Source organism: Pinus tabuliformis, chromosome 3_2, assembly GCF_031772625.1.
Source record: "Pinus tabuliformis cultivar Carrire ecotype Pingquan chromosome 3_2, CPIR1, whole genome shotgun sequence".
In the NCBI taxonomy this organism is placed as follows: Eukaryota; Viridiplantae; Streptophyta; class Pinopsida; order Pinales; family Pinaceae; genus Pinus; species Pinus tabuliformis.
The window spans coordinates 1,141,660,445-1,141,948,802 of NC_142302.1; the positions used below are offsets into that span (position 1 = coordinate 1,141,660,445).

Here is a 288,358-nt window from a genome sequence, read left to right on the forward strand (position 1 = left end):
CGGAGAAGAGATGCATTGCAAGACACATATAGTTACTCGCCCAGCCAGGAGAAGGGTCAACGTCAGAACAATGGTTGTAACTTTTCCTGTTTATTATTAATTAATGAGCGACTGCTATTATAGTTCCAATCTCATTGTCTATTGTGGTGATGTGTTGATTTATTTCCTTTCTGACTGAAATATAGTTGTGCCTTGGTAGCTTTTATGTTGGTATATGTCTCTTCCTTTGCATGTGCAGGTGTTCATTTTTGATCTGTTGGAGCGAGGGAGCGGGGATATAAACTCTGCTTCAATCATAGCGTTGGACTCCAGGTTGGTCTTCTTGATTCACCTTTGATGCATAACTAGGAACTTGCGTAGCAGCGTGGTTTGATTGTGGCTAGTTCTGTTATAGGCTAGTGGGATCGCCTCTGTCCGCAGAGGGGATTTACCTGACCAACACTCCTCCAAAGAAGTATACTCCCTCTATGCTACAGAGAAGCCAAGGCTCTCAAAAAACTCCCAATCCCCACAGCCTAGCCAAAAGATTGGCTCCCAAAATCCCCTTACATGAGTTATGAGGTTCCATTTATAACAAGAGGTTGGATAAACCTTCAAATCCCCTTTGTGAGCTTTAGACTACCCCCATGACTCTTCCAATTATTTCAAATTACCTCCTTTGTGACCTTTAGACTACCCTCATGACTCTTCAAATTCTTTCAAATTACCCATTACATTACATCATGACTCTTCACATTCCAATATTGAGACTTGGCATTTCAGTTTACAAAACAATTACAAATAATACTACATTTTACACTCATACCCATATAAGACAAAATAGGGTAGAGACAAGTTGACAGCCTAACAAGACAAAATACTATGATGCTTGAGTTTGAGGAAACTCTAGCTCAGTAACTTCCACTTGATGCTTCTCTGTCACATATTGGTGCCAAGCTTGGTACTGTGTGATGAAATCCCCAAGGTGCGTGATGGTTTCTCGCTGGAAGCATACTCTAGCCTCCATGGCATCCATCTACAATGAATTAGAACTAGTTTCAACTTTCCTCTAAAGCATGAGCAACATTGTTCTAATTTGGATAGGACCATCAATGTAGTTCTGCATGTGTTGTCTGTTCAGATCCAAATCTTGCTTGGTGGAAATTTTTCTCAACTGCTACAAGTACTTTTTGATCTCTTGTAGGACCTAGTTCTTGGGTTTGGATTTTTTGAGTGAGTCAACTGATGGGATCTTGTGTGTTTTCGCCAAGACATCCAAACTACCTAACAATTGTACATATGCAGCATGAATGTTACCAATAAATGAGGTGAGCTGCTTATTGTTCTGAATCAAGATCTGAACTCTTGCTCTCTACAGCTTAGCCCATGGCCTCATTTTCTTTCCCAAGTCAAGCATTGTTGCTTTGTATCACATTGTCCATTATTGCACGTAGGTAATGGAAGCTTGTACATTCTTTAGAGTTTTAACAAAATTTTTGCTCTACTGTTGTAGGCCATGTGAACATACAACTTCTTTATGTATGGTAACAAACTCCTCATAGAGTTTCCATATGGTTTCTTTGGGTGTTGATACTTCAACAAGTATCGTTGCTCTCATATCCTCCATATAGACCTGTGTAGAAAGTGCGTTATGTGTTGCTGCATGGAGTTGTTCCACCTCTTTCCTAGTAGTTTGTAAGTTCTGTTCCAATTGCCCATTCTTGGCCATCAAATAATAAATGTTTGATCTTGTCACACCTACAAAGGCCAAGTTGGCTTTGACAATGGCATTTGTATTCTTCCTGGTGTCCACCTGTTATAGATCTAACCCGGAAATATTATAGATTTGATATGAAAGTATAAGATAATGCAAATAAACCCAGAAATAATATGAAATGATTCTTTATTTATCAAACCCTTAAGGTAGGGTAACACCATACATTCACTCCTTAAGGAAGGAGAACACTCCACAAGCCATATGCCTGTTCATACAATAATCCTTGACTCTTCTTGATGTGGAGTCTCTAGCCTCTATATAGGCCTCATACATACAATACCATGGATCATTACCGTGGTTCCCTCATACCATTGAACTAATACCATGGGCCCATTACTTTATTACTAGCTACTTGTGGTACCTTACATGATATGGGTTAACCACCTTATTTATTACTATGGCCCATCCCATTATTACATTATTACCTTGGGTACCTCCCTTGGTACCCCATATTATCCCCCCTAGGTATATAACATTCCACCCCTCTTAGCATGTTTCGTCCCCGAAACATGGGAAGAACACAAATAATAAGATCTACTCAAAAGAGTAGTCCACTGGTACCATGCACGTGCATCTAGCCATCCAAGAGAAAGGTGAACCCTCGATCTCGTTGGTGCCTCGCTTGCTTGAGATGGGAGTTGACCGTGGCAGCTCTTCTATGTTGATGTGTAGTAGGTGGATCTTGGTGCCTTGTTGTCTATCATACGGGAGTTGTTGTCCTTGTGGCTAATTGGTTGCCATCTTGTTGGTTGTTTTCTTGAGGGGTGATGTGGGTGATGATATGTTGAAGTTTTAACCCACGTTGTCTTTTTCTTTAATTCACCCTACTGTGGTGCCTGTTGTGGTGTCTTCTTTTCCAATATGACTTCAACCACTGAGCCCTCATCCGATGTACCTGTAACCTTTTCTGCTTCAGCCTCTGTTTGTGTTTGATTGTCGATCATCAAAGGCTCATCATCTGATATGTCACTCCCTGGAACATCTTCTGCTTTAGCCTCCATGTACTCTACCTGTTTATTGATGGAAATATCCTGTAATGTAATTTTCTTCTTTTTATGTACATTAATATTGATAGTACCCACTGATTCCATCCAACCGTATCCCAAAAAAACATCCATGTTATCCATATTTGAAGCATAAAAATCACCATGAAACACATACTTATCCATAGAAAGCTTCAAATCCTTATAAATTTGAACATCCTTATCATCAACCTGTGTATTTTCAATGTGTTTTGTTGGATCTTGCAATTTTTTTGCCAAATTAAAATTGATAAAATTATGCTTGCAACTAGGATTGATAGAAACATCTATCCATGTGATAGAAATCCTGATCCATACACTAGAATTTTAGATCTGCGCTACACCTCTCCCGTCGTCCCCAAAATTTCTACAAAAAAGAGTTGATTTTAAATCAGCTATATCTCCCTCATGCGGACTCCAATTTGACCGATTTTTTTTTTTGAAATCGGCTATTTTTTCACAAAGAATCTAGATCTGCAATTATATTTTGCAGATCTTGTGCCAAGATGTCCAGATATGCGCCATGATTTCGTTGCCCAAAAAAATTGTCTGCAACACCACTGATTTTTAGATTAGTGATATCTCCTTCATCCAAACTTCGATTCAGCCGATTTTTTTTTTTTGAAATTGGGTATTTTTTCACATATATTACAGATATGCAATTAAATTTTGTAGGTCTTGCACCAAAACATATATATCTGATTTGAAAACTCGTCGCCCCCGAAATCCTGCAAAAAATTAAAAAAAAAAAAAATTCTCCACTTTTTCCCAAGAAAGTGCTCTGATACCACTTGTTATAGATCTAACCCAGAAATATTATAGATTTGATATGAAAGTGTAAGATAATGCAAATAAACCCAGAAATAATATGAAATGATTCTTTATTGATCAAACCCTTAAGGTAGGGTAACACCATACATTCACTCCTTAAGGAAGGAGAAAACTCCACAAGCCATATGCCTGTTCATACAATAATCCTTGACTCTTCTTGATGTGGAGTCTCTAGCCTCTATATAGGCCTCATACATACAATACCATGGATCATTACCATGGTTCCCTCATACCATCGAACTAATACCATGGGCCCATTACATTATTACTAGCTACTTGTGGTCCCTTACATGATATGGATTAACCACCTTATTTATTACTATGGCCCATCCCATTATTACATTATTACCTTGGGTACCTCCCTTGGTACCCCATATTATCCCCCCTAGGTATATAACACCACCACTATCACCCTTTCTCTAACGAATGGACGTGATGCGTGATCATCTGGAAAATTCTTTCTTCGTTCTTGTACAATGTTCTTTTGAAAATAATCAAATGACAGATTGTACACATCCATTACCAGATCATCATCAAGAGGAACAACATCCCATTCCTCGCTTGGGAATGGATCTATTGTTGGAGGGGTTGAAGACTGAATGGTAACCTATGGTGTTGGCTTATGGGGGCCTGACCTGGGTTCAGAGATGATTTAGCCAAACAAATCTCAATATTGCTGGCCCTTTCGGCAACAGTCCGTGGAGCGTGGACTGAGGTCTCACCTGAAGTAGTATGGGAGGGTGCTAGAACCAGGTTTCCGCACCCTAGAGATGTCTGATGGTTTTTGGGTGGTCCACGGTTTGACCCTGCAAGCATGTTGCTGCACACCTATCAGTACCTCACAACCTGCAATGCTGCAACCCGGTTCGAGGCACGATCTATGTTATTACCCAAGTTTCTTACTATTAACCTGAGATTATCTGATTACTTAACTTATCTATATGAGCCCAATTATACTTAACAGTGTTCACTATTCATATAAGTGTGCACGATAAACAAGTAGTATAAATGCATAGAAAATCATACAAAAATAGATACACAGTGTTTAGAATCAAACTTCCCTTTATTATTCTTCTTCTTGGGTTACAGACTCAAATTCACCCTGCGCACTCAGCTGCAGGGGTCCGCGCACTCAACTACGGACATTACTAGACTTCTGCGCACTTAGCTGCAAAGCCTCTTCCTACTACTATGACCCAAGACACTTAGACTTCTTCTCTATCCGCTACTAGATCATTACATCAATCCATCAACTCCCCTCCTTACAACTTAGAGCCTCGCTCTTATTTATACAATCCCATGGTCCGTGGACCATGGGTAGGCCGACATGACATTACGTTACATTACAAAACTTAGGGCGGACAACCCTATGACTCAACATACATTTCACGCTTCGCACTCGCAATTCGTGGAGTCTTACAACATATTTGACCAAGACTTGGGCTTTGAGCCCCAAAACATGTTGTGGGGGGATTCCATGCCCAATAGGCCCCCAACACAAATGTCATGACTCGCCCTCGAGTCACTCTATCCGTGTGGTGATCTTGGCGCGAATTCCCTCCAATTATTCCCATACAGTGCTGATGTCTGTCGCGCACTGAGTTGCTGCTTGCTGAACCTGCTGCATTCATTCCTCCATGTTTGAATTGTGTCCTTACATCTGTACCAGCAACTGCTTCATATGATTATAGTCCTGTGCCCTTGTCTAGCTCCTCAGGTCACGAAGACTATACTTCAGCCAATTGGTCAGATAACCGTCCCACCTGTGTAGGGTTTCAATCACTTGCCATTGACTTTACCCGGGAAGGGTTCTCCATTTAGTTTGACTAGTTGGACTACGCCTCCGTCTGGTACCTCCTTAACCACGTATGGTCCCAGTCAGTGCATTCTGAATTTTCCCGGAAATGTTTCAAACTTACTATGATACAGCAACACTAAGTCATTTACCTTGGAGGTGCACAACTTGATATGGCGGTCGTGCCAAGCATTTTCACGCTACTTTTGTACCTGCTGATGAAATCCATCCATAAACCATTCTTCCTTGATTTATTCTAATTGCGTGAGCCTTTCTTTCAGAGCTTCGCGTTCCATCATGCCTTTCCTGTCCATATGGAACTAACCACTGACTTGTCTTGAGGTCTTGGGACAACATCCCACACACTGTTCTGAATGAGAGAGTCATACTCCTCTACCATTGCATCGACCAGACTGGTTGCTGCACTGCCTCCTTGAATGAAGAAGGTTTGGAATATACACACTCCCCAACTAAGGCCATGTACCCAGTGTACTGCTTGGGCGACCTCCTCTATCTGCGCTGAGAAGATGGTTGTCCCACATTCTCCCGCATATCCAGCATCAAATTGTCAGCTTCCCTTAATCGTTTCCGCCATCTCTAGAAGTCTCAGAATGAGTGGATGTCTCCACTCCTAGATCCTCTACATGTGGCTGCTCCGCATCAATCTGAGGCTCCTCCTCCTTACGAACTGAAATTTCCTCCTCTGCATGCAACTTGAGCTCCCTCTCAAGTGATACTCGCATGGCTTTCTACTCATCGAACTTCAAATCCCTGCGTACCATTGTCCTCTGACTGGTAGGCAGGTACACCCGGTAGTTGTGGGGTGTATGAGTGTACCCCACAAGTATTCCCAACTCAACTATTGGATTTATCTTCTTCCGGGAATCTTTGGTCACATGACAGCAAACTGATGATCCAAAGATTCAGAAGTGACTCACATCTGGTCGCTTCCCGGAAAGGGCCTCCATAGGTGTCTTCATTCCCAGTATATGGTGTGGGCTTCTGTTCTACACATATACTGTTGTATTGCATGCCTCGGCCCACAAATGTAGTGGTAGGCTTTGGTCGTGCAACATCGCTCGAGCTACTCCCATAATCGATATGTTCTTCCTTTCAGCCACCCAATTCTGTTGTGGTTTATGGGGTGTCGTCAACTCCCGTTTAATTCCTTCTACAGCGCAGAAGTCCTTAAACTATTGGGAGACATATTCTTCACCTTTGTCACTATGCAAGGCTTTTATTTTCTTTCCAGATCCTTTCTCAGCCAAGGCATTAAACTCACAAAACCTCAAGAAGGTCTGATCCTTCTTTTGCATAAAGTAGATCTAGCATCTACGAGAAAAATCATTAATAAAAATAACATAGTACCTTTGTTTAGCGGTGGAGGCTATAGCGAAAGGTCCACAAACACCTGAGTGAACTCGCTCCAGGATTGCTCCAGCTCTACTATCTTGATCTGGAAAGGAAGATTTCACATACTTACCCAAGGTACAACCTTTGAATATATTCGTCTGCTCCAGTTTTCCCTTGGGAAGTCCAGTAGAAATTTGCTACATGATCTTCAGGGCTCCATGGTGCAAGTGGCCCAATCTTCTATGCCATAGCTCACCAACATCTTGGCTCTGCACCATCTTAGCTTTGGAACTCAATGCAGCATAGTCTTCTACCACCACCTTGCAGAGATTCTTTACTCGAATCCCAATTCACTTTGTCTCTCCAGTGCCGATATGCCTCAGGAATACCTTTCCTTTACTAAAGACTACAACATAACCTTTATCTTCTAGCATAGCAACGAACACAAGATTCTTCTTCAGACCTAGTACATACTTTACATCAGTCAGGGTGAGAGGAGCTCCATGCTACCTATGAAACACAACCGTACCTTCACCTGAAACATGGTAATTTCCATCATCACCCATCTCGATCCACATCTAGAGATCCTTCTCCTCCAAGGTACTGAAAATATTCTTGTCACCTGACATGTGGAATGAAGCTCCACTGTCTAGGTACCACACACATCCCACCATGGATGAAACCATGCATGCGATAAGAGAGAAATCCAACTCAAACTGTGAGGCTAGTGCCTCACCATCAGATCCCTTTGAGGATCCCTTCTTGGATTTCTTTTGTGGACAATTTGTAGCATAATGGCCCACTTCATGACAATGAAAGCATCGCACTTTTGATTTGTCAAACTTCTTCCCACTGTGGGAAGAACTGGATTTGGGATGGGATGCCTTCCCTTTCCCTTTCCTCGCCTTACTCGCTAAGGCTAGATTTTCCTCATCATCTTGCTTTGATGAGGATCCATCTCTAGTGCTTCTTCTTATCTCCTCCTGCATCAAATCCGACCAAATTCGTTCCCAATCTGGTAGTTTTTCTCTTCCATTAACCGAGTCTTGGTAGCTATTCCAGCTCTTAGGAAGACTGAGGAGTGCAAGACTCACCATGTCATCATCGGCTGTCGTGATCCCTACACTTCCAAGCTCATCCCTGTAGGTGGTGAGCTTGTTAAGATATGTAGAGATTGTGTTGCCCTTTTCACACTTGATTTTCTGAAGCTTGTCTTTCAGCGCCAGCTTCCTTTGATCGTTGTTGTTCTGATGTAGATCTTTTAATGTTTTCCACATTGAAAACGATGTCTCCTTCCCATGGAGGCTCGAGACAATGTGGTCTCGAACTCCCTCTAGGAATATTCTCCTTGCTCTAGCCACACATTTCTTCCATTCCACCAATTATGTAGCATTAGCTGCTGCTGGCTTGGGGAATTCTTGATCAATGAAGTCCTTTAGACCGTTATCCTCTAATACTGCTTCCATGCGATCCTTCCAGGCTATATAATTCGAGCTGCCATCAAGGGCATACTCGAGTCTTAAACCGTTGAACGCCATTGGTGAAATTAAGATGTGATAAGAACTTGATTTCTATATTCATGAACCTCAAACTTCGAACTTCTCCCTTCTTGTATACTTTTCTTTGCTTTGACCACCTTTGCTCTAATACCATGTAGAAATTTCCATTGTAGATCAACAGATTATGCAATATACTAAAGAAAAATACAAGATCTACTTCTACAACAAACTTGCGGAAGCTTAATCAAATATGAGCAAGATCAAATAGAACACATATAACAGATGAAGAGAAATCAATCACACATCAACACAAAAGAATACTCTGGGGAAAGCCTCACCTAAAAACCCCGATCTCTGTATTATCATAAAAGTGGAAATATGTTCATATTACATAAAGAATCAGCTCACAAGCTATCCTACTCTATCTGCAATCAAACAATACAACTCACAGACTGAATAGACACAAGATATGCCTTCCCTCAGCCCTCCAAGCCTCCTATTTCCTTGCACAGTTTTTCTTGGGGTCCAATGATGCCACCTGTGTGATTAGCCTCATCACACACTCACTAAACTGAATAAGTAACTGCGCAATCTCCAAGGAATGAATTCCTTCTACATGCAAGATATATCCTCCATGAAATATTCCTGCAACTGATAGTACATTGTCCCATCATCTGATCTCAACTGGGTCTCTATCTGAACTAACATGCATGAGTTATTTATGAGAGAATATTCAGTTATCTAAATTGTTGTAATTATATGCATGCATGCATTAACTAACTAAACTTACAATTAGTTCAACAAACAATTTGAACTGATCTAACTGGACTTAACTCAGTTAACTGAGCTAACTAATTACAACTCATCATTATCTTGTTAACTAAGGGATAAATTCCTCAATTAATGGGATAATTGTTGCATGTCCGCACATAGACTTCATGTTTGATTTTCTACAGTTAATTAACTCAAAATGAATGAATTATTTATTTTACAAATAGCTGCTAAGATCAAATTCGAATTTTACTTCTCTATTTTAGTTTAGGGACTAACTAAAATAGGAAGGTATCCCGACATGCTATTTATGGTAGTGCTAATTTTAGCATTTCTTGTCGCTATTTTCAACAAATAGGGCTAGATAGATTAGGGTTTTAGGCTAGATATAGTAGCTCAAGGTTTGTTTGATTTGATTTGATTGGGGTAATCACTGGATGAGTGAATTAGGTCAGAGAGTGAACTAGGTCAGGACAAAAGAGAATCAGAATTGTAGAATTCTGATGGGGAAAGCTAGACAAGTTACTTTAACGCTTTGTAGAATAGTGATGAAATGGTTTAGACTGGCGAGGTGCTAAAATGAGCATGAAAATCACGGATTCTTTTTAAACTGAAGAAATAAAACAAATTATGATGATTTTCCCAAAAGGGAGCATAGAAGATGAATTTTGCTTATCACACCTTGAAAATCAAACATATTTAGAAGTGAAATGGATCATGGAAGATACAAAACATTCACACACATGTAACTGAAGAAGAAACAATTTCAAAATACCATGCCACAAGAATCCCACCAAAATAGTTGCAACTTATCCAATATATTCGATGCCAAAGTCTGAAACACTAATACAATATCCAATGGATTCCAACATGTAGAATGACTAAGAATTACATGATATAAGCCTCAAACAACCTCATCCTAGCCTCAGGGGTCGAATCCATGAGGAGGACCAGTTACAACAAAAACTAAACTGATAGCTAGAGTGTAGGGTGGTCAAAGTGACTCATGTAACCTGATTCATTACATCTCATGGAGGCCATTTACCTAATGTAATTACCCTAGGTAACAGTGAAAAAATGATAATTGCATCAATCATATGAATTAATATAGTAAAATATTGATTTCCCATAGGTAAAAATCAAATTTGGAGAATAACAGTGAAAAACTAGGCCAACTGTCAAACGCGCAACGCCATATTCAGACCCACTTTTTCCTACCTTCCAGGGGTCCAAATTGATCCCATGATAGTTCACTGGAAATCTTCTCCTGTCTAGTTTCCAAAACTTGCTTTGGTTTTGAAAATGGGATTGATTTGACCCCCCAAAACTCCATTCCCCCAATACTAGTCAAAAGCGCAGTGCCTGGTCCAAAAAGAAGGTAGAAACATGATTTTTTGGTAGTTTTTTGCCTTTTTCACCTACCATTTTTGCATTCCAGGGCTGGAAACATGGTTTTACTAGATGTCTTGGTCCTTCTGAATCCATTGGTGCCTTCCATTCCTCTAAAAAGTGTCCCAAAAAAGTGCATTTGACCATGCCACTGATATGAAATTGCCTCAAAAAACACAGAAAAGGCAGTATAACAAAAAAATGAGCCAAGAGTCTAATAAATTGGTCAAGGAGCTGATGTTTGGTGTGGCTAGGCATGGAGTCAAGCCTCTGCAAGTATATCAAGCTCTTGCTTCTCTTCTTGGTGAGTTAGGGCTTCAATTTTTTCCTTAGCAGCCTTGAGCTTTGCCATTGCTATTTGGTTTCTTTGGAAATAATACTTTGCCATCCTTATCTGAATGTTATTATCACTTTTGGCCTTGTCTATGAGATTTTCAAGATGATTGTTTACCCTCTCAAGCCAATGCTCTCGATTCTAATTGATCATTTTGGCAAATTGTTCATTTAGGGTGAGCTCATTAGCTAGTTCAGCCTCTTTCTGATTTTCTAGCTCCAATGCTCTTTTTAGGCTTCTGGTCCTTGGCCTTCTTCTTGGCACTTTTTTCTCTAGCTGATCACCATATTCTCCATATGCTTCATCAAGTAAAGCCTTGGCCTTTTCGGCCTCCCTCTTTGCCTTGATGAGCTGAATCTCCATGACCTCATGTTTGGCCTCAAACTGCTTGTTTTCTTGCTCATAATATGAGATGATGTATTTTCCCTTTGCAAGTTGATCTGGAGCTCCCTGATGAGTGCATCCTTTTCTTTAGTGAAAATTCTTATGCTCTCAGTATCATCATTCTCACTTAGGTCAACTAAGGCAAAATCTTGCTATGTCTCATGGAGGTCCTCCTCCTCATGTCTAATCTCTACCTCTGTCATCTTTTCCTTGCCCTTCTGTACCTGCTTTGTTGATGAATAAGGCAAGGCACCTCCCACAATATGTGGGGCAAACACCTGCCTATGGCCTCTCTGATAAGTGTGTGTCAAAGTGCCCAAATCAACCCCTTTAGGCTTGATGACCTCAACTTGTTCAATGTGCTCTTTCTCCCTGATTTCATCTTTGTTAGGTGAATGAATATGCTCATGAAATGGTGATGATGGAGGTGATGGTGAGGCTGACTAATCAGATGAGGATGAATGATCTATGGGCTGAGATGGAGGAATGGAGGTGGAAGGATGAGATGATGAAGGGATACTTTGAACATTTTGAGTAGATGAATGCGTGAATATGGGATTAGCTATGAAGGTTCTACATGCAATGTTGAGTTCCTTTAGATGATAAAGGACCATGATTTTATTGAGGGAATGATGAAAGAGAATCTTCATTTAATATTTATACTCCCTTTTTTGGGCAATGTAGGCCATCTTCTCAACACTTCGGAAAAGATAGTAGGGTATATTGAGCATTTTTACCCTAGTGAAATGCATTAAAAGTCGAATGTGATAGGAATAGAGCCTAGAAAATCTACCTTCACATGAAAAACATTTCATGATAATCTTCATCATTGGGGCATATCTATCAAGGAGGTGTGAAAAAGGAAAATAACCCCTTCTTTCATTTTGGTACCTTGGTTTCATGTAAGGCTCATAATAATGTCGCTCCAAATCACCTTGTTTAAACCATTTCTCCCCAACATCTGGGATTCTGGTGGCATTTGATATAATGGAAATAGATAAAGTAAAAGTGACACCTGCTAGAGTGACTTGGTTGTCTTAGAGTTTAGATACAAAGAGCCTAGTCAACTCAGGATGGTGTTGGACTGCTTGAACTTACTCACAGAAATCATAACAGCCTAACCATTTGAAGGATGTCACAGCCATAGGATATGCCAAGACTTCCTTGAGATCTGTGGGCTCAAATCTATGTATCTTGTCTCCTTTGTGTGTTTTCTTAACGTCTGTCTCTTCTCTATTTGTTTCCTCTTCCTCCTTGTGTGGTTTGTATTCCTTATCTGCCATGGTGTTTAATATCAAACCTAGGGAGGTATAAGGTAGTGGGAATGTAGTTTTTTTGGAATAGGAAATGGGGAAGGGTAAATATGAAGGAGATGGGTGAAGGGATATATGTAATGGAGGAGGATATAGGGTAGTAGTATGATAGCTTTTGAGATGGGGGAAATTGTTTGCAATGTAGGGGTTTTGGGAGCCTATGTAGTTATGCACCTAGGACTTAGGGTTTTGGGACAGGTTTAAAGGGTATTCGGGATAAAAGGTTTAGGGAAAGGGAATAAAGGTGTAGGGCAGTGTATAAAAGGAATTGATAGTGCAAGGGTAGTTTTGGGGGAGATCTAGGGTTTAGATATAGGATGAACACCAAATCTTCAATTAAACTTTTAAAACACTTTGAAAGTGACTTATGGAGGAAGAAACACATTATCCTTAGTTGTTACTTACTTATTTGGAGGTCAAATTCCCTTTGGTGGAGTTGAGGAGGTGACTGTAGCCTTTTTTGGACAAACGCACAACGCCAATGGGGAGTGCGCAACGCCTCAAGCAAGCGTGCAACGCCTTCAGGGAACGCGCAATGCCTTAAGGAAACACGCAGTGCCAAGTAAACGCACAGAGCATGAAGAGAACGTGCGGTGCCAAAAGAGAACGCGCAACACTTGCTTTGTTCTGCCAATTTTCGCCCAGAATTGTGAAAAGGGTCTCTTGGGGTTTGCTCAATCAATGGTAGGAAGCAAATCAGTCTGAGTTTGAAGCTAAGAAGTCCTTTATAGCTGAGTGAATTTGATCTTTTAACTTTAAAATCCACTTTCTAATGTTTTATTTCACCTTTTTGACATCTTTGCTAATTTCCTTTCTCACTTTTTCCTTTACAGGTGGATGATGTTGGAGTTTTGGCAATATTTACTCTTGAATTTTGCTTAGATGAAGTTGGCACATAGAGTTTGAGTGAACAACTTAGGAATAGTAACTTATTACACATAATGGACATAAAATTACATAAATAAATAAAAAATATTACATCTCTCTTTTAGAAATAAAATTACAATCTTGAAACAAAACTCATACTTTTGAATGAAAATTAGAGCTCGAGCAACCCTAGTTACATGTTTGTGAATCCTCTTTGAATGGAAAAGGGATATTAATTCTTTCACTCTCATGCTTTTGCTAGCTTTATTCAGTGAATGGTGTTTTATTGGACCTTGGAGGAATGAAACCTAGTGACCTAATGGGATCTTGAATAACCAGACTTCATGTAGACTTGACTGACCTAAGACATGCTGAAATGAGCTTTTATAATGAATGTACACAGGAAGGTGGGCCAACAAATATTGATTTTTTGAGGGAGAGTGGGATTTTGACTTAAGCTACCATCAATGAGTAAATTTTTGCATGAGGACCTAGGTGGAATGATAAAAATTTCAACATGGGACACTAATATGATATGAAAGAGGAGTTTTGATCACTGATGACAATATGCAAATACTGACTCTAACGTGTCCCTTTTTGTATATAGCTGATGTTGATGGTTTTTTTTGGCAATAGCTCGTACAATTTAATACCTTATTTAAATACCTGCTCTCCTTTCATGAAAAGTATTGCTTTGAAGTTGACCATGTAATCTTTTTTTATTAATAGAAAAGGTTGAAATTTTCTTTTCTGGAAAAAATCATACTCTTGAAGCCAATAAGATCTCTAATTAATCATGGTTTTGAAGTAGATTAACATCATACCCTTAGTTAAATCTCACAAGGAACACTTTTAATTAGTTAAAATTATGAAAATAAATTAACTATAATTTGAATCAATGGTAATATGATACTCTTTATATCATAAAAATTGATTTTAATATTTTATAGATAAATGTTTTTCAAAATCCATATTTATATGCACAAATTATTATACATATTTATGTGCAAAAGTTATTATATATGTGATGGTGGACATAATGCTGAATTCTTTTTGTATTTTCCGATTATGATATTATCACAACATAATAATTAATTTTATAATATTTTCTAATAATGATATTATCGGAAGATATATAGTTCTTTACATTATGAGATGAAATTTTGATATTATCATATATGTGATATTATCATATATGTGATATTATCATATATGTGATTCACTGTAATGATTATGAATGGATGATAAAAATGTGAAATCCATATATAACATGGACAAATAATGGATTTTTCAATATAAATGATGGAATTTTAAAAGAAATGATAAGTTTAAAAACATACATTTGCCTAGCTATACTAATTTGAGCAATCTATTATAAATGTGGGAGAAAATTGTCTCACCCTTTATTATATAATAATCATTCCTTCTAAATTCACCCTTTATTACATAATAATCATTCTTTTTAAATGCAACACTTATAGGAGGTAGGGTCTAATATATTCAATTAAAATACATGGACAATGTTACATTGATATAGGATGATATACTAGTGACAAATTAAAAAAAATAAAATGAAAAAGCAAAACCCTTATTAATTTCAATAGTGGGTTGTCCAAAGACCATAAATAATTCTAGTACCTCCAAATATTAGAGAGTTTTATATTGCTTTAAGAAAATATGATAGTGACAAATTAGCAAAATAAAATGAAGAAAAAAACACTCCAATCAATGTTGGTAAGAGAGGGGTAGGTTGTCCAAAGAGCATAAATAATTATAGTATCTACAAACATTAGAGAGCTTTACATTGCTCGACCTAGGATGATGAGAGGGGTGGGTTGTCCAAAGAGCATAAATAATTCTAGTATCTACAAACATTAGAGAGTTTTAGATTGACCGCCCTAGGATGATAGAATAGTGACAAATTAAGAAAAAAATGAAAAAAAAAACACTATTATCAATGTTGGTGATGGATTGTCCAAAGAGTATAGATTGTCCAAAAAGCATAAATAATTTATATAGAAAATATGAAAATTGATCTTTATAAATAAATATGTAAGAAAGTCACAATCATTGGAAAAAGAGATTATATATATATATATATATATATATATATATATATATATTATTTTAAATATTTAATTATATATATATAATAATAATAATAATAATAAGTATAAATATTTAATAATGAATAATTTTTTATTTATTAATGTATCTATGAGATTATATAATTAGTAAAAAAGTGATGACCAATCTATATTTATTTTAAATTTAGATCTACCAATTAATAAGAGGAATGAAGTCTAAAATTAAGATGAATTTAAATTGGTGTTCTTATATTCCCTAACAAATTTTTTTAAGTCTTTAAATAGACTTTATCATAACAAATACCATGACCTATATAATACCATGGGCTTCTATAAATACCTGCTCTCCTTTCATGGAAAGTATTGCTTTGAAGTTGACCATGTAATCTTTTTTTATTAATAGAAAAGGTTGACATTTTCTTTTCTGGAAAAATTCATACTCTTGAAGCCAATAAAATCTCTAATTAATCATGGTTTTGAAGTAGATTAACATCATACGCTTAGTTAAATCTCACAAGGAAGACTTTTAATTAATGAAAATTATGAAAATAAATTAACTATATTTTGAAGCAATTTTAATACGATACTCTTTATATCATAAAAATTGATTTTAATATTTTATAGATGGATGTTTTTCAAAATCCATATTTATATGCACAAATTATTATACATATTTATGTGCAAAAATTATTATATATGTGATGGTGGACATAATGCTGAATTCTTTTTGTATTTTCCAATAATGATATTATCACAACATAATAATTAATTTTATAATATTTTCTAATAATGATATTATCGGAAGATATATAGTTCTTTACATTATGAGATGAAATTTTGATATTATCATATATGTGATATTATCATATATGTGATTCACTGTAATGATTATGAATGGATGATAAAAATGTGAAATCCATATATAACATGGACAAATAATGGATTTTTCAATATAAATGATGGAATTTTAAAAGAAATGATAAGTTTAAAAACATATATTTGGCTAGATATACTAATCTGAGCAATCTATTATAAATGTGGGAGAAAATTGTCTCACCCTTTATTATATAATAATCATTCCTTCTAAATTCACCCTTTATTACATAATAATCATTCTTTTTAAATGCAACACTTATAGGAGGTAGGGTCTAATATATTCAATTAAAATACATCCAAATATTGGACAATGTTACATTGATATAGGATGATAGACTAGTGACAAATTAAAAAAATAAAATGAAAAAGCAAAACCCTTATTAATTTCAATAGTGGGTTGTCCAAAGAGCATAAATAATTCTAGTACCTCCAAATATTAGAGAGTTTTATATTCCTTTAAGAAAATATGATAGTGACAAATTAGCAAAATAAAATGAAGAAAAAAACACTCCAATCAATGTTGGTAAGAGAGGGGTAGGTTGTCCAAAGAGAATAAATAATTATAGTATCTACAAACATTAGAGAGCTTTACATTGCTCGTCCTAGGATGATGAGGGGGGTGGGTTTTCCAAACAGCATAAATAATTCTAGTATCTAGAAACATTAGAGAGCTTTGGATTGACCACCCTAGGATGATAGAATAGTGACAAATTAAGAAAAAAATGAAAAAAAAAAACACTATTATCAATGTTGATGATGGGTTGTCTAAAGAGTATAGATTGTCCAAAAAGCATAAATAATTTATATAGAAAATATGAAAATTGATCTTTATAAATAAATATGTAAGAAAGTCACAATCATTGGAAAAAGAGATTATATATATATATATATATATATATATATATATATATATAATTTTAAATATTTAATAATATATATATAATACTATTTTAATAATAATAATAAGTATTAATATTTAATAATAAATAATTTTTTATTTATTAATGTATCTATGAGATTATATAATTAGTAAAAAAGGTAATGACCAATCTATATTTATTTTAAATTTGGATCTACCAATTGATAAGAGGAATGAAGTCTAAAATTAAGATGAATTGAAATTGGTGTTCTTATATTCCCTAACAATTTTTTTTAAGTCTTTAAATAGACTTTATCATAACAAATACCATGACCTTTATAATACCATGGGCTTCTAAACCTATCAAATAAATAACTCAAACTTATATATAATTATTATTTTTTAATTTTAATTTTATTTTGAATAATTTGTTCGAATCAACTTAACATTACATTACATAATACATTATAATTTTTGTTTTTTTTGTTTTTCAAAAGGTGGAAAAACCTATCAAACTCAGTGGTTAAACCAACAGTGAGGATAGCCATGTCTGGCTGTTATCCGCGAATGTTGGTTGACGCATCACTGTTATCAAGGAAAACCATGCCACTTGGATAACTCGCCAGTGGTCCGTAAGGGAGCAGGCTTTCTCTCCTGCCAGATGCCTCTAGGTCTTGGGTCGTTAACCTGTTTCCTTACTTTCGAGGAAGACGAGCTCTTAGCCAAGCAGAAACAGTTTTAGGGCATACTCCAGGCCCACATTACAACTTTTACAACATCACTACCACACACACACATATATATAGATATATATAATCATTTTAATATAATAAATATAAATATTTACTAATAAATAATTTTTTGTTAATGTATTTATCACATTAATCTATATTTTAAGAAATTATTATTTAGAAATATAAATGCATTTAACATCACCTAATAATTATATTTCTCAATGACAAAATATAATTATTATTTTGGCATTGTTTAGCTATTAAACTTTTTTGAGTTTTTGGTTAGAATCTAACAATTTTTTTTTGTCAAATCTTGATTACTGTTGTTTAAACTGAGTTTTTGACTGCAATATAGATTCAACAAGCTAAGAAACCACTAGAGCACTTAGATTATAAAGAGTTCACAACTCAAACTTATAATTCCAACAAATATTACTAGATTCTAAGCAAATTAGACAACAACAAAAAACTTCCAAAACATCTAACAAATAAACTACAATTTTTTTTTTCTTTCCAGTTTTTATAAATTTAAAAAACCTCACAAAATGGTTTAATTACAACATAATAAATATTTCTTCACACCAAAATACTTTAATTTTATATATATATATATATATATATATATATATATATATATATATAACCTAACCAATTAAATAAAAATACTTAGTATCAACTTAAAAACAACAATACCAATGAATTAAAAAATACTTAATATGATCCAGTTAATATGATAATCTCATTCATATATATATATATATATATATATATATATATATATATATATATATATATATATTTCACCATTCAAACTTCTTCCAAATTGAGATAACATTAGTATAAAAAAATTTCAACCCATTTCACTAGGTCAAACATTTGAACTTTTTCACTATGTCAAAAATTTCAACCTATCTTATTAGCATTACCAAAAGAATTATTTGAGTATCTCTATTGGCTAAAATTTTAATAGCATAGTTGAAGCCCGATCTCACCATCGTAAGTAAGAAACAGGTAGATAGACAACTCCCAAGGAAAAGTGGGAAGCAAGCACTTGTATCATCTTAGAGCAAGAGCAATAGAAACCGAATGACAATTCATTATGGAATGTGCGGCTGTGAGGACATTGGTAATCAATTTGAAAATGATATTGAGGTAGAAAGTTTCATTAGTGGAATTTTGAGATCTAAAATGAGCCTCTTAAGAAAATTATAAAACAATAGTGGAATTAATAAAATAAGGTTAGATTACATCATCAAATTTTAGAGGAAAAAAAACAAAAACTATTTTTTCAACTCGTATTTTCAACTTATCTCCCTATAGGTTTACTCAAATTTCAAGTGGAAACACTAGTTGGATGTAGAATTTGATTTCTTCATCCAAGGAGTACCCATCTCACATACTTTCGATGGACCCTGGTACATGAAAAATGAGAAATATATGAAAAAATGTGATTGTGAACCCTGCTACATGAAAAATGATAAATATATTTCTTATTTTTCATGTAACAGGGTTCACAATCACGTGTTTTCATATATTTCTCAAATTACTTTTATTATTTTATTATCTTTTAATCTTTTTAATTTTTTACCCTAAAATAGTAAATCATGCCATGGTTGATATCATGGTAAAAATCAAATTTGGAGAATAACAGTGAAAAATTAGGCCAACTGTCAAACGCGCAACGCCATCTTCAGACCCACTTTTTCCTACCTTCCAGGGGTCCAAATTGAGCCCATGATAGTTCATTGGAAAGCATAGCCTATCTAGTTTCCAAAACTTGCTTTGGTTTTCAAAATGGGATTGATTTGACCCCACAAAACTCCATTTCCCCAAGACTAGTCAAACGCGCAGTGCCTGGTCCAAAAAGAAGGTAGAAACATGATTTTTTGGTAGTTTTTTTCCTTTTTCACCTACCTTTTTTGCCTTCCAGGGCTGGAAACATGGTTTTACTAGATGTATTGGTCCTTCTGAATCCATTGGTGCCTTCCATTCCTCTAAAAAGTGTCCCAAAAAAGTGCGCAGCGCCTAGGGTGCTACACATTTGACCATGCAACTGATATGAAATTGCCTCAAAAAACACAGAAAAGGCAGTATTACAAAAAAATGAGCCAAGAGTCTACAAAATTGGTCAAGGAGCTGATGTTTGGTGTGGCTAGGCATGGAGTGAAGGCTCTGCAAATATATCAAGATTTTTCTTCTCTTCTTGGTGAGTTAGGGCTTCAATTTTTTCCTTAGCAGCCTTGAGCTTTGCCCTTGCTATTTGGTTTCTTTGAAAATAATACTTTGCCATCCTTCTCTTGATGTTATTATCTCTTTTGCCCTTGTCTAGGAGATTTTCAAGATGATTGTTTACCCTCTCAAGCCAATGCTCTCGATTCTCATTGATCGTTTTGGCAAATTGTTCATTTAGGGTGAGCTCATTAGCTAGTTCAGCATCTTTCTGTTTTTCTAGCTCCAATGCTCTTTTTAGGCTTCTGGTCCTTGGCCTTCTTCTTGGCACTTGTTTCTCTAGCTGATCACCATATTCTCCATATGCTTCATCAAGTAAAGCCTTCGCCTTTTCGGCCTCCCTCTTTGCCTTGATGAGATGAATCTCCATGACCTCATGGTTGGCCTCAAACTGCTCGTTTTCTTGCTCATAATATGAGATGATGTATTTTTCCCTTTGCAAGTTGATCTGGAGCTCCCTGATGAGTGCATCCTTTTCTTTAGTGAAAATTCTTGTGCTCTTAGTATCATCATTCTCACTTAGGTCAACTAAGGAAAAACCTTGCTATGTCTCATGGAGGTCCTCCTCCTCATGTCTAATCTCTACCTCTGTCATCTTTTCCTTGCCCTTCTGTACCTACTTTGTTGATGAATAAGGCAAGGCACCTCCCACAATATATGGGGCAAACACATGCCTATTGCCTCTCTGATAAGTGTGTGTCAAAGTGCCCAAATCAACCCCTTTAGGCTTGATGACCTCAACTTGTTCAATGTGCTCTTTCTCCCTGATTTCATCTTTGTTAGGTGAATGAATATGCTCATGAAATGGTGATGATGGAGGTGATGGTGAGGCTGACTGATCAGATGAGGATGAATGATCTATGGGCTGAGATGGAGGAATGGAGGTGGAAGGATGAGATGATGAAGGGATACTTTGAACATTTTGAGTAGATGAATGAGTGAATATGGGATTAGCTATGAAGGTACTCCATGCAATGTTGAGTTCCTTGAGATGATAAAGGACCATGATTTTAATGAGGGAATGATGAAAGAGAATCTTCATTTAATATTTATAGTCCCTTTTTTGGGCAATGTAGGCCATCTTCTCAACACTTCGGAAAAGTTAGTAGGGTATATTGAGCATTTTTACCCTAGTGAAATGCATTAAAAGTCGAATGTGATAGGAATAGAGCCTAGAAAATCTACCTTCACATGAAAAACATTTCATGATAATCTTCATCATTGGGGCATATCTATCAAGGAGGTGTGAAAAAGGAAAATAGCCCCTTCTTTCACTTTGGTACCTTGGTTTCATGTAAGGCTCATAATAATGTCCCTCCAAATCACCTTGTTTAAACCATTTCTCCCCAACATTTGGGATTCCGGTGGCAGTTGATATAATGGCAGTAGATAAAGTAAAAGTGACACCTGCTAGAGTGACTTGGTTGTCTTATAGTTTAGATAAAAAGAGCCTAGTCAACTCAGGATGGTGTTAGACTGCTTGAACTTGCTCACAGAAATCATAACAGCCTAGCCATTTGAAGGATGTCACAACCATAGGAGATGCCAAGAGTTCCTTGAGATCTGTGGGCTCAAATCTATGTATCTTGTCTCCTTTGTGTGTTTTCTTGACATCTGTCTCTTCTCTATTTGTTTCCTCTTCCTCACTGTGTGGCTTGTATTCCTTATCTGCCATGGTGTTTAATATCAAACCTAGGGAGGTATAAGGTAGTGGGAATGTAGTTTTTTGGGAATAGGAAATGGGGAAGGGTAAATATGAAGGAGATGGGTGAAGGGATATATGTAATGGAGGAGGATATAGGGTACTACTATGATAGCTTTTGAGATCGAGGAAATTGTTTGCAATGTAGGGGTTTTGGGAGCCTAGGTAGTTGTGCACCTAGGACTTAGGGTTTTGGGAAAAAGGTTTAAAGGGTATTTGGGATAAAAGGTTTAGGGAAAGGGAATAAAGGTGTAGGGGAGTGTATAAAAGGAATTGATAGTGCAAGAGTAGTTTTGGGGGAGATCTAGGGTTTAGATATAGGATGAACACCAAATCTTCAATTAAAATTTTAAAACACTTTGAAAGTGACTTATGGAGGAAGAAACACATTACCCTTAGTTGTTACTTACTTGTTTGGAGGTCAAATTCCCTTTGGGGGAGTTGAGGAGGTGACTGTAGCCTTTTCTGGACAAACGCACAACGCGAATGGGGAGTGCGCAACGCCTCAAGCAAGCGTGCAAAACCTTCAGGGAACGCGAAATGCCTTAACGAAACATGCAGTGCCAAGTAAATTCACAGAGCATGAAGAGAACGTGCAGTGCCAAAAGAGAACGCACAACACTTGCTTTGTTCTGCCAATTTTCGCCCAGAATTGTGAAAAGGGTCTCTTGGGATTTGCTCAATCAATGGTAGGAAGCAAATGAATCTGAGTTTGAAGCTAAGAAGTCCTTTATAGCTGAGTGAATTTGGTGATGGGTTGTCCAAAGAGTATAGATTTTCCAAAAAGCATAAATAACTTATATAGAAAATATGAAAATTGATCTTTATAAATAAATATGTAAGAAAGTCACAATCATTGGAAAAAGAGATTATATATATATATATATATATATATATATATATATAATTTTAAATATTTAATAATACATATATATATATAAAAAGAAAAAAAAAAAAAATATATATATATATATATATATATTAATATTAATATTTTAATAATAATAATTAGTATAAATATTTAATAATAAATAATTTTTTATTTATTAATGTATCTATGAGAATATATAATTAGTAAAAAATGTGATGACCAATCAATATTTATTTTAAATTTGGATCTACCAATTGATAAGAGGAATGAAGTCTAAAATTAAGATGAATTGAAATTGGTGTTCTTATATTCCCTAACAAATTTTTTTTATGTCTTTAAATAGACTTTATCATAACAAATACCATGACCTATATAATACCATGGGCTTCTAAACCTATCAAATAAATAACTCAAACTTATATATAATTATTATTTTTTAATTTTAATTTTATTTTGAATAATTTGTTCAAATCAACTTAACATTACATTACATAATACATTACAATTTTTGTTTTTTTTTTTTCAAAAGGTGGAAAAACCTATCAAACTCAGTGGTCAAACCAACAGTGAGGATAGCCATCTCTCATTGTTATCCGCGAATGTTGGTTGACGCATCACTATTATCAAGGAAAACCATGCCACCTGGATAACCCGCTAGTGGTCCGTAAGCGAGCAGGCTTTCACTCCTGCCAGATGCCTCTAGGTCCTGGGTCGTTAACCTGTTTCCTTACTTCCAAGGAAGACGAGCTCTTAGCCAAGCAGAAAGAGTTTTAGGGCATACTCTAGGCCCACATTACAACTTTTACAACATCACTATCCCATATATATATATATATATATATATATATATATATATAATCATTTTAATATAATAAATATAAATATTTAATAATAAATATTTTTTTCTTAATGTATTTATCACATTAATCTATATTTTAAGAAATTACAATTTAGAAATATAAATGCAATTAACATCACCTAATAATTATATTTCTCAATGACAAAATATAATTATTACTTTGGTGTTGTTTAGCTATTAAACTTTTTCGAGTTTTTGGTTAGAATCTAACAATTTTTTTTGTCAAATCTTGATTAGTGTTGTTTAAACTGAGTTTTTGATTGCAATATAGATTCAACAAGTTGAAAAACCACTAGAGCACTTAGACTATAAAGAGTTCACAACTCAAACTTATAATTCCAACAAATATTACTAAATTCTAAGCAAATTAGACAACAACAAAAAACTTCCAAAACATCTAACAAATAAACTACAATTTTTTTTTCTTTCCAGTTTTTATAAATTTAAAAAACTCACTGTTTAACTACAACATAATAAATATTTCTTCACACCAAAATACTTTATATATATATATATATATATATCTTTTTTTTTCTGAATTAAGACTAAATTTATTAAGCAAAAAATATTGTACAAGAGGATACATCCCAAAGATGCAAGATACCGGCAACCGGAAATGATAGAACTATCAACCTCGATTCCGGAGAAGGAGTTAAGCAAGCAAGGAGCTACAACAAGTCACTAGAATCTGAAAGAAGCAAAGTATACTACCCTGAGAGGGTAGAGGCTTCAACACGAAGCTTTTTCCCTTTTCGTTTTTTGACTTCAACCCAACCATTTTGTGGTGGATGAGCGATTACAACTTGAAGATTGGGATCCTCCACCGGGGATCCCTCCTTGGGGGAGCCCTCCTTTTCTGAATCCGAGGAGGAGGACAAATGGACACGTTTCTGAGCAATGGCTGAGTCAGAGGAAGGCGCCAGACAATCGGTGGAGGGGGCCACGGAATGAGGGGCCTGTTCCAATTCTTCATCGTTGTCTTCATCTTCAGAGCTGGAGGAATCAGGATCCACCGCTGGAGGAGGAGAGGAGGGAGTCCATCATTTGGACTTGGGCTTGGAGGCATTGGCTTTGTTCTTTTTTGCCGGGCGAGATGGGTATGTATTCTGCAAATGCCCAGATTGGTGGCAATGGCGGCACCGAAAAGCAGTATTCTCGTAGTCCAGTGTCTGGGTCCAGACAAAGTCGCTTATCTTGAGGTTGATTTGTTCTGGAAGACCTTTGCTCAGGTCTAACTCCGCGCATATTCTTGCATATGAGTAGAGACCTTTGGCTTCCCGCCAGAAATCTCCACTGAGGAAGCTGACCAAGGTGTCTCCTATAGCTCTGAAGACACGAGTACTCCATAGGTGGGTAGGTAATTTTGGAAGCTGAATCCATACCGGAGTCTTGGTAATGACTGTAGTAGCTGGATCGAAATCTGGGAATCAAGGAGTCAAGAATAGCCCTGCATTTCCCATGAACCAAGGGCCCTCTGCTAAGGCCTTTTCATAATGCTTACTGTTATCAAATAGAACAATGAAATAGCCTTTCGAACAGAAAAAGATCTTACAGTGATGAGTCCAGTTTGCATGGATCCATGCATAGAGATCCTGAGAACGCGGCCACAATCCATTAAATCTGCAAATGATGGATCTTTCTGCAAAATCTTGCAGATGGGAAGCCAGATCTTCATGTATGAGTTCAACAAAGGGAACTTCTTCGATCTTGTCAACCAAGAAGACCTTAGATTTAGGGGCTTCCGGAGGTTTGGGGTTCTCAGAGTGAACTGCATCTTTGTATGAGAAAGGCTGGGTAGAGGATGTTTGTCCCACTGCACCTCCTCTCAAACGAAGGGTCGCTACCACCAAGCTGTTCCTGGAAATGCTGTAAGCAGAGAGAGGAAGAGGGTCTTCAAGTTGTTTACCTTGAGAGAGAAGTCGCAGAAGGCTTGATGGAATCCCCAATCTGCGCTCTAGATTCAGTTTGAGTTCCTGCACCAGATCTGTAGGGATAACCCATTGCATGATGGTTCTGCCTGAAGGCTGAGAAATTTGAATCTGAAAGGAGTCAGATACACGCCTTGACCCCATGCCAAGATGAGTACAGATCTCTGGATCTGGACAGAGCATGGGTTGTTCTGCCTGCTGGATGACCGGATCTGGCCAATCGTTGTCAGATCTGAGGCTATGACTGCATTTCGGAGAACAGTTGTTTGCCCCAGATCCATATGGAGACCATGCAAATGATGAGATCGACTGCTCTGGTTCGTGGCAAAAGCACGCAGTTATCTGACCGGCTGAGACCCTAATGGCACGTGCAGATCTTCTGTGAAGGCAAGAGGGCCTCGAACTGTACTTGCTGCGGCTGCCCTGAATACTGGGCAGCTTTGCGTGAAGGATAGCTGCAATAGCCTGAGCGGCCGTGGGTGGAGATCGAAGCCCCAGTTCGAGTCCAAGCTCAACAGCTGCGGCTTGATAGTTCAACTCTTTGCCCGGATTGCTGCCACAGAAGACAACGCGGACGGTCTTGGATCTGGACGCCCGCTGATCGAACCCTGACCCCGTCATCGCTGCTCCTTTCTCTAGAAAGCAACCACCAAGAAGCGAACCATGGAGACCTGTGCAGAGTTCTGTCGCCCCCGCCATAGCTCCCCTTCCTTGCCTAGTTCTGCTAATTATCCGATTATATATATATATATATATATATGAGTTAAATAAAAATACTTAATATCAACTTAAAAACAACAATACCAATGAATTAAAAAATACTTAATATGATCCAGTTAATATGATAATCTCATATATATATATATATATATATATATATATATATATATATATATATATATATATGTATTTCACCATTCAAACGTCTTCCAAATTGAGATAACATTAGTATCAAAAAATTTCAACCCATCTCACTCAGTCAAACATTTCAACCTTTTTACTATGTCAAAAATTTCAACCTATCTTAGTAGCATGACCAGAAGAATTATTTGAGTATCTCTATTGGCTAAAATTTTAATAGCATAGTTGAAGACCCGATCTCACCATCGTAAGTAAGAAACAGGTAGATAGACAACTCCCAAGGAAAAGTGGGAAGCAAGCACTTGTATCCTCTTAGAGCAAGAGTGATAGAAAACCGAATGACACTTCATTATGGAATGTGCGGCTGTGAGGACATTGGTAATCAATTTGAAAATGATCTTGAGGTAGAAAGTTTCATTAGGGGAATTTTGAGGTCTAAAATGAGCCTCTTAAGAAAATTATAAAATAATAGTGGAAATAATAAAATAATGTTAGATTACATCATCAAATTTTAGAGGGAAAAAAACAAAAACTATTTTTTCAACTCGTATTTTCAACTTATCTCCCTATGGGTTTACTAAAATTTCAAGTGGAAACACTAGTTGGATGTAGAATTTGATTTCTTCATCCAAGGAGTACCCATCTCACATACTTTCGATAGACCCTGGTACATGAAAAATGAGAAATATATGAAAAAATGTGATTGCGAACCCTGCTACATGAAAAATGAGAAATATATTTCTTATTTTGCATGTAGCAAGGTTCACAATCACGTGTTTTCATATATTTCTCAAATTACTTTTATTATTTTATTATCTTTTAATCTTTTTACTCTTTTACCCTAAAATAGTAAATCATGCCATGGTTGATATCATGGTAAAAATCAAATTTGGAGAATAACAGTGAAAAATTAGGCCAACTGTCAAACGCGCAACGCCATCTTCAGACCCACTTTTTCCTACCTTCCAGTGATCCAAATTGAGCCCATGATAGTTCATTGGAAAGCTTAGCCTGACTAGTTTCCAAAACTTGTTTTAGTTTTCAAAATGGGATTGATTTACCCACACAAAACTCCATTCCCCCAAGACCAGTCAAACGCGCAGTGCCTGGTCCAAAAAGAAGGTAGAAACATGATTTTTGGTAGTTTTTTTTCCTTTTTCACCTACCATTTTTGCATTCAAGGGCTGGAAACATGGTTTTACTAGATGTCTTGGTCCTTCTGAATCCATTGGTGCCTTCCATTCCTCTAAAAAGTGTCCCAAAAAAGTGCGCAGCACCTAGGGCGCTATGCATTTGACCATGCAACTGATATGAAATTGCCTCAAAAAACACAGAAAAGGCAGTATTACAAAAAAATGAGCCAAGATTCTACAAAATTGGTCAAGGAGCTGATGTTTGGTGTGGCTAGGCATGGAGTGAAGCCTCTGCAAGTATATCAAGCTTTTTCTTCTCTTCTTGGTGAGTTAGAGCTTCAATTTTTTCCTTAGCGGCCTTGAGATTTGCCCTTGCTATTTGGTTCCTTTGGAAATAATACTTTGCCATCCTTCTCTGAATGTTATTATCTCTTTTGGCCTTGTCTAGGAGATTTTCAAGATGATTGTTTACCCTCTCAAGCCAATGCTCTCGATTCTCATTGATCATTTTGGAAAATTGTTCATTTAGGGTGAGCTCATTAGCTAGTTTAGCCTCTTTCTGTTTTTCTAGCTCTAATGCTCTTTTCAGGCTTCTGGTCCTTGGCCTTCTTCTTGGCACTTGTTTCTCTAGCTGATCACCATATTCTCCATATGCTTCATCAAGTAAAGCCTTGGCCTTTTCAGCCTCCCTCTTTGCCTTGATGAGCTGAATCTCCATGACCTCATGTTTGGCCTCAAACTGCTTGTTTTCTTGTTCATAATATGAGATGATGTATTTTTCCCTTTGCTAGTTGATCTGGAGCTCCCTGATGAGTGCATCCTTTTCTTTAGTGAAAATTCGTGTGCTCTCAGTATCATCATTCTCACTTAGGTCAACTAAGGCAAAATCTTGCTATGTCTCATGGAGGTCCTCCTCCTCATGTCTAATCTCTGCCTCTGTCATCTTTTCCTTGCCCTTCTGTACCTGTTTTGCTGATAAAGAAGGCAAGGCACCTCCCACAATATGTGGGGAAAACACCTGCCTATGGCCTCTCTAATAAGTGTGTGTAAAAGTGCCCAAATCAACCCTTTTAGGCTTGATGACCTCAACTTGTTCAATGTGTTCTTTCTCCCTGATTTCATCTTTGTTAGGTGAATGAACATGCTCATGAAATGGTGATGATGGAGGTGATGGTGAGGTTGACTGATCAGATGAGGATGAATGATCTATGGGCTGATATGGACGAATGGAGGTGGAAGGATGAGATGCTGAAGGGATATTTTGAACATTTTGAGTAGATGAATGCGTGAATATGGGATTAGCTATGAAGGTTCTCCATGCAATGTTGAGTTCCTTGAGATGATAAAGGACCATGATTCTAATGAGGGAATGATGAAAGAGAATCTTCATTTAATATTTATACTCCCTTTTTGGGCAATGTAGGCCATCTTCTCAACACTCCGGAAAATATAGTAGGGTATATTGAGCATTTTTACCCTAGTGAAATGCATTAAAAGTCGGATGTGATAGGAATAGAGCCTAGAAAATCTACCTTCACATGAAAAACATTTCATGATAATCTTCATCATTGGGGCATATCTATCAAGGAGGTGTGAAAAAGGAAAATAACCCCTTCTTTCACTTTGGTAACTTGGTTTCATGTAAGGCTCATAATAATGTCCCTCCAAATCACCTTGTTTAAACCATTTCTCCCAAACATCTGGGATTCCGGTGGCAGTTGATATAATGGCAGTAGATAAAGTAAAAGTGACACCTGCTAGAGTGACTTGGTTGTCTTAGAGTTTAGATACAAAGAGCCTAGTCAACTCAGGATGGTGTTGGACTGCCTGAACTTGCTCACAGAAATCATAACAACCTAGCCATTTGAAGGATGTCACAGCCATAGGAGATGCCAAGAGTTGCTTGAGATCTATGGGCTCAAATCTATGTATCTTGTCTCCTTTGTGTGTTTTCTTGACGTCTGTCTCTTCTCTATTTGTTTCCTCTTCCTCACTGTGTGGTTTGTATTCCTTATCTGCCATGGTGTTTAATATCAAACCTAGGGAGGTATAAGGTAGTGGGAATGTAGTTTTTTGGGAATGGGAAATGGGGAAGGGTAAATATGAAGGAGATGGGTGAAGGGATATATGTAATGGAGGAGGATATAGGGTACTAGTATGATAGCTTTTGAGATGGGGGAAATTGTTTGCAATGTAGGGGTTTTGGGAGCCTAGGTAGGTGTGCACCTAGAACTTAGGGTTTTGGGACAAAGGTTTAAAGGGTATTTGGGATAAAAGGTTTAGGGAAAGGGAATAAAGGTGTAGGGGAGTGTATAAAAGGAATTGATAGTGCAAGGGTAGTTTTGTGGGAGATCTAGGGTTTAGACATCGGATGAACACCAAATCTTCAATTAAAATTTTAAAACAATTTGAAAGTGACTTATGGAGGAAGAAACACGTTATCCTTAGTTGTTACTTACTTGTTTGGAGGTCAAATTCCCTTTGGGGGAGTTGAGGAGGTGACTGTAGCCTTTTCTGGACAAACGCACAACACCAATGGGGAGTGCGCAACGCCTCAAGCAAGCGTGCAACGCCTTCAGGGAACACACAATTCCTTAAGGAAACACACAGTTCCAAGTAAACGTACAGAGCATGAAGAGAACACACAGTGCCAAAAGAGAACACGTAACACTTGCTTTGTTCTGCCAATTTTCGCCCAGAATTGTGAAAAGGGTCTTTTGGGGTTTTCTCAATCAATGGTAGGCAGCAAATGAATTTGAGTTTGAAGCTAAGAAGTCCTTTATAGCTGAGTGAATTTGATATTTTAACTTTAAAATCCACTTTCTAATGTTTTATTTCACCTTTTTGACATCTTTGCTAATTTCCTTTCTGACTTTTTCCTTTGCAGGTGGATGATGTTGGAGTTTTGGCAATATTTACTCTTGAATTTTGCTTGGATGAAGTTGGCACATAGAGTTTGAGTGAACAACTTAGGAATAGTAACTTATTACAGATAATGGACATAGAATTACATAAATAAAAAAAAAATATTACATCTCTCTTTTTGAAATAAAATTACAATCTTGAAAGAAAACTCATACTTTGGAATGAAAATTAGAGCTCGGGCAACCCTAGTTACATGTTTGTGAATCCCCTTTGAATGGAAAAGGGATATTATTTCTTTCACTCTCATGCTTTTGCTGGCTTTATGCAGTGAATGGTGTTTTATTGGACCTTGGAGGAATGAAACCTAGTGAGCTAATGGGATCTTAAATAACCAGACTTCATGTAGACTTGACTGACCTAAGACATGGTGAAATGAGCTTTTATAATGAATGTACACAAGAAGGTGGGCCAACAAATATTGATTTTTTGAGGGAGAGTGGGATTTTGACTTAAGCTACCATCAATGAGTAAATTTTTGCATGAGGACCTAGGTGGAATGATAAAAATTTCAACATGGGACACTAATATGATATGAAAGAGGAGTTTTGATCACTGACAATATGCAAATACTGACTCTAACATGTCCTTTTTTGTATATAGTTGATGTTGATGGTTTTTTTTTGCAATAGCCCGTACAATTTAAGACCTTATATAAATACCTGCTCTCCTTTCATGAAAAGTATTGCTTTGAAGTTGACCATGTAATCTTTTTTTATTAATAGAAAAGGTTGACATTTTCTTTTTTGGAAAAAATCATACTCTTGAAGCCAATAAGATCTCTAATTAATCATGGTTTTGAAGTAGATTAACATCATACCCTTAGTTAAATCTCACAAGGAAGACTTTTAATTAGTTAAAATTATGAAAATAAATTAACTATATTTTGAAGCAATGGTAATACGATACTCTTTATATCATAAAAATTGATTTTTAATATTTTATAGATGGATGTTTTTCAAAATCCATATTTATATGAACAAATTATTATACATATTTATGTGCAAAAATTATTATATATGTGATGGTGGACATAATGCTGAATTCTTTTTGTATTTTCCAATTATGATATTATCACAACATAATAATTAATTTTATAATATTTTCTAATAATGATATTATCGGAAGATATATAGTTCTTTACATTATGAGATGAAATTTTGATATTATCATATATGTGATTCACTGTAATGATTATGGATGGATGATAAAAATGTGAAATCCATATATAACATGGACAAATAATGGATTTTTCAATATAAATGATGGAATTTTAAAAGAAATGATAAGTTTAAAAACGTATATTTGCCATCTATACTAATCTGAGCAATCTATTATAAATGTGGGAGAAAATTGTCTCACCCTTTATTATATAATAATCATTCCTTCTAAAAAAGGGAGTCTGAAAATTGAGGGACGAACAGAGCGGAGAACAATGGCGGATGCTTCCTGGAGAGATGGCCGCTCACTAGGGTTTCCAGTTCCGACCGTGCGCGCTCGTGGTGATCTCTCGCCAGTAGGGTTTTTTGGAGGTCGTGATATTTCTGGTTATTTTCTTGATGCGGCGGGTCGATCATTTCTATGGGAATCCAACGCCCTTGGATCTCTGGATTCTCACGTTCGAAATGGGCTCTCATATTCTGGTGGGGGGTTAACATCTGGTGATATTGGTGGTTTGGGAGGCTCCTTTGGGACAAGGTTGAGAGGCAGCGGAGGTTATGGAGGACTATGAGGTTCGTCCCTTCCTAACCCTGTTGTAATGGGTCAGAGGACTGGCATTAGAAGTGCTGATCCTGGGAGCCTAGGTTTGGGCTATCAAAGGTCAGAGCCCCAGGGATTTAGAGAACCTTTGAAAATGCCTGATGAGCATCTTCCATCTGGCGCGTCAAATAACCTCTTTGTTGAGGGTCTTCCTGCTGGTTGCTCTCACAGGGAAGCTGCACGCATTTTCCGTCCATTCATTGGTTTCAAAGATGTTCGACTGGTATAAAAGGAGGCTCGACGTCCTGGTGGAGATCCTCTTGTGTTATGTTTTGTTGATTTTTCCGATGCAAGATGTGCTGCGACTGCGTTAGCAGCATTACAAGAGTTCGCCTGTCAGCAAAACCCTAGCCTCAAGGGATTCATACGGCAGAAATTTTACGCTCTGGAAGGCTGCTCATTCCCTCTAGAACCTCTTCTGCCTCCCTAGAGCAGTCGTTACTCTATATTTCATTGCCAGAATTCTTTCTGCTTCCTGGAGTTGCCTGAACGGAGCATCTGGGAGATCTTTCAGGCGGAAAGAAATGACAAACTCAATGCCCATTGGACCCCCACCTCCTCTCTCAGGCCCCTGAGGCAAGTTCAGGGAAAGGTGGCCCTCCAAAGCACCAACTTCCTCTCATCTAAGATTTGCAGAGGAAAGCAGATGTCAAATCACTCTGCCTATTTCCAGATTCAAATTGTGCTCCTTTCAGGCAAAACTCTTCTTCAACAGGTATGCTCTTTGGATCTGGTGTAGGACCTCAAGAAAATCCTGGATTCTAGGCTGGGGATTCCCTTTGCAGCCCAACGACTCCTCCATGAAGGTAAACAACTTGAGGATCTTTATCCCCTTTCTTTTTACAACATTAAGAGAAATGCCTCCATCTTTTTTTCCCTTCGTCTGAGAGGGGAGCTGTTGGACAGTCATCTTCAGCTGCGGCTTTCTCATACAAAGATGTTGTCCATGCTAAGTTGCCCCAAAAATCAACTCCACCAACTCAGGCTCCCAGACCTTTTCTGGTGGATAAACTAGAGGAATCCCCCTCCATTGGAATAATTCATCCATTGTTGGATGAACAATTCCAAAATTATGCAGAGTTTGGCATCATTTGCAGATTTAATGGGCTATGGCCACGCACTGCAGATCTCTACCAATGGATACACTCCAACTAGACCAACAATTGCAAAGTTTTTCTCTGCTCAAAGGGTTTATTCATTGTAGTGTTTGTTTTCAGTGAGGACTACCAAAAAGAATTAACTGAAGGCCCATGGTTTTGGGGCTCAGCAGGTTTATTCCTCACCCCTTGGTTCCCAGATTTTGACCCCTCTACAGCAACCATCACCAAGCTCCCCATCTGGGTTAGACTTCCTAATCTCCCTACGCATCTCTGACACTTTGTTGTATTCGAAGGAATCGACATTACTCTAGGCCACTTTCTAGCCATAGACACCTCCAGAGGAGAAAAGGGCATTTACACCTTTGCCAGAATCTGTGCGGAAATAGACATGAGCAAAGGTCTTCCTGATCAAATTAATCTCAAAATTGGAGACTTCCATTGGACCCAGACCCTGGATTACGAGAACATAGCCTTTCGCTGCCGAAATTGCCATCTCACAGGGCACCTTCAGAGCTGTTGTCCCTCGATTCCTGCCCAAAAGAAGAAAGCCAATCCTAAGCTGAAATCCAAAAGCTGGAAACCTCATGATCCTCCCCCCATGGATGATCTTGATACCAACTCAGATGAAGAGGAAGAGAATGCGGAAGGCATGGAGGCAAAGCCGGCACAGGATCCACCCTCGCCTGGTCCTCAGGAATCTTCTGTCCCTCCAAACTCTCAGAAAAGAACTCTTGAGTCCTCTCCCTCGGATTCAGACAAGGAGACCTCTTCATCAGCCCAGCTCAATTTGCAAATCGTGCCAGCTCAGCAAAGTCATCTTGGATGGATCAAAGTTGGGAAAAAGAAAGGAAAAAAATGTCGAATAGTAGATTCTACCCACATTGGGTAGAATCCTTTGTTCTGCTCTTGTAAATCTGTTCTTCTTCTTACTTCTCGCTTAGCACTGCCCTCTTTTGTCCTCTCAGGGGCCGAGGTGTTTACCTGAAGTATTTGGTTGTAAATTACTTTTGAAAATAGTTAATACAAAGAGATCTATCAAGCTTACAAAAAAAAAAATCATTCCTTCTAAATTCACCCTTTATTACATAATAATCATTCTTTTTAAATGCAACTCTTATAGGAGGAAGAGTCTAATATATTCAATTAAAATACATCCAAATATTGGACAATGTTACATTGATATAGGATGATAGACTAGTGACAAATTAAAAAAATAAAATGAAAAAGCAAAACCCTTATTAATTTCAATAGTGGGTTGTCCAAAGACCACAAATAATTCTAGTACCTCCAAATATTAGAGAGTTTTATATTGCTTTAAGATAATATGATAGTGACAATTTAGCAAAATAAAATGAAGAAAAAAACACTCCAATCAATGTTGGTAAGAGAGGGGTAGGTTGTCCAAAGAGCATAAATAATTATAGTATCTACAAACATTAGAGAGCTTTACATTGCTCGCCCTAGGATGATGAGAGGGGTGGGTTGTCCAAAGAGCATAAATAATTCTAGTATCTACAAACATTAGAGAGTTTTAGATTGACCGCCCTAGGATGATAGAATAGTGACAAATTAACAAAAAAAATCAAAAAAAAAAAAAAAAAAACGCTATTATCAATGTTAGTGATGAGGTTGTCCAAAGAGTATAGATTGTCCAAAAAGCATAAATAATTTATATAGAAAATATGAAAATTGATCTTTATAAATAAATATGTAAGAAAGTCACAATCATTGGAAAAAGAGATTATATATATATATATATATAATAATACTATTTTAATAATAATAATAAGTATAAATATTTAATAATAAATAATTTTTTATTTATTAATGTATCTATGAGATTATATAATTAGTAAAAAAAGTGATGACCAATCTATATTTATTTTAAATTTGGATCTACCAATTGATAAGAGGAATGAAGTCTAAAACTAAGATGAATTGAAATTGGTGTTCTTATATTCCCTAACAAAATTTTTTAAGTCTTTAAATAGACTTTATCATAACAAATACCGTGACCTATATAATATCATGGGCTTCTAAACCTATCAAATAAATAACTCAAACTTATATATAATTATTATTTTTTAATTTTAGTTTTATTTTGAATAATTTGTTCGAATCAACTTAACATTACATTACATAATACATTACAATTTTTTTTTTTTTTTTTTTCAAAACGTGGAAAAACCTATCAAACTCAATGGTCAAACCAACAGTGAGGATAGCCATCTCTGGCTATTATCCGCGAATGTTGGTTGACGCATCGCTATTATCAAGGAAAACCGTGCCACCTGGATAACCCGCTAGTGGTCCGTAAGGGAGCAGGCTTTCACTCTTGCTAGATGCCTCTAGGTCTTGGGCCGTTAACCTGTTTCCTTACTTCCGAGGAAGACGAGCTCTTAGCCAATCAGAAACAGTTTTAGGGCATACTCCAGGCCCACATTACAACTTTTACAACATCACTACCCCATATATATATATATATATATATATATATATATATATTGATTTTAGTATAATAAATATAAATATTTAATAATAAATATTTTTTTGTTAATGTACTTATCACATTAATCTATATATTAAGAAATTACTATTTAGAAATATAAATTCAATTAACATCACCTAATATTATATTTTCCAATGACAAAACATAATTATTATTTTGGCGTTGTTTAGCTATTAAACTTTTTCGAGTTTTTGGTTAGAATCTAACAATTTTTTTTGTCAAATATTGATTAGTGTTGTTTAAACTGAGTTTTTGATTGCAATATAGATTCAACAAGCTGAAAAACCATAGGTCACTTAGATTATAAAGAGTTCACAACTCAAACTTATAATTCCAACAAATATTACTAGATTATAAGCAAATTAGACAACAACAAAAAACTTCCAAAACATCTAACAAATAAACTACAATTTTTTTTTCTTTCCAGTTTTATAAATTTAAAAAACCTCACAAAATTGTTTAATTACAACATAATAAATATTTCTTCACACCAAAATACTTTAATTATATATATATATATATATATATATATATATATATATATATATAACCTAACCAATTAAATAAAAATACTTAATATCAACTTAAAAACAACAATACCAATGAATTAAAAAATAACTAATATGATTGAGTTAATATGATAATCTCATATGTGTGTGTGTGTGTGTGTGTGTGTGTATTTCACCATTCAAACTTCTTCCAAATTGAGATAACATTAGTATCAAAAAATTTCAACCCATCTCACTCGGTCAAACATTTCAACCTTTTCAATATGTAAAAAATTTCAACCTATCTTATTAGCATGACCAGAAGAATTATTTGAGTATCTCTATTGGCTAAAATTTTAATAGCATAGTTGAAGACCCGATCTCACCATCGTAAGAAAGAACAGGTAGATAGACAACAACCAAGGAAAAGTGGGAATCAAGCACTTGTATCCTCTTAGAGCAAGAGTGATAGAAACCGAATGACACTTCATTATGGAATGTGCGGCTGTGAGGACATTAGTAATCAATTTGAAAATGATCTTGAGGTAGAAAGTTTCATTAGGGGAATTTTGAGGTCTAAAATGAGCCTCTTAAGAAAATTATAAAATAATAGTGGAAATAATAAAATAATGTTAGATTACATCATCAAATTTTAGAGGGAAAAAAACAAAAACTATTTTTTCAACTTGTATTTTCAAATTATCTCCCTATGGGTTTACTCAAATTTCAAGGGAAAACACTAGTTGGATGTAGAATTTGATTTCTTCATCCAAGGAGTACCCATCTCACATACTTTCGATGGACCCTGGTACATGAAAAATGAGAAATATATGAAAAAATGTGATTGTGAACCCTGCTACATGAAAAATGAGAAATATATTTCTTATTGTTCATGTAGCAGGGTTCACAATCACGTGTTTTCGTATATTTCTCAAATTACTTTTATTATTTTATTATCTTTTAATCTTTTTACTTTTTACCCTGAAATAGTAAATCATGCCATGGTTGATATCATGGTAAAAATCAACTTTGGAGAATAACATTGAAAAATTAGGCCAACTGTCAAACGCGCAACGCCATCTTCAGACCCACGTTTTCCTACCTTCCAGGGGTCCAAATTGAGCCCATGATAGTTCATTGGAAAGCTTAGACTGTCTAGTTTCCAAAACTTGCTTTTTTTTTTCAAAATGGGATTGATTTGACCTCCCAAAACTCCATTACCCCAAGACTAGTCAAACGCGCAGTGCCTGGTCCAAAAAGAATGTAGAAACATGATTTCTTGGTAGTTTTTTGCCTTTTTCACCTACCATTTTTGCATTCAAGGGCTGGAAACATGGTTTTACTAGATGTCTTGGTCCTTCTGAATCCATTGGTGCCTTCCATTCCTCTAAAAAGTGTCCCAAAAAGGAGCGCAGCGCCTAGGGCGCTACGCATTTGACCATGCAATTGATATGAAATTGCCTCAAAAAACACAGAAAAGGCAATATTACAAAAAATGAGGCAAGAGTCTACAAAATTGGTCAAGGAGCTGATGTTTGGTGTGGCTAGGCATGGAGTGAAGCCTCTGCAAGTATATCAAGCTTTTTCTTCTCTTCTTGGTGAGTTAGGGCTTCAATTTTTTCCTTAGCAGCCTTGAGCTTTGCCCTTGCTATTTGGTTTCTTTGGAAATAATACTTTGCCATCCTTCTCTGAATGCTATTATCTCTTTTGGCCCTATCTAGGAGATTTTCAAGATGATTATTTACCCTATCAAGCCAATGCTCTCGATTCTCATTGATCATTTTGACAAATTGTTCATTTAGGGTGAGCTCATTAGCTAGTTCAGTATCTTTCTGTTTTTCTAGCTCTAATGCTCTTTTTAGGCTTCTGGTCCTTGGCCTTCTTCTTGGCACTTGTTTCTCTAGCTGATCACCATATTCTCCATATGCTTCATCAAGTAAAGCCTTGGCCTTTTCAGCCTCCTTCTTTGCCTTGATGAGCTGAATCTCCATGACCTCATGTTTGGCCTCAAATTGCTTGTTTTCTTGCTCATAATATGAGATGACGTATTTTTCCCTTTGCAAGTTGATCTGGAGCTCCCTGATGAGTGCATCCTTTTCTTTAGTGAAAATTCTTGTGCTCTCACTATCATCATTCTCACTTAGGTCAACTAAGGCAAAATCTTGCTATGTCTCATGGAGGTCCTCCTCCTCATGTCTAATCTCTGCCTCTGTCATCTTTTCCTTGCCCTTCTGTACCTGCTTTGTTGATGAGGAAGGCAAGGCACCTCCCACAATATGTGGGGCAAACACCTGCCTATGGCCTCTCTGATAAGTGTGTGTCAAAGCTCCCAAATCAACCCCTTTAGGCTTGATGACCTCAACTTGTTCAATGTGCTCTTTCTCCCTGATTTCATCTTTGTTAGGTGAATGAATATGCTCATGAAATGGTGATGATGGAGGTGATGGTGAGGTTGACTGATCAGATGAGGATGAATGATCTATGGGCTGAGATGGAGGAATGGAGGTGGAAGGATGAGATGATGAAGGGATACTTTGAACATTTTGAGTAGATGAATGCGTGAATATGGGATTAGCTATGAAGGTTCTCCATGCAATGTTGAGTTCCTTGAGATGATAAAGGACCATGATTTTAATGAGGGAATGATGAAAGAGAATCTTCATTTAATATTTATACTCCCTTTTTTGGGCAATGTAGGCAATCTTCTCAACACTTCGGAAAAGATAGTAGGGTATATTGAGCATTTTTACCCTAGTGAAATGCATTAAAAGTCGGATGTGGTAGGAATAGAACCTAGAAAATCTACCTTCACATGAAAAAAATTTCATTATAATCTTCATCATTGGGGCATATCTATCAAGGAGGTGTGAAAAAGGAAAATAACCCCTTCTTTCACTTTGGTACCTTGGTTTCATGTAAGGCTCATAATAATGTCCCTCCAAATCACCTTGTTTAAACCATTTCTCCCCAACATCTGGGATTCCGGTGGCAGTTGATATAATGGTAGTAGATAAAGTAAAAGTGACACCTGCTAGAGTGACTTGGTTGTCTTAGTGTTTAGATACAAAGAGCCTAGTCAACTCAAGATGGTGTTGGGCTGCTTGTACTTGCTCACAGAAATCATAACAGCCTAGCCATTTGAAGGATGTCACAGCCATCGGAGATGCCAAGAGTTCCTTGAGATCTGTGGGCTCAAATATATGTATCTTGTCTCCTTTGTGTGTTTTCTTGATGTTTGTCTCTTCTCTATTTGTTTCCTCTTCCTCACTGTGTGGTTTGTATTCCTTATCTGCCATGGTGTTTAATATCAAACCTAGCGAGGTATAAGGTAGTGGGAATGTAGTTTTTTGGGAATAGGAAATGGGGAAGGGTAAATATGAAGGAGATGGGTGAAGGGATATATGTAATGGAGGAGGATATAGGGTACTAGTATGATAGCTTTTGAGATGGGGGAAATTGTTTTCAATGTAGGGGTTTTGGGAGCCTAGGTAGTTGTGCACCTAGGACTTAGGGTTTTGGGACAAAGGTTTAAAGGGAATTTGGGATAAAAGGTTTAGGGAAAGGAAATAAAGGTGTAGGGGAGTGTATAAAAGGAATTAATAGTGCAAGGGTAGTTTTGGGGGAGATCTAGGGTTTAGATATAGGATGAACACCAAATCTTCAATTAAACTTTTAAAACACTTTGAAAGTGACTTATGGAGGAAGAAACACGTTATCCTTAGTTGTTACTTACTTGTTTGGAGGTCAAATTCCATTTGGGGGAGCTGAGGAGGTGACTGTAGCCTTTTCTGGACAAACGCACAATGCCAATGGGGAGTGCGCAATGCCTCAAGCAAGCGTGCAACGCCTTCAGGGAACGCGCAATGCCTTAAGGAAACACACAGTGCCAAGTAAACTCACAGAGCATGAAGAGAACGCGTAGTGCCAAAAGAGAACGCGCAGCACTTGCTTTGTTCTGCCAATTTTCGCCCACAATTGTGAAAAGGGTCTCTTGGGGTTTTCTCAATCAATGGTAGGAAGCAAATGAATTTGAGTTTGAAGCTAAGAAGTCCTTTATAGCTGAGTGAATTTGATATTTTAACTTTAAAATCCACTTTCTAATGTTTTATTTCACCTTTTTGACATCTTTGCTAATTTCCTTTCTGACTTTTTCCTTTGCAGGTGAATGATGTTGGAGTTTTGGCAATATTTACTCTTGAACTTTGCTTGGATGAAGTTGGCACATAGAGTTTGAATGAACAACTTAGGAATAGTAACTTATTACATATAATGGACATAGAATTACATAAATAAATAAAAAACATTACATCTCCCTTTTTGAAATAAAATTACAATCTTGAAACAAAACTCATACTTTGGAATGAAAATTAGAGCTCGGGCAACCCTAGTTACATGTTTGCGAATCCTCTTTGAATGGAAAAGGGATATTATTTCTTTCACTCCCATGCTTTTATTGGCTTTATGCAGTGAATGGTGTTTTATTGGACCTTGGAGGAATGAAACCTAGTGAACTAATGGGATCTTGAATAACCAGACTTCATGTAGACTTGACTGACCTAAGACATGATGAAATGAGCTTTTCTAATGAATGTACACAGGAAGGTGGGCCAACAAATATTGATTTTTTGAGGGAGAGTGGGATTTTGACTTAAGCTACCATCAATGAGTAAATTTTTGCATGAGGACCTCGGTGGAATGATAAAAATTTCAACATGGGACAATAATATGATATGAAAGAGGAGTTTTGATCACTGATGACAATATGCAAATACTGACTCTAACATGTCCTTTTTTGTATATAGCTGATGTTGATGGTTTTTTTTTGCAATAGCTCGTACAATTTAAGACCTTATATAAATACCTGCTCTCCTTTCATGAAAAGTATTGCTTTGAAGTTGACCATGTAATCTTTTTTTATTAATAGAAAAGGTTGACATTTTCTTTTTTGGAAAAAATCATACTCTTGAAGCCAATAAGATCTCTAATTAATCATGGTTTTGAAGTAGATTAACATCATACCCTTAGTTAAATCTCACCAGGAAGACTTTTAATTAGTTAAAATTATGAAAATAAATTAACTATATTTTGAAGCAATGGTAATACGATACTCTTTATATCATAAAAATTGATTTTTAATATTTTATAGATGGATGTTTTTCAAAATCCATATTTATATGCACAAATTATTATACATATTTATGTGCAAAAATTATTATATATGTGATGGTGGACATAATGCTGAATTCTTTTTGTATTTTCCAATTATGATATTATCACAACATAATAATTAATTTAATAATATTTTCTAATAATGATATTATTGGAAGACATATAGTTCTTTACATTATGAGATGAAATTTTGATATTATCATAGATGTGATTCATTGTAATGATTAGGAATGGATGATAAAAATGTGAATCCATATATAACATGGACAAATAATGGATTTTTCAATATAAATGATGGAATTTTAAAAGAAATGATAAGTTTAAAAACATATATTTGCCTAGCTATACTAATGTGAGCAATCTATTATAAATGTGGGAGAAAATTGTCTCACCCTTTATTATATAATAATCATTCCTTCTAAATTCACCCTTTATTACATAATAATCATTCCTTCTAAATTCACCCTTTATTACATAATAATCATTCTTTTTAAATGCAACACTTATAGGAGGTAGGGTCTAATATATTCAATTAAAATACATCCAAATATTGGACAATGTTACATTGATATAGGATGATAGACTAGTGACAAATTAAAAAAATAAAATGAAAAAGCGAAACCCTTATTAATTTCACTAGTGGGTTGTCCAAAGAGCATAAATAATTCTAGTACCTCCAAATATTATAGAGTTTTATATTGCTTTAAGATAATATGATAGTGACAAATTAGCAAAATAAAATGAAGAAAAAAACACTCCAATCAATGTTGGTAAGAGAGGGGTAAGTTGTCCAAAGAGCATAAATAATTATAGTATCTACAAACATTAGAGAGCTTTACATTGCTCGTCCTAGGATGATGAGAGGGGTGGGTTGTCCAAAGAGCATAAATAATTCTAGTATCTACAAACATTAGAGAGTTTTAGATTGACCGCCCTAGGATGATAGAATAGTGACAAATTAAGAAAAAAAATGAAAAAAAAAACACTATTATCAATGTTGGTGATGGGTTGTCCAAAGAGTATAGATTGTCCAAAAAGCATAAATAATTTATATAGAAAATATGAAAATTGATCTTTATAAATAAATATGTAAGAAAGTCAGAGATTATATATATATATATATATATATATTTTAATAATAATAAGTATAAATATTTAATAATAAATAATTTTTTATTTATTAATGTATCTAAGAGATTATATAATTAGTAAAAAAAGTGATGACCAATCTATATTTATTTTAAATTTGGATCTACCAATTGATAAGAGGAATGAAGTCTAAAATTAAGATGAATTGGAATTGGTGTTCTTATATTCCCTAACAAATTTTTTTAAGTCTTTAAATAGACTTTATCATAACAAATACCATGACCTATATAATACCATGGGCTTCTAAACCTATCAAATAAATAACTCAAACTTATATATAATTATTATTTTTTAATTTTAATTTTATTTTGAATAATCTGTTCGAATCAACTTAACCTTACATTACATAATACATTACAATTTTTTTTTTTTTTCAAATGGTGGAAAAACCTATCAAACTCAGTGGTCAAACCAACAGTGAGGATAGCCATCTCTGGCTATTATCCACGAATGTTGGTTGACGCATCACTGTTATCAAGGAAAGCCATGCTGCCTGGATAACCCGCTAGTTTTCCGTAAGGGAGCAGCCTTTCACTCCTGCCAGATGCTTCTAGGTCTTGGGCTGTTACCTTGTTTCCTTACTTCTGAGGAAGACGAGCTCTTAGCCAAGCATAAACAATTTTAGGGCATACTCCAGGCCCAGATTACAACTTTTACAACATCACTACCCTATATATATATATATATATATATATATATATATATAGATAGATAGATAGATATATATAATCATTTTAATATAATAAATATAAATATTTAATAATAAATAATTTTTTTGTTAATGTATTTATCACATTAATCTATATTTTAAGAAATTACTATTTAGAAATATAATGCAATTAACATGACCTAATAATTATATTTCTCAATGACAAAATATAATTATTATTTTGGCGTTGTTTAGCTATTAAACTTTTTCGAGTTTTTGGTTAGAATCTAACAATTTTTTTTGTCAAATCTTGATTAGCGTTGTTTAAACTGAGTTTTTGATTGCAATATAGATTCAACAAGCTGAAAAACCACTTGAGCACTTAGATTATAAAGAGTTCACAACTCAAACTTATAATTCCAACAAATATTACTAGATTCTAAGCAAATTAGACAACAACAAAAAACTTCCAAAACATCTAACAAATAAACTACAATTTTTTTTTTCTTTCCAGTTTTTATAAATTTAAAAACCTCACAAAATTATTTAATTACAACCTAATAAATATTTTTCGCACCAAAATACTTTATTTATATATATATATATATATATATAACCTAACCAATTAAATAAAAATACTTAATATCAACTTAAAAACAACAATACCAATGAATTAAAAAATACTTAATATGATTAAGTTAATATGATAATCTCATACAATATATATATATATGTATTTCACCATTCAAACTTTTTCCAAATTGAGATAACATTAGTATCACACAATTTCAACCCATCTCACTATGTCAAAAATTTAAACCTATTTTATTAGCATGACGAGAAGAATTATTTGAGTATCTCTATTGGCTAAAATTTTAATAGCATAGTTGAAGACTCAATCTCACCATCGTAAGTGAGAAACAGGTAGATAGACAACTCCCAAGGAAAAGTGGGAAGCAAGCACTTGTATCCTCTTAAAGCAAGAGTGATAGAAACCGAATGACACTTCATCATGGAATGTGTGGCTATGAGGACATTGGTAATCAATTTGAAAATGATCTTGAGGTAAAGAGTTTCATTAGGGGAATTTTGAGGTCTAAAATGAACCTCCTAAGAAAATTATAAAATAATAGTGGAAATAATAAAATAAGGGTAGATTATATCATCAAATTTTAGAAGGAAAAAAACAAAAACTATTTTTTCAACTCGTATTTTCAACTTATCTCCCTATGGTTTTACTCAAATTTCAAGCGGAAACACTCGTTGGATGTAGAATTTGATTTTTCATCCAAGGAGTACCATCTCGCATACTTTCAATGGACCCTGCTACATGAAAAATGAAAAATATATGAAAAAATGTGATTGCGAACCCTGCTACATGAAAAATGAGAAATATACCCTCCTACATGAAAAATGAGAAATATATTTCTCATTTTTCATATAGCAGGGTTCACAATCATGCGTTTTCATATATTTCTCAAAATAATTTTATTATTTTATTATGTTTTAACCTTTTTATTTTTTACCCTAAAAATATAAATCTTTTAGTAAATCATACCATAGTTGATATGATCATCTTAAATCCTATTAATTTTTATAAAAAAAAAAGTTGATTTACAATTATTTTTTTTCTCACCATTTTAAACAATGTTTTTTTCAAATAAAACAAATTATTTGGGAAAACAAAGATTCATAAAACTACAAATTTCTTAATCAAGATTTATGACAAAAGGCTGTTTAAAAAGAAACTTTAAATTGTAATATCTTATTGGGAATCTAAATCCCTTTGAACACCAGATGTTATAAGTTCATTCATTCAAATATCGAAATCATGTGAACTTGTCCCTGCCACCTCTGCCAATTGTCCCGCAAAGAAACAAACGTGGTTGGAATTTATTGGAAGACCTGTTGGGAATATCTCATCGCAATGTCGTCACAGTCCTTCCTACTGTGATTCTGGCTACATATTAGTCTCTACCAGCTTTTTCCAAGAGAAGAATCCAAGCCATTTTGCTTGTTGGATGCTCTGATCGTCACTGGTCGCTGCTTCAAAATTTTCCAAGGTAAGGCTGTATGATTTGAATTCCACCTTCACAATGTTTCAGACACAATTCTTGCTTCTTAAACTGCATATTCATATGTGCAAATTACTGATTTTGATCAGTTTGCAGAAAACCTTTTGCCAGAGTCTGCTAAAATGGGGAGGGTAGGCAGAGTTCTAGAGCTCAACACAGGCACCAAAATACCATTGGTCGGTCTTGGAACAGCTGACATGAATCAAAACACCGAGGACATTAAGACAGCAGTGGCTACGGCAATAGAGGTAAATTCTGTTTTTATTATTCTTAGTTATTACTGTACCGAGAAGTAAGGTGCATTTTACAACCAGTCCAGGAAAATATAAAGATGAGGTGGAGGTGAAGGTCATCCATTTTACAACCAGTCCAGGGAAATATAAAGATGAGGTGGAAGTGAAGGTCATCTAACCCATTAAAGTATTGCAATCTTGCTCTGCATATCAAACTGAATTTGCAATCTTGGTCTGCGTATCAAACTCAAGTTTAAGATGGGTTTGTGTTAATTTGATACTATGATCCAATTGCAGCATATTATGCAAAATCCAGCTTTCCAACCGTGCATATTAGTCAAAATGTATATATGGTAACAAAATATTATAACCAAATTTAAACTATATAAGTAAAACTCGAGCTTCCTAATGTCCCAGTTTAGAAGGATTCATGGCAGTTAAATTTTTAACGAAACTTACTGTGAATATCAGATCAGGCCCTGGTTTGGATGGATGGATCAATGCTAATTGGATATTATAATCAAACTACAGCTATAGATATGCAATTTAGCAAGGAGACTGAAATTATTTGTACTGGCAGGTGGGTTACAGGCACTTTGACACAGCTAGCATATACAGGTCAGAATGTCCCTTGGGAGATGCTCTAAAGGATGCCTTTTTGAAGGGCTTAGTGGCACGGGAGGAGGTTTTTGTGACCACAAAACTGTGGTGTGGAGATTTCGATGATCCTGTATCTGCATTGAGGACGAGCTTAAAGTCTGCGCATCTTGTTCCCTTTTTGAATTTATGTATTTATTTATTTATAAATTGTCCTTTCGTTAGAGAAGTTGGCTTAAGGGTATCTATTCTGTCAAAATTACCCAAAATGACATTTGTCTTGATATCTTGCTTATCGCAAGATAGCAGATAGCACACGATTGATCACATTAACACGACAGCATGTTTTTGGGGATTGAACATGATCTCTAGGAAAAAATACCACTAGATTTGCCACGTGATCATAACTCACCTTGCTCCCATTCTTAAAAGCTAATTGTTTTTATATCTTCTGTGTTATTTTTTGTTGATCAAGTGACCTGCATGCAGGAATTTGCAGCTGGATTATATGGATTTGTACCTTATCCACTGGCCCGTAAGGTTGAGAAAGGAAGCCTCCTTTCCAATCCCCAAGGAGGAAGACTTTTTACCCTTAGATCTTGAGTCTGTATGGCAAGGAATGGAACAATGTGTTCATCTGGGGCTCACAAAAGCCATTGGCGTGAGCAACTTCTCTTCTAAGAAGATTGGGGATCTGTTGAGCCATGCCAAGATTCCACCTGCTGTCAATCAGGTAAATTTCTAGTGTTTTGAGCCCACGGCTGGCAATGTTAACATGTGATATTTGATTTTGTTTGCTCTCAAAATTGGATTTTTCATGGGGAGACGACTTTAACAGGTGGAGATGCATCCACTATGGCAACAACAAAAGTTGAGAGATTATTGCAGCAAGGTGAACATTCACGTGAGTGCATGGTCTCCTCTTGGAGGCCCCCCTAAAGCACAGGGTTCAAATGGTGTTATTGATAACCCTGTTATTAAAGAGATCGCTGAAAAATATGGAAAAACTACTGCTCAGGTATGTATATAGCATGCTTTTGTTTTTTTAAACTGGGGAAGCTTAGGGCTCCAACATAACTCCATAACTTCATGCTTATTAAGCTTTTGTTTCATCAGAAAAACATAGTTTGATTGCTTTAAATAATTGAATTTGAAAAAATTGGTTTTTCAGACATTTGCTTGCAGAGGGCCACTTCAAAAGTGTAGGTTAATCAGGCTGATTCTATTTCCTGGAAATGCATAAATCTGTATTTTATTTCTGGAATCCATTAAGGAGTTCTTTTATGTCAAATAATTGAATTTGAAAATTGCATTTCCAGACAATTGCTTGCAGAGGGCCACTTCAAACATTTAGGTTAATCAGGCTAATTCAATTTCCTGGAAATACATAGACCTGTATTTTAATTCTGGAATCCATTAAGGAGTTCTTTTATGTCAAAATATGTCTTTTTGTGCTGTTTGGGAAAATGGATCTGATATTTCTTTACTAAACAATATAGAAACATGATACATCAAGATGCCTTTAGACAAGAGGTAGAACCTACTACATCAAGATGCCTCTAGACAAGAGGTAGAACCTAACACATGTTAGTAGCATGAGAGACTTGTCTCATGCTACTTGAAAGTCTTGAAAGTACATGACCCCACTCTTATAGTCATCTCTGCGATAGTAGTAAGGGTTATGTACCTTTTTCTTGAAAGTACATGACCCCACTCTTATAGTCTCTGCAATTGCTTTTTATCAGATACAATGTAGGTTGAAACTGCGTTAGTCTGAAGTATGATCTAAAACTTCTTAAACTAATATGATCTAAAACTGCTTAAACTGCTTCAGATTGCATGTTTATTAAGCTTTTGTTTCATACAAAAAGCATAGCTTGATTGGCTTAAATAATTGAATTTGGAAATTGGTTTTCCAGACAATTGCTTGCAGGGTGATGGCAGAGTGCCACAATGGAAGCTACACACAAACCAAATGATACAGCTGCAAACAAAACAACTGAAACAAATAATATAATATTTAGAACTCACAATTTTACTCATTAAAGAGCTTGGGATCTTTGCCCCTTCTTTCTTGGCCCAACAAATGCATTGCACTCCTATTTATACTTGGAGACTTAGAGACTTAGAGAAGGAGAGATCTAGAATTCTCAAGAGATAATTCCTCTCCTAGAATTTTGGAAGAAGTTGAGAAAAATTCATTTTTTAAGAATCTATAATAACTATTTTCCTAAATAAAACAGTTTTTTTTCTTTTTCATTTTTTTTTCCATATCGTTTCTAGACTTCTTACATAGTTTAGTATTTTTTTAAAATCTACAAAATCTAGAATTCTCTAAAACTTCTTAGATTTAAATCCGGCATCACAGGCCCCTAAGAACATGTAGGTTAATCAGGTTAATTCAATTTCGTGGAAATACATAAACCTGTATTTTTATTCAATTTCCTGGAAATACATAAATCTGTATTTTAACTCTGAAATCCGTTAAGGAATTTTTTATGTCAAAATGTATTTTTGTGTTGTTTGGGAAAATTTATGTAATATTTCATTACTGAACAATATAGAAGGAAGCATGAAGCATGATCCATCAAGATGCCTCCCTCTGTTATAGTCTCTGCTATAGTAGTAAGGGTTATTTGCTTTTTAGCAAATACTATTTATGTTGAAACTGCTTAAACTGCATCCGATTGCATGCTTATTAAGTTCTTTTTTCATAAAAAAAGCATAGTTTGATTGCCTTAAATAATTGACTTTGAAAATTGGTTTTTCAGACAATTGCTTGCAGGGCCACTTCGAACATGTAGGTTAATGGGCTAGTTCAATTTTCTGGAAAATTATAAATCTGTATTTTAATTCTGGAATCCGTTAAGGAGTTCTTCTATGTCGAAATATGTCTTTTTGTGTTGTTTGGGAAAATGCATGTAATATTTCTTTACTAAATATTATAGAAGCCTGAAGCATGATACATCAAGATGCCTCCTCAGTGTTAGCATCTTGTTTCAACCTACTTGAAAGTACATGATATCACTGTCATAGTCTCTATGATAGTTTTAAGGGTTATTTGCTTTTTTGCGGATACTAGGTTGACCACTAGGTTGACCGTTGAAACTGTATGCTAGGATTGAAGTATGATCTAAAGAACTGCTTAAAACTGTTTCTGGTTGGTTAACAGCTTGTCATTCTCAGACATAGAGAAAGAAATAGGTAACATTTTAAAACCCAAAGGAATTTGGCAAGAGTGAAAGTCTGCACCCCAATGGGTTATTTCAGGTTCAGGTGGTCAGGTTTTGTTTGCACACAATTTTCAGGTTTAAGTGGTCAGGTTTTGTTTGCACACAATAATGTAGTTGCACGTTGGGGACTTCAAATTGTATCAACAGAGGCTAAGCCGGTAACTTTGAATTTCAAAACCCAAAGGGATTTGGCAAGAGTGAAGGTCTGTGTCCCAATGGGTTATTTCAGGTTTGGGCGGTCAGGTTTTGTTTGCACACAATTTTCAGGTTTAAGTGGCCAGGTTTTGTTTGCACACAATTTTCAGGTTCAAGTGGTCAGGTTTTGTTTGCACACAATAATGTAGTTGCACGTTGGGGACTTCAAATTGTATCAACGGAGGCTAAGCGGGTAAATTTGAATATTGTAACTTTGAGTATTGTAGACTTTCTCATTTTTTTGGGAAAAAAAGGTAAGAATAATGAATGGGGTTTTGGTTGGTTGGTAAAGTGAAATGTTACCAATTTTCCACCACGTTCAAATTCCAAATTCCACTAGAGACATGTTTACCTTTTGTGGACTGATATGCCTGGTTAAAAGGATTATTTATTGCACTTGAGACTAGGCGCAAGTCCTGCCTGACGTTGGTGGACTGATATGCCTGGTTAAATGGCGTCCTGCGTGACTTTGGTTGGACAGATTCATGGGTTCTTTACAGAAATAACCCTCTCATCACATAGGCAAGTAGGGAAAGCATGCCTATAGTCAATCCTCCTTTTGGCTTCAACCTCGAGAGAGTCTACATCATTCATATACATATTCATCTTGACTAAGAGCCATATAACCAACTGTGGTCTGAAAGTTGTTAGTTTCCTCCCACATGGACCTGGTCAGTTGCCTCGTTAAACATTGCTCGACATCATATTTTCCGTAAGAAGGAAATGCGTGACAATTTGATTAGGTCTACAACCTCCTTCCAGATCGAATCATATATATTTATCCATCAAAAGGATTCCCTTTCCAATAAAGGGGAGGAACGAACGAATAATACTATACCCATGATCCAGGTGGATGTTGGTGACCACCCACCTATCCCATTTGGACCCCCACAGCTGTCTCTTTTAGCTTTTTTAGTTTCCTAAATTGTAGCACAATTTACTATTTTTAGCAGTTTTTCGGGTCCTGAACTTCCAGAGTCGTTTTGAGGCCCTAAACGACGTTTTTTTTGGGAATCTGGGGCAACATGGGTCCATGGACCGATGTTGCCTCCCTAAGTGGTAGTACTCGGATAGATATTTCTAACGAGCTATCGTGCGCGTCAAACGGAGATCGTATGCCAAAGTTACAACCCCGGGAAATTGATGTACCAATTTACCCAAACGGGGCCCACAATTTGGCGTTTCATCTTCTAGGGTTAGGTTTTGGAATGTGAAGGGTTTTCCATTGTTTCTCAACAATAAATAGGTCTTCGAGCCTCATTGTAACTCAGTTCGGAACAGTTCAGAGGCATGTAGCCGCCACATCTCTTCTCAGAGATAAGCTACCATTGCCCTAGATGGTTTATTTTCATTACTATTTTAAATAAAAGTTTCTTTGTGGTTTTATTTATTGGGCATTCTCCTCTTTTTTTCTTATGGCAATTCAAGTTTTCAAATCTTGGGGGTATCTCCCCCCAAGATCGATTTCAATTTTTTAGATCTTAGGGGCCTCCTCCCAAGATCCGGATCACAAATACATCAAATGGACCACACTGCAGCAGGGACGAGACCAAGATGTGCCGGAGTTTACAAACATTTTTCATACCCTTCGCACACAGTTGGGTATCAAAGATTCTGAGCTGCATCTGGTACTCAAATACCGTGGCTGCCTGCACAAGTACATCCAGGAAGAGATGGTGTTCTTGAACATCTCCTCACTTGGCACAACATACCGATACGCTGTCAAAATCGAGCAAAAGTTCAAACAGAAGAAGCGAGACTTTGGATCTGTAAATCCGAAGCCCAAAGGACAAAGCCAAGGCGGGGTGACCCAAGACAACCCGTCGAAGCCGCAAGAAAAGAACAACACCACGAGGCTGAAGAAGGACACAGGAAAGTGGTGTGAGTTCCACAAGAGTCCCACTCATAACACAAGTGAGTGTCGGACCAAGCAATCGCTTGTGGCCGAGTTGAAGGCTTCCGAATCAGATGCATGTTTTGACCCTGAGCCAGAACCCGACAAGGGGAATGGCAAAGGGAAGCAAATCATTGATGCGGATCCTAGCGCCACTGTTGCCACCGCCAAGATCCAGAAAGATGAGCCCGAAAATCCAGAGGAAGGGGAGCGTCTTTTCCACTCACAGATGTGGGTGAAGGGTTTGCAGCTACAATTCATTGTCGACAGTGGCAGCCAAAAGAACCTCATTTCAGCAGAGGTCGTGAAGCGGTTGGGCCTACCGACTACACCACACCCGCAGCCGTACAGTATCAGGTGGCTTCACGAAGGACGAGATCTAAAAGTTCGCCAGCAGTGTCGCCTTCCGTACAGCGTCAAGCCCTTCAAAGATGAGGTATTGTGTGATGTTACACCTTTGGATGTTTGTGATGTATTATTAGGCCAACCATACTTGTGGAGGCGACATGCTGTGTATGAGTCAAGGCCTCTTGCTGTCATTATTTCTTTGAGTAATTCATTATACAGGATACCAGAGGTAGCCCCACCTACTGCCACATCTTTGATCACTGCTAAGAAAGGCAGCAAGCTCATCTCACAGACTAGGAAATTTATCTGTCTGGTTCACTCCCAAAGTAAGGGGATGATCGTTTCTACCTCCATGACCCCTGCAAAGGGTTCCTCCATGTAGCAGCAGCAGCAAAGGGATACGGTCATGACAGAACACAGGAACAACTTCTCCTCACCCACAAAGATACCACACAAGTTTCAGGTGGGCAACAAAGTCTGGTTGCATCTACAGAGAGGACGCCTTACAAGAACCCATCAGAAGCTCAGACCACTCCGATATGGTCCTTACAGCAGTACCAAGGCTGTGGGGAACAATGCTTTGGAGCATATCATTCCTCCATTCCTTTTCCTGCACCAAGTGTTCAATATGGACCATCGTCGACCATGCTTCCCACCATTACTGGACACATCAGAGATTGCAGGACAAGTTCAGCAGATGGAGGAACTCAACGCAATGGGGACCATTGCTTCCTAAGGGGGGAGGAATGATCCAGGTGGATGTTGGTGGCCACCCACCTATCACATTTGGACCCCCACAACTGTCTCTTTTAGCTTTTTCAGTTTCCTAAATTGTAGCACAGTTTACTATTTTTAGTAGTTTTTCGGGTCCTGAACTTCCGGAGTCGTTTTGAGGCCCTAAACGACGTTTTTTTTGGGAATCTGGAGCAACATGGGTCCATGGACCGATGTTGCCTCCCAAAGTGGTAGTACTCAGATAGATCTTTCTAACGAGCTATCGTGCGCATCAAACGGAGATCGTATGCCAAAGTTACGACCCCGGGAAATTGATGTACCAATTTACCCAAACGGGGCCCACAATTTGGTGTTTCATCTTCTAGGGCTAGGTTTTGGAATGTGAAGGGTTTTCCATTGTTTCTCAACAATAAATAGGCCTTTGAGCCTCATTGTAACTCAGTTCGGAACAATTCAGAGGCATGTAGCCGCCACATCTCTTCTCAGAGATAAGCTACCATCGCCCTAGCTGGTTTCTTTCCATTTCTGTTTGTAAGCATATTTCAATATTTTACAGTAATGAAATGAAGTATTATTTTCACTGCATTTTTGTGTATATGGTTATCTATGTAATTTGTTGCGTTCCTGTTTAAATCTAGATCTATTTTTAGCAGTTTTTCGGGTCCTGAACTTCCGGAGCCGTTTTGAGGCCCTAAACGACGTTTTTTTGGGAATCTAGGGCAACATGGGTCCATGGACAGATGTTGCCTCCCAAAGTGGTAGTACTCGGATAGATCTTTCTAACGAGCTATCGTGCGCGTCAAACGGAGATCGTATGCCAAAGTTACGACCCTGGGAAATTGATGTACCAATTTACCCAAATGGGGCCCACAATTTGGCATTTCATCTTCTATGGTTAGGTTTTGAAATGTGAAGGGTTTTCCATTGTTTCTCAAAAATAAATAGGCCTTCGAACCTCATTGTAACTCAGTTCGGAACAGTTCAGAGGCATGTAGCCGCCACATCTCTTCTCAGAGATAAGCTACCATTGCCCTAGCTGGTTTCTTTCCATTTCTGTTTGTAAGCATATTTCAGTATTTTATAGTAATGAAATGAAGTATTATTTCCGCTGCATTTTTGTGCATATGGTTATCTATGTAATTTGTTGCGTTCCTGTTTAAATCCAGATCAAACCAACAACAGTCCAGCTCCAAAAAGCTCTAGCAATACTGTAGTTTCTCATAACATGCTCATCCATTTCTGCTTTATGGCAAACGACACAATGTCCATCGGTAATGCCTGTAGTCAATCATTGACCGCCACTGTCATGAAAAAGTTACTATTATGTCAAAATATGTTTTACCTAAATTGAATTCAATTTTGCTGAACTGTGAAGATGCTCACAAACTTCTTTAAGAAAATTACTAGGATGACTTGTAGTTTATTTTGACTGAAAAAGCATAATGGAAGTTAATAATTTCCACCTGTGTCAAGCGGTAGCAAGAATAATCTGTTTGAAATTGGGAAGATTTAATGTTTGGTATTAATTTGTATTTAATGTTTCATACAGCTTGAGTGGCCCTAGCCCTATTGTAGTGGTTATGAGTATTTAATGTTTGAAATTTGTTGAGTGGCCTTAGCCTTAATTTAGTGATACAGTGGTTATGAGTATGTGTCAAAGGTAAGAGGTCAAAGGTTCAAATTCAGAGGGTAGAGTATATACACCTAGATTTTGGCAATTAAATTGCGGCAGAGGCAGACTCTTTGTCTCATAAACAAGGAGTTTCACACACCCAGTTGGTGTTTGACTTCACCTTAATTTTAAAATTAGATTATTATTATTATGAGGAGGTGGTTTCCATGGTTGATTTTTATGAGTAGCAATTTTGTTATTGCTTGATAAAATTACTCTTGGGACAGTGTGTCTATTAGAATTTGAATGGGATACTGCTTTGCAGGTTATACTGAGGTGGGGTTTGGAACAGGGAGTAAGTGTGTTGCCAAAAAGCTACAACAAAGGGAGAATAACTGAGAATTTTCAGGTATTTGACTGGTCTTTAACTGCAGAAGATCATTCAAAAATCAGCAGACTGGAACAGAAGAAGGCCAATAGGGCACAGGAAATGATTAACTCTACCACCAGCCCTTACAAATCTGTTGAAGAATTGTGGGATGGAGAGATCTAACAAGATAATTAGTATACTGAGTGTTATTTAATTCATCTATACTATGGAGGAAGATATTTTTAACCTCAAACTAAAAGATGTTAAATAAGTTAATGCGCATATAGAGGATATTATTCTGTGTGTTCCAAAACCATATGAAGGATAACTAGCATTGAAAATCTGGAGATCTCAGTGTATGGCTGTTTATTTGTGTACTATTTATAACCTATGCACTCAATAGCCACTAAAGCAGGTCGTGTTTTCCATTCTTTTCCCATTCTATTACTAAAATATCTAGTGCACTGCATGCCTGATTGAATGGGAATGATGAAGAAGATGAAGAATATTTGCTTAGGTAATTACCTATTCCCCTTCTCTGCTGATGGATTATATTAAAGCTGCGATATATCCTTTGGGATCTAATCTTGCAAGCAGTTTATCTTTGTACTATTACATGATTTTATGCTTGTCGGTGACAGACTTTATAGGTATATCATAAGTTCCTTAGATATCTCTGTTTTTTTTACTAGTTCAGAACCTATATTGTTATTTTCTCTGTGTTGCATTATATTTACCATTACATTATATAAGCCACAGACAAACTGTGTACACCACATATTTCAAATGCTTATAGTTGCTTTCTCTGTGTTGCATTATATTTACCATTACATTATATAAGCCACAGACAAACTGTGTACACCACATATTTCAAATGCTTATAGTTGCTGTGTACACATATTTCAAATGCTTATAGGAAAACTATGTATCTCATACATTGAGAATCAGAGCTGGCATGGTGTATAAAAATTAATGCTTTTACACATTACTGATAAGTGTTACCCTATCTATATTGTGCTTGTTTTTGTTTGTTAGAGAAAATCTCGAAGAATTTCTTCTTAACTATAGATCCTCAGTTTTTCTTCTCCTTTGCATCAGACACTATCCATATCTAGATGTATTATCTATCCAGAATTTCATCCACAATGGCTTTACTATAAATACTGTTGTCACTAATCATTTTGGGCATGGTTATACTCTTAATCTTGCTATTTATGGTATGCAAAGATACTTTTAAATTTAAACTAGGAAGATGTGCAGCTGTAACTTCAAACTTTCCTATTGAGCGAACTAGAAAGTGCTTTAGCATTTAATTATTATTTCTGTTACCTTGTATTTAATTGATCTCTATGATGGAAAAATTATCATTAGACAGTGCCTTAGTTGTGATATTATATCACAGAAGTTCAGTTCATTTTGATCCTCAGCTATCTTCTCTGTGTTGAAATAATACTATTGGTTTCAGTTTGTTTTATCCTTCCATGAAATCAAGGATGCCGAATATAGCTTTGCAAATTTAATTGTCACAATGCAATTGAATTAGGCCTCACTGATTTTCACGCTTATTTCTAAGCAACATTTTAAGCCAGATGGCTTTCGAAGTGGCATGGCATACATCATATATTTTGTTTGAGTCCTTGACAGTGGAAGGATAGGTTTGTATCTAATTATTCCTTTCCTTACAGTGAATAGTAGCCCATAGTGTATCCTTCTTTTTCCGAAAGTGCTTCCACTGTAAGATTAAAGAAAGATTAAACAGAAGCATTAGAGTTGTCTTGTGTCGGTTAAATAGCTGTGGAGCGGTGAACCACTGAACTGTTAGATAAACTTGATCCTATGGTGGAGTTGAGGTTATGTCAACAGTTATGGTTAACAGTTGTGGTTTTGGGCACCTAGTATTGGTGACTCATGGTATTGAGCCCATGGTATTACATGTAGTTGAAGCCCTTAAAAGGCTTGTGTATTCTCCATTGTAGGTAGCCATGGTTGAGCGGTGAAAGCTCAGGTTGTTGGCCGGCTTGGCTGTGTTTTAGCCAAGGACAATAATAGATCTATTGTTGGTTGGTTTTTCCCCAATTGGGGTTTTCCAGATAATCATGGTGTACATGGTTTGAATGTGTATTTCTTGATTGTTATATTTATTTCTCTTGAACCCTAACAAGTGGTATCAGAGCTCTGGTTGGCAAGAGCCTTGGATAGCTGTTCGAAATGTTCCCATCGACGAAGTGGTGGCACTGGTTGAAGCAATAGCTCGTTGCACAAACCAGCAATGTCCATTGAGTGATGGTTCGATGAGGAGCAAGAAGAAAATGAAGTCTGAAGGCTTTGCCAAGGCCTCGTTCGATGAGGAGCAAGAAGAAAATGCAAGCCCTGGGAATATTTTTTGGAAATTTAAAAAATCAAGAAAGTCGGGTAATTCTTTTTTTTAAAGAAACTTGTTGAAGGGCTTTTATGGTTAAAGAAAAATTTCTATTCTGAAATAGTAACAGAATTTTTAAATAAAAATTCAGTTACAAGAGAAGGGTTAAATAGTGGGATAGGAGTCTTACAGGGTGAAATGCATGGTTAAACTTGCAGCAGTTCAAGTTGTGTGTGGGTCAAGATAGCAACAAAATAAAAATAAAATGGAAATTTTCATGTAAATGGGTATACGACTGTAAGACCTGGTAAGGAATGCATAACCGAGTAAATCACTGGTAAAGTCTGAATGTCCACTTGGGTGATATGGAGATGCATGTGGTGGTATGATGAAGCATGTTGAACTAGGAAAGCTTGTGAGATTATCAAATACCCTAACATTGACTAGGAAGGGCCTGGAGGTGAGTGGTGGCTAGCTCATTTGGCATATTTGGCTAGATTTGGCCAAGGAAAATCCAAAGTCAAGTTTAAAGGGGGGATTGTTAGATAAACTTGACCCTATGGTGGAGTTGAGGTTATGTCAACAGTTATGGTTAACAGTTGAGGTTTTGGGCACCTAGTATTGGTGACTCATGGTATTGAGCCCATGGTATTACATGTAGTTGAAGCCCTTAAAAGGCTTGTGTATTCTCCATTGTAGGTAGCCATGGTTGAGCGGTGAAAGCTCAGGTTGTTGGCCGGCTTGCTGTGTTTTAGCCAAGGACAATAATAGATCTATTGTTGGTTCGTTTTTCCCCAATTGGGGTTTTCCAGATAATCATGGTGTACATGGTTTGAATGTGTATTTCTTGATTTTTATATTTATTTCTCTTGAACCCTAACTTGAACATTGTTGAGCTCTTGAGATCACAAGCCAAGTATGGGATTGAATGGAACTACACAATCAACCCACAAAACAAGTGCAATAGAGAGAAACAGAATGCCAAAGATATAATGTCTATAGGCTTAAATCACTTTGCATAAAAGAATGATGCCTATAGGTTAAAAAAGCCTATATCACTTCGTATAAAAAATGTTGTGTATAGGTTAAGACATGATTACAATATCATCATATGATTAAACAACATGATATTACAACTGAGATTTGAAAGATAAATGTCTATAGGTTTAAATCACTTTGTATTATAAAACAATAATGCCTATAGATTAAAGCATGATTAGAAGATGATATCGCCAAAACAAAATGATATTACAACTGATGTGTACAAGTTAAAGAATGATTACAAGATCACATGATCATACAAATGATATTACAAATACAAAACTCAAGTTGGAGGGTTGCTTCAAGTCGGGTTCAAGATGATATTACAAATACAAAACTCAACGGGGGTGTGCATGTAAAGAGGGGTTATGTTAGATAAGTAGGATCTGCCCCCAGAAGGACTAGGATGCTCTTAACAAGAAACTCTAAACTCTAAAGAGAGGTTATGAGGTCACATAAGTAGGATGTGCTCCCAAGAGGGACTAGGTTGATCTTAACAAGAAACTCTAAACTCTAAAGAGAGGTTATGAGGTCACATAAGTAGGATGTGTCCCTAAGAGGGACTAGGTCGATCTTAACAAGAAACTCTAAACCCTAAAGAGAGGTTATGAGGTCACATAAGTAGTATGTGCCCTCAAGAGGGTTATCAATCCTACATATCAAAGTTGACTAGGTTGATCTTAACAATAATCTAGGTCACTTGGTTTGAATTCTAGTATGAGGACTTTGAAATTCATAAAAAAATCAATATTGACAAATTTCCATCATAAAATGTGGCATTAAATTTGACACTACAAAATTTAAAATTTTATGTTTGTATATGGTGGACTCAAAGGTTGTTATGGGAGGAAACTCGTAGGGAAAAGGAGTTTGGAATTGGGTTGGAGGCACTTGCAAAGGAATGTATGCACTTTTAGGGAGGAAACTCTTCAGGTAGAGGAAGTTGGAACTAGGTTGAGTTGACTTGTGGAAAAGTATGTAGTTGCAAGAGGGGTTTTCATGCCAAATCCATGTTAAACGGGTGGTGGCTAAGTTTTGTTTTTTTTCTTTGTTGAAATTTAGGGCCAAAAATGAGGAAACCCTCGATTTTTTACCCATTTTATTAGTTTGAAGTTCAAATTTGAGCTTGATTTTGCATTCCAATTGAGATTCATCGAATTTGAGTCAAAATAATTTGAGTTGTCGTCATATTTGGGGAGTTTTGAATTTCGAGGGGAAAATTCATTGAATGTGGTGACATTGACATTAATCTAGTATGACAATAAATAATGACCTTAGTTGCATTTCCTAACAAATTACATTAATAACACAATATGAGATGGTTGAGGCCACATGTGAAGATTGCACTATTCTCAACACCACCCTTTAGTTTGAATAGGAGGCTACAAAGTAAATTGGTGAATATAGATATGAGTGGGTTTATTAGATATCAACTCAATACAGGGTTAGCAAAGGTCGAAATACAGATAAGGGTGGGTTTATAGGTTGGTCATGACAAAATACAAGTTACAAAATTCATTTGGTTTATAGATACACAACTCAAAATAGAGATTAGGCATATAAATACACAACTCAAAATATGGTTGGCCCTATTCACAACCCCCTCCCACTCAGTTTGGGCAAGATGCTTTGGAGAGAAGGCATTACATTAAAATTTTCCTTCTTAATGTTGAACACACACCATATAACTACCCCCAAATCTTTGGGGAAAAAACTCCCCCGCAAATGTCACATCTCCAACACCAACTTTGTTCCACAATTTGTTGAAAGTGGCATTTGGTAGAGGTATAGAACAAGGATCCATTGGAGCGTGATGGCAAATTCAATATATAAAGGGTGGCATAATTTGTATAGGATTACAAAAGATGTTAGAGTGTAGGGCATCTAAAAAGGATAACCATCATAGTGTGTAAGGAAGAGGTTCAGTGAGATGTGTTGAGAATCATTTGTAAAAATTAGTAGGAAATGTCTTGAAAACATGTGATTGGAGACTATAACAAATAAGGTGAGAAAGTACTTATCTCCCTAACAAGAACAAGCAGTGATAGGTCGAAAAATGTCACTTTGAACCAACTTCAATAATTGAGAGGTATCCCTTGCATTGTAACAAAACAATGTATCCATTAGAAATCCACCAACCCTTAAAACATAAAGGCACTATCCAAAGATAGGCCATGCATCACATTAAAACAATTTATCCATTAGAAATCCATTGACTCCCAAAACATAAAGGTACATTCCAAATGTGGTGGGGTTAATAATAAAATCATCACATCCTTGAATAGGTAAGGCTATATAGGAAAAATGTAGTTTAATCCATTAGAAATCCACCCACTTCTACAACATAAAGGCACTCTCCAAATGTGGTGGGGTTAATAATAAAATTGCTTTATAGGAAAAATGCACTTTTGAATGTGCATTGTAAAGAGAATCAATCAAGTTTAACAAAAGTGTAGAATAAATCTTTGTAGAGGGTACATTAATAAGAGGAGGTAAGGTATGCCCAACTACAATACATGTCTATCCACTATAATAGGAAAAAAAAATTTGTACTTAGATAGAGGTAGTGGAAATTATCCTAGCATACCAAACAAACTCCATAAGTATAATGTCTCTATTAGAATAATCATATAGACAATACACTGAATCTAGGCCCATGTACTTTATAAAAAAGATTCAAACAAAAAAGGAAGAAGTTATACCTTTTCTCAAGGATTTGGCACAATAAATGGAACCTGTATGCAGAGTGCACAACTAGATGTGCATTGTGAAATGTGTCAAAAATATCATCTAGAAGATACCTATCACAAATTGTTACTCTTGCAAGCTCTTCGATACCTTGAACACATGTCAAATGAGATCCAAAGACATAACTCATTATATGACAACTATTGCATATAGGATTTTTCTAAAGAGTTATGGCAAACTATAATATAGAAGTATCCACTATGATAGGAAAAAAGCCATCTAGATTTAGATAGAGTTAGTAGAAATTATCCTAGCATACTATAGATAAATACTTCAAGTATAATATCTCTTACTAATATATTCATATAGACAATATATCTTTCTTTAATTCACTATCTGATGGAGCCTGAGTGGTATTTTGTACCTGTTGTGGCGCCTACAATTTTCGCTTGTCTTCCAGTGTTACTTCCACCACGGACTCTTCATATGATGTGTTAGTATTTGCAACGTTTTCTGCTTTGGCCTCCTTGGACTCTACTTGTTTACTGATGGAAATATTTTGCAATGTAATTTTCTTCTTTTTATACGAGAGCTTTAGGAATTTCTTCTGCACAATAATATTCACTGTACCAATGGATTCCATCCAAGGGTATCCCAAAATAATATCCACATCAGCCATATCTAAAGCATAAAAATCAAAATGAAAGACATACTTATCTAGGGAAATCTTCAAATCTTTATAAACTTGCACATCTTCATTATCAACCTGTGTGTGCTCCATTTGTTTTGTTGTGACTTGCAATATTTTAGTCAAATGAACATTAATAAAATTATGCTTGCAACTAGGATTGATAGACATAATGATCTTCTCTTTCTAAATAGATCCGTGAACTTGTAATAGGGATATACCAGTAGAAAATAACCTCTTATGTTTCTCATTATCCTGTTTTCTAGCATTAGACCATTTGTCCAAAAGGATTTTTTCAAATTCTTCATCGGGAAGACTTACCAACTTCTTTTTTTCAAGTGATTCCCACCATATGGCAGTGTCATCTCTAAAATTAAGTCATGATATCTCTTTCCAAACTTTCAGATATATTGATTTTTCCATTTTTAGGACTTCTTCAATGGTAGGGCCATCATGTTTTCCTGTAAACTTCCTCTTAGTAGAAGCCATGAAGAGGAATGAGGGTTTTGGAAAAAATTACTTATTTTATGCGGAAAATCTAAAATGGCCACAACTTGGTCACTATGGTGCAAAATCCTTATTATAGCCCGTTATCGGAAATGGAACAACCATTATGCATCTTCTCTTGCTATTGAAATCTTGATCTGGGCACTCTGGAACTTAGATTCGAGCTGCAACTGTCTTCTTGTCACATTTTTTTTTGAAAAAAAGGTTGATTTTAAATCAACAATATTTCCCTCTTCTGGTCTTCGATTCGATCAATTTTGTTTTTGAAATTAGGTAATTTTTCAAGAGAAGCTCAGATCTGCAATTTCTTTTCTGAAATTCTGCAACACAACTGATTTTAAATCAGTGATATCTCCCTCATCTAGACTCCCATTTGGCCAATTGTTTTTTGAATCTGGTATTTTTCGACAAGGAATCCATATATACTATTTGTTTTTGCAAAATTTGCACCAAAAGTTTCATATTTTATCTGCAAACTCGTCGCCCAAAAAAACATGCAAAAAATGAAAAACAAGGTTGCTTCCCCTCTTCACCCAAGAAAGCGCTCTGATACCACTTGTAGTAGATTTGACTTGCAAATATATTAAAAATACCAAATATGCCCAATACAAGAAAAAAATATAGAATCTTCAGATCTTTATTGATAAAACCCTTGAGGTAGGAAAACACCATACAATCACTCCTTAAGGAAGGATATCACTCCACAAGCCATATGCTTGTCAATACAATAATCCTTGACATGCCTCAATGAAGAGTCTCTAGCCTCTATATAGGTTTCACACATACAATACCATGAGTAATTACCATGAGTCTCTCAATACCATACATATAATACAATGGACTTATCACATTATTCCTAACTACTTGTGGTCCCTTACATTATGCAGGTTAACCACTTTATTTATTAACTATGGCTCATTACATTATTACATTATTCCCTTGGGTACCTCCCTTTGTACCCCATAATATCCCTCCTAGGTATACTACAAGGCTCATGTACTTCATAAAAAATACAAACAAAAAAAGTGACCAAGTTATACCATTGATAAAGGAATTGGCATAATAAGTCAAACCCATATGCGGAGCGCACAACTAGATGTACATTGTAAAACGTGTCAAAATCATCATCTAGAAGACCCCCGTTATTCCTACAAGCTCTTCAATACCTTGAAGACAAATCAAGTGAGACTCAAAGACATAAATATTTGTATAATAACCATTTTAGATGTTGTTTTTTTATGTTAAGCCTACCCAAATATAAGTAGCCTTGTTGAATTGGGAATTTGAGGTCATTACGTTCTCATAAAATCTTCAAGGAATCCTTTATATAAACCAAAGAAGAAAATGATACTCGTGCTTCTAAGAAACCTACAATGTCTTGTTTTTGCATTTAGGTTGAAAGAAAGCTTATAAAAAAACACAACCTAGAGAAATATTATTGCAAAAGAATGATCCAAGAAAACCCTATGTTTGCACTGTAAGATATGATGCCAATAGCCAATATTTTTTAGATAATATGGTTTAATTGAGTTGTGAAGAAAGACTTGAACCCCGGGAAACCCTAAGAGATGATCATGAAACTTTAGGCTTGGAACACTTGGGGCAATGTTTATAGAAATTAATCTTCATATCACTTGTAAAGAAAAGATAGGTTTGGAAACCCTAGTCCCATAGTTCTTAGAATGATGCCACTAGATGAAAACATATAAAAATTTAGGCTAAAAATATCTTTTAAAATAAATCAACAAATGGGCGATATGAAACCCTAGTTTCAAAATCACAAATAATATTAATGCCATTAACTAATAGCCTTGGATTTGCTGCTAAAAATTATAGAAATAAAAATTAACATAAAAACCCTAATTTTGGTCACATCAATTTACGGACAAGATCTCCATAAAGGTGCACAAAACAAACAAACAAAATGCCACCAATTAGGTTTTGAACCCTTAGGAAAATGCTTCTAGAAATAAATCTTCATATCACTTGTAGGGAAAAGATAGGTTTGGGAACCCTAGTCCTATAGACCTTAGAACAATGCCACTAGATGAAAATGTATACACATTTAGACTAAAAAAGTGTTTTAAAATATATTCGCAAAAGGGTGATATGAAACCTTGGTTTCGAAATCATAAATAATAGTGATGCCACTAACTGCTAGCCTTGGATTTGCTACTAGAAATTATAGAAATAAAAATTAACATAGAAGCCCTAATGTTGGTCACATCAATTTATGCACAAGATCTCCATAAAGGTACATAAAACAACTAACCAAAATGGCACCAACCAATAGCGTTGGAGTTGCTACTAAAAGTTATTGAAATAAAAAGTAACATAGAAACCCTAATGTTGGTCACACAAATTTATGGACAAGATCTTCATAAATGTGCACAAAACAACCAAACAAACACAAACAAAGTGCCTTTCTTAAGCCATTAATAATTCCATGAAAATTAATAACCCCAAAACTCCTTGATTTAGAGCTTTTGGTATCCCAAAGTATTATTGTAGACACAAACCATACCAACATGAACAACCTAGAAGAAAACTTTAACCAGTAGTGAAATAGAAAAAGGTTCAAATTTTTTCTAATGCCATGTTGGGATTGTTATCCACCCACATGTTTGGGTAACCTTGGGAGATTATTTTTTTTCTTAAATTTATGATGCAGTTTTCCAACCAACAACCTTAATGTGATCCATAGTTAGCTAGCCTAAGATTCCTCTGAGTCACTTCCTAGTTAGTGCATTCATTCATCTAGCTTGCTCATCCAATGAAGGCGGGTCATTTATTGTGAAGTACATTAACCTTTTATATATTCAAGTGCTTTCATTTAATAATTAAAAACATTTGATTACGGATCACAAGTTGAATTAAATGATAGATCACTCTTGGTTGTACACTTGTTTCCTTGCTTCACCTTGGTGGTTATCAGTTTCCCCTAGTCCACTACGAACTTCCTTAAGGCCTTTTCTTTCACTTGTTAGGAGGAGCACAAATAGGAGGCTTTGATGATAATATCATCCCATGTTATCTATACTTAACATTTGACATCATTCCCTTGCTCCATTGTCCTACCTTTTGATTGGTTGTTGTCAATCGCTTGTGTTGGTTCACTATTTCTTTTATCTAGTGAGAAGAAGGGGTTGCATACACTTGAGATTGATGTAGCTGTAAGAAAAGAAAGAACATGAATCAAATGTTAAAATGCAAAATAATCGAAACAAATTTAAAGCATGTAAAAGCTCATTAATAACATGAGCTCTACCCCCTCTTATTGCCACTTGTCCTTGAGAATATCCATGCATATCAAAGTAAAAGGAACTCTCTATGAATATCTCGGCCCTGATGAAGCAATAAAATTCTCATCACTCAAAGGGGTTATGCCATATTACTGTTGGAAACTAGATCACTACTGAGAGGAGGGGGGGGCGGTGAATCAGTAATGTTGGCCTTTATATCAATTTTTATTCTTTTACCACAATGTCAAATAACCATGCACATTCACAACATTAGCTTAACTGAATATGAAAGAAACAATAAATTCAAAACATAATAACCATGAGAAAAATAAACACAAGCATGCACACATAAGAACCCAAGTATTTCTGGTGGAAACCCTTTCATAAGAAAACCATCATGTTGTTGTTGCACTGCCCAATTTTTCTATTAATCTACTGAACAAATTTTACATGGATTAGCTTACACCCATAAGCCGGAAGACTCGACTTCCTTTACAGTATGCTAGAACCTACCAGGAAGGAAAAATTGTTTCTCTCACAGATCTAAGGAAACCTATCCGCTGGAAGCTCCCACGATCAATGATCCTCGCCCAATTACCATTGGACTATCCAACTCCTATTAAATAGAGAAATATCTTCTACTGAATCGGCCAAATCACTGTCTACTCTGAAGCCTTCATGTCTTCACCTCCTCCATGTGAACCACGTTTCATAAATATTTCATATTGGGTTATCAATTCGCTCAACATGGCAACCCAACAACACCATCGTTCTGCACATAAAATCTAGATCAAAAACTTTTTCTTGGAGAGGGTTATTTCTTCTCTTCTACTCACAATCATCTCTCCTGTCTAACACACCACAAGCTACCCATTTTCTAACACAATCAACATATAAAATCTGAATCTTCTTCTCAACTCTATCTCTAATTTCTACACACAATACACTGATAAAACATTGCAAAACAATGTGAGTAGTCACTGCAATTTATACGCACTCTTAAGGCCCTCACTATGGTATACTCAAACACTCTCAAGACCACAAACTAAATAGACTTAAAGCCTTTCTTTGTTTATCATTTTTTTGTGATGATTAACTCAGTAAATGCTATAGGTTATGGATCACTCAACAACTCTTTTCACACACTTCAGATTTGGTTGAGATAGGCTTCTTGACTAAATCAACCACTAACTCCACTATCCTTTTGATATCTTCAACCTTGATCAGATTCTGGAGACCCCACGACTTGATTCGACCTTTTTTTGGAAAATTCCAATCATAAAATTTGTCGAAATACCCAAATTAGTTGAGTTGTGCGAGGAATACGGAGAAATTCTCGGTAAAAACCTCAGTCGCACGCACAACACATGGTAGATTCGACTAGAGCTCCTCAGTCGCTCCCAGAGGCTTGTCTACCAATGACTTGAGATTTTCAGTTGCTCCCATGACCCATCATCCATGCAACTAGGGCATGGATGGTCATAACTCAGTCAAATCATCTCAGATCCTACTTAACATTCTTCCAAATCTTGACAAGCCTTTGTAGTACCTCTAGAAGTCACTGACACCTCTGCAACACTTCACCAAGTCACTTCCATATCACCAACATGATCACAAGTCAAAACAGGTTGACTAGGATGTCAACCAACTATCATACTAAACAGCTGGGCCATCAAACTTCTCCACAACATCTCTACCATCAGTATGCAACTCTAGTACCTTGTCAGACATCCTCCAACACATGTACAACCATCTCAAGCATTCACTAAGACTTGTAGATCCTTTCCAAGCCCAATATACAACATCATCAAAATGAGAGACCTAAACCGTGACATGGAAACCTAATCAACAAGGCTCCTCAACTCTAACTCTTGTAGCAGCGACCAACACATGTATGCGGCAATATGATCAAGGAGATCATCAAATCTCCAAGCTAGTCCAAGTTAGTAGACATGCCAATGACCATCTACACATCATCCATGCACAAGCCACCTGCAGTGACACATACAAATATATAACCAACTCCTGCAACCCACCCAATCAGGTTAACATCAATGCCAACCAACAACACATCTGCAATACACATTAATATTAACAATCTCCCCCTTTGGCATTGATGACAACCCAACTAAAACAATCATATGAAACTGTCATATGAAAACTGATTAATATCCTCACATTCTCCCCTTTTAACATCAATGGAAAAGGGTTAAACATGTCAAGGATGAATGTTATATACTTCTCTACATGCAATGGGCTCCATCAACGAAAACATATACTCCACTCAGTATCATATGGAAGTGATGAACAATGGGGTGCAAGAATGAAAGGAAACAAAACTCCTCCACATAACTGAAAGATATGTGCAATAAACTCCCCCTGGACACAAGCTATGTCCAAACAACAACACACTAGAGTGACAATATACATCTTCTACCAACAACAACAATAAACTCTCTCACTTAGCAACAACAGTGTCTGAAACACATGTTCTCTCCCCTGAAACAACAACAACATAATCCATGTCATAATAGCAACAACATATCAAATCACCAACATATAATGGCAACAACATAATGTGACCAACTAGCAGCAACAACTCTGATCAACTCATAGCAGCAACAACATATATCCCAACCAACTTTGAAACAACAACATCAAATACATCATCTCCACAATGTACTCTCCAACAGTAGAAAACTCATTTATCAACAACAACAATGACTATCCAGAAACAATATCTCTTTGAAATAGACATGGTAGAAACAAATATATGATCACAAGTCACAACTGTATGACCAACCATACTCCACTGAATGTAAACATCTCCGTGGCTGAATGTAGACTGATATATATATATATATATATATATATATAATTGTCAATGCCTCCTTTCCATATGCAAGAGGCTACTCTACATGGACCAATGATTATGACAAAATGATATCAACAAAGTACAGGGCTTCACAGGCCTATTACATGGCTTCCCAAATGATAATACATGATTGTACAATGAAAACATAAGCCTATACATATGGTTGAACCATGAATCACATGACTCTCTCTTAATGCATGCACGATTCCATCTGTATCTACATGTATAATAGAGAAACATGATAGGACAATGAAAATACATGACTATAGACTGTCTCGCCATGATAAGTATGAGAGTGTAAAAAGATAATACATGAAATACATGGTTGTACCAACACTACTAAAATCCCATACATAGTTGCACCAACTCATGAATCACTATACAACACATGTCATTTATGGCTTATGACTCTGTGTGAAACATACAAGAATGAGAGTCTCTCATACATGGCTATTCTAAAAATATTCTCATCAATGCATGTCTAATACAATGTCATAATGCAAGTACATAGAGCATATGATCCACAACATGCCATTTTCATAGAAACAAGCTAATGTCAACAAAATGTTGGCATTATGACTAATGAGTTGTCCTTAATTGGAACTTACTTGATAAATATGTCGACATGATGGTAGCATAATGAGTATACAAGCTAGTACATATGTAAGAGAGAGCCTAGACAAAGGAATATCAGTTCAGAGACAGAGGAAGGATAAAAGTGACGTTTTAAGAATTATACATAGATCCAGTGAAGAAAGGTCATGTACATACCCGGATATGGTTAAACATGGTTAGGCAAAGTCAGGTATGGTTAAGCAAAGTTGGGAAGAATAAGTATTTTCAAAATCACAAACTTTTCATTTTATATTCTGATTTCTATATGCTACTTTATTGAAAGGAACCCGCGTGTGTACGCGACTGTTCTTAAGACAACTAGCGTACAGCCAATAAATTTATGATTCAGTTAATTCTTCATTTCGTTATCTTCAACGAGTGTATTTGTACTTTATTATACATTAGATAGAAAATAACCATGTGTAGTAAGAACAAAATAAATCATCACACATAAGAAACACACATAAACACCAAGATTTAAGGTGGAAGCCAAATGCAGGAAAAAACCACCTGTCGTTGTCGTCTTTGTCTTATTTTTAATATAAATAAAATGTTTTACAATCTTGTACTGGCGTAGACTCATACCAGTACATAGACACCCACCTGCAGAAGGCTACAACCTTCGCTCGTTTTCCAACTCCTACTGGAAGGGAGCTTCAAACCCCTGGCTCTTGTACTGGCATAAACTTGTACCAGTACACAGACACCAACTTGCTGAAGGCTACAACCTTCACTCGTTATCCAGCTGCTACTGGAAGGAAGTTCCAACCCCCTAATTTGATTTAACAACTACTACTGGAATGAAGCGCCAACTCCCTCAACTCCGGGGACTACGTTTCATAAATTTTCATAGTGGATCCACCTACTACACATCATCACAACTTGTAGGCCACATTTCATCAAATTTTAGACTGGACCCACTACCAACATTTAAGCTCAATATTATTCATCAAATTGTAACTCATCACTGTAACTGAATCAACCAATCTTTGTCACAACTGACTCAACCAATCAGTGAAACCCCATCACTGTAACTCAACCAAAAATCAACCAATCAGCTGAATAGTTAGATCACTATAACCAGAACATCAAACATCATAGTGCATATCATAGAAACCAAATTATGTTACTGCAAACCCTCATCAACCATCTGTCAAAATGTATACACTACTTCTCAGTAGTAATCCTGCGTGTGTTCGCGCCTTTCATAAAGCATACTCGCGTACAGATCTTAAACTTCTGCAAACTACAAATTGGACCACTATCATTCTGAAACAAACACTAAATCATACTCATATCTACTGCAACATTCTGAACCAATCACATAACATTCTTTAATCTTCCATCACAATCAACAAGTAATCTGAACATTCTTCAATGTATCATTCCACAACCAAAACGTCATTGTTTAAATCCAGATGAACAAGAAGATTACATTGACAAACAACAAAAATACGTGAGAACTGATAAAATGGATCAAACATCCTTTCATCAAAAGTCCTACTTTATGTATGCACTTTCCTCAAAGCATAGCCGCGTGTGTATGCGCTTTTCAAGAACCAAACCCACGTGTATGCGTCTTACCATAAACACATCCGCCTGTGTATGTGCCTTGCAGGCTATAAAACCCATGTACATATCTCCAAATTCAGAATCACTTCTTTGTTGCAACAAAAAACTTCAGTCATACCCAGATCTCAACATACACAGACAAGTCATGCGTTAAGACACCATCAACACAAATCAATTCATCATAATTGTCATCTTAGATTTATTGGATTTGATCAATCATCAAACTCTCGAGTGCATACTTTGTTTAGATTAAGAAAAGCATCAATAGCCCATAACATGCGTACTTGCTTTAGATCTAAGTCTTCATAAGATTTCCATCACTTGCACACATTTCATACTTTGATCTTCATCACTTTATATAATTTAGCCTTTTTCAATACCACAGGTCAAAACCATACTCCAACCGATAGTTTTCTTAGACATGATCAAATCATCCATTACTGGGCTCAATACCATAGGGAAATACCATGGTAAGGACCCTTGGTATTTAGAATACCATGGTGCAGAAAATGTATGCACCTTTGTTTCTTTAAAATCGCGTGTGTACGCAACTTTTTGAACTTCCAACTTAATCATTCTCCTGCCTTTGAACTGCGATGCCTTTGTCAATACACTATGTCACATCCTATTTAAATATTCACCAAGTAGGTTTCCATCAATATACAAATCATTAAGTAGGTTGTCATTCATCTTGTCATCAAGGACAACTCATCACGTAGGTTTCCATCAAGGACAACACCTAATTCATAATGCAAACAATCTCCCCCTTTGGACTTGATGGCAACCACTTTGGTGTTTGGTTACCACAACATGTAATACATCAAGCCAAGCACCAAGCTTGTCAAACACTAAGCTACTCGCCAAACACCAAGCTACTCTCCTCCTTTGACATCAAAGGCGAAGGGCTGACCAATGCTAAATGAAGACTTCCATATCTGCACTGCTAAGTATGAACATTGATCATGCTCCCCTTGATTGCATACTGAAGTTTCTGAAGGATGAACATTGAATTACGTGACTCTATGACTCATAAGACTTGTCCTAACACCAAGGACTCAAACTAACATCAATTACCCAATCACAGTGGGTCTAACATCATTACATCATATGTCGAAAAGGTCTTGACCACAATAGTCCATACATGATTGAGTTTTACAATTATTGTATCATAGGTCTTTACATGACCTTTACATCAAATGTTAGATAAGACATTTATAACCAAGACCAAAGACCCCAAAAAGACCATGATAGTCATATACACCATATATGATCTGCACCATAGATATCTATTGGCGACAACTCATCATCAATTACAAGATAGAACAATGTAGCTTCGTTATCATCACCCTGTGATGTGATATGCATTCACAACACCATACGTGAGAATCATCATAAGATAGGACAAGGTAGCATCATTCTTTAATTTGCCATGTTTCCAAGTATAATTCAACAAATGTAGTAGTAGCATATGACTTTGTCTTCACAACATCATTTTCTTGGCCCAAATTCTTCATAAGAAGGTTTATTATACCAACACCACTTCATCAATATGAAACATAATCAACTCTTCGTCATAACAAATTTATCATTCAAGGACTTCATCAACATAAGCAACAACACCAACGAATCATTATGTATGAATCAAACATAATGCCAACAGTTCATTTTTAGAATCATAAAAAATGCTCCCCTTGAACCTGTGCCAACTATTCATGTTAGATATGATCATTTCATATATCAGTAAGAATCATCAAGGCATCATCGTCAACCAGTCATCAATCAAGTCATCAAAAACTTATACAAGCGAAAAGAACTTTCAAACAACATCAACAGATTGCAACCTTCAACCATCAGAACATAAAATCCAATTGATAATTGAGTGAACCATATCAGACCCTTTTCCTGATTCAGTCCCACTATTTCTTCATCAAACCAAAATATACGTGACTTTGCAGTTTAGAACTCGTGTATACACGAGACTTGTCTTCATAAGATTTGCGTACAGAAAGTGAAATACTAAAATTTCACACTTTCAACTGCCCCTGAGTCTGTTCTGACTATACCTGTACACTGTTACTTCACGAGAGACACTGTCAATAGTATAAGCAATAAGAAAATAAAAAACAACCATGGGAATTAATATGTATTACTCCCCCTGATATTACACATCACTGATCCTAAGGACCTAATAACCATCTTTTGTTTTTCATGAGATCAAGTAACTCTCACCACTTCTGCAGTCATTGTTAGAAATATTCATTTAATAATAAGAGACTCCAATAGTAAAAACCTTCTTTTACTCTAAGTCTGATCCTTTATCATGTCTATGAGAATTCCGATCTTCAAACACATATAATTTGTCTTGATTTCTGTGTCCTCTTATTATGACCTTTCCAGTTACTTCATTCATAACCTTACACTTGGTTGATGTAAACACAATTATATTTCCCTTATCTGCCATTTTCCCTACTTAGGATATTCTTCTTTAGCCCTTGAACTAACAAAGCATCAACTGTTGCTCTAGTTTTATTAATTCTGGCTTTACCTTGTCCTAGAATTTTTGTTGAAACATCAGTTCGAAGAATAACATTACCGTGATGGTATTTCGTAAGAGACTCAATTTTACTCTTATCTCTAGTGATGTGATGAGAAAATCCACTATCTATGTACCATTCATCTTCATCTTCGAATGGGCAGAGAGAAATAACACACCTTATTTGTTCTTCATTTTCTTGCTTATTGGTGGATCCATCTCTTTAAGGTTTTCTGATATCAATGTTCTTATTTGGTTGCTTACCATATTGTCTGCGGCGATCCATAGACTTGTTCCTGCATTATTTTTCTAGATGCCTAGACTTGTTACAAGCATAACATCTATATGTTTCATATTCCTTCTATTGCAACCAATGGGTTTGTGACCAAACATATTGCAAGCAAAAAATATCATTTTAAGTCCCTGGGAGTTGATGATCTTTCTATGAGACAATTATTAGCTTGAAACATTCTATTTCTGCAACTCGCTGCAACATGTCAAAAATTATGACATATAAAACATTCAACATTATTGATCACAGGAGAAAATCAATTAAGACTTCTATAGTTAGGAGTAAATGATTTCCTTTGAAGGCTTTATTTCCTTGGTTATTGATGAGATTGACTTCTTATCTTTTTGTTGAGTATTTCAGATTTTGCATTAGAATTCATTGCTTCAACTTGTGAGCTAGATTCACCTTTAAGAGTTTCATGAAAACCAAGAACAGATTTGATGGCAGGAGACCTTTGACTACTAAGAATATTATCCCAAATCTTAGTACAATATGTTAGAACTGTTAAATTGGCAACTAGGCCAAACTCCATGTGGATCAGCTTATTTATGGCAGCTGATATTTTTATTGGATCCCTTCTGTCAAGAGGTGTAGGATTGATCCAAAGATCATCTGATTCCGATAAGTATTTATGGAGATATGAATTTATTTAGATTATGGTTTTATTATCTAGCCGACCAGCTCTTACGTAGGTTCAAGAAGCCCAAACGTCATGTCTATTCAACCTTAAGCTTTTAGTATAAATAAAAGAGGATTTGGAGTCATTAGAGACACTCTTCATGTGATCTTCTCCTCACCACGTCTTGGGTTTCTAGTGAAGGAGAGCCACACAAGAAGATACATTGGATGATGCCATAGCTTATACGTGGATGATGCCCTAGCTATATACGCAGCAAACATGTTACACACACAGCTAGCCCTACTACACGCAGGCGTACAATGCATCAAACATGTTACACGCACAACATGCCCTATACTATCAATGTAAAACTTTGAAACGGGAAATGATACTGTTACCCGTTTCGTAGAGATAGCAAAAAAGTGACCTGATTTTGAAAAGGGGTGATGCAGAACACACATGTTTTTTTTAGAGCATAATTTTTGGCACTTTAATTTTTTTTATGTACATTACGTTTTAGAATGGTAGTGATTTTCATGCTGATTTACAAAAGTGAGTATTCTGCATCACACCTTTTTTTAAAAGACCTGTTTTTTGGCTTTAAGTTTTTTAATGTATAAAATATGAATAATTATTTTGTAAATTTGATAATTTTTGAAGTGGCCATTTTCTTCATATTTTCTTCTTTTTTATTTTTATTTTAATTTTTTTTAGTGAGGTTTTTATTGTTTTGCATTTTTTAGAAGGTCGATATTTAGAATTTTCGATATTCTACATATTTATACATAATTAATTTTTTAATCCATATGAAGTAATTGTTTATATAAAAAAAATATTTTTAACAATGGACATGAAAATAACAATTTTTAACATAAAATAACTAAAAAACTACATGTTTTGATAATTTTTTGCTAGAATTGACAAGTCAAAATCACAATTTTTATACGATAATTTTAACTAAAAATGGTTAAATAATTTTTTTTATTATTTTTTTTTATGAATTTCATGTCAAAATAATAATAATAATAATTTTTTTTTTCAAAAAATAATGATTAACTTAAAAATCAATGCAAAAATCACATATTACAAATATTGAACGTATGACAACCCTAATCGAGTATTTATTCTTCTCATAAAATGTCAGAGTCAAAACATTGCAAAGCTTGATTTACAAGCATAACTTAAATTTAATCAACAATGTCACGTAATCCAAACTCTTCGTCCTCTAGAGTTTCATCATTGTCTTCTTCCACAATATTTTCTGTTTCCTTTTGCTCATTTTCCTCTTCTAATGGATCTTTGATGTCTGTGAATCTCCCAATGTATGTCTTTCCAAACATTCCATGTAATGGTGGTTGGGGTTCATTTGCCTTTTTTGCCACACGTGATTCACTAAAGTCTCCTTTCTTCAATCCAATTTCTTGCATTACATCTGGAAGAAATTGAAGAGCATTAATTCTTTGCTGAATGAAATTGCACTGTACTAGATCTTTTTCAATTGCAATGCAATTTCTTCCTTTTTGAAGGCAACATGCTAGTGTTGTACCTAATTATCAAGCACAAAAGAAATAATGAACTAAATTAGTACAATGACATATTAATTAAAAAATAACATATTGAAATTCAATTCCATATAATAAAACTTACCTGAGCTAGAAAATAAATCCAGAACCCAATCTCCTTCATTTGAACAAATGCCTATAAGATAGTTAGTCAATAATTGTGGTTTTCGATAAATATTAACTCTCTCCTTTTTCTTCTTTGTCTTCATATGTTAATTTTCTCACAACAGCATCATAAGTCAGTATTTGGCTATGACTCTTTCCATCTACCCGATTAAAAATCATAGACATATGGCTATCATTTTTTGCCCAACTATCAATATGAATGAACTCACAATCATTTATAAATTGTTGATCTTCATTGTTAAGAAGATTTGACTTTTTCCTGTAACATGAAATAGTAAAAGTTCAATTAACTTGTACATAAATAAATTTTTCAACATTAATCAAATATACATTTTAAATGTCTTACCATGTAAGTTGCATCCTTGAATTTGTTTTCCCCTTGAAGCTTGACAATATCATTGCCAATTGTATGTCTGAATGAAATGTCACAAATCTCCATAATGGTGATGACGTGACTTCTACAAATCCCACAACCACTTTACTAAGAGCTTGATAAGTATAAGGGTCACTATCATAGTCAATGTTTGGAATATTGAAACCATGGGGAATATCTGCAATGACTAGGGCATAATCCCTTTTAGGTATGAGTTTAGCAATGTCTTCACAGTCGCCTTGTATTACTTGATATTGAATAGTGTCTAGCCCATTCCAAATGAAATGATTAAGAGTTGGATCAAGTTGAACATTCTTAATATGTTGCTTCCTCAGTCTTTCGATCTTTATTTTTTCAATAAAGGTTTTGAAACTATCTGGCGCTCCATTATCATCCTTCCTCATCTTTTATAAAATAAACACATATATGTGTAAGTTATAAATTAAAAATAGTACACAGGTGAATAAAAATGAATGTATAAATCAAGATACATTTTTAAATGCAAGATAAAAAGCTTTTAATGTTGATGTAGAACTTGAATCTGGATAGTTGCATACAACATCATCCCAACTATTTTCATTCAACAATCTAACCATTTGTTCTTGAATTTTCATGTAAACTTTGTTAGTGCATAGGTAAAGTAACAAAAAGTTAATATAAAGATATGTATAACAAATACTACCAATAACAACATGTTTTATTTAAAATATAATTATAATCTAGAAATAAATAAAAATAATTCAACAAACTTGCTTTTGAAATTCTTCAGACATTTCCTCCAATGATAATTCCTCTGACCTCACACGAGATAATATTGTTTTGACAATTTTTTCATCTTTCACTCCTTGCATCCCTCTGGTTTTTAATGGCAATGTCTTCCCACATGCTAAAAATCTCATCAATCAACTTCCAAACATCTCTAGTTCTGAATGCAAATTGGAAAATGTTATCAACAACTCTGAATAGATCACTATTTTTGTTGCCTTTTCCACCTTTTGAATTGGTTTTCTCTTCAATTTGATAGCCTATTTCCATACAACATTCCTTTCGGAATTTTGCAGTAACATTTATCCTATCTCCACCACATTTTTCTTCAAATTCACTATGAATAAATCTAACCCTTTGGATGAAAGTCATAGACATCCTATATTCATTATCTGAATTATGATCCCATGCCACTAACTTTTCTTCTGTATCTGATAAACCAACATAAATGATACATTTCATTGTTTCAAAACGTGGGTTATTAGGATATTCCTCCATCAATTGTCTTTGAGCTTCTACAGAATGGTTCCCCCCAAGCACATAATAATTGTATTCAAAACATTTTGACTTATCAAATGCTTCTTTGTTGGGAACTTAAAGTGGATAAAAAAGAAGCACATAACTAACCACATGAGCATATGGATTGTACCTTATCAATGTCTTCAAGTTGTGAACATGCAGATGATGTGGCTTTTTAACTTGATATTGACATTTCCCTTCACTTGCTTTATAGGTTTGCCTGACATTAAGCTGAAATGTACGACCACCATCAATTAAGTTTCTCTTTATCAAATTCTCTCGAATGGCATTTTTTTTGTTTTGATAATGCCATCCTCTAAATCAACTCCTGGTGTAACGATTTCTCTGCCTCCTTTTGAAGTTTCACTAGGTTCTTGACTGCTGGTAATGACTGCTACAAAATCTTCAACTTTACTTTTCTTGGTCATAACATTTCCAACAGATTTATTCTTGGGCATTGTTACTTTTGGTCTTTTATGGCTCTTCTCAGTTCCAATGTCATCTTCAGTAATGGCAACATATGCTTCACTGTCAATTTCAACTTCATTTTACCCTTGCTAAATTTATCCACCAGAGGCCTTTTTTTCTCTGATTCTTTGGATGTAGTTTTGTAGCATCATCAATTACTACATTTTGCTTATTTTCCATATCTTCTTCTGACACTGAGTAAAAACTGCTAACAAATTTCATGATATCATGCTCTATGAAATGAATGCCTCCCAACCTAATTGAACAACTTTCAACAAAATTCTGTCAAACAAAATATCATATGTCAATAGAAAACAAAGTTAAAAAATATAGCGAGACACTTTCAAGAACGCAAAATACAAATATAAATAATAATAGTTACGATGTTTTGTGTCATCTCATTTACGATTTGTTTACACAACTTTGTAGATACCTCTCTCGTGTCATACAATAAATATGATAGTCGGTATTTAATCCTTTCATGTGACTTGGGAGCTTTTGTAAGTATGTAAACAACTTCAGTGTCCGGTACCAAACACATATTTATGACTCTTCCCATCACATAAAAAATTCCATTATCATTCGGTATATCAATATATAGATACATATTCATATTTGTGCTTTCTATTTCTTTCACATACCAGATTCTTGATGGAAATTTCACCTCTTTCGAATTCTTCCAGTCCGAAATCATCTTCTTATCACTTGAGGCAGATTTGTAGTCAGGAGCTCAGGTGGAGTTCGTTCACCAATGTTTCTTCAAGATACACCTTTAAGAGTCTTTGGTCCAGAAAGATTCACTGAAATTTTCTTTGACGCCATTTTCTTGGGTATGCACTCCCCTCCCTCACCCACCGCCCCTCACATTCTAAAAGGGTATGCATTAACATTCTAGTGTAAAAAAAAATCATGAATAAAACATTCCAAAATTAACTATGTATATATTATATGAAAGTACTGAAAATAATAAAATTCTTGCATTTTATTATTTTTTTAGTTGAAACTTTCATAGATCTATCTTGATTTTATATTCAATAAAAATGTAAAAGAATAAAAAATCATGTAAACATTTTTTTAAACTTTACGCTCAAAATGATATTTACATCTTGATATTTACAAAACCCAAAAATCTAATATTTTCAAATTTAAAACAATTTATTTTAATATTTCATTTAATATATGTCTGATTTTTTTAATAAGTACAAAAAAAATTATATGTAATGGCGCCCCCCCGGCGCCCGCCCTCCAACACCCTCCCAGGCACCCGCCCCCGCCCCCCAAGCCCCCCCCCGGGCACCGCACCCCAACCCCCGGTGCCTTCCCTCCCTCCCTCCCTCCCCTGGCCGGGCGCCTGGCCCACTCCACATGCCCCCCCCTCCCGGGCGCCGCACCCCAACCCCCCGTGCCTACCCCCACTTGGGCGCCCCACCCTACCCATTGGCACCCTGCCCCTCCCCCAGGCGTGCACCCCCTACCCCACCCAAACCCGCCCTCCCGGGCGCCCCACTCCACCTGCCCCCCCCCTCCCGGGCGTCCCACTCCACCCGCCCCCCCACCTCCCGGGCATCCCACACCAACCCCGGGTGCCGCACCCTACCCACCAGCACCCCCCCTTGGGGCACCCGCCCCTAGCCCCACCGAACCCCACGCGCCCCCCCCCACTAGGCGTGCCATCCCAAGCCCTGGCGCCTTTCCTCCATCCCTCCCCCCGCCCGGGCACTCCACCCCACCCACCGCCACCCCCCCCCCCCAGCGCTCGCTCCACGCCCCACCCAAACCCTTGGCGCTCGACCCCCCTCCCCCCTGCGGGCGCCCCACCCCACTCACCGGCACCCTCCTGGTCCCCTTCCCCCCACCTGCCCCACCCTCCCCTCGCGAGCGCGCCACCCCAACCCCCGGCCCTCCTCCCTCCCTCCCCTGGCCCGCGCCCCCTCCCTTCCTCCCTGGCCCGCATCCCCTCCCTCCTCCCCCTCCCTCCTCGCCCTCCTCCTCTCCCTCCCGCGGCCCGCCCCCGGCCGATGCCCAACTGGCAAGCGGCAGGGCGATTCCCGGAATCGCCCTGCCACCTGCCAGGTGGGGGCGCAGGCCGTCGGGGTGGCGCGGCCGACCTCTTGGAAATTTTCTAATAGTGTTGGTTTTTGTAAGAAGAGCTTCGACGTAAATCACATATAGAAAGAGATCTTGTCGACGCGTTTCGAGCCAGCAAGTGTGGCTCATCGTCAGGACAAGTTGAAGAAACAGATCCAGCTTTGCAAGTTAAATAGTCTGAGCAGGGCCTCCAACAGCTATCTAGATCAATGGCTAGATTTGACCAAGGGACAGTCAAAAAGTCAAATTGAATATTTAGAGGGGGTTACATTATTAATTTAATAATTAAATTTTTTTATTAAATGGGAAATAGTTATAATGGAGACCTAACATGGTTTTGCAGCTCGCTTGATGAACTGCGCAATGTTGGTCGACAGTGCATACGTGTAGTAGTCAATAGTGATGGAGTCGTGAGGTTTGGTGTCTATTGTGAACTTATTCAAAATACGATTAAACCTCTGGTTGAAATATTTAACTTTTTCTTTCTGCTCCATCTTGAGACTACCCAACTCATTTAGAAACATGGCTAGGGTTTTGTCTTCAGAAAAATTTTCAAGGAAAATTCTCTTGAACACCCCCAGCTCTGAATGGAGTTCACAGGAAGGTTGTGGTACCATATAGTTTCTATTTCATCTAAGGTGCATGGAAATAGTCTACACGAAACGTCGTCATAACGTACCTCGAGTATCTGTAGATGTAGGTAGAACTTGTCTAAGTGATCTTCCGCCTTCACTGTCTTGTCAGGGTCATACTTTGTTAATATATTCCCTGTGTGTCTTGGCATCTTGTGTAAGACAAATGCGAGTGCCAATGGGCCTTGGGTGATCCATTCCAGATTTTTGTGAGTCATATTGTCCTCTTCTTCGTCATCCTCCTCTTCTTCTGAATCTAACGGTTCTACCTCTAAATTTGTCAGTTTGTCTCCATCTCCACCTCCTTCGTTTCCTTCCCCTCTGCCTCCTGTGCCAGAACCTAAGCCCAAGAGTAAGAGGTTGTCTTCTTCTCCTTCTTGGAAGACTGGAGGTTCCTCTTCATTTTCAACAGCTTCTGCCATATCTTCAAGAGTGGTAAGGATTTCTTCTTCCACAGATGAGATTACCACTCCTATGGGAGTAGTATTTTGCTTCTTCTTCAAATAGGGAAGAGTGTGAACTCTTGGAATTAGTCCAACAACTTTAGAAAATTGACGGGTGATGGAACAGACAGCACAAATGTGCTGATACGATATTTCTTGTTCGAGTCTGGGAGGTAAGGAATAACCAACTTCAGATTTATGTCTAGGGGAGAGGGAGTGTGTGTTACTTCCTTGACTAGATGATAGATGGATGGGGTTGGTAAGACATTCATCCGTAAAATACTAACAACCTTCCTTTTAGCACTAGAAATGTTGATGGTGCTCGACACACCAACATTCAGGGGATCTCCCCGGTATGAAGCCCCAACTAAACCTCACACCGTTTGGTGTAGGAGTCCCATATGGTATGATGGATCGGTTGCCATTATCTTAGATATTTTCCTTAGCTCTTGTTGTTCAGCACATGAGAGTGTTATGCTTGTATCTTCAAAAAGTGAGGTGAGTATGCCTAGTGAGTGCGTAATGTAACTTGTGTCTGGGTTCTCTTACTGTAAAGGGAGAGAGTAAAGTGAGCCTCTAGATGAAAGGTAATAGTATCACCTAGGGAGAAACACACGCGAACCAACAAGGGTCTGTCCAACATCTAGTGGAGTAGTCCACAATGGATGTGACAATCGTTAAAACTAAAATGCAAGGGAAAAGGCATACACCATCCATCAAAGTAGTCCACATAGAGGTGACAATCGTTATAACCGGTAAATAAGAATGGTATGTCTAATGTCCTACGGAGTAGTCCACAAGTACGAGACAATAGTGATAAAAAATACAACAAATATTCAACAGTGTAAGTGCTAAAATAACCAAAGTAGTTCAACTATATTAGTACAGGTTAAGAAAACATGCATTACAAATGTTTAAAAAGTAGTCTTACAAACATCTAAAAAACATGTGTGAAAACATGCTAGCCTTAACATACTTTTGAATTAAGCAGAAGTCCCAAGACACTTTTGTACACCATACATCACTAGTCCTAGTAGTGGGACATTGGAGTCACTCCTCGCTCCTCAAAGAATATACTACAGACTCTTAAGGCTATATGGGAGGGGCCAAGGTGAAAATTCCTTGCTCATACAATGGGAGGGGTATATATAGCCAAGGGTGATGCTTGACCCTTGTGACTCTTGGAATACCCTCGTGACTATTCAAATTCCCATGAATTTTCAATTGACATGACTCTTCAAATTCTGGTGTGCGTCCATTGTACTTCACTTTACGTTACATTCAGTTACAATAGATATGGCCCATAGTGGTGATTTGGCCAAGACAACTCATGACTCAACTCGACATGACACTGCTAACATGTACTGGCTGACTATGGTGTCCATGTCAAGATGTTGTGCTGCTAAGTGATGGATGTACTCTTGGTGTTCTTTGTCTTCTCCTCTACATGGCATAGTGTTGTGGGGTTTTCGATGGTCTTGGTCTTGCATGATGGTTCACTACATGTGTTCCCTTCGCTTGTTGCTTGATATGTTTGGTATGTTCATCGAGCTACAAGCAAGTATTCTAGCATGTGTGCTCCTTCTTCATCCTATTCATCGTCTCGCCATGATCTACCAATGTACATGTTCCTGCAATTCACTCATGACGGGATGACATCAAATCCAAAACCTCCTAGTCTAGAATGGTGCATTGTTCTTGTGTTCCAGGTGACAGGGAGGGAGGACAACTTACTGCAACAACACAGAGTGCGACTCGGGCTAGAATGAGGAACTTTGGGAGGAAAAGGTGCATTGTCGAGAAAAATTGCACAGTGACCACTGGGAGGTAGAATTGTGAGGTGAAGGTCACCATTGTCATCTACAAGGTGGGACCCTGAGGGGGAGAACTTTTGCGTAGTTTCCAAAGGGAAGACAGAGCGGGGCTACAGAGGGACAGCTGGGAAGTTCTGTGTAGTTTATAAGAGAAGTGCAGGACAGGGTTGCAAGGGACCTACTAAGCTTGACTGCACAATTTTGGAGGAAGTGAAGGACAGGCAACAGGGGAACTGTTAGATATGTTCGTGCAGTTTCTGAAGGTCTGGTGCAGAGCAAGGCAACAAGGGTGAGTTGGGCAGTTCTACGCAATTTCTGAGAACAGTGAAAAGCAAGGAAACAGAGGATCAACTAGGAATGTCTGTGTAGTTTTGGAAAACAGTGCATACTTGAGTCTCAGAGCAGTGCAGGCTTCTGATAGGAAAGAAGGAGGCATGTTTACTATGATTGAGAAATGCACAGTTCAGTTTGGACATGGAGGCAGTTTCTGCGCAATTTTGGGTGGCAAACAAGTTTCTAAACTCTGGGATTGCGCACTGTAGCTGACTTGGGAGACAACCTTAAGCATTGCGTAGTTCCAGGAAGTAGAGCAGGGTTGCTGAGGGCTGAGACTGCGCAGTGCAACTTAGTTAGGGTCCGGTGGAAGAGAGTTGTTCAATTGGACAGATTTTTCAGGAAAATGGCTAAGTGTCGAAAGCAAGTGAACTTGTGTAGACTTGACATTGTGATCATACACTTAGCATACTTTACGATGAGACAACATAGGCCACCATGACAACAAAACAAAACATGCCCTCGGTGAGACTATCTTAGAGCTGAGAGCAACAAGCGTGACACTTGTGATAAAACTTCGGACGACCATGACGACAGTGCTTACAACTTTTTGTGTGAGTACAACAAGGGTTCACATAGCTAAGACAACCCAAACACACAGAGACAAACCTTCAAACTCACCAGAACAAGATCGCAAGCATGAAAAGCAATCAACATGTCGAAAGACAACCACTGGTCAAACAAGAAAAAGGTGAAAAAGACTTCACAATATCTCATGGGGTGAGCTTGAGTGTTTGCAACCTTCAAAGGAAAAACCAAGGAAGGCTTCGAAATTTGGATGCATGCCAAAATTTGGAGGGTGTTGCAGTCGCTACAACAATACCACTTCCATTTCTTTATCCAACTAGATTTTAACATCTCTGTCTCTAGATACCCATTTAAATTCAACCACTCATGGATTAAGGAGGCCTCTTTTAAATCTTTGATACAATCTTGCTAGAATCATATACCATTGGATTCATCGATATTTGCAATGGATTCTTGGACATATAAAATGAAAGCATTGAAAATATGTGTCAAAGGATAGGCTAGAGACCATGTACTTGAGATAAGAAGGGAGTTGGAAGAAATAGAATCTATTTTTATTTCCTCTCAAAATGCTTTTACATCCTTAGGTTTTTCAGAGTTCATTAAAGGACATGTTTGTGCCCTAGCCATAAGGAAATTTCAATTCTCAAAGTTGAAGAGAAAAGGTGGTGTTTAAAAAGCAGGGCGATTTGGGTGAGGGAAGTGAGCGACAATACTAAATTTTTAGATAAGTATGTTGATCATAGGAGGATTAAAAATTCCATATGGGACTTATAAGATAATTCAGGTTCCTCTCTCTTCTCCCAACATGATTTGGAAAATTCATCCAAGGCTCATTTTGCTAGTATATACAGGGATATTGGTGTCAATAGGATATAGGACTAGCTCTAGGTTATTCAACATTCTCCACAATTATTCTCGAAGGAATATTCTTCTATTCTAGGGAGGTTTGTTTCACTGGAGGAGATTAAAGGTGTCCTTCACTCTTTTGCTAAGGACAAAAGCCCTGGACCTGATGGGTGGACAGTTGAATTGTTCTTGGTGTTAGAGAATTATATATTATAGAGCAATGGAACACATAAAATATTGCAGAAATATAAACACAAAAAAACGCATAAGACAAGAGAGACACGGATATACATGGTTCACGCAGTTTGGGCTACATCCATAGAGAAACAACCAGTCCTTTCTTTTATATTATCCAACAAATTGAAGAGATACAACCTACAGTAGATCCGCTGTAATTTCCTCTTCGCTCTCAATCTCCTCTCTCTTCCTCACTCAGAATACATATATACATAGACGCAATACAACTCCCTCATATATAGCGAGGGGTTGCCTTCTAGGGCAAAAAACCTAAATTAAACATAACTTCTACCGTCAGATCTCCTCCTAATGAATGGCTCAGATTGACTACGAAATCACAACATTTTACAAGGCAATTTTACATCTATTCTTAGCTTCGGGGGCGCTGCCCTTGATCCCCCCACTAGGGGGGGCTCCCAAACGTCGAGGCCGCCCCCCCTGGACCCCCGCTGTTGTGAATATTTTACGGGAGGCATTGCCACCCCATTATGAACTGGGGTCCAATGCGGCAATACCTTTGAATACAGAAGATAATCAGGCTCCACACCCAACAATCTCCCACTTGGAGACTGATTATAGCAACTCCATCACTGCTTCATTTGCTGGACAATGAATCCACTTTGGACCTGGCTATTTCTCATCTTCTTCATCATACTTGAAGACCAATTGAAACTGAGAAAAAGACCAATTGAAACTGAGAAAATTCTCAGTTTCTCCTTGGTTACAACTTTTGTTAACATATCTGCAGGATTTTGGCTAGTGTGTATCTTTTCCAGCTTCAATTATCCATCTTCCAACGCCGACTGTATGACATGGTACTTGAGCTGTATATGTTTAGTCTTGGAATGAAATGTTGAGTTCTTTGCAAGATGTACGTCACTCTGGCTGTCACTGTATAACTTGCCCAACTCCTGCTTCTTACCCAATTCATCCAAAAACCTTTGTAACCAAATCATTTCTTTACTAGCCTCTGTAGCAGCAATATACTCTGCTTCTATTGTTGAGAGTGCAAAAACACTTTGCAGTTTTGAGACCCAACTAACAGTTGTTCCACCTACAGTAAACACATACCCTGTTGTGCTTCTCTTGTTATCTCTTTCACCCTCCATATCTGCATCAACATATCCCTGTAGAGAAATGTTTGAACCACCAAAGCATAATTCTTGATTTGTGGTACCTCTCAAATACCTGAGAATCCACTTCACCACCAACCAATGTTATTTTCCTGGATTGTTCATGTACATGCTTACAACTCCCACTGCATGTGCAATATCAGACCTTATGCAGACCATTGCATACGTTAAACTTCCAACTACCGATGCATATGGAACTTTAGACATATGAGCCATTTCTTCCTGAGTCTTGGGACACTCCTCCTTACTTAATTTTGAATGGCTAGCCAAAGGTATACTAACTGGTTTTGCATTCTGCATATTAAACCTTTTCAACACCTTTTCTATGTAATCACTTTGAGACAATGTTAATTTGCGATTCTTCATATCTCTAGTTATTCTCATACCAAGGATTTGTTTTGTAGCACCCAAATCCTTCATTGCAAATGAGTTTGCCAATTTTCTTTTGAGCGCATTTATTTCCTGCATGTTAGAACTTGCAACAAGCATGTCATCTACATACAATAACAATATAATATAGTTGCCATCATTTTGCCTTTTGAGATAAACACAATGATCAGAGTGACATCTAATATGACCTTGTTCAGACATAAACCTGTCAAATTTTAGATACCACTGCCTTGGAGCCTATTTTAAGCCATACAAGCTCTTCTTCAACCTGCACACTAGTTTCACCTTCCCTTTTACCTGATATCCTTGTGGCTGCTGCATATACATCTTTTCCTCCGAATTCCCATGGAGATAGGTTGTCTTTACATCTAGCTGCTCATGATGCAAATATTCAACTGCTACTAGACTTAAAATAGTTCTGATTGAATTCATTTTAACAACAGGAGAAAATATCTCATCAAAGTCTATGCCCTTTTTCTATGCAAACCCTTTCACCACAAGTCTAGCTTTATACCTTTTTCTACCTCCATCTTCTTCCTTCAACTTGTAAACCCATTTATTCTGCAATGTTGTTTTACCTGTAGGCAACCTGACTAAGTCCCAACTCTGGTTATGTGCTAAGGAGTCCATCTCTTTTCTCATGGCTTGCTCCCACTTCTTCCTGGTTTCTACCTACACTGCTTCTTCATAACATTCTGGTTCACCAAAATCAGTCAACAATACATAATATAATGAAGGAGAGTATCGCTAAGGGGGTGTACTTATCTTGGTAGATCTTCTAATATCACTTTCAGGTGTTTGAGGTGCTTTTTACTGTTTTGGATGTTTTTCTGCCTGTTGATCATTATGATTTTCATGCACCATCACTTTTTTTTGATCTCCTCAAGCACTGTGTATTCTCTATTTTCTTTTTCTTGTTTCTTTTCCTGCAGCAGATCCTTATACAAAAAATTTTCATTGAATATGACATCTCTGCTCCTAGTGATCTTCTATTTTTCATAATCATAAAAGCGATAACCAAAATCATTAACGCCATATCCAATAAAGGTACATTTCTTTGATTTTGCCTCAAGCTTTGTTCAATTTTCTTTATTAATGTGGAAAAAGGCTTCACAACCAAAAGTCTTTAAAAAAGAGTAGTTTACCTTTTTACCTGTCCATGCCTCCTCTGGAATACCACCATCCAAGGAACTTGAAGTCCCTTTGTTTATTAGATAAACAACAATATCTACAACATCTGCCCAAAATTGTAAAGGCAATCCTGCATGTAATCTCATGCACCTTGCACACTCCATGATTGTCCTGTTCATCCTTTCTGACACACCATTTTCTTGTGGTGTTCCTGGAATTGTCTTCTCTCTACGAATTCTATTCTCTTAATAGTACCTATCAAACTCTTTGCTGCAATATTCACCTCCATTGTCTGATCTGAGACACTTCAACCTTTTTCTGGTCTCATTTTCAACCAAAACTTTCCATTTCTTGAAAGTATCAAATACATCAGATTTATTTCAAATACAATAAATCCAGGTTTTTCTGGTTGCATCATCAATAAAAGTAACATAATAACGAGAGCCACCAAGAGATGATACCTGAGCAGGTCCCATACATCTGTATGCAAAAGCTCTAATTTTTTGCTCTTCTTTTCTTTCCCAACTCTAAGGAATCTGACTCTCTTCTGTTTTCCATAAACACAATTCTCACAGAATTTTAAATCAACATGCTTCAAACCTGACAACAAATTTCTTGAGTGAAGAATCTGCAGACCCTTCTCACTCATGTGCCCGAGCCTATGATGCCACAATGTCATATCTTCTCTTGTAGAGGTTAAAGCAATAACAGAATTAGAAATACCATTGCATAAATACAATGTACCAACCTTTCCTCTTTTCACTATTACCAGGGATCCTTTAGTGACCTTCCAGGTTTTCTCTGTGAAAGTAGTTACGCAACCTTCACCTCCTAACTGCCCTATTGAAATCAGATTTTTCTTCAGATCTGGAACGTGCCTTACCTCCTTCAATAGCCACTAATTTCCATTTTGCTGTTTTATGAAAACTGTACCCATTCCAATGATTTTACAGGGTTTATCATCACCCAATCGAACCTATCCAAAATCTCCTTGAACATAATCATAAAATTGTTTCCTATCAGGTGTGGCATGGAATGAGGCCCTTGAATCTACCACCCAAGCATCAATAATATTTTCTAATGAAAGAATCAAAGCATCTTGAAACACATCATCTGTTACATTCACTTCATGATTAGTTTCCTGCTATGCGTCTCCTTGTTTTCCCTTTCAAGACTTGCAGTCTTTCTTTAGGTGTCCTTTCTTCCCGCATTTCCAGCACACTATCCTCGATCTGGACTTGGATTTTCCTTTTGTTGACTTACTGTGATATCTAGGGCTCTTTCCTCTTTCCATTTTTCTTCCCCTAGTCTTTGCAGTCAAAGCATTACTTGATGTCTCACCGGAGCTTTTCCATCACATTTCCTCACTAAGGATTGCACCGACAACATCATAAAACTTTAAAGTACTAGATCCAGAGACAGAGTTACTAATGGCCATAACTAAACCATTCCAACTTTTTGGCAATGAGCACCGAAATAACAGAGTCCTAACTTCATCATCAAAAGTTACCCCTATAGAACTTAACTGATTGGTAACTGTATTAAATTCATTTAAATGATCAGCAACAGATCCACCTTCTGACATCTTCATATTAAATAAATGCTTCATAAGAAATACCTTATTTGATGCCAAGGGTTTTTCATATACTTTGGCCAATGTCGACATTAAACCCTCTGTTGTCATTTCATTTGAAATATTAAACGCTACCGACGCCGCTAGGCACAACCGTATTGTTCCAAGTGCCTTTCTGTCAAGAATATCCCATTATGTGTCTATCATACTCATCAGCTTCTTTGTCTTTCCGGTCAATGGTTGGCACAGATCTCTCTGATACAGATAATCTTCCATCTGCATCTTTCACAGCTGGTTGTTTTAGTCGTTAAATTTTTCGACCCTAAACCTACCATCTTCCGCCATTGCTCCCACTTGAACCAGGAACCCTTCTCTCCTGCGAATTTATCAACCAAATAGACCTTCGACTCTGATACCAGTTGTTAGAGAATTATATATTATAGAGCAATGGAACACATAAAATATTTCTGAAATATAAACATAGAAAACACATAAAACAAGAGAGACACAGATATACGTGGTTCACCCAGTTTGGGCTATGTCCACGGAGAAACAACCAGTCCTTCCTTTTATGTTATCCAGTAAACTAAAGAGATGCAACCTACAGCAGATCCGCTGTAATTCCCTCTTCGATCTCAATCTCCTTTCTCTTCCTCACTCATAATACAGATATACATAGACGCAATACAATTCCCTCATATATAGCAAGGGGTTGCCTTCTAGGGCAAAAAACCCTAAATTAAACATAACTTCTACCATCAGATCTCCGCCTAATGAACAGACCAAATTGACTATGAAATTACAACATTTTACAAGGAAATTTTACATCTATTCTTAGCTTCGGGGGCACTGCCCCCGATCCCCACGCCAGGAGGGGGGCTCCCAAAGGTCGCAACCCCCCCCGGAACCCCCTTGCAGTGAATATTTTACGGGCGACGTTGCTACCCCATTACGAACTGGGGTCCAATGCGGCAATACCTTTGAATACAGAAGATAAGTAGGCTCCACACCCAACACTTGGAATTGTTTGACCCTTTTGGGAATGATATATTGTAGGTGTTGGAAGAGACTAGGACATTGGAGAGGGTATCTAGAGAAATCAATGCTACATTCATAACTCTTATCCCTAAATTCTAAAAAATCCTCACTTATAATGACTTTCAGCCAATATATTTGTGTAACTTGGTATACACAATCATATCTAAAATCATTTCTAATAGACTCAAAAAAAATCTATACTCATTTTTATCCCCTAAACAATTAGACTTCCTCCATGGATGCACGATCCATGACGCTATTAGAGAGGCTCAAGAGGCTCTTTATTTAATCAAGACAAAAAAGTAAGTGTAATGATCCTCAAAATGGACCTGCTCAAAGCCTATGACATGGTGAATTGGGACCTTTTCTGGTTGTTGCTCATTCACACAGGTATGGATCTTAAGGTTACCAACTGGATCACAGGATGCATTGCGTCTGCTAATTTTGATGTCTTGGTCAATGACACCCCCACTATTTTTTTCTCATGTCCCAGAGGCTTGCATCAAGGGTGTCCCTTATACCCCATTTTATTTCTTCTTATTATCGAAGGTCTCAATAGGATGTTATCTAAGGCTAAAGGTGATGGGATAATTAAAGGGGTCAAACTTTCTAGGCTTATTTACTTAACACATCTACTTTTTGTAGATGGTGTTTTATTTTTTGTGGAAAATTTTGTTTCTGAATGGACTCATTTTCATCCCATTTTCTCTACCTTTTGTTTTGCAAATGGAATGGAGATAATCATGCATAAAGCATCTTTTCTCCAGTGAAATGTACAAGAGTAGACCATTGATTCCATGACCTCTTTTCTTCCATTCAAGGTGGCATGTTTATACAATGGATTCATTTATTTGGGTTACCATATCAAACCAATTGCTACAAAGTTAAAGACTGGTCATGGCTCATAAAAAATATTGAAGGCATGATCAATAATTGGTGCTATAGGTGGCTCTCTCTAGGTGGTTGAATGACACTAGTTAAATATATTCTAGAAAGTATACCAATTTATTAGCTTACTTTATGAGATATTTCCAAGAAATCATCAGAAGGATCTGCCAATGTGTGCTTAATATTCTTTGGTCTAGTAAGAAGATAAACATTGGCTTTCACCTGGTCAAATGGAAACTACTCTTACAGTCAAAGGTCCTAGGGGGATGGGGTTTCAAAAACCTTCATTGGTTTGGCCTTGCACTTGCTATGAAAGCATTTTGAGGGTTGTTTCGAGTAATGAAATTTGGAGCCAAATTATTTATCACACACACACACACACACATATATATAACATGTCTTTTCCAGAGTGGATGAGGTCCTTTCATACACAAAGATCCCATTTTGGGTCAATTACTTGGAGGGGTCTTTCGGAGGCATTCCCCAAGATTTCCAAATGGCTTGCTTGGAACGTGGAAAACAATCACAAGGTAATCCTTGGGAAGGGCCCTTTTATCGAGGGTAATTTGTACTATCATCTCTCTCTAGAGCTTATTTATAGACTTAATGTCTCTATCATATCCCATCTTTTCCATGCATCTTCCTCTAGCTTTTCGACTGTATCACTCTGTTGCTGGACAAGTTCACAAGTTTTGGGTTTGCAGGGCTTCCTTGCTGTAAATTGGGAGACTTTTATAAAAAATATATCGTCTAGCAGGATTTATCTCAAAAATTAAGAATATTCTATCATTTGGATTTGGAATACCACTTCAAGGAAATCCATTGCCAAATAGGCCTATGTTTCCATTTGTTCCTCCTTCCTTTGACCAAAAGGATATTTGGTGGCACAAGAAGATATGGGCATGGACCTTACCGCTAAAGCTCATATGTTTTGCATGGCTTACTATGGAGAAGCGTATTCTTACTTGGGATATCTTGTCACACAAGGGCTTCATGGGTTGTCTATGCCTTAGAGGATTTGAATCGATAAATCACCTCTTTTTCAACTGCATCTTTTCTTCTGCTCTTTGGTATGATGTTTTCATTTCTCTAAATATACAGGTTGATGGAATTCATCCTTCCTTTGAGACTTGCGTCCACTGGTGGGATATAAAGATGTATATTTACAAATCTATACCTGTATTCATAGCATGGGGCATATGGAAGGTCTGAAACAAGATAATCTTTGAAAATCACCTTATCTATCATCTAATTATTCTTGCACAGATCCTTGGCTTTCTTAAAGACTTCTTGAGACCTTTGAAGCAAAATTTCAATTGGTCTTCCAGGTTTCCAATGAGCCCTCAATCTTGTAATGTTGTTGTTGTTGTTGTTTTTTTTTTTTTTAATGGTGAAATAAAATATGGCAGGTGTGGTGGAGGCGCACACTTATGCTACCAGGGGGCACTTCCCTTCCATATTTGGCTAAACCTAGGTCTTGGCACAAACACCGAGGAAAATATTACTGCATGTTGGGCACTCTTGTTCTTTGCCTCACATTGTAAAATTGGCTCTATGCAGATTAATGGGGACTCAATGTGCATTATATAGATTGGTTAGCTGGAAGATGATATTGAAGTTTTAAATCTGATAAATTGACAAGACAAGATCTTAAATCTAAAGGAAAAATTCCATTTCCTCTCTTCCCATCATCTTCATGTAGGTTTTAACCCTGTACAAAAATTACCTGCAAACGAATTCCTACAAGACAGAAAATATACAATGGCGAGAAACACAAAACAAATACACAAATATTTTCCCCTGGATCCCAAAATCGGGGCTACTAGATTGAATTTTCATTATGTTCCTTTCAATGTTATAATACATATATATACATGTGGAAGCATTCATAAACCTCAATCAATTAACCCTGGATTAGAACATAACTCTAATTCCCTTGAGCAAATCTACAAAATACCATGGGTAGAAAACCACCATGCCCAAAACCATGTGCGAAATCCATGCACAAAACCATAAGTAGGTACACCCACCTAATATAGGGTCCAAAATGTTTTTTCCCTAGGCACCTGGGGGGCTACTGTCCTCTTGCAAACCCCCCAACAGGGGGGGTTGCGCCCCCTGGTGACCCCCCCACTGCACCCGACGCAACGAAGGGGGGATGTCACCCCCCCTCTAACACGCTTGCGTGTGGGGCTAGTCATGGAAAGAATATAACACACACCCAACACTTCATAGGGAATGAATATATCATATTTATTATCTAAGAAGGCCTTATATGCCAATGAAGGCTCCATATTAAAACAAAAGGCATGGAAGCATATTAAAGAGGCGAGGGAGAATTTTGTTGTCCACGGGTTAGGAAATTCCTGTGGATTAACCATGTCCTGTTTTGTTACAAATATAAGAAGGTTGCATTTTGTTTGTTCTACACTCTGAGGTATCATCAGATTAATTGTACATTACATCATGTCTAGTATCACTAGCACTGAACTTGAATTTAGACATTTCAGGAAATATTTGTTGCTCTTTATAATAGTTATCTATATGTCCTGTTATCACTCCTCTGGATCTCCAAGGATGAGGAAGAGTCCAGTTGAGGTAACCACAGACCAACCTTTTGACTTGGTAGCTATCCCTACCAAGCCGAAGAGGGCTCTCTCCAAAGAATCACAGCCAAGAGGGCTAGATAGATTTGGGTTTTAGGCTAGATATAGTAGCTTAGGGTTTGTTTGATTTGATTTGATTGGGGTAATCATTGGATGAGTGAATCAGGTCAAAGAGTGAACTAGGTCAGGGTAAAAGAGAATTAGAATTGTAGACTTCTGATGGGGAAAGGTAGGCAAGTTAATTTAACACTTTGTAGTGTAGTGATGAAATGGTTTAGACTGGAGAGGTGCTAAAAAGAGCATGAAAATCATGGATTCTCTATAAACTGAAGAAATAAAACAAATTATGATGATTTTCCCAAAATAGAGCATAAAAGATGAATTCTGCTTATCACACCTTGAAAATCAAACATATTTAGAAGTGAAATGGATCATGGAATATACAAAACATTCACACACATGTAACTGAAGAAGAGACAATGTCAAAATACCATGCCACAGGAATCCCACCAAAACAACTACAACTCATCCAATATATTCGATGCCAAAGACTGAAACACTAATACAATATCCATTGGAGTCCAACCTGTAGAATGACTGAGAAATTACATGATATATGCCTCAAGCCAACACATCCTAGCCTCAAGGGTCGAATCCATGCGAGGAGGAGTAGTTACAACAAAAAATGAACTCAGAGCTAGAGTGTAGGGTGGTCAAAGTGGTTCATCCCTAACTTAAGTAAACTGATTCATTACATCTCATGGAGGCCATTTAACAAATGTAACTACCATAGATAACAGTAATAATTACATCAATCATATTAATTAAAACAATAAAATATTGATTTCCCATAGGTAAAAATCAAATTTGGAGAAGAACAGTGAAAAACTAGGCCAATTGTCAAATGCGCAGCGCCATCTTCAGACCCACTTTTGCCTGCCTTCTTGGTGTCAAAATTGATCCTAGGATAGCTCATTGGAACGACTATCCTGTCTAGCTTCTAAAAATTCCTTTGGTTTTTAAAATGGGATTGATTTGCCCCCAAAACTCCATTCTCCCAAGACTAGTCAAACGCGCAACACCTGGTCCATAAATGACGCAGAAACATGATTTTTTGGTACTTTTGTTTTTTCCTTTTTCACCTGCAAGTTTTGCATTTTAGGGATGGAAACATGGTTTTACTATATGTATTGGTCCTTATGAATCCATTGGTGCCTTCCATTCCTCCAAAAAGTGTCCCCAAAACATGTGCATCATCTGGGGCGCTGCGTGTTTGACCATGCCGCTGATATGAAATTGCCTCAAAAAACACAGAAAAGATAGTATCACCAAAAAATGAGCCAAGAGTCTACAAAATTGGTTAAGGATCTGATGTTTAGTGTGGCTAGGCATGGAGTAAAGCCTCTGCAAGTATATCAATCTTCTTCTTCTCTTCTTGGTGAGTTAGGGCTTCAATTTTTGCCTTAGCAGCCTTGAGCTTTACCCTTGCTATTTGGTCTCTTTGGCAATAATACTTTTCCATCCTTATTTGAATGTTATTATATATTTTGGCCTTGTCTAGGAGATTTTCAAGATGATTATTCACCCTCTCAAGCCAATTCTCCTGGTTCTCATTGATCATTTTGGAAAATTGTTCATTTAGGGTGAGCTCAATAGTTAGTTCAACCTCTTTCTATTTTTCTAGCTCCAATTCTCTTTTTAGGCCTCTGGTCCTTGGCCTTCTTCTTGGCACATGTTCCTCCAGTTGGTCACCATATTCTCCATATTCTTCATCAAGTAAAGCCTTGGCCTTTTCAGCCTCCCTCTTTGCCTTGATGGGCTGAACCTCCATGACCTCATGTTTGGCCTCAAACTGCTTGTTTTCTTGTTCATAATATGAGATGATGTATTTTTCCCTCTGCAAATTGATCTAGAGCTCCTTGATGAGTGCATCATTTTCTTTAGTGAAAATTCTTGTGCTCTCATTGTCATCATTCTCACTTAGTTCAACTAAGGAAAAATCCTGCTATGTCTCATCGAGGTCCTCCTCCTCATGTCTAATCTCTACCTATGTCATCCTTTCCTTGCTCTTCTGTACCTAATTTTCTGATGAAGAAGGCAAGGCCTCTCTGATAAGTGTGTGTCAAAGTGCCTAAATCAACCCGCTTAGGCTTGGTGACCTCAACTTGTTCAATGTGCTCTTTCTCCCTGATTTCATCTCTGTTAGGTGAATGAATATGCTCATGAAATGGTGATGATGGAGATGATGGTGAGGCTGAGATGGAGGAATGGAGGTGGAAGGATGAGATGATGAATGGATACTTTGAACATTCTCAGTAGATGAATGAGTGAATATGGGATTAGCTATGAAGGTACTCCATGCAATGTTGAGTTCCTTGAGATGATAAAGATATATGATTTTAATGAGGGAATGATGAAAGAGACTCTTCATTTGATCTTTATACTCGCTTTTCTGGGCAATGTAGGCCATATTCTCAACACTCCAAAAAAGATAGTAGGGTATATTGAGCATTTTTACCCTAGTGAAATGCATTAAAAGCCGGATGTGATGGGAATAGAGCCTAGAAAATCTACCTTCACATGAAAAATATTTCATGATAATCTTCATCACTGTGGCATATCTGTTAAGGAGGTGTGAAAAAAGAAAATAGCCCCTTCGTTCATTTCAGTACCTTGGTTTCATGTAAGGCTCATAATAATGACTCTCTAAATCAACTTGTTTAAACCATTTCTCCCCAACATCTAGGATTTCGGTGGCAGCTAATATAATGGCAGTAGATAAAGTAAAAGTGATACCTGCTAGAGTGACTTGGTTGTCTTGGAGTTTAGATATGAAGAGCCTAGTCAACTCAGGATGGTGTTGGACTGCCTGAACTTTCTCACAGAAATCATAACAGCCTAGCCATTTGAAGGATGTCACAGCCATAGGAGATGCCAAGAGTTCCCTGAGATCTGTGGGCTCAAATCTGTGTATCTTGCCTCCTTTGTGTGTTTTCTTGACCTCTGTCTCTTCTCTATTTGTTTCCTCTTCCTCACTGTGTGGTTTGTATTCCTCATCTGCCATGGTGTTTAATATCAAACCCTAGGGAGGTATAAGGTAGTGGGAATGTAGTTTTTTGGGAATAGGAAATGGGGAAGGGTAAATATGAAGGAGATGGGTGAAGGGATATATGTAATGGAGGAGGATATAGGGTACTAGTATGATGGATTTTGAGATGGTGGAAATTGTTTGCAATGTAGGGATTTTGGGAGCCTAGGTAGTTGTGCACCTAGGACTTAGGGTTTTGGGACAAAGGTTTAAAGGGTATTTGGGATAAAAGGTTTAGGGAAAGGGAATAAAGGTGTAGGGGAGTGTATAAAAGGAATTGATAGTGCAAGGGTAGTTTTTAGGGAGATCTAGAATTTAGATATAGGATGAACACCAAAACTTCAATTAAACTTTTAAAACACTTTGAAAGTGACTTAGGGAGGAAGAAACACATTATCCTTAGTTGTTACTTACTTGTTTGGAGGTAAAATTCCCTTTGGGGGAGCTGAGGAGGTGACTGTAGCCTTTTTTGGACAAACGCACATCGCCAATGGGGAGTGCGCAGTGACTCAGGCAAGCGCGAAACGCCTTAAGGAAACGCGCAGCACTAGGTAAACGTGCAACACATGAAGAGAACGCGCAACGCTTGCTCTGTTCTGTCGATTTTCGCCCAGAATTGTGAAAAGGGTCTCTTGGGGTTTGCTCAATCAGTGGTAGGATGATCTGAATTTGAAACTACTTGAAATTTGTTTGCAAGTTATTCAATTCAGAATTAAACATGTTTAAAATATTTCCATGCCTTACAGAAAGAAAATACATGAAATTTTCAGCTGTTCATGACTCATTTAAGCATAGCAGAGTTAATTCATTTTACTGTTTAACACATTAAAATGAATTTGTTCTGCAAAATAAATCAACCACAAATGCAAAAGAAGTTGATAAAGCAGTTCACCCCCTCCAGGGCTACGTCTGTTGGGTCCAAAGCTCCCAAACGGGCTTGTCCTTGTTTTTATTAAATGCTCAAATTGAAAAAACCGCTGAATAGAAGCATCTACAGGAGAAATAGATGGTAGAAATCGATTCCTAACACTTGAATCCTTCAGGATTGACTATTGGATCACCTCCAATGGATACCTGCAACCCTATACAGTCTTCCCAATACTGGGCCCTAGTGGCTCCTAGAACTTCCATGGCTTCAAAGCGTCTGAAAATGACCTCTGATGGCTGTAATACCTGCCCCAATGGCTTCAGAAGGTCACAAATACCCAAAATAAAAAAAAAAATCATCCAAAACCGCCTTTCCTAGCCAAAGTTATGGCCATTTAATGATCCCCTCCAGTTTAGCCTAAAAGAACTCCAGCTAACTTTAGTGAAGGTCCAATTAGGCCCGCAAAATATGGCGGGCCTGCCAATTTTGGCGCTCCTGCCAGATTTTCCGCCAAAACTGCAGTCACATTAATTGTTTGCCTCGGATTTCGTGCTGACCGTTTGGGGCTAGCGGTTGGGGCTTAAGCCAGTGGTTCTAGGTCGAGGTCATATGGAAGGCAGGGTTGGCCCCCTTTGTTTTCCCGCCCAACAAATTTCAAACTTTAAACATAGTTTTTGCTGCCCACATGTCAAATCTGGCTGCGTTGGTGCAACGGTAAGCATGTGGAGTCGCTTGCGGGAGGTCTCGTGTTCAAACCCGACTGATGCCAAAACGTTTTTTTTTTAATACACCCATTGCTTGCTGACGTCATCTGGGGGCCACGTGGCAGCTTCTAATTGGCTGCTGTAAAGGGAATATCCCCTGGAATATTCTGCGGAATATTCCTTTTTTAATTTTTTTTGAAAAATTAAATTTTCTAATGTTATGGACAAATTATTCTTTTTGCCATATCTTCCTCATACGGCGACCGTTTTTCGAACCGTTTGTGGCGCCGGAATCAGGAGGATGAGAACTTTCCAGTCGTTCAACTTTGAACCAGTTCTGAGCACTTTAAATTTTGAGCATTTTTACGACACTTAGGACATGAGCACCTGATCACGCCTCCCCATTGGGAAGCTTTTGGACCCCAAAAGCCTTCAACTACCTGTTAAAGAGGTGAGGGTACATCTCCCTCACTCTATCCACCTCCATCCACTTTGCCTTGTTCAATTTGCTGCCTTTGAAACCAACCCGAACATAATCTACACTGCCCCTTCTTGAAGTGTGTGTCCTTCTGTCAAGGATTGTATCTTCTTTCAGCTCATCTAAGAATTCTGGCGAGAAATCTTCTATAGATGGCAGCTGAACAACACTTTCATGATCAACAATCAAAGGAGGTTCATACAAACGTAAGTTCTCCACATTGACAACAGAATACATTTGCATGTAGGAAGGCAAATCTAATTGAAAAGCATTATTTCCAACCTTCTTGAGGATTTTGAATGGACCATAACGAATAGGCTTCAGATTTTTACCTTCTCCTTGCATCCTTTCTTTACTAATGTACAACCATACCTCATCCCCTTCTTGAAACTTGTGATCGACTCTATGCTTGTCGTGTCTTTCCTTTTACTTGCCTTGACTCTTCTCAAGCTGTTCTTGAATTTGTTGATATATTTGCTGAATTCTCTCAATGAATGAACGAGCTTTGTCAATATCACTATGTCCCTCAATGGCAACATCTTTCTCAAGAATGAAATCAAGAGGTGATTTTGGCAAGTAACCAAAACAAGCTTCAAACGGTGAGGTGTTTGTGGAAGAGTGCTTGGCACGGTTGTAAGCATGTTGTATGTAGTGCAAATGTTCATCCCAAATCTTGGGATGCTTGCTGCAATAACATCTCAAGAGGTGCACAATGGTTCTGTTCACAACTTCGATTTGTCCATCTGTTTGCGGATGGAAAGCAGTACTTTTCTTCAACTTTGTGTCCATCATCTCCCATAGGTTGGTGTTGTTGGGAAAAGTATCCAATACGGAATGACCCTATCCCACTCTAAGGGTGATAGTACCTCAGCAACAATCGAAGCAAAGCTATATAAGATTTCTTCTTTATGAAAGTAAAATAGGGGAGAAAGAGGTCCACTAACCGATGTCTTTCGCTAATGGTTGATCCAATCTTCTCTCCTTGCTGCTTGCTCCCATCTCCTTGCTCTTTCACTGGCCCAGCTACACCAAGATCCTGTAAAATGGCAAGAGAGGGAAACTACAAGAAGCATACATTCATAATTGATTCAAGGATTAGAATAAATCAAATACACAAGTATAACAATACACCATTGAGACACACGCATATAGAAGAACCTCAAATGCTTTATTAATGGAAGAAGTAAAGTTCAGGAAGTGATACAACCATAAAAGGCCCAATCCAGCATCACCTCCCAGCAGAAAGAAATCTCCTCTTCACCTCCTTCAAAGCAAATCACCCAATAGTTCTAAACTCAAACCAACAGCACTTCCTTACATTCATAAGATTCCAGCCTCCTCCTAGACCTCATGAGAGAGCTCTATATATAGGAGTTTTGGAGAAAGGATGAGTCAGCTTGAAGCTGGCATGAAGCTGACTAGTGTCCTCTCCCACTTCAGTCATTCTTCAGTTCTTGAGTCCACTTCGAGGTTCTTGATTCCACTTGGAGATCTAGACCCTCTTACTCATCACCAGTCGAATTCCTTGATCCAAGTGTCATTTTGGAAGCTTCCTGGGCATTGACACCTTGAGGAATGACTGTGCCACATGTCGCAACTCGCCCAGCGCAGGTAGCCTTCTTTGCAGTTGACATTCAGCGCAGGTAGACAGTGGAGCAGTTGACATTCAGCGCAGATGCTCAGTGGAGCAGTTGACATGATCCAGAATTAGCTTGTTTTTGAGTGTTTTCAGGTGGAGAACTGCTATTCAGTGCTGTGGTTTGCTGACCTTGTTCCTCTAGGGGTAGGAACAACATGTTTAGGGACTTTGGATCCCTTAGATTATGGACATTTCATGCTTCATGCTGTAAGGCACAAAAATGTCTATAACGGTTTCCCCCTAAAGTATGAGGTCGTTTATCGGGTGAAATGCTTTATCAGGAGGATCCGAAGTTCATTCAATCGCTGAGAGGTGACTTGTAATAAAATACAATACAATACATTATTTTTCATTCTGCTTTCATGATCTAGCTGAGGCGGGCATTCCCATGCTCATCTTTATAAATTCATTTTGGTACATAGAACAGACGATCGTCTGATAGTAGGCTGATAATTCTCTGCTGAAATTATCATCCTTTGAGTAGGATGATCATCTGCTGCAATGATGTACATATCAAATGTCTTTATATTTCCTGAATATATATCGCAGCCCGGATGGATGAAACTAGATCCGGGGTCTTCAAACTCGTTCGATCTTCACTCTAAGTACAAGTCGATCCATGTGAGAATTGCGCTGAAGTCGAACATGGAAAGACATCGCTTGATTACCGGTCAATGATGTAAACCGTTAACAAGCGCGAGAGGAATCACTGATAATGATAATGACCCTCATGGTACTGCAGTACAATTCACGTGGTGTGAATAAAGGACTTGACGTCGAACACCACGCAAAATCTTCTGGTCGAAGGTCATTGATGTATACCTGTCGCCGGAAGTGAGAAACTTGCCATTGAGGCATGCAAGCTTCAAAGTACTGAGGGGGGTGTTCCTAGATCAACTTCTTGGATAATGGGTTGAAGTCGACAAGAAGTGATCCGTCAAAGGAGGGCCTTAATGAATCCCACATCAGTGACACGGAACGGAGCTAATGATTTTAGTGGAGGTGAAAACAATCTGTGACATATGATTCAGGGTGGCGGTCATGGATGGTTGAAGGATAATGTATGGCAGTGGATGGGACACGGTTGACTCTTTCTGAACAACATCTCTTGAACATATAACGACACTGATGCGATGGATCGGTAGCATTACCCCAAATGGATGGTTTGGCGAGACCATGGTGATGAGACCGGTGAATGAAACAACCCAACCCGATGTGGTACAGAGGAAAAGTGTCATGTTCAAGAGCGACTTGCTACCATTAAAGCTTTGAGGTTCTCCCAATTTTTCCCCAGTCATTTCTGACCAGTACCTCTTTATTTTTGTCAAGCTTGAGGAGGATAACATATGCTTGTTCTATAACCTGCCCTTCGGGCAAGCCCATCGCTATGTTTTAACGAGCCTAGCGATAGGGAATCTCGTTCTCGTCTAAAGACAAGTTTGTCGCTATTTAATCATTTTAACGAGTCTAACGACAAGGAAAACTCGGTCCTTTTCATTTTTAGAGAGTCTGAAAAGGTACAGAAAGTTAACTCCAAAATTCCTTTTTCGTCATCTAATCCCTTAAGTCCGAAAAAGTATAAAACAATACATAAGGGATGAGTTTTCGATAACTTTAACGAGCCGAATAAAACAAGCGCTCGACCTTTTTGTGTAATAATCCCTCAGGTCCAAAAATATTAAAATCTAGAGGAGGGATAGCTCTTCCGGTCACTTTAACGAGCTGGAAGGCCAAAACTCGGCAAACTTTTCATATTTTACGAGTCAGATGAAAAGAGCTCAAAGAAGACTCGTCTTTTGAGGAACGAGTGATAAACAGGGATAGCAGCAGATTCCAGGTACAGGTTGGAATTTTCCAATCACGGCAGTGTCACATGGATGGCTAGGTGAAATCACTCTTCGCAGCTGTTCCTCAAAATGGGTAAACAATCATATGGAGGTGAACGATCGACCAAATGACGGTGGAGGTGGCAGGTGCAAACACGACCAAGGCTTTTTATGGCTGATAAATTTACGATCACAGAGGTTATTTACCAGAATAGGTTCATTTTTTATTTAAAAATGAGCTTAAACTCTGGGGGAAACATTGCTCACTGCTTTTATTTATTTTTTAACGAGCATGAAGACCGCGTTAAAACTGCTCGGATCTTGCGTTTATTTTTTAACGAGCATGAACTTTATGCTAAAACTGCTCGATATACCAGTCATAAGATAAGAAATGTCTCCTGTGAGATCTCTATTTTTTAAGGAGTTTCATCTTCACTAAGCTTTACTCCATATCCTTTCTTTATGCAAGTTCGGAAATGACTAATCTAAAAAACAGATAAATAACCGCTCTTTGCTTGCACTCCAAAAGGTTTGCATGCCCCCAGGTATAAAATACAATTTCAAGGCTGCCCCTCCTCCTTCCCACTTCTGTCTTTCTTTGGGTGTTCACAGCTACTTGTCGTCTTGCCAGTCTAATGTTAACGATACTTGTCTTCTCGTTATTTTTAACGGGTCTTACGCGATACTTGTCTTCTCGTCAGCCCAATTTTTAACAGATCTTTTGCAAGATCGCAAGAGAACAGCTACTTGCGACAAGAGAGCAGCTACTTGCGACAAGAGAAGAACACTACTCAAAGACAAAACATTGGTGTTATTGAGGGAGGCTTGCCTCTTTCTGGTTACCCAAAGATTGTTTCGTTAATCTTTCAAACAAAACATTTCCTCGGCACTGTCTACCGAAATAGACAAGGGTGAATGACCTTTGTCAAACACGTAACTTTGACAAAAGAATCTTATTCCAGAACAACCCCTCTTCCATCCATGGATGGGGTACGGACTAGTCATATTCTCTCGCGGAAATTCTATCTTATACCCAAGGTTTTCTCTGCCCAAAGCAGACCAGGATGCATGCCCCCTGGGTTCCAGTCCCATCTTTCCGAATCACTCGTACTCATCGGGAAGGAGGACTGGGGGTGGAGACATTTCTTGATTGAATAGACCATTCAGGGTTGGTATGTGACTATTTGCGATGCGTGATCCCGGAAATGAAAGTTGGTCTACGAGCTTGACCATTCTTCCTTCGTGTGGAAAACACATTACTCTAAAGAGTGAGGAGACTATTGCTCCCATGCAATATATATAGTCTCGTCCAAGGAGTAGGTTATAATCCAAGGGTCCTTGAACGACCATCACGTTCATTTGAACGGTCTTCCCTTTCAATGTAACAGGCACATTGGGGAGGATCCCTAATGGTCGACTGGTTCCTTTATCGAAACCCGAGAGATTTCTTATCTCAGGCAAAAGCGCCGGGGAACCCAGTGCTTTCCAAGCAATAGAGGAAAGGATACTCACAGATGCCCCTTCATCAATGATAGTTCTGGCCATTACCATTCTGTATATTTGGACTATGATTCTGAATGGTATACTGGCTAGAAACCGGGGTCTGCCTAGTTGATTCCAATCAAAGGATACAACCAGGTTGCTTGGTGGTGGGACCGAATACACGGCCGGATATGACCCTGACGATGTTCCCTCCTGCGATAAAGGAATGGGCGCATTGCCCTGATGCTCATCAGAGTCTGTGTTGATGAAAAGAATCTGGATGGTGTCATCCTTATTCTCTTCAGTGAGGGTGTCATTTGAAGATGAATCTTCAGTGACGGTGTCAACTGCCGTTTCGACCTTTGGACTTTCGTCCGGTCTGGATTCAGTCGGTTCATTTTCAACGACTGACGCTTCAGCTGACCACTTGAGCGGGCCAGCTGTATTCTCAACCAACGAAGGACTTGGCACGTTTGTATCCAGGAGGAAGTCTCAACGGTGAAACCGGACGATCTTCCAAAACTCTCTTCGCTTCGTCTAAGAAGGGACAACGGTGGATGGCGTGATCGCCTTCACACAGTCTGCAGGGGGATCTTGCTCCCCCTCTTTGTCTTGAACCTTCACTTTCGCTGGTTGACGGTAAGCATTGAACATGGCTATCAGAGGTTGATGCTCCCGAATTGTGCAAACGAGGGGACCAGTCCCTTAGTATCCGGGGAATACAGGGACAATCTCTATGGAAGTGGTCTCCTCTACATATGACACATGGCGATTTAGGCCCGGTCTGTGCTGTGTGTGGATTTTTGTCAGATGTATTTTGCTTGCCCCCAGTCGCCTTAGGCTCCTTCTTCTTCTTCTCTCTCTTCTTCTTCTCCTTCTTCTCCATGGGAGCTTGGATTTTGCCGGCTCTACCTTGCGAAGACGAGGGATTGGAGGAAGAGTTATAGGAAGTAGAGGGCTGGTGGGCAGCTCTAGACTGATCTAACTGTTGACTCGACTGTTCAGGAACCATGGTGTTCTGAACTACATTGGTTGAGAATAGCCAAATTGGCAGGCCAATTGTCAGTCCTGGAAGCGACAATGTGGCCATGTGGGGCGCACCAACTTCTCCCCAAGAGGAGAAAGGACTAGGATTTCCATCATGTGGAATTCCTTGGTTGGGGCGTTCCATGTTCTCAACCTACAGATCAACGCAGGAATAGGAGGTGATTATGTTTCGTTTAAAATAAATTTTATAACGACGCTTTAGACACAACTTGCTTTTTCACTTTTTAAGAGTCGAGAAAAAGCTAAAGATGACTCTAGTCTCCTTCGATGTTTTAACGAGCCCGAAGTGACAAATGCTCGGATGGACTTTTTCAGTTATAGATTTTGAAAAAGGCCAAAAGAAACTGCTATGGAGTTCTAGGCAGAGGGTGTGCCAAACTTTTCACAAAACCACATAATACATTTTACGGTACGAGTGGTCGATCTTCGTGAATGCTGTGTTCACTGCATTGCGATCAGTAGGGCAGTCGACACAGCTTCCTATGGATAAAAGCTTTGTTCCTATAGGGGTCTCCCAATATATACGCGACGGTACGTGGGAGCACAAGTCTGTATTGATACTTATCGCTTCACCGTGGAGGAATCACCCAACCACTCAACGCTAAGATATCACGTTTAACGACGCCGGAACACGTCTCTAGCTTAGACCTCTATGTGTTTACGTTATGTTTCAATGCGTTGTTATGTAAATTCAATTCATTTTAAGTTGATCTTGTTTAGCAGTTTGCCTTTATGGATCACCACGAGATGTATAATATAACTTCCTAAATGCAGTCTAAGATGATAAGCAAGCTTTTCAATCTTTCAACTTTGAAAATCTAAACTACTGAGGGAAAAGAAAGACATCATCTTTTCACACAGATCATAGAGCACACACTAATGCACTTTTCCCTAAATCAACATACAAGCTGTCAAAATTCACATGCACAATGCAGGTATTTCTTTTCTCTTTCTTAATGTTGATGTACTACAAAAAGAAAGCTGTTGTATAATTTCGAATTCAATTTCAAGTGAAAGCAAACAAGCTTTGTCCAAAATCAAAAGAAACCTTAAGATTTACTTGTTTCGACACTAGAAATACATAAATTCAAACCATATGACGAAAGCAAAAGCTCAATCAGCTATGAACAACAAACAAACTAACTCTTAAGATCAAAACGACACTTATCACAGGTCTAGATCTAAGAGGCCACAACAAGACTAGTTCACTTTCGTTATGGGAAACTGTAAATGATATAAGAAATACACAAAGAACAAATACAGTTTCTTTATACAACCGAGGCGGAATAGTGGCAAGGAAAGTTGGTTTCAGATAGGCACATTGATTGATAACAGGATGCAAAAACAAGGATGAAAACAGGGCAATAAACAGCAGGGAACCCCAGTTGCACAAGGCAAAACTGGTTCAACGCAGGTAGTACACTGTCAGTTTGACATTCAGCGCAGGTAGCCCCTTCGGGACCTGCGATGAAATGCAGACTGCCTTCACAGTGCCTGCAATGAAGAGATATACTTTCGTTTTTCTCAGTTTCCGGGTTACAGATTGCTCAAAAATTCACAGTTTCTGGCCAAATCAGAAGCTATCAATCAAGTACACACTAAAGGGTAATTAGGAGGATGAAAAGCTATCACTAAGAGCTGTTCAGAGTCCTTGTGGATAAGCTCTTCAAATCATAAACATGCCCAGAAACTGAGCTAGAGTAGTTGCCCTCTACTTTGCATTTGAAAGATTCAAATGCAGTTCGATTCGGTACTCCCTGTGTTTAGGAAATGAATAGCAAAAATACAAACAACCAACAAGATACGATCCCCAGCGGAGTCGCCAATTTGTTGTTGGGAAAAGTATCCAATACGGAATGACCCTATCCCACTCTAAGGGTGATAGTACCTCAGCAACAATCGAAGCAAAGCTATCTAAGATTTCTTCTTTATGAAAGTAAAATAGGGGAGAAAGAGGTCCACTAACCGATGTCTTTCGCTAATGGTTGATCCAATCTTCTCTCCTTGCTGCTTGCTCCCAGCTCCTTGCTCTTTCACTGGCCCAGCTACACCAAGATCCTGCAAAATGGCAAGAGAGGGAAACTACAAGAAGCATACATTCATAATTGATTCAAGGATTAGAATAAATCAAATACACAAGTATAACAATACACCATTGAGACACACGCATATAGAAGAACCTCAAATGCTTTATTAATGGAAGAAGTAAAGTTCAGGAAGTGATACAACCATAAAAGGCCCAATCTAGCATCACCTCCCAGCAGAAAGAAATCTCCTCTTCACCTCCTTCAAAGCAAATCACCCAATAGTTCTAAACTCAAACCAACAACACTTCCTTACATTCACAAGATTCCAGCCTCCTCCTAGACCTCATGAGAGAGCTCTATATATAGGAGTTTTGGAGAAAGGATGAGTCAGCTTGAAGCTGGCATGAAGCTGACTAGTGTCCTCTCCCACTTCAGTTATTCTTCAGTTCTTGAGTCCACTTGGAGGTTCTTGCTTCCACTTGGAGATCTAGACCCTCTTACTCATCACCAGTCGAATTCCTTGATCCAAGTGTCATTTTGGAAGCTTCCTGGGCATTGACACCTTGAGGAATGACTGTGCCACATGTGCCAACTCGCCCAGCGCAGGTAGCCTTCTTTGCAGTTGACATTCAGCGCAGGTAGACAGTGGAGCAGTTGACATTCAGCGTAGATGCTCAGTGGAGCAGTTGACATGATCCAGAATTAGCTTGTTTTTGAGTGTTTTCAGGTGGAGAACTACTATTCAGTGCTGTGGTTTGCTAACCTTGTTCCTCTAGGGGTAGGAACAACATGTTTAGGGACTTTGGATCCCTTAGATTATGGACATTTCATGCTTCATGCTGTAAGGCACAAAAATGTCTATAACATTTGGACCAAAAATTCCCCACAAATCTGGAATCCCTGTCACTAATAATGGAAGTAGGCAAACCAAAGTGAATCCATACATGATGAAAAAATAATTCAGCAGTTTGTTCAGCAGTTATAGTTTTCTTACAAGGCATAAGTATACACATTTTGCTAAAACGATCAACTACTACATGTAATAATCATGCTGCTTTCTAGATTTTGGCAAACCTCCTACAAAATCCATAGAGATGCTCTCCCATGGTCTAGAAGGTATCGGCAAAGGAGTATACAAACCAAGCTTCCTATTGCTAGGCTTGCTTGTAGCACATAATGAACAACCTATTATGAACCTTGAAACAGAATCTACCATGCGAGGCCAATAGCAATACCTCTGTAGATGTGCAACTGTTTTGCTCACACCAAAATGGCCAGCAATAAGAGAAGAATGAGCTTCTCTTATGACATTTATCCTCTCCCCCTGTGGTATACACAACTTGCCCAAATGAAACAACAAATTGTTATGCATGTCATAATCATTTTCCTCTACATGATTCCCTTTACTCAAGTTTGCATACACATCTTTAAAGTCATCATCAGATGCATATTGTTCTATGTAACTATCATGTACAATGGAAGCATTCTTAAGTAAAGTAACAACACCATTAATAGGCCTTGAAAGCATATCAGCAACATAATTCAAAGTACCTTTCTTGTACCTTATTACCAAATGGAACTGTTGCAAGAAGCCCATCCATCTGAAGTGTCGTGACTGTTGTAACTTGCTTTGTGATTGCAAGTACTGTAAGGGCTGATGGTCGGTATGTATAACAGTTTATTTGCCCATCAAATTGTGTTTCCACTTTTTGACGCTTTGTACCAACGCATAAAACTCCTTATCATATGTAGGATAATTTACAACAACACCATTAAAAGTTTCAGAATGAAAAGCAATAGGCTTACCATGCTGTAGAAGAACTGCACCCATAGCATAATCACTAGCATCAGTTTGTATCTCAAATGGCTGTCTCAAATCCAGTAATGCAAGGACTGGAGCTGAACTAATCTTCTCTTTCAAAGATTCGAAAGCTTTTTGCTGCTTGCCTCCCCATTGGAAAGCATGCTTCACACTTGTCACTGCATGCATAGGAGCTGCTATAGAAGAGAAGTTAGAGATGAACTTCCTCCAATATTGAGCTGCACCCAAAAAACTTCTTACCTCTGTTATGGATTTGAGAGTAGGCCAATTCACAATAGCCTCAATATTAGCAGGATCAATTCTCAAAGCACCTCCTCCTACTATGTGTCCCAAATAAACCAAAGAAGTCTTTCCAAATTCACACTTTGAAGAAGAATCAGTTATTTCTTAAAATGTCAAAGTGTGAATTTGGAAAGACTTCTTTGGTTTATTTGGGACACATAGTAGGAGGAGGTGCTTTGAGAATTGATCCTGCTAAGATTGAGGCTACTGTGAATTGGCCTATTCCCAAATCCATAACAGAGGTAAGAAGTTTTTTGGGTGCAACTCAATATTGGAGGAAGTTCATCTCTAACTTCTCTTCTATAGCAGCTCCTATGCATGCAGTGACAAGTGTGAAGCATGCTTTCCAATGGGGAGGCAAGCAACAAAAAGCTTTCGAATCTTTGAAAGAGAAGATTAGTTCAGCTCCAGTCCTTGCATTACCGGATTTGAGATACAAACTGATGCTAGTGATTATGCTATGGGTGCAGTTCTTCTACAGCATGGTAAGCCTATTGCTTTTCATTCTGAAACTTTTAATGGTGCTGTTGTAAATTATCCTACATATGATAAGGAGTTGTATGTGTTGGTACAAAGCGTCAAAAAGTGGAAACACTATTTGATGGGAAAAGAAATTGTTATACATACCGACCATCAGCCCTTACAGTACTTGCAATCACAAAGCAAGTTACAACAGTCACGACACTTCAGATGGATGGGCTTCTTGCAATAGTTCCATTTGGTAATAAGGTACAAGAAAGGTACTTTGAGTAAGGTTGCTGATATGCTTTCAAGGCCTATTATTGGTGCTGTTACTTTACTTAACAATGCTTCCATTGTACATGATAGTTACATAGACCAATATGCATTTGATGATGACTTTAAAGATGTGTATGCTAACTTGAGTAAAGGGAATCATGTAGAGGAAAATGATTATCACATGCATAACAATTTGCTATTTCATTTGGGCAAGTTGTGTATACCACAGGGGGAGAGGATAAATGTCATAAGAGAAGCTCATTCTTCTCTTATCGCTGGCCATTTTGGTGTGAGCAAAACAATTGCACATCTACAGAGGTATTGCTATTGGCCTCGCATGGTAGATTCTGTTTCAAGGTTCATAAGAGGTTGTTCATTATGTGCTACAAGCAAGCCTAGCAATAGGAAGCTTGGTTTGTATACTCCTTTGCCGGTACCTTCTAGACCACGGGAGAGCATCTCTATGGATTTTGTAGGAGGTTTGCCAAAATCTAGAAAGCAGCATGATTATTTATATGTAGTAGTTGATCGTTTCAGCAAAATGTGTATACTTATGCCTTGTAAGAAAACTATAACTGCTGAAAAAACTGCTGAATTATTTTTTCATCATGTATGGATTCACTTTGGTTTGCCTACTTCCATTATTAGTGACAGGGATTCCAGATTTGTGGGGAATTTTTGGTCCAACCTATGGGAGATGATGGACACAAAGTTGAAGAAAAGTACTGCTTTCCATCCGCAAACATATGGGCAAACCGAAGTTGTGAACAGAATCATTGTGCAACTCTTGAGAGGTTATTGCAGCAAGCATCCCAAGCTTTGGGATGAACATTTGCACTACATACAACATGCTTACAACCGTGCCAAGCACTCTTCCACAAACACCTCACCGTTTGAAGCTTGTTTTGGTTACTTGCCAAAATCACCTCTTGATTTCATTCTTGAGAAAGATGTTGCCATTGAGGGACATAGTGATATTGACAAAGCTCGTTCATTCATTGAGAGAATTCAACAAATACATCAACAAATTCAAGAACTGCTTGAGAAGAGTCAAGGCAAGTACAAGGAAAGACATGACAAGCATAAAGTCGATCACAAGTTTCAAGAAGGGGATGAGGTATGGCTGTACATTAGTAAAGAAAGGATGCAAGGAGAAGGTAAAAAGCTGAAACCTATTCGTTATGGTCCATTCAAAATCCTCAAGAAGGTTGGAAATAATGCTTTTCAATTAGATTTGCCTTCCTACATGCAAATGTATTCTGTTGTCAATGTGGAGAACTTACGTTTGTATGAACCTCCTTTGATTGTTGATCATGAAAGTGATGTTCAGCTGCCATCTATAGAAGATTTCTCGCCAGAATTCTTAGATGAGCTGAAAGAAGATACAATCCTTGACAGAAGGACACACACTTCAAGAAGGGGTAGTGTAGATTATGTTCGGATTGGTTTCAAAGGCAACAAATCGAACAAGGCAAAGTGGATGGAGGTGGATAGAGTGAGGGAGCTGTACCCTCACCTCTTTAACAAATAGTTGAAGGCTTTTGGGGTCCAAAAGCTTCCCAATGGGGAGGCGTGATCAGGTGCTCATGTCCTAAGTGTTGTAAAAATGCTCAAAATTTAAAGTGCTCAGAACTGGGTCAAAGTTGAACGACTGGAAAGTTCTCGTCCTCCCGATTCCAGCGCTGCAAACGGTTCGAAAAACGGTCGCCGTATGAGGAAGATATGGCAAAAAGAATAATTTGTCCATAACATTAGAAAATTTAATTTTTCAAAAAAAATTAAAAAAGGAATATTCCACAGAATATTCCTTGGAATATTCCAAGGAATATTCTCTTTGCAGCAGCCAATCAGAAGCTGCCATGTGGCAGGCCCGGAGGCCGCCACGTGGCCCCCAGATGACGTCAGCAAGCAATGGGCGTATGTAAAAAATAAAGTTTTGGCATCGGTCGGGTTTGAACACGAGACCTCCCGCAAGCGACTCCACATGCTTACCGTTGCACCAACGCAGCCACATTTGACATGTGGGCGGCACAAACTATGTTTAAAGTTTGAAATTTGCTGGGCGGGAAAACAAAGGGGGCCAGCCCCGCCTTCCATATGACCTCGACCCAGAACCACGGGCTTAAGCCCCAACCGCCAGCCCCAAACGGTCAGCACAAAATCCGAGGCAAAAAATTAATGTGACTGCAGTTTTGGCAGAAAATCTGGCAGGAGCACCAAAATTGGCGGGCCGGCCATTTTTGGCGGGCCTAATTGGACCTTCACTAAAGTTAGCTGGAGTTCTTTTAGGCTAAACTAGAGGGGATCATTAAATGGCCATAACTTTGGGTAGGAAAGGCGGTTTTGGACGATTTTTTTTTTGATTTTGGGTATTTGCGACCTTCTGAAGCCATTAGTGCAGGTCTTACAGCCATTAGAGGTCATTTTCAGGCGTTTTGAAGCCGTGGAAGTTCTAAGAGCCACGAGGGCCCAGTATTGGGAAGACTGTATAGGGTTGCAGGTATCCATTGGAGGTGATCCAATAGTCAATCCTGAAGGATTCAAGAGTTCTAAATCCATTTCTACCATCTATTTCTCCTGTATATGCTTCTATTTAGCTGTATTTTCAATTTGAGCTTTTAATAAAAACAAGGACAAGCCCGGTTGGGAGCTTTGGACCCAGCAGACGTAGCCCTGGAGGGGGTGAACTTCTTTATCAACTTCTTTTGCAGAACAAATTCGTTTTAATGTGTTAAACAGTAAAAGGAATTAACTCTGCTATGCTTAAATGAGTCATGAACAGCTGAAAATTTCATGTGTTTTCTTTCTGCAAGGCATGGAAATCTTTTAAACATGTTTAATTCTGAATTGAATACCTTGCAAACAAATTTCAAGTAGTTTCAAATTCAGATCAAGTCCTGGCCTCTGATACCAACTCGAACATAATCTACACTGCCCCTTCTTGAAGTGCGTGTCCTTCTGTCAAGGATTGTATCTTCTTTCAACTCATCTAAGAATTCTGGCAAGAAATCTTCTATAGATGGCAGCTAAACAACACTTTCATGATCAACAATCAAAGGAGGTTCATACAAACGTAAGTTCTCCACATTGACAACAGAATACATTTGCATGTAGGAAGGAAAATCTAATTGAAAAGCATTATTTCCAACCTTCTTGAGGATTTTGAATGGACCATAACGAATAGGCTTAAGCTCTTTACCTTCTCCTTGCATCCTTTCTTTACTAATGTACAACCATACCTCATCCCCTTCTTGAAACTTGTGATCGACTCTATGCTTGTCGTGTCTTTCCTTGTACTTGCCTTGACTCTTCTCAGTTCTTGAATTTGTTGATGTATTTGCTGAATTCTCTCAATGAATGAACGAGCTTTGTCAATATCACTATGTCCCTCAATGGCAACATCTTTCTCAAGAATGAAATCAAGAGGTGATTTTGGCAAGTAACCAAAATAAGTTTCAAACGGTGAGGTGTTTGTGAAAGAGTGCTTGGCACGGTTGTAAGCATGTTGTATGTAGTGCAAATGTTCATCCCAAAGCTTGGGATGCTTGCTGCAATAACCTCTCAAGAGGTGCACAATGGTTCTGTTCACAACTTCGGTTTGTCCATCTGTTTGCGGATGGAAAGCAATACTTTTCTTCTTGTTTTTGCGCCGAAAGGCTGTCGACGAGGAGGCCGGAGAGAATCGAACCCGGATCGGCCTTCTTGAGGGCCGAGGGGGAGGTGTGGAAGACAGTTCCGCCCAGGTTGAGAATGATGACAAAGTTCTTGGTGTAGTAAGCCGGGGGAGCAATGTGCAGAGATCTTCTAACTGTCTTGCAAAGTATTGATGCTTACCAGGTTGGAACTTAAAAGAGGGGAAGGGCAGTTGACTAGAGAACAAGAGAATCCTCAGTCAAGGAAGGCTAGAGAGCCATCACCTCCACATTTTATTGACACAGTTGAACTTTCATGCGGGTAATGGATGATGTCTTGCGTCCTTTTCTTGATGATTTCGTTATTGTATACTTAGATGACATCTTAATTTTCAGCAAGTCTAGAGAAGATCATGTCATGCATGTTAGAAAAGTACTTGATGTTTTGAAGAAGAATCAGTTATTTCTTAAAATGTCAAAGTGTGAATTTGGAAAGACTTCTTTGGTTTATTTGGGACACATAGTAGGAGGAGGTGAATTGCACAAACCAAACGACATCACAAGCCACTCAAAGAGTCCTTGTTTGTTTTTAAAGGTTGTCTTCCAAATGTCACTTTCTTCAATTCTTACTTGATGATATCCACTGCGCAAGTCTAGCTTAGTGAAATATCGAGCATCTTTCAGCTGGTCTAGCAAATCATTTATCCTTGGGAGTGGGTAACGATTCTTTACCGTTATCTTGTTCAAGACCCTGAAATCAACACACATACGCCAAGTGCCATCTTTCTTTGGAATCAATACAATCGGTGACCCACATGGCGAAGTACTTGGCCTTATGAAACCCTTGTCCAACAAGTCCTTGATTTGCTTCTTTATTTCAACATTCTCCATAATAGACATGCGGTGCATACCTATGTTTGGAAGAGGACAATCTAGATGCAAATGGATTTCATGCTGAATCTCCCTCTTAGGAGGCAAACCTGTTGGCTCCTAAAACATCTCATGATATGCATCAACTACATCATATAGATTTGATTTAAGTTTTGGATCACAATTTTCAAATGAATCATGATTCACATCAACCTTGGGCTTAATCATAAGAAGAACAAAATTCTTACTTGAATTGACCAGCCTTTTTACCCGTCCTGCATTCACCATCGCTATATTTGTCTTCTTGCGATGAGCTCTAACAATGAACTCCTTGCCATCTTTGAAAAGATGATATTTGTTTTCATGGCGATGAAAGATAGCTTTCCTGTCAAACAAGTAGGGACTTCCCAAAACAATTCCTGCTATATCAAAAGGTACCACATCAAGTTCAACTGTGTCAATAAAATGTGTAGTAATTGCAAAGTGCAATGTGCACTTTCTTGAAACTTGTAAATTTGCATCCTTGCAAATCCATCCAAGTGGATATGGCTTCAGATGTGGAACGGTCTCAAGTTTAAGCTGCTTGACCAAGTCCTATGATATAAGGTTTGCTTGTGACCCACTATCAAAAAGTGTGTCAATTTTAGTATGTTTTGAAATCACCCTCACATGAAACAGTTCAATTCTTTCTTCCTCATTAGGAGCTTGTACATGGCAGTTTGAGGTACTAGTGCTGGCTTGAGTTTCAACTTCTTTTCCCTTCAAGTTTTTCAATCCCATGGCTGTAATTTTGGTTTCATCACCTGAATCTTCCCCTAAATCTTGTGGTGTAGATGTAGTAGCAGCAGTTTTCTGTTTCCCTTTGGATTTGTTAGATTGAGTTCTTTTTTCAGGATATAATTTCCAACAGTTTTTCTCCTCATGGCCTGGTTTAGAACAGTGTTTACAGATCACTTTCTCACTCTCCTGCTTGACAGATGCATTCTTTTTGCCCTTTCCCTTGGAGGTTTTCTCTTTGTTTTTCCCCTTGGGGGGCTTGTTTCTACCCTCTTCAAATGTGTTTTTTCCCCTTGCCTCTAAATGGGTAGCTTAGACACAAACCTCGTCCAGGCTAGTAGGGTTAAACATCAAGATGGTGTGTCTAAGGTAGCTATGCAAGCCACCGATGTATTTCAGCAGGGTTTCTTGGGTCTGTAAATCTACCCCTAACAAGAGAGCTCTTCTCCTGAATTCTTGGGTGTAGTCTTGGACACTCTGACCCTTAAGTTGTCTGAAATTTTGCCAGTTCATAATGGCTTTCTGCATGTGAGCAAGAGGATAAAATTGTTTTTTAATGGCTAACAGAAATTCAGGCCATGTTAAGGTAACCTTACCAAATTTCTTGATCTCCTCTTTAGTCTTGGCCTCCCACCAGATCAATGCTGCTCCATCCATTCTCAAAGAAGCCAACTGAATCTTTGTGGCATCATCATGCATATTCTGGATCCTCAAGTAAACTTCCAACTGCCTAATCCAGTTGTCAAGCCTTTCTGCATTCACTTCACCATTAAACATAGGTAATTCGAATTTTACATCAAGCTTCAAAAAAGGACTTTTTCCAGAGGATCTATGCTTATGAACAGAAGAAGACGAAGATGAAGAGGAAGAAGGTGAAGATGCGGGTGGTGGATCACCATTTCCTCCATGTCCTTTCTTGGAATGATCATCATCCTTCTTACCTCCTGAAGAGCCCTCTCCTTCATGTGGATGCTTGGACCCTTCTCCATCCAATTTCTCATTTCTTTCTTGGTACAATATCCTCACCATTTCAGTGAGGTCCAAGAAAGCCTTTCTGAAGACTCTTTCTTCTTCTCTTGGATCTGTCTCTATAGGAATTTCTCCTTCATGTTTAGACATCCTTGAAGCTTCTGCTGAGACTCTTGAGGGTGAAATTGAAGGTGGAGGTGATGGCTCTCTGGCCTTCCTTGACTGAGGATTCTCTCGTTCTCTAGTCAACTGTCCTTCCCCTCTTTTAAGTTTCAACCTGGTAAGCATCAATACTTTGCAAGACAGTTAGAAGATATTTGCACAAAAACCCTGGGCTCTGATACCAACTTGATCTGAATTTGAAACTACTTGAAATTTGTTTGCAAGGTATTCAATTCAGAATTAAACATGTTTAAAAGATTTCCATGCCTTGCAGAAAGAAAACACATGAAATTTTCAGCTGTTCATGACTCATTTAAGCATAGCAGAGTTAATTCCTTTTACTATTTAACACATTAAAATGAATTTGTTCTGCAAAATAAATCAACCACAAATGCAAAAGAAGTTGATAAAGCAGTTCACCCCCTCCAGGGCTACGTCTGCTGGGTCCAAAGCTCCCAACCGGGCTTGTCCTTGTTTTTATTAAATGCTCAAATTGAAAATATAGCTAAATAGAAGCATCTATAGGAGAAATAGATGGTAGAAATGGATTCAGAACACTTGAATCCTTCAGGATTGACTATTGGATCACCTCCAAAGGATACCTGCAACCCTATATAGTCTTCCCAATACTGGGACCTAGTGGCTCCTAGAACTTCCATGGCTTCAAAACGTCTGAAAATGACCTCTGATGGCTGTAAAACCTGCACCAATGGCTTCAGAAGGTCGAAAATACCCAAAATTAAAAAAAAAATCATCCAAAACCGCCTTTCCTAGCCAAAGTTATGGCCATTTAATGATCCCCTCCAGTTTAGCCTAAAAGAACTCCAGCTAACTTTAGTGAAGGTCCAGTTAGGCCCGCCAAATATGGCGGGCCCGCCAATTTTGGCGCTCCTGCCAGATTTTCCGCCAAAACTGCAGTCACATTAATTGTTTGCCTCGGATTTCGTGCTGACCGTTTGGGGCTGGCGGTTGGGGCTTAAGCCCGTGGTTCTGGGTCGAGGTCATATGGAAGGCGGGGCTGGCCCCTTTTGTTTTCCCGCCCAACAAATTTCAAACTTTAAACATAGTTTGTGCTGCCGGCCTCCGGGCCTGCCACGTGGCAGCTTCTGATTGCCTGCTACAAAGGGAATATTCCAAGGAATATTCTACGGAATATTCTTTTTTAATTTTTTTTTGAAAAATTAAATTTTCTAATGTTATGGACAAATTATTCTTTTTGTCATATCTTCCTCATACGGCGACCGTCTTTCGAACCGTTTGTGGCGCCAGAATTGGGAGGACGAGCACTTTCCAGTCGTTCAACTTTGACCTAGTTCTGAGCACTTTAAATTTTGAGCATTTTTACGACACTTAGGACATGAGCACCTGATCATAGGAGGAAAATGAAGCTGAGTTTGAAGCTAAGTCCTTTATAGCTGAGTGAATTTGATATTTTAACTTTAAGATCCACTTTCTAATGTTTTATTTCACCTTTTTGACATCCTTGCTAATTTCCTTTTTGACTTTTTCCTTTGCAAGTGGATGATGTTGGAGTTTTGGCAATGTTTACACTTGAATTTTTCTTGGATGAAGTTGGCACATAGAGTTTGAGTGAACATCTTAGGAATAGTAACTTATTACATATAATGGACATAAAATTACATAAATAAATAAAAAATATTACATCTCTCTTTTTGAAATAAAATTACAATCTTGAAAGAAAACTCATACTTTGGAATGAAAATTAGAGCTTGGGCAACCCTAGTTACATGTTTGCAAATCCACTTTGAATGGAGAAGGGATATTATTTCTTTCACTCTCATGCTTTTTCTGGCTTTATGCAGTGAATGGTGTTTTATTGGACCTTGGAGGAATGAAACCTAATGACCTAATGGGATATTGAATAACCAGACTTCATGTAGACTTGATTGACCCAAGACATGATGAAATGAGCGTCTATAATGAATGTATGCTCAGTAAGATGCAGGAAGGTGGGCTAGCAAATATTGATTTTTTGAAGGAGAGTGGGACTTTGACTTGAGAGCTACCATGAGTGAGTAAATTTTTGCATGAGGACCTAGGTGGAATGATAAAAAATTCAACATGGCACACTAATATGATATGAAAGAGGAGTTTTGATCACTAATGGAAGTATGCAAATAGTGACTCTAACATCGGCCTTATTTGGGGATGGCAGATCCTTGGAGGTGTCAAGAACACCATAGACCAACTACCTAACCAGGTGGGCCAATACGGTCAAAAACTTAAAACGAAATGCATGACTAAACGTTGACAACTCAAATAACTCAAACTGACTTACTCAACTGACGATTGAATATTGAAAATGGCAGAAAATTAGTGAAGCTCCATGGCCTTCACTTCGGGCTTCTAACCCAGTGATTCTCTACTTCACTCTTGCAGAAAATTAAACTGTATGTACAATGAAACTAGGAAATTTCAGAAAAGATAGTGCTTAAGGAGCCTACCATTGACTAGTCCTCCTAAGCATGGTTCTCCATTCATCTCATCCAACAAGAAAGAATTTTGTCCTCGGAAAGCTGGTGTATGATAAGGGTATTTCCATGGGTTTTCAAATGTACGATGCTTAACCTTGTCTTCATTTCTGGCATCCCAACGAAACACCACATCTCCAATTTTGAAATCATCTTCCTTTGTTTTCTGGTCATAGATTATGTTTATCCTCTCATGAAGCTTAGAGGTGTTTTGAAATACCTCATCCCATGTCTGCTATAGGTGAATCATTTGATTGATCTGGCGATGAATATCATTCTCTTCACTTCCCACTTCTTGTAACAATTTCATGACTGGGACTGCTAATGGAGAAGAAAAAACAATATCTACTCCATACACAATCTGAAAAGGAGAAATCCCAAGAGATTTCTTACTACTCACCTGATCTGCCCACAATGCATTGATTAGCTTTTTGTGCCAATTCTTTTTGTTGGCCTCCAAATTTTCTTGATGATGTTGATTATCGATTTATTGTAGGACTTCGCCAGACCATTTCCTTGTGGATAGTATGTTGTAGAATGTCCCAATTTAATGTTGTATTTGTCACAAAACTCGGTCATCTTTTTGGACTTGAATATTTCCACATTGTATGTGATAATCTTATTAGGACAACCAAAACGGGACAAGATATTAGTTTCTAAAAACTGAATGATAACTGAATCGGTTTCTTTCCTGGTTGGGATCGATTCGATCCACTTAGTAAAGTAGTATGTAGCTATCGATATCCACTTGTGTTGTGTGGATGATCATGGATTGATCTCACCTATGAAATCTAGACCCCATTTTTGAAAAGGTGCATTAACTGATATAGGTTGTAGAGGCAATGGAAGAAGTTTTCTTTTACCTTGGAAAACTTGACACTTGTGATAACTCATCACTACCTTGTAGATATCTGCAAAAAGTGTAGGCCAATAGTAACCCGCTCTCAGTACTTTGTTGGTCGTGGTATTCCAGTACAAGTGGCCCCCACAATCTCCTTTGTGGAAGTCATTTATTACCTCTTTAGACTCATCTTTAGTCAAACAGTTTAGCAACACACCTCCAGGATCTTTCCAATAAAGTGCGTTGTCCATAATGCAATATTTTGAAGCCTTCAACTTCAATGACCTACTCTTAGCCTTAGACATGCCTGGAGGGGGATTTAGATGTTGAAAAACATAAATACTATCATAATATTGAGGGTATGATAGAAAGATTTTAGATACCTGATTGAGATCCACTTCTTCTTGATTATCGAACAATGTTGCTACTAGGTTGATATCTAGAGCATGAAGGTTTGACTCGACCATGAGTTTGGCTAAGCCTTGACCCTTGATCAGCTTTGTAGGCTTGATCTCAAGATCATATTCTAATAATTCCGCTATCCATCTACCTCTTCTACCTTCCGGGTCATTCTGCACAAGAACTTCTTTTACTGCTACATTAGGCACATAAGCAAGAGTATGCGAATGTAAAATGTAAACTCTGAAATATTTGATCACCTTTACCATAGCTAAGGCCTGTTTCTCAATGATGTTGTACTTAAGGGCTACACCCCTGATGTTGCAACTGAAAAATGCTATTAGCAGCTCAGTTTTATCCCTTTTTTGCATTAATATTGCTGCCATGATATGCTCAGAAGCAAAAGAAAATATAATAAAATCATTGGAGTAATCAAGACTGATCAAAACAGGGGCAGTGGTTAAGGCAAGCTTTACCGCATGAAAAGACTTGCAGGCTTCTTCGGACCACTTCACCTCATTATCCTTTTTCAACATATTGGTCATTTCTCTAAGATGTTCAGCCAAATTAGGAATAAATCTGTGTAAGAAATTCATCTTACCATTGGATGCTTGGATTTCTTTCTTGTTGCGAGGGAAATCAATTCGCTGAATGGCTTCTACTCGTGAAGGGTTAATCTGGATGCCATCCTTCGAAATGATGTGGCCGAGAAGTTTGCCTTCCTCCATAGCAAACAAACTTTCCTTCGGATTGAGAGAGATCTCAAACTTTCTACATTTATGAAAAATGTCTCTTAATGATGCAAATGTTCATCATCTGAATGCGAAAATATAGTTACATCATCTAAGTATACAACTAAGAAAACAACTTTTTCATCTGAAAAGGCTATGTCCATGGAACACTGAAAAGTAGCACCTACATTTTTTGGACCAAATGGCATTTTTTCATATTTGAATGTGCTCCAAGGTGTGGTGAACGTTGTCTTGTCCTGATCATCTTCCTGCACTAAAACTTGATTGTACCCGAAGTAGCCATCCAAAAGTGACAGCCGGGAAGCGCCAACAACTCTCTAAAGGATATGGTCCATTTTTGGAAGCGGATAACTATCTTTCAGAGATACTTTGTTGAAATTTCTGAAGTCTAAGCAGAGCCTAATTTCTTCGATCTTCTTTCTCGTCGAGATTATATTTGATATCTAATCAAAAAATCTAATGGGAACGATGATGCCCGCCTTGAAAAGTATGCTAATTTCTTTCTCTATGGATGGTAACAACCTTGGGTTAATCCTTCTTAACTTTTGCCTAAAGAGCTTTTGAATGGGCTTAATCGGGATGGTATGCTGAATTATTTTCTTGTCATACTCCTTTAAGTTTGCATAATCCCATGCAAAAACATCAGAAAATTCAGACAATAAATGAATATATTTTCTTTTACCTCAGGAGATAATGTTTTGGAAAACTTGATCATTTTTGGTTTGTCTGATGTTCCAATGTTCACGTCTTCCACACCTTTCTCATTAGGTACTAATGTAGGCTTCCTTGTTACATCATATTGATCAAACAAGTCTTCCAAAGGTACAAGATATTTCTGAATATTGTTGTCCTTCAGCTATAATATATCAACTTGGGTTGCCTCGATGACTTGATCATCCTTATCGTAAACTTCATCCATGGAACAATTTTCAAACTCTCCTTCACTTTGAAGAAAGTTATTCACATGTTTGTCATCCTATAATACTTGCCAATATCGCAAGTTATCCAGAACAGAGGGCCGATAATTCACATGAATATAAAATTTCTTGTTTGAAAAATAGGGATTTTGAAATTGCTTGCAGCAGTAGCTAATGAATCCGCCATGAGATTCTCACTCCTTGGGACAACTGAAAGTGTATATTCAGGAAACATCCTAAGAATATCTAAAATTGCATCTATATTATTTCATTCGTGGATGGTGAGCTTGATATTCACCTTTAACTTGCTTGATCACAAGTTCTAAATCACCATACACAGAAATCTTTCGTGCACCTAACCTTTCCAAGATCTTTCAACCTGTGATCAACGCTTCATACTCCGCCTTATTGTTAGTGCAAACAAAAGCTAACTTGTATGAGTATAATCTAACATTTTGAGGGAGATTTCCTCGCTAATGATGTGGACTTCGAATCCAAATGCCAATACCTGCTCCATCTTTCCCAAGAGCACCATCAAAGTCCATGGTCCAAAGGCCATGTTCCTCTTCCAAGGGCTGTAAATCTTGTTTCTGTTTTGGATCAATCTTCTAAAATTTCTCTTCAGACTGTTCTGAATTTTCCATTACCTTCTCTGATGGTCATTCTGAGCCTTTCTCCGCCTTATCTGATGGTTTCTCTGATGAACTTGGCAACTTTTCTTTTTCCTGATCTGAAATTGTCCTTATACAATTGAAAATTTCTGGTACATCTTTAATTTCCACAAGCTGACTATCTACATCGTTCAATCCACTATCATTATATAAAATAAATGACTCTAAATCTGTATGTACATAATTTATAGGATGATTATTGGGTTTCTCCTTGCTAGTTATCCTGAATTTCATTTTGGTTTCTCGGTACAACTTCCTCAATTGCCCGAAAACCGGGATGGTGGCATAGGAGAAGTCTAATTACAATGTGCCTCTTAGTTTCGCTCCCCATGATCTTGAAAATAACATTCCAAACCGTGGTGGCATGCCAGCTACCACCACATCCATTAAAACATTCTTTGTCGGGATTTGGTCCAGGGATACTACCAAATCTTTGATTAGACCAAGACAATGGACCTTACCGGAATCAAAAGAATACAAGTCATGGTATTCACGAGTAATGTCTAGACCCGACTTTTCCATGATGGACTTGGGCATTAAATTATGGGAGGCTTCGGAGTCAAGCATGGAGTTATGAAGAATGTATTGATGGATTCTTAAACTCAAGTAAAATGGAGGAACCTCACTATCTTCTAACTGACCATCTATGGTTGGACCAAAAATCAATTCAGGTTGGTCATCTTCAACATTAACCATGTCGGACATAGGGTCAAATTTCAGCATTTTAACTATATCAGACTTGTAATGGCTATTTTTGACAAGTTCATTAAGAGGGATCGACACTTTCAACTTTGAAATTTCAGTTTCTAAATTGAATGAGTTGGATTTGTCTACCTATTTTTGGATGGTGTCTCTTTTCTCGGGCAGATCTCTTGGTGTCTAATCCTTCTTTTGACTATCATGATCCTTGTTTGGATTGCTTGTTGATGGCTGATTTACTTTCTTTGGTTAGTTTCTGCCAGCTCTTTACCTTTTCTTTGATTTCCTTAAGGATTTGATTTTTGTTGGGTATCTTTCTGTTCTGATGTCCTTTTTTGAATAGGAGTGATTGGGGAAATCTCTATTTCTTAAGGAATATTGGTTGTATTGAGAGCTGAGTGCATTTAAGTATCCTCTTTGATAATAATCAGATTGAGTTTCCAATGCATTGTCATTCGCCAGTATGTAGTCTTCACCCTTAGGATCCTCCATCTCCTCGACATACTTCTCATTTTCAGTCAAGAAAATGGGATGGTAATCTTCTCTAAAGAAGTGATTTTCCTCGACAATCAGATCTATTTCATCATCAAATTCTCCTTAAGCATAATTCTGCTGCAAGGGTGTCCAAATTGGCTGCTGAGATGTTGATGCTTCAAAAGCTTTCTCCTCTCTTTGTTTTATCTTGTATTTAGGTTGCTGTTGGTTTCTGAAGTTTGGATTTATAACTTGTGGCTCCTGAGGTCTATCTAAATTTATCATCCAGTCAGCCATTCTCTCCATGGTTCTGATGAGCACATCTAGTTTAAGATTGGTGGAAGAAGAAGGTTCTTCTTTGATGGTTACTTTCTTTTCTGGTTTCTCATGTTTCAACTGAGACTTTTTATACATCAAGGTCGCTTCCACACTTACTACATTATTCTGCATTTCTTCCAGAGTTGCAGGATCTCTTTCCCTTAGTTGATAAGCCATCTCCAGATCAAAAGCATCTAGGTAATGTTGAAGTGCAAAATCAGGTGGAGGTTTCATGTTATCCAGAATGGAATTGTAGATCTGATTAAACTTATAGTGAATTATTGAACCATCTCATTAGGATTCCTTTTCAATGTATTGTATTCCACCAAGATCTGCAATGGATTTTTCTTTTCCCGCCACCTGGCTAAGAACAACTCATTTAACCTCTAAGGAGTATCAATGGAGCCAGCTGCCAAACCACGAAACCATTTTTTGACATCTCCAGAAAAACTTTGAGCCATTAGTCTCATTTTAGCATCATCTTCATCAACCTCCTCTAAGTCAATGAAATCAACCATCTTATCAATATGTTGTTGTGCTGTGACTCCTGGGCTACCATCAAAAAGAGGAAGTCTCTGGCCATAGGTCTGAGGTAAAGCTGCCAACTAACTAGGTAATACTAAGGGTGCAAATCTCGCCATGACTGTTGGGGAATGGTGAATGGGAACTGCAATGGGTTCTGTTGGTTGGGATGAAGATGGAGGTGGTGATATGGATGTTTTTGGAGGCACAGTAGGGGATATGGCAGAAGATAAGATTTCAAGATGATAATGAATATAGGCCTTTTCTGCAGTGATTTGTAATTGATCATCTAGGCTTTGAAGTTTCTAAAAATTAGACCAAACCTCGTGCTCAAGTTTTGAAGACTGAGAAGCAGTAGAAGGTTGATTAAACAAAGACTTTGAGGTGGGAAGGTATGAGTCAAACTTTATGGGATCAAAAACTTCTTCTGTAAGACAAGACTCAGATTTCAAACGAAATAGGGATAGCTCAAATTTAATGTCAAATGAAATATCCTCAACACTAAGTATTTGATCTAGCAAGGAAGTGGTCCTTTTTGTACGTTCAGTCTCAGGGAAAGGGACTTTAGGCTTTCTTAACAATCTTTCAGGATCATCAACTAGAGAAGGAGGATTTGGGTCAGGGTTTGACCTGGTATATCTTTTCGGAGCCAGTATCTTAACAGGGTCACAGACTATATAAGGTAAAATACCTAAGACTTTGAGCTGAACAAAGAAATTTTGAAAGGAAAGTATTCAATAGAGAAGTGTTAAATTGGTAATGATCGAGAGCTTACCAATGGAATGAAGTCTGATTGAACTTGTGATTTGTAACCTTCTTCAATTTTTGAACAAACTCTGATTGTCTTCGACTGAATCAGCTGGATTAGGATGTGAAATTTTGTCTTGTTTGTCTCCTTGAGGCTAGCTCTACAACCTCAACACTGAAGTTATGGAATCAGCCTTTATGAAACTTAGTTCCATCATCTAGAGGACAAAATTCCAATGAAAACTAGTCATACACCCAAGGACAAAATTCTGATGAAAACTAGTCGTACACCCAGGGAAAATGACCCTTTCATTCCTGGCAATGGCGCCAGTATGTTATCACTCCTCTAGATCTCCAAGGCTGAGGAAGAGTCCAGCTAAGGTAACCGCATACCAACCTTTTGACTTGGTAGCTAGCCCTACCAAACCAGAGAGGGCTCTCTCCAAATAATCACAACCAAGAGTGTATAAATTCCCATTGTAGATCAACAGCTTATGCAATATACTAAAGCAAAATACAAGATCTACTTCTACAACAAACTTGCGGAAGCTTAATTGAATATGAGCAAGATCAAATAGAACACATATAACAGATGAAGAGAAATCAATCACACATGAACACAAAAGAATACTATGGGGAAAACCTCAGCTAAAAACCCTGATCTTTGTATTATCATACAAGTGGTAATATGTTCAGATTACACAAAGAATCAGCTCACAAGTTATCCTGCTCTCTCTGCAATCAAACAATACAGCTCACAGACTGAATAGACACAAGATATGCCTTCCCTCATCCCTCCAAGCCTCCTATTTCCTTACGCAGTTTTTCTTGGGATCCAATGATGCCACCTGTGCGATTGGTCCCATCACACACTCACTAAACTGAAGAAGTAACTGCGCAATCTCCAAGGAATGAATTCCTTATGTATACAAGAGATATCCTCCATGGAATATTCCTTCAATTGATAGTACACTGTCCCATCATCTGATCTCAACTGGGTATCTGTCTGAACTGACATGCATGAGCTATTTATGAAAGAATATTTAGTTATCTAAAGTGCAATAGTTATATGAATGCATGCATTAACTAACTGAACTTACAATTAGTTCATCAAACTATTTGAGCTAATCTAACTAGACTTAACTCAGTTAATTGAGCTAACTAATAACAACTCAAATTACAACTCATCATTATCTCTTTAACTAAGGGATAAATTCCTCAATTAATGGGATAACTATTTCATGTCCTCACATAGACTTCATGTTTTATTTTCTACAACTAATTAACTCAAAATGAATTAATTAATTATTTTACAAACAGCTGCTAAGATCAAATTCAAATTTTACTTCTCTATTTTAGTTCAGGGACTAACTAAAATAGGAAGGTATCCCAAAATGCTATTTATGGTAGTGTTAATTTTAGCATTTCTTGTTGCTATTTATAACACTCCCTCTCAACAAGAAAGGGATTATTAGTAACCCCAATCCTGTCTTTGTGGAACTTGAACTTTCATTTTGACAATGCCTTCGTCAAAATATCAACATCCTTTCCTCAGTCAAAACATACAGCAACAACATGATCCTCTTGACCACACAGTCTCGAAGATGGTGATACTGGATATCAATGCGCTTGGACCTATCATTAAAAATTGGATTCTTAGAGAGTTTGATACAACTCTAATTATCACAGTAGATCACAGTTGGATCCATCCTCTGACCAAACAATCCCACTAGAATCTTCTACATCCAAATAGCCTCACATGCAGCCTAACTAGCAGCCATGTATTCAGCCTCTGCTGAGCTAAGTGCAACTGATCTCTGTTTCCTGCTGTACCAGGAAACTGCAGCTGAACCAAGGTTGAAGATTCCTCCAGAAGTACTCTTCCGATCTGATGGACTCCCTACCCAATCCTCATCTGTGAAGCCCTAAAGCTTCACTCCCTTTGTTCGTATGTACCAAAATCCATACTGAGATGTGCCTCTGAGGTATCTCAGCACATGCTTCGCTACCTTCCAAAACACCTTGGTAGGCTGAACCATAGCTTGACTCAGCTGGTTCACCGAAAAGCAGAAGCCTAGTTGTGTGTTCACCAGATACATAAGTGAACCCACAAGCTGCTGATAAATAGTAGTAGCTACTACCTCACCTGAAGTAGCATCCTCCTTCCTCCAGTTCCCAGCTAGAGGAGTCTGCGTGGGCTTGCACTTCTCCATGTGAAAGCGCCTGAGTATCTCATTGGCATACTTTCCTTGAGACACAAATACTTCACCATATTTCTGCCACACCTCCATACCTAGAAAGTAGTGCATAAGACCCATGTCTTTCATTTCGAAATCTCTTGCAAGGTCCTCCTTGCAAGACTGGATCAACTGATCATCACCTGTCAAAATCAGATCATCGACATAAAGAACAATGATGAATGGCTTACCTTCTACCATGATGTGGTAAGGTTCACATCTGCTTCACTCTTGGTGAAGCCCAACCCGGTGAAATAACTGCCGATCCTGGTGTACCAAGCACGGGGTGCTTGCTTCAACCCATACAAAGCCCTCTTGAGTTGGCACACATGCGACTCATGATCGAAGGTCTCGAACCTTTTGGCTGCTCAATGTACACCTCCTCCTCAATCTTCCCATTGAGGAATGTTGTCTTCACTTCCATCTGATGGATCTTCCAACCCATATGAGCTGATAGTGCCAACATTGATCTGATAGATAAGTACCTTGCTACAGGAGCAAAGGTCTCATCATAATCGATCCCCTCGACCTATGAGGAACCTTGGGCAACAAACCTTGCCTTATGTTTCTCAACACTGCCATCAGTTGCCTGCTTTACCTTATAAAGCCATCTGGAACTAACCACTGACTTGTCCTGAGGTCTTGGGACAACATCCCACACACTATTCCGAATGATAGAGTCGTACTCCTCTACCATTGGATCGACCCAGACTAGTTGTTGCACTACCTCCTCGAATGAACAAGGTTCAGACTCTACACATTCCCCAACTAGGGCCATGTACCCAGTGTACCGCTCGGGCGACCTCCTCTGTCTGTGCTGAGAAGATGGCTATCCCACATTCTCCCGCGTATCCAACATCAACCTGTCAGCTTCCCTTGAGCGTTTCTGCCCATCTCTAGAAGTCTCAGAATGAGTGGATGTCTCCACTCCCAGATCCTCTACATGCGGCTTCTCCGCATCAATCTGAGGATCCTCCTCTTTAGGAACTGAAAGTTCCTCCTCTGCATGCAACGTGAGCTCCCTCTTAAGTGATACTTGCATGGCTTTCTGCTCGTCGAACTTCAGATCCTTACGTACCATTGTCCTCTGACTAGTAGGCAGGTACACCCGATAGTTGTGGGGTGTATCAGTGTACCCCACAAGTATTCCCAACTCAACTATTGGATCTAGCTTCTTCCAAGCATCTTTGGTCACATGACAGTAAAAGGATGATCCAAAGATTCAAAAGTGACTCACATCTAGTCACTTCTCGGAAAAGGCCTCCATAGGTGTCTTCATTCCCAGTATATGGTGCGGGCTTATGTTCTGCACGTATATTGTTGTATTGCATGCCTCAGCCCACAAATGCAGTGGTAGGCTTTGGTCATGCAACATCGCTCGAGCTGCTCCCACAATCGATCTGCTCTTCCTTTCGGCCACCCAATTCTGCTATGGGTTATGGGGTGCCGTCAACTCCCGTTTAATTCCTTCTACAGTGCAGAAGTCCCTAAACTGTTGGGAGACATACTCTTCACCATTGTCACTACGCAAGGCTTTTATTTTCTTTCCAGATCCTTTCTGTGCCAAGGCATTAAACTCACAAAACCTCAAGAAGGACTGATCCTTCTTTTGCATAAAGTAGATCCAGCATCTACAAGAAAAATCATCAATAAAAATAACATAGTACCTTTGTCTAGTGGTGGATGCTATAGAGAAAGGTCCACAAACATCTGAGTGAACTCGCTCCAGGATTGCTCCAGATCTACTGTCTCGATCCGAAAAGGAAGATTTCACATACTTACCTAAGGTACAACCGTTGCATATATTCGTCTGCTCCAGTTTTCCCTTGGGAAGTCTGGTAGAAATGTGCTACATGATCTTCAGGGCTCCATGGTGCAAGTGGCCCAATCTTCTATGCCATAGCTCGCCAACACCTTGTCTCTACACCATCTCAGCTTTGCAACTCAATGCAGCATAGTCGTCTACCTCCAGCTTGTAGAGATTCTTTATTCGAATCCCAATTCTCTTGGTCTCTCCAGTGCCGATATGCCTCAGGAATACCTTTCCTTTACTAAAGACTACATCATAGCCTTTATCTTCTAGGATAGCAACAAACACAAGATTCTTCTTTAGACCTGGTACATACTTTACATTAGTCAAGGTGAGAGCAGCTCCATGCTCCCTTTAAAACACAACCGTACCTTCACCTGAAACATGGTACTTTCCATCATCGCCCATCTCGATCCACATCTGGAGATCCTTCTCCTCCAAGGCACTGAAAATATTCTTGTCACCTGACATGTGGAATGAAGCTCCACTGTCTAGGTACCACACAGATCCCACCGTGGATGAAACCATGCAAGCGATAAGAGAGAAATATAACTCAAACTGTGAGGCCAGTGCCTCACTATCAGATCCCTTTGAGGATCCCTTCTTGGATTTATTTTGTGGACAATTTGTAGCATAATGGCCCACTTCATGACAATGAAAGCATCGCACTTTTGATTTGTCAAATTTCTTCCCACCATGGGAAGAACTAGATTTGGGATGGAACACCTTCCCTTTCCCTTTCCTTGCCTTACTTGCTAAGGCTAGGTTTTCCTCATCATCTTGCTTTGATGAGGATCCATCTCTAGTGCTTCTTCTTATCTTCTCCTGCATCAGATCCGACCAAAGTCGTTCCCAATCTGGCAGTTTTTCTCTTCCATTAACCGAGTCTTAGTAGCTATGCCAGCTCTTAGGAAGACCGAGGAGTGCAAGACTCACCATGTCATCATCGGCTGTCGTGATCCCTACACTTCCAAGCTCATCCCTGTATGTGGTGAGCTTGTTCAGATATGTAGAGATCGTGTCGCCATTTTCACACTTGATTTTCTGAAGCTTGTCTTTCAGCACCATCTTCCTCTGATCGGTGTTGTTCTGATATAGATATTTCATGTTTTCCACATTGAAAATGGTGTCTCCTTCCCATGGAGGCTCGAGACAATGTGGTCTCGAACTCCCTCCAGGAATATTCTCCTTGCTCTAGCCACACATTTCTTCCATTCCGCCAATTCTATAGCATCAGCTGCTGTCGGCTTGGGGACTTCTTGATCAATGAAGTCCTTTAGACCGTTATCCTCTAATACTACTTCCATGCGATCCTTCCAGCCTATATAATTTTAGTTTCCATTAAGGGCATACTCGAGTCTTAAACCGTTGAATGCCATTGGTGAAATTGAGATGTGATAAGAACTTTATTTCTATATTCAGGAACCTCAAACTTCAAACTTCTCCCTTCTTGTATACTTTTCTTTGCTTTGATCACCTTTGCTTTGATACCATGTAGAAATTCCCACTGGAGATCAGCAGATTATGCAATATACTAAAGCAAAATACAAGATCTAGTTCTACAACAAACTTGTGGAAGCTTAATCGAATGTGAGCAAGATCAAATAGAACACATATAATAGATGAAGAGAAATCAATCACACATTAACACAAAAGAATACTCTCGGGAAAGCCTCACCTAAAAACCCCGATCTCTGTATTATCATACAAGTGGAAATATGTTTAGATTACACAAAGAATCAGCTCACAAGCTATCCTACTCTCTCTACAATCAAACAATACAACTCATAGACTGAATAGACACAAGATATGCCTTCCCTCAGCCCTCCAAGCCTCTTATTTCCTTTCATATTTTTTCTTGGGGTCCAATATGCCACCAGTGTGATTGGCCTCATAACACACTCACTAAACTGAATAAGTAACTGCGCAATCTCCAAGGAATGAATTCCTTCTACATGCAAGAGATATCCTCCATGAAATATTCCTGCAACTGATAGTACATTGTCCCATCATCTGATCTCAACTGCATCTCTGTCTGAACTAACATGCATGAGTTATTTATGAGAGAATATTCAATTATCTAAAGTGTTGCAATTATATGCATGCATGCATTAGCTAACTAAACTTACAATTAGTTCAACAAACTATTTGAACTAATCTAACTGGACTTAACTCAGTTAACTGAGCTAACTAATTACAACTCAAATTACAACTCATCCTTGTCTCCTTAACTAAGGGATAAATTCCTCAATTAATGGGATAACTGTTGCATGTCCTCACATATACTTCATGTTTGATTTTCTACAACTAATTAACTCAAGATGAATGACTTAATTATTTTACAAACAATTGCTAAGATCAAATTCGAATTTTACTTCTCTATTTTAGTTTAGGGACTAACTAAAATAGGAAGGTATCCCGACATGCTATTTATGGAAGTGCTAATTTTAGCATTTCTTGTTGCTATTTTCAACAAAGAGGGCTAGATAGATTAGGGTTTTAGGCTAGATATAGTAGCTCAGGGTTTGTTTGATTTGATTTGATTGGGGTAATCACTGGATGAGTGAATTAGGTTAGAGAGTGAACTAGGCCAGGGCAAAAGAGAATCAAAATTGTAGAATTCTGATGGGGCAAGCTATACAAGTTACTTTAACACTTTGTAGAATAGTGATGAAATGGTTTAGATTGGTGAGGTGCTAAAATGAGCATGAAAATCACGGATTCTTTTTAAACTGAAGAAATAAAACAAATTATGATGATTTTCCCAAAACATAGCATAGAAGATGAATTTTTCTTATCACACCTTGAAAATCAAACATATTTTGAAGTGAAATGGATTATGGAAGATACAAAACATTCACACACATGTAACTAAAGAAGAAACAATGTAAAAATACCATGCCACAAGAATCCCATCAAAATAGTTGCAACTCATTCAATATAATTGATGCCAAAGCCTGAAACGTTAATACAATATCCAATGGATTCCAACATGTAGAATGACTGAGAATTACATGATATAGGCCTCAAACCAACTCATCCTAGCCTCAAGGGTCGAATCCATGAGAGGAGTACCAGTTACAACAAAAACTAAACTGATAACTAGAGTGTAGGGTGGTCAAAGTGACTCATGTAACCTGATTCATCACATCTCATGGAGGCCATTTACCTAATGTACTTACCCTAGGTAACAGTAAAAACATGATAATTACATCAATCATATGAATTACAATAGTAAAATATTGATTTCCCATAGGTAAAAATCAAATTTGGAGAATAACAGTGAAAAACTAGGCCAACTGTCAAACGCGCAACGCCATCTTCAAACCCACTTTTTCCTGCCTTCCAAGGGTCCAAATTGAGCCCATGATAGCTCATTAGAAAGCTTAGATATTAGGAAAACTTGACTCAGGATAGAGTCAAAGTTGACCAAGTTAAACAGTGATGGTTTTGGGGCACATGGTATTGTGCACCCATAGTATTCTGCCCGTGGTATTATATGTAATGGAGCTTATAAAAGGTTGGAAGGACTTCATTGTAATGTAAGACCTGGAGGTGAGCGGTGAAGGCTCATGTTGTGGAGGTAAATCCTCTCTGCGGACAGAGACGATCCCTACTAGCCTAGACCGGGTCTAGCAACAATCACACAATGCTACCACGCAAATTCCTAACTGCAAATACAAAGTAGATGGTGAGAACCTACTTGGATTCCAACGCTAGTGTTCGTCGAAGAGATGTCGCCTTCGTTCCTTTGCTTTGGCCGGTCACGATCCGCACGATCTCCGTGATAGGATACCTGCACACGCAAAGAACAACACGAAAACAAGTGTAAAATCTAGTAGATGCAATTATATATCGGTCAGAAAAGATATAACTCAACATCAAACATAAAGCAATGAGAGTGGAACCATAATGATAGTCATCTATTATTAATGAATAACAAAGAAGAATACAACCATTGTTCTGACGTCAAATCCTCCTTTGGCTGGGTAGTCAGCTACACAAGTCTTGCAAAGCTTGTTGGGATGAAGAACAAGACTCTGTCTCTTTGGGTGACAAGAATCTCCTTACTTAGATTTGGCCTTATGGGTGCAAAGAAGGCTCTTGCAGCTTCAAACTCTTAAACTCCTGGAACTATTGTAATTCTAACTATCACTCCAACTAGCTTGCTCAAGGCATAGAGACAAGCTTTTATAGATAGAGAGGGAAAGAGATAGGATCAACCACATTATTCATGGGATTGGCTTTATCACTTGGAAACTTCCATGAAAGGTGGCAAACCACTTTCCCTTCTATGGAGATTCGAAGCCAAACCATCCTAGCCCAACATAGATTCAGTTGGTGAATGGGTTGAAGAGAACCTTCGGGAGTTTGGTCGTTGAAAACTTTACTCAATTCGGTTGGCGCAAGTGCGACTCTGGGACAGAGTGCCAACGGCGCACCCTTTATAGAGGATTTCCCTCATTGGCGCGGGCAGTGAACTATGAACCCGCGCTAATGCAAAAAGAGCTGTTTTCATGAGTATTTTGCAGGAGATGTCTTTAGGGCAAATGAAGCTCATACTTAGAGGAATATGATGCAAGTGGTTTCAGGTCATGTCACTTCTCACAGGTCCTGGAATGAGTCCTCCAGTGTATACGTGAGGGGTAACAGGGACGATGACAAACGGTGAGAAATTGCTGTGTAACAGATGCCCCCTAAATCATGAGGCCCGAGAGAGAGATGGGTGAAATGCTTTACAAGAACATGCGTTACTGAAAACACGGCCGCCGGAGAACCTGCGTAAAGAAGTACAACTGATATCTCAAGTACATGATATATGTGTGGTATGGGCGCAGCCATCCGTAACAGAGTACATAATAATCTAGATCCAAGGTATGGACGCAACCATCCAGAGAGGATAGATAAATAGACTTAGGCATGGTCGCAACCATCCAGTGAATGAGTCAAGTAATAATCATAATAAGCCACAAATTGCAACCTGGATTCCAATAGACAAAATCCAGGGTCTTGCGCTCCATCTCGACCCAAATAGAGTACAAATTCAAGCATGCGAATGCATGAGTTGAAGTCGAACATGCATGAACATCGTCTGATTACCAGTCAATGATGAAAACTGTTAACAGATGCGAGAGGTACCATCAATAATGACAATGGCCCTCAAGGTACTATAGGTACAATCTAGGGCGTGTGAATCAATGAACTGGCATCGAACACCCGTAGAATCATTCGATCGGAGGCCAATGATGAAAACCTCTCGTTGAACATGAAGAACCTGCCATTGAGGCATGCAAGCTCCAAGGCACCAAAGAGAGTCTCTAGATTAGCTTCCTCGATAATAAGCTGAAGTCGACAAGAAGTGATCTTGATCAAAGGTGGGCCATAATGTTTCCCACATCATTGACACGAGACAGAGGAAAGATGTTGTGGTGATGCAAAATTATGTGAGGTATTAGAGGAGGTGGTATTAATGCAGAGGTCAACTTCTCTTGAACATATCGGCGGCACGACAGTCGATTTGGCAGTATTTGACATCAAATGAGCAGAGGTCATGGTGACAAAACAATGAGCAGATGAGAGGTCGAATAGGATAACCCAAACCCATGGAGGGTAGTGTAAAACAAGATGAGATGTCCCCACCCCGACACGAATGCAGATGAGTGCCATGTTCAAGAGTGACATACTGCTGACACGACTACAATTATGGATCCACTTTCCCCACCATTTCTGGCGAGTACCCCAGTTATTTTTATCAAGCTTGACGGGGATAGCATATGCTTGTGAGTGTCATTACGACGGAATCCGATGTCATTAAGTTTTGACGAGCCTGACAAAGGAAAAACTCGGTGTCTTTTCCTATTTAGAGAGTCTAAAAAGACAGCAAAAAGAAAAACTCCAGGGGGGTCCTTTTTCGTAAAGTTGTGTCTCTCGAGCCCGAAAAAGTATAAAACAATGCTCGAAAGAACTGCCCGACCATTATGATCGAGGAGTACTTTTCAATTATAGTGACATCGATCTGAAAAAGTAGAAAAGTGATCAACATCACGTCGTTTTGTAACCATTTACGAACCGGAAACAAAAAGGGTCCGAAGATCTTTTCGTTTTTACACGGTCGGAAAAGGGTTTAAAGACGACCGCCTCTTATTTACTTTTAACGAGTCAAGAGGGGTAACTCAGTGATCTTTTCATTTTTAAACGGTCAGAAAAGAGCTGAAAGCAGACCTCCATTTTTTATTATCTTTAACGAGTCAAAAAGGGAAAAATACTCGGCAATCTTTTCATATTTTACGAGTCAGAAAAGAGCTTAAAGGTGACTCATCCTAGAGGAACGAGTGGTATAAGGGTAGTAACTGGTTCCGGTAATGGTGGAACTACTCAAAACATGTAATGGTCAAGAGGCTGGCTAATAAAACCACTCATTGCTGCGGTTCCTCAGGAAAGGAAAAACAACCAAGTGAAATCATATGATCGGCCAAAGAGATGGCGGCGATGGAATGAAAACAACCAAGGCTCATCTAGCAGAATTCAGCGGATAAAAATGGCAATCACGAGATGTAAATTGGGTATGGGTTCATTTTTACACAAGCTTGAACCATGGAGAACTTTGCTTGGATTCGGTTTCATGTTTACACAAGCTTGAAATGAAAAACTATGCTTGTTATGAGCTCACATGCCCCCAGCATAGTGACGCAAATCGAGGTACATGCCCCCCAAGCTTCATTGCATTCAACAAAGTGGATGGAATGAAGGTTCACTCTCGAGATCGATGAAAGACTCGACTTGGAAAGGGAGTTGTTTCATTTTTTAACGAGGTTGACACAGTAAAAGAACTATCCTCATAACCCGTGTTTCTTTTTTTAACGAGCTTGACACAAGATCAGGAACTATGCTCCGACCAAACCCCGTTTCATTTTTTAAGGAGCTTGAAATAGGACAACGAACTATGCACCGTACAGACCTATTTTCCTTTTTTAAGGAGCTTGACACAGGAAAGGAACTATGCTCCGCCTGAACTTCATCAGAATGAACAGGAAGTCGGGGCTTCCAATAGTGCCACTCCCGATGGAAGGGAAACATCTTGGAAGTCAAGGCCCAATGCCCCCAGAACACTATGCACGACGGTGGCATCACTGGATCCAGGCACGGGATAGGTGGCCACGTAGTTGATCTGTGATGGGGCAGATGCAACTGGTGGATGAAAACCAGGAGGGGATGACAACTGCGCAGGAGGCACCTGGGGACGGATGAATGATAATTGATCTATCGTCACTATTCTTCCATCGTGTGGAAAGAAAACCACCCGGAAAAGTGAAGAGACCAGGGCCCCCATGGGATAAACATAGTCATGACCAAGGAGAAGACTAAAGTCTAAAACACCTTGGGTAACCAAGACGTCTATATAGACGGTTTTTCCTCCCAAAGTAATAGGGAACTTAAGGAGAACTCCTAGAGATGGACAGGCTCCTCCGTCGAAGGCAAACATATTCTGAGTGACTGGCCCAAGCTGCGGGGAACCTAAAGCTTGCCAACTAGTGTACGAAATAAGACTGACAGACGCCCCTTCATCCAAAACAGTGCCAGGTACTGCCTTAGCACATGCATGTACTGTGATCTGGAAAGGCATATGAGATGGAAGGCGACCGGCGATCAGGCGATTCCAATCAAAGGAAGCGACCAGACTAGGTGGGGGAATCGTATGATTGCCCCCATATGCTAAAGGAACCGAAGGAGAACCTTCGAGAGCAGCTGGGTTAGGAGAGTCATTTCGGGACTCAAGAGAATCTGAAGAGACGAGAAGAACATGGGCGTGATTCTCTTCCGAAACAGAGTGAGCGAGCGGCGTACTCGAATCGACACTCTTTCCGACCAATGGTTGGTCTGGAACAGGCTGGGGACAGCCGGGTTCGGAAAGAGGGGCCTGGACAAGAGAAGAATATGAATCAATCTCTTCTTCAGCAAGGGGACGATCTGCAGCTGCAGAGAGACGTTGATAACCAACGAGAAGTTGGGGTGAAGGAGCTGTAAGACTTTCCAAGACAATAGAGGCTTTATCCATTAGTGGACAAAGGTGAAGGGGATGGTTGCCTTCACAAAGTCTACAAGGGATTCGAATCTTCCCTTTTCCCTTACCATTCCCGACTGATAAGGTAGCATTGTCGTGAGCTTCAGAGGATGATGAGGTGCAGGCCGGATCGCGAGACCATACTTCTAGTACCCTGGGAATGCCAGGACAATCACGAAGAAGATGGTCCTCCTTGCATAATTGACAAGGAAACTTGACCTTCCGCGGAGGAGCAGAAGGTGGCCCGACTTCAGGTGTACGCGAGGGGGTAGCTGCACTTGGAACCTCTCCCTTAGGAGCCTTCTTCTTCTTCGTCTGCTTCTTCTTCTTAGCCACCGGGTTATTCAAATCGAGACTTTCACCAGGTGAAGTGGAAGATGAGGATGTAGAAGTGGGTGTAGAAGGGGAGAGATCCACCTTAGAATCAACATGATGTTGTTCAGGTGGAGGGACAGATTGACTAGATGGTGAGACGGCAGGGACCAAAGAGGTTGAGAACAACCAAACTGACAACCCAACAGTTAACCCTGGGAGGGACAACATCGCCATATAAGGAGCACCAACATTTCCAAAAGGAGCGAAATGACCAGGGTTCCCGTCAGAGGGGATCCCTGGGTTGGTGAACCCTGAAAAAGTTGCCATTGAGAACGAAAAGAAGCATACTCAAGCTAACACAAACAAGATCTAACTGGGTAATGTTAATCGCGACCAAATAAATTTTAAGACCCAAGGACACAACTTGACCTTTTCATGTTTTAAGAGTCGAGAAAAGGACAAAAAGGTGACTCTAGTCGCCTTCGAATGTTTTGTGAGTCCGAAGTGACAAACTGCTCAAGTGAGCCTTTTCTTTTAAGGAGTCTGAAAAGGATCAAAAGTGACTACTCTGGAGAACTAGGCAAAAGGGTTTACCAAACAAATCCGTAAAACTGCATATACACCTTGGCAGTCATATGAAAACCAAGGACTTCCCATACGGCAGTCAATCTTCCCGAATGTTGTGTTCGGTGCGTTACGGCTTGTAAGGCGGCAGACACGGCTTCCTGTGGATAAAGGATGATAACCTAGTGGGGTCTCCCCTATATACGCGACGGTACGTGGGAGCTCAAGTCCGTGCTAGACCACTATCGAGTCACAAAAGGAGGAATCACCCAACCGTAATGTGAAACAACAGTGACTAGGTTTAACGACGCCGGAGCACGTCTCTAGCCTAGACCTCTAATCAGTGAGCGTTATGTTCCAATGCGTTTTTAAGTTCATTAAGTTCATTTTATGGTTGATCTTTGATTAAGTTTCGATTTCCAGGTCCTACTGTATGTAATCCCTCACAATTCCCTAAATGCAAGCTATATGCCAAAATATATCATTTCGTTCGATGAATGCTAACTACGAGAGGGTTGAGAGCTTTCACACAAACAAAAATGACCATAAAACAATCAACAATAACTCTAATGCAGCTAATGGCAATTAACAAAACTTTTCTCTAAAGTTACTAATCGTTAATAACAATGAAAAGCTTTATTTTCCATTAACTAATGGAAAGCAAAAGAGATTGTTTGTTTATTTTTAATGGAAAAGTGCACTAAACAAATTTTGAGAGATAGTAACACCGAGAAAAAGAGACAAATTTCACTCAATGAAAATACAATCAAGTCCATAAATACCAAGGCAGTCCTTCAGAACCAAGAGAAACACCAAAGACTTCAATGAGCCATGTGATCTAGGCCCAAAACGAAGCCGAGCGGAATCCGAGTGAAAAAGAAGTAAATCACTCAAATAACGCAATAAAATACTTAACAACCACTGAACAAGTGCAAGAGAGTACCCAAAAAATCGACTGGAATGATAGAAGACCAAAAATTTGACACACAAAGCCACTAGATGTCCTAGGGCTAAAACGTGAAATCGATAGAAAATGGCAAACACCCAAAGTATGCAAATGTAATCTATGCACACTTTTCATTCATATCCTGAAAATGAGAATTCTAATTATGCAAGTCTGATCTATGCAAGAGAATTCTCAAACACACGATGATTCTAATGTAATCTAAGAACCAATCAATTGCAAATCAAGAAAAACGGGTGTGAGTTCCAAAGATCATAAACTAAAAACACTCAAAGGCGATTAACACTCATACACAATTTAGCCCCCCCTGCGAATGAGGGGGAATTTTTTTTGCAAAAATAAAAGCAAAAAGATGCAAAAGTGTGAAAAGACTGAGACAAACCTCCAAGTAATGATCAAAGGAAATAAAATTAATAATTTCTCGAAAAAGAGACTCAAAACCAGTCAAACAAGACTCTGACACACTCCAGTGATTGAAGAAGATGTGACAAGATACAAATCCAAGCTCAGAAGGCTTGCAAACAAGCAAACTAGAAAAGTTGATAGGCCTGGCGCGACTATCAGGCTGCAACTCGCGCTTTTATGGGATTGGCGCGGGTTGTCTTTGAGCAACTTGCGCCAATTGGTGCGACTGTAAGGCCAAAAAGTGCGCTAATCGAGTTTGCTAAGTTAAAAACAAAAGCAAGCAACCCAGGGCTTGAAAACAGTATCTAGGCAAACCAGGGAGAAAGAAACAGCAAGAAATCCGACCCAGAAAGCTATCTAAGCAATCAAACGAGAAACCAAAGAGACAAGACTTCCCCAATGGAGTCGCCAAATTGTTGTGGAGGTAAATCCTCTCTACAGACAGAGACGATCCCTACTAGCCCAGACCGGGTCTAGCAATAATCACACAATGCTACCACGCAAATTCCTAACTGCAAATACAAAGTAGATGGTGAGAACCTACTTGGATTCCAACGCTAGTGTTCGTCAAAGAGATGTCGCCTTCGTTCCTTTGCTTTGGCCGATCACAATCTACACGATCTCCGTGATAGGATACCTTCACACGCAAAGAACAACACGAAAACAAGCGTAAAATCTAGTAGATGCAATTATATATCGGTCAGAAAAGATATAACTCAACATAAAACATAAAGCAATGAGAGTGGAACCATAATGATAGTCATCTATTATTAATGAATAACAAAGAAGAATACAACCATTGTTCTGACGTCAAATCCTCCTTTGGCTGGGTAGTCAGCTACACAAGTCTTGCAAAGCTTTTTGGGATGAAGAACAAGCCTCTCTCTCTTTGGGTGACAAGAATCTCCTTACTTAGATTTGGCCTTATGGGTGCAAAGAAGGCTCTTGCAGCTTCAAACTCTTAAACTCCTGGAACTATTGTAATTCTAACTATCACTGCAACTAGCTTACTCAAGGCATAGAGACAAGCTTTTATAGATAGAGAGGGAAAGAGATAGGATCAACCACATTATTCATGGGATTGGCTTTATCACTTGGAAACTTCCATGAAAGGTGGCAAACCACTTTCCCTTCTATGGAGATTCGAAGCCAAACCATCCTAGCCCAACATAGATTCAGTTGGTGAATGGGTTGAAGAGAACCTTCGGGAGTTTGGTCGTTGAAAACTTTACTCAATTCGGTTGGTGCGAGTGCGACTCTGGGACAGAGCGCCAACGGCGCGCCCTTTATAGAGGATTTCCCTTATTGGCGCAGGCAGTGAACTGTGAACCCACGCTAATGCAAAAAGAGCTATTTTCATGAGCATTTTGCAGGAGATGGCTTCAGGGCAAATGAAGCTCATACTTAGAGGAATATGATGCAAGTGGTTTCAGGTCATGTCACTTCTCACAGGTCCCGGAATGAGTCCTCCAGTGTATAGGTGAGGGGTAACAGGGACGGTGACAAACGGTGAGAAATTGCTGTGTAACAGCTCACTTGGTAGGACTGGCCAGGGTTTTGGCCAAGGATAATGGAATTTCATTATGGTTGGGTTTTTCCCGGATTTGGGTTTTCTTGGATAAACATGTGTGTTTATGTGTTTATGGTTGTTGCTGGTTATTTTTATATTTATTTCTCTCAGTAATTATTTATGTCATGTAGTAAATTTCTTAACCACTGGTATCAGAGCCAGATATTGGCTTCAAAGGGATTCTTTGATGCTAGGGGTTTATATTGGTTGATGAGATCAATGCAGCGTTTTTTACAGATCTGAAAAATAATGGTGGAACAATAGTATGCAGAAGAACCTCGAGGAGAATGTGCAGAAGATAGTGCCATAACTGCTAGGGATCATAGTGCATTTGTGATATTTACGGTTTGGAACATGTTGACAAATTGTTCGGGATTCATGCGACTATTTAAACAAGCTTGAGAGATACCTTTGGTAATATTAAAATTCAAGGTTGATTTTGTTCGGAGCTTTTTTTCGTAGGGAATCGATAAGGGATATTTCCCGCGTGTTCTATGCCATGTTGAAAGATGGAGTAGGCGTGGGCTGCATGCAGGTCAGCAGAAGAAAATTTTTCATGCGGCTTCGAAAATTATTCGTTTTCTATTATGTGAGGGCACCATTTCTAGAATCTACGAGGTTCTCGTCAAGCTCTTAGTTGGAGCGGTTTGATGGAAGTTTTTGAGCAAATCAAATTGAGAGAGGATGGATCAGAATTGCAGCAGCAATAAACAAAAAAAAAAATAATGAAGTCAAAATTATTGCATGTAAATGGGCATACTACTGTAAGACCTGGTAAGACATGTGTACCCCTTGGTTATCACCAGTAAAGTATGGGTTAGACCTAGGTGATAGGGGGGATGTCCGATTAGCAATACCCCGGGTAAAAAATTTGAAGGGGGTAAGAGCTAGAGTGAGGGGGATTGTCTCACTTAGAAAGTTTGGCTGGAGTTAGTCAAGGAACCCAAGTCAAGTTTAAGGGGTGAATTGTTAGGTAAACTTGACTCAGGATAGAGTCAAAGTTGACCAGGTTAAATAGTGATGGTTTTGGGGCAAATGGTATTGTGCACCCATAGTATTCTGCCTGTGGTATTATATGTAATGGAGCTTATAAAATGTTGGAAGGACTTCATTGTAATGTAAGACCTGGAGGTGAGCGGTGAAGGCTCACTTGGTAGGATTGGCCAGGGTTTTGGCCAAGGATAATGGAATTTCATTATGGTTGGGTTTTTCCTGGATTTGGGGTTTTCTTGGATAAACATGTGTGTTTATGTGTTTATGGTTGTTGATGGTTATTTTTATATTTATTTCTCTCAGTAATTATTTATGTCATGCAGTAAATTTCTTAACATTAGCATGTCTAGTTTCCAAAACTTCCTTTGGTTTTCAAAATGGGATTGATTTGACCCCCCAAAACTCCATTCCCCCAATACTAGTCAAACGCGTAGTGCCTGGTCCAAAAAGGAGGTAGAAACATGATTTTTTGGTAGTTTTTTTCCTTTTTCACCTGCCATTTTTGCATTCCAGGGCTGGAAACATGGTTTTACTAGATGTCTTGGTCCTTCTGAATCCGTTGGTGCCTTCCATTCCTCTAAAAAGTGTCCCAAAAAAGTGCGCAGTGCCTAGGGCGCTACGCATTTGACCATGCAGCTGATATGAAATTGCCTCAAAAAACACAGAAAAGGCAGTATTACCAAAAAATGAGCAAAGAGTTTGAAAAATTGGTCAAGGAGCTGATGTTTGGTGTGGCTAGTCATGGAGTGAAGCCTCTGCAAGTATATCAAGCTTTTTCTTCTCTTCTTGGTGAGTTAGGGCTTCAATTTTTTCCTTAGCAGCCTTGAGCATTACCCTTGCTATTTGGTTTCTTTGGAAATAATACTTTGCCATTCTTCTCTGAATTTTATTGTCTCTTTTGGCCTTGTCTAGGAGCTTTTCAAGATGATTGTTTACCCTCTCAAGCCAATGCTCCCGATTCTCATTGATCATTTTGGCAAATTGTTCATTTAGGGTGAGCTCATTAGCTAGTTCAGCCTCTTTCTGTTTTTCTAGCTCCAATGCTCTTTTTAGGCTTCTGGTCCTTGGTCTTCTTCTTGGAACTTGTTCCTCTAGTTGATCACCATATTCTCCATATGCTTCATCAACTAAAGCCTTGGCCTTTTTGTTATCGGGAAAACTAGTGTCTATACAGAGCTGCTAGTCCCACTAAGGCTGGTAGCTACCTTAGGAACAAACACACTAAAAACTACTTTCGTTTTCCTTTATGAGAAATAGATAAGAGAAGAATAAGGAGACCAACCTCTGTTTTGCGCTTGGTTCCTTGCTTGATTCCTCTCTCTTCTAGTAGGTCTTTGCCACTCGCTTCCTTGTCTACCCAACTTTAAGGAGTACCTGTAGAATCAAAGCAGCATAACACTATCCAAGAACATAGATCTATTATCATAAAAAATATAGGATCAGATGTACATTGACCACACAAATCCATAAATAAAAAGTCATACAAGAATGTGGAGGAAAACTTGAATAGCTTTATTGATAATCAAGAAAGAGCAAAGAGGATTACAACCAATTGTTCTGACCCAGCATCATCCTCTCAGCAATAAAGCCCTTCTTCACCTCATGAAAAGCTTAGATCACTCAACACTATGATATTGCACCAAGAAACCAACATCACTTCCTTACAAGATACAAAATTCCATCCTCTGGATCTCTGGGATGAGGGATGCACATATAGACGTTTGCAAGGGAGGTGAGTCAGTTTTTGAGATTTGATTAGTGTCTTCTCTCTGATAGTTCTTGATTCCACTTGGATATTGATGATCTCTTACTCATCCCTGGTCGAATTCAGAGAGGCAAGTGTCACAGGAGAGGTTTCTGGAAGATTCCATGCTCCTCCACCTTGCGGATTGACCCTGCCATTTGCCCCTTCTCGCCCATCGCACCCCATAGAAGGGTTTTTTGACATGCATCACAGCTACTGTGTGTATTCAGGTGGGATGCAACGCACTTTTCCTATGGAGCAGGTGAAATGGTCCAGTTTTGACCAGTTATGAGTAGTTTTTCATGGAGAACTTCTGGGAGATGCTGTAATCAGTTGACCTTGTTCTTTTAGGGGTTGGAACAACACCTTTAGGGACTTAGGAGCCCTTGGTTTATGGACATTTATTCTTGGGGTTGTAGTGCCCAAAAATGTCTATAATAGTTGCCCCCTAAAGCATGAGGTCGTTAATCTTTTGATGTCCGGTGAAATGCTTTATCATGAGGATCCGAAGTTTTTTCGAGCTGGAAGGCGACCTGTAATAAGATACAATACACTAAATTATCTTCATATTATTTTCATGATCTAGCTGAGGCGGGCATTCCCATGCTCAACTTTATAAATTCATTTTCAAGTACATAGGACAGACAATCGTCTGAGTGTAGACTGATGATTCTGGTAGAGCCATCATCCCTTAGATTGGATGATTATCTATGCAGCAATGATGTACATTTGATGTCTTTATTTTCCTGAATATATATCGCAGCCCGGATGGATGAAACTAGATCCGGGGTCTTCAATCTCGTTCGATCTTCACTCAAAGTACAAGTTGATCCATGTGAGAGATGTTCTGGAGTCGAACATGGAAAGACATCACCTGATTACCAGCCAATGATGTAAGCTGTTAACAGGCGCGAGAGGAATCACCGATAATGATAATGACCCTCAAGGTACTGCAGTACAATTCATGTGGTGTGAATAAGAGACTTGACATCAAACACCACGCAAAATCTTTCGATCGAACGCCATTGATGTAAACTTGTCGCCAAAAGTGAGAAACTTGCCATTGAGGCATACAAGCTTCAAAGTATTGAAAGGGTTGTTCCTAAATCGACTTCTTGGATAATGAGTTGATGTTGACAAGAAGCGATCTATCATAGGAGGGCCTTAGTGAATCCCACATCAATGACACGAAACAGAGCAAATGATTTTAATGGAGGTGAAAACGATCTGGTGATATACGGTTCAGGGTGGCGGTCATGAAATAATGGAGCGAAAATGTATTATAGTGGGTGAGACACAGGTGAATTCTCTGAGCGACTTCTCTTGAACATATCGGCGACACTGACATGATGGATTGGTAGCATTAACCCCAAATGTGGATAGTGTGATGGAACCATGGTGATGTGACCAGTGAATAGAACAACCCAACCCGACTCGGATGCAGAGTGAAAGTGTCATTTTCAAGAGCGACTTGCTACCAACAAAGTTTCTTCAAGTTTTCTACCCAATTTTTCCCCAATCATTGCTGACCAGTACCTCTTTATTTTTGTCAAGCTTGAGGAGGATAATATATGCTTGTTCTATAATTTGCCCTTCGGGCAAACCCATCGCTATGTTTTAACGAGCCTAGCGCTAGTGAAACTCATTCTTGTCTGTTATGGACAAGTTTGTCGCTATTAGGTTTTAACGAGTTTAACGAAAAAGATAACTCTTCCTTTTCAATTTTAGAGAGTCTGAAAAGGGACGTAAAGGAAACTCCAAAAGTCCTTTTTCGTCATCTAATCCCTTAAGTCCAAAAAAGTATAAAATAATACAAAAGGGATGAATTTTCAGTAATTTTAACGAGCCGAACAAAACAAGCGGTCGATCTTTTTGTGTAATAATCCCTCAGGTCCAAAAAGATTAAAACTAAAGGATGGATAACACTTCTGGTCACTTTAACGAGCTGGAGAGGCCAATGGCTTGACAATCTTTTCATATTTTATGAGTCAGTTGAAAAGAGCTTAAAAGAGACTCGTTTTTTGAGGAACGAGTGATAGATTCGGGTAGCAGCTGATTCCAGGTAAGGTTTGGAATTTTCCAATCACGGAAATGTCACAAGGATGGCTAACAAGATCACTCTTCGCAGCTGTTCCTCAAAAGGGGTAAACAATCAAGTGGAGGTGAATGATCGGCCAATACAGAGTGGAGGTGATGATGAGAACACGACCAAGGCTTCAAAGGCTGAAGTAATACATTCACGATGGTTATTTACCAGAAATTGGTTCATTTTTTATTTTAAAATGAGCTTAAACTTTGGAGGAACATTTGCTCATTGCTTATGTTTATTTTTTAACGAGCTTGAAGTCCGCGTTAAAATTGCTCGATATAACAGTCATTTCTTGACTTTACCATTAATGACTTTGTTCCTTCAAAGGTTGTGCTGCATGCTTAATTGCTTCATCAAACTAGTTAGAAATGAACAATACATGTTTGGAAAATGAGTTAAGACACTAATATTTTACTTGAATTACGTAAAAAGTAATTTAAAAGTGCTTTTACCCCTCATTTTACCATTTCATTTGAACTTTGGTCTGTTGGAGCCTTGGAGGTGCTTTCCCCATTAATTTTCACCAGCTGATTTCAGAAGATTCTATGGACAATTTTTGGTGCCGTCTGGACCAGGTAGGAGCTAACCCTGAGATCTTTCAGTTCATCCTTTCCATTTTGCATTTTGAGCCTGATTTCTGGTTTTTCTGAGCCTCTGGGGTTTGAAAAACTTGCTCTGGCTCCATTGCACCCTTTCTAAATCAAAATATGTGTTGCATGTTGGCCTACTCACTGGACAGTTGGCATGCAACGCACCCAGAACACTGTTGGGGGTGCGATGGGCGCAAGGAGGGAAATTTGTGCACAGTTTTCAATGGAAATTTTTGCCTATTTCTCACCAAATCAGGATCTAACTCTTCTCTTGTTTGTTTTCAGAGATTTATTGGAGAAAAATGCCTATTACATGGCGAGAACGTGAGCATGAAGAAGAGGACATGCTTTCTTTACATGATCCGGTTACGGTAAATGCACCGCGGAACTGTGGCTTGCTCAAGTTTGTCCACATCTCTAGCATGAGGCAACAAATCAACTTGTTGTAGTATTTGCTTGACGCCTGGGACCCTACCAGCCAGGTGTTCCAGATTAGGGGCAAATCCATCCCTTTAACTGTCGTGGACATCTATCTTTTGACCAGCTTATTGAGGCGGGGTGCCCCTATCTCCTTATCAGGTTCGACCCGTGGGGGTGAATCTGTGAGAGAATAAATTCGCAGGTATTGCAGAGAGGGATCTCAGCTGAGTAAAGATGGCAAGATCATCATCTGAGATGTCACTGAAAGGTCCCTGAGGACCATTCTATTCACCTTTGGTAGGATGGCTGGTGGTGCGGCTCTTCACGTGGTCAACCGGTCTTATATGCAGTATGCCTTAGAATGTCTCGAACCGAAGGTGTTCAACTGGTGTGATACATTACTCTTTGTGATGAAAGAATAGTTGACCAAGGTGAAAAATAGAATATTGAAGAACTTTGGATATGGTTCTATTTTGACCGCTTTTTCCTTGGAAAAGATCCCGTTGATGCAGTCGCAGTATATTTCACTTGGTTTACCTCCACCGACTGAACCACGGATGCAGAGATGGGTCGACCATATGTCCAAACATGTTGGTCAATCTCAGATTTCCTTTTCTGATACCTTCTTCGGGTGGTTCGATCGTCACGAGATGGTTTTTTGAGTATCCATATGCTGGTATGGACTTCCGGGGTGACCCGGATTTGGTACTGCCAGCTGGAGAGCAGTGGGGTGCCATCGGTAAATTCTTTGACCATATTTCTGTTTATCATTTCTCTTTATAATGTCCTTGTGCTTTATTCTATCAAGAATAATCAGAACTCATGTGCTCATGCAGATGTTGGTCCCGTTCGGCCAGTAGTACACCTTAGAGTGCCAGTTGCCGCTCCAGTAGGAGAGGTTGTGGGAAGGGCTATCCTTCGCGACCTTGATGTGGCCGAGACTCTTTCAGCATTATAGGATCAGGTCGAGGACCTCACTCTTGGTATTCCAGATGTGAGGACTGACGAGCTGCCTCTAAGGTTGCAGCGACATACTATTGGCGTGCCAAGTCGATGGACTAGGCTTTTACGCATGATTGCATAGGCGGTGACTTGTTATCACCAGCATCATTAGACTAGGGTGCCCCCTAGCATTTTGAGTTTTGGGTCATTTGACCAATTTTGTCTTGGTTACAGGACATTATGTGTAAACCATAAATAGTTATATATATATATATATATATATATATATATATATATATATATATATATAATTTTTTTTTTTTTTTATTCGGAGTTCTATTTTGGTTAAGTTACATGATCCGAATGCAAATGTTGATGAAATGCTTCTTTTTATAAATGTTGCAAATGTCTATCTAACACATAATTTGTCAATGAGTCAGTTAATGTGTTTAAGATTATGGAAATATGCTGATATCGAATAAAATAAAATTGCCTTTCCAAAATCTTGACCCTTAGGAACATGAGATAGATAGCTGGATTTCAGACGGAGTAGATACCAGTGAGTTGTAGTATGACGAGCTGTGAGTCTAGCCTGACGACAAGTCGGCGTATGCCATGTGTGATGGCGATGTTATTCGTTGATCGACCAATACATACCCCTCTGAAACTTACTAACTTGCCGCTTGGATAAAAAATGGCCCAGGCCGCAGAAGATAGGTTCCGCGAACTACGACTTGCTCCGTCGGCATATCCAACAAAAGATTCCAATAGGTTCGACATCTGTGACAAATGTAAAAAGTGGATTTACTTGACCAAAACGATTACCCTTAGCGAAAACAAAAATGTAACAAAAGCATATAGGTTACCACACTGAATCATGCATAGTAACGCTTAAGGTACAACCCGTTACGGGGTTGCGCCAGTGGAATTCCGTCGTAATCCATTAACTCGTAGGCTCCTTTTTTTAATACACGTTTAACAATATAGGGGCCCATCCATAAAGATTTGAATTTACCTGCTCCCAATTTATCGGATTCTTGGTCGTAAAGTAAGACCAGGTCACCTTTTGAGAAGACACGGGGTTTGACATTCTTGTCGAACTGCGCCTTGACTCGTTTCTTATGGGCTTTGTTAGCCAAAGCGGCATCACGACGGGTTTCATCCAATTGGATTAGTTCCAAGAAACGAGCCTCCTCTTTTGAAGTTCCGGGGAGAAGGTCGATTGCGAGTTTGAGGGACGAGATTTCACACTGAACTGGTAAGATTGCTTCTAGGCCATACACCAGTTGGAAGGGTGTAAACCCAGTTGCATTCCTTACCGATGTTCGGTATGCCCACAAGGCCGAGTACAGGATCAAGTGCCAACTCCTTTTGTGGACTCCAATCATCCTTTGCAGCGTGCGCTTCAGGACTTTGTTGATTACTTCAACTTGTCCGTTGGCCTGTGGGTAGTATGGAGTAGAGTTGTCGTGAGACAACCCTAATTTGGTAGCTAATTCGGCCATCATGTGATTGAGAAAATGCGATCCATGATCTGTAACTATAGCCTGTGGAACGTCGAATCTGGCGACTACATGATTGAAAAAGAAAAGGGCAGCTGTTTCACCAGTGTTATCTAATGTAGGCATCGCCTCGGCCCATTTGGTAAAATAGTCCACTGCAACTATGATATACCCATGCCCCCCGGTCGAGGTGGGGTTACATGTCATGAAATCAATGCCCCATTGGGCGAATGGCCCAACAACAACTATTGGCTACAGAGGTGCAGGTGGTATTCTGGTTTTGCTATCAAAAATTTGACAGGCATGGCAACTCCTGACTATGGTTATGCAATCTTTGAACATTGTTGGCCAGAAGTATCCTGCTCGTAAAAATTTTTGCACTGTAGCGTAACCAGATTGATGCCCCCGCACGCGCCTGAATGGCAATCATTCACGAGTTTTTCGGCTTCCTCATGGGTGAGGCACCTCCTCAGAACTGTATCGACGCCACGACGGTAAAGTGTATCACCGACGATCATGTAGTCTTTTGATTGGTATCGAATATGTTTTTGTTCGGAGTGGGAGGTATTAGGCCTATATTTTTGGGTTTGGAGATAGATGATTATATCTCCATACCATAGATTGCTCGAAGATATCAAAAACAAAGATTTATCCAAAATTGTTTCATCTGATGTTTCATTGTTGGACGACGACGGGAGATCGCATAGTAATTCTGTGAAAACCAGGGCTTTCTTTGATTTGGACTTTAAAAATTCCAGATCAAACTCTTGTAGAATTGCTATCCATTTTGAATATTTTCCCCCCAGCAACTGTTGCGACAATATATAAGTCATGGGGTTGCAATCTGACGGAATGGTAGTTTTTTGAAAGAGGACATAGTGAGGACAGCTGCGAGCGCCAACTTTTCAACATAGGAATATTTTCTTTCTGTATCATTTAAGTTTCTACTTAAATAATATATAGGATGTTCAATTCCGTTGTCTTCTTGAACTAAAACCATTGCGATGGTTGTATCCGCTGCAGCGAGATACAGGTTAAAGTCTTTTTGATAATCAAGAGCGTACATTAATGATGCTTTTATTAGGGATTCTTTTAATGCATCAAAGGAGGCTTGTGCGACTTGATCCCAGACGAAGGGCACTTCCTTTTTCAATAGACGTGTATAACCTTTAGTGAGTTCAGTGTAATTTGGAATGAACCTCCTCAGAAAGTTTGCTTTCCCTTGGAGTTTCTGAATCTGAAGCAAATTTGAAGGTGGAGGCAAATTTATGATTGCCTGAACCTTACATGGGTTGAGACGAATCCCGTCTTTTGAGACTACAAAGCCAAGTAAACGACCAGAACTGACATAGAACACACATTTGTGTGGATTGAGTCGTATCTTGTAGTGTCGGCAACGTAGAAATATCGCTCTCAAATGCTGCGGATGATCGATCCGCTTTCACGAATGAGCCGGAAGGTCATTGAGATATGGTTGAACAATGTTTTTGATGTCATGGAAGGCATAATTCATTGCCCTCTGAAATGTTGCCCCTGCGTTCTTTAAACCAAAGGGTAATTTTAAATTTGCGAATGTGCCCCACGGAAAAATAAATGCAGTCTTTGACTGGTCCTGTGGGCGGATATTTATTTGATTATACTCGGAGAATCCATCCATGAATGAAAATATTTCGCATCTGGTGCATTCATCAATTATCTGGTCAATAAAGGGTGTAGGGTAGTTGTCTATTGGACAAGCTTGATTTACATCCCTATAATCGACACACACTCTAATCATTCCTTGTTTTTTCATAACAGGAACAATGTTCGATACCCAATCAGTTAGAGGAACCGAGTAAATGAAATCAACATGGAGAAGCTTTTCAACTTCTGCCTTGATGGCAACGACTTTCTTGGGGTGCACCTGCCATAGTCGTTGTCGTACTGGTTTGACATCTGGATACATCTTGATTTCGTGTTCAACTATACTCGAGTCAATCCCTGGCATTTCATCATATGACCAAGCAAAGACATCTCTGAATTTGCAAAAAAGAGATTTATATATTTCTAGTTCTGAAGGAGAACAACATTTGCCAACATAAATATTCTCTACAACATCTGTTTTGGTTGAGATATTTATGGCGATAGTCTCTTCAATGTTGGACAAGTTTCGTTCGGAATCCACCATGTTTACAGTATTTAATAGGAAATCAAAAACTGAAGGATGATGAAGGTCATCAAGAGTATCTTCTTTAAAATTCGGAAGATGGGAACGATGGTGGTAATCTTCCCATGGCGCCCCTTCAATTTCCATTGATTGAACAATTCTTCGTCGGTGTAATGCACTTGCGACCAAGGATCTAAAGGGGTGCCATATTCCTTAGACCTATCTATCCAAACGCTTGATGAGCGTTGATTCGGGTTTGCCTCCCATGCCAAAAACATTGATTGCTACAATATTTCTATTGGGCTTGGAGGAAATACCTGCGTATGATCCATGTTTATATCGTTTTCTGAAGATATCATATTGCAGGTTCCTACCGACGCTACTTCCGCCAGATTGATTGGAGGCGGAAGGGCAAAATTCCCCATTAATATAGGGTCTTTTATTAGGCCTACTCTGATATTTTGAAGCATATGGGGGCTTCCATGGATCATCGGAATGCTTCCCGTAACTTGGGAACTATTCGGGATAAATGTTTGTTGGTCGACGATCGTAATTCCTCCTTGAAAAGGAAATGCAATCTTCCTAAAGTAGGTCGACACAACTGCAGCCATAGCATATATCCATGGTCTTCCCAGTAGGATGTTGTAATCGAGGTTTCCGTCGATTACTTCGAAATCTATTTCTATTGTTTTCCCTCCTTGTTCAAATTGCAAGTTACTTAGAATACCGTATGGGGTATACGTTCGTTCATCAAATGCTTTTAATGTTGTCGAAGATTGCGACAAGGTTGGAGATCCTAAATTTTTACAGCAACTCATCGACATAATACATGTAGATGCCCCCTCATCAATAATTGTTCGATGAACAGTTTTGTTGAGGGCTTTCACTTGAATGAGGAAAGCTAGTTGACCTGGTAACTGAGGATCGTATCCTTTATTATTAAAGGACACAAGATTAGAATCCTTTGGGTCTATCCCACCGATAGCTGATAATAAAGCCTGCTTTTGGGATGGGCAATTTTGCAGTACCTCAAGTTTCGACATAGCATATGGCGATTGGGCTATATCTTTCACTATATTATAATGCTGTGCTGCTCTGGCACGAGGATTAAATGTCGACTTGTGTACTACTCCCTTTGGCAGTTTTATTGCTAGCTCAGGAATGATGGGCGGCGCAGCTTCTGTTGAAGTTGTTGTTGAACTACTAGGTTGATCTTTATCCTTGTTGTTCGACAGCTGTGGATTCCCGTAATCTTTGTTCCTTGTCGATATCAAAGCATCATTTTGCTGTTTCAAAACTGACAACATCAGTACTTGGGACAGGGAAGCATTTTCACTAGCAACCAGATTTGTTCCTGGATTTGGAAACGGATCAGTCAATACGACCGAGGTTTTTGAACTCTTGAGGAATCTTTTAAGCTCAGCCTTATGTGGAAAATCTCTTGTCCAATGATCCTCATCACATATTATACATGGATTTTTTGGTTTCCTATCTCCAGGAGGGTTTGCAGAAGATTTTTCTGGTGATGATTCCTTCTATTTCTTCTTCTTCCCTTTGTTTTTCTTCTTGCCTCCCGGTTGCTTGGTTTCTTTTCCTTTATCTGTCGAGATGGCATTTACTTCCGAGGCGAGAAGTTCTTCTTTTGCATTCTAACTGGAAATATTACGGGCCTTTTTAGATGTAGCCTTTTTCTATTTCGTGTCTGTCGTGCCAATCACGCCATCACCGACATGAGAGTCATTGTTCGATTTAGGAGGACGGGGGACGGAAAATTCCGGTCTGAGAGCGTTACAAATTTTATCGTAGCGCGTGCCAGACTGAGTATAAATCAAGTCTAAATATTGTGCACGAGCAATAACTTTCTCTTCAATGACGAATCCTCCTTTTGCCACATCTTTTGTAATGGAAGGTAATAAAGACTTAATAAACCATTCAGCTAACAGCTGATCAGGAACATACGTTTTTACCATTCTACAACGACGTCACCACTCATGAATATGATCGGATATGTGAGTGGCCGTTGTTTGCTTGAAATTGGTAAGAAGTTCTATTCTCGTTTCGTACCTTATCGGTAACTGAAAATGGGTTAAAAAGGTTGTGGCTAGTGTACTGAAGTTGTCAAACGAAGCTCTGGGTAACTCGATATACCATTTTGTTGCCGGACCAGTTAACATCCTCTGAAAAAGGCGAAGCCTAATCGAATCATTTTTTACGGTGTTTGATGAACACCACAGATGAAATGTCATCACATGATTCGACGGGTCTTCACCCGGATTTCCATTAAATTTAGGAATATCTGACGGAAGTTTATGCGGAATCGCTGGCCACCAAGGGGCTTAAGCAATTGGATCGTTTGTTAACCTATTTAGATCTGGTAACTCCAAAGTTTCCACGAAGGGTAACTATTGATTCAGGTTTGGCAAAGCATACCCAAGATATGATGGAATTGCCTGAGCAGTTGGTCTTTGCATACCAGCATATTGCATTTGATGCTAGTAACTTTGGTAAGGTTGATGGGCATAACCATTGTAGAACGGTTGATTTTGACCGTTTTGAATATACGACTGCCCACTATTTGCAAAGATTTGTTTCTCAGATCCTTGGTATACTTGTTGGAATTGCGGTTGTTAGTATTGCACAAGCCATGGTTGTGAAGCCATGTGTTGTTGTCCAATACTGACTGTTTGACCAAGATGAGGGGTAATTGTACCCGTTTGGGGCTGTTTTATTCCACTAGTTGGCGATTGTGGTTGAGTCGTAGGGACAAGAGGTTGTTGCATTACCACCTGAGAAACCTGAGGCTGGCATACAACAGGCAACGCTTGTACTTGCAACACCATCACAATAGCTGGCGTAGTCGGTATATTTGACACAGGTAAGCATTGTTGCATCGAATATACAACTCTTGGTTGTTGAGGTAGTATCTGTTAGCCTCTTGTTGCAACAGGGTATCATCTTTCATGATTGACATTTTTACATGCCAAATATGTCATACTTTGCAAACTGCAGTGTTCCATATTTCCAGATGAGACCAAAGAAGAAAGCCATGAAGTGTGCTGGTCCAAATGCCACTGCTGATTCCATTTTTGAGGAGTTGTCCCAGTTTTGAAGAGTTTTCATTTAAGGGAGGTCCAAACAGTCTAATCTTGGTCTCCCTAGGTTTCAATTTCCTGTTGTAGAATATAGAGAATGCATCTGTCCAAACAGTTTAACCTTGGCAGATTTTGTAGATAGGTAGAGAATCAAAGGGACCCAACTGTTTAATCTGGGCCCTGGCAGAAATAAGTGCAGATTTAGATAGGAAACATTCAAAAGAAAAATTGTAATTCTGGGTCTGCAAGTCTAAGTGCACCCTAATCAGAAAAGAAGAAAAAATGTTAGGAAAGTAGGATGGGTAGGTAGCTGTGGTTGCAGAAAGGTGATTTATGATCAATTTTGTGTTTCAAACTGTTTTATCTTTACAGATCACATTGCAGGCAGTTTTCATTCAGAAAGAGATCAAAGCTAGACATCACTAACTTCCCCTTCTTCTAATTCCCCAAGTCACTTACTAACTCCCCAAAGAGGACAAGATCTGCTTGAGCCTCTTAGTTTCATCATCATCCATATTAGTTGCCTTGGTGAAGATCTGCTTCACTCAAGGACTTCATCTCTTTGCAAATTCTTTTCCCCAAAATTTAGCCTAAGGTCCCTGACCTTAGCGCCTGCTTATCACCTTCATATTAACTATTAACAGTATTATATAACTCCCTAGCAGTCTTTCCCTTCCCCTATTGAAACTATGTACATAAAACTCCCCTATGTAAATATCCCCACCCTGGCAATATAGCCATATTTTTATAAGTCCGGGGAAAATATGGTCCATTTGAGGCTGTTTTTAGCCCATCCGAATCATAACAGGGATTAATCTGACACCTAGTCAGACTAATAACCTCTCCCCTAGCCCTAAAACCCTCAAAAAACCCCCTAATTCAGCCCCAAACCAAAGTTTTGTGCATAAAATATTAATCCCGCTCATTTAAAACCCATAAAGCCCCATTTCCTAAGTCTAAAACACTAACCCGCGCTCATTAAACCCGTTTAACTCTCAAACTCTGCCATTCGCATAGTTTAAACCCACCCGCGCATATATTAAAAATAGAATATTCCTATGAATATTCCCCGCCCTAACTACCCGCCGCCTCGCGTCTGCCGCCAATCATTGGATCGCCCGCCCCACAGATCAATGGTGGGCAGGCCATCCCATCCCCGAGCTACCCTAGCTTTAGTGTCCAGGAGATGGGCGGTATTGCCATCGTACCTCCCGCCACGCATCAAGCGTTGGGCTGTGGCAGAGGCCCCCCTCACAAAACCACCATCTCCAAAAAGCGGTGCGCCACAATACCGCTTACCACCTCCTGCCCTATGACGTCGCCACTTACATCACCCCCTTGCCCAGTCACCGTGACACGTCAACCGCCTACGTGGCCTCCTGCCACCATGTCGCTGAGTCATCTGCCTGTGTGGCCCCTTGCCACGTGTCATGCCATGTCACTGTCCGTACATGATGACGTCATGCTGACATCATTCCGCCATGTCGTCATGCTGACGTCATCGCTGACATCACCCGCCGTACAACATCACATCATGCTGACATCATCAACACTTTTTTTGGCGCGAAGGAGCAAAAGTCGCACTTCGGAGCCCCGGAATTCGATTCTAAGGCAATTTTTGATGAGCGATTTGCGCCTCATCGCAGGACTTTTTAGGCCGAAATGGAGAATCTTCAAGGAATCTTCAGGGAATATTTTCATCATACAGCCCCAGGAAGCCCAAAAGGCACAAAAATGACCCGTTTTCTTCGCAGAGCATACAGAAAGGAACAAAAGACAGTTCCAGAGGATACAGAGGCCGAACGGCAGCCATCAATGCGTGATTAGACCCACAGCATGTCAGAATACCTGTCCAGATTTTGTCAAAGAGTATCAGAAGGAAGAAAAAGCGCCAAAGAGTATCAGCAAAGATTTTTTAGGGGCTCGAAGCACTTGTACATTAATGAATCCCCCAGAAAGTCAAATAAGGCATCATCAGCCCATCCTTGCCTTCAAATCACAATTAAGGCATTCAAAGCCATAGGACAACAAAGAAGCAGAAACCCATGCACATTTATTTTAGAAGCACCTGCACCAAGCCACCAAGGACTACATAAGTTATTTAGTTTTGATACGGCCGCCCCAGCGCAACCTGAGATATTTTCATGCATTTATTTCAAATAGGAGTAGGTAAATTAATTATTCTTTATGACCTGATTAGGTCAAGATGTAATAAAGAACTCTGTGGATAGAAATTTTTGCCCTATATATACCACCCTCTGTATAGTTTTAAGGGTTGGTCGATTGAGAATTTTCACTAGAGACTCGCACTGTATACCTGACTGTTTCTATAATCAAAGATTGCAGAAAGCTTGGAGACCAAAATGTCTATTGTAAATGAATGTTTTGGAGATATGAAGATGGAGTTCTTGTGCTGCAGCCTGAAGCAATAAGTGCATCTTACCTCTGTTTATTGTTTACCACTATCTAGATAGCAGAAAGAAAGAATAGCCTAGAATTAGTTTAAATACTCTCTATGCTCAATTTCTGCTATTCCTTTATGTTTTCCTCTATTTGAATTGGTTATGAATATGAATTCCTCCTGGCTCATGTTTACCCCAATTCACCTGTGTTTGCCAATTATCTAGGGATTCTTTACTGCCCCTAGGTAGCGCTCTGTTACCTCCTCTGCTAAGCTGATTGAGAGATTCTTAATTGCCTCTCATTACTTAGCATTATTTCCATCACTTAGACCTGAAACATTGTTTCATGCTCACCTGTCTTGCTCCATTATCCCTCTCTTGTGACTGAAGAAATGCACCAGCAGTTCTCCTCCTTGACTCCACGCCCAATGGTTTGAAACTTCCAGACTATGCCTTGCCTCTCTGTCTGAAAACATCAATTTTCCCACCAAAAACAAAACAAAAACCCTCTAAACTCGAGACCTAGCCTAAAATCCTTTTCAAACAAAGCTAAATATAAAAGAGAGAGCCCTCTCTGATTGCAGGTTGGCTAGAACCTGCAGTCCAAAGTTCGTCTCTGGTTACCTCGGCTGTATCCTTTCTGGAGCTTAAGGACAACCTGAGTGATAACATAATGGCGACTCCACTGGGGAATCTAATCCTCAGAAAGTTTTATTGATTAAGTTGGAAAGCTCCACTGGGGACTTCCTCAGATAGTTTCACGAAGAAGGTAAGAAAGCTCTGCTGAGACAATAAATCAAACTTTCTAATTGCTGTTTATCTCTTAAAACTACAAATGAAGCCTGAATGTCAGCCAGGAAGCCTTTGAGATTGTTTTTTGCTTTGCATTAACAGGAGTAAATAAATGTTGCTTCAGTCAATCTTCATGCTAGTTTTAAGTTACAAACAAGCTGTCCCATATTTTAATTAGTCCCTTGTCGATTACAAAAACATTCCCAGGAAAAATACCCAAAAAACGATTCAGAAGCTAGCTCCCAAGAAAAATCCACGATATACAAGGTCAAATCTAGACCCCAACCCTCCAGCTGTTTTTGAAAACCCTAACATAATCCTGAAAATCATTAGGAAGCAAGAAGGATGGGAAAATTTTGATGATTTGAGCTCTGAAACAACTTACCCTAGCTGTTTTCCGACTCCTGTCAAGGTTTTGTTCCGTTCAACCCCTATTTCCATCAGCTCATCATCTACATCCCGTAGTACTCCTTCCACACCTTCATTCACTGCACATACTGACACCACTGTTGTTTCTAGCGTTCCAGTTACTCCCGTGATCCCCGTTACTCCAGTTGTTCCACTTATCCCAGTTGTTCCACTTATACCTGCCAATATGGCTAATAGATACGCACCCCTGCAATTACCTGCTAATGCTGGGGCTTTACCTCAAGAGTACCAATCTAAAATCACATATTTTGACAGCACCGGTCCTTTCACAACCATTCAGCATACCAAAAAAATGCAAGACTATTTTGAAAACTATGAGATAGACGATGATAGCATAAGGATGAGAATTTTTGTTTAGAGTTTGACAGGTGATGTAATAACTTGGTTCAGATCACTTGCTGTAAATTCCGTAACCACCCCAGATGAGCTTTACCAATCCTTTACCAACAGATGGGAGAAAAAGAAAGACCCCTTGCACATACTAGCTGAATATGTCACAATTAAGCGAGGTCCTCAAGAGACTTTTTTGGAGTACTGTGCAAGATTCAATAATGTATATAACGCAATACCACAGAACTTAAGGCCTCCACCCGATCTGGCCTTGTACAAATTTCCTGATGGATTCGACCCGGATATGGCATACCAGTTAAAAGAAAGAGCTCCTCAAACCCTTGCAGACATGCAAAATGTTGCTGTCAGCGTAGAAGCCAATTTAATTGCCAAAAGAAACCGAGCTAGAATGGAAAGAAGAACCACCTTTAAAGAAGAACCCTCAGCCTTGGACCAGAAGATTGATGCTATCATCAATGGCCTGCAAAGACTGGGAGAAAGAGTAGAAAATGTTGAGAGAAAAGCATCATGGGAAGGACAACAGTCTAATACCATAAGGAACCCAAATTTTAGAAAAACGCAGAACACAAATGCTGGTAGGCTCAACCAAGACCACGATATAAGATCCCCTTTCCAAGATAATTATGTTGAAGGATCTACTTCTAGTGAACCCATAGAGGACACTCACATGAACTTAATGGATCTAAAGGGTGAACATCAAACTGTCTTGTCCCAAGAAGACCAAAATGAACCTGATTACAATCAGTTTCAGACTAAGTCTGGCGAGTCTTTTGATTTTAAACAAGGCTATGATACGGCTGTGTATGAAGTACACAAACAATATAAGTTGAGAACTAGCACCATTGACATTTCCGAACCTAGTAAAACAAAGGATGGAAAACAACCCAGCAAGACTAAAGGCAAGGCTGTCACAACAGAACCAGCTGATATACCTGTTTCAAACCCGCATCAAGTGACTGTAGAAGACATAACGGACTCGCAGCCTTCGGTTGAGCAGCCTTTACCACCTTCTTCCTCGAAAGAAAGCTCAAGCAGTATCCCAAAAAGCACTCCTGAAACTGAAAAACCGCAAGCAAAAACTTCCCATAGCAGTGATAAACCAGAGCAAAATGTAGACAAGTCAAATGAAACAGAAAAAACTGCCATTGTCAACACCAAAACTCCACTGGAAAATCCATTTAACTTAGAGACAGAGATAGGAAAACTCAAGATAGCCATTCCTCTTTCAGAACTGGCTAAACACGATGTATATAGGCAGCAAATTCAAAGGTCACTTCAAATTCCAGAAAACAAGGATGATGTAAATGTTTTAGACGACACCCTAGAGCTGCTATTTGGCCCAGAAGTTAACGGAAAATCAACACATGGACCTATCCCACCCTTTTATGTCAGTTTGCATATACATGACAAAGTTTTTCACAATGCTATGTTTGACTCAGGGGCATCGCACAATCTTATGCCCAAAGCAGTTATGGAAAAACTAAATCTTGATGTTACAAGACCTTACAAAGATCTGTACTCATTTGACTCAAGTCAAGTGAAATGTTTAGGCCTCATCAAAGACTTGTGTGTCTCCTTAGTCCAATATCCCAACAAGACCATCCTCATGGATGTAGTGGTGGCTGACATCCCACCAAAATACGGTATGCTCCTATCAAGATCATGGGGAGCAAAGCTCCAAGGATCCCTTCAATTAGACCTTTCCTACGCCACCATTTCAGTCTTTGGGCAACCAAAGAGACTGTACAGAGAAACGCTCATGAAATATGTGGTGAGTAGTGAGAGCAGGCCTGAAAATTTTCCCATTTACTCAATCCACTCTGATATGGATTCATTTATTTTGTTTAATCATGATACAAATGTTTCAATTGATAATGAGCCCTTCGCTTTAGAGCAACAAGCACACATCAATGAAGAGTCGGTTGCACACACCCATGAAACTGTCACAGCAGCTGATGCAACCAGCCTACCAAAAGAAGTTCCCCAGACAAAAATTTTAAATCTGCCCAATCTTAAAACAGCGCAATCTCTTGATACTGACCATAAGAAAGAAATCACATGGTATTTAGAGTTTGATGGCTCTGTCAACAAGTTAGGAGCAGGTGCAGGTGTCTGGATTCACAATAAATACAATAACCATGCAGAAGGTCATGCCTACAGACTGAACTTTAAATGCACAAATAACATGGCAGAGTATGAGGCTCTGCTTTTAGGCCTTAAACTGCTTAAAACTCTAGGAGCTGTAAAAGTGTCTATCTTAGGTGACTCTGACCTAGTTATACAACAGATGAAAGGTAATTTTGTTACCAACGACAGCAGAATGAGAGCCTATAGGACCGCTGCTACTAATATACTCCAGGAATTCACTGAATTCAAGCTTGACAAGATTTCCAGAAATCACAACATTCATGCACACAGCCTAGCCACCTTTGCAAGTACATGTAAGCTTCCTTTTGATCCAAACCATCACTTCATGGCTGAAATAAAACATAAGCCTATTGTCCCAAACAACGTTAGATATTGGCAAGTATTCGAAAATGATGCCCAAATTAACAGTTTCCTTACCCTCGAGCATGAATTTTCAAATATTAACATTGACATGGATGCTATGACAGATACAGAACACCAAACAACTGAAAATCAGCAAGATATAACAGCTGCAACAGTCAAGCAAATCAAGAGACCGACTGTTTTTTACAAAGAAAATATAGAACAGCTGAAACCAACGCAGGTAGAAGAGACAACCAAAACAGAGGCAGACATCATTGACTTAAAGGATAACTTTCTGCCTGCTGGCCTAACCCCATTAGAAGACATGTTTGATGCTAATGACGTGCCCAGAAAACCAAAATTGCAGCCCATAAACGCTGAAATAGAAGAACACAACATCGGGACACCAGAAAATCCGAAAATGATCAAACTGTCCAAAAATCTACCACCCGATCAAAAGACCAAGTACATTGACTTATTCAAAGAGTTCCAAGATGTATTTGCTTGGAGCTATGAGGATTTGAAATCCTATGATACCTCGATAATCCAACACACCATTCCTTTAAAACCAAACCAGAAACCCTTCAAGCAGAAACTTAGAAGAATTAACCCCATGCTTCTTCCCCCGATTGAGAAGGAAGTAAAGAGGATGTTTGAAGCAGGCATAATAGCACCCATCAAATTTTCTGAATGGGTGTCCAATCTTGTCCCTACAAGAAAAAAGACAGGTGAAATCAAACTTTGTGTAGATCTCAGAAATTTAAACCAAGTCTCCCTAAAAGACCATTACCCTTTGCCTAAAATGGACCACATATTGCAAAGAGTAGTGGGATCATCTAGAATCTCTTTTCTAGATGGATTTTCAGGTTTTAGCCAAATACTTGTTCACCCAGACGACCAAGACAAAACTGCTTTTACTACACCCTGGGGAACATTCAAGTATGTAAAGATGCCATTTGGTCTTAAAAACACTGGTGCTACCTTTCAACGAGCAATGGATATTGCTTTTGCCAAAGAAATACATGACTTCCTAGTTGTCTACCTTCATGGCTTAACCCCATTCTCCAAATCTGATGAAGAACACCTCAAGCATCTTAGGCAAATTTTCATGACATGTAGGAAATATGGCATTTCCTTGAACCCCAAGAAGTCTCTGTTTGGCCTTGAAGAAGGCAAATTACTTGGCCACATCATATCAAAGGATGGGATCAAAATTGATCCTGAAAGAATACAAGCCATCCTCCAAATCCCATTTCCAAGAAACATTAAAGAGCTACAAGCATTCCTTGGAAAAATCAACTTCTTGAGAAGATTTATTCCAAATCTAGCTGACCTGATAAGATTGTTAAGCAACATGTTAAAGAAGGTTGCCAAGGTAAAATGGTCTCTTGAAACCAAGCAAGCATTTGAGAGTATCAAATCAGCCTTAACACAAACCCCTGTCCTAACTAGCCCACAGTTTGACAAAGATTTTATCATATTTTCATTTGCATCAGATCACACTATAGCTGCTGTCCTGTTGCAAAAGGATGAACAGGGAGCTAAAAAACCAATCGCTTTTTTCATCCGAGCCTTAAGAGATGCCCCGTTGAAGTACCCAATCATGGAAAAACAGGCCTACGCACTCGTTAAGGCCATCAAGGATTTTAGAGTGTACATACTGTATTCACACGTAATTGCCTACGTCCCACACGCTGCTATAAAAGACATATTGACCCAAGACGGATTAGAAGGCAAAAGAGGTAAGTGGATTGCAAACATCCTTGAATATGACATAGAAATAAAACAAACCAAGCTGATAAAGGGACAAGGTTTAGCTAAACTGATGTCCGAGACGAATTTTCAAGCCTTAGAGATTAACAAGCTGGACAATGAACCGGAGCTGGCGACTCCACAGATCAGTGAAATCTTTTTACAATCCCCATGGTACGCTAATATATGCTTTGTATTGTTAAACCTGTGTGCTCCCCCAGGATTGTCCAGAACCAAGAAAATATTTTTGAAAATGAAGGCTTTAAAGTTTTGTGTTATAGATGGTGCATTATTTTGGAGAAATCATGAAGGTATATTGCTTAATTGTTTAACGATGAATGAAACTAACAATGTCATGAAAGAATTCCATGCAGGTGACTGTGGAGGACATCTATATTGGAAGTCCACTGCTGATAAAATTTTAAGGGCTGGTTTTTACTGGCCTTCTCTTTTCGCAGATATAAAGAAGTTTGCCATGTCATGTCACAAATGCCAAATTTTTGAGGGCAAGAGAAAGTTGTTGCCCCTGCCCCTTAAACCCATCTCCATAGAAAAACCTTTTCAAAAATGGGGTCTTGACTTCATTGGAGAAATCCATCCCTCTTCCTCAGGCCAACACAAATGGATCCTAACAGCCACCGACTATTTCACTAAGTGGGTTGAAGCCATTCCCTGTAGACAGGCCAATGATACCATTATTATCCAATTCCTTGAGTGCAATATCCTTTCCAGATTCGGCTGCCCTGAGAAAATCATCACTGACAATGCCGCTGCCTTTAAGTCCAAAAAGATGATCAATTTCTGCCACAGATTTCATATTGCCTTGGGCCACTCCACAGCCTATTACCCTCAAGGAAATGGCTTGGCCGAATCATCTAACAAAAGCCTCATCAACATCATAAAGAAAGTGTTGAAAGAAAACACGAAGAACTGGCACAAAAAACTGGTAAATGCCCTATGGGCAGACAAACTTTCAAGCAAAAGATCAATTGGGATGAGCCCTTATGAGCTAGTATATGGCATGGAGACTAGATTTCCTTCATCCCTGGGCATTCCTACTATCAAGCTGTTACAAGAGATTCAGGCTGAACCGAATGACATTCAAAGAAGAATCAATCAGACCATCCATCTGTAGCAAACCAGAGAACAAGTTTATGATAGAGCTCAAATTCTGCAAGAAAAGCTCAAAAGGATGTTTGATAAGAGAGCTAAAGCTGAAGATTTCAATGTTGGTGACAAAGTTCTAAAGTGGGATTCAAGAAGAGAAGACAAGGGTAAACATGCCAAGTTTGATTTTCTATGGAAAGGTCCATTTGTAACTTCTGTTGTTTAGGGAAACAACACTTATTTCCTCAGATCTATAGAGGACAACACTGTTGAAGAAGGCCCTGTGAATGGCAGGATGTTGAAACATTATCATGATCCTTGTTGTTGAAACAATGCAAATTCTGTAAACACCTTTGTACAATATTATTTGTAAATATCAGCACTCAATTTTTATTTTTGTATAAACTAGCTGATTTTTTGAGGAATAACAGTAAAATTCGGGGAGGACTCAGCCGATGCAAATTTTCCAGTCTCAAGAGTATCAAAACAGAGCAAAAATTTTCAGTTCATATCAACACCTTGCTCTAAACAAAAGCAAGGCAAGCACAACAGTTTGATCCTTGTTCCTAAACTGTTTTAATAGGTATGTTCCAGCAACATTGTGAATAATTATCAAGCACACAGAAGAAAGCAGACGATGTTGTACCGTTCACAGAAAGCTCAGTTGAGGAGGAGGTTGTTCACAGTTCCAAGTTTATATTTTTAGCAGCCAGAACAAATGTTTCCAGTCTACAACAACAACAGAAGATCAAGGCAGTCTGACCTGCTGTTCTTGGCTTTTCACAAGGAAAAGCCATCCCCAAGTGGAGCCACTGTTAGCCTCCTGTTGCAACAGGGTATCATCTTTCATGATTGACATTTTTACATGCCAAATATGTCATACTTTGCAAGCTGCAGTGTTCCATATTTCCAGATGAGACCAAAGAAGAAAGCCATGAAGTGTGTTGGTCCAAATGCCACTGCTGATTCCATTTTTGAGGAGTTGTCCCAGTTTTGAAGAGTTTTCATTTAAGGGAGGTCCAAACAGTCTAATCTTGGTCTCCCTAGGTTTCAATTTCCTGTTGTAGAATATAGAGAATGCATCTGTCCAAACAGTTTAACCTTGGCAGATTTTGTAGATAGGTAGAGAATCAAAGGGACCCAACTGTTTAATCTGGGCCCTGGCAGAAATAAGTGCAGATTTAGATAGGAAACATTCAAGTCTAAGTGCACCCTAATCAGAAAAGAAGAAAAAATGTTAGGAAAGTAGGATGGGTAGGTAGCTGTGGTTGCAGAAAGGTGATTTATGATCAATTTTGTGTTTCAATCTGTTTTATATTTACAGATCACATCGCAGGCAGTTTTCATTCAGAAAGAAATCAAAGCTGGACATCACTAACTTCCCCTTCTTCTAATTCCCCAAGTCACTTACTAACTCCCCAAAGAGGACAAGATCTACTTGAGCCTCTTAGTTTCATCATCATACATATTAGTTGCCTTGATGAAGATCTGCTTCACTCAAGAACTTCATCTCTTTGCAAATTCTTTTCCCCAAAATTTAGCCTAAGGTCTCTGACCTTAGCGCCTGCTTATCACCTTCATATTAACTATTAACAGTATTATATAACTCCCTAGCAGTCTTCCCCTTCCCCTATTGAAACTATGTACATAAAACTCCCCTATGTAAATATCCCCACCCTGGCAATATAGCCATATTTTTATAAGTCCGGGGAAAAAATGGTCCATCTGAGGCTGTTTTTTAGCCCATCCGAGTCATAATAGGGATTAATCTGACCCCTGGTCAGACTAATAACTTCTCCCCTAGCCCTAAAACCCTCAAAAAACCCCCTAATTCAGCCCCAAACCAAATTTTTGTGCATAAAATATTAATCCCGCTCATTTAAAACCCATAAAGCCCCATTTCCTAAGTCTAAAACACTAACCCGCGCTCATTAAACCCGTTTAACTCTCAAACTCTGCCATTCCCATAGTTTAAACCCACCCGCGCATATATTAAAAACAAAATATTCCTGTGAATATTCCCCGCCCTAACTACCCGCCGCCTCGCGTCTGCCGCCAATTGTTGGATCTCCCGCCCCGCAAATCAACGGTGGGAGGGTCGTCCCATCCCCGAGCTTCCCGAGCTTTAGCATCCGGGAGATGGGCGGTATTGTCGCCGTACCTCCCGCCACGCGTCAAGCGTTGGGTTGTGGCGGAGGCCCCCCTCACGAAACCACCATCTCCAAAAAGCAGTGCGCCACAATACCGCTTACCATCTCCTGCCCTGTGACGCCGCCGCTTATGTCACCCCCTTGCCCAGTCACCGCAACACGTCAACTGCCTACGTGTCCTCCTGCCACCGTGTCGCCGAGTCATCTGCCTGCGTGGCCCCTTGCCACGTGTCATGCCACGTCACCATCCGTACATGATGATGTCATCCCGCCACGTCGTCATGTTGACGTCACCCGCCGTACAACATCACATCATGCTGACGTCATGTTGACGTCATCAACACTTTTTTTGGCGCGAAGGAGCAAAAGTCACACTTCGAAGCCCCAGAATCCGATTCTGAGGCAATTTTTGATGAGCGATTTGCGCCTCATCGCAGGATGTTTTAGGCCGAAATGGAGAATCTGATTTTGTCAAAGAGTATCAGAAGGAAGAAAAGACGCCAAAGAGTATCAGCAAAGATTTTTTAGGGGCTCGAAGCACCTGTACATTAATGAAGCCCCCAGAAAGTCAAATCAGGCATCATCAGCCCATCCTTGCCTTCAAATCACAATTAAGGCATTCAAAGCCACAGGACAACAAAGAAGCAGAAACCCATGCACATTTATTTCAGAAGCACCTGCACCAAGCCACCAAGGACTACATAAGTTATTCAGTTTTGATACAGCCGCCCCAGCGCAGCCTGAGATATTTCCATGCATTTATTTCAGATAGGAGTAGGTAAATTAATTATTCTTTATGACCTGATTAGGTCAAGATGTAATAAAGAACTCCGTGGATAGAAATTTTTTCCCTATATATACCACCCTCTGTATAGTTTTAAGGGTTGGTCGATTGAGAATTTTCACTAGAGACTCGCACTGTATACCTAACTGTTTCTATAATCAAAGATTGCAGAAAGCTTGGAGAGCAGACTGTCTGTTGTAAATGAATTTTTTGGAGATATGAAGATGGAATTCTTGTGCTGCAGCCTGAAGCAATAAGTGCATCTTACCTCTGTTTATTGTTTACCACTATCTAGATAGAAGAAAGAAAGAATAGCCTAGAATTAGTTTAAATACTCTCTATGCTCAATTTCTGTTATTCCTTCATGTTTTCCTCTGTTTGAATTGGTTATGAATATGAATTCCTCTTGGCCCATGTTTACCCCAATTCACCTATGTTTGCCAATTATCTAGGGATTCTTTACTGCCCCTAGGTAGCGCTCTGTTACCTCCTCTGTTAAGCTGATTGAGAGATTCTTAATTGCCTCTCATTACTTAGCATTCTTTCCATCACTTAGACCTGAAACATTGTTTCATGCTCAGCTATCTTGCTCCATTATCCCTCTCTTGTGACCGAAGAAATGCACCAGCAGTTCTCCTCCTTGACTCCATGCCCAATGGTTTGAAACTTCCAGACTATGCCTTGCCTCTCTGTCTGAAAACATCAATTTTCCCACCAAAAACAAAACAAAAACCCTCTGAACTCGAGACTTAGCCTAAAATCGTTTTCAAACAAAGCTAAATCTAAAAGAGAGAGCCCTCTCTGATTGCAGGTTGGCTAGAACCTGCAGTCCAAAGTTGGTCTGTGGTTACCTCGGCCGTATCCTTTCCGGAGCTTAAGGACAAACTGAGTGATAACAGTATCGGCACCCAACCACTAGATGTAATTCCAGCATAACTTGAATTTTGTTGTGAACTCCCGTAAGGTTGTCCTCCCGGAGGAGACAATGAAAGGGTATATTTCCCCCCATACGGCGATAATCCGGTACTTAAAGGAATTTTTTGCCCTTGAGGACCGGACTGCCCAAATTGACACCCTGAAGGATCAATTTGCTGAGACTCAACATAAGAATTCCCGAATACTATTTCCGATGAACAAACAGGAACGGACCATACTGTCGAAATAGCCCCTGAATGGGCTCCGTTTAGCGATTGAGAGCTAGTTGGGACAGATGGTATGCCGACGAACATTGTAGGAGTGACAACAGGGAGTTCTGCCGTTGCTGTGTCAGATGACACAATCCTAGATGTCAATGGTTGTTCATACATTTCTAGTCTATCCAAAAGATTGCCTAGCGATTCTACAGGAGCTTCCTATGGCGGTAGACTAATTTCTGACGAAGAAGGATATAGAGTGATCCCGACTCCAAATCACGATGGAGTACTAGATGGAGGATCCTCCACAATCTCTTCTATAGTAATCAGACCAGGTGGAAGAGGAAGACCATCAAGTCTGTAAAATATTTCTGGTGCGAAAGAAGGTATAGAATCTGCAGCGACAGATGTTTGGGGAATAACACCTTCCGAATCAGCTGTAGATGGAGCTGGCTCAGTAACATAAGTGTTTACTTTCACACTAGTTCAGTTCTACTGTCCTTCGGTGGCTGCTAAACTTCTTCTGTAAAGGCAGGGATACCAGAAATGTTTGGAGTAACCGGAGTCTCCGATGGTGTCGGAACACTTGTCCTAACTTTACCGGGGGATTTGGAACCGGTTAAATGAGTTCGCTTTGTTCGTAACAGTTTCGACTCTGGAGACAAAGACGGTTGACTCGTAAGCCTCCGCGAACGACGGGGTTTCAATTGAATTTCTTCCATGATTGCAGATTACTCGATCAACTAAAAATCAAGGGGAAATATGTTTCCGAATTAGTTGAATTTTAGACGCTTTGACACAAATTGTTTTTTCAATTTTTAAGAGTCGAGAAAAGACAAAAGATGACTCCAGTCGCCTTCAATTTTTAATGAGCTTGAAGTGACAAGTGCTCAGATGGACCTTTTCCGTTAAGGAGTCTAAAAAGGAACGAAATGGACTGCTCTGGAAATCTAGACAGAGGGATTACCAAACCAATCGCAAAACTGTAGAATACTTTTACGGTACGATAGTCAATATTCCCGAATGCTGTGTTCAGTGCATTGCGGTCGATAGGGCGACAAACACGACTTCCTATGGATAAAGGATAAAGCCTATTGTGGTCTCCCAAAATATACTTGACGATATGTGGGAGCACAAGTCCGTACTGGCACTTATCGTCTCAAAGTGGAGGAATCACCCAACCAATAGTGAAAGCAACTGTTACCAGGCTTTACGACACTAGAATACATCTCTAGCCTAGACTTCTAGATGTTGTGCGTTAGGTTCCAAAGCGTTTTTAGTTTCATTAAATTTATTTTATGGTTGATCTTGCTTAATAAACTTTCCTTTCAGGTTCACCGCGTGATGTAGATGTAAAATTCCTAAAATGCAATCTAAGATGATAAACAGTCGTTTAATCTTCTTTCTACAATGAAAATCCTAATGCAATCTAAGATGATAAACAGTCGTTTAATCTTCTTTCTACAATGAAAATCCTAGCTACTAAGGAAAGAGAGATGGCATTCTTTCAACAAAGAGCACAGAGCACACACTATATGCACTGTCCTAAATCAAGCCAACAAACAGTCTAAATGCAAATGCACATGCATGTATTTGTTTTCAGCCTTCTTAATGTGTGAATGATAAAAAGAAAGCTAAGCGCAAATCTGAATTATTTTCCAAAGCGACAATTACTAACAAGTTTCTTTTCAAATTAAAATGAGGACAATGACGACACTTTGTTATTTGGAATTGAAAACTTGCTTTCGACACTTGAAAAACTACTAACTCAAATCAAATACAAGAGTAACAATGTAATCGACTATCAAGAACAATCAGATTCTCTCCTATGACTGAAAACAACACTTGCGACACTTTCAAATCAAGAAACGACAGTACAATTACGCTACTTCTTTTTAAATGAGAACTGAAAATGACTCAAAAATACATAAAAACATTTACATTTCTTTGCACAATGGAGGCGGAATAACAGCAAGGAAATGGGTTTCGAACAGAGGTGTACTGACTACAGGCAGCAAAACTCCTGAATAGAGCTGAAAAGAGTGAACACAGAAACCAAAATTTAGGAACAAGGCCTTGTGTGATTAGCGCACCTGTAACACAGTGAAACTGAAATGCAACGCACCTACTACACTCGGGAAGTGCGATGCATTTGAATTTCACAGAACAGACAGTGCGCTGGACCAGGGACGAGACTTTGATTGGGTTCCGAGTCACAGTTTGCAGTTCAGTTCAGGGATTTAGGCCGAGCAAGTGGTATTCAGTAAATCAATCAAATGGGTAGATCTAAGGAGGTTACTAGAGCCACCACGAGGGCAATTAGAGAGCTTGTAAATCAATCATTTAATTCATAAACAAAACCTGGAGATAGACTGAAGCAACGTTGATCTACTTTGCACTTGCATAGAAAATGCAGTTCGAAGGCTAGTTGGCTTGACTTCAGGCTCCGTCTATAAGTTTATAAAGTAAACAAACGTAGATGAAAAAACAATCTACTCGCTCCCTAGCGGAGTCACCATTTTGTTATTGGGAAAACTAGTGTCTATACAGAGCTGCTAGTCCCACTAAGGCTGGTAGCTACCTTAGCAACAAACACACTAAAAACTACTTTTGTTTTCCTTTATGAGAAATAGATAAGAGAAGAATAAGGAGACCAACCTCTGTCTTATACTTGGTTCCTTGCTTGATTCCTCTCTCTTCTGGTAGGTCTTTGCCACTCGCTTCCTTGTCTACCCACCTTTAAGGAGTACCTGTAGAATCAAAGTAGCATAACACTATCCAAGAACATAGATCTATTATCATAAACAATATAGGATCAGATATACAATGACCACACAAATGCATAAATCATCAATCATACAAGAATGTGGAGGAAAACTTGAATAGCTTTATTGATAATCAAGAAAGAGAAAAGAGGATTACAACCAATTGTTCTGACCCAACATCATCCCCTCAGTAGGAAAGCCCTTCTTCACCTCATGAAAAGCTTAGATCACCCAACACTATGATATTGCACCAAGAAACCAAAAATACTTCCTTACAAGATACAAAATTCCAGCCTCTGGGTCTCTGGGATGAGGGATCCATATATAGATGTCTGCAAGGGATGTGAGTCAGCTTTTGAGATTTGATTCTAGTGTCTTCTCTCTGATAGTTCTTGATTCCACTTGGATATTGATGATCTCTTACTCATCCCTGGTCGAATTCAGAGAGGCAAGTGTCACAGGAGAGGTTTATAGAAGATTCCATGCTCCTTCACCTTGCGTATTGACCCTGCCATTTGTCCCTTCTCGCCCATCGCATCCCATAGAAAGGTTTTTTGACATGCATCGCACCTACTGTGTGTATTCAGGTGGGACGCAACGCACTTTGCCAATGGAGCAGGTGAAATGGTCCAGTTTTGACCAGTTCTGAGTAGTTTTTCATGGAGAACTTCTACGAGATGCTATAATCAGTTGACCTTGTTCTTTTAGGGGTTGGAACAACACCTTTAGGGACTTAGGATCCCTTGGTTTATGGACATTTATGCTTGGGGTTGTAGTGCCAAAAATGTCTATAACACTTTTCAACCTCCCTCTTTGCCTTGATGAGCTGAATCTACATGACCTCATGTTTGGCCTCAAACTGCTTGTTTTCTTGCTCATAATATGAGATGATGTATTTTTCCCTTTGCAAGTTGATCTGGAGCTCCCCGATGAGTGCATCCTTTTCTTTAGTGAAAATTCTTGTGCTCTCACTATCATCATTCTCACTTAGGTCAACTAAGGCAAAATCTTGCTATGTCTCATGGAGGTCCTCCTCCTCATGTTTAATCTCTGCCTCTGTCATCTTTTCCTTGCCATTCTGTACCTGCTTTGCTGATGAAGAAGGCAAGGCACCTCCCACAATATGTGGGGAAAACACCTGCCTATGGCCTCTCTAATAAGTGTGTGTCAAATTGCCCAAATCAACCCCTTTAGGCTTGATGACCTCAACTTGTTCAATGTGCTCTTTCTCCCTGATTTCATATTTGTTAGGTGAATGAATATGCTCATGAAATGGTGATGATGGAGGTGATGGTGAGGTTGACTGATCAGATGAGGATGAATGATCTATGGGCTGAGATGGAGGAATGGAGGTGGAAGGATGAGATGATGAAGGGATACTTTGAACATTTTCAGTAGATGAATGCGTGAATATGGGATTAGCTATGAAGGTTCTCCATGCAATGTTGAGTTCCTTGAGATGATAAAGGACTATGATTTTAATGAGGGAATGATGAAAGAGAATCTTCATTTAATATTTGTAGTCCCTTTTTTGGGCAATGTAGGCCATCTTCTCAACTCTTCGGAAAAGATAGTAGGGTATATTGAGCATTTTTACCCTAGTGAAATGCATTAAAAGTTGGATGTGATAGGAATAGAGCCTAGAAAATCTAGCTTCACATGAAAAATATTTCATGATAATCTTCATCATTGGGGCATATCTATCAAGGAGGTGAAAGGAAAATAACCCCTTCTTTCATTTTGGTACCTTGGTTTCATGTAAGGCTCATAATAATGTCCCTCCAAATCACCTTGTTTAAACCATTTCTCCCCAATATCTGGGATTCCAGTAGCAGTTGATATAATGGCAGTAGATAAAGTAAAAGTGACACCTGCTAGAGTGACTTGGTTGTCTTGGAATTTAGATATGAAGAGCCTAGTCAACTCAAGATGGTGTTGGACTGCCTGAACTTGCTCACAGAAATCATAATAGCCTAGCCATTTGAAGGATGTCACAGCCATAGGAGATGCCAAGAGTTCCTTGAGATCTGTGGGCTCAAATCTATGTATCTTGTCTCCTTTGTGTGTTTTCTTGACGTCTGTCTCTTCTCTATTTGTTTTCTCTTCCTCACTGTGTGGTTTGTATTCCTTATCTGCCATGGTGTTTAATATCAAACCCTAGGGAGGTATAAGGTAGTGGGAATGTATTTTTTTGGGAATAGGAAATGGGGAAGGGTAAATATGAAGGAGATGGGTGAAGGGATATATGTAATGGAGGAGGATATAGGGTACTAGTATGATAGCTTTTGAGATGGGGGAAATTGTTTGCAATGTAGGGGTTTTGGGAGCCTAGGTAGTTGTGCACCTAGGACTTAGGGTTTTGGGACAAAGGTTTAAAGGGTATTTGGGATAAAAGGTTTAGGGAAAGGGAATAAAGGTGTAGGGGAGTGTATAAAAGGAATTGATAGTGCAAGGGTAGTTTTGGGGGAGATCTAGGGTTTAGATATAGGATGAACACCAAATCTTCAAATAAACTTTTAAAACACTTTGAAAGTGACTTATGGAGGAAGAAACACGTTATCCTTAGTTGTTACTTACTTGTTTGGAGGTCAAATTCCCTTTGGGGGAGCTGAGGAGGTGACTGTAGCCTTTTTTGGACAAATGCACAGCGCCAATGGGGAGTGCGCAACGCCTCAAGCAAGCATGCAATGCCTTCAGGGAACGCGCAATGCCTTAAGGAAACACGCAGTGCCAAGTAAAGGCACAACGCATGAAGAGAACGCACAACACTTGCTTTGTTCTGCCAATTTTCACCCAGAATTGTGAAAAGGGTCTCTTGGGGTTTGCTCAATCAGTGGTAGGAAGCAAATGAATATGAGTTTGAAGCTAAGAATTCCTTTATAGCTGAGTGAATTTGATCTTTCAACTTTAAAACCCACTTTCTAATGTTTTATTTTACCTTTTTGACATCTTTGCTAATTTCCTTTTTGATTTTTTCCTTTGTAGGTGGATGATGTTGGAGTTTTGGCAATATTTACTCTTGAATTTTTCTTAGATGAAGTTGGCACATAGAGTTTGAGTGAACAACTTAGGAATAGTAACTTATTACATATAATGGACATAAATTACATAAATAAATAAAAAATATTACAACTCTTTTTTTTGAAATAAAATTACAATCTTGAAACAAAACTCATACTTTGGAATGAAAATTAGAGCTCGGGAAACCCTAGTTACATGTTTGCGAATCCTCTTTGAATGGAAATGGGATATTATTTCTTTCACTCTCATGCTTTTGCTGGCTTTATGCAGTGAATGGTGTTTTATTGGACCTTGGAGGAATGAAACCTAGTGACCTAATGAGATCTTAAATAACCAGACTTCATGTAGACTTGACTGACCTAAGACATGATGAAATGAGCTTTTATAATGAATGTACGTAGGAAGGTGGGCCAACAAATATTGATTTTTTGAGGGAGAGTGGGATTTTGACTTAAGCTACCATCAATGAGTAAATTTTTGCATGAGGACCTAGGTGGAATGATAAAAATTTCAACATGGGACACTAATATGATATGAAAGAGGAGCTTTGATCACCGATGACAATATGCAAATACTGACTCTAACATGTCCTTTTTTGTATATAGCTGATGTTGATGGTTTTTTTTTGCAATAGCCCGTACAATTTAAGACCTTATATAAATACATGCTCTCCTTTCATGAAAAGTATTGCTTTGAAGTTGACCATGTAATCTTTTTTTATTAATAGAAAAGGTTGACATTTTCTTTTCTAGAAAAAATCATACTCTTGAAGTCAATAAGATCTCTAATTAATCATGGTTTTGAAGTAGATTAACATCATAGGTCCTTAGTTAAATCTCACAAGGAAGACTTTTAATTAGTTAAAATAATGAAAATAAATTAACTATATTTTGAAGCAATGCTAATGCGATACTCTTTATATCATAAAAATTGATTTTTAATATTTTATAGATGGATGTTTTTCAAAATCCATATTTATATGAACAAATTATTATACATATTTATGTGCAAAAATTATTACATATGTGATGGTGGACATAATGCTGAATTCTTTTTGTATTTTCCAATTATGATATTATCACAACATAATAATTAATTTTATAATATTTTCCAATAATGATATTATCAGAAGATATATAGTTCTTTACATTATGAGATGAAATTTTGATATTATCATATATGTGATTCATTGTAATGATTATGAATGGATGATAAAAATGTGAAATCCATATATAACATGGATAAATAATGGATTTTTCAATACAAATGATGGAAATTTAAAAGAAATGATAAGTTTAAAAACATATATTTGCCTAGCTATACTAATATGAGCAATCTATTATAAATGTGGGAGAAAATTGTCTCACCCTTTATTATATAATAATCATTCCTTCTAAATGCAACACTTAGAGGAGGTAGGGTCTAATATATTCAATTAAAATACATCCAAATATTGGACAATGTTACATTGATATAAGATGATAGACTAGTGACAAATTAAAAAAATAAAATGAAAAAGCAAAACCCTTATTAATTTCAATAGTGGGTTGTCCAAAGAGCATAAATAATTCTAGTACCTGCAAATATTAGAGAGTTTTATATTGCTTTAAGATAATATGATAGTGACAAATTAGCAAAATAAAATGAAGAAAAAAACACTCCAATCAATGTTGGTAAGAGAGGGGTAGGTTGTCCAAAGAGCATAAATAATTATAGTATCTGCAAACATTAGAGAGCTTTACATTGCTTGTCCTAGGATGATGAGAGGGGTGGGTTGTCCAAAGAGCATAAATAATTCTAGTATCTACAAACATTAGAGAGTTTTACATTGACCGCCCTAGGATGATAGAATAGCGACAAATTAAGAAAAAAAATGAAAAAAAAAACACTGTTATCAATGTTGGTGATGGGTTGTCCAAAGAGTATAGATTGTCCAAAAAGCATAAATAATTTATATAAAAATATGAAAATTGATATTTATAAATAAATATGTAAGAAAGTCACAATCATTGGAAAAAGAGATTATATATATATATAGATATATTCTTTTAAATATTTAATAATATATATATATATATATATATATATATATATATATATAATACTATTTTAATAATAATAATAATTATAAATATTTAATAATAAATAATTTTTTATTTCTTAATGTATCAATGAGATTATATAATTAGTAAAAAAAGGGATAACCAATTTATATTTATTTGAAATTTGGATCTACCAATTGATAAGAGGAATGAAGTCTAAAATTAAGATGAATCGAAATTGATGTTCTTATATTCCCTAAATATATATATATATATATATATATATATATATATATATATATATATATAATACTATTTTAATAATAATAATAATTATAAATATTTAATAATAAATAATTTTTTATTTCTTAATGTATCAATGAGATTATATAATTAGTAAAAAAAGGGATAACCAATTTATATTTATTTGAAATTTGGATCTACCAAATTATAAGAGGAATGAAGTCTAAAATTAAGATGAATCGAAATTGATGTTCTTATATTCCCTAACAATTTTTTTTTAAGTCTTTAAATAGACTTTATCATAACAAATACCATGACCTATATAATACCATGGGCTTCTAAACCTATCAAATAAATAACTCAAACTTATATATAATTATTATTTTTTAATTTTAATTTTATTTTGAATAATTTGTTCGAATCAACTTAACATTACATTACATAATACATTACAACTTTTTTTTTTTGAAAAGGTGGAAAAACCTATCAAACTCAATTGTCAAACCAACAGTGAGGACAACCATATCTGGCTGCTATCCGTGAATGTTTTGAAAAGGTGGAAAAACCTATCAAACTCAATTGTCAAACCAACAGTGAGGACAACCTTCTCTGGCTGCTATCCGCGAATGTTGGTTGATGCATCACTATTATCAAGGAAAACCACGCCACCTGGAATAACCCGCTGGTGGTTCGTAAGGGAGCAGGGTTTCTCTCCTGCCAGATACCTCTGGGTCTTGGGCCGTTAACCTGTTTCCTTACCTCCGAGGAAGATGAGCTCTTAGCCAAGCAGAAGCAGTTTTAGGGCACACTCCAGGCCCACATTACAACTTTTACAACATCACTATCCCATATATATATATATATATATATATATATATATAATCATTTTAATATAATAAATATAAATATTTAATAATAAATAATTTTTTGTTAATGTATTTATCACATTAATCTATATTTTAAGAAATATAAATGCAATCAACATCACCTAATAATTATATTTCTCAATGACAAAATATAATTATTATTTTGGCGTTGTTTAGCTATTAAACTTTTTCGAGTTTTTGGTTAGAATCTAACAAATTTTTTTTGGTCAAATCTTGATTAGTGTTGTTTAAACTGAGTTTTTGATTGCAATATAGATTCAACAAGCTGAAAAACCACTAGAGCACTTAGATTATAAAAAGTTCACAACTCAAACTTATAGTTTCAACAAATAAATTACTAAATTCTAAACAAATTAGACAACAACAAAAAAACTTCCAAAATATCTAACAAATAAACTACAATTTTATTTTTCTTTCCACTTTTTATAAATTTAAAAAACCTCACAAAATTGTTTAATTACAACATAATTAATATTTCTTCAAACCAAAATACTTTAAATTCTATATATATATATATATAACCTAACCAATTAAATAAAAATACTTAATATCAACTTAAAAACAACAATAACAATGAATTAAAAAATACTTAATATGATCGAGTTAATATATATATATATATATATATATATATATATTTCACCATTCAAACTTCTTCCAAATTGAGATAACATTAGTATCACAAAATTTTAATCCATCTCACTCTGTCAAACATTTCAACCTTTTCACTATGTCAAAAATTTCAACCTATCTTATTAGCATGATTAGAAGAATTATTTGAGTATCTCTATTGGCTAAAACTTTAATAACATAGTTGAAGACCCGATCTCACCATCGTAAGTAAGAAACAGGTAGATAGACAATTCCCAAGGAAAAGTGGGAAGCAAGCACTTGTATCCTCTTAGAGCAAGAGCGATAGAAACCGAATGACACTTCATTATGGAATGTGCGGCTATGAGGACATTCGTAACCAATTTGAAAATGATCTTGAGGTAGAGAGTTTCATTAGGGGAATTTTGAGGTCTAAAATGAGCCTCCTAAGAAAATTATAAAATAATAGTGGAAATAATAAAATAAGGTTAGATTACATCATCAAATTTTAGAGGGAAAAAAGCAAAAACTATTTTTTCAACTTTTATTTTCAATTTATCTCTCTATGGGTTTACTCAAATTTCAAGTGGAAACACTCGTTGGATGTAGAATTTGATTCTTCATCTAAGGAGTACCCATCTCACATACTTTCAATGGACCCCGTTACATGAAAAATGAGAAATATATGAAAAAATGTGATTGCGAACCCTGCTACATGAAAAATGAGAAACATATTTCTCATTTGAAACATATTTCTCATTTTTCATGTAGTAGGGTTCCTAATCACGTGTTTTCATATATTTCTCAAATTAGTTTTATTATTTTATTATTTTATTATCTTTTAATCTTTTTACTTTTTTACCCTAAAAATAGTAAATCATGCCATGGTTGATATCATTATCTTGAATTCTATTAATTTTTATTAAAAAAAAAAAGTTATTTTTTTTTTTAAACCCATTTTAAACCATTTTTTTCTAATAAAACAAATTATTTGAAAAAACAAAGATTCATAAAACTACAAATTTCTTAATCAAGATTTATGACAAAAGGCCATTTTAAAAAAACTTCTAATTGTAATATCTTATTTGGTTTGGAATCTAAATCCCTTTGAAAACAGATGTTATAAGTTCATTCATTCAAATATGAAATCTAAATATCTTATTTGGTTTGGAATTTAAATTCCTTTGAACACCATATGTTATAAGTTCATTCATTTAAATATGAAATCATGTGAACTTGTCCCTGCTACCTCTGCCAATTGTTCTGCAAAGAAACAAACGTGGTTGGAATTTATTGGAAGACTTGTTCGGAACATGCCTAGAATTTCAAATCCCCTATGCCCGTCAAATGAAAATTTGATGACGTTTTTGCATTTTTCATGCCCTTCATTTTACATTCTACCCAAATTTGTGGGTGTCAACTACTCTTGCATTTCAACTTTCATTAATCTCTTTTAAGAGTGCCTTATTTTTTCCTAAGTTAGCATGTGATTTGATATAGCATACAACCATACTTTTGATATAACACAGTATGAGGTTTATTTGTTTCGATATAGCATACAACCATACTTTTGATATAACACATTATGAGGTTTATTTGTTACAGTTAAACTGCTCTAATGGTAGCCGAGTATGTTTTGATTTCCTAATTATATGGTCCAATGAACTAGGTTTTTTTTTTTTTAGGACCTAAGAGTCAACACAACATATATTTCGATATGAAATATAATGATTTTTTTTAGGGAAAAAAATAATACATGTTGCAATAATTGATATATATTTTGATTTTGTTTCTAGTAAGATGTATAAAGGAGGGGACTTTTTTTATACATCAATGACTTTTATACTTAAAACAAATCATCTCTCAAATTCTTTATCAAGTCCTTTTTTACTATTGTGTATATAATGAAATTAGTCAACTAACATGTTAAGCTCAATATTTAGATGAAATACCTTCAAGCTAAACACCAATATTTCTATAAAATACCTTCATGCTAAACAAGCATATTGAAAATATAACGAGCTGCAAAAGCCTAAGAAATACTATTCATTTTTCTAATTTGACCTTTTCTCAACCATTAATAGAAGAAGAATAATGGGACACCACATAGAAAATGAGCTACACTTAAACATTTGGGTAATAACTCTACCAAGGAGATCCTATTACAAGAATGACATCAGATACAACAATCACAATTTTTAATGCCCAATAATCAATTTTATAGGAGAACAAAAAATAACCGTTTTCACCAAAAAAAAATTGAGTCACTGCAACCAAAATTATATCCTTACCCCAAGTTAACTTATAAGTTTCACATGTAACATCCATATTGAATCCACATGTGACCTAGACATAAATACTCCCAATATCCTTAATAAAACCACCATACTTTCTAACCATATATGGTGGTGCACACCTTAAGTGTCCATGTTACACCACCATTAATTATATTACAATTATTCCATGATTCTATCACACTCCTTTTAATATAAGTGGTATTTGTTTTTTTTTACAACATGGTGAATCGATAACTGCTTGGCCTAATCTAAGGGAGACCCAGGATCAAACCTCAACGCTGCCACTATAACACCAAGAGCATAACCAACCACCTGCAAGTCGGGTATACTAAGTCTCTATGATTTAGCAAGAGCAAACCTCAACGTTGCCACTATAACACCAAGAGCATAACCAACCACGTGCAAGTCGGGTATACTAAGTCTCTATGATTTTAGCAAGAGCAAACCTCAACACTGCCACTATAACACCAAGAGCATAACCAACCACCTGCAAGTTGGGTATACTAAGTCTCTATGATTTTAGCAAGAGCAGACTCATGGGAAAGGGGAATCCGCCCCTCTAGCCGCCACCACAGCAGGTCAATGTACTCAATGAGATTTGAACTTCGGTCAGCCTAGGCATAGCCCAAGTGACTTTCCATCAAACCACACATCACTGTACAATATAAGTGGTATTTGTTATGCAAAAAACTAGATATCTTTGGGAGTATCCGATTGGCATCCGATGCCAATTCAAATGCTTTTCTTTCCCTTAATTTCTTTACCTATTCAAACGAATGCTCGACTTGATTATTTTCCATGTTTCTAGGTTCGGTAAATTTCCCCTTGCATTGCATCAATTTCTTCATGTCCTTTACTCCACACTAATAAATAATTTACATTATTCGTAGTAAACAACATCTTAGATGGCAGGAATTTAGAGGCTTTCAGTTCCAATAAGATAAACGACAATTTAAATTATGCGTCTTATATCATAATAAAGATATCTTAGACCAAAGGAATTGATAATAGACTCCCTACATCCCAAGGATGGCGAAGACAGAGATTTCAAGTGATTTCCATTCGACATTTCAAGCATGTTTACTGTGATTTCCATTCAGCGTTTCAGGCATGTTTACTGTTTATTCAAGAAACCTAGTACCGAGCATACTTATGACCGAGGCTCAAAAGGATCCTTTGAAATAGAGACGCAATGATGAGAACGATAAAAATCGTAAAGAAGAAATACCGTGACTTTCAAAAAAATGCGTTACCATTAATGACCCTGGAAGAATTGTCGCCCTGATTGAGAGAATCAACGGGTGGCTCTACAGGATTAGGCATGAACTTGTGCTCCCCTCTGATAAAAGCTAATCATTTTGTGCCTCTTTCCAAGGTTGAGTAGGAAATTAAAACCTATAACCTATCAGTTTAATCCCGTTGCAGCTTGCATTCGGTCATCAAGTGCAAGTAACCATCTAAGCGGCAGTTATGACTGGAGGGTGACCATTTAATCCACAGTTAACACACACCGCAACCACTGTACCCTAATTTTGTCAATTGCTACGGTTGCCATGTTAATGAATTCGCTTGCTAGAATCCAAGGTGGGAAAGAAGCAAACAAAACTAGATACCAGATACATATTAAACATTAGTAGCCTACCTGGCGTTACCTTTGTTGGTGCTAGGTATTATAGATTTGGACGGTTCCAATCCCAAATTAAACGTCAATATGACGGGTCAGTGATATATAGGACACGTCAAGTTTGACGTGTAGAAATTTACACCGTAAGTCAAATACGTTTTGAAATAGAAAATACGTCCTGTAGGACGTCAAATTCCAGCCCTGGTTCGGAATATCTCATCACAATCTCGTCACAGTCCTTCCGACTGTGATTCTGGCTACATATTAGTCTCTACCAGCTTTTTCCAATAGAAGAATCCAAGCCATTTTGCTTGTTGGATGCTCTGATCGTCACTGGTCACTGCTTCAAAATTTTCCAAGGCAAGGCTGTATGATTTGAATTCCACCTTCACAATGTTTCAAACACAATTCCTGCTTCTTAAACTGCATATTCATATGCGCAAATTACTGATTTTGATCAGTTTGCAGAAAACCTTTTGCCAGAGTCTGCTAAAATGGGGAGTGGAGGCAGAGTTCTAGAGCTCAACACAGGTACCAAAATACCATTGGTCGGTCTTGGAACAGGTGCCGTGAATCAAAACCCCGAGGACATTAAGACAGCAGTGGCTACGGCAATAGAGGTAAATTCTGTATCAAAACCCCGAGGACATTAAGACAGCAGTGGCTACGGCAATAGAGGTAAATTCTGTTTTTATTATTCTCAGTTATTACTGTACCGAGAAGTAAGGTGCATTTTACAACCAGTCCAGGAAAATATAAAGATGAAGTGGAGGTGAAGGTCATCCATTTTGATATTTTTCACAGATTCATCTAAATACACCTTGTAACCTTTTAATCTAACCCATGGAGTTACCCATTAAAGTATTTGCAATCTTGCTCTGCATATCAAACTGAATTTGCAATCTTGGTCTGCATATCAAACTCAAGTTTAAAATGGGTTTGTGTTAATTTGATACTATGATCCAATTGCAGCATATTATGCAAAATCCAGCTTTCCAACCGTGCATATTAGTCAAAATGTATATATGGTAACAAAATATTATAACCAAACTTAATCTATATATGTAAAACTCGAGCTTCCTAATGTCCCAGTTTAGAATGATTCATGGCAGTTAAATTTTTAACGAAACTTACTGTGAATATCGGATCAGGCCCTGGTTTGGATGGATGGATCAATGCTAATTGGACATTATAATCAAACTACAGCTATAGATATGCAATTTAGCAAGGAGACTGAAATTATTTGTACTGGCAGGTGGGTTACAGGCACTTTGACACAGCTAGCCTATACAGGTCAGAATGTCCCTTGGGAGATACTCTAAAGGATGCCTTTTTGAAGGGCTTAGTGGTACGGGAGGAGGTTTTTGTGACCACAAAACTGTGGTGTGGAGATTTAGATGATCCTGTATCTGCATTGAGGACGAGCTTAAAGTCTGTGCATCTTGTTCCTTTCTTGAATTTATTTATTTATAAATTGTCCTTTCGTTAAAGAAGTTGGCTTAAGGGTATCTGTCACGCCCTACACCTGCGGTGATCTTCCAACCGCTTGTAGCGAGGTGTGGCACCACCGAACGCTTTCTTTTTAACAATACTAACGTTTATGGGCTACGCCTATTCCAATATGAACATACTTAACTTGTGTTCTTATAACCGAATAAAGTGTTATCCTTTATACTTCAACAAAGAACATTCTCATTCATTAACCATGAACAATAAACCGAGAACAATACACAAGTATAAAGGGAGGGGCAACTCCCGAACAGTCTGCCCAACAATAATATTATGTCAAGAATATCAGATTTTACAACAAGTGTGTCTTGGCTGAACCAAGTCTCACACTTAACCAATTTTTACAAAGATAGGCCACCTGCCTTTTACAATAGTCTTGTGCACCTCTTGCACAAAGAATGGTGCTCACCCGAGCCACCTAAAATCTCTGCCAAGTCCTACACCAAAACCCGTACCTTAGAATTCACTCGGGCACACCTTGCCCTATCTTCGGCTCACCCAAGACTAAACTCACAACCAAGTCTTCATACCTCAACCTGCAAACCACTTCCTCCACGCACCTAGGTTAGACTACGCATGAGGTATGCGTATCTACCTCTAAACCTGCGCAAGTGTTTACCCCTTGAGCGTAAGAAGAGATGAGCGAAGTTGCTTGGATGAAATGAGGTGCATCCACCTCTTATATATACGCTCCATACTTTGGATATAATCTTGGGCCGACATAACATGAAGCCCTTCACATAGTACTTTATGATGTCGGCTTGTATATTTTATGCTCCACGTTTCAACATGTATAAACCTTCGTATTACATGGTTTTAATGTATGTGCTCCATTATATTTTATTATCCATGGTTCTTCACATACATATGTGCCATCGCATGTCCATATGTTTTATTAACATGTCGGTCTTTATATTTTTAATATTGCATATAAATGTGCTCGCTCACACTTAGTCGCATTAAGTGTTGCACATGTATTGTCGCTTTTAACGTCGCATTGCTGTCGTAAGTTCATCGCACAAACGTCGCACAATCGTCGTTCAGTGCGCCCGTGAGCCCGCTTGCGCGCCCGCCCGTGCCCGTGCACGATCGACCGCCCGGCGCCCGTCGCACCCGCAACCGGAGGTCCTTACATTCTCCTCCACCTGAAATCGTTGTCGTCCTTGACAACATACCATCATCCACGATGTCGACCTTTCCACACAAGGCAAACATCCCTGCAACATATGTAGAGACTCTTCTCCACTATGTCTCGGCTTAATGACCACTGCCACCAAGCTCACCATACCAAGGTATGTATCTCCATAATCCATGCTCAGGTCCATGGAAACTCCATCCATCTCATCTGCAACATGTTGTCCATATGTGTGTCTCCTCCAAAGTGAAGTGATCATCTCATCAAACCGACTCTTGATGTGCTCCTTTCAGGTCCATGAAGCTCTCTCCATCATCTGCAATGTGCCACCCTCAAGTCTACATTCAACTCTCGATGTGCCCCATTCAGGTCCATGAAGTCCTCTTCATCATCTACAATGTGCCACCCTTAAGTCTCCATGTCACACTAGCAAGTCCTCCTGCATAACATTCCTGCCCTAGCACCTTGTTAGGATGTCCCTTGACATCTCTACAAGTGCTTCCACACAATGTCCTTGCATAGGTCTCTGCCATGCTCCATGTCTTCAAGTCTCCAACCTGATGTCCATGACTAAGCTGCCCATGTAGTCCAACCAAGTAGACACATCACAACATCTGGCCATCCCATCCAAGTCTTCAACTTTCGGTTTAGTGAACTCGGTCACTCAACCAACTCATCATCGTATCATCATGTCATGAGTCCCTTCACCATAGCTCCTCCACCAAAGTGTCCACCAAGACTACCTCTTGGTCTCGGCCATGAGAAGTCCACCCAAAACATCATCAACCCCAAGAGTGTGCCCTCTAATCTGTCCATGAGTCATGCCGGGCACTTAGCCAATCCTCCATATGGCTAAAGCATGACTCAATCATCCACAACGATCATCAAGTTCCACCCTTGTTCCGGGTCCTTGCACCTTTCATCACAAGGTCACAAGTAACCCCAACAAGCTTTCCAACAATTGACAATCCTTGCTCTTCCATACAAGGTTCCATCATAGTCATCCATGGTAAGATGTCCTCTTGCCTTGGCAAACTGACTTTGCCCTTCACTGCACATGGTTCATCTCCCAAATGCCCAAATGAAACACAAGTATCATTACTTACTTCATTATCATGAGGCTCCTCCATGTGAGTGACCTCATCCACACATGTTGACAAACTGCAGGATCCTGGTTCAACCTGATCATCCTCAAGTTCATCCTTCATCGTAGTCATGTCTTCAACATCTTCGATCATCACGACTTCCTCTTCCTTGATGGCACAATCTGCAACTTCACCTTGCTCCATTGTCCAACCGGGTTGAAGAAGTTCTTTCTCAGCTTCCTTCTTCAAGGCTATGAGATGCCCCAATTCCTTCTTTCTTATCTTGAGCCTCTCGAATTCAGCTTCAATCAACTCTACTTCCTCTGCAAGTCGAAGAGCTTCCCCTCTATCAGGAATCCCTTCCTTAACCAAGGCATGAAGAGCATCCTTTGCTTCAAACAACCTTTTGCCCCATTCTACAAATCCTTGTTTTACTCTTTCTGACTCTTCAAGTAGACTCCCTTCGAATTCTTCGAAGGATGCATAACCCAATTTCTGCAAGATAGACATCTTCACTGCTTCACCTGTCACCAGCTCCGACCGAGCTCTGATACCAACTGTCACGCCCCTACACCTGCGGTGATCTTCCAACCGCTTGTAGCGAGGTGCGGCACCACCGAATGCTTTCTTTTTAACAATACTAACGTTTATGGGCTACGCCTATTCCAATATGAACATACTTAACTTGTGTTCTTATAACCGAATAAAGTGTTATCCTTTATACTTCAACAAAGAACATTCTCATTCATTAACTATGAACAATAAATCGGGAACAATACACAAGTATAAAGGGAGGGGCAACTCCCGAACAGTCTGCCCAACAATAATATTATGTCAAGAATATCAGATTTTACAACAAGTGTGTCTTGGCTGAACCAAGTCTCACACTTAACCAATTTTTACAAAGATAGGCCACCTGCCTTTTACAATAGTCTTGTGCACCTCTTGCACAAAGAATGGTGCTCACCCGAGCCACCTAAAATCTCTGCCAAGTCCTACACCAAAACCCGTACCTTAGAATCCACTCGGGCACACCTTGCCCTATCTTCGACTCACCCAAGACTAAACTCACAACCAAGCCTTCATACCTCAACCTGCAAACCACTTCCTCCACGCACCTAGGTTAGACTACGCATGAGGTATGCGTATCTACCTCTAAACCTGCGCAAGTGTTTACCCCTTGAGCGTAAGAAGAGATGAGCGAAGTTGCTTGGATGAAATGAGGTGCATCCACCTCTTATATATACGCTCCATACTTTGGATATAATCCTGGGCCGACATAACATGAAGCCCTTCACATAGTACTTTATGATGTCGGCTTGTATATTTTATGCTCCACGTTTCAACATGTATAAACCTTCGTATTACATGGTTTTAATGTATGTGCTCCATTATATTTTATTATCCATGGTTCTTCACATACATATGTGCCATCGCATGTCCATATGTCTTATTAACATGTCGGTCTTTATATTTTTATTATTGCATATAAATGTGCTCGCTCACACTTAGTCGCATTAAGTGTTGCACATGTATTGTCGCTTTTAACGTCGCATTGCTGTCGTAAGTTCATCGCACAAACGTCGCACAATCGTCGTTCAGTGCACCCGTGCGCCCGCCCGTGCCCGTGCACGATCGCCCGCCCGGCGCCCGTCGTACCTGCAACCGGAGGTCCTTACAGTATCTATTCTGTCAAAATTACCCAAAATGACATTTGTTTTGATATCTTGCTTATCGCAAGATAGCAGAATCCAGATAGCACACGATTGATCACATTAACACGACAGCATGTTTTTAGGGATTGAACATGATCTCTAGGAAAAAATACCACTAGATTTGTCACGTGATCATAACTCACCTTGCTCCCATTCTTAAAATTTAATTGTTTTTATATCTTCTGTTTTATTTCTTTTGTTGATCAAGTGACCTGCATGCAGGAATTTGCAGCTGGATTATGTGGATTTGTACCTTATCCACTGGCCCGTAAGGTTGAGAAAGGAAGCCTCCTTTCCAATCGCCTCCTTTCCAATCCTCAAGGAGGAAGACTTTTTGCCCTTAGATCTTGAGTCTGTATGGCAAGGAATGGAACAATGTGTTCATCTGGGGCTCACAAAAGCCATTGGCGTGAGCAACTTCTCTTCTAAGAAGATTGGGGATCTGTTGACCCATGCCAAGATTCCACCTGCTGTCAATCAGGTAAATTTCTAGTGTTTTCAGCCCACGGCTGGCAATGTTGGCATGTGATATTTGATTTTGTTTGCTCTCAAAATTGGGTTTTTCATGGGGAGACGACTTTAACAGGTGGAGATGCATCCACTATGGCAACAACAAAAGTTGAGAGATTATTGCAGCAAGGTGAACATTCACGTGAGTGCATGGTCTCCTCTTGGAGGTCCCCCTAAAGCACAGGGTTCAAATGGTGTTATTGATAACCCTGTTATTGAAGAGATCGCTGAAAAATATGGAAAAACTACTGCTCAGGTACATATATAGCATGCTTTTGTTTTTTTAAACTGGGGAAGCTTAGGGCTCCAACATAACTCCATAACTCCATGCTTATTAAGCTTTTGCTTCATCAGAAAAACATAGTTTGATTGCTTTAAATAATTGAATTTGAAAATATTGGTTTTTCAGACATTTGCTTGCAGAGGGCCACTTCAAACGTGTAGGTTAATCAGGCTGATTCTATTTCCTGGAAATGCATAAATCTGTATTTTATTTCTGGAATCCATTAAGGAGTTCTTTTATGTCAAATAATTGAATTTGAAAATTGCATTTCCAGACAATTGCTTGCAGAGGGCCACTTCAAACATTTAGGTTAATCAAGCTAATTCAATTTCCTGGAAATACATAGACCTGTATTTTAATTCTGGAATCCATTAAGGAGTTCTTTTATGTCAAAATATGTCGTTTTGTGCTGTTTGGGAAAATGGATCTGATATTTCTTTACTAAACAATATAGAAACATGATACATCAAGATGCCTCTAGACAAGAGGTAGAACCTAACACATGTTAGTAGCATGAGAGACTTGTCTCATGCTACTTGAAAGTACATGACCTCACTCTTATAGTCATCTCTGCGATAGTAGTAAGGGTTATGTACCTTTTACTTGAAAGTACATGACCCCACTCTTATAGTCTCTGCAATTGCTTTTTATCAGATACTATTTAGGTTGAAACTGTGTTAGTCTGAAGTATGTTCTAAAACTGCTTAAACTAGTATGATCTAAAACTGCTTAAACTGCTTCAGATTGCATGTTTATTAAGCTTTTATTTCATAAAAAAGCATAGCTTGATTGGCTTAAATAATTGAATTTGAAACTTGGTTTTCCAGACAATTGCTTGCAGGGTGATGGCAGAGTGCCACAATGGAAGCTACACACAAACCAAATGATACAGCTACAAACAAAACAACTGAAACACATACTATAATATTTAGAACTCACAATTCTACTCATTAAAGAGCTTGGGATCTTTGCCCCTTCTTTCTTGGCCCAACAAATGCATTGCACTCCTATTTATACTTGGAGACTTAGCGACTTAGAGAAGGAGAGATCTAGAATTCTCAAGAGATAATTCCTCTCCTAGACTTGTGGAAGAAGCCGAGAAAAAATCATTTTTTAAGAATCTATCATAACCTAAGTCACATGACACGAGGACACGAGACACGGATGACACGTAAATACGAGTATTCAATACGAAACGCAGTGACGTGGAAACAGGACACGGGGGACACGTTTTATATATATTTAATAAAATATATATATATATCTATATATATATATATATATATATATATATATATATATAGCGAAATATAGTTTTTTATCCTTATTAAATAGCAGGTTGCAGCTTATCTAATCAAATTAAAATATAATTACTTCTCAAAGTTCATAATTCACTTTAAAAAAATAAATAGAATCAAAATCTACTATTTAGAAATTAGAATGTGATATGCTTGGTCTTGATTCTTGAATATTCAATGTTCATTGTTCATGTACAACTTACGAGCACGTAAGAAAATAACTAAAGTCTAATCCTATTGATTTCCTTTGCCCCTCTTGCGAGAAAATGCCACAACTTTCCCTTTCCCTCTAGATGTAGATGCTGGTGCTGGTGGAGTTGGCAGTGGAGTTTGCTATGCTCTAGAAGCTGAAGAACTAGAAGTAGGAGCTATAGGAGGTAGACCACGTCCTCTACTGGTGGCAGGGGTAGCCCGGGCAGGTGGTGTTAACTGAAAACATTACAATCTCCCAATCCTGAAATCCTGAAAAACTGATAAGTCTGCTGCATTTTGAATGAAATCTAAAATTCTACTTTCTCCATATGAAATCCAATGAGGTTGGAACCACTCTCAAACATCCTGAGTCATTTCATGGTAATGTTAAAAATTTAAGTAAAATGAGGAAAATGAAGATTAAGGAGAATGTCACTTTTACTTTAAGAATTTGACATTACCATGAATAGCATATCAATACTAGGGCCTAGACTTGATCATTACGCTGCCCCACTCAAAAATTATTTGTTTCTTTCCAAAAAAATTGCAGCTTATGCAGGCAATGTTTTCTATCAACGGAATACGCGTTTTCCGGATGCAGGACATGACGAAAACCGGCGAATACATTTTACATTTTACAGGACACGATGAAAAACGTTTTCGACATGTTTTAGGGCCGTTTTCGTGTCCGACACGTAAAATAGGGGACACGGGACCTTGGAGGACGTGTCCTGTGACTTAGATCATAACTTTTCCTAAATAAAACAGTTTTTTTTCTTTTTCATTTTTTTTTTTTCCATATCGTTTCTAGACTTCTTACATAGTTTAGTATTTTTTTAAAATCTACAAAATCTAGAATTCTTTAAAACTTCTTAGATTTAAATCCGGCATCGCAGGCCCCTAAGAACATGTAGGTTAATCAGGTTAATCCAATTTCGTGGAAATACATAAACCTGTATTTTTATTCAATTTCTTGGAAATACATAAATCTGTATTTTAATTCTGAAATCCGTTAAGGAATTTTTTATGTCAAAATATGTCTTTTTGTGTTGTTTGAGAAAATTTATGTAATATTTCATTACTGAACAATATAGAAGGAAGCATGAAGCATGATCCATCAGGATGCCTCCCACTGTTATAGTTTCTGCTATAGTAGTAAGGGTTATTTGCTTTTTAGCAGATACTATTTATGTTGAAACTGCTTAAACTGCATCCGATTGCATGCTTATTAAGCTTATTAAGTTTTTTTTTCATAAAAAAAGCGTAGTTTGATTGCCTTAAATAATTGACTTTGAAAATTGGTTTTTCAGACAATTGCTTGCAGGGCCACTTCGAAAATGTAGGTTAATGGGCTAGTTCAATTTTCTGGAAAATTATAAATCTGTATTTTAATTCTGGAACACGTTAAGGAGTTCTTCTATGTCGAAATATGTCTTTTTGTGTTGTTTGGGAAAATGCATGTCATATTGCTTTACTAAATAATATAGAAGCCTAAAGCATGACACATCAAGATGCCTCCTCAGTGTTAGTATCTTGTTTCATCCTACTTGAAAGTACATGATCTCACTGTCATAGTCTCTATGATTGTTTTAAGGGTTATTTGCTCTTTTGCGGATACTAGGTTGACCGTTGAAACTATATGCTAGGATTGAAGTATGATCTAAAGAACTGCTTAAAACTGTTTTTGATTGGTTAACAGCTTGTCATTCTCAGACATAGAGAAAGAAATAGGTAACATTTTAAAACCCAAAGGGATTTGGCAAGAGTGAAAGTCTGCATCCCAATGGGTTATTTCAGGTTCAGGTGGTCAGGTTTTGTTTGCACACAATTTTCAGGTTTAAGTGGTCAGGTTTCGTTTGCACACAATTTTCAGGTTTAAGTGGTCAGGTTTTGTTTGCACACAATAATGTAGTTGCACGTTGGGGACTTCAAATTGTATCAACAGAGGCTAAGCCGGTAACTTTGAATTTCAAAACCCAAAGGGATTTGGCAAGAGTGAAAGTCTGTGTCCCAATGGGTTATTTCAAGTTTGGGCTGTCAGGTTTTGTTTGCACACAATTTTCAGGTTCAAGTGGTCAGGTTTTGTTTGCACACAATTTTCAGGTTCAAGTGGTCAGGTTTTGTTTGCACACAATTTCAGGTTTAAGTGGCCAGGTTTTGTTTGCACACAATTTTCAGGTTCAAGTGGTCAGGTTTTGTTTGCACACAATGATGTAGTTGCACGTTGGGGACTTCAAATTGTATCAACCGAGGCTAAGCTGGTAAATTTGAATATTGTAACTTTAAGTATTGTAGACTTTTTCATTTTTTTGGGAAAAAAGGTAAGAATAATGAATGGAGTTTTGGTTGGTTGGTAAAGTGAAATGTTACCAATCTTTCACCACGTTCAAATTCCAAATTCCACTAGAGACATGTTTACCTTTTGTGGACTGATATGCCTGGTTAAAAGGACTATTTATTGCACTTGAGACTAGGCGCAAGTCCTGCCTGACGTTGGTGGACTGATATGCCTGGTTAAATGGCGTCCTGCGTGACTTTGGTTGGATAGATTCATGGGTTCTTTACAGAAATAACTCTCTCATCACATAGGCATGTAGGGAAAGCATGCCTATTGTCAATCCTCCTTTTGGCTTCAACCTCGAGAGATTCTACATCATTCATATACATATTCATCTTGACTAAGAGCCATATAATCAACTGTGGTCTGAAAGTTGTTAGTTTTCTCCCACATGGACCTGGTCAGTTGCCTCGTTAAGCATTGCTCGCCATCATATTTTCCATAAGAAGGAAATGCGTGACAATTTGATCAGGTCTACAACCTCCTTCCAGATCGAACCATATATATTTATCCGTCAAAAGGATTCCCTTTCCAGTAAAGGGGAGGAACGAACAAATAATACTATACCCAACAGCAGTCCAGCTCCAAAAAGCTCTAGCAATACTGTAGTTTCACATAACATGCTCATACATTTCTGCTTTGTGGCAAACGACACAATGTCCATCGGTAATGCCTGTAGTCAATCATTGATCACCACTGTCATGAAAAAGTTACTATTATGTCAAAATATGTTTTACCTAAATTGAATTCAATTTTGCTGAACTGTGAAGATGCTCACAAACTTCTTTAAGAAAATTACTAGGATGACTTGTAGTTTATTTGACTGAAAAAGCATAATGGAAGTTAATAATTTCCACCTGTGTCAAGCGGTAGCAAGAATAATTTGTTTGAAATTGGGAAGATTTAATGTTTGGTATTAATTTGTATTTCATGTTTGAAATTTGTATTTAATGTTTCATACAGCTTGAGTGGCCCTAGCCCTAATGTAGTGGTTATGAGTATTTAATGTTTGAAATTTGTTGAGTGGCCTTAGCCTTAATTTAGTGATACAGTGGTTATGAGTATGTGTCAAAGGTAAGAGGTCAAAGGTTCAAATTCAGAGGGTAGAGTATATACACCTAGATTTTGGCAATTAAATTGCGGCAGAGGCAGACTCTTTGTCTCATAAACAAGGAGTTTCACACACCAAGTTGGTGTTTGACTTCACTTTAATTTTAAAATTAGATTATTATTATTATGAGGAGGTGGTTTCCATGGTTGATTGTTATGAGTAGCAGTTTTGGTATTGCTTGATAAAATTACTCTTGGGACAGTGTGTCTATTAGAAATTGAATGGGATACTGCTTTGCAGGTTATATTGAGGTGGGGTTTGGAACAGGGAGTAAGTGTGTTGCCAAAAAGCTACAACAAAGGTAGAATAACTCAGAATTTTCAGGTATTTGACTGGTCTTTAACTGCAGAAGATCATTCAAAAATCAGCAGACTGGAACAGAAGAAGGCCTATAGGGCACAGGAAATGATTAACTCTACCACCAGCCCTTACAAATCTGTTGAAGAATTATGGGATGGAGAGATCTAACAAGATAATTAGTATATTGAGTGTTATTTGATTCATCTGTACTATGGAGGAAGATATTTTTAACCTCAAACTAAAAGATGTTAAATAAGTTAATGCGCATATAGAGGGTATTATTCTGTGTGTTCCAAAACCATATGAAGGATAACTAGCATTGAAAATCTGGAGATCTCAGTGTATCTCTGTTTATTTGTGTACTATTTATAACTTATGCACTCAATTGCCACTAAAGCAGGTCGTGTTTTCCATTCTTTTCCCATTCTATTACTAAAATATCTAGTGCACTGCATGCCTGATTGAATGGGAATGATGAAGAAGATGAAGAATATTTGCTTAGGTAATTAGCTATTCCGCTTCTCTGCTGATGGATTATATTAAAGCTGCGATATATCCTTTGGGATCTAATCTTGCAAGCAGTTTATCTTTGTACTATTACATGATTTTATGCTTGTCAGTGACAGACTTTATAGGCATATCATAAGTTCGTGAGATATCTTTGTTTTTTTTTCTGGTTCAGAACCTATATTGTTATTTTCTCTGTGTTGCATTATATTTACCATTACATTATATAAGCCACAGACAAACTGTGTACATCACATATTTCAAATGCTTATAGTTGCTGTGTACACATATTTCAAATGCTTTTAGGAAAACTATGTATCTCATACATTGAGAATCAGAGCTGGCATGGTGTATGAAAATTAATGCTTTTACACATTACTGATAAGTGTTACCCTATCTATATTGTGCTTGTTCTTGTTTGTTAGAGAAAATCTCGAAGAATTTCTTCTTAACTATAGATCCTCACTTTTTCTTCTCCTTTGCATCAGACACTCCTATTTATGATAGGAAAATGTATCCATATCTAGATGTATTATCTATCCAGAATTTCATCCACAATGGCTTTACTATAAATACTGTTGTCACTAACCATTTTGGGCATGGTTATACTCTTAATCTTGCTATTTATGGTATGGAAAGATACTTTTAAATTTAAACTAGGAAGATGTGCAGCTGTAACTTCAAACTTTCCTATTGAGCGAAATAGAAAGTGCTTTAGCATTTAATTATTATTTCTGTTACCTTGTATTTAATTGATCTCTATGCTGGAAAAATTATCATTAGACAGTGCCTTAGTTCTGATATTATATCACAGAATTTCAGTTCATTTTGATCCTCAGCTATCTTCTCTGTGTTGAAATAATACTACTGGTTTCAGTTTGTTTTATCCTTCCATGAAATCAAGGATGCCGAATATAGCTATGCAAATTTTATTGTCACAATGCAATTGAATTAGGCCTCACTGATTTTCACGCTTATTTCTAAGCAACATTTTAGGCCGGATGGCTTTCGAAGTGGCATGACATACATCATATATTTTGTTTGAATCCTTGACAGTGGAAGGATAGGTTTGTATCTAATTATTCCATTCCTTACAGTGAATAGTAGCCCATAGTGTATCCTTCTTTTTCCGAAAGTGCTTCCACTGTAAGATTAAAGAAATATTAAACAGAATCATTAGAGTTGTCCTATTAGAGTTGTCTTGTGTCGGTTAAATAGCTGTGGAGGGGTGAACCACTGAACATTGTTGAGCTCTTGAGATCACAAGCCAAGTAGGGGATTGAATGGAACTACACAATCAACCCGCAAAACAAGTGCAATAGAGAGAAACAGAATGCCAAAGATATAATGTCTATAGGCTTAAATCACTTTGCATAAAAGAATGATGCCTATAGGTTAAAAATGCCTATATCACTTTGTATAAAAAATGTTGTGTATAGGTTAAGAAATGATTACAATATCATCATATGATTAAACAACATGATATTACAACTGAGATTTGAAAGATAAATGTCTATAGGTTTAAATCACTTTGTATTATAAAACAATAATGCCTATAGATTAAAGCATGATTAGAAGATGATATCGTCAAGACAGAATGATATTACAACTTATGTGTACAAGTTAAAGAATGATTACAAGATCACATGATCACACAGATGATATTACAAATACAAAACTCAAGTTAGGGGGGGGTGCTTCAAATATCATATACAAAACTCAAGTTGGAGGGTTGCTTCAAGTCGGGTTCAAGATGATATTACAAATACAAAACTCAACTGGGGTGTGCATGTAAAGAAAGGTTATGTTAGATAAGTAGGATGTGCCCCCAAGAGGGACTAGGACGCTCTTAACAAGAAACTCTAAACTCTAAAGAGGTTATGAGGTCACATAAGTAGGATGTGCTCCCAAGAGGGACTAGGTCGATCTTAACAAGAAACTCTAAACTCTAAATAGAGGTTATGAGGTCACATAAGCAGGATGTGTCCCCAAGAGGGACTAGGTCGATCTTAACAAGAAACTCTAAACTCTAAAGAGAGGTTACGAGGTCACATAAGTAGTATGTGCCCTCAAGAGGGTTATCACTCCTACATATCAAAGTTGACTAGGTTGATCTTAACAATAATCTAGGTCACTTGGTTTGAATTCTAGCATGAGGACTTTGAAATTCATAAAAAAAATCAATATTGACAAATTTCCATCATAGAATGTGGCATTAAATTTGACACTACAAAATTTAAAATTTTATGTTCGTATATGGTGGACTCAAAGGTTGTTGTGGGAGGAAACTCGTAGGGAAAAGGAGTTTGGAATTGGGTTGGATGCACTTGCAAAGGAATGTATGCACTTTTAGGGAGGAAACTCTTCAGGTAGAGGAAGTTGGAACTATGTTGAGTTGACTTGTGGAAAAGTATGTAGTTGCAGGAGGGGTTTTCATGCCAAATCCATGTTCAACGGGTGGTGGCTAAGTTTTGTTTTTTTTCTTTGTTGAAATTTAGGGCCAAAAAAGAGGAAACCCTCTATTTTTTACCCATTTTATTATTTTGAAGTTCAAATTCGAGCTTGAGTTTGCATTCCAATTGAGATTCATCAAATTTGAGTCAAAATAATTTCAATTGTCGTCATATTTGGAGAGTTTTGAATTTCGAGGGGAAAATTCATTGAATGTGGTGACATTGACATTAATCTAGTATGACAATAAATAATGACCTTAGTTGCATTTCCTAACAAATTACATTAATAACACAATATGAGATGGTTGAGGCCACATGTGAAGATTGCACTATTCTCAACACCACCCTTTAGTTCGAATAGGAGGCTACAAAGAGAATTGGTGAATATAGATATGAGTGGGTTTATAGATATCAACTCAATATAGGGTTAGCAAAGGTCGAAATACAGATAAGGGCGGGTTTATAGGTTGGTCATGACAAAATACAAGTTACAAAATTCATTTGGTTTATAGATACACAACTCAAAATAGAGATTAGGCATATAAATACACAACTCAAAATATGGTTGGCCCTATTCACAACCCCTTCCCACTTAGTTTGGGCAAGATGCTTTGGAGAGAAGGCATTACATTAAAATTTTCCTTCTTAATGTTGAACACACACCATATAACTCCCCCCAAATCTTTGGGGAAAAAACTCCCCTGCAAATGTCACATCTCCAACACCAACTTTGTTCCACAATTTGTTGAAAGTGGCATTTCGTAGAGGTATAGAACAAGGATCCATTAGAGCGTGATGGCAAATTCAAGATATAAAGGGTGGCATAATTTGTATATGATTACAAAAGATGTTAGAGTGTAGGGCATCTAAAAAGGATAGCCATCATAGTGTGTAAGGAAGAGGTTCAGTGAGATGTGTTGAGAATCATTTGTAAAAATTAGTAGGAAATGTCTTGCAAACATGTGATTGGAGACTATAACAAATAAGGTGAGAAAGTACTTATCTCCCTGACAAGAACAAGCAATGATAGGTCGAAAAATGTCACTTTGAACCAACTTCAATAATTGAGAGTTATCCCTTGCACTGTAACAAAACAATGTATCCATTAGAAATCCACCAACTCTTAAAACATAAAGGCACTATCCAAAGATAGGCCTTGCATCACAATAAAACAATTTATCCATTAGAAATCCACTAACTCCCAAAACATAAAGGTACTCTCCAAATGTGGTGGGGTTAATAATAAAATCATCACATCCTTGAATAGGTAAGGCTATATAGGAAAAATGTAGTTTAATCCATTAGAAATCCACCCACTTCTAAAACATAAAGGCACTCTCCAAATGTGGTGGGGTCAATAATAAAATTGCTTTATAGGAAAAATGCACTTTTGAATGTGCACTGTAAAGAGAATCCATTGAGTTTAACAAAATTGTAGAATAAATCTTTGTAGAGCGTACATTAATAAGAGGAGGTAAGGTATGCCCAACTACAATACATGTCTATCCACTATAATAGGAAAAAAAATCATTTGTACTCAGATAGAGGTAGTGGAAATTATCCTAGCATACCAAACAAACTCCATAAGTATAATGTCTCTATTAGAATAATCATATAGGCAATACACTGGAATCTAGGCCCATGTACTTTATCAAACAGACTCAAACAAAAAAGGAAGAAGTTATACCTTTTCTCAAGGATTTGGCACAATAAATCGAACCTGTATGCAGAGTGCACAACTAGATGTGCATTGTGAAATGTGTTAAAAATATCATCTAGAAGATCCCTATCACAAATTGTTGCTCTTGCAAGCTCTTCGATACCTTGAACACATGTCAAATGAGTTTTTCTAAAAAGTTATGCCAAACTATAATATAGAAGTATCCACTATGATAGGAAAAAAATCATCTAGATTTAGATAGAGTTAGTAGAAATTATCCTAGCATACTATAGATAAATACTTCAAGTATAACATCTCTTACTAATATATTCATATAGACAATATATCTTTCTTTAATTCACTATCTGATGGACCCTGAGTGGTATCTGGTAGCTGCTGTGGCGCCTACAATTTTTGCTTGTCTTCCAATATTACTTCCACCACAGACTCCTCATATGATGTGTTAGTACCTGCAACGTTTTCTGCTTCGGACTCCTTGGACTCTACTTGTTTACTGATGGAAATATTTTGCAATGTAATTTTCTTCTTTTTATACGAGAGCTTTAGGAATTTTTTCTGCACAATAATATTCACTGTACCAATAGATTCCATCCAAGGGTATCTCAAAATAATATCCACATCAGCGATATCTAAAGCATAAAAATCAAAATGAAAGACATATTTATCCAGGGAAATCTTCAAATCTTTATAAACTTGCACATCTTCATTATCAACTTGTGTGTGCTCCATTTGTTTTGTTGGGACTTGCAATATTTTAGTCAAATGAACATTAATGAAACTATGCTTGCAACTATGATTGATAGACATAATGATCTTCTCTTTCTGAATAGATCCGTGAACCTGTAATAAGGATATACCAGTAGAAAATAACCCCTTATGTTTCTCATTATCCTGTTTTCTAGCATGAGACCATTTGTCCAAAAGGATTTTTTCAAATTCTTCATCGGGAAGACTTACCAACTTCTTTTTGTCAAGTGAGTCCCACCATATGGCAGTCTCATCTCTAAAATTAAGCCATGATATCTCTTTCCAAACTTTCAGATATATTGACTTTTCCATTTTTAGGACTTCTTCAATGGTAGGGCCATCATAGTTTCCTGTAAACTTCCTCTTAATAGAAGCCATGACGAAGAATGAGGGTTTTGAAAAAAATTACTTATTTTATGCGGAAAATCTAAAATGGCCACAACTTGGTCACTATGGTGCAAAATCCTTATTATAGCCCGTTTTCAGAAATGGAACAACAATTATGTATCTTCTCATGCTATTGAAATCTTGATTTGGGCACTCTGGAGCTTAGATTCGAGCTGCAACTGTCTTTTTGTCACATTTTTTTTTTGAAAAAAAGGTTGATTTTAAATCAACAATATTTCCCTCATCTGGTTTTCGATTCGACCAGTTTTGTTTTTGAAATTAGGTAATTTTTCAAGAGAAGCTCAGATCTGCGATCTCTTTTCTGAAATTCTGCAACACAACTGATTTTAAATCAGTGATATCTCTCTCATCTGGACTCCCATTCGGCCAATTGTTTTTTGAATCTGGATATTTTTTGGCAAGGAATCCAGATATACTATTTGTTTTTGCAAAATTTACACCAAAAGTTTCATATCTGATCTGCAAACTCGTCGCCCAAAAAAACCTGCAAAAAATGAAAAACAAAATTTCTTCCCCTCTTCGCCCAAGAAAGTGCTCTGATACCACTTGTAGTAGATTTGACTTGCAAATATATTAAAAATACCAAATATGCCCAATACAAGAAAAAATATAGAATCTTCAGATCTTTATTGATAAAACCCTTGAGGTAGGGAAACACCATACAATCACTCCTTAAGGAAGGATATCACTCTACAAGCCATATGCTTATCAATACAATAATCCTTGACATCCCTCAGTGAAGAGTTTCTAGCCTCTATATAGGTTTGATACATACAATACCATGAGTAATTACCATGAGTCTCTCAATACCATACATATAATACAATGGAATTATCACATTATTCCTAACTACTTGTGGTCCCTTACATTATGCGGGTTAACCACTTTATTTATTAACTATGATTCATTATCATAAACTTGTCATGGATCACAGAAGCCTCAACTCTACAATATGATTCATTATATTATTACATTATTCCCTTGGGTACCTCCCTTTGTACCCCATAATATCCCTCCTAGGTATACTACAAGGCTCATGTACTTGATAAAAAATACAAACAAAAAAGTGACCAAGTTATACCATTGATAAAGGAATTGGCATAATAAGTCAAACCCATATGAAAAGTGCACAACTAGATGTGCATTGTAAAACGTGTCAACATCATCATCTAGAAGATCCCTGTCACAAATTGTTACTCCTACAAGCTCTTCAATACCCTGAAGACAAATCAAGTGAGACTCAAAGACATAAATATTTGTATAATAACCATTTCAGATATTGTTTTTTTATGTTAAGCCTACCCAAATATAAGTAGCCTTGTTGAATTGGGAATTTGAGGTCATTACGTTCTCATAAAATCTTCAAGGAATCCTTTATATAAACCACATAAGCAAATGATACTCGTGCTTCTAAGAAACCTACAATGTCTTGTTTTTGCATTTAGGTTGAAAGAAAGCTTATCAAAAAACACAACCTAGAGAAATATTATTGCAAAAGAATGATCCAAGAAAACCCTATGTTTGCACTGTAAGATATGATGCCAATAGCCAATATTTTTTAGATAATATGGTTTAATTGAGTTGTGAAGAAAGATTTGAACCCCGGGAAACCCTAAGAGATGATCATGAATCTTTAGGCTTGGAACACTTGGGGCAATGTTTATAGAAATTAATCTTCATATCACTTGTAAAGAAAAGATAGGTTTGGAAACCCTAGTTCCATAGTTCTTAGAATGATGCCACTAGATGAAAACATATAAAAATTTAGGCTAAAAATATCTTTTAAAATAAATCAACAAATGGGCGATATGAAACCCTAGTTTCAAAATCACAAATAATACTAATGCCATTAACTAATAGCCTTGGATTTGCTACTAAAAATTATAGAAATAAAAATTAACATAGAAACCCTAATTTTGGTCACATCAATTTACGGACAAGATCTCCATAAAGGTGCACAAAACAAACAAACAAAATGCCACCAATTAGGTTCGGAACCCTTAGGAAAATGCTTCTAGAAATAAATATTCATATCACTTATAGGGAAAAGATAGGTTTGGGAACCCTAGTCCTATAGACCTTAGAACAATGCCACTAGATGAAAATGCATACACATTTAGACTAAAAAAATATTTTAAAATATATTCGCAAAAGGGTGATATGAAACCTTGGTTTCGAAATCATAAATAATAGTAATGCCACTAACTGTTAGCCTTGGACTTGCTACTAGAAATTATAGAAATAAAAATTAACATAGAAGCCCTAGTGTTGGTCACATCAATTTATGGACAAGATCTCCATAAAGGTACATAAAGCAACCAACCAAAATGGCACCAACCAATAGCGGTGGAGTTGCTACTAAAAGCTATTGAAATAAAAATTAACATGGAAACCCTAATGTTGGTCACACAAATTTATGGACAAGATCTTCATAAAGGTGCACAAAACAACCAAACAAACACAAACAAAGTGCCTTTCTTAAGCCATTAATAATTCCATGAAAATTAATAACCCCAAAACTCCTTGATTTAGAGCTTTTGGTATCCCAAAGTATTATTGTAGACACAAACCGTACCAACATGAACAACCTAGAAGAAAAATTTAACCAGTAGTGAAATAGATAGAAAAAGGTTCAAATTTTTTCTAATGCCATGTTGGGATTGTTATCCACCCACATGTTTGGGTAACCTTGGGAGATTATTTTTTTCTTAAATTTATGATGCAGTTTTCCAACCAACAACCTTACTGTGATCCATAGTTAGCTAGCCTTAGATTCCTCTGAGTCACTTCCTAGTTAGTGCATTCATTCATCTAGCTTGCTCATCCAATGAAGGCGGGTCATTTGTTGTGAAGTGCATTAACCTTTTATATATTCAAGTGCTTTCATTTAATAATTAAAAACATTTGATTATGGATCACAAGTTGAATTAAATGATAGATCACTCTTGGTTGTACACTTGTTTCCTTGCTTCACCTTGGTGGTTATCAGTTTCCCCTAGTCCACTACGACCTTCCTTAAGGCCCTTTATTTCACTTGTTAGGAGGAGCACAAATAGGAGGCTTTGATGATAATATCATCCCATGTTATCTATACTTAACATTTGACATCATTCCCTTGCTCCATTGTCCTACCTTTTGATTGGTTGTTGTCAATCGCTTATGTTGGTTCAATATTTCTTTTGTCTAGTGAGAAGAAGGGGTTGCATACACTTGAGATTGATGTAGCTGTAAGAAAAGAAAGAACATGAATCAAATGTTAAAATGCAAAAGAATCGAAACAGATTTAAAGCATGTAAAAGCTTATTTATAACATGAGCTCTACTCCCTCTTATTGCCACTTGTCCTTGAGAATATCCATGCATATCAAAGTAAAAGGAACTCTCTATGAATATCTCGGCCCTGATGAAGCAATAAACTTCTCATCACTCAAAGGGGTTATGCCATATTACTGTTGGAAACTAGATCACTACTGAGAGGAGGCGGGGGGGGGGGGGGGGGGTGGGAGGGGGGGGGGGGGGGGGGGGGGGGGGGGTGGGGGCTGGGGGGGCGGGGTGAATCAGTAATGTTGGCCTTTATATCAATTTTTATTCTTTTACCACAATGTCAAATAACCATGCAAATTCACAACATTAGCTTAACTGAATATGAAAGAAACAATAAATTCAAAACATAATAACCATGAGAAAAATAAACACAAGCATGCACACATAAGAACCCAAGTATTTCTGGTTGAAACTCTTTCGGAAGAAAACCACCATGTTGTTGTTGCGCTGCCCAATTTTTCTATTAATCTACTGAACAAATTTTACATGGATTAGCTTACACCCATAAGCCGGAAGACTCGGCTTCCTTTACCGAATGCTAGAACCTACCAGGAAGGAAAAATTGTTTCTCTCACAGATCTAAGGAAACCTATCTGCTGGAAGCTCCCACGATCAATGATCCTCGCCCAATTACCATTGGACTATCCAACTCCTATTAAATAGAGAAATATCTTCTACTGAATCGGCCAAATCACTGTCTACTCTGAAGCCTTCATGCCTTCACTTCATGTGAACCACGTTTCATAAATATTTCATATTGGGTTCTCAATTCGCTCAACATGGCAACCCAACAACACCATCGTTATGCACATACAATCTGGATCAAAATTTTTTCCCTAGAGAGGGTTATTTCTTCTCTTCTACTCACAATCATCTCTCCTCTCTAACACACCACAAGCTACCCATTTTCTAACACAATCAACATATAAAATCTAAATCTTCTTCTCAACTCTCTCTCCAATTTCTACACACAATACACTGATAAAACACTGCAAAACAATGTGAGCAGCCGCTGCAATTTATACGCATTCCCAAGGCCCTCACTATGGTATACTCAAACACTCTCAAGACCATAAACTAAATAGACTTAAAGCCTTCCTCTGTTTATCAATTTTTTGTGATGATTAACTCAGTAAATGCTACAGGTTATGGATCACTCAACAACTCTTTTCTCACACTTCAGATTTAGTTGAAATAGGCTTCTTGACCAAATCAACCACTAACTCCACTATCCTTTTGATATCTTCAACCTTGATTAGATTCTGGAGACCCCATGACTTGATTCGACCTTTTTCTGGAAAATTCCAATCATAAACTTTGTCAAAATACCCAAATTAGTTGAGTTGTGCGAGGAATACGGAGAAATTCTCGTGAAAAACCTCAGTCGCATGCACAACACATGGTAGATTCGACTATAGCTCCTCAGTCGCTCCCAGAGGCATGTCTACCAATGACTTGAGATTTTTAGTCACTCCCATGACCCATCATCCACGCAACTGGGGCAAAGGATGGTCATAACTCAGTCAAATCATCTTAGATCCTACTTAAACATTCTTCCAAATGTTAACAAGCCTTTGTAGTACCTCTAGAAGTCACTGACACCTCTGCAACACTTCACCAAGTCACTTCCATATCACCAACATGATCACAAGTCAAAACAGGTCGACTAGGATGTCAACCAACTATCATACGAAGCAGCTGGGCCATCAAACTTCTCCACAACATCTCTACCATCAGTATGCAACTCTAGTACCTTGTCAGACATCCTCCAACATATGTACAACCATCTCAAGCATTCAATAAGACTTGTAGATCCTTTTCAAGCCCAATATACAACATCATCAAAATGAGAGACTTAAATCGGGACATGGAGACCTAATCGACAAGGGTCCTCAAATCTAACTCTTATAGCAACGACCAACACATGTATGCAGCAATATGATCAAGGAGATCATCAAATCTCCAAGCTAGTCCAAGTTAGTAGACATGCCAATGACCATCTACACATCATCCATGTGCAAGCCCCCTGCAGTCACACATACACATATATAACCAACTCATCTGCAACCCACCCAACCAGGTTGACATCAATGCCAACCAACAACACATCTGCAACACACATTAATGCTAACAATTTCCCCCTTTGGCATTGATGACAAGCCCAACTGAAACAATCATATGAAACTGTCATCTGAAAACCGATTGATATCCTCACATTCTCCCCTTTTAACATCAATGGAAAAGGGCTAAACATGTCAGGGATGAATGTTATATACTTATCTACATGCAATGGGCTCCATCAACAAAAACACATACTCCACTCAATATCATATGGAAGTGATTAACAATGGGGTGCAAGAATGAAAGGAAACAACACTTCTCCACATAACTGAAAGATATGTGCAATAAACTCCCCCTGGACACAAGCTATGTCTAAAAAACAACACACTAGAGCGACAATATACATCTCGTACCAACAACAACAATAAACTCTCTCACTTAGCAACAACAATGTCTGAAACACATGTTCTCTCCCCTGAAACAACAACAACATAATCCATGTCATAATAGCAACAACATATCAAATCACAAACATATAATGGAAACAACATAATGTGACCAACTAGCAGCAACAACTCTGATCAACTCATAGTAGCAACAACATATATCCAACCAACTCTGAAACAACAACATCAAATACATCATCTCCACAATGTACTCTCCAACAATAGAAAACTCATTTATCAACAACAACAATGACTATCTAAAAACAATATCTCTCTGAAGTAGACATGGTAGCAACAAATATATGATCACAGGTCACAACTGTATGACCAACCATACTCCACTAAATGCAAACATCTCTGTGGCTGAATGTAGACTGATATATATATATATATATATATATATATATATATATATAATTGTCAATGCCTCCTTTCCATATGCAAGAGGCTACTCCACATGGACCAATGACTATGACAAAATGATATGCAACAAAGTACAGGGCTTCGCAGACCTATTACATGGCTTCCCAAATGATAATACATGATTGTACAATGAAAACATAAGCCTATACATATGGTCGAACCATGAATCACATGACTCTCTCTTAATGCATGCACGATTCCATCTGTATCTACATGTATAATAGAGAAACATGATAGGACAATGAAAATACATGACTCTAGACTATCTCGCCATAATAAGTATGAGAGTGTAAAAATATAATACATGAAATACATGGTTGTACCAACACTACTAAAATCCCATACATAGTTGCACCAACTCTCATGAATCACTATACAACACATGTCATTTATGGCTTATGACTCTGTGTGAAACATACAAGAATGAGACTCTCTCATACATGGCTATTATAAAAATATTCTCATCAATGCATGTCTAATACAATGTCATAATGCAAGTACATAGAGCATATGATCCACAACATGCCATTTTCATAGCAAGAAGCTAATGTCAACAAAATGTTGGCATTATGACTAATGAGTTGTCCTTAATTGGAACTTACTTGATAAATATGTCAACATGATGGTAACATAATGAGTATACAAGCTAGTACATATGTAAGAGAGAGATTGGACAAAGGAATATCAGTTCAGAGACAGAGGAAGGATAAATGTGATGTTTTAAGAATTATACATAGATCTAGTGAAGAAAGGTCATGTACATACCCGGATATGGTTAAGCATGGTTAGGCAAAGTCTGGTATGGTTAAGCAAAGTTGGGAAGAATAAGTATTTTCAAAATCACAAACTTTTTATCTTATATTTTGATTTCTATATGCTACTTTATTGAAAGGAACCCACGTGTGTACGCAACTATTCTTAAGAAAACTAGCGTACATCCAATAAATTTATGATTCAGTTAATTCTTCATTTCGTTATCTTCAACGGGTGTATTTCTACTTTATTATACATTAGATAGAAAATAACCATGTGCAGTAGGAACAAAATAAATCATCACATAGGAAACACACATGAACACCTAGATTTAAGGTGGAAGCCAAATGCAGGAAAAAACCACCTGTTGTTTTCGTTTTTGCTTTCTTCTTAATATAAATAAAATATTTTACAATCTTGTACTGGTGTAGACTCATACCAGTACGTAGACACCCACCTGCAGAAGGCTACAACCTTCGCTCATTTTCCAACTCCCACTGGAAGGGAGCTTCAACCCCCTGGCTCTTGTACTGGCATAAACTTGTACCAGTACACAGACACCAACTTGCTGAAGGCTACAACCTTCACTCGTTCTCCAGCTACTACTGGAATGAAGTTCCAACCCCCTAATCTGATTTAACAACTACTACTGGAATGAAGCGCCAACTCCCTCAACTTCGGGGACCACGTTTCATAAATTTTCATACTGGATCCACCTGCTACACATCATCACAACTTGTAGGCCACATTTCATCAAATTTTAGATTGGACCCACTACCAACATTTAATCTCAATATTATTCATCAAATTGTAACTCATCACTATAAATGAATCAACCAATCTTTGTCACAACTGACTCAACCAATCAGTGAAACCCAATCAACTGTAACTCAATCAAAACTCAACCAATCAACTGAATAGTCAGATCACTATAACCAGAACATCAAACATCATAGTGCATATCATAGAAACCAAATTATGTTACTGCAAACCCTCATTAACCATCTATCAAAATGTATACAATACTTCTCAGTAGCAATCCTGCATGTGTACGCGCCTTTCATGAAGCATACTTGCGTACAGATCTTAAACTTCTGCAAACTACAAATTGGACCACTATCATTATGAAACAAACACTAAATCATACTCATATCTACTGCAACATTCTGAACCAATCACATAACAGTCTTTGATCTTCAATGACAATCAACAAATAATCTGAACATTCTTGAATAAATCATTCCACAATCAAAACGTCACTGTTTAAATCCAGATGAACAAGAAGATTTCATTGACAAACAACAAAAATACGTGAGAATTGATAAAACAGATCAAACATCCTTTCATCAAAAGTCCTACTTTATGTATGCACTTTCCTCAAAGCATAGCCGCGTGTGTATGCGCTTTTCAAGAACCAAACCCACGTGTATGTGGCTTACCATAAACACATCCGCCTATGTGTGTGCCTTGCAGGCTATAAAACCCACGTACATATCTCCAAATTCAGAATCATTTCTTCATTGCAACACAAAACTTCAGTCATACCCAGATCTCGACATACACAGACAAGTCATGCGTTAACACACCATCAACACAAATCAATTCATCATAATTGTCATCTTAGATTTATTGGATCTGATCAATCATCAAACTCTCGAGTGCATACTTTGTTTAGATCAAGCAAAGCATCAATAGCCCATAACATGCACACTTGCTTTAGATCTAACTATTCATAAGATTTCCATCACTTGCACACATTTCATACTTTGATCTTCATCACTTTATATAGTTTAGCCTTTTTCAATACCATAGGTCAAAACCATAATGCAGCCGATGGTTTTATTAGACATGATCAAATCATCCGTTACTAGGCTCAATACCATAGGAAATACCATGGTAAGGACCCTTGGTATTTAGAATACATGGTGCGGAAAATGTATGCACCTTTGTTTCTTTAAAATCACGTGTGTATGAGACTTTTCTCAATAGAACCTGCGTATACTTCTTGAACTTCCAACTTCGTCATTCTCCTGCATTTGAACTGCCATGCCTTTGTCAATACACTATGTCACATCCTATTTAAATATTCAGCAAGTAGGTTTCCATCAATATACAAATCATTAAGTAGGTTGTCATTCATCTTGTCATCAAGGACAACTCATCACGTAGGTTTCCATCAAGGACAACACCTAATTCATAATGCCAACAATCTCCCCCTTTGGACTTGATGGCAACCACTTTGGTGTTTGGTTACCACAACATGTAATACATCAAGCCAAGCACCAAGCTTGTCAAACACTAAGCTACTCGCCAAACACCAAGCTACTCTCCTCCTTTGACATCAAAGGCAAAGGGCTGACCAATGCTAAATGAAGACTTCCATATCTGAACTGCTAAGTATGAACATTGATCATGCTCCCCTTGAGTGCATACTGAAGTTTCTGAAGTATGAATATTGAATTACGTGACTCTATGACTCATAAGACTTGTCCTAACACCAAGGACTCAAACTAACATCAATTAGCCAATCACAATGGGTCTGACATCATTACATCATATGTCCAAAAGGTCATGACCACAATAGTCCATACGTGATTGAGCTTTACAATTATTTTATCATAGGTCTTTACATGAAATTTACATAAAATGCTAGATAAGACATTTATAACCAAGACCAAAGACCCCAAAAAGACCATGATAGTCATATACACCATATATGATCTGCACCATAGATATCTGTTGGCGACAACTCATCATCAATTACAAGATAAAACAATGTAGCTTCGTTATCATCAACCTGTGACGTGATATGCATTCACAACACCATAAGTGAGAATCATCATAAGATAGGACAATGTAGCATCATTCTTTAATCTGCCATGTTTCCCAGTATAATTCAACAAATGTAGTAGTAGCATATGACTATGTCTTCACAACATCATTTTCTTGGCCCAAATTCTTCATAAGAAGATTTATTATACCAACACCACTTCATCAATATGAAACATAATCAACTCTTCGTCATAACAAATTCATCATTCAACAACTTCATCAACATAAGCAACAACACCAACGAATCATTATGTATGAATCAAACATAATGCCAATAGTTCATTTTTAGAATCATAGAAAATGCTCCCCCTGAACTTGTGCCAACTGTTCATGTTAGATATGATCATTTCATATGTCAGTAAGAATCATCAAGGAATCATCGTCAACCAGTCATCCTTCAAGTCATAAAAAACTTATACAAGCGAAAATAACTTTCAAACAATATCAACAGACTGCAACCTTCAACCATCAGAACATAAAATCCAATTGATAATTGAGTGAACCATATCAGACCCTTTTCCTGAGTCTGTCCCACTGTTTCTTCATCAAACCAAAATATGCATGACTTTGTAGTTTAGAACTCGTGTATACACGAGACTTGTCTTCATAAGATTTGCGTACAGAAAGTGAAATACTAAAATTTCACACTTTCAGCTGCCCTTGAGTCTGTTCTGACTATACTTGTACACTGTTACTTCACGAGAGACATGGTCAGTGGTATAAGCAATAAGAAAATAAAAAACAACCATGGGAATTAATATGTATTACTCCCCCTGATATTACACATAACTGATCCTAAGGACCTAATAACCATGTTCTATTTTTCGTGAGATCAAGTACCTCTCACCACTTCTGCAGTCATTGTTAGAAATATTCATTTAATAATAAGACACTGCAATAGGAAAAACCTTCTTTTACTCTAAGTCTGATCCTTTCTCATGTCTATGAGAATTTCGATCTTCAAACATATATAATTTGTCTTGATTTCTGTGTCCTCTTATTATGAATTTTCCAGTTATTTCATTCATAACCTTACACTTGGTTGATGTAAACACAGTTATATTTCCCTTATTTGCCATTTTTCCTACACTTAGGATATTCTTCTTTAGCCCTTGAACTAACAAAGCATCAACTACTGCTCTAGTTTTATTATTTCTGGCTTTACCTTGTCCTAGAATTTTTGTTGAAACATCAGTTCGAAGAATAACATTACCATGATGGTATTTCCTAAGAGACTCCATTTTACTCTTATCTCCAGTGATGTGATGAGAAAATCCACTATCTATGTACCATTCATCTTCATCTTCGAATGGGCAGAGAGCAAGACCACACCTTATTTGTTCTTCCTTTTCTTGCTTATTGGTGGATCCATCTTTTTCAGGTTTTCTGATATCAATGTTCTTATTTGGTTGCTTACCATATTGTCTGCGGCGATCCATAGACTTGTTGCTGCGTTATTTTGCTAGATGCCCAAACTTGTTACAAGCATAACATCTATATGTTTCATATTCCTTCTATTGCAATCAATGGGTTTGTGACCAAACCTATTGCAAGCAAAAAAATATCATTTTAAGTACCTAGGAGTTGATGATCTTTCTATGAGACAATTATTAGCTTGAAACATTCTATTTCTACAACTCGCTGCAACATGTCAAAAATTATGACATATAGAACATTCAACATTATTGATCATAGGAGAAAATCAATTAACACTTCTATAGTTAGGAGTAAATGATTTCCTTTGAAGGCTTTCTTTCCTTGGTTATTGATGAGATTGACTTCTTGTCTCTTTGTTGAGCATTTCATATTTTGCATTAGAATTCCTTGCTTCAACTTGTGAGACAGATTCACCTTTAAGAGTTTCATGAAAACCAAGAACAAATTTGATGGCAGGAGACCTTTGACTACTACGAATATTATCCAAAATCTTAGTACAATATGTTGGAACCTACCAGGAAGGAAATTTTTTTTCTCTCATGGATCTAAGGAAATCTATCCGCTGGAAGCTCCCACGATCAATGATCCTTGCTCAATTACCATTGGACTATCCAACTCCTATTAAATAGAGAAATATCTTCTACTGAATCCACCAAATCACTGTCTACTCTAAAGCCTCCATGCCTTCACTTCCTCCATGCGAACCACGTTTCATAAATATTTCATACTAGTTTCTCAATTTTCTCAACATGGGCAACCTAACAACACCATCGTTCTACACATAAAATCTGAATCAAAAACTTTTCCCTGGAGAGGGTTATTTCTTCTCTACTACTCACAATAATCTCTATTCTCTAACACACCACAAGCTAGCCATTTTCTAACACAATCAACATATAAAATCTGAATACTCTTCTCAACTCTATCCCCGATTTCTACACACCATACATTGATAAAACACTGCAAAACAATGTGAGCAGCCTTTGCAATCTATACTCACTCTCAAGGCCCTCACTATGGTATACTCAAACACTCTCAAGACCACAAACTAAATAGACTTAAAGCTTTCCTCTATTTATCATTTTTTTGTGATGATTAACTCAGTAAATGCTACAGGTTATGGATCACTCAACAATTCTTTTCACACACTTCAGATTTGGTTGAGATCAGATTCTTGAACAAATCAACCACTAACTCCATTATCCTTTTGATATCTTCAACCTTGATAAGATTCTAGAGACCCCACGACTTGATTTTACCTTTTTCTGGAAAATTCCAATCATAAACTTTGTTGAAATACCGAAATTAGTTGAGTTGTGTGAGGAATACAGAGAAATTCTCGTGAAAAACCTCGGTTGCACGCACAACACATGGTAGATTCAACTAGAGATCCTCACTTGCTCCCAGAGGCCCGTCTACCTACGACTTCAGATTTTCAGTCGCCCCCATGACCCATCATCCATGCAAATGGGGCAAAGGATGGTCATAACTCAGTCAAATCATCTCAGATCCTACTCAACATTCTTCCAAAGCTTGACAGGTCTCTATAGTACCTCTAGAAGTCACTGACACCTCTGCAACACTTCACCAAGTCACTTCCATATCACCAACATGATCACAAGTCGAACCAGGTTGACTAGGATGTTAACCAACTATCATACTAAACATATGGGCCATCAAAATTCTCCACGACATCTCTACCATCAGTATGCAACTCTAGTACTTTGTCAGACATCCTACGACACATGTACAACCATCTCAAGCATTCACTGAGACTTGTAGATCCTTTCCAAGCCCAATGTACAACATCATCAAAATGATAGACCTAAACCGAGACATGGAGACCTAATCAACAAGGCTCCTCAACTCTAACTCTTGTAGCAGCAACCAACACCTGTATGCAACAATAGGATCAAGGAGATCATCAAATCTCCAAGCTAGTCCAAGTTAGTAGACATGCCAATGACCATTGACACATCACACATACACAAGCCATGTTATGAAACCAGCTCAAGAAAAGATAGAAAAGATAGATCAACGCCTTAGAATTCAGCCTCTTCGAGGGGGCAACCTCCTTTACATTACATAAATGAACAATTCTTTGATGATTCAAATGACAAAACCTCCTTTCTATATATAGGAGTCTAAGGAGTCACAATATAATCCAGCCGACCTAACAATAATAATATAAAGCCACAAAAATAACAATAGAGGGATTCTATGGGGCACAGAAATAACAATATGGGGGTAATAGGGGCACAACAATATAAATAAGGGGTATAACTACAATAGTAATGGGGTAATCACTAGTATTATAGGGACCCAACATGCCCCTCTCCTTCAAAAAAGTGTTGTCCTCAACGCTTGAGTAGTTCTGGATACTTCTGCATAAAATTCTCATCCTCCCATGTGGAATCTTCAGCGGATAAGTTCTTCCACTTGATAAGATACTCTGAAATTGATCGATTTCGTAGCTGTCGAGTTCTTGTTTCTGTGACTGCTTCCGGTTCCAATATAATTTTTCCTTCCTCGTCAAGTTCTGGCAATATTGTTTGAATTGGGAGCTTGTCGCCTATAACCTTCTTTAAACATGAAACATGGAAAACTGGGTGCAATCGAGAAGCTGCAGGAAGCTCCAATTTGTATGCCATAGTACCAATCTTTTGCAACACCTTGTACGGACCATAATACTTTGGTGATAATTTATTATCCTTCTTAGCTTGCTTTAGGGACATTTGCTTATATGGTTGTAGCCGTAGGAATACCCAATCACCTACATCAAAACTTCTTTCACTGCGATGTTGATCTGCCTGTTGTTTCATTCTATTTTGTGCCAACACGAGGTTATCCTTTAAGAGTTGGAGGACTTGTTGTTGATGTTCGATGTGATGTTCCACTGCCTGAACCTTAGAATTTTCTCTTAAATATGATGTGATGGATGGTGGTTGATACCCATAAAGTGCCATAAATGGGGTCATTTTTGTTGCTGTATGGAAGGAAGTGTTATACCACCATTCAGCCAGAGGCAACCATTTGACCCATTGTGTCTGTTTATCAGATACAAAGCAACGAAGATATCCTTCCAAACATTTGTTTACTATCTCAGTTTGCCCATCAGATTGAGGATGATAAGATGAGCTATGAGCTAACTGAGTACCAAGACAAGAAAATAATTCTGTCCAAAAATTTCCAGTGAAAATGGGATCTCTGTCACTTACAATAATCTTTGGGTTTCCATGTAGCTTTTGAACTGTTTCCATAAATGCAGTAGAAACTGTACTGGCTTTAAATGGATGTGATAATGCACAAAAGTGTGCATACTTGGTAAGTCTGTCAACTACCACCATGATGACACTCTTTCCCTCAGACTTGGGTAAACCTGTGATAAAATCCATTGAAACCTCCTCCCAACGTTGGCTTGGAATGGATAAAGGTTGTAATAGACCCGGTGTCTTAATTGTTTCAACTTTATTTTGTTGGCAAACCAAACATTCCGCCACAAACTTTTGAATATCTGATTTAAGGCCATCCCAAAAAAATTCCTTCTTAACCCTGTGGTAAGTTTTTAAAAATCCTGAGTGCCCTCCTAAGGGAGAAGTGTGCAATTCCATAAGAATCTTTTGTTTTAGCTGGGAATTCTTACAGAGGTATAAGCGATCTTTGTACCATAACGAATCATTTTGCCAGCTAAATGTATCAGAAGTACTGGAATCTTGTTGTAGCTTTCGAATAAGTGCCCACACTTCTTCGTCATTCTTCCATTCCTCCCTTGCTTCGTTTATCCAATCTGGTTGGATAATAGAAATGGCACACAACAATGCTTCCACATCCTCATCCTTTCTTGAGAGTGCATCTGCCACCACATTTTGCTTCCCTTTTTTGTAGATGATTTCAAAGTCATAACCCAACATCTTTGTGACCCACTTTTGTTGCTCTTCAGAGGATAATCTTTGTTCTAAAAAGTATTTAAGGCTATCATGATCCGTTTTTACCTTGAAGTGTCTTCCCATTAGGTAGGGTCGCCATTTCTTAAGTGCATGGAGTATTGCCAACATTTCCTTCTCATAAATAGCTTTGCTTAAAAACTTTCCCTTGATTGGACGACTTTCAAAAGCAATGGGTCTTTCATCTTGCATTAGAACAACACCAATTCCATTTCCTGAAGCATCACATTCCACAATAAAGGTTTTTGTGAAGTCCGGTGTAGCTAAGACCGGTGCTTGGCACATTGCCTCTTTAAGATGTTCAAAGGCCTTTGTTGCTTCCGGAGTCCATGAAAATGAATCTTTCTTCAATAATGTTGTTAGAGGTGCTGCTATTCTCCCATAATTCTTAACAAACTTGCGATAATACCCTGTCAACCCAAGAAATCCTCGCAGATGCTTTATGGATGTGGGGATTTTCCATTCCTTAATGGCTTTAATTTTGCTAGGGTCTACCTTAACTCCTTCATGAGATACAATATGACCCAAATATTCCACCTCCTGGACTCCAAAGAAACATTTGGATCTTTTTGCATATAATTGTTTCTCCTCCAATAGTTGTAGCACCCTGTCAACATGTTCAACATGATCCTTCCAAGACTTGCTGTAGATTAGTATATCATCAAAAAATACTAACACAAATTTTCTAAGGAATGGTTTGAAAATTGAATTCATCAAACCTTGAAATGTTGAAGGTGCATTGGTAAGGCCAAAAGGCATGACCAAAAATTCATAATGACCCTCATGAGTTCTAAATGCCGTTTTCGGAATGTCTTCAATCTTCATTCTGATTTGATGATATCCCGAACGAAGATCCAACTTGGTGAAGTAAATTGATCCATGCAATTCATCCAGTAATTCATCAATGACAGGAATGGGGAACTTATCTTTAATAGTGAGCTTGTTGAGCTCCCTATAATCCGGACACATGCGCCATGATCCATCCTTCTTGTGCACCAATACTACTGGAGCTGAGAAAGAACTTTGACTCGGTTGAATTATACCAGCCTCTAGCATTTCTGCAACCATACGTTCAATTTCACTTTTTTGGACATAGGGATATCTGTACGGCCTGATGTTTGGAGGAACACTTCCTGGAATCAGATGAATAGCATGATCATGATCACGCATAGGTGGGAGACCTTTGGGAGTCTCAAATACCTTGGAATGATTGTCCAGGACTTTTTGGAGATCTGGAGAAATAGATGATTCCAATGTGGAAACATCTAGCGAACATAATTGTGCAATTACACCTCTTTGCTCCTTTTTTAGAAGCTTTGTCATGCCATTAGAGCTGATTATCTTTCCTGGTTTCCCTGCAATACCCCTTAATTCAACTTCCTTTCCTTCCGTAGAAAATTTGATGAAAAGTTCTTGAAAATTAAAAGCTATTGTACCCAAGGATTGTAGCCATTGGACTCCTAGTACAACATCACACCTCCCATTGGAATGGAAAGCATTGGGCTAGTCAATACATATTCTCCCATGGATAGCTTGATATTATGGCACTTTCCAGAGCAATTTATTGTTCCTCCATTTGCAATCATCACTTGACACTCTGGTGCTGGATATAGGAAGCAATTCAATTCTTTTGCTACCCTACAATAAAATTGTGGGTGCTTCCTGAATCAATCAACACTATTACCTTTTTCTTCTTGATTTGTCCTTCTATCTTGATGGTTTGAGGAGTGGTAATTCCCGCCAATGCATTACAAGATATGGTCGGATTTATTTGTTCTTCATCTAGGCTTTGTTCCTGGAATATATCCTCTTCTTTTGACCTTTCTTGCTCCTTTTCTTCTTCCTCTTCACAATCTATGTAGAATAATTTCTTCTCAGCACACTTATGACCTTTTGTGTATTTGCTATCACAATTGTAACAAAGCCCTTTTGCTCTTTTTTCTTCCAATTGTTGTGGTGTCAACCTTGTAGGTTGTGGAAGACTAGGGGCAACAACACTTCCATCTTTATAGTTGTGAGTGGTATGCTTCCTAGTTGCCATAATTTTGCTTTCCATTTTTCTTGCTAACCTGAATGCCTTCTCTAATGAATCAGGTTCCCAAAGGCGAACATCATGTTGGATATTATCCTTTAAAGACCCTATGAACACATCAATCCTATGCTCCTCTGGAATATCTTTTACCCTTATGTTCAATTTTTGGAACTCCTCAATGTGCTCCATTATTGAACCCTTTTGTTTGAGACTTATCAATTGGCTAAAAAAAGTGTTGCTTTTTGTATCCTCATAATGTGCTATCAATTCTTCCGTAAAAATTGCCCAAGTGATAAATTGTTTACGAGAACAAAGCCATTGATACCATACAAACTGATTTGGTTCCAAATATACAGTTGCCATACGTACCTTTTGTGTGTTTTGCACATTATTGAGATCGAAGAATTGCTCCATCTGTAATATCCATGTGGCGGGATCCTTGCCATCAAACTTCCTCATATCGATTTTTGGAATATGGTGATTCTTCGATCCAACATTAGTGTCTATGGAATCATGATTAACATTTCTTTTGTTCTCATCATGAGTTTCCTTTACTACCTTTTCACCATTAGTAAGTATTTCTTGTAGAAAATTTGTCAAATCTGTCTTCAAATCTGCCATGCCTATCTTCAAATTTGTGTTCAGATCTATCTTCAAATTGTCCATCTTAGCTTCCACGCCATTTATCTTAGCATCTGTTAACTTTTGTGAGCGTGACATTTGTTGCACTTGTTCTTGTAATTTTGATATATCATGTAGCATTTCTTCCTCTTCTTCATGAGTCATGCTAGAGCTTTCAGGTTCCTTACTAGGTGTTTGCATTTTCTTTCCTCGGGGCATCAGTTACCGATAATAATGCTCTACTATGCCCTTTGAATTCCTTCAAAATAAATTTTCAAACCAAGCTTAAGAAAAAATTTAAAAAAATCTACACACCTTTTTTCACTTTGTAGGAGCTCGATATTGCCTCTGATGTATCTCTGTACTTTCCAATCATCTAGTTCTGAAATTGTGATCTATAGTAGCTCTCTGTGTCCTCTTTCCAATGCCACCAGTCTGATCCAAATTGGATTCTCCAAGAAAGAGTTATGCACAATCTCCCACAGTGACTTGATTATAGACTAGTTCAGTAGAGCGAACTTGTACGACGTGCCACGAGTCACTGTTTTGACCTTTGGATCTGAAAAACACCCACAAGAAACTACAGTCCGTCCTCTTTCTGTACCTTCTTACGAAACTTCAATCCGATCCTCAGAGAGAAAGTTATGACGATTTTCCCCAGGTCACCTGTTTTGAATGTAATTCAGGAGTCTGCAAAAAGACCAACTTCCTCAGATCATATCTCCGCAAATATCACGCGAAAAGCTCTGAAATTTAGACCGAAGGTTCAGTGCGATTTCTTCTCAAATGGGTTTTTTTGCGACTTCTGAAACATCACAGAAAAAAAGTTATAGCGAAAATGCCACGATGACCTGTTTGGAGCAGCGAAACCCTAGAATCCAAAGCTCTGATACCAAATGTTATGAAAACAGCTCAAGAAAAGATAGAAAAGATAGATCAACGCCTTAGAATTCAGCCTCTTCGAGGGGGCAACCTCCTTTACATTACATAAATGAACAATTCTTTGATGATTCAAATGACAAAACCTCCTTTCTATATATAGGAGTCTAAGGAGTCACAATATAATCCAGCCGACCTAACAATAATAATATAAAGCCACAAAAATAACAATAGAGGGATTCTATGGGGCACAGAAATAATAATATGGGGGTAATAGGGGAACAACAATATAAATAAGGGGTATAACTATAATAGTAATGGGGTAATCACTAGTATTATAGGGACCCAACAAGCCACCTGTAGTCACACATACACATACATAACCAACTCATCTGCAACCCACCCAACCTGGTTGACATCAATTCCAACCAACAACACATCTGCAACACACATTAATGCTAACAGTCTCCCCCTTTGGCATTGATGGCAACCCCAAATGAAACAATCATATGAAACTGTCATCTGAAAACCAGTTAATACCCTCACATTCTCCCCTTTTAACATCAATGGAAAAGGGCTAAACATGTCAAGGATGAATGTTATATACTTCTCTACATGCAATGGGCTCCATCAACGAAAACATATACTCCACTCAATATCATATGGAAGTGATGAACAATGGGGTGCAAGAATGAAAGGAAACAACACTCCTCCACATAACCGAAAGATATGTGCAATAAACTCCCCCTAATACAAGCTATGTCCAAACAAAAACACACTAGAGTGACAATATACATATCCTACCAACAACAACAATAAATTCTCTCACTCAGCAACAACAATTTCTGAAACACATGTTCTCTCCCCTGAAACAACAAAAACATAATCTATGTCATAATAGCAACAACATATCAAATCACCAACATATAATGGAAACAACCTAATGTGACCAACTAGCAACAACAACTCTGATCAACTCATAAGAACAAAAACATATATCCAACCAACTCTAAAACAACAACATCAAATACATCATCTCCACAATGTACTCTCCAACAGTAGAAAACTCATTTATCAACAACAACAATGACTATCCAGAAACAATATCTCTTTGAAGTAGACATGGTAGCAACAAATATATGATCACAGGTCACAACTGTATGACCTGTTGTCAAAAAATCAACCCCTGATAGGCTGCTGATCAGGTAGACCTTGAGTAACTGTTTCAAACCTACTTTTGGATGAGGCTTAGCCTCCCCAACCTGAGAGGGCTCTCTCAAAAGATTAAAGATTTCGATAATGAATAAGATGGCTAACTCTATGAAACAAATGAAAAAGTGTAAATGGTGGAAACACAATTAGAAAATATCCATTGGTCTTATGGAGTCAAAATTGTTTTAGTATGACAATAATGTTAGCTTTACATGGAAGTCAGGGCATCTAGAATTCAACGCATTTAGAACACACCAAAAACATATAGGACAACACAACTTATAAATGTATGAAGGAAATTAGAGCACAATCAGTGATTTCTAAGTAATCACACATTCATACCACTGCAAATACTGAGAAGAGGAAAATACAAGACATTCTGAACATTGAATTCCTTCTGATTCCTGAGAAGCAAAGCCAAATACTGTATTACTAAAACAGAGTCTTACACAAAGCACAATATCCCAATTTCTCTGAAATTTTCCAACCCTGTGTACATCATATTTTCTCCTATATATAGAGCTCCTTACATAACTGAGATTCCTCCTCCAGCATGAGTGGAACTCACATTATTCCTACTATGACACCTATTGACACTTAAAACTAACTATTAAATGCAACTGACTGCTAACTAGTAGTTCTAGAGACCTAGAACAATTAGGAGTATAACTCCTCATCATGTTGGTAGTAGCATTTATTACAATCCAAACTCATTCTCTGACAAATGGCCTTCTTCAGTTTAGCTTTGGTGGAGGTTTGAAACTCCTTGCTGGCCCTTGATGCCTTATCCCTTTACTACTCTTGGAAACTAGGAAACTGCTCCTGTTTTTCTGCTTTTGGTCTCCACAAGGATCTTCGAAATCAATTATCCCTGTTTCTCTTCTTAATTACACAAAAATGTATTGGACTACCTTGTTTTTCATGCACTGTAGACGTTGCCCATATACATGTGTGAAGACAAAACCTATTTAATGCTGCCTGAAGTACCATGAACAATACTAGTTATGAAATAATGATCACTTTTATAACAAATAGCTTAGAGTTCATATATGTCTTTCCTCTGCTTGTTTTGCCCTTGCTGGATGCTTACACTTTGTAAATGATCCTTTTAAGAAACTCCCTTTCAAAAGGATTTCCCCTTTGTCTCTCAAAATTTGGTCAACCGAATCATAATATGCAGCTATAGTAGTTTCGTAACGTGCTATGAAACTGCTGTGCATTAGGCATCCTCTACAGCAGTTTCGTAGCACGCTACGAAACTGCTGTGTGATTACAAAAACATAGTTTTAAGGCCAAAATATGACTTTCGTGAGCTTTCTTTTTCTTGAAACAACTTTTCCATCTGTCATGAAGCTGTTCAAAACTGAATAGATAGGCACCATTCTTCAAGGTAAACTTCAAAGGTAATCTATAAAAATTTAGGACTTAGCCTTACTTGCTATGGGATTTCCTTTAGCTAAGGATGTCCTTCACACTGGCTTAGTTGTATCTTCAAATCTTCGATTTGCCTCTTCATAATTCTAATCCAAGCTCTCAGTTTTGTATTGACTTTCTTGATGTATTTTGCTTCTTTTATTGCAGGGACTGACCAGGTGTAGTATTGAGCATGACAGTTGACCAATTCAGGTATTGAAATCGTTTTTTCTTCCCACAGAGCCTCAATTTTATTAAAATAAGCTTCCTTGATTGCATGTTTCCTTGAGGTTTTTCTTAGTTTGGCAATTTCAAGGTTTGCTAACTTCAATTTCTTTTTCAACTCTTCAAAACTACATTCCTCTTGAGAGATAATTGCCTTACCTCTATCGTTTTTATGCAGCTGGGATGATGTTTTTGATGCAGTCACGGGTCCTTCATGAGATTTTGCTACCTCCTCTGTTTCACTTGCTTATGGCAGCGCCTCTTGTACCTCTTTTGAATGCCTCGCCACAGGTCTTCTTGGCTTAAAAACAAATTTAGAAACCTGATCATCAAATTTGATCTTTTTAGAGGTTTTAGCCCTTTTGGTTTTGTCTTTACCTGTTTCTATCAAGTCTGCTCGAATCAGAGGAGATTCTTCAATATCAATAGCTTGGAGCAAGTCATTCAGACTTCCCTTTGAAACCGGGCTTCCCTTAGTAACCACTGTCTTGACTTTTCTTTAGCTAAGTGGCTCCTGGTTATTCTTCTCTGGACTGCTTCACCTGGAGATTACTCATGCACACCCTCTTTGATCTGAGCTTTCTCTTTCTATGACTGTTGGGGTGTGTCTTGGATTACTAGTGGTGTTGTGGGCTCCTTTACCGGTTTCCTAGCCTTCAATTTCACGAATCTCCTCGATCTTGTTTCTGCACGGTGACTAACTACTGGTGGAGAACTCTTCGTAGCCTGAGGACTGAGACTAGTTTCATTCTTGAAACTAGAAATTAACATGAACATGGACCATTCCCTATCTATTTTCTGGAGCTCGTGCAAAATGATCAATTTGACTAAGCCGTGATGAAACAACGAGGTCTCACAGGCTTCCTTCTTCAACTAAACCTTGTCACACATTTTGCCTAGGCTACGAAACAAATAGAAAGGCAAATCAAGAGATATCTTTCCAGTGAAATGAAGAAGAAGCTTGAAGTGATAAGAATACACCTTATGATACCTCCCCTCACAGGTGAAGTACCTCTGTATGTAGGTAAGTAAATTAGCATATGAATCTTTGACAAAACTCCTAGGCACTGACTTGTTTAAGTCTGAATCAATGAACTCCGGTTTCAGAAATTCCTTGCAGGGGGTCATATCAAACTTGAAATTTTTAAACCATCTCTCCTATCCCCTTGGAATTTTAGTGACTGTAGATATAACCTCTGGAGACATTTGCAATTCGAGCACCCCAACTTTCGAATTCAATCCTGTGAAATTTAAAGAAAATTCCCTGGTGACTTGCATATGGCCTCCTTGAAGTTTTTCGCAAAATCTCCAACAGCCAACCTGTTTGAAGGCTTGTTCAACTTCATTGTTCTTTAGGATGATATCTAAACCCTCAGGTTCATTCCTCAGACACCTGCCTGACCTATGATCTCTTCTTTCTGTAGACCCCTCCATGAAATTCCAGCAAAATGAAAATTTGAAGAAACTTGCACTGTGTTGATCTCAATCACTGCCTCGCTTGATCTTCAAGGAATTCTAATTGAACGCCTGCCAATTTTCTCCTCATGCATGAACCCAAACATAATCATGACTGTGAATACTTGGCTTCTTTTTGAAACTTGCAACCTGAGCGTACCAAGACACTTAACTACCCTAATGATGAGAATAAGCGGTTGAATGTGATAGGAAAAGTGTATGGGCTAACAATTGATGATGTAAAAATAATGGATTTTGATAGATTTGACAACTGGATGAGATTTGCTACGGATCTTCACGAATCCCCGATTTCGTAGCCCAGCCAGTGCAAATTATGGGTTTTGCGCTACGAAAACTCCTAGACAGTTTCATAGCGCATAAGAACCTTGAAACAAGCTTAACACATGGATTTTATGCGGGATGTGGGACCAGGGGTAGGCACGAATAAAGTATTGACCCTATTTGACCATACCAACAAGACTCTATTCTAATTCTTAAACTCTAAAACACCATGGAACAACCAGACCAAGACTGACACCAATCTTTTGAAAAAACTGATGTTCAGAATTTTGAAATTTTTCTTAAGTGATAACATGACCAACCATACTCCACTAAATGCAAACATCTCTGTGGCTGAATGTGTATATATATATCTATATATATATATCTATATATATATATATATATCTATATATATATATATATATATATATATATATATATATATAAAATTGTTAATGCCTCCTTTCCATATGCAAGAGGCTACTCCACATAGACCAATGATTATGAAAAAATGATATGCAACAAAGTATAGGGCTTCATAGGCCTATTACATGGCTTCCCAAATGATAATACATGATTGTACAATAAAAACATAAGCCTATACATATGGCCGAACCATGAATCACATGACTCGCTCTCAAAGCATGCACAATTCCATCTATATCTACATGTATAATAGAGAAACATGATAGGACAATGAAAATACACGACTCTAGAATGTCTTGCCATAATAAGTATGAGTGTAAAAAAATAATACATGAAGTACATGGTTGTACCAACACTACTAAAATCCCATACATAGTTGCACCAACTCTCATGAATCACTATACAACACATGCCATTTATGGCTTATGACTCTATGTGTGAAACATACAAGAATGAGGCTCTCTCATACATGGCTATTATAAAAATATTCTCATCAATGCATGTCTAATACAATGTCATAATGCAAATACATAGAGCATATGATCCACAACATAACATTTTCATAGCAACAAGCTAATGTCAACAAAATGTTGGCATTATGACTAATGAGTTGTCCTTAATTGGAACTTACTTGATAAATATGTCAACATGATGGTAGTAGAATGAGTATACAAGCTAGTACATATGTAAGAGAGAGATTCGACAAAGGAATATTAGTTCAGAGACAGAGGAAGGATAAAGGTGATGTTTTAAGAAGTATACATAGATCCAGTGAACAAAGGTCACATACATACACGGATATGGTTAAGCATGGTTAGGCAAAGTCGAGTATGGTTAAGCAAAGTTGGGAAAAATCAATATTTTCAAAATCACAAACTTTTCATTTTATATTCTAATTTCTATACGCTACTTTATTGAAAGGAACCTGCGTGTGTACGTGACTGTTCTTAAGACAACTAGCGTACATCCAATAAATTTATGATTTAGTTAATTATTCATTTCATTATCTTCAACCAGTGTATCAATACTTTATTATACATTAGATAGACAATAACCATGTGCAGTAAGAACAAAACAAATCATCACACGTAAGAAACACACATGAACACCAAGATTTAAAGTGGAAATCAAATGCAGGAAAAAACCACCTGCTGTTCTCGTCTCTGTATTCTTTTTAATATAAATAAAATATTTTACAATCTTGTACTGGTGCATACTCATACCGGTACGTAGACACCCACCTATAGAAGGCTACAACCTTCACTCATTTTCCAGCTCCTACTGGAAGGGAGCTTTAACCCCCTGGCTCTTGTACTGGGTAAACTTGTACCCGTACATAGACATCAACCTGCTGAAGGCTACAACCTTCACTCGTTCTCCAGCTACTACTGGAAAGGAGTTCCAACCCCTTAATCTAATTTAAAAACTATTACTGGAATGAAGCGCCAACTCCCTCAACTCCAGGGACCACGTTTCATAAATTTTCATACTGGATCCACCTGCTACACATCATCACAACTTGTAGGCCACATTTCATCAAATTTTAGATTGGAGCCACTACCAACATTTAAGCTCAATATCAATCATCAAATTGTAACTCATCACTGTAACTGAATCAACCAATATTTGTCACAACTGACTCAACCAATTAGTGAAACCCAATCAACTGTAACTCAATCAAAACTCATCCAATTGACTGAATAGTCAGATCACTATAACCAAAACATCAAACATCATACCGCATATCATATAAACCAAATTATGTTACTGCAAACCCTCATCAACCATCTATCAGAATGTATGCACTACTTCTTAGTAGAAATCCCGCGTGTGTACGCACATTTCATGAAGCATACCCGTGTATAGATCTTAAACCTCTGCAAACTACAAATTGGACCACTATCATTCTGAAACAAACACTAAATTATACTTAGATCTACTGCAACATTCTGAACCATCACATAACAGTCTTTAATCTTCAACCACAATCAACAAGTAACCTAAACATTCTTCAATTAATCATTCCACAATCAAAACATCATTGTTTAAATCCAAATCAACAAGAAGATTTCATTGACAGACAACAAAAATACGCGAGAACTGATAAAATGGATCAAACATCCTTTCAGCAAATGTCATACTTTATGTATGCACTTTCCTCAAAGCATAGCCATGTGTGTACGTGCTTTTCAAGAACCAAACCCACGTGTATGCGGCTTACCATAAACACATCCACGTGTGTATGTGCCTTGCAGGCTATAAAACCAACGTACATATCTACAAATTCAGAATCACTTCTTCGCTGCAACACAAAGCTTCAGTCATACCCAGATCTCAACATACACAGACAAATCATGCGTTAAGACACCATCAACACAAATCAATTCATCATGATTGTCATCTCAGATTTATTGGATCTAATCCATGATCAAACTCACAAGTGCATACTTTTTTTAGATGAAGCAAAGCATCAATAGCCCATAACATGCATACTTGCTTTAGATCTAACTATTCATAATATTTCCATCACTTGCACACATTTCATACTTTGATCTTCATCACTCTATATAGTTTAGCCTTTTTCAATACCACAGGTCAAAACCATACTCTAGCCGATGGTTTTCTTAGAAGAGATCAAATCATCCATTACTAGGCTCAATATAATAGGCAAATACCATGGTAAGGACCCTTGGTATTTAGAATACCATGGTGCGGAAAATGTATGCGCCTTTGTTTCTTTAAAATCGTGTGTGTACGCAACTTTTCTTAACAGAACCCGCGTATACTTCTTGAACTTCCAACTTAATCATTCTCCTACCTCTGAACTGCCATGCCTTTGTCAATACACTATGTCACATCCTATTTAAATATTCACCAAGTAGGTTTCCATCAATATACAAATCATTAAGTAGGTCGTTATTCATCTTTTTTTTTCACTTACTGGTTCACGGATACCCGGGTCAGTGGGTAGCCGCTACGTCCAGGGTTTTTAAACACTGAGTGGATGCCACCCGAAGGGCATCAACACCCCTCGGCCTATTTACTGACCTAACCCCAAGAGCTTTCGGGATTCGACCCTGTGACCTCCCATTGGCGAGGCACTTGATTTGACCGATTGAGCTAACTCTTGGGGCTAGGTCGTTATTCATCTTGTCATCAAGGACAACTCATTAGGTAGGTTTCCATCAAGGACAACACCTAATTCATAATGCCAACAATCCCCTCCTTTGGACTTGATGGCAACCACTTTGGTGTTTGGTTACCACAACATGTAATACATCAAGCCAAGCACCAATCTTTTCAAATACCAAGCTACTCGCCAAACACCAAGATACCCTCCTCCTTTGACATCAAAGGCAAAGCGCTGACCAATGCTAAATGAAGACTTCCATATCTGAACTTCTAAGTATGAACAATGATGATGCCCCCCTTGAGTGCAAGCTGAAGTTTTTGAAGGATAAACATTGAGTTACATGACTCTATGACTCATAAGACTTGTCCTAACACCAAGGACTCAAACTTACATCAATTACCCAATCACAATGGGTCTCACATCATTACATCATATGTCCAAAAGGTCTTGACCATAATAGTCGTTTTACAATTATTATATCATAGGTCTTTACATGACCTTTACATCAAATGCTAGATAAGACATTTATAACCAAGAACAAAGATCCCAAAAAAGACCATGATAGTCATCTACACGATATGTGATCTCCACCATATATATTTTTCGGTGACAACTCATCATCAATTACAAGATAGAACAATGTAGCTTCATTATCATCAACTAGTGACCTGATATGTATTCACAACACCATAAGTGAGAATCATCATAAGGTAGGACAATGTAGCATCATTCTTTAATCTGCCATGTTTCTAAGTATCATTCAACAAATGTAGTAGTAGCATATGACTATGTCTTCACAACATCATTTTCTTGGACCAAATTCTTCATAAGAAGATTTATCATACCAATGCCACTTCATCAATATGCAACATAATCAACTCTTCGTCATAAAAAATTCATCATTCAAGAACTTCATCAACATAAACAACAACACCAACGAATCATTATGTATGAATCAAACATGATGCCAATAGTGCATTATTAGAATCATAGAAAATGCTCACCCTGAACCCATGCCAACTGTTCACTGTCAGATATGATCGTTTCATATATCAATAAGAATCATCAAGGCATCATCATCAACCAATCATCCATCAAGTCATCAAAAACTTATACAAGTGAAAATAACTTTCAAACAACATCAACAGACTGCAACCTTCAACCATCAGAACATAAAATCCAATTGATAATTGACGGAATCATATCAGACCCTTTTCCTGAGTCTGTCCCACTGTTTCTTCATCAAACCAAAATATACACGACTTTTCATAAGATTTGCATATAGAAAATGAAATACAGAAATTTCACACTTTCAACTGCCCCTGAGTCTGTTTTGACTATACCTATATATTGTTACTTCATCAAAGACACTGTTAGTAGTATAAGCAATATGAAAATAAAAAACAACCATGGGAATTAATATGTATTACATCCCCTGACATTACACATCACTGATCCTAAGGCCCTAATAACCATCTTCTGTTTTTCATGAGATCAAGTACCTCTCACCACTTCTACAGTCAATGTTAGAAATATTCATTTAATAATAAGAGACTGTAATAGGAAAAATCTTCTTTTACTCTAAGTTTGATCCTTTATGATATCTATGAGAATTTCGATTTTCAAACACTTACAATTTTTCTTGATTTATGTATCCTCTTATTATGACTTTTCCAGTTACTTATTTCATAACCTTACACTTGGTTGATGTAAACACAATTATATTGCCCTTATCTGCCATTTGTCCTACACTTAGGATATTCTTCTTTAGCCCTTGAACTAACAAAGCATCAAGTGCTGCTCTAGTTTTATTAATTCTGGCTTTACCTTTTCCTAGAATTTTTGTTGAAACATCAGTTCGAAGAATAACATTACCATGATGGTCTTTTCTAAGAGACTCCATTTTACTCTTATCTCCAGTGATGTGATGAGAAAATCCACTATCTATGTACCATTCATCTTCATCTTCGAATGGGCAGAGAGAAAGACCACACCTTATCTGTTCTTCCTTTTCTTGCTTATTGGTGGATCCATATTTTTTAGGTTTTCTAATATCAATGTTCTTATTTGGTTGCTTACCATATTGTCTACAACGATCCATAGACTTGTTCCTGCATTATTTTTCTAGATGCCCAGACTTGTTACAAGCATAACATCTATATGTTTCATATTCCTTCTATTGTAATCAGTGGGTTTGTGACCAAACATATTGCAAGCAAAAAAAATCCTTTAAAGTACCTGGGAGCTGATGAGCTTTCTATGAGACAATTATTAGCTTGAAACATTCTATTTCTGCAACTCGCTGCAACATGTCCAAAATTATGACATATAGAACATTCAACATTATTGATCACATGAGAAAATCAATTAACACTTCTATAGGTAGGAGTAAATGATTTCCTTTGAAGGCTTTCTTTCCTTGGTTATTGATGAGATTGACTTCTTATGTCTTTGTTGTGCATTTCAGATTTTTCATTAGAATTCCTTGCTTCAACTTATGAGCTAGATTCACCTTTAACAGTTTCATGAAAACCAAGACTAGATTTGATGGCAGGAGACCTTTGATTATTAAGAATATTATCCAAAATCTTAGTACTATCTTTAAATAAAAAATGTTTATCCTTTTCTTCTAATTTACCTTTTAGGATATTTACCTCAACCTGATATTGTTTTTCCTACTTCTTCAAGATTTCCTCAATCTTTCTTCCTTCCTCCACTTGCTGTTTCAATTTTAGAATCTCTTCTTTCAACCCATTCTCTTGTTCTTCAAAAACTTGAAGTAGATCTTCATTCCACTTATTTGATTTTTCAAGATCTGCTCTTAGAGAGATGACCTCAGCTTCAATACCTTCACAATATTGGTTAGATTCCATACTAACATGATCCTTGTTGTCATAAGCCTGAAACTTATCATTATTTTTCAAAGTAAGATCAAGTTTTGTTCTAAGATCAACAATTTCTTCTAACCTGTCTTCCTTTGAATTAGCAACACCATTTGTCATTTTGGACACATTGTTAGATATAATATTACATGTGGGGTATTCCTTTGGGACTTCTTCATGTATTTCTTGTAACTTGTCCCATACTTGCTTTGGAGTATTATAATGCATAACCTTATTTAATATTGAATCAGATATGCTACAAAAGATGTTACTCAAAGCTTTACTGTTTTTTTCACTTCCTTATATGATGGAGGAAACTTAGTGTAACCATTGCACACCAGATGCCAGACATCAAGATTCATTAGATTTTGTTGCATCTTTCCTTTCCATTGTTTATAATTATCTTTTCTTAGCATATGCACATCTACATTATCTATTGATTTTAATTTGCCTTGATCTATTGCTTCAAGGACTTACTTTCACTTTTACCCATAAGTGAAAACTCAGTAGTTTCACTATCATCATCACTATCATTTTTGCATAGAAAAGAAAATGGATCACATCTTGAACAAGAATCCATAGAAAGCAGTTTTCCCTCAGATTTGAATATTTGCTGATATCTGTAATTGTTACTGCATCTGATCTATTCCTGTCAAAGTTTTCAATAAAGGTATCATTTTATTCTAGGGCATCAATGAAATAATCATCAAATTCATATTCAAATGTCATAAGTAAATGACAATTTGATCAGACTCACCTTCTTCAGCATTTGAAAGACCATCATTGTCTTCATGTGTATAAAAACTTCTCTTGTTTTCAAACCTCTTCCTGTTTATTTTGGTAGCTTCTTTTAGTTTCTCCTGATTTTCTTTATAAGGACACTTAGCAGCGTAATGACCAACTATACCATAGGCAAAACATTTGAAAGGAAGCTTAGCTTTGAATATTCCTGGACCTACTTGGAGTTTCTTTACCAAGTTTTCTTCTTCTTCTTTTGATAGATAACCTGCTTCTTCCTTCTCTTTTCCTTTTGCAGTAGCTTCGAAGGTTGCTTCTTTTATATCTGAAGGACCACCTTTTTTATCTCAACTGTTGTCAATATTCCATGGATATGATCAAGTGTAAGGCTTTTCAGATCCTGCATTTCTTTAATAACAGATACTTTGGATTCGAACTTTTGAGTTAGAGATCTCAATACCTTTTCAACAATAAAGGCATCTTTTATTTCTTCACCAAGATTTCTCATGGAATTCACAACTTCTTCTACTCTAAGAAAAAATGTTGCAATGCTTTCATCATCATGCATTTTTAATGTCTCATACTAAATTCTGAATGTTTGAAGTTTAACACTTTTTACCTTGGCGCCGCCTTCATAACTTTGGATAATATTATCCCACATTCCCTTTGTTGTGTTCATTTGCATTACCTTCACAAACTCGGTCTCAACCAAACTTCCCAAGATGGCATTTACAACCTTTGCATTGGTTTCATACTATTTCTTTCTTGTAGTGTCTAAAGGAATGGAGGCTGGAAATTGATATCCACTTTCAACTATTTCCCATACATGAGCTCCTAGTGCCTGCAAGTATGCTCTCATCCTAACTTTCCAAAAGAGAAAGTTAGTTCCATTAAATATAGGAGGTTTGATACAAAATACTCTTTCATGACTACCCATTTTGACAGATCTCCTTCAAGTGAGCAAGCTTTTTCCAAAGCACCTGCCTCTCATACCAATTATTGGGAAAAATACTTAGGGCGGGGGGTGTTGGAAATACTGAGAGGGGTGGTGAATCAGTGTTCCTTAGAAATTAACACTTTTAAATCTTTTCAGAGAATTAGTTAATCTTCAATTATTATTAATGTTTATGCAGTAATAACAGTAAATAAAAGAACACATTAGACACAAGAATTTTAGGTGGAAAACCCCCCTCAGGTAAAAAACCATCGAACGCTTTTCTAATAAATTCTTTAATCTTCAACCCCAACTGAAATGAAAGAAAAAAATTTCTATAATTCTAGAAAAAAATTTCTTCTCTAGCTCCCACTAGAAGGACACCCCAATGCCCTGGTTTCTTCAGTAGTCAACTGAATGGATGTCCCAACATCCTAGAACAACCTACCACTCTGAAGTGTTCACAGGCTCCAACCTGTAGGCGACTTCATGCACTAGCCTAGCACCTCCCTGCCACCCTATAATGACTGAAATGAGACAAGAGTGTGGATTCCCGTACTAGGGACAATGATCCACGATACAATATGATTTACAATGATTTTGACCGAACACCCAATCACACTATGACCTGCAACTATTATAGGACAAATTGACCTCCTAATCAACTGAGAGGAGAAGGACAAGATGACTGAAAGATTGATTATAGTTGCAGGCCCAGAATCCACACTAACGCTCTCTGTACACTGACAACCTACTTTATAAAGCTTGTCTACAAGCATAACAGAGCGTTAGTCTACCTGCTAACTCATGTTGTTAGACTAGGGGGAGCATTAGTGAACTTTAGTGATGCTTAAGTGGTTATGCCAACGAATCTACCATAAAATATCTAGATATTATTTCCCTAAATTTGCGCAAGAAAAGCAGGGAATCTCCAAAATTCAAGATATTTGGAGAAATTCTATTATGGAAACAGAGGAAAATGGGAAAAAGCTAGTAAAAGAGGCAGGTTCATGGTTTTTACCCAAATGAACTATAGGTGGAGTTGGGAAGCCCTAATTCGATTGCTATTTAAGCAACGAGAGGGCCATTGCACAAGGGTCACAGCACTTAGAAGGATAGTACATGGTGTTGTTGTGATGTTGTCATATTCTTGAAGGAGCTAGCTGAAAGGAGAGAGAGAGAGAGGAAGAAGGGATAAGGAAGGCTGATGCAACAGGGTTGTTGTAATCACTCTTCTATTCTAAATATAAGACTGCGGTTGTATTCCACTACTCGAAGTGTCGGTGATATTGTGCATTTATTTGTCCATTCTGATGCTTGTTGTGTTGAGTAGATAAGTTACACATTTATACATGTTTGTTACGGATTCTTTCATTAATTGTCAGAAGTATATGCTGTGATTGGTTTGCTTCGTTCTTTTGTGCAGGAATTGTCTTGGATCCGGTCAAGAGGAGTTATTCTTACCGCACGGAGATCCCTAAGCGAATCTAGAAAGAACCAAAGGTGATCCTTTCTCCTTATCCTGTCAATATATGTCAGATAGATGAACATGTGCAACAGGTACCTTTTGTAGATAACCTTACGCTCTGTCAGAAGTCCCGGGAAGAATTTCGAGGGTAGTTTTCATCCCATGCATTTTACCCCATAGCAGAACTAGTGACTCCATTGGGGACTATACTTTAGTTCCCAGTTATCCGGACTCCTCTTAGATCTCTTCTCTCTTCTATGAGCTTCCCGCTTCTTCATATCCTTCTCTGATCCACCATCTAGTTTGTTGCATCCTGCAAAGTTTCTTTCTCTTCAGAAACTGATCCCAAAAGCCCACTTTTTGAGCTCTTTCCCTCACTAACGCAGGTTGCTGGTTTACACAGAGCTTTATAAATATCTTTGATTGTGCACAGGGTGTGTTAGTGTCCAAACTAAAGCTCTGTTTACACATAGACAGAGCGTTAGTGACCCATTTCCATGTTTTTCAAGAGATTTTGTGGACCAAAAGGGGGGGAACTTGTCCCAAGGGCTGAATCAAGATCTGCAACAGTATCATGCTAACAAATTTGGTGTCTTAAAATTTATTTTTTAAGAAAATGCTTTAGTTTTTCTCTCATAAAAGAAATTTTTATTGAAAGAATCGCTAATAAACTGTACATCTCCTTCTGTCAAATTAGTTGTAGGCTGCTTTGTTTTGGTTCAATAGTTGTTAGGGAATATTGAGAAAAGGAACTTTCGGTTATGCAAAGTGTTGAATGATTTTTAGATGCACTGATGAATACATGAATATGTGAAGTAATACATGTGTAGAATAAAAACTTGCTTGCATAAGAAATTGTTTTTTTTTTAAAGCATAGTTCTACACGGTTTATCGAGTCGAGAGTCTCATAATATTCATACATCAACACCCCCTCCGAAGACAAATAAAAAAGTACACTAAAATTTACACTAAAATCAATCAGATACTCTTTTTTAGAGCACACCAACATTAGATAGATTAGAACCTTGGGATAAGAGACTGAGTCAACTACCCAAGGTTGAAAATAAAACTAGTGTCATTAAAGAGTGAAAAATCCTTCTGCACTCATATTATCGAGACCACTCCACTCACAACGGACCTAAATAAGAGACAACATCAGATTGTAATCGAAGGTAGCCCACCTTATTTTACAACTCCTTTGGGCATTCTGTGTAACAGGGGTCCCTTTGGGGATTTCGGAACTAAGTCGGGGACTCAGGTATCCTACCCACACAATGTGTTGTTTACGACTATGTCCCCCCCGGTAATGTCTGTGATTTGAGGTATCTCTAGTGGCCAATACTTCTAGGTACTTACCTAAGGTGATTGGGACGGGCTGTCCTGGTACCTCAAACGGACGAACCTACTTTGTCTTCATTTTTTGGGAGGGTGCTCGTCTTCACGAGAGTACTTGGCCCCTTAATCTAAGGTTCGGGCGAAGCTCAAAAGTAACCGTAACCGTACATTTGGCCATCCTTCTCTATTACTCATTGAGAGACTGGGTTTCATCTCCAGTAATCGGTGTTTATCAGACAAGGTAATTTCACTTTGTTTGTTGATTGTCATTTTTAGTGTATTTTTTCTTTTTAGGTACCTGAGTGTTATCGTTTTTGAGACTTAAAAAATATCACCTTAAAATTTATCTAATAAAATTTACTAGTCATTGTAGCTACATCCGGCCCTCACCATCAATTCAGACAGTTTTTAGGACTTCCTCCACTCACTGTGGAGGATCTATCGAGATCCATTGACTCAGATTCCTCATCTTTGAGGAATCAGTCTCCTAAATCCTACACAGGATCTTTCTGGATGACCGAAGATTCTGATTTTCTGGAGGATTTCTTCACGGAAGGATTCCTTCCTCATTTTAACACTCCACTTACAAATATGTTAGATCCTGTTATTGATCCTCTCGTACCAGTACTTTAGTCTTCACTGGGAGGAACTCTCCCATCTATTCATTCGGCACCTCAAGGGTTGTGGAATTATAGAGACACTTTGAGTCCTCTACCACATTCCCAGTCGACGGTCATCACAACACCAACAATGTGGAACCCCGCAATCCCGTTTGTCCCAGGTACTACAACTCACACAACACCCTCTATCAGTGGAAACAAGCAGATGCCAGGCTCCGCTCCTATGGTGCGCCAAAGCATACCTTCGACTAGTGCCACACATAGTGCTCCATATAACACTCAATGTGGCACTATGGGCGCGGTTCCAGTTTACCAAAACCAAGGTCGGCCGCCAATGTATGGTTATAACCCCCAGATTCAGATATCTAGGGCAGCTCCCAATATGCACATGGCGGCGGGGAATGTCACAGTTTCCATACCATTCTCAGGCATGCATGGACAGTCGCTGATTGATATGAGTTTTCCCTCTATCAATCAAAGCCATATGGTTAGTTCAATGCCAGTGGGGAATCCACAAGGGATCCCCACCCAATCCATGGGGGCACCCTACTCACAAACGCAGATGAGTCAAGGGGGCACTGCTTATACTGGGGGCAAATTCATACCCCAGTATCAAAATCCTCATGGTAATTCACTTTACAACACCGTACTGCAAAGCAACTGCTACACCACGCAGCCCATGTACACCATGGGGAACCAAACGATGGGAGGAGTGCAGAGCTCCTTAGGTCATCCGTCTTCACAATGGTTCGAGTCGGGGGCACCCAACAATTTGCATTTTTTGGCAACATTGGATATCCCCAACTTATACAAGTTGACTAACGACCCCATCTACCATAACCTACAATGGCTGTCGATCCCGCATAAAATACTGGCGGATATTCCTAAGTTCGACGGAAAACAAGGGGAGGATCCGAGCACTCACGTCACCACCTACCATCTATGGTGTGTTTCTAACTCCATGGTGGATGATAGTGTCCGTTTGCGTTTATTTCCCCGCACCCTTAATGGCAATGCTGCAAAGTGGTATATTGAGTTACCACGTGCGTCAGTGAATACCTTTGACGCTTTAGCGATGGAGTTCCTAAAGCACTTTCAGTTACCTATCCATTATGAGACAGGGATGAAGCTCCTTACTTCGTTTTGTCAAGATACCGCCACCCACATCTCTGATCATATCCATGAACAGAGATGTAGGCGGAGGTTAGTCAAAGCCCCATCCCTGATTTTCTCTTAACAAACTGGTTCTGTAAGTCGCTACTCCCACAAATCGCTAGAGATGTCACTCTAGGTGGTGCGGTCATGGAGGACCAATCCATACGTCGTGCCCAACACTTGGATTTAATTTATTCATAGTCTGGCACTCTCTACCACATTATCCCCTATGCTCCCCCTAACCCCAATCCCCCCACCACTCAGCGCCCTGGAGCGCATGCTGATGGGATCGTTTGCACAACCTCCACGGGCACTGTAAAACAACTCAATGGGTCCGTTGCCAAGTTGGCAATAGACCCCTCTACCAAAACGATTTCTCTTCCTGCCACTGTGATTAACTCTGTGCAGTCTACATAGAAATCTAATAGCAAGAACAAGAAGAAACAGAACAAGACCGCTCCTTCTGAGGAGCAGTCATCTAAGCAGCCCAACCCGAAACAGAAGGCTGCTGTACCTACTGAAACAGGAAAAGGATAAAGGCACCAACTATTCATGCAAACTCTATCTTGAAGATCACGTAACCTGGAATTGTCCGCATCTTCAATAATGCACGGATTACCTTACCAAGAAAGATTCTGGTAAGGCACTTGCTGTCCTTAGAAATCCTTTTCCTAATCAACAGCAGCAACATCTCGTTGCCAACCAACCACCACCCACATCAGGGGGCAACGATGGTTCACAACAACCTTCATCTGGTGAAGGAAGTTCTATCGTTTACACATTTGAAACGGTAGAACTAACAACCAGAGCCAAATAATATGAACCTCCTATCACTCCGACAACAAAATCATCCACAGGTAAAAACCCATCGCCACCCAACGATTTGTGAATCGAAAGGCCAGTTGAGGACTTTGTAATTCGACCCCCCAAGGGGGCACTTTGACGCACAACGCACAACACATCTGCATGTGCCGCTCAACACTACAACATCATCGAGGATTTGACGCAAGTGCCGTCGGCTATGTTGACGCTCGAAGTATTACAAACATGCCCCAACCAAAGGAAAGCTTTGCTTTGGGCTATCGGGGGTATTGACCCTGTGGATTCCATGCTTGCCATTTTCGACATGGACAAATGTAAACCTCCCCTTTCCCACCATCTTGCATTTCAGGTGCATATCAATTCGAAAGGGAAAGGTATACACCGAACTGTCATCGACGAAGGTGCTTCAACCTGCATCATGTCGGCTTCATGTTGGCTTGCCTTGGGTTCCCCAACCCTCTCACCACCGTCGAACTCCCTTAAAGCCTTTGACGGCCACACTTTTGTCCCAAAAGGATACTTAGCTAGTTTTCCCATCACTTTGGCTGGGAAAACAATAACGGTGGATGTAGAAGTCGTAGACCGAAAAATTGACTATAATCTGTTGCTAGGTCGTAGTTGGACATATGCCATGACGACCATCGTATCCACTGTCTTTCGTATAATCCTATTTCCTTTGGATGGAAAGGTCATAACAATGGATTAGTTGCCTTTCTGTACCTCTGATTATTCACCATTACCAAACGGCTCCGTACCCCTAGTAGGAGGTGTAACTGACAGTTTTGTCAGTATCGGTACCGGTCTATTGAAGGCTTCCTCCTTGATGGGTTGTTTTCCTCTTCCGTCGCCGCAGGTTCCACAATTGGTCAACATGCTTTCATCAATTCCTCATGAATTGACTGATCCTTGGATCCTAATGGCGCCTTTAGACCTTGGCACATTCGGAGACCATATGTCGTTGTCATCAGCTGAATCAGCCTACCAAGGCATTCAATCAGCATCCACATCTCCGGTCAAGTTGGCTATTGCCGACGGTACCACCCCCCTTCCCATAACCAATCTTCCTTTAGATCCATGCGATCAACTCCCATCAACGGATGAAGCCGTTAGAGAAATCATGAGTTTTGGAAAGCAACATTGGGAAGAATGGCATACTCAGGGTCTGACCTTTGATTTGGACATGATGCCTCTTCAAGTCCTATCCTCTGACACAAATGAAATCATTTCCCCACCCTATACAAGCATTCAAACTTCTGGGGTGGAAGAAAATATGGACGACACTTCCAGGTCAATGCCCATAGATATTTTAGTCACGACAGGCACCATGGAAGATACCCAAATGAGCACAAATTGCAGTCCTAAGGAAATTGCAAACTCCACTTGCCTACAAGAGGAATTCCTTAAAGAATTTGTTTGGTCTTAGGAGGAAATGCCTAACTTTAACCTGTCGTTTGTCGCACATGAGATCCAACTTTACAACGAAGCAAAACAGAATGGGTGGCCAATTCCTTCCCTCGATATAGCCATTGAACCCATGCCCGACCCTATGGCCGAAGAAGAACGCCTACTGTACCTCAAACAACTGGATAAAACCCATAGAGCTTCTGATTTAGCACTCGCGACTCACAAGGAGCAGGTACAAGCTAGATTTGCACAAGCGGTTAGGTTTTCTTATTTCCAAGAGGGTGACTTAGTATCACTCTATCATTCAAAAGATAATCTCTTGGAGGCATGCACGCTTCGACCCATTTGGCTAGGTCCCTATGTCATAACTAAAGTCCTCCCCTCAGGGGCATATGAACTACAGGACTGGGATGGAAACCCACTCAAGGAGCCCACATACGAGCTCTAACTAAAAATTTATTTTCCCTAGTGTCATGCTGGGTAGGTACTTTGTAATTTTATGTATTCATAAGTTTTGCATCCCCTTTTTGATGTGATTGGATTGTTTTTGTTATTTAGTGGAGTACTTGTCTCATACATTCTGTTCGCAATGCAGATGTTGTCGTTGCCCCTAGCATACATAGGATACGTGGATGGTGCCAATCATCACACATGGCACATTGCATCAGCTGCTTGGGTCATCTATACACCCGAGTTGGAACTATTTTGCTCCGGGGGAGTCTCTCTTGGCACTGCCACCAACAACATCGCTGAGTACATGTCCGTCGTTTCACTTCTCATGGAAGCGTCATCAAGGGGCATCTCCAATCTGGTGGTCAGGTTAGACTCCCAGCTAGTCATTATGCAATTGCACAATCATTATCACGTTTGCAATCCAACCTTGTTACGTAACTATCCAAGGGTACGCCTCTTGGAATGCCGATTTGACACAATCACATATGAACATGTTCCTCGAGAATCAAATACTATCGCTGATTCGTTAGCTAACTATGTATTAGATTGGCATTTGTCACATTTGTTATAATAAGCATGCATGAGAAGTAAAAACATTTACTAAAGTTAAAAATTTGTCACAAAAAACATTTAAAAAAAAAACACATTTACACCACCAAAAATATCAAAAAATATATGTATATATATATAGATAGAAATCCAATTTTTTACATCAAAAATATTCCAAAACTTGGATGAGTTAAGTACAAAATGGCTCAAATCCCAACTATAAACGCTCATATGGTTACGCCAGAACACTTGCTAAAATGATCTCATTTCTCCAAAAAAGCTAAAACAACTCTAGCTACCCTCTGAAGAGGAACCAGAAACTGCTCAGGTACACCAATGGTGTGTTGCTGCATATGAGCAGGAATCTCCCTCATAGGAAGGGGAGGGAAACCCATAGTCAAACCCTCTAGGTTCCTCAAAACCTCACGGAGACTATCGGCATCACCCCCTCCAGCATGTAGTTGGCTGCCTCGTTTCACATAGCGAGGTTGGCCTGCAGGTCGTATTGTCACCACATCTATGTTAAAGCATAAAAGTTTCATGTCAGTTCTTATCTCATCGTTAAAAAACATTACATATACATTCAAAAGTACAAAAATACTTAAGTACTATCAACATTATTCTCACCTTGAGGACCCCAGTTGGTCCTGGGCGGTAGCATCAAGTCTAGATTGCCGATAAAGTCCATGCCTTCATAGGCATAGTCATCAATAATCACGATCTGGCTGCGAAGCCACTGGAAGAAGTCTTCGTCAAAAAGTGCTGGAGTGGTCCTCCTCCTGTGCAAGGATCAAGTGATGACCAGTGACCCTGCCTCGGCCCCCTCGGATTAAAGGGACCTAAGCTCACCCATGGGCGCACGATAGGTACCCTCTCAAGGATAAATGAGACTATGATAGTACCGTACCCGAAACTATGTTGGGTACGGGTCTTGCACACTGTCAATTTTTCCTTCAACTGGTGAAGCACTGCTTCACACCAGTTGAACATTTGGGGTTGGACACAGTCAATGGCAAGCAACAGTTGGGCCTTTGTTGCTACGTGGGGACTTTTTGACCCCGCCAAATGCACAATCAACCATAAAACTGCCCTCATAGACTGAGATCGAATCCTCTCTATCGGGACTCTATTGCTGACTAATCCACTCCCAGGGATGCAGTAGATATCTACCAGCTCTGAAGTAGATCATGGATCTGACCTACCATCGGTAAGGTTTGCATGTGCCCCACGACACGACAAACCAGTCAAAAAGTAAATGTCATCCTGGTCAATTGCCAGCTCTTGATCTCCAATCCTGAACACTTGCTCGTGTTCATCCCAGCATTATATGATCCATCTCAGTAGCTCCTCCTGTCCTTTCATCAGATCTAGCCTTGCATACTTCAACAAACCACAGCGGCGCAATGCAAGTATGCAAGCTGGATCATTTCGCATCAGCAATTCCTCATTGTCGTGGGCCCGTTCTCTCCATAGGTGAGTCATTTCAGCTCAAAACCTACACGAAATAACCCTTAAATCAGTTAAAATGGGTCAAAATCACTTAAGGAATCCATGCATGAGGGTTTCAATTGCGCCCTACTGCCTTAACACCCCTCCCAATTTTGTACAGGGAGGATTAATGCCCTCCCAGGGCTCATACAGAGCGTTTAACGCTCCCTACTTTCCTGCTGAAGGGTGTTAGTGCACAAACATAGCTCTAGGGCACCTCAGATCCGCAAATTTCCACCCACAAAACTAATAAAAAAAAGGCTTAATAAAGCATAGATCAAGGTTTTAGCTCTCACCTGGGACTGACGGCACGTCGAATGGTTGCCCGGATCTCCTGCAATGGTCCGCGGAAAATCTGCTCCTCTTTAGCTCCAACTAGCTCTCACAAACTTCAAAATAGTGAAAATGATGCATGTGAAAGCTCAAAGAATTTCTTTATATAACTATGAGAGACATGATTTTTTGAAAAATCATTAAAGAGGAATAGTCCATTCTACATGATTTTTTATCATGCATGAACCCAGATAATAGGAATTGCTACTTTTTTATTGCTTTTGATGAAAGTACTTCAGGAATGAAAAGCAGTAAAAGTTGCATGCAAGACTTTCTAGAGCACTGTTAGGGATATTTTATTTCTCTTTAAAAAATATAAACATCCCCGAGCTTTTTTCCTTGCGCTCGTTAAAATCTATGCAACGATAAATAGAGCACTTTTGGAGACATTTTATCGCTCTTTCAAAAATATAAACACCTTCGAGTTTTTGTAGTAGAGCTCATTAAACATATATACCACAATCCGAAAAGCACTTTTGTGGCATATTTTATCTCTTTTGAAACAATATAAAAATCCCTGAGTTTTTCATCATTTGCACTCATTAAATATATGCAAACGATGCTCTGAGCACCTCTCTTTTGATCTAGTTCCAGCTCATAAACTAAAAAAGACCAATGAAGCATTCTTTTGAGGCACTTTTTTCTCGCTTTTTAAATTGAAAAAATCCCGAGCTATGTCTTGCTGCTCGTTAAACATGCTAAAGATGACCCGAGCATTCTTTTAGGTACTTTTTCAAGCTCGTTAAAAATTGAAAAATCCCGTGTTTTTGTTACTGAGCTCGTTAAAGTGTCACGGCAAAACATGAGTTTAGTCTGCCGCTTCGTACTTGTAACAAAATGAGGTCGACATCTATTGGAAAAAGGTTTCTCTTTATCCGGGTCCAGTAGATTAAATACGGAAAAGTAACTGATACGGGTATACTATTCACCTTTTTTCGCACCCGTTTAACAACTATGACAAAGGGACCACCATGGAGTCTCTCTTTACGATATTTTTAGACTCTCTAAAGATGAAAATATCACTGAGTTGTCTAGTCTGGACTCTTTAAATACACAGACAAGATATAGAGTCGTTCTTTTTACGATACTTTTCAAACTCTTAAAACATGAAAAAATCGACGAGTTTGCCTGTCTGGACTCATTAAACTAATCAGATAGGGCAAAGAGTCGTTCTTTTTGCGATCCTTTTCAGACTCTTTAAACATGAAAAGATCAATGAGTTTACTCATCTAGACTCATTAAAAATCAAATGGGGAAAAGTGGAAATACAACCGTATTCTGAAGCGTGGTTTGGCAGCAAAAGTTCCCTTGAACATGGCACTCCCTCAGATAAACCGTCATTTTGATAGCCTCTCAATATGAACCCTACCAACCTATGAGTTTTTAGCCTATATACCCTGATGCCATTGCATCTCCGTATCTTAAACACTCTGTAGTGTTCATGAGTCTAGTGTTGTCTGGTTAAAACCGTTGTCGTGCCTTCTATTGTTCAAGGGTCCCTACTTGTTTCCTCGATCAACTGACCCTACATATCCTTTCATCATGCCCTCCGTTGTTTAGACCCAAAAGCTCAAAAGTTTCTTCAAAAAACAAAATCATCCTTGTCCGGTTTTGTGTCGACTGATGTAGGACACGTCATTGCCTACCTTTCGATAGGTTCCTTCCTATCGACTTCAACACTCTATCTAGGAAGATAACCCAGAAACACATTCAGTACCTTGGTGCTTGCAGACATTAGTGGCAGGTTACCTCATGCTTGATCACGGGTTTTCATCATTAGCTCCTGGTTAAGCGATTCTACGAGTGTACGACGACAAAAAATCTTTCACACTCGCTAGTTTGCACTGTGCATCTTGGAGACCATCACCATTATCAGTGGCCTTCCTCGCATCTTTTAACAATCTCCATTATTAGTTGGTAAGCAGATGATTTCGTGCATGTTCAATGTCAACTCACTTTATCACATGTACCGATCTATGCTGTTCGGTGAAGCAGGAATCAAGACCTTGGGTAGAGGCTTGCATCATTCAGCCTTGTTTCCTCTCCCACTCTGCGATATTGTTCTTTGAAGACAGCCATTTCAGGATAATCTATTGTGACACTAGATTCGCCCTGTGCCATATTGGTGGCCACATTGTTATATCTCTGAGGAGAAAGTTACTCCGACATAGCTACTGAGCATGGGAATGCTAGACTCAAGACATGATTTTAGCAATTCACATATATGTACTTTCGTTGTATCAGGTTTTCCTTATCACCTGAAACTTCTCTCTCTCTACAAAGATTTTGACAGGAAACTACAGTATTTTCATAAAGTATTTCGACCATCATCTCTGCCTCTGATCTCATGCTTTAGGGGGCATCTTTTATAGGAAAAATTGACCTCCTAATCAACTCAGAGGAGAAGGACAAGATGACTAAAAGATTGACCACAGTTGCAGGCCCAGAATCCACACTAACGCTCTCTGTACATTGACAACCTGCTTTATAAAGATTGTCTACAATCATAAAGGAGCGTTAGTTTACCTGCTAACTCGGTTGTTAGACCAGGGGGAGCATTAGTGAACTTTAGTGATGCTCAATTGGTTATGCCAACGAATCTGCCATAAAATATCTAGATATTATTTCCCTAAATTTGTGCAAGAAAAGCAGGGAATCTCCAAAAATCAAGATATTTGGAGAAATTATATTATGGAAAAAAAGGCAAATGGGAAAAAGCTAGTAAAAGAGGCAGGTTCATGGTTTTTACCCAAATTAACTATAAGTGGAGTTGGGAAGCCCTAATTCATTTGCTATTTAAGCAACGAGAGGGCCATTGCACAAGGGTCAGAGCATTTAGAAGGATAGTACATGGTGCTGTTGTGATATTGTCATATTCTTGAAGGAGCTAGCTGAAAGAAGGAGAGAGAGAGAGGAAGAAGGGATAAGGAAGGCTGATGCAATAAGGTTTTTGTAATCACTCTTCTGTTCTGAATATAGGACTGTGGTTGTATTCCACTACTCGAAGTGTCGGTGATATTGTGCATTTATTTGTCCATTCTGATGCTTGTTGTGTTGAGTAGATAAGTTACACATTTATACATGTTTGTTACAGATTCTTTCATTAATTCTCAAAAGTATATGTTGTGATTGGTTTGCTTCATTCTTTTGTGCAGGAATTGTCTTAGAGCCGGTCAAGAGGAGTTCTTCTGACCGCACAGAGATCCCCAAGCGAATCTAGAAAGAACCAAAGGTGATCCATTCTCCTTATCCTGTCAATATATGTCAGATAGATGAACATGTGTGTAACATGTACCTTTTGCAGATAACCTTACGGTCTGTCAGAAGTCCCGGGAAGACTTTCGAGGGTAGTTTTCATCCCGTGCATTTTACCCCATAGCAGCAACCCAACCATGACATCATCCCAACAAAGACTCCTATACCTCCCAATAATGCCTTTTTGACTCTAGGCAGATTGAATCTTTTACAATAATGACTCTTCCAATGATGACACTTTTACAAATGAATCTTTTACAACTTTACAATGATGACTCTTGGCCTTGACACTTCTTCACAATATATGGATGGTTGTCATGTCTTCAAGGGATGTCCCGTTGTAATTATTCCTTTGATTTTAAATCTTCTCTTGAATTCTTGCTTGAAGTTGTACTAGAATCTTCTTCTACTTGCATGCAAAATTTTCCCGACGAAACCAATCCCAAAACAAAACAAAGTACCATTCAACTTACCTCTACCCGCAAAACACATGCAAGTGCATAATAATGAATAAATAAAAATTAAAATTACAATGCGTACCTGAAGTGTTCTTGTTACTTTTGTTGTTGACTTGTTGCAGCATTAGACAAAGACTCCCACTCTTGATATAGGCTTGAACTCTATGCAAGACTATATTCAAAACTGACCTAAAGATATATACAATAAAAACTGACGACAAACCCTAGACTTGTGATGGACCAAGTTATAAGTACAACAAAAGAGAACATTCTATCAACTATGACATGACAAGTAAAATGAACTTACAACATCATATAGATTTATCAGACTTGGTGTAGCATCAAGAATATGTAGCATCAAATGTGTAGTATCAAGAATAGGACATCTGAAATGTGGTATAAAAACTAACTGTGACATATAGAGACATAGAGATATAACCGAGACCTTGTATGTTGTTACATTGTCTTGCAAAAATATATGTTAGAGATGATATTCATATTTCAAATGTAAATACTAATCGTACATACCTTGTTGTAGGAGACTTACCCTTGACTGTTGATGTGTGGTCCTTACTGCAGTGATCCTTGAATGCATTATTTTTCTTGCCTTCTAGGAGCTCAATATTAAATATGTTGTATCTATGTAATTTCAGATCTCTAGGGTCTAAAATTTCATCCTATGGTATCCCTCTAAGTTCTCTTTCCAACCCCATTGGTCTGATCAAGATTTAATTCTTCAAGAAAGAGGTATGCCCAATCTCCCATGATGACCTGATTATAGACTGGTTCAGTAGAGCAAACTTGTAAGAAGTGCCATGTGTCACTGTTGCTACCTTCGGCCCTAAAAACACTAATCAAGAAACTAAAGTCTATCTATTTATGTGAAGATTTACAAAATTTGAATCCAATGCTCCGAGACAAAGTTATGACCATTTTCCCAACGTCACCTATTTGATATGGAATTTGGGATCCTGCAAAAACCCTAACTTTCTTAGGTGATATCTCTGAAAATATAGTGAACCAAGATCTAAAATTCAGTCACGACGTTCATCATGATTTCGTCTCAAATGGGTTTTAATTTCAGATTTTGAAGCTTCTTAGAAACAAAGTTATAGCGAAAATTCCTTGATGACTTGTTTAAAGCCACAAAATAACTACTAGAGGAGGATATGAGGGTCATTATTTATATGAATGTCTTGAGTTGAGAGGGTCCTCAACAAGTGAATGTTGGAGAAATTTTAGAATATTTATTTTATTATTAATTATTGACTATTAAATGACCACAACCAATTATGAGTGCCATGCCACAACCCCATAGGGTTTTAGCCCACTAACTAGGGTCACTAACTTCAAACATGAATATCTCTCAAACCGTGACGAATTACTTGGCATGCCATTTGTCAACGGAAACATCTTGACAAGTAGAATCCATCTAGAAGATCCTTGACTCATAATAGAGTAAGTTGTCAAGCCAAAATGCCCATGAAAGATCGAGGTAGCCCTTGATACTACTTGGGTTGACATCAAGACAACCACTGATCAACAGGGGGTGAATCAATATTTTAAAAATCACAAACTTTTCATTTTATATTCTGATTTTTACACGCAACTTTATTGAAATGAACCCACGTGTGTATGTGATTGTTCTTAAGATAACTATCGTCCATCCCGTAAATTTATGATTTAGTTAATCCTTCATCTGTTTATCTTCATCCAGTGCATCAATACTTTATGAGACATTAGAGAGATAGTAACCATGTGTAGTAAGAACAAAATAAACCATCAAACATAAGCAACATACATGAACACCAAGATTTAAGGTGGAAACCCAATGTGGGAAAAAACCACCTGTTGTTGTCATCTCTGTCTTTTTCTTAATATAAAGAAAATATTTTACAATCTTGTACTAGCGTAGACTCATACCAGTACACAGGCACCCACCTGCAGAAGGCTACAACCTTTTACCATTTTCTAGTTCCTACTGGAAGGGAGCTTCAACCCCATGGCTCTTGTACTCGCGTAAACTTGTACCAGTGTGTAGGCACCAACCTGCTGAAGGCTACAACCTTCACTCGTTCTCCAGCTGCCACTGGAAGAGAGCTCCAACCCCTTGATTTGATTTACCAGCTACTGCTGGAAGGAAGCTCCAAATCCCTCAATTTCGAGGAACACGTTTCATAAATTTTCATACTGGATCCACTTGCTACATATTATCACAACTTGTAGGCCACGTTTCATCAAATTTTCATACTAGAACCACTACCAACATTTAAGCTTAATATCAATCATCAAACTGTAACACATCACTGTAACTGAATCAACCAATCTCTGACACAACTGACTCAACCAATCAGTGAAATCCAATCAACTGTAACTCAATCAAAACTCAACCAATCGACTAAATAGTCATATCACTATAACCATAACATCAAACATCATACTACATATCATAGAAACCAGATTCTGTTACTGCAAACCTTGATCAACCATCTGTAAAAGTGTATACACTACTTCTTACTAGAAATCCCGCATGTGTACGCACCTTTCATGAAGCATACCTGTGTATAGATCTTAAACTTCTGCAAATTGAAAACTGGACCACTGTCATTTTGAAAAAAACACCGAATCATACTCAGATCTAGTGAAACATTCTGAACCAATCACAAAACAATCTCTGATATTCAATCACAATCAAAATGTAATATTAGAAATTTTCAATCAATCAATCCACAATAAAAACATCATTGTTTAAACCCAGATCAACAAGAATACTTTATTGATAGACATCAGAAATACATCAAAACTGATAAAATTGATCAGACATCCTTTGATCAAAAGCCCTACTTTATGTACGTGCTTTCCTCAAAGCATAGCCACGTGTGTACACACTTTTTGGGAACCAAATCCACATGTACATGGCTTACCAAATATACATCCATGTGTGTATGTGCCTTGCAGGTTATAAAACCCGTGTACAGATCTGCAAATTCAAAATCACTTCTTCACTGCAACACAAAACTTCAGTCATACCTAGTTCTCGACATACACAGACAAATCATGTGTTAAGATGCCATCAAAACAAATCAATTCATCATGATTACCATCTTAGATCTATTGGATTTGATCCATTATCAAAATCTCGAGTGCATACTTAGTTTAGATCAAGTAAAGCATCAATAGGCCATAACATGCATACTTTCTTCAGATCTAACTCTTTATAAGATTTCCACCACTTGCACACATTTCATATTTTGATCTTCATTACTTTATATATTTTATCCTTTTTCAATACCACAGGTCAAAAACATACTTCAACCTATGGTTTTCTTAGAAGATATCTAATCATCCATTACTAGGCTCAATACCATAGGGAAATACCATGGTAAGGACCCTTGGTATTTAGAATACCATGGTGCGAAAACTGTACACGCCTTTGTTTCTTTAAACTCGTGTGTGTACACGACTTTGCTTAACAAAACCTGCGTATACTTCTTAAACTTCTAACTTAATCATTCTTCTATCTCTGAACTTCCATGCCTTTGTTAAAACACTCCGTCACACCCATAAAACACTTTGTCACATTCTGTTTACATATTCACCAAGTAGGTTTCCATCAAGAGACAACTCATTAGGTAGGTTGCCATTCATATTGTCATCAAGGATAACTCATGAGGTAGGTTTCCATCAAGGATAACACCTAATTCATAATGCCAACATGATCCACAACATTTCCCTTTCATAGCAACAAGCATTAGGGGAATTTTGAGGTCTAAAATGGGTCTCCTGAGGAAATTATAAAATAATAGTGGAATAATATTAGATCATCAAATTTTAGAGTGAAAAATGAAAAAACTACTTTTTCAACTTGTAGTTTCGACTTATATCCATATGGGTTTACTCAAATTTCAAGTGGGAACAATCGTTGGATGCAAAATTTGATTCCTCATCCAAGGAGTACCCATTTTGCATACTTTTGTTGGATCCTGCTACATGAAAAATGTTATTGCAGTCACGTTTTTCATGCATTTCTCATTTTTCGTGTAGTAGAGTCCATTAAAAGTATGCAGCATGGGTACTATTTTGATGAGCAATTAAATTTTGCATCCAATGATTACTCTTGCTTGAAATTTGAGTAAAACAGTAGGGAGATAAGTTGAAAATACGAGTTGAAAAAATAGCTTTATTATTTTATTATTTTTTTATATTTTTCCTTTTTTACTCCAAAATGGTGAATCATCCCCCATGGTTAACATCATCATCTTGAATCCTATTGGTTCTTATAAGGTGTATTTTGGTTGTACATTTTTCTTAGGAGACCCATTTTAGACCTCAAAATTCCTCTAATATAATGTCAACAAAATGTTGGCATTGTGACTAATGAGTTCTCCTTAATGGGAACCTACTTGATAAATATTGCAACATGATGGTAGTAGGATAAGAATACAGGGCAGTACAGAAGTAAGAGAGACATTGGACAAAGGAATATCAGTTTAGCGATAGAGGAAGGATAAATGTAATGTTTTAAGAAGTATACACAGATCCTGTGAATAAAGGCCATGTACATACGTGGGTATGGTTAAGCAAATTCTGGTACAATTTCCGCACCATAGTATTCTCAATACCAGGGGTCTTTACTATGGTCTTGTCCCATAGTAATGAATGAAACAACATATATTTGATCCCTTCAAAGAATACCATCGGCATAACTACAAAATTGGCCTAAGGTATTAGCTAAGGCCTAAGATATATAAGGAGATGGAGATCAAAGTGACATGTGTGCATGTAGTTTTATTGATGAATGGTTTGATCTGAAATAGGTGTGCACCATGGAGTATGATAATGGATCAGATCTATTAGATCTGAAATGACTATATTGAATAATCTGCTTATGGTTTGATAGATTTGTGATGATGATTTTATGATGTGTATCTGTTATGGTGTATGCCGAGATTTAGTTTTGACATGTGTTCTGGTGTGGAGTTAAGGTTTGACTTAGTAATTACAGATATGTTCGTAGATTTTCTTTAGAAAGGTCACATACATACGTGAATCTTCTTCTGGAGAGTTGCGTATATATTCTGCAGTATGAACATATCTATATGCGGGTGTCAAGTATGAAAGGCTCGTACATACAAAAAAATACTTTATAAGGGTCGTGTACATATGCTAGGGTTTTGTAGTATGAGTTGATGATAATGATTGATTTTTTTTATTATGTTTGTTGTTGTCTGTCGATGAAGTCTTGCATGATAATCTGTGTTTAACAATGCTGGTTGGGTTGAACTGATGAATAGTAATGATGTTTCTATGTGATGATCTATATGTGGTTCAGAGATATGTGATGGGGTGAGTATGTGTTTTAGTGATTGCTTTAGTAGTGTAGTAATTTAAATTCAAATTTTTGTGTTTTGAGATTTGTACGCAAGTCATCCTAAGGGAAAGTGCGTATATATGCGGGTATGCCTTTGAACAATAGCGTATATATTCTGACATGTGTTTAATCAGGGTTTGCAGTGACAGGATTTGGTTTTTGTGATGAACAATATGTAGTCTGATATTTTGATGAATGGGTATACAATGTTATAAGTTGGTCTGGTTGTTTGAATAAGTTATTTCAATATTTGATTTGGTGATCCAGTTGGTTCAATGACTTGATACAGTGTTGATTTCAATATTGCTATATGATATTTGGAATGGATCCAGTTTGAAATATTATGAAAAGTGATCCACAAAGAACTAAGGATAAGGGGGTTGTATCTCCCTTCCAGTAGAAGCTGGAGAACGAGAGAAGGTTGTAGCCTTCTGTAGGTGGGTGTGTGCATACTGGTATGAGTCTTCGCTAGTACAAGATTGTAAGAAATTTCTCTTTATAATAAAAGAAGAAGACAAAGACTACAACAACGATGATTTTTTTCCCACATTGGGTTTCCACTCAAAAATCCCGGTGTTCATGAGTGTTGATGTGTTGCTTATGTGTGATGGTTTATTTTATTCTTATTGCACATGGTGACTGTTTAATTAATGTCTAATGAAGTATTGATGCACTGGTTCAAGTTAAACAAATGATGAATTAATTGAAAATTTAGTTAACTAGATATATGCTACTTGTCTTCATCACAGTTGCGTACATACGCAAGTTTACTTCATAACAATAGCGTAAAAAAACCTGAATGAGAAAGGAAAATGTTAAGTAGTTTAAAACACTGATTCACCCCCCCCCCCCCCTCAGTGTTTTTCATAACAATTTGTATAAGAGCACGTCCTTTAGAAGAAGCTTGATCGCTTGAAGGAAGATTCATCAAGATGAGTAACCAAGAGGGAGCAACATATATCAGGCCATCATTTTTTAATGGATCCAATCTAGTTTTTTGGAAAGTCAGAACAAGAGCTTACCTATAGTCACTTGGAGCAGATGTTTGGGGAATCATTGAAGGATATTATCAGTTTCCATCCTCCATTCCCACAAATGAATCATAAAATAAAAAATATGAGACCAACGCAAAGGATTTGAATGCTTTGTTAGGAAGCTTGGGAGAATCTGAATTTTTCAAAGTCATGCAGTTGAATACCGCAAAGGATATATGAGACAAGATCATCCAAATTTATGAAGGTAACACCAAGGTAAAGAGTGCCAAACTTCAAACACTTGGAATTCAATATGAAACTCTCAGAATGCATAATGATGACAGGATTGCAAGTTTCTTTCCTAGGGTAGATGAGATTGTTAATGCAATGAGAAATATTGGTGACGAAGTAAAATAATCATCATTGGTTAAGAAAATATTAAGATATATAACCCCAAAATTTGATTCGAAAATCTTTTCCATTGAAGAAATGCAGAATTTGAAGAACCTTACTATTGAACAACTTCACGGGATTTTAACAGCCTATGAAATGAGAAAAGGAGGTCCTTCAAATATCAGAGAAGCTGCATTCAAAACTACTTATAAAGGAAAGTAAAAGGAAGAGCTCATGGAATCAGGGTATGTATCAGATAAAGAAGAGGAAAAATTTGTAAAGAAACTCCAAGTAGGTATTGGTAGATTTAGAGGTAAGCTTCCTTTCAAATGTTTTTCTCATGGTAGAGTTGGTCATTATGCTACTAAATTCCCTTATCAACAAAACCATGATAAAGGGAAGAATTCAACAAAGGTAAATTTTAGGTGAAGGTTCGAAAACAAGATAAGGTTCTACACACACGAAGATAGTGATGGTCTCTCAAATGGCAAAGAAGGTGAGTCTGATCAATAATATCAATTACTTATGGCATTTAAAGATAAATGTATCGATGAGTCTGATGATGTTTTTATGGATGCACTAGAAGAAAAAGATAATCTCATTAAAGAAAAAAATCAGCTTAAAATTCATTTAGAAGAAGCTAAATTAACAAAATAAGCTTTGAAGAAACAAATTTTAGAAAAAGAGAGGCACAATGAAAAGTTAAAACTAGAAGTAGTAAGTCTAAGGAAGGAACTTGAGAAATAAAAAAGTCTAAACCTTAGATTTGCTAAAGGATCTGAGACCTTAGAAGAAATCATCAAAGTACAACACTCTCCTCTTATAAAAACAAGTCTCAGATATAGTGGAGAATCATCAAAGACTGTAAAATCTTCTGAAATAGGTACAAGAAGCTATCTCAATGCAGTAAAAGGAAGTAGTCAACAAAATTCTAGCTCTCAGTAAAGGAATAAGGGATCAAATGTTTCTTAGGTAAATCACCCTTACCACAATCAAAGGGAAAGCTACACAAGAAGGTACTACACTCCCAGGAACTTTTAATTTAATGGTCAATGCTTTACTTGTCATAATTTTGGTCATAAGGCTGCTCAATGTGTTGCTTATAAAACTATCATGACTAGAGAAGCAATAAAACAAAATAATGAGATTTGGTTAAATAAATTCTCTTACAATACCTTCTCACCTCTTCAATATGAATCTGAATGTTCCTTTGCAACAACTTTGGTCATAGAGAAACTGAATGCAAAAGCAGAATGCGATCAACTATTCAGAATGAACAAAAAACAACAACATCTAAGGTATGGAAAAAGAAAACCATAGAATATGAGAACTGTGGTTTAGCCTTATATGAAAGAGATCAAGAAAATATGTGGTACATTGGCAGTGGATGTTCAAAACATATGACAGATGATAATGATAAAATTATGTCCTTTAATGAAATAAAGAAAGAAAATAATGTAACCTTTGGAAATAATTCACCTGCTACTATTAAAGGACAATGAACTATTTTGCTGAATGAAAAGGTTAAAGTAGGAAATATTTTGTTTGTTGATGGATTAAAACATAACTTGTTGAGTGTTAGTCAAAGGTGTGATCAAGGGCATGGGGTTGTTTTCATATAAAAGAATTGTGTGGTACGAAATATTGATACAGATAAGATCATACTAAAGGGGAAAAGAACTCCAAGTAACGTCTATGTCTTGGAAGGCGGAATAGAACATTGTTACTTAAGTAAATAAGAAGAAAGCCAGCTCTAGCACAAAAGGTTGGGACATCTAAGCTTTAGTCAATTACTTAAGTCAAGAAAAATGGGAGCAATTCACAACTTGCTTGACATCTCTCTACCATAAAATACCATATGCAAATCATGTCAATTCGATAAGAAAACCAGGGTGTAGTTTAATACTAAGAAGGTACTTCAATTATGCCACTTGAACTTATTCATACTGATTTGTGTGGTCCAATGAGAAATACGTATCCTCGGGGGGAAGAATACTTCATATTATTCATTGGCGATTTATCTCAGTAGTGATGGATTGGCTTATTAAAACATAAAGATGAATCATTTGATAAATTTAACGTCTTCTTGATCTAGTAGAGAATGAGTTAGATTTGAAAATAAAATGTCTTAGATATGATAGAGGAGGAAAATTTATACCATATGATTTTTTTGACTTTTGTGAACAACATAACATCAAGAGGTAGTTCTCTATAGCTAAAACTCCTTAACAAAATAGAGTGGCAGAAAGAATGAACAAAACAATCGAAAAAATGGTGCGTGCCATGCTTGATTAGTTTGAAACTCCTCATACCTTCTCGGGGGAAGCAACGCATACAACAATAAATATCCTCAACAAAGCTCATATTTGGGTAAACAATGACAAAAATCCTCATGAACTATGGTTTGGTAAGCCTCCAACTGTCAATCATTTTAGATTCTTTGGAAGAAAATGTTACATAAAGAATAATGATGATAAACTTGGAAAGTTTGAAGCTAGAGCTAATGAAAGAATTCTCCTTGGATACTCTTCCAGAAGAAAATGATATAAATGCTACAATAAAAAACTTCAAAATATTGTTGAATACATTGATATTGTGATTGATGAAGCATCCACAAGTACCAAAAAGGAAGCACCAGTAGATGACGAAGGTATTCCCACAACAAGCCAAAAGGATGTAGGAGAGGGAATCAATGAAACATCAAAAGAAGGAATTGACAATGGAAAAGTATTAGAAAATAATCCATCAAGGTATGTTCAGAAAAATCATCTAGAATCTCAAATCCTAGGTGATAAGGAAGATGGAGTACAAACTAGAAGGACTCTTATTGGAACTTCTAGTTATCTAGCCTTACTATCCACAATTGGAACACAAAATGTAAATTAAGATAGAAAATATGAATGTTGGGTTATGACTATGGATGAAGAACTTGACCAAATAGAAAATAACCATACATGGGAATTAGTACCAAGACCTCATCAAAAAAATGTTATTGGTACAAAATGGGTATTCCAAAACAAACTAAATGAAAATAGAGAGGTAATTAGAAACAAAGCAGGACTTGTATGCAAGGGTTATGCACAACAAGAATGAATAGAATTTGAAGAAACATTTGCATCTGTAGCCAGACTTGAATCCATAAGAATGTTCCTTGCATTTTCAATCTTTCATAACTTTACATTATATTGAACAACCTGAAGGGTTCATTCTAGGAAATGATAAAAATACCGTTTTCAAACTCAAGAAGGCATTATATGGGATAAAAAAAGCTCCTCGTGCATGGCATTATCGCCTTGACAAGTATCTTCAACAACAAGGTTTCACTAAGGGATCTGTAGATAAATATATATATATATATATATATATATATATATATATATGGATGATGGTAAAATTTAGATAGGGGTTGTTGATGTAGATGAAACAATATTTGGAAGCAATGAAGATTCTGAGTCAAATATTTGCTTCATTCATGCAACAAGAATTTGAAATGTCCTTACTTGGTGAACTAACATACTTTCTTGGTCTTCAAGTTTAGCAAAAAAAGAATGGTATCTTTCTCTCATAGACTAAGTATCTCAAGAAGATTTTAAAGAAATATGGAATGGAAGAATGAAAGAATGTATGCACACCAATGGTAATAGGATGTAATCTCAGTTCAGATGATGATTCTCCCTTAGTAAATCAACCAAAATACAGATATATGATCGGGAGCTTGCTCTATCTTACAGGCACAAGACCAGACATCATGCATGCAGTTGGGATTGTTGGACGATTTCAAGAAAATCCTAAAGAAACTCATCTCCATGCAGTCAAGAGAATATTGAAATAATTAAGGCACTCAAGGTTATGGTCTATGTTATCCCAAAGATGTCGATTTTTATCTTCATGCTTACACAGAGGCAAATTTGGATGGTAACATTGATGATCGAAAGAGTACTAGTGGAGGAGAATTCTATTTGGGACCTCGTTTGGTATCATGGTTCAAAAAAAAATCAAATCTCCATTGCTTTATCTACTGCTGAGGCAGAATATGTTGCTGTTGCATCTTATTTTACTCAACTTCTATGGATGATGCAAACATTACAAGATATTCAATTCACTTTTCCTCAACTTATACCTATTTTGTGGGATAAGAATAATGCCATAAGTATTTCTAAAAAATTGTCATGCACTAAAAAAGCAAGCATATTCCAATCAAATATCACTTTATGAGAGAATAGGTGCTTGAAAAAAAGGTCAAACTAGAATATGTTCCCTCAAAGGAACAAGTTGTAGACATATTTACTAAACCACTTCCATGTGATTCTTTTGAATATCTTAGATATAAACTAGGAGTGGTATTTGTTGGTTGAGTAGTTAATCAAACAAGAAAGAAATGAAACTAAATAACTGATTGGAAACTGTTGTAGTGGCTACAACCACCCTCCAAACTTTTTCCTTAGCTGTTTTGGAGCCTCTCTACCAATCTTTTACAACACTTTGTCTTGCTTCATCAATTACTCAAGCTTCAGTGTTTTCCTTGCACAAATGCATCCTGTCGATCACAGTTGATCCATTCCCCTCACAGGTTGTTCACCTGGACTTGGTCCAGCTGCAAGCTGAGAAACTTCCCCTTGAAAATTGGGCATTTCTGGAGGGAAACCAGCCTTCCCTCCCGAAATTGCGCAATCCTCTCTGGCAGCCTGCTAGGTTCCAAGATTACGCAATCATGCCTGCCAACAATCCTGTAGGATTTGCACAAATTTCCCTAGCAAGGCTGCTCAACTGAGAATTTGTGCAAATATGGGCAGTACTCAGTTGCTCTGCCTAGAAATTGTGCAAATCTCCTGGGTAGTCAGCCTAGCTCCCAGCCAGAAATGTGCATTTCCTTCAAGCAGTCGAACAACCTCTTGCATGTGTAGCTGAGTTAACTGGTTCCCTCCGGGATTAAGAAAAACATACTTGCATGCATAGGCTGCTTCTCCTAAGGCAGCATGCAAATGCATCCCTTGTCTCAGGGATCTATGTTTAGCAGTCAGAGGTTACATGCAAGGAGAAATTCTAAAACCTCCCACCAAGTGTCGCTTCCCCTAGATTCATGGCATGCGCGTCACAACCTTGATCTTATCAAAACTCATCAAACAGACGCTGCAGATCTCATTCCTCACATTAACCTTGCAGCTCTGACATCCCACATCACATCTAGGAGTAGTCAGCACATTCAGCTCAGTTGTTTTGGGGTAAGCCCGCTTCCCATGCCTTGTGCTGCATTTTTGTCACTTTTTGTGTTTTTGCTTGTAGGAGTATTGTTTGCTTGATTTATTTGAACACTTGCTTTCGTTTACATGTATAATAAATTATCTTAGCTCTGTTTCAATTTTCGTTGCTATCTCACTGCTATCACATGCATGAAACTGTTTTGCACAGACATTTTTCGAACGACGAACTACGTCACCTACATGCATGTTGATCTGTTTACTGAATATTTCATTCATGTTTTGCATGCATTGTCAATCACTTCTGCTATCACTTAGTGTCGCCATGCATTTGCTGTCTTAGTTACTTTGGGTTTCCTGTCAGAGATTCGGGCCAAAATTGGCCCAAATTTTGCCTTCACCAAGGCTACATTCCGAAATATGGGGAAAGAAGGCTCACCTTCCTCTCCATATTTGCACATTCCTGCCTAGCACTGGCCTCTAGGACTAATTTTCACATTTCTATAGGATAGTGGCTGCTTGGTCCAAGAAATTGCAAAAATCTGTCCCTAGGCCAGCAGTCCTTCCTAGCTGGAATTGCGCATTGCACAATCCCAACAGTCAGCAACTAGATCGGACTGTGCATTGCACAATTCTAGCAGTCAGCCCATCTCCCAACAACGTAGACTATGCCTTATGCAGTCTTGGCGGTCGGTCTCCCAACCTCCCAGCCGAAATTGCGCAACATTCATGATCATGCACCCAGGTATGTTGCAATTCAGTTCTCACGTTCATTTTGTATTTTGACTGACAGATTGCTTGCCATGAGTGTTGCCATGTCTCTAGGTATCCTAGGTGTTCATTTGCCTCTCAATAGTACAGGTACAATGGTTTCTAGGAGAGAAAAGACAAAAACACCGTTCAAAGCACACTTGGGGATGCAGTCGATCAAGTGTCCATGGACTTTCTTACTCACGAAGACATCAAGTTGTTCGTAGACAAGGACATCAAGGTATCACATCAGCAAAATCAGAACGAGCAACATCATGAAAAACAACTGAAGGCATCATACCAAATGCAACAAATGCAAGAGGAGGGTTGTTGACAACACGGAGGTGGAACAAGGTTGCAAGCTCAAGCAGGTCCATTGATGATGAAAGAAACTTTGGAGACTCCAGATATGAAGTGACAGCGTGACATGAAGATCGCGTGAAGGCAGAAGGTGGAACAAAGAAGGAGTTGCATGTGCTAAAGGGGCAACTCAGGAAGAACATGAAGCTGCATAGACAGACGAATGAGTTGCAACAGGAACAGGAACAACAACGGGCACAACATGCACTCACAGATGAAACTACGCCCGTACAAGTTAAGGATCCATCCCAGTAGCTAACACGGAGAAAACATGGTGAGAAGTGTGGTTGATCTCATGCAAGGGATTCAACAACAAGCATGTCATTATGTGCACTCATGCAATCCAACCCATTCAACACACTCACCAAGGTGAAGACAAGAAGCAAGTCCAACTGGAGCCGAATGGGTACTTCTGCAAGTTGATGCGCATGACCACTAGCACACACTTGAAGACTAGCACAGACATTATGCATCAGTGTGCTGCCAGTTGATCCGCACCTAAGAAGACCATGCACATGTTAATAGACAATTTGGATGAAGGGGCCAAAGCAATGCACTGGTTGCAACGAAAGCAAGAGTTCTCTTTAGAAAGATGTCACCATGAGGTGCATGCACACCATCACAGACAACCAAGCTTGGCATCAACTTATCAGATTCACCATCACAAGCATGTCAAAGAGTTGGTCTCACCACAGTGGATTGACTGTCAGTGATGTCTTGTAAGGCTTGCTCAAGCCATGTTGTCTCACATGAGTACATGTGCATTGTAATGTTGAGTCATGTCAAGTGTAAGTCAAGTGTCAAAAGTTGGATGTAATAGTCATATAGTAGGTGAAGAGTCATGAGGGTAGTTGAACTTTCACAAAGGGGAATGTCAAGGGTCACCCCACCCTTTGCTATAAATATTCCCTCATAACTCATTGTAGAGGTTTTTAGTCAGCCAAGCTTCTACTAAGACTATTTTGAAGAAGGCTTGGAAAATATTGTAACGCGCCTTGGCTTCTCCACTACACAAAGCTAGTACATCTCTTTGGAGGAGCATGCAGATGTGGCTATAACGTTCCACTTTTGGGGCTAGCAGGTTTACATGGATGTCTTGTATGATTATGACTTACACTTCTTTATATAATAAGAGCAAACACATTTCCATGCATATGTTGTTATTGCAGTTGGACTGCTCCAGTTGCTTTAATCATATGTGTTGTTTAACTTAGGTACTTGTGTATAACCTTATTCACATGCAATTATAGGAATCTTGTTGTTAATGTGTTGCATATGTTGTTAATGCTATCACCGTCTATGTCGACTACTATGCTAGACATCAGACAGACCTTTCACTTGAACCATGCTATAACAATCGTCACACTCATCTGAGTTTGATTCGTGAGTGTTGTGCGGGTTATCTTACCTTGTATGATGTGACTACTGCATCTGAGTGGACTGATCCACTAGAAGATGTGCATGTCCTCTGCGTTGTGTGTTCCTAGTCGAGTTGGGACTGATCCCTTTCAACTTCACCTCCTTACCCCTTCGAAGTGTTGGAACCTCTCATACACCTTCCTTAACTCACTGCATCAGTCACACCCTTGTTGCTGACAGAGTTATTCGACTTGCCTCCGTGTGACACTACGATCAAGGCATTACCTTATGAACTGCTGCTGGGACTCCTACACCAAACGGTCTGAGGTCTAATTAGGACTTCTTACCGGGGAGATCCACTTGACATGTTGGTGAGTCCAACAACATCAACAAAAACCAAAAGAATCACATAAGTAAACACAGGATTTTACACGGTAAAACCTTAATAGTGTGTCAAGGAAACATCCACCAGGCAAGGGATTGGATATTTATTAAATCAACAATGATTCTCCATGATTACATGATCTCGGGTATTCACCAGTTTTATAAGAGCCTCCCCTCCGTTAAATAACTATTATTAGTTAGCAATCTAGTTACAAAACTAACTAGTAGTAAATAATAAGATTTTACCCTTAATTACATGTCTGGTTATCACATTTCAACAAACTCTACCTTGACAGCAATTTTCCTAATCCCTCGCCCATGCCCATTCATCATCTCTTCTGCAAGACAAGAGAATCCAAACACCATTGCAACTTCTCTATTGTAACTGGCTTCGTGAATATGTCAGCACAATTCTCTTGCGTATGGACCTTCTTGAGAGCTACTTTTCCGCCATTGATCACATGTCATAGAAAATGATACCTTACATCAATGTGCTTGGTATTTCTATGATAAGCTCGATTTGTAGCCAAGTGAACAGCACTATGACTATCACAAAATACATTCACTCTCTCGTGCATCCTTCCAATCTCATCAAGTAGATCTTATAACCAGATTTCTTCTTTACTGGCATCTGAAGCAGCTATATACTCTGCTTCGGTAGTGGACAATGCGACTGTTTCTTGAAGCTTTGAAATCCAACTAATTTCTCCACTTGCAAGAGTAAAGAAATAAAATATAGTAGATCTCCTTTTGTCCAAATCACCTACATAATCAGCACCCAAATATCCACAGATTGACCCCTCACTACGATTAAAGATGATGTAATGATCACTTGTGCCTCTTAAATACCGAAGCACCCATTTCACTGCTCGCCAATGTTCTTCACCTGGATTTGCTGTGAACTTGCTGACTAATCCAACTGCATGTGAAATGTTAGGTCTTGTAGATACCATCACATACATTAAGTTGCCTACATCATTTGGATATGGTACATGAGACATATACTGCTTTTCTTCATTAGTTCTAGGACTCAAAAATGAAGAAAGCTTAAAATGGGAAGCTAATGGAACATTAACAGGTTTCACATTGTTCATACCAAACTTTTCAAGTACTCTTTCCACATACTTCTGCTGTGATAACCAAATCTTACCAATTTTCCTGTCTCTGTGTATCTCCATGCCAAAGATATGTTTTGTTGCTCCAAGATTACTCATATCAAACGTCTTAGAGAGCTAAGTCTTTAACCTGTTGATCTCTTCCATGCTTTTGCTTGCAATAAGCATATCGTCAACACACAACACTAAGACAATGAATATGTCATTGAAACTCTTGAAGTATACACAATGATCATACTCACTTCTAATAAAACTCTGGCTCACCATGAAGGAGTCAAAATTCTTGTACCATTACCTGGGAGGTTGCCTTAGGCCATACAATGATTTCTTGAGCTTGCAAACTAATCTTCTGCTGTGATATTGTACAAAACCTTCTGGTTGTTCCATATATATCTCTTCATCCAAATCACCATGTAGGAAAGTTGTTTTAACATATAACTGTTCTAACTCAAGGTTATGTAATGTAGTGTTGTGGGGAAAAATGCCTATGCAGGACGATCCTATCCACCTAAGGTGTGACAGTGCCTTAGCAACAAATGAGTACAGCTATACTGGTTTCTTCCTTTATGAAATGTGAAAGAAGAGAGATCAATAGACTTACCGGTGTCTTCCGTTTGTCCCTCGATCCAATCTCCCTTCTCTTTGGGTGTTCACAGCTACTTGCCTTCTTGCTTATCCAGCTACAACTTCCTGCAAGACCACAAGAGAACAGCTACTTGCGACAAGAGAACAGCTACTTGCGACAAGAGAAGAACACTACACAAAGACAGATATTCACATTCATAACTAGTTTAGGATTAGAAATAAACCAAATACACTAATACATTCATACATCAAAATACATCAGCATATAGGGGAAACCAAGATAGCTTTATTGATGAATAACAAGGTTCAGGAAGAGATACAACCCAGAGGGCTCCAATCCAGCATCTCCTTCCCAGCAAATGGAATTCCTATCTTCAGCCCCTTCAAAGCATTAAGCACCCAATAATTCCAGTCTCAAACCAACAACAATTCTTTGCAATAACAAAATTCCAGCCCTCAGATCTCATGGAGGAGAGATCCATATATAGATGTTTGGAGAGAGGATGAGTCAGCTTGAGATCTGACTAGTGTCCTCTCCCTCTGTCAGTTCTTGAGTCCACTTGGAGGTTCTTTCTTCCACTTGGAGATTTGGAACCTCTTACTCATCACCAGTCGAATTCCCTGAGGCAAGTGTCATTTTGGAAGCTTCCTGGGTTTTGACACCTTGAGAAATGAGCCTGCCACTTGTCCACTCTCGTTCAGCGCAGGTAGCCTTTGTTCCAGTTGACATTCAACACAGGTAGCCAGTGTTTGCTTTGACATTCAGCGCAAACAGCTAGTGTAGCCACTGAAATGATCCTGAATTGACTTGTTTTGAGCAGTTTTTTGGTGGAGAACTTCTGTGAATTGCTGTGGTTTGTTAGCCTTGTTCCTCTAGGGGTAGGAACAACATGTTTAGGGACTTTGGATCCCTTAGATTATGGACATTTCATGCTCAATGCTGTAAGGAACAAAAATGTCTATAACAGTTGCCCCCTAAAGTATGAGGCTATTTATCGGGCGAAATGCTTTATCAGGGGGATCCGAAGTTCATCCAATGTTGGGAGGAGACCTGTAATACAATACAATATAATACATTATTTTACATACTGCTTTCATGATCTAGCTGAGGCGGGCATTCCCATGCTCAGCTTTATAAATTCATTTTTCTGTACATAGAATAGACAATCGTCTGATGATAGACTGATAATTTTGATGAAATTATCATCCTTTGAGTAGGATGATTATCTGCTGCAATGATGTACATGTCAATGTATTTATCTTTCCTGAATATATATCGCAGCCCGGATGGATGAAACTAGATCCGGGGTCTTCAAACTCGTTCGATCTTCACTCTAAGTACAAGTCGATCCATGTGAGAATTGTTCTGAAGTCGAACATGGAAAGACATCGCTTGATTACCGGTCAATGATGTAAACCGTTAACAAGCGCGAGAGGAATCACCGATAATGATAATGACCCTCAAGGTACTGCAGTACAATTCATGTGGTGTGAATAAAGGACTTGGCGTCGAACACCACGCAAAATCTTTCGGTCGAAGGTCATTGATGTATACCTGTCGCCGGAAGTGAGAAACTTGCCATTGTGGCATGCAAGCTTCAAAGTACTGAAGGGGTTGTTCCTAGATCGACTTCTTGGATAATGAGCTGATGTCGACAAGAAGCGATCCGTCAAAGGAGGGCCTTAATGAATCCCACATCAGTGACACAGAACAGAGCTAATGATTTTAATGGAGGTGAAAACGATCTGTGACATATGATTCAGGGTGGCGGTCATGAAAGGATGAAGGATAATGTATGGCAGTGGATGGGACACGGTTGACTTTTCTGAACGACTTCTCTTGAACATATGGCGACATTGATACGATGGATCGGTAGCATTACCCCAAATATGGATGGTATGGCGAGACCATGGATGTGACCGGTGAATGAAACAACCCAACCCGATTGTGGTACGATGGAAAAGTGTCATGTTCAAGAGCGACTTGCTACCATCAAAGTTTTCTTTAGTTTCTCCCAATTTTTCCCCAGTCATTGCTGACCAGTACCTCTTTATTTTTGTCAAGCTTGAGGAGGATAACATATGCTTGTTCTATAACCTACCCTTCGGGCAAGCCCATCGCTATGTTTTAACGAACCTAGCGATAGTGAAACTCGTTCTCGTCTAAAGACAAGTTTGTCGCTATTTAATGATTTTAACGAGTCTAACGACAAGGATAACTCGGTCCTTTTCATTTTTAGAGAGTCTGAAAAGGTACATAAAGTTAACTCCAAAAGTCCTTTTTCGTCATCTAATCCCTTAAGTTTGAAAAAGTATAAAAAAATACAGAAGGGATGAGTTTTCGATGGTTTTAACGAGCCGAATAAAACAAGCGCTCGATCTTTTTGTGCAATAATCCCTCAGGTCCAAAAAGATTAAAATCTAGAGGAGGGATAGCTCTTCCTGTCGCTTTAACGAGCTGGAAGGCCAAAACTCGGCAACCTTTTCATATTTTACGAGTCAGTTGAAAAGAGCTTAAAGAAGACTCGTCTTTTGAGGAACGAGTGATAAACAGGGATAGCAGCTGATTCCAGGTGCAGGTTGGAATTTTCCAATCACGGCAGTGTCACAAGGATGGCTAGGTGAAATCACTCTTCGCAGCTGTTCCTCAAAATGGGTAAACAATCATATGGAGGTGAACGATCGGCCAAATGAAAAGTGGAGGTGATGGTGCAAACACGACCAAGGCTTTAATGGCTGATGATATTACATTCACAGTGGTTATTTACCGGGATAGTTCATTTTTTAAAGAGCTTAAACGCGGATTGAAACACTTGCTCGATCTTATGTTTATTTTTTAATGAGCATGAACTATGCGCTAAAACGGCTCGGTAATTATATGGTCAAATTTTGATTTTTACCATGACTAGCTTTGCCCTTTTCAAAGATAGTACTGTATCCTCAATTGCTGCATCAAACTAGTTAGAAATGAATAACATTTGCATGGAAATGAGAATATAACCCTAATATTTCGCTTTGAACTACGTAAAAAGCAATTAAAAGGTGTTTTTACCTCTCATTTTACCATTTCATTTGAACTTGGTTTGTTGGAGCTTTGGAGGTGCCTCTTCCCCCTTGATTTTCACCAGCTGATTCCGGGAGATTCTGCGGACGATTTTCGGCACCGTCTGGACCAGGTAGGAGCTAAACTCTAGCTCTTTCTTTTCATGGTTTCCTTTTTCCATTCTGTGCCTGTTTTCCTGTTCCCATGAGCCCCTGGGGTTTTGCTAGGGCGCTCTGCCATCAGCGCAGGCAGTCCATTCGAAACCTGCGTTGAATGTCAAGCTGCCTGAAGGCAGTTTGACCTTCAACGCAGGTAGGACACTTTCCAATTGCGTTGATCATAGAAAAGCAGTTCTATTGCACAGTTTTTGATGAAATTTTGCCAGTTTTTCATCAAATCCAGGATCTTACTCTTTCTCTTGTTTGTTTTGCAGGGACTTTTGAGCAAAATGACCCTCACATGGCGAGAACGAGAACATGAAGAGGAGGACATGATTGCCCTCCATGACCCTGTCACGGTGAACGCGCTGCGGAACTGTGGCCTGCTGAAGTTCTTCCGTATCTCTAGTATGAGAGCACAGATCTCTTTACTGCAGTATATGCTTGATGCTTGGGATCCTATTAACCAAGTATTTCAGATCAGGAGCAAATCCATCCCTTTGACCGTGGTAGACATTTACTTCTTGACTGGTTTGTCGAGGCGGGGTGCCCCCATTTCTTTGTCTGGTTCGGCCCGAGGGAATGACTCCGTGAGAGATTATGTCCGCCAGTATTGCAGGGAGGGGTCCCAGCCGAGCAGAGACGGCAAGGTTGTTATCCGTGAGATTACTGACAGGTCTCTCAGGTCCATTCTGTATACTATTGGTAGGATGGCCGGTAGCGCATCTCTACATGTTGCCAACAGATCTTATGTGCAGCACGCCTTGGAGTGTCTCCAACCGAAAGTATTCAACTGGTGTGATGCAGTACTTCTTCAGATGAAAAGTCAGTTGAACAAGGTAAAGGACGGGAAGCTGAAGAACTTTGGATTTGGTTCTATTCTGACTGCCTTTGCCTTGGAGAAAATACCACTGATGCAGCCTCAGTATATTGCACTCGACTTGCCTTCTCCTACCGAGCCACGCATGCAGAGATGGGTTGATCACATGTCTAGGCATGCTGGTCAATCTCAGATTTCTTTCACTGATACCTTCTTCAGGTGGTTCGAGCACCAGGAGATGGTCTATTCCGAGTATCCATATGTTGGTATGGATTTCCGAGGTGATCCGGACTTGGTACTGCCGGATGGCGAACAGTGGGGCGCTATTGGTAAAATCTTCGACCATATTACTGTTTACTGTTCTTATTTATAATGTCCTTGTGCTTTATTCTATCAAGACTTTAATCAAACTCATGTGTGCATGCAGATGTTGGTCCTGTTCGTCCAGCAGTTCGCCCGAGAGCGCCAGTTGCTGCCCCAGCAGGGGAGACTGCTGGGAGAGTTATTCTCCGCGACCTTGACGTAGCCGAGACCCTTACAGCTGTGCAGGAGCAGGTTGAGAGCCTTACTCTCGGCATTCCCGATGTGAGGATTGATGAGTTACCTTTACAGTTGCAGCGGCATACTACTGGCGTGCCTAGACGATGGACTCGTCTCTTGCGCATGATTGCACAGGCCGTGACGTGCTATCATGAGCATCACTAGGCTAGGGTGCCCCCTAGCATTTTTGAGTTTTTGGGTCATATGACCGATTTTTGTCTTGGTTACAGAACATTATGTATGAACGATAAACAACTTACATATATATTTTGATTTTCGAGGTTTATTTTGGTTGAGTTATATGATCCATATGTACAACATTGATGATGTGTCTCTTTTTATAAATGTCGCAAATGTCTATCTAACACATAGTTTGCTAATGAGTCGGTTAATGTGTTTAAGTTTCTGGAAATATGCTGGTATTGAATTGAATCAAATTGTCTTTCCAAAATCTTAACCCTTAGGAACATGCGATAAATAGCTGGATTGCGAACGAAATATATACCATTGAGTTGTAGTATTACGAGTTGTGAGTCTAGCCTGACAATTAGTCGGCGTATACCATGGGTGATGGCATCAGAGAGTAGTTCTATCAACGCGCTATACTCAGCGATGTTATTCGTTGATTGCCCAATACACACACCTCTGAAACTTACTAACTCGCCGCTTGGATCAAAAATGGCCCAGGCTGCGGAGGACAGGTTCCGCGAACTACGACTCGCTCCGTCGGCATATCCAACACATGTCTCCAGAAGGTTTGACATCTGCAATAAATGTAAAAAGGTGGATCACTCGACCAAAACAAACACTTTAGCGAAAACAAAATACAACAAAAGCATACAGGTTACTATTTAAGCATAGTAACGCTTGAGGTACAACCCATTACGGGGTTGCGCCAGTGGAATTCCGTCATAATCCATTAACTCGTAGGCTCCTTTTGCTAACACTCGTTTAACAATATAGGGGCCCATCCATAAAGAATTAAATTTACCTGCTCCCAATTTATCGGATTCTTGGTCATAAAGCAAGACCAAGTCACCTTCTGAGAAGACACGGGGTTTGACATTTTTGTCGAACTGCGCCTTGACTCGTTTCTTATGGGCTTCGTTAGCCAAAGCGGCATCACGACGGGTTTCATCCAATTGGATTAATTCCAAGAAACGAGCCTCTTCTTCCGAAGTTCCGGGGAGGAGATCAATTGCGAGTTTAAGCGACGAAATTTCACACTGGATTGGCAAGACTGCTTCCAGGCCATACACCAGTTGGAAAGGTGTGAACCCGGTCGCGTTCTTTACCGATGTTCGGTAAGCCCACAAGGCTGAGTACAGGATTAGGTGCCACCTTCTTTTGTGAACCCCGATCATCCTTTGCAACATACGCTTCAGGACCTTGTTGATTGCTTCAACTTGTCCGTTGGCTTGCGGATAATACGGGGTAGAGCTGTCGTGAGATAGCCCTAGCTTGGCAGCTAATTCAACCATCATGTGATTGCGAAAATGCGATCCATGATCTGTAACTATAGCCTGTGGTACGCCGAACCTGGCGACTACATGATTGAAAAAGAAAAGGGCAGCTGTTTCACCAGTGTTATCTAATGTAGGCATCGCCTCGGCCCATTTGGTAAAATAGTCAACAGCGACTATAATATACCCATGCCCCCCGGTCGAGGTGGGGTTACATTGCATGAAATCGATGCCCCACTTGGCGAAAGGCCCAACAGCAACTATTGGCTGTAAAGGTGCGGGTGGTCTTCTGGTTTTGCTATCAAAAATTTGACAAGCATGGCAACTTCTGACTGCGGTTATGCAATCTTTGAACATGGTTGGCCAGAAGTATCCTGCTCGTAAGATTTTCTGTGCTGTAGCATATCCAGATTGATGCCCCCCACACGCGCCTGAATGACACTCATTCAGGGCTTTTTCGGCCTCTTCATGGGTGAGGCACCTCCTCAGAACTGTATCGATACCACGACGGTAAAGCGTATCACCGACGATCATGTAGTCTTTCGCTTGGTATCGTATACGTTTCTGTTCTGAGTGAGAGGTGTCAGGCCTGAATTTTTGGGTTTGGAGATAAATTATTATATCTCCATACCACTCATTGCTTGCAGATATCAGAAACAAACTTTCGTCCACGATTGACTCTTCTGATGTTTCATCGTTGGACGACGATGGGAGATCGCACAATAATTCTGCGAAAACTAAAGCTTTCTTTGATTTGGATTTTACAAATTCCAGATCAAACTCTTGAAGGATCGCTATCCATTTTGAATATTTGCCCCCAAGCAACTGTCGCGACAATATATAAGTCATGGGGTTGCAATCTGATAGAATGGTAGTTTTCCGAAAGAGGACATAATGTCGAAATCTTTGTATCGCTTGAACAGCAGCGAGTGCTAGCTTTTCAACATAAGAATATTTACTTTCTGTATCATTCAAGTTTTTACTTAAATAATATATAGGATGTTCAATTCCATCGACTTCTTGAACTAAAACCATCGCAATGGTCGTATCCGCTGCAGCCAGATACAGGTTAAAATCTCTTTGATAGTCCGGGGCATACATTAATGATGCTTTTACTAGAGAATCTTTCAGAGCATCAAAGGAAGCTTGCGCCACCTGATCCCAGACAAAAGGTACATCCTTTTTCAAAAGACGAGTATAACCTTTAGCAAGTTCTGCGTAATTTGGAATGAACCTCCTCAGAAAGTTTGCTTTCCCTTGGAGTTTCTGAATCTGAAGCAAATTTGAAGGTGGAGGCAAATTAATGATTGCCTGAACCTTGCAAGGGTCGAGACGAATCCCATCCTTAGAGACTACAAAGCCAAGTAAACGACCAGAACCGACGCAAAACACACATTTGTGCGGATTGAGTCTTATCTTGTAGTGTCGGCAACGTAGAAATATCGCTCTTAAATGCTGCGGATGATCAGTCCGCTTTCGCGAATGAGCCGGAAGGTCGTCGAGATAAGGTTGAACGATGTTCTTGATGTCATGGAAGGCATAATTCATTGCCCTCTGAAACGTCGCCCCTGCGTTCTTTAAACCAAAGGGTAATTTTCGATAAGCGAATGTGCCCCACGGACAGATGAATGCAGTCTTTGACTGGTCCTGTGGGCGGATATTTATTTGATTATACCCGGAAAATCCATCCATAAATGAAAAGATTTCACATCCGGCGCATTCATCAATTATCTGGTCGATGAAGGGTGTAGGGTAGTTGTCCTTTGGACAAGCTTGGTTTACATCCCTATAATCGACACACACTCTAATTGTCCCTTGTTTCTTCATAACAGGGACAATATTCGATACCCAATCGGTTAGAGGAACCGGGTAGATGAAACCAGCATGGAGAAGTTTTTCAACTTCTGCCTTAATGGCAGCGGCTTTCTTGGGGTGCACCTGCCGAAGCCGTTGTCTTACTGGTTTGACATCAGGATACATTTTAATTTCATGTTCAACGATACTCGAGTCAATGCCTGGCATTTCATCATATGACCAAGCAAAGACATCTCTGAATTCGCGAAAAAGAGCGTTATATATTTCCAGTTCTGAAGGGGAACAACCTTTGCCGACATAAATATTCTCTACAACATTTGTTTTAGTCGAGATATTTATGGCTATAGTCTCTTCAATATTGGATAAGTTTCGCTCGGAATCCACCGTATTTACAGTATTTGATAGGAATTCAAAAACTGAAGGGTGATAAAGGTCATGTTGAGTATCTTCTTCATATTCCGGAAGAAGGGAACGATGGTGGCAATCATTCCATGGTGCCCCCTCAATCAACATTGATTGTAGAATTCCTTCGTCAGTCCCATGTACTTTCGACCAAGGATCTAATGGGGTACCATATTCTCTAGACCTATCTACCCAAACGCTTGATGAGCGTTGATTTGGGTTCGCCTCCCATGCTCGAAACATTGATTGCTACAATATTTCTATAGGGCTTGGGGGCAAAACCATTGCATGATCCATTTCGACATCGTCTTCTGAGATCTTCGTGGAAGATATCATGTTGCAGGCTCTTACCAATGCTACTTCTCCTATATAGAATGGAGGTGGAAGTGCGAAAGTTCCCATTAATGTGGGGTCTTTCAGTAGGCCTACTCCGATGTCTTGAAGCGAATGGTTGCTTCCATGGATCATGGGAATGCTTCCTGTAACTTGTGAACCATTAGGGAGGAAGTTTTGTTGGTCGACGATCGTAATCCCTCCTTCAAACAGGAATGCGATCTTCCTAAAATAAGTCGACACAACAGCTGCCATGGCATAGATCCATGGTCTTCCCAGTAGGATGTTGTAGTCAAGATTCCCATCGATGACTTCAACATCTATTTCTACTGTTTTTCCTCCCAGTTCAACCTTCAAGTTATTAAGGATACCGTACGGGGTATAAGTCCTTCCGTCGAAAGCTTTTAATGTCGTCGAAGATCGCGACAAGGTTGGAGATCCTAAAGTTTTCCAGCAACTCATCGACATAATACATGTAGATGCCCCCTCATCAATAATTGTTCGGTGAACAGTTTTGTTGAGGGCTTTCACTTGAATAAGGAAAGCTAGTTGAGCTGGTAACTGAGGATCGTATCCTTTGTGATCGAAGGATACAAGATTGGAATCCTTAGGATCAACCCCACCAATAGCCGATAACAAAGCCTGCCTTTGGGATGGGCAATTTTGTAGTACTTCAAGAGTCGACATAGCGGATGGCGATTGGGCCAAATCTTCCACTATGTTATAATGCTGCGCCGCTCTGGCGCGAGGATTAAATGTCGACTTGTGTACTACTCCCTTTGGCGGTTTTATTGTTAATTCAGGAATGATGGGTGGTACAACTTCTGTCGAAGTTGTTGTCGAACTACTTGGTTGATCTTTACCTTTGTCGTTCGACAGCTGCGGATTCCCGTAATCTTTGTTCCTTGTCGAAATCAAAGCATCATTCTGCTGTTTTGAAACCGACAACATAAGCACTTGCGACGGGGAAGCATTTCCACTATCAACCAGATTTTGACCTGGATTGGGAAATGGATCAGTTAACACAGCTGAGGTTTGCGAACTTTTGAAGAACCTTTTAAGCTCAGCTTTGTATGGACAATCCTTGTCCAATGATCCTCCTCATCACATATTTGACATGGATATTTCCTATTTCCAGGAGGGTTTGAAGAAGTTTTTTCAGGGGATGACTCACCCTGTTTCTTCTTCTTCCCTTTGTTTTGCTTCTTCTTGCTCCCTGGTTGTTTGGTTTCTTTGCCTTTATCTGCTGATACGGCATTTACTTCCGAAGCAAGAATTTCTTCTTTTGCATTTTGATCCGAATTCTTACGGGCTTTCTTAGACGAAGCCTTTGTCGATTTCGCGTTTGCCGTGCCAATCACACCATCGCCGGCATGAGAGTCACTATTTGATTTAGGAGGAGGAGGAATTGAGAATTCCGGTCTAGGGGCGTCAGGTATTTTGTCGTAGAGCGTGCCAGACTGAGTATAAACTAAGTCTAGATATTGTGCACGAGCAATAACTTGCTCCTCTGTTACGACTCCCCCCTTTGCCACATCTTCTGTTATAGCAGGAAGTAACGACTTTATAAACCATTCAGCTAACAGCTGATCGGGAACGTATGTTTTCACCATCCTACGACGACGACGCCACTCATGTATATGATCGGATATATGAGTGGCAGTTGTCTGCTTGAAGTTGGTTAATATTTCTGTTCCCGTTTCATACCTTATCGGTAATTGAAAATGGGTTAAGAAAGTCGTGGCTAGGGAGCTAAAATTGTCGAACGAGGCTCTAGGTAATTCAATATACCATTTTGCCGCTGGACCCGTTAACGTCCTCTGGAAAAGGCGAAGCCTTATCGAATCATCATTCAGGGTGTTTGATGAACACCACAGATGAAAAGTCATCACGTGATTCGATGGGTCTTCACCTGGATTTCCATTGAATTTAGGAATGTCAGATGGAAGTTTGTGAGGAATCGCTGGCCACCAAGGGGCGTAAGCAATCGGATCGTTGGTTAACCGGTGTAAATCGGGTAACTCTAAAGTTGCCACGAATGGTAACTGTTGATTCAGGTTAGGTGAAGCATACCCAGGGTACGATGGAATCGCCTGAGCAGTGGGCCTTTGCATACCAGCATAATGTAATTGATGTTGGTATGACTGATACGGTTGGTGGACTTGACCACTGTAAAGCGGTTGGTTTTGACCGTTTTGAATATACGGTTGTCCACTGTTCGCAAAGATCTGCTGCTCAGAACCTTGGTACACTTGCTGGAATTGTGGTTGTTGGTATTGCACCAGCCACGGTTGTGAAGCCATGTTCTGTTGTGCTATACTAACTGTTGGACCAAGGTGTGGGGTAATTGTACCCGTTTGGACCTGTGTCGCCCCACCAGTTGGCGATTGTGGTTGTGACCCAGGGTCAAGGGGCTGTTGCATTACAACCTGAGAAATCTGAGGTTGACATACAACAGGCATCGCTTGAACTTGTGACACTGTTACAATAGCCGGTGTGGTCGGGATGTTCGACATAGGTACACACTGTTGCATAGAATATACAACCCTTGGTTGTTGAGGTAGCATAGGTACCCAACCACTTGATGTAATTCCAGTATAACCTGAATACTGTTGTGAACTCCCGTATGGATACCCTCCCGGAGGGGGTAATGAAAGGGCATACTGCCCCCCATACGGTAGCAATCCGGAACTCAAGGGGATTGTTTGTCCTTGGGGACTGGATTGCCCAAATTGACCTCCAAATGGATCAATCTGGCGAGTCTCAACATAAGAGTTGTCGGATATTATTCCGGATGAACAAACTGGAACAGACCACACTGTCGAAATAGTCCCTTGGTGGACTCCTTCTAGCGGTTGTGAGCTAGTCGGGACAGATGGTATGCCGGCAAACATTGTCGGAGTGACGGCAGGGGCTTCTGCTGTCGCTGTGTCGTTCGACACAGTCCTAGATGTTGACGGTTGTTCAGACATTTTGAGTCTATCCAATAGATTGCCTAGCGATTCTACAGGAACTTCCACTTGTGGTGGATTAACTTCTGATGAAGGAAATAGAGTGACCCCGACTCCAAAATGGGTTGGAGTACTTGCTTGCGGATCCTCTGCAATTTCCTCTATCGCAATCAAACCCGGTGGAAGAGGAAGACCGTCAGGTCCGTAAAATATTTCTGGTGCCGAAGAAGGGGTTGAATCGACAGCGACAGTTGTTTGAGGAGCAAGACTCTCTGAACCGGTTACAGATGGAACTGGTTCAGTAGCACAAGTATTTGCCCCCAGACTAGGATCAGTGTTACTGTCCCTCTGTGGCTGTTGAACTTCTTCTATAGAGGCAGGGTTTCCAGAAATGTTTGGAGTAACCGGAATCTCAGATGTTGTCGGAACACTTGTTCTAACTTTGATAGGAGATTTCGAACCGGTTAAACGAGTTCGCTTTGTCCGTACTGTTTTCGATTCCGGAGACAAAGACGGTTGACTCGTAAGCCTCCGCGAACGACGGGGTTTCAATTGACTTTCTTCCACGATTGCGGATTACTCGATCAACCAAAATACAAAAGGGGAAAGTGTGTTTCCGAATTAAATGAATTTTTTAGACGCTTTTAGACACAACTTGCTTTTTCACTTTTAAAGAGTCGAGAAAAAGCTAAAGATGACTCTAGTCTCCTTCGATGTTTTAACGAGCCCGAAGTGACAAATGCTCGGATGGACTTTTTCTGTTATAGAGTCTGAAAAAGGCCAAAAGGAACTGCTCTGGAGTTCTAGGCAGAGGGTGTGCCAAACTTTTCGCAAAACCGCAGAATACTTTTTAGGGTACGGGCGGTCGATCTTCCTGAATGCTGTGTTCAGTGCATTGCGATCAGTAGGGCGGCCGACACGGCTTCCTAAGGATAAAGGTTTTATGCCTATAGGGGTCTCCCAATATATACGCGACGGTACGTGGGAGCACAATCCGTACTGGCGCTATCGTCCCTCAGGAGGAATCACCCACCTTCTACGAGATCGACAGTCACCAGGCTTAACGACGCCGGAACACGTCTCTAGCCTAGACCTCTATGTTGTGCGTTATGTTACAAAGCGTTGTTAAGTTCATTCAATTTATTTTAGGTTGATCTTTTTAAAGTTTGCCTTTCAAGGTTCACCACGAGATGTATGATACAAATTCCTAAATGCAGTCTAAAGATGATAAGCAAGCTTTATATCTTTTCAACTTTGAAAATCCTAGCTACTAAGGGAAAAGAAAGACACCATCTTTTCTCAAAGAGCAATCAGCACACTCTAATGCACTTTTCCTAAATCCAACATGCAAACTATCAAATGCAAATGCACAATGCAGGTGTTTGTTTTCCGCTTTCTTAGTATTGATGCCTACAAAGAAAGCTTTTTGTACAACTTTGAATTTGCTTTTAAATGATCAATACAAACAAGTTTACTTTTTTGAAATCAGAGAAGATAGAAGAGATTACAACACTTAACGATTTTCGAAATAAAGGCGTGTTTTGACACTTAAAAGAGACAAATTCAAACCAATAAGCAAAAGTAAATATATAATCAATCTGCAAACAGCCAATGAACTCTCTTCTAAGATCACAACCAATAGATCTGAATCAAGGGCTACAGGATGACTATTTCACTCATGCAAAGGAAAACTGTAAATGACGCCACAAACACATAAAAACACTCACAGTCTTTTTGTACAAAAGGAGGCGGAATGTAAGCAGAGAAAAGGGGTTATTAGACTGGTACCTATGCTGGTTACAGGCCACAAAAATCAGAGATCAAAACAAGGCAAAACAGAGCAGAGAACCCCAGCTGCACAAGAGCAAACTGGTTCAGCGCAACCTCAACACAGGGGTTTTGACATTCAGTGCAGGTAACCTTCACGGGACCTGCGTTGAAATGCAGAATCCCTTCACTGGGTCTGCGCTGAAGGAGAAACTCTCGTTTCCCTCAGGTTCTGGGTCACAGATTGCTATTTAATTCACTGTTTTAGGCCAAATAAAAGCAACAAGCAAGGTGTAATCAAAGGGATGCTTTGAAGGCTACTAAGATCTATCACAAGGATCATCAAATCATTTGTGAATCCATTGTTCAGATCATAGACAAGTCTAGCAATTGGATCAAAGCAGCAACTTTCTACTTTGCATCCGGGAAAGATGCAGTTCGATTGTTGCTGTCAAGTCTATGATGCAAACAATGATAGAAACACAAATAAAATGACTAAACAAATCTCCCCAGTGGAGTCGCCAATTTGTTGTGGGGAAAAATGCCTATGCAGGACGATCCTATCCACCTAAGGTGTGACAGTGCCTTAGCAACAAACGAGTACAGCTATACTGGTTTCTTCCTTTATGAAATGTGAAAGAAGAGAGATCAATAGACTTACCGGTGTCTTCCGTTTGTCCCTCGATCCAATCTCCCTTCTCTTTGGGTGTTCACAGATACTTGCCTTCTTGCTTATCCAGCTACAACTTCCTGCAAGACCACAAGAGAACAGCTACTTGCGACAAGAGAACAGCTACTTGCGACAAGAGAAGAACACTACACAAAGACAGATATTCACATTCATAACTAGTTTAGGATTAGAAATAAACCAAATACACTAATACATTCATACATCAAAATACATCAGCATATAGGGGAAACTAAGATAGCTTTATTGATGAATAACAAGGTTCAGGAAGAGATACAACCCAGAGGGCTCCAATCCAGCATCTCCTTCCTAGCAAATGGAATTCCTATCTTCAGCCCCTTCAAAGCATTAAGCACCCAATAATTCCAGTCTCAAACCAACAACAATTCTTTGCAATAACAAAATTCCAACCCTCAGATCTCATGGAGGAGAGATCCATATATAGATGTTTGGAGAGAGGATGAGTCAGCTTGAGATCTGACTAGTGTCCTCTCCCTCTGTCAGTTCTTGAGTCCACTTGGAGGTTCTTGCTTCCACTTGGAGATTTGGAACCTCTTACTCATCACCAGTCGAATTCTCTAAGGCAAGTGTCATTTTGGAAGCTTCCTGGGTTTTGACACCTTGAGAAATGAGCCTGCCACTTGTCCACTCTCGTTCAGCGCAGGTAGCCTTTGTTCCAGTTGACATTCAATGCAGGTAGCCAGTGTTGGCTTTGACATTCAGCGCAAACAGCTAGTGTAGCCACTGAAATGATCCTGAATTGACTTGTTTTGAGCAGTTTTTTGGTGGAGAACTTCTGTGAATTGCTGTGGTTTGTTAGCCTTGTTCCTCTAGGGGTAGGAACAACATGTTTAGGGACTTTGGATCCCTTAGATTATGGACATTTCATGCTCAATGCTGTAAGGCACAAAAATGTCTATAACATGTAGTTAGTGCCAACACAGTACAAATAGAAACAAGTTTTACATCTGGTGAAAAAATCTCATGAAAGTCAATACCTTCAACCTGAGAATACCCTTTTGCTACTAGCCTCGCCTTATACCTTTCAATACTTCCATCAACTTTCCATTTCAATTTGAAGACCCATTTGCATCCAACAACACTTCTCCCTTCAATAATTTCTACAAGATCCCAGGTATTGTTCTTGCTAAGGAATCCATTTCTTCTTCCATAGTCATTTTCCATTTTTCGCGATCTGTATCATCCACTGCTTCCTGATAACAAGAAGGTTCCACATCTTCAATAGTCAAAGCAACAGATGAAGTAGAATCTTCATACCTTTTGGGAGTTTTTATTTCCCTTGTAGACCTTCTTAGAGTGACTGGTTGTTGAATTGCTTCAGAAACTTCAATAGTTTCCTTTGTATCTTTATCACCTTTTCCTCCATAAGTCTCTCCTTCCTTTCGATTGTCGAAAAAAGGTCTAGCCTCCAATTGAATTTGTTGATTTGGTGATACCTATTCCTATTCAATTCTTTCAACATTTGATTTTAAAAGAGAATATTCATCAAATGTTACATCTCTACTAATGATTATCTTCCGTGACGTAGGATCCCACAACCTGTATCCTTTCACAACATAGTCATACCCAACAAAGACATAACATTTCGATTTTGGATCTAATTTTGAACACTGATTTTTAGGAATAAGAGCATAAGCATCACAACCAAATATCCTTAAATGTGAATAATCACAAGAATGACCTAACCAAATCTTAAGGAATTTTAGAATTAATTGCTACTAAAGGTGATCTGTTGACTAAATAACAAGCAGTGGATATTTCTTCTACACACAACTCCTTTTGTAGGTTAGCATTGCGGATCATGCTTCTAGTTCTTTCCATAAGAGTCTGATTCATACGTTCAGCAACACCATTTTGATGAGGAGTATAAACAACAATTTTATGTCTAACAATTCCTTCATCCTTACAGTATTGTTCAAATTCTAGAGAAGTAAATTCACCATCATTATTAGTTCTTAAACATTTAATTGATTTGCATGTTCTTTTTCCTACCATTGCTTTAAATTGTTTAAAGACTTTGAATACATCAACTTTCTTTTTCAACATAAAGACCCAAACTTTATAGGATAAATCATCAATAAATGTTAAGAAATATGAAGCACCTCCATATGATACAAAAAGAGATGGTCCCCACAGATCAGAATGAATATAGTCCAGAATTTACTTACTATTATGACTTCTAGTTTTAAACCTTTGTTTACACTGTTTTCCATACACACAATGTTTATAGAAATCCAACTTAAAGGATTTCAAATCAGGAAGTAATTTACAGTTCATCAGTGCCTGAAGGCCTTTCACTGACCTGAGTACTTCCTTTGAGTCTGTAAATATTTCCAACCTTTTATGCTTTCATAACAACTACGGCACCTTTTGAGACTTTCAGCACTCCATTCTAACCTATAAACTTATAACCATCCAAATCCAACACTCCCAAAGAAATCAAAATTTTCTTCAATTCAGGTACATGTCTAACACTAGTTAATGTTCTAACTATGTTATCATACATTTTAATCTTGATATTTCCCATCCCAACAGTCTGACATGATACATTATTACCCATAAACACAGAACTACCATTTACAACTTCATATGAAGTAAACCAATTTCTGTGTGGACTCATGTGATGAGAAGCACCAGAGTCTAACAACCAACTTTCAAAATTCTGAGAGACATTACATACAGGTAAATTTTCATCTATCATACATAATTCTTTAGCAGATAAAACTTCATCTATCATACTTGAATCAACTTGATTTGCTTCCTTATTTGGGTTATCAAACTCTTTCCATTTCCAACAATCTTTCTTGAGGTGTCCAATTTTATTGCAGTACCAACATTTCACCTTACAATTCTTTCCCTTTGATTTTGATTTGGAAGATCCCATTTTTTTTCTCCTCTTTCCTTTGACCATCCTCTGGCTATCATGGCTTCTAGTGTAGCTATTTTGGTACTGGATTTCCTCCGTACTTCTTTAGATAAGAGAGCTCCCACAACTGATTCAAATTTCAAAGAATCAACAATGCTCAAACTGATTGAAGTTACAAAGGGGTCCCACGACTCGGGCAAAGAACACAACAAGGTTATAGCTTTGTCTTCTTCCTGAATTTTAAATTCCATATCTGATAATTTGCATATAAGTGTATTAAAAACATTTAAATTATATACAACTTTTGTACCCTCCTTCATTCGAAGACTGTACAATTGTCTTTTGAAATAAATTCTATTGGTTAACGATTTTGTCATAAATAGTTTTTCCAGTTTTTCCCATAAACTTGTAGCTGTACTATCTTCAACAATGTTGAAGAGAAATTTATCCACCAGGCATAACCTAATGGCACTAAGAGCTTGAGCATCCAAGTCCTCCTAGTCCGAATTTGTCATGCTCGCAGGTTTCTTATTCACCCCGTCCAATGCTTTGTGCAACCCTTGTTGCACCAACAAATCCCTAACTTTCAGTTTCCTAAAGCAAAGTTGTTATTTCTGGTGAATTTATCCACCTCGAAATTTGCATTCGTCATCTTGGACATTTCTTTCCTTCTAGGGTTTTGGTCTTTCAACTAGGGTTTCCTGGTTACTTGGGTTTCCTTTTTTCTTTTCTTAAAAAAAACTGAACAGACAACCTACTCCAATTTCTGTTACTTAAAAAAGAACTATAGAATTATTTTCCTTTCCCCAACAAAATTGGCCCCACTTTTTGTTTTCCAACTTAATGAGAATCTAGAAAATTATTTTCTTCAATTTAATGAAAAAACACTATAGTTTTATGGGGAAAATTTCATTGATTTTCTTAACCGACAAAAAATAATTTCTGAAATTTTGCTTAATTTTTTTTTTTGCACAAATAACTAGATTTCTTTTTAGTGGTTTTTCCTTCAGAAAACCTTCTTCACACAATAGCAGTGGCCTCCTCTTCCTTGTTCAACAAAAAACGAAAAACTACTCCTTGATTGCACGTAGTTCTGGATATATCAATAGGATTTTTGGGCGGCTCTGAACAAGCCAACAATTTTCAAAACTACTGCGTTCAACCTTTCTCAGACAGTAGGACCACTAGCGGGTTGAACCCCTCCTCGATTGCGTGCAGCTCTGGACAGGCAAACATAATTTTTGGGTAGCTCTAAAAAGGCCAATGGTTTTCAAAACTATTGCATTCAATATGGTCCAATTAAATACATCGTGGTCTTCAATACGCTCCAATTCAAAGGGTAGTCTTGATGAGGGTTGCGCATGTTTTTTTATTACAACAGACATCAAAACTACTGGGGCTCCAACACTAGACGAAATGGAAGGATGAATTCTCTGTGCCCAACAGGCAATGGAAGATGTGGGCTCCAACACTGGACGACATGGCAGGGGTGCGTCTTTCTCCACCAGCACGACACACTGCGCATCTTTCTCCAACTACACGACCACCAACAACTAAAGTGGGCTTCAACACGGGCTTCAATGGCAGATACGTTGCATCTAAAATTTCACAAATACACAATGCGTCCCTCAGTGCATCTCTTGTCCCTTAGTGCATCCCTCGACCATTTTGGCTTCGATACCCCTTGTTGGTTGAGCGGTTAATCAAACAAGAAAGAAATGAAACTAAATAACTGATTGTAAACGAAAATAATCACACAAGTAAACACAGGATTTTACGTGGTAAAACCTTGACAGTGTGTCAAGGAAACATCCACGGGGCAAGGGATTGGATCTTTATTAAATCAAAAATGATTCTCCATGATTACATGATCTTGGGCATTCACCAGTTTTATAAGAGCCTCTCCTCCATTACATAACTGCTATTAGTTAGCAATCTAGTTACAAAACTAACTGGTAGTAAATAATAAGATTTTACCCTTAATTACATGTCTTGTTGTCACATTTCAACAGTCTCTGCTTCATCACTTTGTTAATTATTCTAACAGATCTTTCATGTTCAAGGGGAGATGAGTTTGAAATTACTATAGTTTACTTTATGTACGCAGATCCCATCAAGGACAATCGTGTATATACGCAAGTTTGGGTCTTGACAGTAGCATATGTTTCTCTATGAAGAAGAAACTATGGGACAGAGTCAAGGAGAGGTTCTGGTATACTACAGTAATTGGTTCTTTGACCTTTTGCTTATGATATTGATTGGTTACAACTTGTTATTTCTCAAATGAAACTTAGAAGTGATAGTGGCTTATAATGATTGCTAAGTGGCAGTGCTATTTTGACGGTTTTACTGATTGATGAAGTTGCTTTGATGAATTTACTAATGAATAAGATCAATCCTGATAGTGAACAAATGACATAGGTTTATGGGGAGAATTTGCTATATTTCTAATAGTGCACATTGTTGGCATTTGATTTCTTGAGCATTCCTTGTTGCATAATGATGTTTATATTATATATCATTTTTTGGGATTCAACTAGGTTTAGTAAGTCATTCATCTATGACCATTTCCATGAGAGGTAGTCGTAACTAACTAATTCCTCATGATTTTTGAATAGTCCACTTAGCACTCATTGAATTGGGTGATGCTCACAGGGGTGAAGAAGTGGGATTGAAACTAGTGAAATGAATCACATAGTGTCAATCATCACTTCCGGGGCTTGCATCCGGTAACTAGGACTTCCCGGGAGGTCACTTGCTGCTGACAGATGCTCATCCCTATATGGTGAATGATGGTTACTGATGACTATCATGGTCTTTCTACCTCACTATTGAGGTCATTGGCTTTGGTTATAAATGTCATATTTGTCTCTTGATGTAAAGGTGATATAAATACCCATGATGTATGTTGGGTTGTGTTATATTCTTTCCACGACTATCCCACGTAGTTAACTGGGGGGTTAGAAGGGGAGTGGAACCCCCCCTTCATTGCGCCGATTGCGTAGCGGGGGGAGTCATAGGGGGTTTGAGGGGTGCAGGTAACCCGACTCTATGGGGTTCGGGGTAGCGCCCGAAAAAGTTTTGTTTTTGGACCCTATATTAGGTTGGACGACCTACCTATGGTTTTGTGCATGATTTCCACACATGGTTTTGGATGCAATGGTTTTTGATCCATGGTTTTGGACGCGATGGTTTTTCGATCCATGGTATTGGATGCTTCGGCATGTATAGATATGTATTGTAACATTAAAAGGAACATAATGAAAAATCAAGCTGGTAGTCCCGGTTTTGGGATGCAGGGGAAAATCTTTGTGTATATGTGTTTTATGTGTTATGCTCTTGCATTGTTTATTTTCTATGTTTTAGAATTCGTATGCAGGTAATTTTTGTACGGGGTTAAAACCTACAACGTAAAATTGTTATATTCAGTCATGATTAGACTATTGGATTCAAGTTCTTTATGTATGTAATCCCATTATTTTGGGCATTTGATGTAATGTTGAGTCAAATATGTAACCCCACTGTGTTGGGTAATTGATGTAAGCATGAGTCCTTGGTGATAGGAAAGGTCATATTTGGTTGAGTCATAACATCATGTACTTCTTTGTATATCTTTCAGCATATGCTCAGGGTGAGCATGTTCAATGCTCATATTTAGCAACATTAGATCTACGGTGCTCATCTCTACAAAAGAGGTATTCATTCAACATTGGTCAACCCTTTTCCCTTGATGTCAAAGGGGGAGAGAAGCTTGGTGTTTGGGAATGCTTGGTGACTTGGGAGAGAAGCTTGGTATATCTACAAATGTGGTTACAAGTATCTACAAGTGGTGGTGACCAAACACCAAAGTGGTTTCCATCAAGTCCAAAGGGGGAGATTGTTGGCATTATGACTAATGTGTTGTCCTTGATGGAAACCTACTTGATAAAGATGTCAACATGATGGTAGAAGAATGAGTATACAAGGTAGTACAAATGTAACAAAGAGATTGGACAAAGGAATATCAGTTCAAAGACAGAGGAAGGATAAAGGTGATGTTTTAAGAAGTATACGAGAATCCTTTGAACAAAGGTCGCGTGCATATGCGGGTATGGTCGAGAAAAGCCACATACATTATTTTCACCATAGTATTCTCAATACCAGGGGTCTTTACCATGGTATTTGTCCATAGCAATGAGCACGACAACGGATATTTATCCCATTAAAGAATACCATCGACATAACTACGGAATTGTCCTAAGGAATTGGATAAGGTGTAAGTTATATAAGGAGATGGAGATCAAAGTGACATGTTTGGATATATTGGGTTATTTATGATTGGTTTGATATGAAATAGGTGTGCACCAAGGAGTATGATAATGGATCAAATCTATTAGATATGAAATGACTATATTGAATAATCTTCTTATGGTTTGATAGATATGTGATGATGATTTTATGATGTGTATATGTTATGGTGTATGCCGAGATTTGGGTTTGACAGGTGTTATGGTGTACAACAAAGGTTTGACTCAGTAATTACATATATGTATGCATTTTTTTCTTCATAAAGGTCGCGTACATACACGAATATTCTTCTGGATAGTCGTGTATATATTCTGCAGTATGAACAGATATGTACGTGGGTGTCAAGTATGAAAGGCGCATGCATACACAAAAATAATTTATAATGGTCATATACATCTGCTAGGGGTTTGCAGTATGAGCTGATGATAATGATTGATTTGTTTTATTATGTTTGTTGCTTTCTATCGATGGAGTCTTGCATGATAATCTGTGTTTCACAGTGCTGGTTGGGTTCAGCTGATGAATAGAAATGATGCTGTTATGTGATGGTCTGTATGTGGTTCAAATATCTGTGATGGGGTCAGTATATGTTTTAGCAGTGCAATAATTTAAAGTCAAATTTTTGTGTTTTGGTATCTGTACGTAGGTCATCTAAAGGGAAAGCACGTATATACGCGGGTATGCTTCTGAACAATAGTGTATATATTTTGACATGTGTTTAATCAGGGTTTGCAGTGACAAGATCTGGTTTCTGTGATGAATAATATGTAGTCTAGTATTCTGATGAATGGGTATACAATGATATAAGTTGGTCTGGTTGTTTGAATAAGTTATTTCAATATTTGATTTGGTGATCCAGTTGGTTCAGTGACTTGATACAATGTTGATTTCAGTATTGCTATATGATATTTGGAATGGATCCAGTTTGAAATATTCTGATCCATAAATATTTGAGGATAAGGGGGTAGTAGCTCCCTTCTAGTAGAAGCTGGAGAAAGAGATAAGGTCATAACCTTCTGCAAGTGGGTGCCTACGTCCTGGTATGAGTCTACGCTAGTACAAGATTGTAAGAAATTTCTCTTTATAATAAAAGAAGAAGACAAAGACGACAACAACGGTGGTTTCTTTCCCATATTGGGTTTCCACCTAAAAATCTCAGTGTTCATGAGTGTTGGTGGGTTTTTTACGTGTGATGGTTTATTCTATTCTTACTGCACATGGTTATTGTTTAATTAATGTCTAATGAAGTAATGGCACACTGGTTCAAGTTAAACATATGAATTATCTAAAAATTTATTTAACCAGATATACGCTACTTGTCTTCATCATAGTCGTGTATATATGGAGGTTTACTTCATAACAATAGTGCACAAAAATATGAAGAAGAAAAGAAAATGTTAAGTAGTTTAAAATACTGATTCAACCCCCCCTCTTAGTATTTTTCCTAACATAGAAATCACATAAGAGACATGTATCAACTTCTCCAAATCATCAGCCATAAATCGATATCTCAGTAGTAGTAATTAGCAACACATAACAATATACAGTGGCCCAACAATAATATGTATGAGCAACATCATGAACCATAAATATAAACATCTACAAAAAATATCAAATATTGCTAAATGTAGTAGCAACAATGAAGAAGATCCATTTGCAAGTCAACTAATATAGGTAGCATATCATCCATGCACAACCAAAATGCAATCTCCTACAACAATCTCACATAACACAAAATACATAGCCAACTCCTCCAAGGAAACATATGCCATGAAAACCACTAAAATATTGGAAGCATATGAAGTGCTCCCCCTAAACATGTGCCATCTCCACTCATCACAACATAAAATATCCTGATCACAATAACCTCGGCATAAAAAATTCATTAGTAGCAAAAATCCATCGTCAAGAAATCACATTCAAAGAGATAAGCATTATTAACATCACATCCTAACTACATGCAAAACAAGATGTGCCTTATACTACCCCTGAGCCAATGGAGGCCTCACATTCATTTTGCATTCTAAAAGATATATCATGCAAGAGCACACTGCAATATGTGTTGATCTCTTCTACTCTAAATCTGAAGATGAAGAGTACTTCTTTGATCTCCTTTCTTTTCTTATTCTTCCCTTCAGTACATAAACATTGTCAGGTGTCTTGACTCCTTTAGCTATTGCTCACTTTGGTCCTCCTTTTTGGATGAAGCAACCTTTGGAGTTGATGACCACTTCCTTACCTCCATCCACAATTTGGATCATGCTTAGAATATTGTGCTTTAGGCCCTCAACGAGCCATACATCTTTAGCATTGGTACTCTTTTCACTAAGGTTGGCCTTGCCACTTCCTAATACTTTGGCTGGTTCACTGCCTTCAAAAACAACATGACCTCTTTTGATTCTCTTCAAGAAGTGAAATTTTCTCCTATATCCTGACATATGATGTGAACATTGCTTTCAATATACCATTTATCATCCTCATCATGAGAACAAAGAGAAATACCACACTTTCCTAACTAATTTTCCTTTCCCTTCCACATAGCTCCTTATTGGTTCCTTTGTTGTGCATGCTTCTTTGGCTGCTGCTTCGTACCAAAGGTCCCATGGATCTAGGCATATGGAAATCCTTGGCCATGTGTCCAATCTTGTGACACATATAACACTCTACATCACTAGGATAAGAAGCCAAAGGATCTAATCTTTTGTTGCTCATGCTAGATTTTCATCTTCTCATACTAGATCTGCAGTTAATGGCCTTATGAAAACATATGTTACAAGCATAACATAAACCATTAAACAAACTTGAATACCTAAAATAAGATCCCATTCTTTTCTGTCCAAACTGCTGCATAGATGCATCCAATTTTCTTCTACAAAAGGCTGCCACATGTCCAAACTGGTGACAATTGAAACACTCAATCTTGTTCATCAAAGGAAAAATTGAATTATGATTTCTCCTTTTAACTATACTACTATCAACTCTAGGAGAATATGATATTCTTGGCATAGAATCTCCCAAGTGGGTTGGGAAAAGTACCCAAGTGGTTGGGGTTTTGACCCAAAGTTGTGGGCTTGAGACCCAAGTTAATTAATTGTTTAATCTAATTTGTTGTTGAGTGGTAAAATAGGGGTTTCTTGATGGACAAGGAAAACCCCCAAGATCACTCACACAAAAGTATAAATAAGAGGCCAAAGGAGAGGCCTAGACACACAAGTGGAGAAGGAATTTCACTTATGGAGAGAGGGAGGCTAAAGGACCTAGACACATATATGCTTTAGGGTGAAGCCCTAGCTATCCAAGAAGGCCAAGTATTGAAGTCATATCTATAAGAAGAAAGTTAGATTTGAGTGTTGGAAGGTCATATTTGCAAATATGAAGCTATATTTGAATGCTGGAAGGTAATATCCGCAAGAAGAAAGTCAAATATGAGTGTTGGAAGCTTAGATATGCAAGAATGAAGTTAGATCTATTAGAAAAATATTATATATGATAGAGAAATGCAAGACATATAATATGCGAAAAAACACAAAAACATAAAACCAGAGAGACATAGATATACATGGTTCACCCAGTTTGGGCTACGTCCACCTCGAACAACCAATCCTTCCTTTCTATTATCTAGTAAAATGAAGAGACACAACCTACAACAGATCCAGAAACAGAGTTACTAATGGCCATTACTAAACCATTCCAACTTTCTGGCAATGAGCACAAGATTAATAGAGCTCTAACTTCATCATCAAAGTTTACCCCTACAGAACTTAACTGACATTTTTTCCCTTGGAAAAATCGTAATCTTTCATTAATTTTGAAAAATTACATGTTGTAGATGCTATTAGCATATGTTGTATCCTTCTTGCCACTAAGGCTCTGTCAAAAATTTACAGTTTGCCAAAAACTTGTGCTACTTTGAGCTTTCATCACCATGCAGGGTGTTCAGTCATTTTCTGTTATGCAGAAAAATAAAAAAGAGTCTGTTATATGGCTGTACATATGCCACGCAGGGCAATAACACTTAAAAAGATAGCCTGAAAAATATATACACAGAGTTTGTCAAGCATGTTCATCAAAAAATAATTACAATAAAAAGCAGTAATCAAGGGCTCTCTGCCCTGTGGTAGATTTGATCAATATACGGCCGGTGGTAGTAGCAGTATTCATTTGCCCCTCGCTGTTCCTGGATCATCCACTCTCCTCGGGGAAGTGCCATGGCCTCCTTGGATAGCCCGTCAGCACAGCTGTTATGTTCCCTGTAAATGTGATTGCATGAGATAATGTTAAACTGTGCCTTGTACAAATTCACTTCATCCAAAATATTACTGAGTGTGTGAGAGTGACAAACAGTAATATTATTGAACCAATTTACAACAATCTTTGAGTCCCCATATATGTTTAGATTCATGCAATTATGACCCAATGAGAAATGCAGAAGATGACGAAGAGTAATACAGAACTTAACTGACTTGTAACTGTATTAAAATAATTTAAATGGTTTGCAACAGATCCACCTTCCGACATATTCATATTAAATAACCGTTTCATAAGAAATACCTTGTTTGAGGCCGAGGGTTTTTCATATAGTTTCGCCAACGCCTGAATCAAACCCTCTATCGTTGTTTCCTTCGAAATGTTGAAGGTGACCGATGCTGCGAGGCACAACCGTACTGTTCCGAGTGCCTTTCTATCAAGAATGTTCCATTCTTCATCTGTCATAGCCATCGACTGCTTTCTTTTTCCGTTCCATGGCAGGTACAGATCTTTCTGATATAGATAATCTTCCATCTGCATCTTCCACAGTGGGAAGTTTTTGCCGTTAAATTTCTCAACCCTAAACTTACCATCTTCCACCATTTCTCCCACTCAAACGAGGAACCCTTCTTTCCTGCGAGTTTATCAGCCAAATAGACCTTCGGCTCTGATACCAGTTGTTAGAAAAATATTATATATGACAGAGAAATGAAAGACATATAATATGCAGAAAAACACAAACACATAAAACTAGAGAGACACAGATATACGTGGTGCTACAGAGGCTAGTCAAGAAATGATTTGGTTACAAATGTTTATGGATGAATTGGGTAAGAAGCATGATATGGGCACATTATACAGTGATAGCCAAAGCGCCATTCATCTTGCAAAGAACTTAGCGTTTCATTCCAGGACTAAACACATACAACTCAAGTACCATTTCATACGATCAGTGTTGGAAGATGGAGAGTTGAAGCTGGAAAAGATACACACTAGCCAGAATCCTATAGATATGCTAACAAAAGTTGTAACCAGGGAGAAACTAAGAATATGCTCAGTTTCAATTGGTCTTTAAGGACGACGATGAAGATGAGAAACAACAAGGTCCAAAGAGGAGTCATTGTCCAGAAAATGAAGCAGTAGTGGAGTTGCTACAATCATTCTCCAAGTGGGAGATTGTTGGGTGTGGAGCATGATTATCATCCTAATTTAGAGGTCTTCATTTCACCCAGATGTATACCCCGGAAGACTGTACACCCCTTCACGCGGGGGGGGGTGTGCGTGGGCACTTGTACACCCCAGGTTATAGCTTTGTCTTCTTCCTAAATTTTAACTTCCATATCTAATAATTTGCATATAAGTGTATTAAAAACATTTAAGTGATCTACAACTTTTGTACCCTCCTTCATCCGAAGACTGTACAATTGTCTTTTCAAATAAATTCTATTGGTTAACAATTTTGTCATAAATAGTTTTTCTAGTTTTTCCCATAAACTTGCAGTTGTACTATCTTCAACAATGTTGAAGAGAACTTCATCCACCAGGCATAACCTAATGGTACTAAGAGCTTGAGCATCCAAGTCCTCCCAGTCTGAATCTGTCATGCTAGCAGGTTTCTTATTCACCCCGTCCAATGCTTTGTGCAACCCTTGTTGCACTAGAAAATCCCTGACTTTCAGTTTCCTAAAGCAAAGTTGTTATTTCCGGTGAATTTATCCACCTCAAAATTTGCATTTGCCATCTTGGCCATTTCCTTCCTCCTAGGGTTTCAGTCTTTCAACTAGAGTTTCCTGGTTACTTGGGTTTCCTTTTTGCTTTTCTCAAAAGAACTAAACAGACAACCTACTCCAATTTCTGTTACTAAAAAAAAGAACTCCAGAATTATTTTCCTTTCCCAAAAAAAATTGGCTCCCCTTTTTGTTTTTCAATTTAATGAGAATCTGGAAAATTATTTTATTCAATTTAATGAAAAACCACTATAGTTTTATGGGGAAAATTTCATTGATTTTCTAAACTCACAACAAATAATTTCTGAAAATTTTGCTTAATTTTTTTTTGCAAAAATAACCAGATTTCTTTTTAGTGGTTTTTCCTTCAGAAAACCTTCTTCACGCAGTAGCAGTGGCCTCCTCTTCCTTGTTCAACAAAAAATGACAAACTGCTCCTTGATTACACGTAGTTCTGGACAGGCCAACAGGATTTTTGGGCGGCTGTGAACAAGCCAATGATTTTCAAAACTACTGCATTCAACCTTTCTCAGACAGTAGGACCACCAACACGTTGAACCCCTCCTTGATTGCGTGCAGCTCTGGATAGGCCAATAGACTTTTTGGGTAGCTCTAAAAAGGCCAATAGTTTTCAAAACTACTGCATTCAATACACTCCAATTAAATACATCGTGGTCTTCAATACACTCCAATTCAAAGGGTAGTCTTGATGAAGGTTGTGCATTTTTTTTATTACAACAGACATCAAAACTACTGGGGCTCTTATGCGCATGGAGGGGTGTACAATATTCCTGGGGTATACATCCGATTGAAACAAAGACCTATAAATTAGGATGATAATCATGCTCCACATCCAACAATCTCCCACTTAACTCCACCACTGCTTCATTTTTTGGACAATGAATCCTCTTTGGACCTGGCTATTTCTCATCTTCATCGTCATCCTTGAAGACCAATTGAAATTGAGCATATTCTCAGTTTCTCCTAGGTTACATCTTTTTTTAGCATATTTGTAGGATTCTAGCTAGTGTGTACCTTTTCCAGCTTCAACTCTCCATCTTCCAACACTGATCGTATGAAATGGTACTTGAGCTGTATGTGTTTAGTCCTGGAATGAAATGATAAGTTCTTTGCAAGATGAATGGCACTTTGGTTATCACTGTATAATGTGCCCATATCATGCTTCTTACCCAATTCATCCATAAACCTTTGTAACCAAATCATTTCTTTACTAGCCTCTGTAGCAGCAACATACTCTGCTTCTGTTGTTGAAAGTGCAACAACAATTTGGATTTTTGAAACCCAACTGACAGTTGTTCCACCTACAGTAAATACATATCTTGTAGTGCTCCTCCTATTATCTCTGTCACCTGCCATATCTACATCAACATATCCCCGTAGAGAAATGTTTGAACCACCAAAGCATAATGCTTGATTTGTGGTACCTCTCAAATATCTGAGAATCCATTTCATTGCCAGCCAATGTTCTTTTCCTGGATTGTTCATGTACCTGCTTACAACTCCCACTGCATGTGCAATATTAGGCCTTATGCAGACCATTGCATACATTAAGCTTCCAACTGCTGATGCATATGGAACTTTAGACATATAATCCATGTCTTCTTGGGTCTTTGGGCACATCTCCTTACTAAGTTTGAAATGAATAGCAAAAGGTGTACTAACTGGTTTTGCATTGTGCATATTAAATCTTTTCAACACCTTTTATATGTACTCATTATGAGACAATGTTAATTTGCGATTTTTCCTGTCTCTAGTTATTCTCATACCAAGGATTTGTTTTGAAGCTCCCAAATCCTTCATTGCAAATGAATTTTCCAATTTTCTTTTGAGAACATTTATTCCTAACATGTTAGACCCTGCAACAAGCATGTCATCTACATACAATAACAATATAATATAGCTACCATCATTTTGCTTTTTCAGATAAACACAATGATTAGAGTGACATATAGTATAACCTTGTTCACACATGTCAAATTTTAGATACCACTACCTTGGAGCTTGTTTTAAGCCATACAAGCTCTTCTTCAACCTGCACACTAGTTTCTCATTCCCTTTTACCTCATATCCTTGTGGCTGCTGCATATAT

At 38.3% G+C, this 288,358-nt stretch overlaps 1 protein-coding gene and 1 pseudogene across 1 annotated transcript; both read left to right on the top strand.

The window, feature by feature from the left end:
* The first annotated feature begins 31,810 nt into the window (after positions 1-31,810).
* LOC149184754 (RNA-binding protein 2-like) lies at positions 31,811-32,566 on the top strand (annotated as a pseudogene).
* A 12,480-nt stretch (positions 32,567-45,046) lies between these two features.
* Positions 45,047-192,462, top strand: LOC149184755 (NADPH-dependent aldo-keto reductase, chloroplastic-like). The gene is made up of 9 exons (XM_089417688.1): positions 45,047-45,263; positions 45,372-45,523; positions 46,089-46,264; positions 46,595-46,838; positions 46,944-47,123; positions 181,823-181,998; positions 186,234-186,492; positions 186,598-186,777; positions 191,984-192,462. Exons 2-9 carry the CDS (start codon positions 45,398-45,400, stop codon positions 192,209-192,211), a joined length of 1,569 nt encoding a protein of 522 aa, XP_089273814.1. The 5' UTR covers positions 45,047-45,263; positions 45,372-45,397; the 3' UTR covers positions 192,212-192,462.
* The last annotated feature ends 95,896 nt before the right edge of the window (positions 192,463-288,358 follow it).

What these genes read in the sequence shown, in the direction of transcription:
- LOC149184755 (XM_089417688.1), top strand. Translation starts at nt 45,398, where the DNA reads ATGGGGAGGGTAGGCAGAGTTCTAGAGCTCAACACAGGCACCAAAATA. An exon ending in TTCCACCTGCTGTCAATCAG is followed by an intron (nt 186,493 to 186,597) that starts GTAAATTTCTAG and finishes CGACTTTAACAG; the next exon opens with GTGGAGATGCATCCACTATG. An exon ending in ATGGAAAAACTACTGCTCAG is followed by an intron (nt 186,778 to 191,983) that starts GTACATATATAG and finishes ACTGCTTTGCAG; the next exon opens with GTTATATTGAGGTGGGGTTT.